This window comes from Labrus mixtus, chromosome 16, assembly GCF_963584025.1.
Source record: "Labrus mixtus chromosome 16, fLabMix1.1, whole genome shotgun sequence".
NCBI classification, from domain to species: Eukaryota; Metazoa; Chordata; class Actinopteri; order Labriformes; family Labridae; genus Labrus; species Labrus mixtus.
The window spans coordinates 11,334,045-11,581,780 of record NC_083627.1 but is presented as its reverse complement, the minus strand read 5'-3'; the positions used below and the strand labels follow the sequence as shown (position 1 = coordinate 11,581,780).

The 247,736-nt window shown below is 39.8% G+C and overlaps 1 protein-coding gene and 1 long non-coding RNA gene across 4 annotated transcripts; both read left to right on the top strand.

Moving 5' to 3' along the window:
• Window positions 1-22,003: 22,003 nt before the first annotated feature.
• khdrbs3 (KH domain containing, RNA binding, signal transduction associated 3) lies at window positions 22,004-149,977 on the top strand. 2 transcript variants are annotated; one of them, XR_009676217.1, is made up of 11 exons: window positions 22,004-22,482; window positions 77,817-77,947; window positions 88,502-88,618; window positions 100,190-100,336; window positions 101,191-101,330; window positions 108,309-108,489; window positions 123,026-123,108; window positions 136,085-136,137; window positions 140,377-140,516; window positions 142,684-142,738; window positions 145,199-149,977. XR_009676217.1 is itself a non-coding variant. In XM_061060465.1 (9 exons), exons 1-9 carry the CDS (start codon window positions 22,392-22,394, stop codon window positions 140,466-140,468), a joined length of 1,035 nt encoding a protein of 344 aa, XP_060916448.1. In that variant the 5' UTR covers window positions 22,005-22,391; the 3' UTR covers window positions 140,469-141,567. The 2 variants fall into 2 exon arrangements, 1 of the variants encoding a protein (XP_060916448.1); XM_061060465.1 differs by lacking the exons at window positions 142,684-142,738; window positions 145,199-149,977 and having other exon boundaries at window positions 22,005-22,482; window positions 140,377-141,567.
• Window positions 149,978-201,252: 51,275 nt separating this feature from the next.
• On the top strand, window positions 201,253-247,102 carry LOC132991665 (uncharacterized). 2 transcript variants are annotated; one of them, XR_009676219.1, is made up of 3 exons: window positions 201,253-201,419; window positions 211,454-211,547; window positions 246,992-247,102. It is a non-coding gene; the product is annotated as an uncharacterized LOC132991665 (long non-coding RNA). The 2 variants fall into 2 exon arrangements; XR_009676220.1 differs by lacking the exon at window positions 246,992-247,102 and adding an exon at window positions 222,808-222,866.
• The last annotated feature ends 634 nt before the right edge of the window (window positions 247,103-247,736 follow it).

The following is a 247,736-nucleotide window of genomic DNA, read 5'->3' as shown; positions in this document are numbered from 1 at the left end:
CGCCACCCGCGGTGTCTGACGGAGAGATACCGCAGGTCCTTCCTTTAACCAAGCCTGCTCCCAGTAGATCACAAAACACACACAACCGGACAATTCACTCTGACCTTGTGCAATAATAATGTTATATTAATGTTATATTAAGTTTACCAAACCACTTTGTGCAATAACATGTTACACTTTATGTGCACTGTGTGCATGTCTGTGTTACACTGAATATTCTGACTACATTTTTGTCAAAACTGCAGCTCTCAGCTGATCTATTTTTTTAAATCTATTTTCTAAAATCTTTATTGTATTGTACATTTTTAATTTTTCTTTTTTTATTTAAATTGTGTACTGTGTTCCTTTTGTTTGCAATCTTTGCTCTTTGCTGCTGTAACACTGTAAATTTCCCCATTGAGGGATAAATAAAGGATTATCTTATATTATCTTATCTTATCTTAATGGACCTACCAAGAGGCATTTTTTCTTTCTGCTGAGTGCAAGTTGAAAGTAGCTCAGCCGTATAAGTCATGTTACAGCTCACCAAAGCCTGTCAAATCCAAAAGTTCAAAGTGGGCTTAGACCGTGCATATGTAGCACCGTGACAGCTCTCAGGAAGGATCAAGTGGATTATACCGCAAGTTTTAGGTAAAGCGCACCTTTTATGAACTGAATGCCTGGGTGATATTTTTACCAGCAATATGAAAACGTGTGTGGTAAGTCTTTACCTGACAAAGTCTCTAAAAAGGACCTTAGCTAAGCGGCATGTGGACAGTAAATAGAGCAGTCAGTCATTCAGAGGTGGTTCCATTTTTAAACAAGAGCATGCATTCTTTGTGGCTTTCAAGCCTTTCATGCCTGTTCAGTGAAATGAAAGATTGTCATGATTTTGAGTAGAGAATTACAAGGTCTAGTGGGTTATTTTCAATTTCATCTCCCCTCCACACTCCTCTTCACTGAATGATGTTTGCCACTTCACAGTTCAGTTGTCTAGAGAGCAAAGAACCTAAATGAAATCACACTGTATGAAACACTACTGTTTTTATTCAACACTTGAATTTGGTTTTATGTTGAAAATCATGTAGAAACTTAATTAGTTTCAGTGGTTGTAATGCTGAATATGGTATTATTCACACTAATTAAATGAATACATCTGTTATCTAGCTTACTAAAAGCCTGAAATAACTCCCTCTCCATACTGCTCCTCCTCCATGGCCTTGGAGGATTTATGTTTTGTGTTAAGTAAGGCTGAAGCTACTCATGTTATCTCACTCCATCAATAGCAAATACATTAACAATATCTAGTCGCTGCAAGCACACTATTAATTTACCACGACCTGTCCCTACAGGGACAGAATGATTGTTGGAGGCAACGAGGTGTATCTGCTTACCCTTCCCTGGGACACAGTGTCGCTGCTGGGGGATCAATGCCCATTGAGCTTGGAGGAAGAGGGGCAGGCAGGCAGCCAAGCAGCCGGCTGGAGGAAGCCCTCAACCTCAGCTCGAGTGACGCTGTCACCTAAGAGGTCCCAGCAGGCCCTGCAGAGACAAAGAGGGATGTGCTTCCTGATGCTGGAGCCATGTCCTTTCACCCAGAAACATGGACCACCGTCCCTCAAAGGTTGAAGAGGACAGAAGTAATGGATAGTTCCAGCTCCGGTTCATGACAGTAAAATCTCTGACAGCCATTGACTGTCAGAAATAATGATATTTATGACTTGGAGAGGTGCAGTAGCTCTCAATTAAAGATATAGACCTACATATTTAGAATACTGTCATACAAAATATAAAAAACTCATTGTGTTTTTATTACAAATGATAACTTCAATCAATAAGCAATGAAAGGCCTCTTTGGTAAATGGTAACGAGCTTGTGTAGCATTTTTCTAGTCTTCTGACTACTCAAAGCGCTTTTACACCGCAAGTCACACCTACCCATTCACACACTGATGGCAGAGGCTGCTATATAAAGACCACCAGAAGAAACTAATCCCATTCAGACACATGCATAAGCCACCAACGAAGCAACGGGAGCAATTCAGGTTTAAGTGTCTTGCCCATGGACACATCAGACATGTTGCTGCAGGAGCAGGGGATCAAACCCCAACCTTCCAGTTGAGAGACGACCGACTCTACCAACTGAGCCACAGCTGCCCTGACCCATTTAGTCAGTTCAACACACTTTTGCTTTCAGGCTATACTTGTCCTGATAGGACTAGTAAAAAATGATGACTGTCATTAGGCAATGCTGGCAAAGTTGAGACATGACATTTCAGGTCAATTTACTGGAATGATGAATTGATACTGGTCAACAAAGGTGAAGTGTATATTTGGATTTTTGTCTACATGAGTACCCTTACTTCTTATAGTGTTTCAGCAACTCCTGGCAAGTCCTAATATTGACCCCTAAATTTAACTGTTGAACTTTCTGTCTCCGTCTATCAATAGCTTAATGCAAAGGAAACAGTGCTGAATGATGTTATTATTGAAAGAGATAAAACACGTGCAGAAAATAAAACCAGAAGAAACGTCACCTGACAGACAAGGGTTCATTTTTGATTGCTGCTGACGCTGCTGTGACTGTTCCATCAGTAGCCATCTGCCATGCAAATGACCCAGAAGCTGAGACTCTTGTCAATACTAGTTTCGCCACAACAATAGATCCCTTGTCTGCAGTGACACTTCACCTCCTGGGAACACCTGACTACTGAGGGGACTTTCCACTTCCTATCTTTAAAAAAAGGTACAATGCGAATAACTTTTACCAGCTACTATATTAACAGACTTGAATCTTCGTTTTTAAATATCACTTGTTCTTAAATTGAATTTGTAGTGTGATTTATCAACAAGATATATGCCTTTGAAAATAAATATATCCAACATTCATGGGATAACCATTTTATGAAAGTCTTGACTGAGAGTGTTTTCATTACATCTTAGTCCAATTTATGCAGTAAGCATGATCCCTGCTGGGTAGTAAAACATTACTCTAATATCATTTTTAAGTGTTTGGGTTAGGGATGGGTAGGGAGAGTGGTTTAAGAGAATATAATTTAAAATTTAGTCATTACTTTACAGTTATAGAATCCAGTAAGGTTAGAGATAAACTTGCTTTAAACTGCTCACGATGGCTGCCTGACGTCCCCTGAGTCAGTTTGGAGCTTCGGCTTTGCACCTCCGAAAAAATGAACGTGACATGCAAGATTTAGTGTATGCACATGAATGAAAGGGGCAGAGGCACGCGGGACATGAGAGGGGCGGCTGTGGCTCAGTTTGTAGAGTTGGTTGGCAACATTCTGAAATTCATTTTCCATAATTTTCCTTCCAAAGCTTGGGCACTCAAGCATAAGCGTTTAGGTTTTGAGTGTAATGCCGTTATCATTTTGGAAAAAGAAAGGAAACAAGTTTCTGATTAAACAAAACCACAAACATGACAGCTGTTGTCAGCAAAGAACAACTTCCTTGCTCCTCAATACATAAACCTCTCCTTTAACCTCTTGAATAAAATAAAAAAAAGTTCAGTCCAAGTATTTCAACCCCGCTGCTATAAATAACAGAGTCCATGTCAGAACTGATGGCCTGTGGAGAAAAGCTACTTCAGCAGCAGGTTCCCTGACCTCATGACTGTTGCCCTCGGTGAGAGCTAAAGGTCAATTATAGAGCAATTCCAAGAAACGACATGTAACACCAGGGTTTGTAGTAGTTCCTTGGTTTGAATGTCTCAATGTGGATTGTGTAAATACAGGGTGCAGTATCATTGCAATCCGAAGAATAAGTTACAGATTGAGAGACACAGGCCCCTCTGCAGTGGGCACGTAGTTATTCCAGTGGGTGGTCAGCCTGCAAGAATGCAGAAACAAACCTTCCCAGCAAATAGTTTTGACATTGAAACACCAGACAAGCAGAAAATTGAGTCTTTGATCTGTTTCATCATGAGGTGATCGCTCGGTCATATCAAAATCATGGCTCAAAGGAGGTGTTAGAGACGCAGCACATCATGAATCAAAGAAGGGATACTTCTTCACTGTACTGATATCAGTCAAACTCAATGTGATTTTACGGTAATAAATTCAGATTCTTTCATCTTTTCCCATTTATCTGTTTCACACTCAAAACTCGTCTCGCACGTTCTCTCTGAAGAGTCACAATTCCTTGCGTGTGACGTTCCCAGCTGCCATGCCCGCGAATGCTCTTTTGCAAAGGCCTCGCTTGATGTGCCTTTGTCTTCTCTGTTGCTCTGGAGGGGATTGAAATTCCCTGTGTGAAATGATATCTGAAGTGATTAAAGAGAGTCATTCAGTGGAGCTGACAGTCCTAATGGAGAGCAGAAACCGCCCGTCCAGCCTTAATAGTCCGACAGGCCTCCTGACAGCGGCTGGAGGAGCTCAGAAAAACACTGCTGCAGGACGAAGTGACAAGAGGGGATATATTCTCTGATTTAATTTACAATGATGCTGTTTGGTAAATTGGTTATGCTACATGAGACACGTTGGGAAAAAGACAGGGCTCTGAAAAACACGAGAAATACAAAGCTTTGCAGTCTTTTTCTGGAACCACAAGCTTTAGCTTCTGTGGTCCACCAACGTACTGCCGATGGTTGAACAAGCAATGTAATATGAATTTAACTTTATGAACTAATACAAAAACCTGAAGTGTTGTACAGTTTCCTGTCTTTTCTTTGTTTAACCATTATTCTTTGAACACGGCCATAGTCCATAAGCTGTTACATTTAATGTTTTCTTCCTTCTGTTTGCTTTAATGCAGATTTATTTGATTGGTCTTTGTCCTGTTTATCAGAAATAAAAGACCCTATTGTACCTACAAGAGTATTTTTAGGCATTTTCTAGTATAATGGCTCGCCTTTTTTCTATTTCTCTCTGTTTCCATCATGCTCTTTGTTAGTTCAATTTGAGAAATTTAATAACAAACAAAAAAAGGATCGTAGTTCACTTGTGACACACTTTTTTTTGTAAAGATGTATGTTCATCCTGACTGGGCTGTGTTTTATTTTGCTCTCCCTCATCTTGTCTGTGTCGCAGGTCTGCCACGCCCTCCTGCTCCAGGTTGCCACACCTCTGAGAGCTCTCCCATCACCTCCTGAAACTGATCTGCTTATCAGAAGAGCTGGAGATAAATACCTCCAAGACCTTTCTGCTGGCTCTCTCATTCTGCCCTGACTTCAAGTTGATGGTGCTGCTTTGTATGTCTTTAGTGTTATGTGGTGTGTTTGTGACAAGCTAACTTGAGTATTGTGAGCCTGTGTTGAGCTTTAGCCAGCGGTGAGCGTAGGGGTTCTCTGCCTTTTTGTTTGAAACTCCATTTTTGCCTGTTTTTGGGCAAGTCAAGGAGGTTAGTATTGTGTTGTTGTTGTTGTTGTTGTTTTCCTTCAGATAGATAGACATAATCGTAATAAGGTAATATCAGTTTATTTTTGGGCTTTGTATGCCCTTATTTTAGAGATACAGTGAATAGAGTCAGAAATCGGGGAGCGCGTGTGTGTGACAGGAGCCACAGGTCAGATAGGACTATAGCCTTCAGACATGGGGCACACGCACTAACCACTGGGCAACTGGCGCCCACGACAAACAACTATTCCTTTTTTCTTATTACTAATTTAGAAGATGAACTGAAAACTAAAATGACAAACCTACACACACACACACACACACCTTCTCTTCAGGTGTTCCTCGCTCTCTTTAGCATGTCCACGGTCTGTTGCTGCTGCTGTGTCAAATCCTCCATCTCACTCCTCGGTCTAATGAGCCACCTTTTTTCTCTTTGATCCATGTACCCTTATTCTGAGACTTTTCTTAAGTACAGTAGGTGGATCTCCTCCTTCTACTGATGTACCATCTGATGCCTCGGCTGGAGTTCTTCAGCGCTCGCCTCTTTGTTACTGTGTTCCTGCTGCACCAGAGTCCATCCCTGCTTCATGCTCCTTTGATCAGCCACGTAGCTTTGGGCCTATACCCAGTCAGAGAGTAATACAAACAATTTGTCACAGAAAAATGTAAATTTACTGCAGAGGGGACATGCATGTCTTTACCATAGCTTCTTGTGTGTGCTTGATTTGACCTGTTATTGAAATAGAATGGTTTCACACAATCAAGTTGCAGGTAGCCTCCTGAATGTAGCTGGTTGCTGCAGGCTGCTATTTGGGGCAGCTGAGGCTCAGTGGGTAGAGTCAGGTCTCTCAACCAAAAAGTCGGGGGTTCGATCCCCAGCTCCAGCAGCACCATGTGCGATGTGTACTTGGGTAAGACACTTGACCCCAAATTGCTCACGCTGCTTCGTCTGTGGCATATGAATATGTATGTATGTATAGGATAAGTTTATACTGATGGAGACTTCACATAGCAACCTCTGCCATCAAAGTGTGAATGGGTATGACCTGTGGTGGGAAAGCCAGGGCATACAGGATCATGAGTGATCCCCACCACCCAGGTAACGGACTGTTTACATGGCTACTCTCTGGCAGGCGCCTTCGACACGTCAAGGCGAACACAGAAAGACTCAGGAAGAGCTTCTTTCCTCAGGCTGTGCGGACTGTTAACTCCACTCTCCTCAGTTAAAAACAAAACAGAACTGTGACTACATGATGCACACACACCACACATTCCAATCTGCACATTGCACTGTGACACCCTGGACACTTTACACACTGACACTTTACACTGTTTACATTATTTTATATTTTGTACATTCAAATAATTATTTTTTTATTTTTTACATTATATTATATTTTACTGTATTTATGTGTATTAGTCATTTGAGTGTTATTGCATGGCCTTGCGGAACAGTCCTTACATTTCACTGCACATCTGTATGAGCATGTGACAAATAAAAATCTTGAATCTTGAAAGTACTTTAACTGAGAACTCAAGGTGTACCAGCACAAAGGTAATCATTATCTGTCACATTAGGAAAATGTGTCAGACAAGTGGAGTCCCTCAGTGAAACAGCCCAAGAGTTAAGAGACAATTCACAGTGGCATGAATAATTATACAGTCAACAGAAGCAAGTAGTAGGAAATGAAACAATAGAGCTGTGTCTTCACAGCTGGAACTGACAGGAAGGCTTCTGTCTTAAAGTGAGATGACACATCTTCACAATCAGTTTGGGAATTAAGAATTCATTTATCAACTCTGAAAACAAAGGTAGGCATGTAGTTTTCCTCATTTCCACAGCTTCACATTTTCTTGAAGGGCTTTCATGGAAAGTAATTGTGTGTTCTCTTTCAGCATTACAGTCCTACTGTGAACAGGCTTCATTATTTGTTTCAAAATTAGGTTCTTATTTTATGCACGGAGGCAACATTTCAACCAGATTTTGTTGCAATTGAAATGAAAATGGTTTTTTTTCTTCACTCTACATAACAGCACTCACCGGGGTGCTTTTTGTTGTTGTTGTTGTTGTTTTAATTTCTTTTACTGCAGATTTTTGAAAAGCAGTTGTTTTGGATTTTGCTTTTTTTTTTCATGAGCTGACGCTAGTTTTGAAGCAACAATGGCCATGATTTAAGCAAAAAATATTTGCATATTCGATCTCTGTTCAATGACGCTTATGTTATGCACACTGCCTGATGTAAATGCCTGTAAAACTCTACCTCATGTATATTAACCCATCTGTTGCATAATTACATATTGTTATTATCATGTTGATTTCAGCATCCTTTGCACTACTCCTCACTGCACTATTGTCTCATTTAGTCTTGTACATTTTAGTCTTTGTTTATTTTGTGTTTTATTGTTGATATTTAATGTTATAGTTTTGTACATGGAGTGCTAAGTTCGCAGAGGTCTAATTCCTTGTGTGTGTGTGTGTGTGTGTGTGTGTGTGTGTGTGTGTGTGTGTGTGTGTGTGTGTGTGTGTGTGTGTGTGTGTGTGTGTGTGTGTGTGTGTGAGCATATCTGTCCAATAAAGCTGATTCTGGTTCTGATGTTATGTCTGACACCCTCAACTGAAGATGAACCTAAACACAGACTTGGTCGCCGGTTCAAGTCCCGGTGCAGACCAAGTCTGGAGGTCAGTCAGGCAGCTGAGGAGGTGCCAGTTCACTTCCTGAGCACTGATGAGTTGCCATTGAGTAAGGCACCAAACCCCCCACCACCACCACCACCACCACCACCACCACAGCCAGCTCTGGAGCGCTGGCTGTGGGCGGCCCCCTCACTCTGACAATCATTCTATTAGGGCATGTCCATAAGATCCTGTTTGTGCATGTGTGCGATTATTTCAGCCTGTGTGTGTAGCGTGTCACAACAATAAAGTGTAACATTGAATTTCCCCCGGCAGGATTAATAAAGTAGATCTTCTTCTTCTCCTGTATTTGTTGACTCGTAATTATATCATCACGCCAACAAGAGAGTTCATTCAAATGTAGTAAGTAACGTGAATAATATTATCCTTCATTCATTCATTTCACAGATTTAGCAGAGTTGATAGTTTTATACTTCCCCTTTTTGCTCACAATCCCTGTGTGATTTTCAGGTACACACAACGTGATTCTCTGCTTCATTTACCGACAGAACAATGTTCCCAAATTGCCAGGCAACCTGTCTTTACCTCGGGGCTTCAGTGCTTGTTGACAGCATTCCCACTTTAAAAGATAATTATCATCCAGGATCTCCACCTTTGTACCTGCCACTCAGAGCTGCTCCCTGTGTAATAAGCTGCTCCCCTGCCTCTGCTGACAGGGATGTTTCCTGGTACCAGCAGACGGCTGCACATTCACACACTGACTTCTGGCTGGTCGGGAGGCAGACATAGCCAATTACCCGTTTTCCCCCCCCTAGCACGCTTGTCTTTTTTTTTTTCTTGCTGGTTAACAGGAGCTAATGGAGGTTTGCTGTGGCAGAGATAACAGAATCCTTTGTTCATGTGACCGAAGGGCTCCCACCATCATCCGAATCCTTTACTGTTTGGAGTAAATCCACTTTATCAATTAACGGATTGTCAAAGCAAAATTATGAACCACCTATTTTCAATATATTTGAATGACAATGTTTTCCTCTTTCTTACATGTGCTTTTGGAAAGGTCTTTCACACGAAGCACCTCTCTGCCATCCCTGATCTCCTTCTGTGTGAAACATGTTCATTCCTTCTGAAAAGACGTGGAACTAAGAAAAAAGAGAGACATCTGCACTGTGTGGTTTCCCCTCCTATTAACAGCGCTTGAGGACATTTCTTTTTTGATGTTTCTACAGATTGTTAACCTTCTTTTTTTTTCATAGTCTGAGTTTGTAAAACTGTTTATTCTGAAAACCTCCTGTACATAATTCTTGAGGACATATACTGCTATGGCTCAGTATGTTTGTCTTGTGCACACAAAGAGAAGACTCTACATGTATGGTGATTTAAAGGAAGAATGTACGACATTTTACGCGTAAATAAAGCAGAAATCGAGTATGTCCTCTGTAAATGTCTCTCTGAGTCATGACCAACTGTATTGTTGTCGGAGCTGTGTTTACATCACGTTGACATGGACAGGATGGCCTTGTGTATGAAGTTGTTTTAGTTAAGGACTAGAGAAAAGAAGAATAACATACTCCCTGCTTATTTGGATATCATGTAAGTGTCTTTAGATCTCGGTCATTCCCTCTCAATCTATGTGAAATATGAAGCTATGAGTGAACCAAAGTGTGCTAACATTAGCCTGCTAACACAACAATGCAGGACACAGGCAGTGCAGCTCGAGCAAAGGACAATTTTGTCCGCCGCTTGCGCTTCATGTTGTTTCAATTAATGTTGCGTTCTAACTCAAAACTCCTTTGTGTGAAAGCGAGTGGAGAGGGTGTGGAGGTGTGACGCAGGAGGAGAGCGGAGGCTGCAGAATAGCGGAGGTGTGGCCAAACAGCCGTTTGTTTTGGTTTAATGCTGGTGCTCAAGTGTGACATCTACTGGATCAAAAAGTCACACATTCGTCCTTTAAAATGTTTAATTTTCTTTTACAACAATTAAATGACTCTTGAGAATATGGTCATGTCATTCAGATACAACCACATGACTGGTTTGCGAAGCATCACTCCATATTCACTTCACTTTTAGTTGCTTGATTTAATTTTTCTTTCAGGATATGATCACAGTAAGGCCATTAACAATCTGAGGCCCCTTGATAAGTAAGAAACAGTGTTGCCGCTAAGAATAATCCCTTGATTAAAAAACAACAACAATGCGGTATAGCTAATGTACGGATTCACTTCGGATGGATGGAGGTTCTCATCAAACTTTCCTGCAGAAACTGTTCAGAGAAAAAAAGAACATTCATCTATTGCACACTGCCCGAACAACTCTGTCAAACAACCTAATAGTTAGCAACTGGTCAAAAAAGTAATGATAGCTTAATCAGCTCATCAGTCAGAATGTTCTTCCTCAAAGATTTGTACAGACATAAACAACCCCACCACTAATCACTGTTCATTTTGTTAATTTCAACCATCTTTAAGAACAGATGACTAACTCCACAGGACTCCAGAAAGAAATGGGAAGAATACTTTGGGATAAATGTTTGCATCTTTCAAGGGATAGAAACCCATTACATAATTCTGTGTAAGTTTTGTCTAATGTCCTGCCACATTCAAACAAATGTTCATGAAAAAAATTCAATAATGAAAAAAGTTTTTGAAACGTTAAACCGTCCTAAAAGAAGAATATTGATTGAAACTTATTTGGTGGCCCAAATGCGACTTCATACTAGAGAAGCAGTCTCTAAGAAATAGTGTGGTGTGAATGCTCGGCGGTAAAGGCTGATGCTAAAATGGATCACTGATTTAAGAACAGAATTGATATTGATTTTATATAAACGAGGTGGAATATGTTAAAGTTTGTTGTATGAAGGAGCAGTTGAGGATGTACAGTATAGTTCTGGCTGGCAAATTTAGAAAGGAATCAAGGGTAAAAAAAAAAAAGAAGAATTCTAATCTAGGATGGCAAGCTTAACTTAGTATTCAAAAGAAGCTGAAGTAGCTTAAAGATTGAAATTATGAGCAGATGAAAAACTGTCATAAATCAGGACACTAAATTGAAAACAACCTGATAATGTTTTATCATTTTCAAACATGATAAGATTCAAACGATTTCTCCCTCTAAAGGTAGGAACTTGAAAATGCACCATGGTAGAATGAAAATGTCCCAGTCATACACTGTATGGATGTAGCCACTTGGAAGTCACCGACTGGTTTGAAGACTGTCAGATTAAGGCGTGGCATTTTGGCAGTTGGCGTCTTGATATTTGGAGCTTTAACTCACCATGTCGGGACGTAAATGTGGATCTGAAGAGGAGCAAGGTTTTTGCAACATAGTGTAAAGATTTTCAAGGCTAATCATTTTGCTGGCCGTATTTGTCTAAGAAGTAATTTCACATTCAGTACATCATGGGCGGGAGAGCGCATGGTCCATGGTCCAGATTTATAAAAAAAAAAAAAAACTGGTCTTATAACCACACTACCACAAATACATGATGAGAACAACCTGATTTGGTAATTTGCCTTTAACCTGCGACCCCAGCCGACCTTTGTTTCCTTGCAACACATTGGATAACCTCTCGTAACTCAACATGCAGGATGAAAAGGCGTCCTGCATACAGCGTGCGTTTTGTCCTCCCGAACTGAATATATAACATTACAAATGAAACTCTTCAGATTTTCACCGTCTCTACAGGTCATTTTACAGTAAGTGACTCTTCAATACCCACTACATACTTACAGTGAGTGAACAGCTCAGTGTTAGATGGTTATTGACATTCATGGGGATCGAATCTGTGACCTTCCTGTCGCCTCTCTGTTACAGGATGAACTTATGAACCACGAGGCTGCCCTGCCACTTAAGGAAACCTTAGTGGTGAGTTCTACAATCCATACTTGACCCCCAGGTGAGGTTTGTTCTGCCTCTTACAATTTGCTTTTTCCATATTTTACATTTTCTAACGGGATTTTGGAGTAGGACGTGCGCTGAATCCTCTGCTTAACATTCTTTGTTTTTTTAATTTCTTCTTGAAAATTCAGTCTTTGCTCAGGATAAATAAGCAAAACTGGTGTTGTCTGTGCAGCATCTTACACCTATTTTCCTGTTTTTTTCAAATTTGAATGAGAGCGCAGGAATGGTATGACGTGAGAAGGAGGATTTGGAGGAGAAGTTGACTAGGCTGAGTCAGTAAATCCTCTTGTCAGGCTTTTCTTCTGGCTGCCTTTGGCATCATCTTTGATCTGCCATTACAGTGCCTAATGGCTCATTAAACTAGGTCTTCACTTCTTCAGCTTCCACTTTTTATATTTTACTTTCCTGCATCTTCTTCCACTTAACACACACACACACACACACACACACACACACACACACACACACACACACACACACACACACACACACACACACACACACACACACACACACACACACACACACACGCAGATAAACCAGAACTCTTTTTAATTAAGCATGTCACAGGCCTGTAATGCTCCATTAGCAGCTGACTTATCATTCAAATGAGATGATTGGGAGAGCACACATGTTGGATTTCTGGGCATATGGTAACTGTTCGGATAAATAAATCTAAATTAAAGTCTTTTTGTCTTGAACCATTTGTCTTTCATTATGGCCAGAGCACCCTGTACCAGATTTTTTTCTGTTTTGTTTCATCAAAATGAAAACACATAACTTCTTATTTGCCAGTGGAGAGCTTGGAGGCCTGGTTTCGGAATCCAATAGGAACAGTTGAAGTTTTTACAACCCTGCAGCAACCGACAGTGTTGAAAAAATAAAGCTGATGCGGAAGTGCAACATTTTTCAGTTTTGTGGCAGCTTGAGGTTGGCAGCAATGGAAGTCACTCCTATTAACAGAATTTAACATGTTTACAGCCTGGTTTAAAAAAAATGTATTGATCAGCTCATGTCTTGATTGGCACACACTGTACGGGGAGTGACATTTTTGATAACTCATCTGTCTTGATTTTATGAAAGATAAGCGTTATTCACAATAAGGCGTGTAGCTCTCTGAATGACAGGTGGGCGTGGTGTAACGGTTTGTCAAGAGGCTTAAAACCCGCCTCAGCTCCCGCTCTCAGACTGTCGTTAGGTTGACTGAAAATTGGGTTTGAGACATCATTTCCGGCCTGGCAACCGCCATCAATAAGACTCCAAAGCCCCCTGCAGGAACAGATGGGTGATGTCAGTCCATTAATATTTACAGTCTATGCCCACAGCATGCTTTAATTATTTACATCAACCTCGGGCTGGACATTACACTTAGGGATTGTTGGAGACCAAAATATGGCAGAAAGGAAGAATAAATAAATAAACCAACATTTGCCAAGTGCCCATAAATACAACTCTGCCTTAAACTAATGTTACCATGGATGTACAAGTCAATGCAGCTTATCGTGGGCTGCTTTGACTCCGTGGTAGAGTTGGTTATCTCTAATTTGAAAGGTTGATGGTTTGATCTCAGGTCCTGCTGGACATATAGAAGTGTTCGTGGGCAAGACGCTGAAACCCAAATTGCTCTAGGGGGGATTATCCAGCCGTATGAATGTGTATGCTTGAAATTGGTTCATACTGATTCACATTTTCCATAGTAGCCTCTGCCATCAGTGAGAAAATGCATGCAGCCCTATTGTCTCCCCCCCCCACTGCCGAGGAGCGCTTGAGCAAGGCACCAAACCCCCCAACCGCTCTGGCGTGCTCCTAGCAGTGTGTAGCAGTCCCACTCTGACGTCTCTCCACTAATGCATGTCCACAGGTCCTCTTTGATTTGGGCCTCTATGTGTGAGAATCATGTCTCTAAATAGCAGATATTCCCCCCGGGATTAATTAAGTATGTCAAATAAAATTAATAAAATAAAGAATGGAAAGGAAGGGGACCCTGTATCTGGAATATCAGTTGTATTTTTCTAGATTATAGTCATAATAATAATAATAGCCAAACCACTTAGGGCCTGAATATGAAATGTTTTAAAGGTTTATTTTGGGGGCTTGTATGTCTTTTATTTTAGAGAAAGGAAAGTTGATAGAGTCAGAAATTCAGGAGAGAGACTGGGGAATGAGCAAAAGGTCGGACTTGTACCCTGTCCGCCCGCTTAGAGGACCATAGCCTCCGAAAATGGGGTGTGCACACTAACCACTAGGCTGCCAGCGCCTGAATATTTTGACAAATATTGCACCTGTATAGCCTCGATTCCCCTAGATGCATGAAAATGACACCAACATCAGAGTTACAAGCATGGTGTTCATGATGAGAATTTATCGAACCAATATGAAAATTTGTGTATTAAAAAGCAGAAACTACCTGATCATGACAGGAGTGTAAAACCCATGCAAAGCAACATGTGAGGAAATATCGTTGCATATTCAGAAAGGCCTGGGGCTGCGTGCTGGTTGCTGATGCTATCACAGTATCAGTGTTCTGCTGCTTAATCGCTGTGGCTAATGACAGGAAATGAAATCACCCACTGAAGACCAACACGCTTCCCACAGAATAATTACTGCTGTTGACCTTGTGCCTCTGCGTGGTATGTGAGTGCTCTGTGATAACACTCAGCATACATTTAGTCACTGCATATCATGGACTACTTCAGGCTGCTCTATTAACCTCTTACTCATTACAGTCGAAACCAAAATATGCAAACCGGAGTCTCTGACTTCATGTTGTATTTGTAGAAACAAAATGATCTGTCTAATAAAACCTCTGTGACATCAGGCTCTGTTTATTACACAGACTTTCATTATCTGTTGTGTCATGTTCACATAGTTTAAAAGAGTAAAAACACAGCGTTTGTGTTGACAGGGTGACAATTTGCCACAGCACAGAGCCCTAATGGAACATGTCAGTGTACTATTATGTCTGAATTCCCTTACATTAGCTCATTTATTGCTTACATTTTCATATCGCTAACTCTCATTTCATTTGTACAAATAGTGTAGATGGTTTTCACTGTAATTTAACTCCCCTGTTTTGTTGTTTTTGCCTCTTTATGGAACAATATTCCACTGACGGAAACTAAAGCAGCCTTCATACACTAATATATACAAACTCACATGCTGTACTTATTCAACTATGATTTGAAAAAAGCATGTTTTTGTAACACTTTATATTAAGATCGCCATTACCATATAAGGGCAATACTAAACAAAGCATATTAAGATCATAATTAATGTTTGACAACTTCCTAACTGACTAGTTTAGCATGGTAATAAGGCCAAACTCTTATAATAAAGAACAATAAGCAGCTGGTATGTTAAGTAGCAACTAGTTAATGGTGGATATAGGGACCTTAATATACAGTTTAACTTGTTTTTTTTACTTGTGATGATGCTATAATAAATCTAGAAAAACAATTAGGGCAGCACTCCAAAATTGTATTTTAATTGCCACACGGACGTTTCGAGCAGGCGCTCTTCTTCAGCGTGTATAGGGCAATGTTCTCAAATAAATACAGGTGGGACTCATTTATACTTTTCCAAAACAGGTACAAGTCCATTCCAGCAGAGGGAGTCTCCACCATGCATCTTTCAACACCGATGTAGTAAATGAACTTCTTTAACTCGGGGTACATAGGCTATGTAATATAATACACACACAAAAAAACTAAATTCAAAATGACAAGTCTTACAGCAGGTAAAGGAACGTGTGCGGTCAGTTTTACGAGAAACAAATAAGTTAAATGTCCTCATTTAAACCATTCGGAATAAGGGTCCCTCTGCTGGGATGGACTAGTACCTTCTTCATTTAATGCAGATGTTTTCAAAGTCTGGAAAAGTGACAATGCCCTGCAAGGATTCAAAACAGCTGCTCTCCCAAACCAAAAAAATGTTTTAACACATCTCTGAATCACTCCTCTTAAGGATCTCAAACATCTTTCTCTCTTTCTGGAAGTATCTTCTTATGATCTAAATCATTTTAATTTTTAACAACTTCTTTCAATATCTTAAACATGATAATGTTTCATTTTTAACATCTTATCTAAAATATGATAATTTTTTATTTTTAACACAATCTTTTCTGATATAAAATTTTAGAGTTTAATTTTTTATTTTATTTCAAGATCTGAAATATATCTATCTTCACTTTTTGTAATGTTCTTTGAACTTTGTCTCTTTTTGCCACTCAGTCTATGTTCTCTCTTAATCATGTTTAAATTCTTGGTTATTGGTTTATTCCTTATTTTTCTTGCTTAGTTTTATTTTGCAATTTATATCCTTGTGTTTCTCTGTTTCCTGTGTATTTTTCTGTTGATTGCCCTGAGTTAAGTTTTGTGTTTCCTGTTTTATTTTGTAGTTCCTGTGCTTCTTCCTACCTCTATGTTTCCCTCCAGTTCTGATTGCCCTGATTGTCTTCACCTGTGTCAGTTTAGCCCTGTGTCTATTCAGTGTCAGTGTTCCTTCTCTTCTCTGTCAGTTCATACATCTACTTACCCGTGATCGCAGTGTTTACTTGTCACTCCCAGGTTTTTCTTTATGGATATTTTGCTTGATTGTGGTCAACTTTTGGGACTTAAAGAAGTAATCCTTGTTTTTGCCTTTTTTGTTTAATATAATATTTTAGTTACCTGCACTTGGGTTCTCTTCTCCTCGTTGTATTTGACACACATGCTAATTTCTACTGATAATCCTCCACAATCCATATCATAAAAAAAAATGAAAATGGATTAAAAAAATTCCAAACGGAAATCGAACATTGTAAGGCCAGTTTGTGATTTTTACACAAGTAAAATAATTTTGAAACACATAAGAATTAATCGGACACCAAACATAATCATCACGGACACTTTTATGTGCACTGCTCATTTACAATGCTCCTTCTTTTTCAGAGGGAACTATGGGTTTGTGTCTTTGATACACATATGAGATTGATGCGTGGATCCACTGTAGTAAGGAGTACTAAGACCAACCCCAAGAACATTATTGCTTTTTATCAAGGTCAGTGTAAAAGCCCACACTCTCACAGGTAAGTGGAGGCGAAGGGAATGGGCACTTTTATTTATTTTAAAGTTATGGGAACTCTCCACAGACAGCGAGAAGTCACACTTAGTTTTCCTACAGTATCTCTGTCTCCTCCCTCTCTGAAGTTACTGATCACCAATCTATTCTGTCCAAAACACAGCTGAAGTGAACTAACTGTATGTTTAAAAGTTTTTTCTCAATCAGCTCCTCCCCAGTAGTCCTCACACTTTGACAACCTATTTAAATCTATTTAAAATTTAATAGCGTTAATAAAAACAGCCTTACCAAAATAGTCCTGCAATTAAAGGTGTTTTAGTCTCTGAGCTCTTGAGGTGTTGGCTGGTAAAATTTGCTAGCTCTTTCGTCCTCTTCAGTTTTCTTTTTTGCAGCTTGATATACACATGGAATAGAATATATTAGAAGGGAATTATTGTCATTATAGTTGTACAACAAATTTAGAAAAGCTTCACCTTAAAGCGCACATACATACAGGCATCCACAGCTACAAACAACTTGCATTCAAGTAAGATGTGCAATGAATGTGTAGAAAGTATTTACAGCAGCTAATGTATACTGCGCAGTAAAACAAGTATCTTGGAAAGACTACAGAATAAAAATAAATGTTGCACAGTCTGAAATTGTTGAATATATTTACTCTGCAGTAGAAGAAAAATACATGATTTGTAAAAAAGGTATATGTATGTTCATTTAGAGGTGTATAAATAGTACAGGTGAAAAAATATAGGAAAATAAATATATTGCACAGGGGAATTAGAGTTCACTGTTGATTATTTCACAAGGAGAGGTAAGATAAAAGGAGGGGGGCATGGACTGTGAGTGTGTTCATACACAGATACAGACATGGAGATAGATATTTTCATCAAATGCTTTGAAACGATTAAATTGCAGATGTTGGAATGAATGAATCACTATTTCCTTCAATGAAAAAAAACAATAATCCAGACAAACCCCGTATCCTTTTGCTGAAAGAGTCTTGACAGCACTCTTTTCACCACAGACAGTTAAGTTTCGGCTCTAACTCCAGGTTTGTTAGAGGTGTTGATGCTGTGTGTATGTGTGTGTGTGTGTGTGTGTGTGTGTGATATGGTGTGTCTGACTCGACCTTGGGAGCACTGCTGGGTGCCATTGATTTGTTTACCTGTGTGCTCCTGACAGTTTCTCATTAGGTTTCTTTTGCACAACACTTCCAGAAGAGTAGGCCAGAGTCTGCACTTCACAGCCGACAATGCGTGATCAATGTACCTGATAGATCGGTGCAGGCAATATAATTCTGTTGAATGGCTGTTTAATGGATGTGAGCGCTCCATTTAGTAGCCACAATAAGGTGCCTTTTTGTGACTGGGGCGGCATTGTGGGGCTGTATGAAGAGGAAAGCAATATCTTGAAAGAAGGGCTATGTTAAAGTTACAGAGGAAGAAGAGAGAGAAACTGTGTTTCATCACACTGGTATTAGAAAGCATTTGCATAGTGTAGCAGGAAATACAATAAAACGTCATTAAGACTCTGCAATTTTTTTTTATTAAAATAACAAGAAGGCAGTTTGCAGAACCTTTTAAACACAGGATAAATACAGGAATAACATGCGACACAATAATGAAAAAACAATTTCCTGTGAATTTGTGGACCTCTTATAGTTCTGTTCTTATTTTCTTGTAAACAATTACAACTTTTCCCTCTGAATGCCTCCAATATTGGATGTAAACACAGCACCTTTAGATCTGCTGTATAATGATGCTCTTAACAGCAGAGCTGCACAGTATTGGGGCTGCTTATAAATTAAACAAACTGCACCATTTAGAGCAAAGCTTTATGGAAATTAGCTCCCCCCTAACTTTGTTGCTCTTTTCCAATATGATTCTACTTTGGGGAAAAGCTCCTATAAAAAAAACAAAAAAAACATATTTTTTCATATTAACTTCACACGTCTTCATAAATAATTTGACATGGTCACAAGGAGGCAGTGTTGTCACTCTCCTCACAATCCTTCTGCCTGCACTGGAATGTGTTGATGGAAGGAACCAGCTTATTTAAGGTGTTAAATAAGTGCTCCTCATATGCCACTGTAATCCTGTCCATTTCCACCGGGCCAAAAATAAAGTGGAAATTGGAGGCTTTCTGGCTCTGGATTCCCCAGTTCATGCTCCCTCTGTGACACAGAGTGACACAGCAATTAGCTTGCGGACAAATCAAGGTCTAATTACTTCTCAGGTGACGAGACCCCGATGACATCCGCTGGCTGTAAGGGGGATTTTATGAAGACTGAAAGCTGACAAGACAAGTGTCTGCATTTAAATCAGTGAGGATTTACATCCAAGTCACCGGGAAGGAGACTTGCAGCTCTGATTGGATCCCCACCTCTAGTTAAGAGAGGAAGAAACACTGACTCTGAATGTGTGCAGACATCAAAATAAGGGTGTATATACCATATATAGCACCCTGAGGCGCTGTCCAGGTCTAGGTGTAGTTAACATCATATTTATCGAGCTGGGACAGGCTGAGGGGTGAGAGAAGGGGGCAGCCATTCTCTAATGATCAAAATAACACTTTGTCAATGTAATAGCCCACTGTTCTTCATCCTTTACACCCGCTGACAGAACATTTCTCATTGCTTTGTTTACACCAGTGCTGCTGCCCTTGTGGTCAGCTGTGACATATATAAAAATGTTGCCCCATAAACCATCATTATTTTCATTGCAACTGATGTATTGCAATCACTTAGCGGTGGGAACAAGCGTCTTGAGGATGACATATAGGCACCCGCAACTTTGATTCAAACATCAATGGCAGTGCAAGGCTTTGTTTATGAAGACGGGGAGCAACAGATGGCAAGCATATCTATAAATAAGTCGCTCTTCTGAATAGGAGATTAGTGCATTTGAGCCGGTTTTTAATGGTCTCCGGGAGAGATTAAAAAGTAAGCTGATTCATAATGCGTTTCTCTATGCACCGAATCACTCATAAACAAGAGTCTGGAAAGATCTGTGTAAAACAATCTCACAACATGCTTAAGATGAGAAGTTGTATGTATCAGAAGAAAGCATGGCACATGTCACATTTCATAAATCTTACAATCATTACAAGGTCGAAATAATTAAAAAGCGTTGTAAAGTAAGTATCACACAGTCTGCATTTTGCCCTTGTATATAGATCACTGCAGACCTTACAACCCTGCATACCTCACCAAGCAAAATGTGCATATCATCTCCCATTTCTTATATATATATATATATAAATCATCATTAGAGCCTGGAGCTGTTATTCCAGAGCGCAAGCCACAAAAGCAAAATAACCAATAGAACATTCCAAAGTTCACCGAGGATATAACGTTAATAAATATACATAAACCCATCTTGGTGTTAGCCTCTGGGTCACATTTTCTCCAAGTTATTGAAATAGAATGGAGAAGAAGAAAAATCTCAATTATATAACCAGCGCTGATCAGCCTACAGATAGCCACCCACCTGAGGCTACCTTGGCATCCTCCACAAATATTGACAGAACTCTTATCTTTTTTTCCCACATTTTCTTACAAACATGCCTGTATACAAATCCTGTTCTTCCCAGCAGTGAATGCCCTAAATTCTTCACAATGGTCTTTTTTGCATTCATTGTATGTTTCCAGGAACTAACTGCAAGCCTCAGGAAGTCTGATAAAGTGTATTGTGACTGTATCGTTGGATATCAGCTGTCTGGATAAGCCCTACATCTGTTTTTTTTTTCTTCTTCTTGCAAGCATAGTGTCACTGTCTGTTCTGTGTTGCAGAACTGGAGACTCATCAAATTAGTCTGTAATAATGTCAGGGGCTTCATGTGGCCTTGTTTTCTTTCTTTATTTAATGAATTCAAAAACACGCCCGGGGGGGACGCATACTTGACCTATAAGAAGGTGAATGGATTTGCTGAGATCTATTGACAGGTTGTCCTAACAAGTAAAATCAACCTAAGGAGTCATGCAGCCCTAATCAATGGCTTAAATGAGTAAAGAGGACAATTATGTGGCCTTCTGAGATGCTCCTGTAACTGTAATGACCCATTTGAAATACAACAGGTTCAGCGCTGTATCTATAAGCATACATCATCTGAAGATATGAGACCTGTCAAGTACTATATTTTATATATATATAATATATATACAGCAATATGTCCAATGCCACATATCAGTCATGCCTCACTTTCATCAGGATTAGGACTGTATGTTTTCAAATATAGCTCTGTATCCTCTGAATACATCTATCAGCAATTATCATGGTTCATTTGTACGCCTTCACTTTCACATATAAATACATAAATATAGAGACAATCCTGGAACATAAATTATATAGGAAGAAGAAACATCTGTCTAATGACTCATTGTGTGAGTGCATGTCTTACTCATCAAGAAGTTTACAGATATAATATGATAAGTTATTATCAAAAGTTATTTCATTCTTAGAAGAGGAATGAAAACATTTTCATTCCTCTTCTAAGAAATAACTTTTGAATAAGAAGATTTAAAAATGGGTTAGAAGACTCAGTCAGTTATACATTATTGTAAAGGTACATGCTGAATTATAATCCTCAACAAGCCTAAACATGAAAAATACATGCAATACATTTATACGAAATCTGAGAAGACATCATTTGAGTCTGTTTTGAAAGGTAATCAATGGTATTGTATCATTGAGTTTTTGATCATAACTCTATGAGGACAATATGGAAGTCAGCTTGCTATGCTGGAAACTCAAGATTGATATTCCCTGTCAGAGCTGAAAGATAACAACCCTTAGCTGACTAATGTGTAATGTGCATGTTTAAAGACACAGCTCCATAGAGATTGTGTGTGTGTCATCAACACAACATGCTTTGTTAGTTTTAATGCTGGCAGACATTAGACTCGTGTACTTTCTTCAGCTCAGTGTTTGTGAAATGCCGCCCATGTTCATGATAACTTTATGATAATGATATCGTAATGGCGGGACTCAGCACCGCGGACAGCTCCCGCGCGTCGCTCCGCCCCCTCCCCCCTCTCTTCCCCCGCCCCCCTCTTTCTACCGGCTGCGTGTCGCGCGTGGCATCCAATAGCTGCAGCTGCTTCACTTTAGCTCTGCATACAACAGCGTGAGCCTCAAAGAGCCTGTCCACCCAGAAAGGAGAGGGACCCCTTACTCCGGTACAGTGATGCGAAGCGTGGCTCTGCTGGCTGAACAACACTTCCATGGGATAAAAGCTTCCGGTCACATTTAACCACTAATTGTGTGTTTAATGTTGCACGAGGACCAAGCAATGCTCTGGTAGCGCGAGCGCGAATGACACTATTGCCCGCGTTTTTTGCCTCCCAAAAGATATACGGAGCTTCCTTGGAGCCGTTTGGACATTGAGCAAGTTTTGTTTGTTATTTTCTCGAAATACACTTGAGTCTTTTTCTTGGACTCCCTCTCCCCCCCCCCTCCCCCCCCCCCCGAGCCGAGGACGGAGATGGAGAGCGAGAAGTACTTGCCGGAGCTTATGGCAGAGAAGGACACGCTGGATCCGTCTTTTCAGCACTCCCTGCGGCTACTGGATCAAGGTAAATATCCGTGGTTAAATACTGATGTAAACAGTTTAGCTGCGTGAAAACAGTGCGAGTCTAAAGCACTCTGTTCAGGTTTAACGCTTGGTGATGGGCTGCAGGCTACATGACTCCACCAGCCCGCCTACTTCAAGTTATAAATAAGAGGTTTGTGGGTCTACTTACAATTTCCTGTTTGGTCACACTAAAATAGCGAGGTCCTCTTAGCATCATTGCTCTTTTGTCAAGTTGTTATTGAGCTAAATGTGCCATGTGAAGCCTTCTTGATGAATTAAGGGGGGGGGTCAGGTTGGACAGAAGACTGCCCTTGCTACATTCAAAGCCCTGAGGTCAAGAAACTTTTGACATGCATTGACCAGGCATTTAAAAAAGGACGTTATTGACACTTTTAAATTAGTGTTTTGTTGCTGGTTTTCATCTTGCAGAAACCTGGAAAAATACTTACGAAGGTAAGAAATAACAAAACGAATATGTCAAAAAGTAGAGCCAGCTGTTTATGGGTGGAATCAGCAGTGAAATACCATTTGACATCCCACTTTGTAGGCTGCAGTCATCCCTGTCCCATGCAGACGTGTGTAAGCTGTGGAGGAATAATCACACTTTTATTTAAATGTACATGTGTGTCCTCCTTTGAAGAACTGGACGTGACTGAAATGGATTCATGAACGGATGGAGCAGCTCGCAGACTGCTTTAATTAATCCGTTGCACAGCCTTCTGCTTTGAAGCTGTCGGAATTTTTTGCAAACACTCCTTCAGACGCAGCCCCGTGGAGCTCCTCATGTGGGAAGTGCACTGTTATAGCATCCAAGTGCCTCCTTCAAGTACCACTCATGGGCTCTGTCTAGAGTCTAGAAGACTGTTGGCTCTGAAAGACAACACGCAAAGAGAAGCTGCACTGTAACCAATTCTATTGCAGCCCCTAGAAGCAAGCTGGTTTTATTCAGTCAGCCGTGTCCCCTCTGGTCACTGCTTTCCAAACTTGGAACACCAGGAGATCCTTAAAAGGGTTTCCAAAGATGTGAGGCATTAATTTAATTTTAATGTTGTTTACTTGCTTGGAGTTTACAAAAGTGACAGACTATACAGTAATAATGACTCTTATTGAACCTTTTATTTGAGTCCAGCGTTACTTAAAGGCTGCTGATAAATGTACTTTCAGTGATGATTAGTCTGTTGTGCAGGTGATTTAACTAGAACTTAAAATTTAGAAATGTCAGCTAACAATTTCAGGTCACCTTACCACTATTTTTTCTTATTTAACACATTTTATTTAACACATTTTAAAATATATTTTCTTGCCTTTAATGGATAGCACAGCTGAAGAGAGACAGGAGATGTTGGGAGGAGAGAGTCTAGGATGACATGCGGCAAAGGGCCGAGGTCAGATTCAAACCCATGGTCTCTGCGACAAGGACGATAGCCTCTGTACACGGGGTGTGCAACATAACCACTAGACATCCGGCACGCCTAAACACTTATTTTTTAAAGATTCATTTTCATGTTCAGCAGTTTCAGGATTTGAGTTTGCAATTAATTGTTATCATTTTCCCACTGTCTGTTACCAGTGTGTCAGTGTTTACAGTTCAGAAACATGATAGTGATAGAAATGTTCTGTGACCTGCCTTTGTAGCAGGGAGGACACATCTTAATTTAAGAATCTGCATATTTTCTTTGTCATTAAATCACAGTGGAGTAACATTAAGTAGGAACATACTGAAAATGTCTCTCACTAGTTTCGGCAAACATGGGGCCATTAATAAGCCTGATATTCCATTTATAAAAGCTGCTTATAGTTATTGTCAAGCTTGAACAAGGAAATGATTGGCATTTAAATGACGCGAGTATTATCGATCGTGAGATTAGGCTCTGATTTGTTTAATGTCGATCAACTTATCGACTAACTGGCTGGGAAATGAAAGAAATTAAGTTACACTTTGACTTTTAACACAATAATTCCTCAGTACTAGATTTATTCATGTGGATTTTATATATTTTTGGAAAAAAAGTAATTTGAATTTTAATCTGCTCATTTGAAAACCTCCTAGAATTGAAAAAGGGCAAAATGTAAAATTCCACCTTCACACAGTATATGATCACTTTTTTAATATTGTGATTTATAAAAAAACTGGCCGTGTTCTCATTGAATCACTGACTGCTGCTATTCATTCAGTGTATGCTGGAGTAATGGATGTAATGGCCTGACACTATCAGTTGCAGATGGAGTCTCATTTGAAAGAACAAAGCGAGGTTAATGCATCTTGCAGTGAGCTGATTCATGTACAGTAAAGGTAAATGTATTCCAGTCGGGGAGGGAGATAAGGCTGTGTTTTACTCAGCACTTTTGTTATCTGCTGCTTTTATTACTCAAATCTGGGTTAGTCTTCTTTTCTCGAAGAACACATATTCACCTAAAAAGAAGTGAATACTGAACACCAGTTAAAAGAAAACCATTTCTCCTCTGTTAAAATATTTTATCCATATAGCAGGTTCTTCTTAGTTATAGCCGGATTGGCCTTTTCAAAAATCCAATAGAAATGATGGAATATTTAGAGCATGAGGCTGCACAGCTGAAAAGAGTGTAAATGCTTCCCCTGTGTTTTTCATTTTAAATAGTTTAATGTAACATGAGCTCTCGAAGTAACACGTCCAAAAAAAGTTAGTTTGTGATATATTTGGTGAGGGCAAACACTGCAGTTGGACACCATCGCAAGCGGCAGAATTAATCCGTGACATTTTATGAAGTAAGCAGAACTCTGCGGTGCACAAAATTTGGCCGAAACAGTCTGCCACAACTCCAAAACTGTAAATACTGTTATCTCTCTCTTACACAACAGATGGAACAGGATGAGGCTTAATAGAGCACTTCTTCTGCCATCTTGCTGATGAGTTCTGGACCTGATTATGCAATTGGCAGGGGATGCAGAGAACACAGCTAGAGTAACTGGAGTTACTGCATGCAAGCGGTGACTATGAGATTATTCCAGGTCCGGAGAGACTCCCATTGAGGAGAAATTAGGGGAGCATTGTGTTGTGAGCTCGGGGACAGGGTGGGGGCTTTGATGAATTTGGGTCGTTCGCAGTGCTCAAGCCTCATACAGTCTGCAGGAAAGACACTTGGAGCTGGAGGAATATCTTAAGCCAAAATAAGAGCCAGGCAGGACCAGCAGCCTGCATGGAATAAAAAAATCCTCAGCAGAATACTAATGACAGGCTTCTAGGTGCAAAAACACCTCCGGAGGCATGAAGTGCATCTGTTATTTACATGAAATCAGCGCTGCTCGGCAGAACACGGGGGCACAAGGGCTGCAAGCAACACTTTTTGAAAAAAAGAAAAGGCCGTTACACAATTTTTTTGGAGTAGAGTAGTTCTTCTTGACCTTGAAAATCATAATCCTTGGCTGTCACTTTATTTTTTAAACCTCCAATGTGGCAAAACTCTGGACTATTGTTGTTGTCTTTTAAAACAGAAAAATAGCTTAGCTGTGTTAGTAGGTCATTACACCAAAGCGCTAGAAAAGAAGATGAGAAATGTGTGGAAAATGTTAGCTAACCTGCTAAATGAAACCTTTAGAAATAGGTATCTGCTGGTGGTGTATTTGATGCATGATTCAGTTCCAAATTAATCAAAGAAAATAAAGAAACTAAATCCATAAATAATGTAAACAAAGTCTTGATGTAAAAGAAAGCTAGAGGCGTCCATGGGGTGTATTGGGGTGGAGGGCATCATCAGAAAATCAACCTTAAAAAACAAAACAGGGGATCATCGTTCATCTTTAGATTATACATATTCAATGCAGTTAAAAATACTCTGCAAAATTAAATTATGTAAGAAAAGAAATACTAATGTAAGCACTGTACAAACAACTAAAAAGCATTTTTCTAATGTGTCTAAGTGTTTAGTAATATACAGTTCATGCTTCTAGGTTACATCAAAGTACTGCAAATATCATCGTTAATATTATCTTTATCGCTGTAATTATCCCAGCTGTGAAGATTTTGTACCATTATAAAGAAAAACCTTTTTTAATTTCCTACAAAGCTTGAGTAAACAGTAACACGTTAAAAAAATGTAAAAAAGTCACTGCCTGCCCCAGATGTATTCTGTTTGTTCAGGAGGAGGATGCGGAGCAGCGTGCAGCCCACTCTGAATGTTTCAGGACCTCTGGCCCAGTTTGAACGTCCTAACCTCGGTGCTGCACAGACGCTCCACATCCAGTGCTTTTTAATTGGATATTCCACAGCGGGAGCCCCGCACAGTGTTTGCATTACATTAGCTGCCTCAGCTAGCTTCCCCATAAAAGAAAAACAATAACAAAAAACACACACATTATCTGCACAAACTGAGCAGGTGTGAAAGGCATTCCTATCCTCCGATGCCCCATCGTTAATTCATACATTTCCATCTCATCAATAGCACAGTGGGGTATTTTTAGCCGTGCTTAAGTTTTGCTTCGAGTGAGCGCAGTTCCTGGGTTAGAATGCCCAGAAGTGAGCAAAAATAAGCTTTGGCAGAGGATCAAAGGCAGAGTTATCGTTTTGTTGGGGAAACAGTGCTTGATAGCGATAATGATCTGTGGATCCTCGGCTGGCCGACACGCTGAGCCACACAGTGAGGTAGAGGCGCAGCCGCGGCTCTGAACCTCGGTCTGAAGCAGAGAGCCGACTAGTGATTTGACCTGCTCATGTAGTGAACTTGCAAGTGAACTGTAAGAGGGCAGACAGGGGAGCTGGAGAAACCCGCTCTGCATTCAGACAAGCAGTGGAAGGCTGCTGAGCGGTGCTGTGGGGAAGAGGTGTTTGCAGAGCTCTGTCTCTGCTCTGCTACAGCTCCCACTGGAATCAATGTAGGCCAGGACTAATGCAGGCAGACCCCCAGCTATAAAACATAACAGCTCCTCGTTCACAGACGCGACAAGTCACTGGGCTGCATTGATTTCACTGCTAATGTGGGGATGCATGTTATAGCAGCAATAATGAGCTGTTGAGGCTGTGATCTAGCTCTTTTTATGGTTAAAATGTCAAACCTGAAATATTAACATGAGTCATCTGTTTTTCCCCTGTGTGTAAACACAGTTGTTTTACAAAAAAAAGTAGCATTTCACTGTTGGAAAAAGGCCATTTGCAGTCATTTCCAGCTTCTCCTGGATGAGCATAATTGGCTTCGTCTAACAACTGGAGAGTAGCAAAATAGAGAAGGTGGGTTTTAAATAAATAAGCAGCTTAATGTCTGACATGTACTGTTAACACAGTTTGTGAAAAAAATAAAATTCAACTCCTCAGGCAAATAAATTAAACCCAGACTGATGACCTGTTGCTAGGTCTTATGAGGCTGGTGTGGGCCTGTCTTGGATATTAATGTTTTTTTGACAATATGAAAATATTTTTCCCCAAGAACATACATAACATAACGTTTCTAAATAATGCACTGACTCCATTTCTAAATCTACATGTTAAGGAATATTAACATTGCCAAGTTTGTTGATTTGCTCTGATTCATTGATTTACAGAACCTGCACCACCACCTGCAGCACATGTAGCTAAACAGACAGTGGTTCTCACCAGAACTGGTTGACAATGGAAAAAAAAAATCAAAAGCATTGCACAAGCAAGGATAGGTCTATTTGTACTCTAGCTCAAACATTTACAATATTGACCACCACATCGGTATTTTCAGAATTTTAACTCCATTACACGCTCGCATCAGTACCTGCTTAAAATATCTTATGAATTTCAGACTGTAACAAATACAAACAAAAACCCAAATACAGAAACACTGTCTGTTGCTGTTTGGATGGAATCATATGGTGTTGTTTTCCGCTACATGCTGTCTATAGCTGAGCTTGGCCTGTGTACAAACACCTTTGCACACACCAGGGCACTGCTTAGTGGTGTTACGGATCACAAATCCCACGTTTGGTCGGATCACTGATTTTGATCTCGGATCGATTTTTTTTTTTTTTTTTTTTTTTTAGAACAACCATAATTTCCACTCCTCAGCTAGACATGACTCAGACTGTTTTACACGGACTACAAATCAAAATTATTCTCCATGAATCTCAGTGATGTATCTTCTATTTTCTTCACTATAGGCTTTACACATTGCTGTAATTCCAATAACAATAGTAGAAGCAGTTGGACCTGAACCCGAAACCCTGAACTCTCTTAAAACATTCTTTAAAAATCTGTGTACAGCTGACTGTTATATAAAAAAATGCATAATTTTAAAAACAGTTTCCTGTTTATAACCCCCCATGCATGCACCAGTGATTAACAAGACTTCTACAGAAGTCTTTTAGTATTTTCTAGTATGAGCTACGTTTAACATGGTTCATTTAGCAGATGTGTGTCTCTGTGAAACCTACAGCGAGTGGTTTGTGAGTCGTTTAGGAGCTATATCTTTAATTTTTGGACCGGACACAGCGTTCTGTATCTGAGTTTGTCTAAGTTTATAATAACAGACTACGGCAGGCTTTAACATTACTAATGGTAAGCTACTGAGTGTTGTCAGACGCAGCAGCCAGCTGTTACCTGCATGATGCAGACTGTGAGAGAGTGAACGGAGAAAAGACAAAGCAGCGTTTGAAATATTAACGCTTTATGACCCCTTGCTGTGTGAAAAGTCTGCGAAAATTATATTTTAAACTACTTGAATGTCTTTCTGTCTGTATAGGGGGGTCAACATGACACAACAGGCTGCCTTTCCCGCCCACTGAGACTCTGCACGGGGACTTAGCATTAGTATTTATTACAGGCTACACCACCTTTATATATTTTCCATCAATCTGTGGATCATGTGTGGCCCAAACCCTGGACCATGAATGGTTGGTTTCAACACCAACATTGCTTGGAACCTAAAGGCTAAACATACTTTTTTTTTATCTCTGTGAAGTTGGTAGTGTAAAACACAGACATTGGTCCTTATTTTGATGGCGTAATGTTTTCTGTTAAATGACCCGGGCACAAAGTGATTTGGGGAGTTTCCTACTACATAAACTAGCTACTGTATGTGGCACATAATCTGGGCGCTTAGAGAGGCACAGGTGGCAAAGAATTTGGTTGGTTGATAATAAACTGTGTGTGTGGAACAAGCTAAGAGACTGTGCGTTGGTACCTTGCCGATGTATGTCCATCTTTTTACTGTGTCTCTAAACAGCAAGAGCAAACTGCACCGCAGACCTTAGACTTTTTTAGACCAGGTTTTAGGTGGTCTAAGGCGCAGCCATTTTCAGCATCCTCAAAAAAATAAATGCTTCACCTTTGCATCTGACCACACCTCAAGACAGACACGCTCCTGGCGTAAGGTCATTTGCTATTCTTGCAACATTAGCGCTAGGTGTAAAAAATGACGGCTGCGTCAGGTGGAAATTGTAAGATACCTTCACTGTGCACTGAGGCGCTATGAAAGGGTGTACGAAAGGACCAGTGTGGTTGATTGGGCCTATCTTCACCTGGTGACTAGAAACATAATTTGAATGTTAACATGTTCTGGATGTGTAGACCGATGATATTTTCCTAAAACATTTGCTTGATCATTTTTCTTAGCCCTTCTGTGATTTTAATCATCTTGTTTGAGTTTTGCAAGTTCTCAAAAAAGAGTTTACATCAGCTCAACAATGTAACAAACATTTAACTCTTTGCTTTACTAGGTCAAACAATCAACACTTTTTGGGTACCTTGAAAAGGTGTTGATAGCATCAAGCACTGAAAATGCCAAAAAAAGCTGATTTAGAAGCTGTTTTTGTGAGGGGAAAAAACTTGGTATGTTTCATGACTGTAATATCAATCAGTAAGATAGAACAACAAGAAAATATGAAACACTAATACACAAAGAAGTTTGCACATTTTGTTCAACATATCTGGAGAAATTGTAGCAACAATCAAATCTTATTAAAAGCTTTCACTCCACTCCAGCTGTTGCTGCATTTGGTCTTTCTCTGTATCTCTAAAGGGATTCCATCATTGTCCATTCAATCACCATATTTCACTGGATACAGCCTCCACCTGGTGCAACGCTTGCCTGTGGCTCAGCTCGATCATTTTATGTTGGGGCTGTCAAATTTCCATGTTCAACATGCTGCTGGGGTAAAAAATGCTGCATTCATATTTCAAATGCCACATAGACATGCATTTTTTCTCCATCTGCATGCATACATAGCCGAGGGTCTGGCTCAAGCCGTCTGCTATGACGGCTATCCAAGAGGAGACTCTAAATTAAAGTGGCTGTGCAGCCAGGGCAGCTTAAATAATGCAACCTGCACTTGTTTAGGCAGGAGTGTGCGGAAAGCTGATGCTCCAAAAGTCTTGTAAGGTGATCATTTAGTTGCTAAGTTTTTGATGTGGCCGGATTTAGATGAAAATGGTGCTCAACCAATAAAACTTTATAAACTTTTATCATAATTTCATCTTAAGTATTACCTCAAATCTTTTTTACATATCAAAGACACATGTTACACATAACCTAAACCCTATCAGCCAAACATAAGGCTGTCACAACACCAGCATTTTAAACTTAGATAGATATGATACTAGTACAAATTAAATTATATTGATAACTCTTTTGTTACCATGGCAACAAAAATATGTGCAGCCTCCACAGTAAAGTCTGCTATGCATGTAATGCATCATAGAAGAAAACCTAACTATGGGTTTCACATGGGAATCAAACCTTTGTTTCGTGAATGTCAGACCTGTTTTTGTTTAGTCCATCTCCCTTTGATATCTAATCTAATCTTTTCTCCTCCTTAAATCACTGAACTTCAACAGCATATTGAAAGATGAGATAGAAAACTATGTACAGAAACGATACAACAGGGTTGTGTGAAGTGCCACATTTTGAATAATTGGGCCACTGTTTCCTTCTTTAATGAGTTGGATTGAGAATTGAATGCGGACTTTCTGTACTTTTTTCATTATTGGCTGGTAAGACTCTTTTAATTGAGTCTGCCTACCAAAAATAGTTTTGGACAAGTCCAGCAGGCAGTCCAGATCTTTAATTGCTGTACAGATATTGAAAAGAGCCCTGCCATCACCTGGACAATAAGGCCTTTGCTTTAGCTGTCCCTGCAGCACTTATAGAGACCCATTAATAATCATTTTATTGGACGATAATGCACCCTGCAGTGGTGTCCAAGACAGGACGTAGACATAGACAAGGATTACACTGGATTAGTTTGAAAAGCAAAAGAAACCCCTCAGACTGTATCAATCTGTTCGGTTAGCCCGAGGCTGAGAGACAAAGCGAGATGGGGATGGAAAAACGAGAGAGAGAGAGAGAGTAGGAGCGAGTTTGATGGTTTGGCTGGGCTGTAGAGAAAGCAAGAGTGTCTTTCCTCGGGGAAAGGTTATTTGTAAGGGGATTGTACTAAAGTCAGTTACAAAAGGGAAAATGCAATCTCAGAGTTGGGGACAAAAAATGGAGGTGGCGAATGTAATGTGAATTGAAATGAAAGGGGGGGGGGGAAGTGGTTATGTGACGGCCGTCAGGTGTATTCTATAAATTAAAAAGTTAAGTTTCAAAATAAAATAAAGAACTTCTGAGTCTCGGTAAACCACTGCATCACCCCATTCTTCAATACACCTATTACAGCATTTTCTGTTTACAGGTGAAAAATGAAGAAGTGTTGCATTTATGACTCAATAACTGTCATAACTGATGAAAGACAAGTGTGATTTTCCACTTCCTCTGATGATAGTAGTGGGGGAAATTCATTGCATATTCATTTTGACACGATGGAAGCCTTCCAAACACATCCTTTTAATATGAGAGAGCTTTATTTTTGTGTCACTTTAATAGAATAAGAACAAGATGTATTTACAGCCTTTTTATTATTCTTTTGCTGTCTGCACTGAGCAATGTTTGAGCTAATATTTGATTTTGAGGCTTGTTTTTTTTACTTGAACGGGGTCCTTCTCATGTCCCTACCTTGATCCCCCCCGGCGACAGCCCTGTCCCTCTTCTTTATTTATGTCTTTTTATGTGCTTGGCACCTCTATAGAGTGGATTGCACTGGATTAGCTTCTCCGCCTTCCCAACTGATCCGATCCATTTTGTGTAATCCAACTCAATTTAATTATGTTTATCGTTCCACCTCGCTGGTGCCGAGGAGCAGCAGCACACCTCGCCTGAGATAAGCCCGGGGACCTTGTGCCTTTTCGCTGGCAGAGTGTCTGCCTGAGCCTGTTGCTTTACAAACAGATGGTGTAAGTCACCTACACTCCCAGTAAATACGATGTTAGGTACAATATTATGATTCAGAGCTTTCGCCTTAAACATCTTTGTGACATGGAAAAAATATCCAAGGTTAAGATCGCAACCTCCTTTTTTGTTGTTGCTGTAATGGGAATTTGTAACGTTTAGCATCCGTCCCTCGCCCCCTCTGATCTTGGGAGAACTTATGTTGCCGCTCTATATTCAGCCTTCTTTATTACTTCAGTGGGTCTAATCCTTGGCATTAGATTTCAAAAGCTTACAATAGAAAGCCTCAAAATTGTATTTTCAAGCTCTCTCTAGTCAGTGGGCACAGTTTAAGAGCTCAAAGATAGCCTGACCATGTTGAGAATTTGACATGTAGCAATTTTTTGCGGCGAACAGTGTTATTTTTTCCCCTAGTTTAAATTTATTTATGCCTCAAGGGGACTGATGTCAAAATTCTATCTGAATTTCTAAAAGGGAGAGAAATGCCTCAAATCCAGCCTCAGACACTCGCAGTGTGTGTGTGTGTGTTTGTGTGTGTAGTTAACTGCACTGAGCAGCAGATGTTTCAGGCGAGTAGTGAGGATGGAAGGGAAAGAAGAGACCCTTCTCTGTTTACTGTTCTGAATGCTTCTCTTTCATCTGCATCCCCTCCACTGCAACTCTGGTACATCACCCTGAGACTTTATACTTTTTCTAATGCCAGTAAATTCAGATTCTGTGTTACAAATTGGAAAGTTAGACCAAGATAGACAGCACTTTAAAAAAAAGGTTCAAAACATTTTCATTCTTTTACATTTAAGTTTTCATTAAAGAGGTCATATTATGCCGTATAGGTTCGTATATTTAATCTATGTACCTACTAAAGTATGTTCACAATAGCTAAAGTAAAAAAAAAGTGTCTGTTTTCATGTACTGCCGCTCCATGCACCGGCTCTCTTCTGACTCTCTCTCTAAGGCTCTGAAGTGCCCACGTTCAGTCTCCCCATGTGTGCCAAGTCTGATCTGATTGGTCGGCCTGTCGGCTCTGCCGTAATTGGTCAGTCGCTCAGCGCGGTTCTCGGAAATGTCACGTCCCTTTTACCATATTGGGAATGCAGCCACTTTGCCTCCGAGGGGAGCAAAAACATTAGCACCTTAGCACTACTGTGCTACCGCAGGCTACGGCATATCGTGGGCGTGCTACAGGAGTTAATGGGCGTGCAACATGAGCTGCTGGGCTTGACACAATGAGCCAATGGGCTTAGATCAGTGATATCACACTGACAAGACGTCACACTGGCAAATTTTGCCAGTACACACAGCTAATGCTGCAGCTAACAGGAGGACGTAGGAGAAGCAGCGTTTCCGCGGACTTTGCACATAGATGTGCCTAAACATGCACAGGATACATGGACAACACACTAAAGAGCATATAAAACCAGAAAAAGCATAATATGACCCCTTTAACAGATTGTTTTTATGCAATCTGTTTTTTTAACAGATTATCAGCATATCGGTCATTCCCTACTGTCTTGCAATAGACCGGATATGTTTCCACTTTATGAAAGAATTGATTGGCTGAATTGAATCTAAATGGCGAATATGTTTATTACTCTCAGCACTGTCTGCAGACCATGTAGCAGAGCATCACAGCTCTGTAGATGGTTGTCTACACTATGACTGGTTGATCATTACATGTGATCTTTTTTAATTACTCAAAGGTTAGTGAAAGTACTGTAGTAATATTTGTACCTTTGCAAAATCTGTAGTATTCATGCAAGGTTATGACAGATGACAGGTTATGATGGATTTCCTCTCTTCAACTTCTATCATCCTCAAAGTCCCAAATCCGTGGACTCTAATCTTCCTTGACCAACAGTGTCACTGAGAAATGTGGGTCCCTTTAATGAACACAACAACTATCAAGTCAATTTCAACATTTCGGTCGAAATAAACATGCATTTCAAGTCAGTCTTAAATATAATATATAAATAGTTTTCTCACCATTTTAAAACTGAAAAGCAACCAAGGCTTTGGTAGCGGTTAGCATGAATCTTTAATGAGCAAGGGTGGTGGGATAACTTCAAATGTTAAAAGCGAAGTGCATTTTCTGGGTTTTTGGAGCAGGAAAAGAGATCTTACAATGTTCATAGAGGAGAGGAGAGATGGATGCTCATTTACCACCGCAGCCAGGAGACCTATCCTCGTGTCCTGCTGGGCTGCTTGCTTCTCTGTGTCTCCCGTCTCTATTTTAAGAGCCTCGTATTAAAGCCTAATTGTGTTCACTTTTTAGCGATATGTCCTTGTGATTCTTGTACCCTTTTCTCTATCACATGTTTTTAACCAAAATTATCAAGAATAGATCATTATGCAAAACACAAAATGTAGTTTGTATGTGTTGAAAAAGTCCGCTTCTCAACAGACTTTCATTACGATCTCATTGCCTCACGGTCATTAATACAGCACTGCCACCAGATGCAGCCTGTGTATTGTTTTTGTCAGATTATTATTGAGTCATTACTGCTGCTGTAAAACATTCATTAAGTCTTATAGGCAATCCATAAACAAGAGGTCAAGTAAGGATATATGACCCTCATAACAACAGTTACCCACTCTCACCTTGGTGATAAAATCCGACTGGTGCCGCTGTCTACTTGACACTCCAGCCGGTGGCTCGTATGTGCTGCTTCACTGTGCAATTCAGCAGCACTTCTTGTTAAAAAGTGAGACCCAGGATTTGCCCAATAAGAGGCTTGTTAAAGTTTGACCTGGAAGTTGATCTCTGTCTGTCTGCTTGTTAAATTTCTGTCTCTTTCAGCGACCATCATTAGACCGCAGAAAATGTTTGGTTCAACTATTTGGTCTTTTTTTTTTTTTTTTTTTTTTGTATATCCTGAACAAAACATATTCCTTGCAGCATACTGCTGAGGAGTGCATGCCCCCTTTAAAAGCTAAAGATTGGCTCATTATACTTTATTTAAAAGGGACAGATGTTCTGCAGGCAGAAATTAATTGGGCAGAGCCATAGAGCTGTAGTTTATTGGTATTTGTATGTTACTTAATATTTAAATTAAAAACTTAATAATACAAAAAATTTTTTAACAATCCTTGAGGAAATGTAACTATTTCAGACAATTATGCTTGATCCCAATGCAGTTTCCTTTCTTTCAGGTCTCAGGAAGTATGTCAGTATAAAATAAAACCAGATGAGGCTCTTAAACAAATGTGACTTATTCTAGGAACTCATTTGCATTTTTAGTCACATCCAAAATCCCCAAACTCACACTTACAAACAGGAATCAAATGAGTGTTAAAACATGTAACAATATTCCGAGTGGAAGCCACATTTTTTTTTTTTTTGCAGAAATACAAGAAATGAAACCATCAAACACCGCAGAAAGGTTGAATAATAAGCCAATATTCTTTACTTCCCTTAGTGTCAGTAACATTCAAAGCAAATAAACACACTACATTAGTCTCTTTGAATTGACTTCCTTACCTTTGTTGGGCTCTAGGCTCGAAGCTCATCGGTGCCTACTGATGACACAAAGCTTCAAATATTGCCTAAAAAAGGCTAAGTAATATACTCTCAAAAAGGTGGAGGACGTTATTTCAAAAACATTACCATGGTGCATTTGTCAGGGACTATTTTCAGCTGAGGATTGGTAGACATTTGCAGCACTTTTGGACATTTCACGCAGCAGTACATCAAACATTAGATTTACTTAAAATAATAGACAAACCATGATTCTGTATTCCAAAGTTTCAAGGACTTAGGAATGGGCGAAACATCAGTGAAGAAGTTAAACTCAAGTCACTGCAGCTACAGCTATTTGTTACACAGCTCATTCATTAGTGACAGAAATATAACCGCTCAATTCTCCTCTGTCATGCGTAATGCATCTCAGGCAGAGATGATTGTAATTACAGTGAGCACCCAGTCAACGCCTCCTAAGCTGGTGTGTCGATGGGAGGCAGCAAGAGGTGAATGGATAGAAATCAAGTTTATAGATCTGTGGTTCGCACGCACCCACCCCTCCACCAGGGGGGCCGGGGTTTTAATTGCTGTCTGACCAAGGTCTGTTCTGTGTGAAGATTGGCAGCGTTGATATGAGAAAAAAAAAAAGGGCAAGGCATGGTTTTCTTTCTTTGTGGTTGTTGTATTGACAGCTTCTCATCCTGGAGGAGCTGATAAGAACTCAGGATCCAGGGAGACACCCAGAGGAGTGGATTGCATTTCAGTTCCAGGAATCAGAGCTTTTTTCTATTTTTTTTTCTTTTTTTTCCGGAAAAGTCTTAAAGGTCCTGGGTCAAATTCAACGACTGAGAAGCACAGAAGAAGGCTGAAGTTTTGCAGTAATAACATACTAGAGCAGGTGGCATGCATGAGCAACACAGCTGTAACCTTGTAACATAGTCGGAATGAAACGGCTACATGTTCGAGGAGCATCTTATTCAAAATCAATGAGGGCAAGTGCATTGATTTACAAAACAAAACACAAACATAGGGGACATCGCTGCATGCTGCATAGGTTGTTTTTACAATGCTGCTTTGTTTACTGGAGCTTTTGCTCCGATGCATATCCCTGTTTTTAGTATCAATTTATACACATCTAAGTTTAACAAAAGGAGGATGGAAGCTCTGTTATTAAGACATTATGGTATGAAATCTTACAGACTTTATAGTCCTTTTGTCATCATGACTTGGCTGATTTCAATCATTTAGCATTTTTGCTGATGTGAAAATGTATGCTATGTCTTTGAGTGTGTCTGAAAGAGCTTCAAAAACATCTATTTAAGGTTGTCACAGTACCAGACTTTTCAACTTTATGCAATTCTAGTAAAAATCTAAAGAGATCAATTACTGTTTTGATATCACTGCGAGAAAATAGAACTTCTAGACAACTGATATTGGGAATTGTTTGGTTATTAATTCCCAAACATTGCAAGAAAACTCCTGCATAGTCTACATTTTAAAAATGTGTTGGCAATGTTTTTGTCCTGAAACGTTGCCAGTGTGTCATTGCTCAGAGTCCAGTCGAACCAACCTGCGTGGCAGCTTTGGTTTAAAAACTGGCTCAAGATAGATCTGTGGTATTGTAAATGCTTCAGTACTTTTCAATATTATAGAACATTACACTAATGTACAGTAGACAAATGTTGAAGGTCTCACTCAAACCCGTGATAACATTGAGGACTGTAGCATCCCTGCAAGGAGCGCATGCTCTAACCACTTGGCTAAACCTGTGTACGAATTTTCGTTTTAAAAAGTAAAGAATCTTTAAAAAAATAAAATAACTCAAAGTCGTCAGGAGCGAGAGTGAGAGAGAATTCAGTGGTGGTCCATCCAAATTCACAGGTCGTTTGATACTGCAACACTGATATTTCTCATGTCCTCTTGGCATCTCATAGAGATGTTAAAGTTACGCTGATGTCTCTAATAAATGACAGAGAGCTGAGGAGGTTAAACTGTGTAAATTGTTCAAATACATTGGCAATGTTTCAGTTAAAAAATGTTGCCAATGTATTTGTGCAGTTTAAACAGTGTAGAGGAGCTTGCTTGCAATATTTGGTAATCAAAACAGAGACATTACCAATATTGGTTGTTTAAGACATGTTTTTTTGTTGCTTTGATTCATGAAATCCAACTGTGCATTTATATTGTTTGATTTGTGCTTATATTGTACGAGAGTTAAACATTTTGCTATCGTGACAACCCTAAGAGTGACATCACAAAAAACACTTGAGGTATTTCTCCGTTTACCCCTTTACACAAAGGTGAAACACGCCTTTTGAAGCCTTAAAAATTGGCAGTGCTGAAGGACAAATTGCACAGTATGTGTCACGGATATCACTGTCAGAAGTATATTACCCCTGCTGAGCTCCTCAGGTCGCCCAGTGAGAGATAATTGTGACCCCTGCTGAGAGGAAAGAGCCAAACTTACAGGAGCCCTCTCCTGTTCATCACAAAGCTTCTTCCTCATAAGTTAAAGGGGTAATGCTCATTCCCATCATGTTTTTTCTTAAACCTCTCCATGTTGAGAAGTAGTTACAACTAGCAGGGAGGGCCCTGAATAGATTGACTATTCAATTCCCCCCTGTGTTTTAAGAAAAAAATGTTTTTACTTAAAGTATGCAGACATTAAGGCCTGGTATTCACATTGAAGAAAAACATGTCATGTCAGATATTTCGTAGGCAGCATATATCAGAAAATAAGACACAACAACTTTTAAACAAATACTGTGCTCATGCAATGGAAATGTATCTCTTAAAACACTAAATTCACTTGTGTTTATTTATTCATTAATTTATTAATTAATTCATGCATTCATGAAATACGAGTAAGACAATCAGAGGCTTTTGTTTGTGTATTTTCGAAATGTATTTATCTATGGTATTAGATTTTTATTTTTTAAAAGATTTATTTTGGGGCTTTTTGTGCTGTTTTAAATGTAGAGATAGGACAGTGGATAGTCGGAAATCAGGGAGAGGATGGGGAATGACATGAGGGAAAGGAGCCACAGGTGAGATTGAAACCTGGGCCGCCCGCTTGGAGGACCACTAACCACTGCGTCTCCAAATTTAAACACATTTTTTCCACCTTAGATCTTAATTAAGCATCTCTGAACACAGCCAAACAGAAAAAAAACAGTCTTCCTTTCACAGATTTTAAGTGTAAATTAGAATTTGGTAAACTATTAATCAATCAGTCAATAGTTGTATAGAGGTGTAAAAAATACCGACACACTGCAGTGCAATATGATGTTGTTCTTGTGATACTATCAGCATGGTGAACAAAGAACAAAGTTGTTAATAATTAGATTGCATTTAAATATTTTATGATTTTACTCCTTTGCTAATACTAACCTAAAAGTAGTGGAACGATGTTGGATGGGAAAGGAGCAATACTGTATGTGACTCTGACATGTAGCATCTAAAGCCGGCACTGCAGACTAAATTCAAAACATTGGAGAAAACTGTCTCCCCCACCCCCCCTCCTCTCAAGAGCTGATGCGAACGCGGGTTGCCATGTATTGGACACAGAAGCTTCAGTGTTTAGCCAGCCCTGCATCAGTCTTGAAAGCTTTCTGTGTTCTAACCTCTCTCATCAGCCAAATCTGGTTAATTAAGGGGCGTCCAAAAGGGCCATGTGGGGTGGGTGTGCCTTAAAACCTCCTACGGTCAAAAGACAAACAGACCATTCCGGACCGAAATAGAAACTTAGGAGGACATACTGGCTGCTGCGTTGTTGACACCGACGTCAGCACTTCAACATGGCATGTTCCCTCAATGTCTGATGATAAAGTAAGGTCATTTTATCCTTGAATCCAGTAAATTCATTCAGTAAATGTCTTTAAAGATCTTCAATAATTACATATGCATGCCTACTTATTGTTGCATAAAATATGTATATGTATAAATATATATGTATATATCACCACACTCACCCACACCATTCTTAGTCCTAGTCTTGTTTTACTATTTTACAGCTGCATCTTTTAGTATAGTTTATTTATTTTGACATTTCTTTATTACATTATTCATGACGAATATTATATAATATTTTCATACAGCTCATCTTTTGTGAGCACAACGAACTCCTTCACACTTCCATAGTCCTGCAGAACCCATTTTTCCTCCCATGTTCTGCTGTGCTGCACTCTCACTACCTCTCTCCTCTGCAGCAGTGCTATCCAGCTCCCATCTACCTACTGCGCTTTCCACATAACACAAATAACCCCCCCGGCGATTGGTAGTGTCTTCCTCATTATCATATTTATTTAAAGTATAGTATGACCCATTTCATTCCAACACTGGTTCCTCTCGTCATGATTGAGTAGTCCCGTATTTAAAGGGAGTCTCCAGAGATGCTGCTGTGCATAATGGGAACATTACTATTAAGTATAGTCACAGGCTTGTCCTTGTCATTAAAGCAAAAAGAGAAACACTCCTTGTGTTGCTAACTAAGTGTTGTTTTAGTTTACAATGACTTCATTGTTTCAGATACATAGGAGCTACAGCCAGTTAAAAAAGAGGAGCCCTCGATCTTTCAATGTGGAAATACTGGAAATCCAACTCATTGGATCAATGATCTGTCATGTAAGCAATACGAGCTGAAATACTGAATATGTTTGCCCTGTGGCTAGTGATATAGTGCACAGAGTCATGATGGTGAAAGGCGAGGGCTGGGGTGCTGTCCATTGTAACGTGACCACTCTAATGGACCACATCTGATAGATGTTCATGATTGCACCAATAATAGAAGTAGAAATCTGTCCAATTGCCAGGTACACACATCAGTGTAACCTTTAATAGCCAACTATGTCATTAAATGTCTCAAACGCATTCACAATGGCCACTGTCCTATGGCCGGTAATGGAAGATTAATAGCAGGCTACCGGTCCATCCCTGATCGGAGTTATCGAATGGTTTCCCTTGGATACCTTTCTCCGGACTTGGCCACGTCTGGGGGTGTATTGATCCGCCGCTTGCAAATTTATGGTTATGTTTCTCCAATTTGCACAAAGGCAAAAACATTGTTGTCTCTTATAGCCTCAGTCATTGACTTCCTGTAGATGTAGCCGCAGCAGTAGGGCTCAACTCTATCTGTCCCTGCAGGTCCTGGGGGATCAAACCCTCTCCTTTTGTGACAACGTGAATGTCACCGCTGTTATTTCATCCATCTAATTGACTGTGACCTTCTCAATTCTTTACATTTAAGCATCATTTATTGATAAATGATGCTCTTTGTGCTTTAAATACAGCACATGCTGATTTGATATGGCTGTCTACATGTAGGAGCAGATCCCTGGTTTGTTGTGTCAGACTGCCATGCTCTACTTGAGTTGGGGTGATAGGTTTTTTTTTAATAGGATTTAAGATACCAAAGCCATGTGATTTCCTTTGGAATACCTAGCCTAACCCACTCAGCCCTACAGCCACAAACTTTAGCCTCAAATTGATTTAACCTCAGCTCATGCTTTAGCTTCAGATTTAGCTCCTTCCCAACCTGGCAACCCCCCGCCGCCCCCCCCCCCCCCCCCCCCCCCCCCCCCCCACCACCACCCACACACACACACACACACACACACACACACACACCCACACACCACCCTCCATCCCTACATTGTCTCGTTTAGCTCCAATGCACGGGGTTTCATTACCTCTGCCTTAGTCAAATGGCTGGGAGCTCTGGACTGATATTTCAACTGAGACATAATTAATGAGACGTGCATGTCTGGTTCTCTCTCCTCCGAGCAGAGCACTGGAAGACGTCTGCGGGGACTAAGTATAGGAGGTAAGAGCAGGAAGGGAAGTGAAGTCTTACTGCAGCTTAGGAGGTGCAGCAGCAGGAGAAGCACAATAGCAAGCGATTCTTTTTAAAACTTTTTTTTTAAATAAAAGTAAAAACTACATCGACTTTGAATGGCCTCATTATAACATCAAGGACTGTTAGTTAAGAGCAGGACTTCCAACCACATATGTCTGAACTGTGGTTCATATAAGACTGCCTTGAGCACAATAGATTTATTAGCATAACCTCCACTGTTTGTAGTTCTGCCCTGTTCATGAATTCAGAATGCAAACGTCAAGTTCAAAAGTTCAGAAGTGAAATGTATAAGAAAACGCCCTGCAGGCACTGAGCAGTGTGAGGAAAAAATGAAAATATTTACAAATATTACAGTCAAGTCAGTTTTTATTTACATGATGCCAGATCACAACTTACAGTTTATTATCACTTAACACAAGGAGCCTTTATTTGGTCATGATGGTGAACAAACAGCCCGTGCAGACCTGACAGCGTCTCCATTCGGGTGGTCAAATATATACGTAACCCTCCATACATTATACACACATTCATCTTGAGTAGAATTTATGTTAGGGAATATCCCTTGTTAGAGTGCCATTCCACAAAAGCACCGTAACAAAGCCATGCCGTTGTTACATTTTTTTTTGTACATTCATATTGATTTCCCAATGGTGTAATATTGGTGGCCCAGTCTGGGAATTAAGAACATGTAGAGAAACAGCGGGAGATCCACATATACACACTTGTGCACACGCACACAGTGGTGTTCTCCCCGCTGGTTCCACTGATCCCCGTATTGCCTCTGTAACTGCCGCCAATGGCAGCACAGCACAGCATGGCAGTCCCTCCATTACACTCACCAATACAAGAAAATGTAAGTATGTCTATAAGAACGTCTGTAAAGAAATGTTCATATTTTTTGCTAGGCTTTTTACATTCTTGAGTTCGTTAGTTGTCTGTAATCAAAATTGTAGCTCTTCAATCCAATGACATTATAGTAAAAACACCATAAATGAAAAATTCAATCTTGTCATGTGTGAATATTTCCTGTTTTCTGGGTAGTATAATAAATTAATATATGTGGCTTTTTCTTTATATTTAGGGCAGCCGTTTTCAAAATACTGATGGACAGTTTCCTACTTAGTGTTTAAAAAGGTAAATATGTTAGGCAGATGGGAGATAAGGCTTTCCAAAGATAAAAACAAGACATCAATACAGACACACAGTTGAAGGGATGTCCAGACCAAATATATTAAAACATACATTAGAATTTGTTAGTTGTTAATTTCATAATGTGTGTGGTTCTTATGAATAATGCAAATAATTATTTTCCATCAATCAAAAATAATAAAACTGAGATAGGATCTAATTCATAATAAAGACTGGAGTGTAATTAAGGCTTTAAAGTTAATTTGTCACACTCACACATTTCATGCCTTCCCCATAAACACGTTTTGACCATCTTTGTTTTTGTTATTTTAATGTTCCACCCTGATGTAGACTCTGAGGTTTACGGCTGAAACTGTTCTGCCTGCTTTAATCAAGACTTAAAAAAACAAAACATTTGATGCCTGGAGAAACATTTTTTCATATGTGTTGTTTGTTTTCACATCCCTTGAATTTGAAACTCACTCAGCTCTCGGTTTCTGCATCCCTTTTTTTGGGGGGATGAAAGAAGCACAACTTTTCTCATTGCATGTTAAATGTTTTGCAACCACAGGTCTCAATGTGTAAAAGTTGAACCGAGTCCAAATTGCTCTCTGATAGCCAGAGCCAGAAATGGAAATGGAGAGACTTGGCATTGCATTCTGTGAATTTGAAGCCAGCTGTAGTGCTAAAAGGTGTAGAGGGAGAGCACCAACAGTCAAATACATGTTTTGAAAATGATATTCTCTTCACTACATGCTGTCTAGCAATACTGCGTGGAGTTAGAGCTGTTTTGCTCTTGTATTTGATTCAGTGAAAGCTCCAGGAAGCAGGGTAAAAAAAACCAACAATTTCAACAAAGCTTCTTTCGTACAATGAGTAAAGCCCCGTGGCAATGCTAAACAGGATATGCTATGTTTTTGCATAACAATGTGTAATGACGGCTTTGGCGCTGCATAACAACACTATTGTTTTTAGAAGCAGTTCTTTCTGGCCCTTGATCAACACCGTTTCACTTGCACCGCTTGACAAAGTGTCTTCATAAATAAATGCAGTGCAGAGATTTAAAAATAACTTATCTGTAGTTAGAGGTAACCGTCCACATTCTTGCATATGTTAAGTCTTCCTAAAGCAAGTTGTTGAATGAGTTATAGGATTCAAAAGTTGTGGCGGGAGAGAATGGTTCTTGGTAAGGCATCGATTACTTAGTGGATTGTGTTTTGGCAATAATCTGGTGACACTATATTATCACAATGAAGGGGCTGTGATTCAAAATATTGCAATGTATTAACATACGATAAACAAGGCAATAGATAGCGATTTTTAAATCAAATTATAGGTTAAGTTGAATGACAACTTTTCTCCTGCAATCAAAACAGTGTGAAGCTTGTCAATGTTTTCAATACTTTTTTGAAACCAGGTGTTTTGAAATGATACAATGATCTTAATGATGATGATGATTTTAATGATCAATCATTTCAAAAATATACCTAAACTGAAATGTAACTAAACACATGTTGATTATTTTGCCCCAAAGCTGAGACGAACATAAGAGAGTGAGAGAGAGCAGCAGTGGTTTGTTCAACTTCACCGGTTTGATGCAGAAGTTATGTTTATGTAAAATTATGAAGGAGAGCGGAGGAGATGACAGAAGGCAAGGGCTGTCTTCATTGCACAAACACTTTTTGGCAACGTTTTGAAACACTGCAATGTATTTGTGCAACTTTGAAAGTGAACAGGTGTCTGCTTGAAAGTTTTGATGCATAATAAGAAATGACACTATAACTTTTATAATTTGACATTAGGACTTGTATTTTGTTGTTGTGGTTAAAAACGGGTATTGATATCATTTGATTTCTACTATTATCATGTCAAAGTTGAAGAAATGTAGTGATATCTTTACAACAATGTGAGATACTTTTATATTCAGCACAGTGCCTGTGACATCCGACATCATAGCGCTGCTTTATGTGCCATCTGAGCAAAGGAGTAAACAGTTGATGATATTCAAAAATCACATCTTTCTATGAGAGCTTGTGTGTTTTAGATGTTATTAAAAATGATACAGAATCACAGAAGGTAATATGGAGGGACACATTGTTTTCATGAATACAGTTTTTTCTAAAGGTTTCGTGTTTCATTTATAGCCTTTTCATTTGAAAATGAACAAGCCTGGAAGATCTTCTCCACTGACAGCACTGCTAACAGCACATAGCACGTGTGTGACCTTTTATCTGCTGAGAATCCATCCCATTATCACCTGCCCACAGTTGGCATGTATGTGCTTCAAAGGCGTGTTTTGCACCCAGACTTTCACAGCGAACATTTAATGGAGAGTTTCCACTGCCAAGTCTCAGGAAAGCACACCTTCTATTATCAGCCATTGTCACAGCACAACAACAGTCCAGATGTTTTCGCACAGATTGAAATAACCCCTTAACCCTGTAAGGTGCAATTCAAATCTTGACGTGCTTTAAGCACCAACCGAGGACTTTTAACGACAGCAGTGGTCAGATGTGTCCTCTGTCTTTCAAATCTGAGCTGTCTTGCTAATGATGTGCAGTGGGTGGTGATACACTGAGGTGTCACACATGCCTCTACCATGGTGTGAGAACAGATTCTGTCTTTCGAATGACTTGAGACAAGTCTTCGATGTGTTACACTGTCATCTAGAAGAGTATGCATACCCTTCACCGTCGCTCCCCCCCATATTTTTCACAGCCTTATTTGCTCAGACTTCTCAGGTTGCGGGTCTGACATTGACAACGCTGTCAAAGATTACTGTCAGACAATAAACCCGGAGAGCTTACGTGCAGGGCTTAAACTGAAATGTCTTCTTACCTAGTTCTTATGATGCTCAATAATTGGGAAACAATCCCTGTTGTTTCGGCTTTCCCCCTCCTTCAACGTTCCCTCCTGTTGTTGTTTTTCCTTCTCTGGTTGCCTGAGTAAAGCGACGTGCCAGTGGGTGACAACATACGGCAAAATATGGTTAACATGTTTCATGTGACACTTCAATTTCCTCTGTGTCAATCAGGGCAGCTGCTGTATCTCTCTTATTGCTCTGCTAGACTGACAACTCATGATAGATCTAGTCCTCCGTTAGCGGCAGAAATAATGTCATTATCACGACAAGCATGCAAATGCATGCATATATGCAAGCAAGACCTACATATACCTGCTCATTCTGCAGAAACTTCCTTTTCAAATAAAACAAAACTGCTGCATTTGTAGCTAGACTTTACATTTCAGCAGTGATTGTATTTTCTCCTAAGCCAAATGACTAGTTTTCTGCACGGTACAAAAGAGCAGCCCTCTTGACTGGTTTAAAATGATCTGAAATTCCTTGAAAATGTTTTGTGTTTACAGTAAATCCTGCACAATCTGGGCAGGGAGGTGACGGCTCTCGGGCCCTCCTGTATGCCCGCTGTGGCCTCGGAGAGATTGTCATAAAAATGGTCCGTCCTGAGGAGACAGCCGGCGGCGTTGCTGAGTCGACAGCCCCACTGTGTCCTAGAGTAGTCCATTAGCTCTACCTGCCCCTTTTCTCCACAGGATCCCCACAGCACTAAATGAAGCCAGGCATATTTTCATCTTCCTGACAGCCTAGCTGCGGCTGCATCCATGGGAGATGGAGGTCTGTGTCAGCCGGCACATTCTGCCGCATTTCTGTTTGCAGGCGAAAGCCCAGGCACTGGTGCACAGACCACTGCATCATTGATACAGGACTTTCCTTATTTTGTTGCTATTTTAGAACACCAGATCTCATTACAGTGCGGACAGACTGTACTGCGCTGTCCAACTTAACCAGATAACCTCCAAGTTCACGTGAGCCATTCCGGCCTGTAGCTAGGCAGCATTTGAAACTCCATACATTAAATAAGAAACCACTTTCAGCGTGACTCCTCGGAACTGGATTTTTCCAGAACAAAGAAAAACTGGAAACACACTCACAAGTATTTACATTTATCAAAGCAAAACACAAACAATCCAACAAAATACACTGAATTATCTTTGATTTAGACCATAGTTTTGTTCCTCAAATTTGAAACATAACAGATTCCATTTAGTGTACTGGCAGTGCTTGTTTTAAATACAAACAAATGTAGTACAGCCCTTTCAGTGCTCCCCGTCCTGAGTGCTAAAACGCCCCCGGCGCCAGCTGTTTTTTGACGTTGCACTCACAGCGCTCTCAGTTGAGAGATGTTCAACTTTGTGTGGCAAGGGTTGGTGAATGGTAATATCTTATGTCAAATAATAACCGACAATGCCACCTGGGGGCTTGCACCACAGGAAATACACAACTTAAAACTCCAAATGTAAATAATTAAGACACGCAGATTTGAACACTGATGAGGCAGAGACGTGGTTTCAAAAGAATTTAGGGGATTTATTTGAATAAATCAAAGGAAATTTGCAAACTAAGGTGGACTGAAGCTGTGGGGAAGAAAAAAATGTTTAAACAATATAATAATGCAAATACTAACAAGAACAATTAAGATATATTTTTATTGATCACAGAATCTAAAATGGTCTAATATAGGTAAAATGTAAAGTTGAGGTTTAAAACACTACCAATCCAGAAATAAACCAAAACTGAGCTTAAGCCACTAGTGAAGAGGCAGACTACACTGAGGAAGGTGTGGGGGTGCTGGCACGTACTCACCTCCGTGAAGCACAGCAAATCTCACAGCAATCCAAACTTTAGTGTAGTCTATTTGTAACCCAGTGCTCTTAACTGGCATGCAAAGTGTGGGGACCTCACCCTGGGTACCTAGCCTCCCCAACTAAATGGCTCAGTGGCTGATAGAAAAACACAAATAATTAAATAACCAAAACAAAGTAAACAAGCAATTTCCAGTTGGTTGACGGCAAACTAAATAAACTAATAAACACACACGAAGAAATACAAAAACAGAACAACATGAACAAATCAATAAACTAAACTAACAAGGACAATTGATGAGTTAAAGGACCAAAAAGAAAAGTACTTAAACTAAAGGCAAAACACTACTAAAGGCAACAAAAAGGGCAAAACAGCCACCACCACGGGGAATTAGTCAGGACTGATCTGGGGAGCAGGGAACCATGAACCAACTATAACAGCAGCAGCAACACCACCAAACAAATGCCAGACAGGAGCAAAAGCACGAGCCATGTATCAGGCATCCAGGTACCTTAAATAAGCTCACCTGATGAGTAAGCAGGGGGAGGGGACAGGTGAGAGGCTGCATTCAAGAGCTCTATGTTTGGTGTTGTCTACCACATTTGGAAAAGCACTCGTCAATGTCACTTCTCCGTCACAGACAAAATCAGAATCAAAAAGGGGCGTGATTTCTGATATCTCCTTTATCAACAACAATGGCGGAGAACACAGTAGTCTAACTCGTTTTTTTCGAGGGTGCAATTTCAAGGTCTAGAGCTAATGCCCAGACATGCCTCCTTACATTGTTTTCTTGAATTAAAGCAAACACTAAAGACACAGAGCGTAACCTAGCAACAATGAGCACTGCTTAGAAGCGCTCTGTAAAGGAGGGTTGTGGGTGCTGCCGGTGCAAAAAGCGCTGTCTGTGGACACAGGCCCTTAAGGATAATGCAAAACACATTGGGGAACAGTTTTTAGAAGCAAGTTAACATAATGCACACTAAAAAGACAAATCTATGCAAATCTATTGTGTACGCATTTTTGGATAAAGTTACAATAAGTGACAAAAACAGTGCTGTATTAGTTTTATTCATTTTTTTTTTTGGTACAGAACCCAACAGGTATCACATCCCGAATACAATTTTTTTTTTAAGTGACGTTAAAATATGTGCAGAAATGATTATATGCACTTACAAATACAAATCAAGATAATGTTCGTAACACTATGATTACTTCCCAGACTGGCAGCCCTACAATACAATGAAAAAAAAAACAAGTCATTGTATTTTTATTTATATTCTGACAAAGTTCTTCCACTGCCATTTAAGTTTGCTGCACAAATAACTCCTGAAAAGCTTTGTTTTTTTCTAAGCCCTGCACATTCAGAGCTAACCGAACCATCTGCCTCCAGAGCAGCTCTGCGTCTGAAAAATGTTTGTAGAACAAAAACCCCAATCTGCAGAATGAATGCTTCCCCATAACACCGACTATACCTGGAGTATTTATGTGCACTTTGCTGCAGATGCTAGAAGAAAAAGCATTCAGATGTGTGGAGGAGTTGGTTCAGCAGCTCAATCTTTAACTGTGTTGACCTATGTGATGCTAACCACCCACTCTAGTTAGACATCGGTTTAAATGTGTTTGTTTGCCAGAATGACTAAGTGAGACATTGAATGGAACACAATGTGCACAGTCATGAGCCATACATTCATTCTTTTGTGGAGTGTGTAAGCCAACAGAGACCGTACACTCCAGTGATTTTGCTAATAATCTACAGTTACAGTGTCTTCCCCTGGAGAGCAGCAAGGACTGTACCCGTCTCTGAATCCGATTTGGCTGGTCAATACAGAGCTTCCACCATTTATTCTCTTTTTTCCCCCCCGAGTAAAGACTCTCTAAAACTCCTTCATGACTCACATGTTTTACCTCTTAGACACACATAAGTTAAGTTTTGAAGTGTTTTTTTTTCCCGTGGTTAGATTTCTTGACGTTTAAAGTCACATCATTGTAGTTTCACAACTAACATAGGCTTTAAGCTACATTGAGCAGCAGTGGATTTGAAGTTCACAAAGCCCCTCAATGTAGGGTTTTATTTTTTTTTAAACTTCATTTTTTTTTCAGTGTTTTCCCATATTTAATTTGAGAGGATTTTTGTTCCAGAGAGGGGAGAATTTGCCTCCTAGTCACCTTTAGGGGTGCAACGGATCACAAATCTCACAGTTTGGATTGGATCAGAGATTTTTGTCGAAAAGAAAATGTAAGATATTATTTTCTACTTGCTCAGACTGCATTTTACACAACAAATCAAAGTGCATCATGCATGTTATAATGTGTCACATCCTCCGTTTAACAAGTTTTCTCTGATCTGATCTACAAAAAATCTAATCTTGTATTAGCTGTGGAGCATGTTACATACACACATCATTCACTTATTGGATGTGAACCTGCAGCAGTGTTGTGTCTAGTTTCCACAATGATAATTCATTTACCATCGATCAGTGGATCACATGCAATCTGAACCGTGAGCCTTGATACAACTGTTAGACGCTGCACCACTATTCACCTTGTGAACAGTGATCACTGAAAGGTCACTCTGAGCTCATTTTGTAAAGCTTATAGCCCGCCATGCTTCTGCATTGCTCACGTGTACAAACATTTTAGACAACCTGCAGCTTGTTGACCGTTGATGCAAAGGTAAAGCTTTACGGGACGGCGCTTCGAAAATGTGATCATCATCTTACTCCTAATTTATTCTCTACTCAAAGTTTGTGCTCGCTAAGTTGTGAGCACAATCAGTTCAGCAACTGTGAGTGATATAAAAGGGCTACATCCACTTACTTCTCTTTCCACTCTACATTTAAGCTGTCAGTCAGTTGGGTTCAGACAAGCACTGCCGTTATAGCTTTCCCCTCCCGCTTACTTCCCCCACTGCCTCGTTCCATTCCTGCTCTCATTTCCTCCATCATGATATTGTTTGGAGTCATGGCAAAGTTAGTGCGTCTGTGAGGACGCAGGTGCTGAGAGCCAAGTGTCATCCCCTCTGGTGTGTGGTCGATAATGAGACTGGGAGAGCGGCATGAATAACTCCATGAACCCTTTTTCATTTCCTTAATCTCTGCCCACAGGCCAGTCCACTAACACTGAGTCATTATTTTCCATCAGTTTGCTAGCTACTTGATCACACATATCGCCTCCTTTGGGGTCGGATAAAGACGGGAACAAAAATCCACTGCACAAATGAAAAACGCTCCGTAATTCAATATCTTTAATAAAGATGGTGAACAAATCTCTTTGTTAAGACCCATGTAGGATGATTAATTGCAGACTTCCTTGCAACTTTAAGCCTTCTAGCAACTGGTGACCCCAGGCTAACAGACCAGAGAGTATGAGTCGCCCCAGGACAAGCGTTCCCTCTGCTTCAGGCTTTGACCAAACACAATGAGCCTAACAAAGACGCATATTGTCTCTATCACTGTCTCATTTTCTTCCCCTTGATCTTGTCACTAAGCTTGGCTCCCCATCGTGGTTCTCTGCAGTATCCTCTTTCAAAAATTCCCAGGTTTGATGTGCTTCCCGGGGATCTGGTAAGTGCTTGGCAGTGCACGCCGGGTGACTCAGCGAACACGGATTCATCAGTCCGACACTATCGCTCCTACAGCAAGGGCCTGAAGCGAGGCTAAGCACTCACAATTGATTCAGTCACTTAGAATGGGAGCAGAATATAGCAAGGCTCTGTTCATGTCTCCTCCTGCTTTTAAAAGCTCGGCCACGCACAAAAGGTTAATCAGATATGGTGACCTGCTGGAGCTGAGCTATCAAAGTAGCAAGGGTTATTTTTCAAAAGGGACTACAGATTAATCAATCAATAATGCCATCCGCTGGGTCACTTCGTCTTTATTCTTTGAAATTCATGTCAAAATGTCTTTGACAAGAAGAGAGAAAATGGATGAAAAGATGGAGTATAGAATTAGAACATAAAACAAAAGTAAATAATGCAATGATACTTAGCAAGTGCTTTTTAATACTTTATATACATAGAAATTATTCTACAGTTATTTTGATTAATGCGTTACGCATGCCATTCAGTATGTTTCCATGGGGAAATAAAGTCAGTTTATTATCTTGGTCAGTTAAAATTGACTTTTGAAAAAACATGTTAGTCCGACTGAAATGGTACAAAGACACAACGCGGTTGGGGTCAATCTACTTTTGCATGTACTGTATAAAGCACTGAGCATGCTCCACAGTTCCTGCGCTGAGCTTTGACCCTGAAGTTAGCCAGCATAAATGTGTTGAAGAAAGCCAGGAAGAGAACATCACAGGTTTCAACATGGCGAGCACCGCCACCTTCCTTCAGATATCACCATAGGCATGATGGATGGATGCATTACCTTTCTACCCAAAGTAAAGGAGAGAGCCTAAAATTAGTCCATGCTTAACAGTCAACAAACAACCTGTTTGTCCCTTGTTAACTTGTTATATGTCAACCGGACGAAAGTCCAATAGTAGCCAGCGGAAAGGGTACATATTGCCACCTACACCAACAGACTCGGAGCGCTTGTATAAGACAAGGACAATAGTGATCTAAATATGATTAACCTTATCTCTACTTAATGCTATTCAAATGTACAGTCCGTTTATCAAGCAAAATGCCAAACTTTACTCACCCATACCGAGAAAACTGTTTAGCAAATGAACCTTATGAAAGTGCAGTTTTAATTGAAAAGACTTGGGGAAAAAAAAACAAGTGACAGGTGAAACTGGTCGGCCCTTTTCTAGGGTGGCTGTGGCTCAGTTGATATAGTCGGCTGTCTCTCAACTGGAAGGTTGGGGGATTGATCCCCACCTCCTGCAGCAACATGTCCGATGTGTCCTTGGGCAAGACACATAACCCCAAATTGGTCCCGCTGCTTCGTCATAATGTGTATGAATGTGATTAGTTACTTCTGATGGACACTTTACATTTCAACCTCTGTCATCAGTGTGTGAATGTGTAGGTGTGACATGCGATGTAAAAGCACTTGAAGTGGTCAGAAGACTAGAAAGCACTATACGAGCTCAAGTCCATTTACCATGTAGGCTTTTAAAATTTGTGCAGAGTGTCCAAACCATCACAATTCACCTTGACACAGGTCTTCCACCACTATAGTTAAATAAGCGTGTTATATTTGTACCTAATCTTAAGTCAACTTCAACATTAATGTTTGTCAGAAGTTCTGAATCAGTGAGTTATTCACAGTTCTGGAAGAAGGCAAAATCAGAAAAAAAAACTTAGATCAGTTTGCATAGCATAGGGAAAAACATTTTTTTAATCATAGGTATCGGATATCCAATTATAGAGACATAATCACTCAACTCCTTAGCTGAAGCCCTACTGGATCACATAAACATATCACATATGTCACCATGTTACATATACCACACCAATAAAAAATAAATCAAAACCTGGAAAAGAGAGATCCATCCACCTGCCTCATTAGGTAAAGAAACTATGTTCAAACTTGACCTGAACATTGGTGTGTTGATATAACATCAGCATTGTTGTCATGGTTACTAACAGTCTATAGCCCATGAAAGGACTTGCAGTTTGCAGGGATGAATAACTGTAGATTATTGATGAGATGTCCTGATGTACAGTGTTAATGGACACATGCCAGCCATTTAGTGAATTTCTCATGAAAGGCAAGGTATTATAATTACCCAGCTGCTGGGAGTTATGCTAATTATTTACAACCGTAATTGTTTCATCTATAATTTTACAGCTCTTTTGCCTCTTCTAGGGAATCTAAGGAAATACAATTTGAAAAAACGTTTTTTTTTTCAGGCATAATGTTCCCATCTTTCGTTTCAGTTATTGCCTAAACAAATCTAACTATTATGTAAGTGTTTAGCTGTGAAAAGGGATTACAGCTCCTGTGATTTAATTATTTTTACTGTAATTTGTTGTAGGAAAGCATTAACCCAGGGGGCGTGACTCTAGGATTTCCTTTGTTTGAAAGCTTTATGAGGTTGTTGAGAAAATGTCAAGGGTCTTACTACGAAACCTGAGGACAGCCCCTCGACACAGGCACGATGGAAGGAAATGTGTAAGTGCATATGTGTGTATTTAGCCAGGGTGGGTTAATTTTCGCTGCTTTGCTCTTGTCCATTCCCATTTCTCATTATTTATTTAGTCAGAGTACGCTCTTAAGCAGTGTGACCTTTTAGCACGGAACTGATTGAAGCAGCTTGTGTAGCTACCAGCAGGCCCTTAAAGGTTCATTCGTAGTAGGAGAGTTAGTGATGCTCCCTGGTGTCGTAACCTGTAAAACCACATGCCAGGCCTTGGCTGAAGAGTCACTCCGCTCATATCTGCACAATGACAATGAGATAGGATTCATGAAGGAAAACAATATGGGCTTCTTTCTCGGCAATTAGCTTTGACTGAATTGATGAGCGGCTGGGTTGTCTTGTTTTTCAGCGTAGATCGTATTGGTATTGTTATCATATCTGCATGAAATTATATCAGATTTGTTAGGACAAGGGTCTTTTGCATGGGTCTCTCAAATCCATTGCTTGTGGTAGAGATTTAGCCTCTCAGATTAAGTGGCTCAGCTGCATGTTCACCTCCATCTTTGGAGACATTTCAATGACGATACAGGCTGAAGCATTGGTAAAAGGGGAGGGGTGGCGGTGTCCGTTTACCCAGGAGAGAGCCGGTGTAATCCATCAGCCTGGCTGCTGCCCGTTCAGCACAGCCGGCCCCAGCTGCCTACTGCTAACCAGCCCTCCACCTCCCGCTCTGATTCCCCCTCCCCCTCCCCCTCTATCAACATCTCTCTTTCTGTCATTCTTCACCTCTCTAGACTCACTATCTACTTCTGTACACTAAAAGCTTCCAAGAATTGTATAATTTATCAAACCTGATTTTCTCTAGCTGACTTGCACTAACAACAGCAAATGGAGACGCCATACTAATATTTAATGTTAAGTGATACATTAAATACCACACAAAGACGCATCATGGGTGCTCCTTCGGCTTTTACAGAAACCTTACATTTTTTCCTACTGTTAACGTCAACATCTCTAAATTTTCTTCCTTGTGTTGGGCAATCAGCGTTTAACCTGGGAAAAGGGCAAATTAAAAAAAAAAGTATTTTGAAAATGTATTTTACAATTTTAGAAAATGTTCTTCACTGGGAGCTACACCATTGGTTTCCAAAGTGGCGTTATGAAGCCCAACGATAGCAGTCCCTTAATGCCACCTAAACTGTACTTTTGATCAATCTACAAAATGCAAAGAGGTAGAGCTGAGGTTGGCAAGCCCTTAATTTAGCAGAGTGGAATTATCCGGCACAACTTCACCAACTACCAAGGTGCATGAGGAGTGAAAGGCTTGAATTGGTCAAAAAGCTCCAGCAACACTTATGAAGATCAACTTTATTAACAAATTAATCAAACAAATTAAACAAACACGTTTCGGCCTTCATCAGGGTCAAGCCCTTAATTTAGCAAATTTATGAACAACACTCATCCTTCAAATATTCAAATTAAAAAAATTATTTAGAAAAATCCACCCCATGTACAGTTTTTAACCACTAAATAAACAAGCTATAGTAAAGATTCAAGATTTTTATTTGTCACATGCTCATACAGATGTGCAGTGAAATGTGAAGACTGTTCCGCAAGGCCATGCAATAAACACTCAAATTACTAATACACATATATACAGTAATATAGAAATATAATGTCAAATTAAAAAAGAATTATTTGAATATACAAATATAGAATAATGTAAACAGTGTAAAGTGTCCGTGTGTAAAGTGTCCAGGGTGTCAAAGTGCAATGTGCAGATTGGAATGTGTGGTGTGTGTGTATCATGTAGTCACAGTTCTGTTTTGTTTTTAACTGAGGAGAGTGGAGGTAACAGTCCGGACAGCCTGAGGAAAGAAGCTCTTCCTGAGTCTTTCTGTGTTCGCCTTGATGTGTTGAAGGCGCCTGCCAGAGGGTAGCCACATAAACAGTCTGTTACCTGGCTGGTGGGGGTCACTCATGATCCTGTTTGCCCTGGCTGTGCTCCTCTTTGTGAAGATGTCCTGGAGGGTGGGGAGTGTTGTACCCATGGTACGCTCTGTTGACTTCAGCACCCTCTGCAGGGCTCTTCGGTCACGCACAGTGTTGTTCCCGTACCACTGGGTGGTGTTTCCAGTCAGCACACTCTCCACCGCTCCGGAATAAAAAGTCTTCAGGACCTTCACAGAGACTTTGAATTTCGTCAGCTGCCTCGCCCTCTTCACCTGACTGTCTATGTGGGTTGTCCATGTGAGATCCTCAAAGATGTGCACCCCCAGGTACTTGAAGCTGCACACCCTGTCCACCAGCGTCCCATCAATTCTTAGTTGGGTGTAATCCCTCTGCTGTCCTCTCCTGAAGTCCACAATCAGCTCCTTGGTTTTGCTGATGATCAGGAGCTGGTTGTTGACCTGGTGAGGTTGATCAGCTTGGAATGGAGGTTGGCGGGGACTATGGTGTTGAAAGCTGAACTAAAATCAATGAACAGCAGTCTCACATAGTCCCCCTTCCTTCTGTCCAGATGGGTGGGGGTGGTGTGCAGTACCTGGGAGACAGCATCATCTGTGGATCTGTTCAGTCTGTATGTGAACTGAAGTGGATCCAGAGACTCAGGGAGCAAGGAGCAGATTTGCATCTTGATGAGTCTCTCAAAGCACTTCATCACTTCGGAGGTGAGTGCTACTGGGCGATAGTCATTAAGGCAAGCTGGAGAGGCATTCTTCGGTACAGGGACAATAATGGCTTTTTTCAGACATGTGGGGACCACAGACTGACTCGGAGAGGTTGGAAATGGTGGTAAACACTGGCGCTAACAGGACACAGTGAGCGGGTGCAAGTGTGCCGCTCCGGCCTCGGAGATCCTGCTGGCTGCTTAAATTGGCATGCTAACATTAGCGGTGCTAGCGCTAGCCTCGAATCGCGCATAAAAGTAATTAAGTTCGTCAGCCAGAGCGGCGTCTGCACTCACCGAGACATGGGCTCTTTTCCTGTAGTCAGTAATTGTCTGCAGTCCTTGCCACAAGCTCCTTGAATCACGCTGCTGGAACTGTGATTCCACTTTGTCCCTGTACCTCCGCTTGGCCTCTTTCACTGCTCGTCTCAGTCTGTAAGATGCCGCTTTCTATTCCTCCGTCCTGCCGGTGAGAAGTGACGAGTTGTATGAAGCGGTCCTTTCGTTCACAGCGGTGTGGATAGATTTTTCCACCCATGGCTTCTGGTTCGGGAAAGTCCGTACAGACACCATGGGAATGGCGTCCTCTACAAGCGTTGCTATGAAGTCCGTCACAACTTCCGTTAACTCGTCTACGTCACTCGAGCTGGATTGGAATATGCCCCAGGCGACGTCATCCAGAGCGTCTCGCAGCGTAGCCTCTGATTGGTCGTTCCAGCGCCTAACCTGCCTCTTCACCACCTTTTCACATACAACACTCTGTTTGTACCTTGGCAAAAGGTAAATGGCGGAATGGTCTGATTTACCCAGTGGGGGCAGGGAAGTCGCCTTGTAGCCCTCTTTGAATGGCGTGTAGCAATGGTCCAGTGTATTGTTGCCCCTGGTGGAGCAAGTGACATGTTGGAAAAAGTTCGGCATAACTTTCTTAAGGTTCTCCTTGTTAAAATCCCCAGCCACGATGAGGGCAGCGTTCGGATGTTTGTTTTGGTGCCGGCACAGCACGTCATGCAGGTCCGATAAAGCTGTGTCCGTGTCCGCTTGTGGTGGAATGTAAACAGATGTAGCGATGGCCGAAGTGAATTCCTGGGGGAGGTGAAATGGACGGCACAGGATGGTTAGGTGCTCCAGATGTGGCGAGCAGGAGTGGGAGAGAGTTTTAATGTTATGTGGGTTACACCAGCTGTTGTTGGTCATAAAACAAACGCCTCCACCCTTTGACTTGCCAGATTCCTCTGTCCTGTCCTTGCAAAACACAGAGAACGAGTCCGATGGCATGATGGCTTGATCACAGGAGTGAGCCATGTTTCCGTCAGGCAGATTATGTTACAGTCCCTCATGTCCCGTTGGTATTTTACCCGACCCCCTTCTTGTTATCCAGGGACTGGACGTTGGCAAGAAGGATGCTTGGCAGGGGTGGGCCTGAGTTCTTGCCTGTTTCGGACACCACCTCGTCTTCCTCTGTGCTTTTTCCTCCTCCGGCCATTGTTCCCGTCCTGTGTTGTGTTACGCAGGAGTTCGACCGGCAACCACTGATTATCGTTGAAACCGCTGGAAACTGTGTTTGTGGCCAGTCTCTTTATGTCCAAAAGTGTATTGCGATCATAAGTTATCTTTGCTGAAAAAGCTAATGTAAAAAAGTTCACAAAAACAACATAAATAAAGAAAAAAACACACAGCCTCAGCGGAGCAAACCAGACGGCATCTGGACACGGCCGTGCCATCTTGTTATTTCTGCTGTAAAATCAGCATTTTAACGTGACCTAATGAGGATTCCTTGGCATTTGCTGCCGGCCTCAAACTGCAGTTTTTTGCACTTCCACAGTGGCTTGTGATGTTACCAATATGTCAAACTTTTCCTCTACTTTAAGTGACACTAACATTTCTGTGGTAAGAAAAAGCAAGTTTTAACTAGAACGAGCTGACTTGAAACATATTGGTTCATATGATCATTACCATAAAATGTACAAAATAACATTAGCTCATTTTGTCTGGATGCCACATGATTCATGATATACAAGATCTGGTCTGAGTCTGAGCTTTAATTCATGCTATACATTCATTCATAGATTTTTTCACTGTTGCAGTCATTATTAGCGACCAAAGAACCAAACGCTAAAACAAAACGGCTAACATCCTGCCAGAGGTAAAGTACGATTAATGATCATGCCTTGATAATACTTGAAGTCTCTCTGGTTGTTGATGGAAAGCCTAAGGATAACCTGGAGTTAATTTGTCCATATTTGCAAGTAAAACAGGCGAAAATCAAATGAATTAAGCTGCTGAACTTCAGTAATTAGCGCTAAAGTAATTCCACTCAGGAATAAATGATTCATGAGTTAATGTGTAAAGCTCTCTAATTTCCTTCTAAAGATTGAATACATGCTCTTGCACCTTGGATGTAATCTCTTTGGAGTTGCGGTCCCAGTGATAGTGTATGACTCCGGCTCTTTCAACCTCATTTAGCACCTGAGTTTTCCAAGTGAAAGGTTCACAGACAAGTAAAAGTGGACTAGGCTTTCAGTGTTTCCATGCCTGGAAACAAGAGAGCAGTGTGTATCAAGTTCTTGTCCATTCAAGGATATTACTTACTGTAACTTTAAACTCTGCCATGGGACACTGAGTAGACGCTGAAGTACTTTTAAATGTTGTCCAAACTGTGTCCAAAGCTATAAGGAGTAATGTTCTTCTCTTCATATAATATCCTAGTTAAAAAGGCTGTCTGAAATAGTCCAGTTGATATGTGCCAACGTGTATGTTATATTTTTTATTAATGCATGAATACTACATATGTACAGTTTGAAACCCTGAACCTTTTTAGAATCGCAGCATTAAAAAAGCCATGTGGCTGTTGCTGCATGCAGTTTAATTTCTACATTTACCAAATGTTGTATTACATATCATTAGGGATGTAACGATTCACTCAACTCACGATATGATACGATTCACGATACTGGGTTCACGATACGATTCTCACACGATTTATTTTACAAAATGAGACTGAAGTCAAATTATGACTGAAAAAAGATTCCTTTAATTTTTTCATGAAAACACCAATGCACCTTGTAATCTCTTCGGCACTGATCAGTGGGGTTTGGCCTTGGTGTGGATTAAATGCTGCATCATGTTGTTTGTTTTATTTGTGTAGTCTTCTTGCAATATTTGCACACAGTTTTTGTCTTGTCTGTTATCTTCTCACCTCTTTCATATTCTGTCTTGGGGAAGCCAAAATGCTTCCACACCTCCGATTAAAAGACTGTGGTGTGTCCTCAATTTCAAAGTCGTGCTCTGCAGCTGCCAACCGCCTCTGCTCTACAGCTGCTGACGCTCACCATACTATTGCGATTCTTTTTTCAGAGTGCCGATGTGAATCTTGACTCCTTTGAATCGATTTCTAACTGCCTCACAATTAATCTTTACATCCCTGCATATTATATCTCTTGGACTAGGGCGGCATGGTGGTACAGTGCTTAGCGCGGTTCCCTCACAGTAAGGAGGTTCCTGGTTCGAATCCCTGTCAGACAGGAGCCTCTCTGTGTGGAGTTTGCATGTTCTCCCCATGCATGCCTGGGTTCTCTCCGGGTACTCAGACTTCCTCCCACAGTCCAAAGACGTTAGGTTAATTGGTGACTCTACATTGCCTGTAGGTGTGAATGTGAGTGTGGCTGGTTGTCTGTCTCTATGTCATCCCTGTGATTAAAAAGTAGAACAACATTTAAAGTCCTAAAATGTGTTAAAGCTTATAATGACAAAACATCTGCTGCAAAATACAACATCGCGGATGGTGAAATTGCACCCATAAAAAATTGCCACATTTCTAAAAAATATACCAAATAGCGGCGGGTGCAGATCAGTGGTAGAGTCAGTCATCCCTCAACCGGAAGGTAAAGACCAGGAGTGCAATACCCAGCTCCTGCAGCCACATGTCCGACGTGTACTTAGGCAAGACAATTAACCCCAATTTGCTCCCGCTGCTTTGTCTGCGGTGTATGAATGGGATAGGTTACTTCTGATGAATACTTTACATAGCAGCCTCTGAATGGGTGTGAATGGATAGCTGTGACCTGCAGTGTAAAAGCGCTATGAGTAGTCAGAAGACTAGAAAAGCGGTATACTGGCCCAAGTCCATTTACCACAGCCAAAAAACTATTGAGAAGAAAGTGAACATTATTCTCATATATCACCAGAGTTGGGTTGTAAGAAAAAATATTCTTATGGCTAAAGGGTTAAAGGGTGATCATACATGCTATTAAATGTGCTGTGTCTATTAAAAAGACTTTTTTAAGCTTCAGAGAAAAGCTTCCGCTTTTTCATTGAGGTCAAATCTCCCTGCAGTCAAAAATTAAATATATATGTATATATATATATATATATAAACCCTCATATGTACAAGTCAAGTTATTATTAGGAAATATGAGACTCAGAGAAATGATCACCCCAGCTGTATTAATATTTGATCATTGTGAAATCATTTTAATCTCCTTTTGTAATTAAACTTTTGACAGTCATGTAATGGAGGTTTCGGCAAAAGAAATGTGGAAAATATCACATAACTATTTAATTAGTTCCAAAACTCATTAGAGTATTTCTGCATATACATTGCCATTAAATTGGATGATTCATATGAAAATGACACGTTGGGGCACTTTGAACACAGACAAATTGTGAAATATTCTCCCTTTTTCTTCTTAATACATCAAATTTGAATAACTAAGCTAAGCTGAAATAAATAGTCAGTTATCTTTTAGACTTTTTAGCTGAAAAGATGCTGATTTACCTGCTCAAACACCGTGTTCTTCTTGTGTTTTTCTACGTCTTATTGCAGCCTCAGTAGGGACAGGCTGTCACAGGGCAGAAGGAAAAGAAATTGAGCGTATTCAACAAACACAAAACAGAGTTGTTTGTTCTGCCTTCCCTGCGGATTTGAGTTCATGGCCCAAACATTTTCTTTCAGCGCGCTATAAACTGTAGACCTGAGATTTGTCCTGCTGTGTATCTAGGAGCTCAGATCATGGCATCTTCCCTACACCAGTTATGACATTTTACATTTAAAAAAATAATAATTTCATCCTGAGTGACTGAACTTTGAGTGCAACAGTAAGAAAAAGGAAAATTCAGTTCCTTGGATCACAAGCAACCAAAAATAAGAAGGTTTTTTCGGAGCCTCCCTGGCCTTGAAATATTCATGTGACCACTGAAGGATCATGTAAGTGCAAAGTGGAGGAGGAAGGGAAAGAAATAAAAGAAGAGCTAAAGAAGGATAGAGGAGATTTTTCCCCTCATAGGAGACATATCATCCGTGCAGCTGTGCTAAGCAACTCTGTCGAGGCAGTAGAGAGTCACTCTTCCCTCTTCAGAGCCTTCGGAGGCTCATTAGGACCTCCCTCATAACACTAAAACCCGTCATGGTCCGCTCCCTCAGCAGTAAGACTGGAATCTTTTTTGGCATCTGGATGCTTCAGAATGTCTGACCCCTGCTTAATCAAGACATTTTCTGTTAGATCGTATGTCTAGTTTTTCTTTGCTTAAGTTTCTCGCTGCCCAGCAGCTATTTCCTTCACCAGAATGGGTCAAAGTCGAACACAAGGACAGGATATTGTGTTCTTTTGTGTGGCGCAATCGTGAATTCTTAACAACCCATTACATAGAAGATGCTCTTTGTGTAATGGATCTCATGCATTAATGTAGCCAGGTACACTGAGCAGGCAAATTCAAGTTAACAATGGTCATAAATAGTGTAATTGGAACTTAAAGCTTTTATATAAGATTCGTTTATCAGCCATGTCTGATAAACGTTCATTTAAAAACTGAAGTAATTAAGTCATTTGTTAGTTTTTAGCACCGCAACAACAAACTGTATTAAATTTTTTTCTACTGCATAATTTCACTGCCTCTTTAATTAATAACAAAATGAGGCCTATAGAGTCACTTCAGACTCTCCTAACTTGGAGGCTTTGGTGCCTCAGAGTATAATTATATTTAAACATTTTGAAACTTATTAGCGAGATGTTTCACCACATTGGATGGTGAATGCAACTCCAAGATGTTTTGCGTAGGTTTTTTTTTTTTTTAATCGTGTGTATTCTTTGGTTTAAAGAAGATCAAGCTGTTTAAGGAAAATATATGAGGAAATAGTAGATTTGGTTTCCCTCTTCATTTCAAGGTGAAGCGCTGAATTGCTGTCCGTGACTCTGATTGGGTTTAATGGCAATACATTAGCTGTTTTAACACATGCACTATGTTTTAACAAATGTCAAGAAAATGTCAGGACAGAGACCCTTTGAAATCATCCTGAATAGTTTATTCACACATGTCCCTCACAGTGAGATGTTTTCAATGTTGGAGTGGAGAAGGGGCGGGTCTCTGGAGGCAAGACATGACAGAAAAATTATGCTGTGACAATCCAAGAGTGCTGACGAAGCGACACAGTCCGGCTCTATAATGACAGCATATTGCCTTTATATAAGTGCTACATGTACGTGGATCGGACCAATTCAAAGTATCAACAAAAAACGAAAAGGAACTTACTAGCAAGCAGAAAAACTTATGAAGTAGAATCACTGCATGTGCACACCGGTAGGGCACCAGTAGCCCTGATATAGCCCTGTGATGATATACTCATCACTCTTTCCCCTGTTGTTTGTGCTGAAGTTTTCAGAATATATCCCCCTGCCTTCACTGTAACTTCACAGCTGAAGATGAGATTAATATTGTGTCCATTTACATTCACACATGTTGCTCACCCTGAAAATAGCAGGAAGTTTTTCGGGAGTTTTGTGCATGTGCAAAAGCACCATAGTCTGTTGTTTCAGCCACCATCTTTGCATATGTTGTTTTCAATCGAAGAGGTCTTTAAAGCTCACTCACAGCAAGTTATACTTACTTTATGTAGAATCTTATGGATGTTATACATTTCCCTGATAAAATGCTCCTAACCCAATCAGCACAACTTATCTTTTTGAACCTTATGTCACAATAATGAATCAAAACGTCATGCTAATCACACACTCTATTAAATCATTGTTTTTGGCTTTTTGAGTGACTGCTGTGAATGCTATTTAGCATAAATCAAATGAGCCAACTGTTGTGGCATTATGCCCGGCCGGCTGGAGAAAATAAGTTTCTAACGCGATGTATAAAATCCAGTATGTGTGCATCAAGCAAAGCTTTGATACAGCAACTGCAGTCTGCAGTGAGTCTGAGGGATCGTGATTATAACACTTTAGGAGAAGGAGGGGATGAAGTTCATTTCAGGTGAAGGGAATCAGCTATGAGACTTACACGTCTCTTAGACGAGCTTATGCAGTTTAGCAGAATCAAAAACAGAATTACTTTATTGACCCCACAGGGAAGTTAAAGATTTATAAGGAAATACAATGAATGGCTTATAAAAGATTCAAATGGATTTGATAAATGGACAGATTCAGGCGTGCACATGAGCGTTGTGATCAGGTACTCAGCCGCTGCTCTTGTTAATCCCAGACACAAAACTGTCTGATAGTCCGTGGTAATAAAACAACAGAGGATGTATTTGTAAAGCTGATCCAGTATTTGCCAGCCCCTCACAGCGGATGCCAAACACTGTCTCTATCTCTGTGCAGAATTGAGTGTACCTCCGCTGGAGAACATCAAGTGCCGTAATTCATTTGCAATATTGATCCTCTTCCTTCTTCAATTGTTTGATGCTCGCTACCATGAAAAGATGACAAAGTGCAATCTAATTGATTTGGAACAGAGGTTGTCTGAGCTCGTTGTGATCAGAGGACAAGTGATGCTGAGAGGCGGCATGTTTGCTCGACGCCACGTTAGAAAAATAATATGCGTGATATATAATATCGTAACCACTCACACACACCCTTTAGTGCTTCCCTTTAATGCTCCATGACTTACTGTTGCAATGAATTTACCAGAATCTGAGACGCAGTGTGCACAGATCCAAAGCTTTTAAGAGGCACTTCCGCGCTTTCATGCATTTGTCTGCAGTTTTAATTGACATGTGATGAGTAATTGAAATAAAAAATGAAGGTGGTCTAGTCATTACCAGTTATGATGATTCAGTGTATTTTGATAATGTGGCCTGAGATGAGTCCCGGATAATGATGTACATTAAGCTGCACAGTTTTCATTTTCATCTCCTAATACCCCCCCCCCCATCGTTTTTGCAACCTAATGACAGTTTTATGGGAAACTTCATTAGGCAAAGGGATGTCAAACCGATAAACATCAGCTCATGTGTTAATTGCAGGGAAAAAGTGGCCTTGCTGTGGTCCTTTCATGTTGAGGTCCACAAAAACATTGTTGAGGTTGGGGTGTGACCAGATAGATGATTTATTGTTAATTTAAAAATGATTAATCTGTGCAGCGCCATGCTTTTCTTCCCTCTCTATTCATTCACTCACACACACACACACACACACACACACACACACACACACACAGACTGGGTCTATGGGTGTTTAGTTGTCCAGCAGATAGCCTGTCCAGCAGATAGCCTAATGAAGAGAAAGCATTACAGGCTGCACTGCTACTTTGGAATGCTAAACAAAGACTGTGATTCATCTAAGAGGTAATCTGAGCGAAGAACAGTGAATGGGTGTCTTCTAACATTAGACCAACATCTTTGGGATTATACAGGCTTTTAATAAGTATCACATCTCAGCCAGTCATGTGGTCAGTCTTCGGTATAATGGAGGTTCTTTATTGACCAAAGATTTACAAAGAGACTTGTTACAGGTTCCCATTACATGTGTTATATATTTGCTTAATCTTCATTATATTTGTGGCTGCATTCCTTCTTATCATATATCCCAGAAGACCCCCCCAACAGGAAAGCCCACAGACGTGCAGGCTCACTGAAAGTGTGTAATTTACTGTTGAGAAGTCCACATCAGTGCCCTTACACATTTGAAGATTTTCACTGCGGGACAGCACTGACCGCTCACACACTCACCGTGAACCACCTGGACTTCACACGCCTCAAAGCCCATGAGTCTGGAGTGTGGAGTTTGGGATTCAGCCTAAAGCGGTTTGTGAGTTTGATGTTTGCACGGTTCTTCCCATGTCAGGCCTTTTTTGCTGCTTAAAAATACATACGGGCTAGCAATGTGACAGCAGCCATTGTAAAAAAGCCTAGAGCTTATTTACAGCATTACAAAAAGGGCTATAGGTGCAGTGGGTCATGCTGCTAGAGGCTTGTGCATGTACTTATACAATATAATATAACACCTTTCTCCAACATGAGCACAATCATTCAGGAACTGCAGATGTGTTCATAATGATTGGGTTGTCATGTCCTTTTTAAGATACGGCAGCGAAATCGAACCCTAAACTTTTGTTTTTAAAGTAATCTTGGAAAAGTTGATCTACTTTTTTACTTGGCGTGCATCAGAAAAACTCATCTCGTATTGTTTTCTGGTTTTATTCAGTCTAATTTGGCCAAACAGAACCTCGACACTGACCAAGATATGATGGCCTGGGGGTCACAAAGAGCTCCTCTGTTGCCCCAACATAATACAAAAAATGACCAGCAAGTTTGATGCCCATTCTGCGTTTCGGAAGTGTCAGCTTCATCCTGCGGCTTTCAGGAATCCTCCGAGAGCTTTATGTTTTCTGATGCATTGTATGAAAACAGAATATTTCATGTTGAGAAATATGAATTATGTATGGTGGAATAATATTAACCCATATAGGATGTTTGAGGATCTAATCATTCCAAATTCAACATCTCTTCGGCTACAGATTAAAAAATGTTCAGGATAGATATGATTTGGCTCTTACATCCACTCCATATAGCAAGGTCAGCAAATTATACAGTGTGTTTTATTATTATTCGAATATTTATACACAACCTCACACTTCACTCGGGAGTTGATGTGATGGCAGAATCACTGAGACAGCTCAAATGCAAGTTTATTCCAGTAGTATTTGTTTTCTCAAGTAAATATGAACTTATGAGGATTATATTATTTCTAAATACGCTTCCTTCATAATATTGTAACTTCACTGGATGATTGAGATGGTTTCCAGCATTTGCATTATGCTGCTGATGCCTTTGTCATATTATAAGCAGGGAAAGGGTCTTAGCATTTAATCAGGGTGTGGAATAATATGTTGCTCAACCGAACATGCACCAATCCTATTGTTTCCTGCATCTGCCTTTGTACACTGCTCAGTGAAAATACTAATGCATTTAAGCATCTTATAGACCAGTATGACAAGAGAATGAGCTTCTTTTATCACTTTTTATTTGCAGACAGGTGATGGGAAGTTATTTTTTCAGAACACAAATATCTCGTCCTTATTGTTGTCTGGTGTACGGCCTAATTTTTACTTTCTCTCACTTCACTTTTTTAGCTTATTTTTTTTATTTGAAACCACAGGTGAGCTTAACTAAAACAACACCAACACCCCCCTGTTGATATCATCTCCCACAAAACCTCCATCTCTAACGCTTTGCTGTGTTTGCTGCAGCAGCCGGAGATTTCATGGATGCGGGTAAATATGTACAGCAAAATCCTCTGGCAGGTTGAGAACACTTTGATAATCTTCTTGTGAGCAAGTCTTTAAATGAACAGGTGCCAAGATAAATGTGCCTTGAGACTATCCCCAATGATAAGCAAACAACACAGGCCTAAAGTAGATGGAATGCTGCCACATAAGGTAGACGCCTTAAGCGATTCTGGCATCTTTGAGGAAAGTCGCACCCTTAAAGCCTTAAAAAAAAAAAAAAAAACAAGATTCTGCACTTTGAACAACCCCGCCACCCAAGGGGATCTTCAGGGAACTTTAATGTTCTTACCAAACCGTTTCAAATCCGACTCCCCCTAAGGGTGACAAGAGCATTCCTAAAGATCCCATGATTTCTGCAGTGAAAATTTTCTTTTGTATTTGTCTAATGCTTCAGCCATTACCACTTAGTTTGGCGGATTAAGATCATGTGAGTCCGACTTCCACAGAGATCCCCAGAATGGAGTCCCTGACTGGCTGGATATATTTATGATATTTCGCAGGCCGGATACTGAAATGAAAGCGGCACCACTCGAGGGGCTCTCTGTCTTAATCCGTGGACATTATCTCTACACTGTAAGCGGGTCTTGGCTCGTTACCTCGCAGTAGAGAGCCAGACTGGCAGGGTTGCAGGGAGAGAGGCAGAAAGGGAAAGGGAAGAAGGGAGGGCCTCGCCCGGCCGCCGAGAATGTAATCTCCAGATTAGGGGGCGAGACGAATTCCTGCTGCCAGCCTGACCTTGTCAAGGCAATGGAGGAGCCAGAGTGAAATTGAGATTTCAGGACAGGACTGAGTAGAGGCGCTTTTTTTTTTTTTTTTTTCTCTATTTTTCTTTTTTAGCGTTAACATTTCTCTTTCAAGGGTCACAGCCTTGACACTATGATTCATGCTAAATGTGTGTGGTCACACTGGTAGCGCACATGATATCTGTGTGGGGCGAACTGTTTCTGGCACTGACCATACTGCCTGAAACCCTCAGCAGTCAGTAAGTGTGCTGCCGTCTCAACAGGATGAAGCAACAACATAAAATATGTCAAAAGAAACACAGTTTGTCTGGATTTATTGAGACTGGCAACCAGCTAACGTTCTAAATTCCCTTGTAACATGTCATGATACTGGATTTCAGTATTTAGACAGGAATGAAGACTGTTTACTCCAGTTATACCAAAAATAATAAAATGGCTAGAATGCTTCCATTTTCATCCCAACAGAAAAGAGTTGACTCCCAAAAGAATCGCTTACAACGACCCCAATACGAGTTAAAGATGAGGAATTTCAAACGTGATTCGATTTTTGGGATTAATCGCGATTTACTATAGAAATCTAGCGATAAATTGTAATTAAAAAATTGTAAGCGTTTGACGGCCCTAGTTTAAACTATATCCTTGCTTTATGATTTCCACAGCAAAGTTCACAAAGTGCAATTTCTGTGCAGCTCTGTGGATTATGGACAAACAGTCCACGAGTTGTGCTGCCCACCTCGGCTGGTCACTTGTTGACTTTAATTAAGGAGTCTTCCAATCAAACCAGCAGTCCACAAGGATTATTTACTTGAACAATATACCACCGTTTTTCTTTAAATGCACGATTATGATCAGGTGAGGGAGAAAAAACGTTAAACAGTGGAGCTGCGGGGCGCTGTGGTTAGTGCACACGCCCCATGTATGGAGGCTATGGTCCTCCAAGCGGGCGGCCCAGGTTCGAATCCCACATGTGTCTGCTTTCCCGCATGACGTTCCCTTCTCTCAGTCCCTGATTTCCGACTCTATCCACTGTCCTATCTCTCCATTAAAGGTACAAACAGCCCAAAAATAAATATTAAAAAAACAAAAAACAGTGGTGCTGCGAGCCTGGTCTGCGTCGCTATGTTTCCCAATACAGCTTGCAATACTCATTGAATGGAAGCGAATTTTACAAACATATTATGTCGAGTGCAATGTGATGATGGTTGCATAGTACTCGCGTTAATGATGGCACGTGCGTCAGTAATTTTATATTGGTTGCACTGATATATATATAGGACACAGCCAAATTACAAGATGAAATAAAAAAGGTATTAAAAGTGCGTCTTGTGCTCTGGCTTTGTAAGCTTGAACATTTGAAACTTGGTGACCTCAATGTCCCTTCACCTGTTATATATAAATATTTCTGGTGGAATGAACCTAGAAAATTGGAGTAATGATATAACATCCCTGTTGGAGCACTTCATTCATTTGACCTTTATTGCAAAACAACAAAATAATGAGTCTGTCTGGCACAGACAGCAGCACGCCGCATCCGCTTCATGAAGGAAGTGGCGGCATGAAGCCGATGAACTAACATTGCACTATTTAGAACAGATTTATTCTTATTGTCTCAGATGTTTGCCAGAGCAGAAAGAAAAACTCACTGTCTTCCAATTTTCAAATCAATTATTTATGCCAGCAGAGCTTCTATGTTCTATACAGGTGCATCCTGTCTGTGTTATACTTCAATGAAGAAAACATTCATTAAACACAAATGAATATGGAAACATAATCATTTTCTGTATATCTGATGATCATTCATTTGTGAAGCTTTGCTTAGAGATAATAAATGTAACTCAACCCATACCTTTCAAAATTAAACATAATAATAGATACCACACTGTGATAAATTAAATGCTAAACATCTCTTATATTATTGGAGATGATTGTTAGATGGGTAAGAAAAACAACCTATAACAGGAGCTGGATAAATATTCTCAATTCCCCCCTGCTAACTTCATCATTCATTTTGTACTTGTATATACCCCTTGTTTTTTATTTTTATTTTTTATTTTTATTTATTCTGTTTAATGTGTATTTTGTATTTTCGAGCTTTCTTGTCTGTGCTGCTGTAACGCCCGAATTTCCCCTCTGGGGATCAATAAAGTACTATCCTATCCTATCCTATCCTATCCTATCCTAATACCAAAGACTGTATAAAACATGGACGTAGTCTCAGTAATGTCGCCCATTGGTTACTGAAGGGGACTTTTGAAGCCCATCAATGGTGGTCGTCATATTGAAAATGCTGTCTCAACTTAACTTTTGGTAAGTCTAATAACAGGCAATGTACCAGAGCTGAGGCCGGCCTAAAGCCTCCTGAGAAACAGCTACATGGACGATCAGCCATACCTGTAAGATGAATAACTCTGATCTTTCATAAGATCAAAACAGATTTATGAAAAATACACCACCCGAGCAGACATGGGCTATTCAGACCAAATTTAGTTTTTTGAACCAGACTGTATGCAGGTTCATTTCTACTGTAAAATATAGATTTTAGAATGAGTGTGAAAGTGGCCACCGGGTCTTTTGCAGCCAACCTCAAGTGGACACTTAAAGAACTGCAGGTTTTTGAACTTCCACATCGGCTTCTTTTTTTTCCCCCCCAACACCTGAAGTGGCTGCTTGATAAATTAATATAGATTGAGCCATTGGCAAAAGAAAATGTCATAAAATGCTTTTAATTTCCAAGAAATTCTAAAGAAAATTTCAGATCCACAATTAATCCCAATAATAAAGCAAGAGTGTTAGGTTCGGTTTCCTGCTTACATAGTCTCATTCGCAGCGTCACTGACACAGATAAAAACGACAACCTTGAAATGTATAATTTAAACTCTGTCGGATTCATGCAAAGATTCATACAGAAACTGGTGTCAGAATCTCCTTGAACATCCAAAGCCACTATAAGGTCTGGGATAATTAGTGTATGAATCATTGCACACACCAGGGAAAATGCACTCCTCATTATATCTGTTAGCTGTGAACTTGGTAAACAATATGTATGGAGCAAGAGGAGCACCACTAAGGGCACCCAGACTGCCTTATTAGAGAACAGCTGACCCAATGCTATTTTTCACATTTAAATTAAAGCCACACTGGCTCTAAGTACTGCGATATTATTTGTAATCAGTCATAGGATATGAAACATGCATAGCTGCCCTTATATTGCTATTTAAATGGAATGCAATATAATTATTTATTATAGTGTTATACAATAATAGATGAGTCTTCTCTGCCTTCCGCCTGGTTCACATCGGGTTATCTCTCAGTTTATATTTGGTGAAAAACCTTTTTTTTAATAGGCTGTATGAAGAGTTGCACTGCCCCCCCCCCCCCCCCCCCCCCCCACAATGCAATATCACCTTTTTGTACATTACATTTCTTAATTTCTTCAACTCTCTGCTATCTTTATACTGTATCTTTATATCTTTAATACTCAACATGGTTTTACTTCTACACATACTCTGTGCTTTTTGCTCTTATATATTAGTATTTCCTACGGCTATACTGTGTGTAAGAGCAATAGTAACGACCGAATTCCCCCCACGAATAATTGCTGTATTTCTGATTCTCGATGAAGTTGGGGAGGGGGGATAGACTCATCATTGACAGCTAAACCTGAACAGCTGTATTAGGTTGGTTTATACTGTTCCTTAACAGCGCTGTTTTCATGTAATCTGTTTGAGGGATGAGAGGTGCAGGTTAAACATGAGTATGTCTTAATTGCTTTGTGCTTGTTGTATCTAAAGCCCTCCATGTAGTCTTAATGACCCAATTACCTCTGTTATCAACTCAGCTCTCCAACCAGCAGCTGAAGTCATGCATAATCCCGCAAAAATCTACCCAGCTTATGAATTTTAAATGGGGAGGCCTAAATCACAGAGCTGCTGTTAAGTAAATCCATTTTTAATAGAAGAGCAGACAGCTGGGACACTTTTTTGCTTTTTCTCAAGTCCGATACATTGAAGAGACTGCAAAATGTATTTATAATGTGTGAAAAGGTTGCGTATAGTTGCCCTACTTGACGCAGGGGAATTCCTTCTAAAGCTTCCAAGAAAACCCAGGAAAGAGACTTTTAAGAAAGAGAGATGGTCTTATATTTTAAAATGAAAAAACCTTGTATTCAACAAGTTTATAAATTGAATGTGGTGTTGCCATTTGCAAAGAGAGTAAAATCATTTAAAGCTTATATGTCTCAGCTGTCTATATAATCATTGGCTCTGTGGTCTTTGTGCTCAGAATAAGCCACTTTCTCTACTCGTTGTTGAATATGATGAGAGAGCTGTAGCTGCAGCAACACGCCAGTTGTTCTTAATAAATAAGAGCAGCGGAATTCTTTTCATTCCTCCAGTTTGATTTGATCATGGACCAAAGAGGCGCTGCAAATGTGCCATGCATACAGAATAGAATTTGATCCTTTTGATTTATAGGCTTCAAAAGTGTTTTGATTTTGCAAAGAGCTAAGGGATAATTTGGTTTAGTTCAACATACAGTCGTATTTGTCATGGTGCTGCCCTTTAAGGTTGATGTGTGCCACACTTCAAGGCCAGGTGAGGTTTTTCTTTACTCTTAAAGAAAAGGGACCATAGGTGATGAATCACACAAAACAGCATGCACTGTTTAGCTGCCTCTTCACTTGTCTTGTTCTTGCATCTTCTTGTGTACACAAGAAAAAGGTTTGTGAGGAAAGAAAGACGGGAAGTCAAGTGAGAATTTTCAATCCCACAAAGTTTCTCGCCTTTGCACATCTGGTTAATAAAAAAATAACATAATTAATCCATCAAGTGAAATGTGTTTGAAAAAATTGGTTGTAAAAGTGTGTGTGGAGGAAGTAAGAGTAGCATGCATGTGTAGTGTGCTGCTGTTCAATGACATCATCCCAGAGTCTGAAAAAAGTGTTGCCTATGCCCAGCCATTTTCATGTAATTGACAAGGCGCCATGTTTCCTTTAAATCCAGTTCTTATAATAGAAACATGGATGGCGCACAGTTTTCCTTTCAAACAGGGTATGTAATCTGCATTTCAGATTTCCTCTCTTTTGATTTTGTTTGGGTTGAATACAACTTTTGGGAACCTAGTTACCTGACCACTCATTTATCCTATTATTCTAAATCTGCTATACTTAAGCCGCAGCTCCTGGGCCACATGCTGCTGTTTGGTGACAAGTTGTGGCTCGGATAAGTCCAACTTAACAAAATGAATTACCCCAAAAGAAGGTTAAAAGAGAAAAACATTCCTAGAATGAAAAATGTCATAGCAAGTCACATCCTAGTGTTTTCCTGTACATGGATGTTACAGCTATATTCATAGATGCCCAAGCATATATCCGCTGGTCATCCCTTTAGTAAATGCATCGTTTACTGTAAGGTGTGATCTCTCTTGTTAAAACTGAAGCTTCTCATGCCTTTGAAAACAGAGTGACTCATTTGGAAATGCGGTCAGTCTTATTTGAACGTCTTAATTTTGTCAATTGAGCAGAAACACACAAAAATAGCTACGTACTTAGGGAAGACGACGCGGGACAAGGCACTGTGAGAAGGTGCAGTGTGCACAGTGTATATATGTGTGTGAGTCTGCTGTGTAGAAAAGAGCATGACCAGAATGGACAGCAAGTGAGATGAGAATATTATAGTCATTTGTGAGACAGATTATAATACATTAGAGATAAAGCACAATTAATATGATAAATGGACTTGAGCTTGTATAGTGCTTTTCTAGTTTTCTGACTACTCAAAGCGCTTTTACACCTTGTCACACCTACACATTCACACACTGATGGCATAGGCTGCTATGTGACCATCAGAAGTAGCTAATCCATTCACACACATTCATACTCCGCCGACAAAGCAGCGGGTACTATTCTGGGATAAGTGTCTTACCCAAGGACATATCAGACATGAGGCTGCAGAAGATATATATATATATATATATACCTAATATTGATAACCTAATCTTTTCTAATAGGGTATGACTCGCATAAATCTCTGTGGCTCTTGCACATGTTTTGATGAGGTGCTTCCCAGCATGCATCAGTCAGTTTGTGTCTTGTGCTTCTCAACTCAGCGCTTTTTTGTGTTGCATCATGTTGGTTGTGCTGTTTGTCGTTCATCAGTCTTTTGCAGTATTTACATACTGTTTTTGTCTTGTCTATTCAATTTGTTTTTAGGAACCCCGCTTTGAAACAAGATGTAATCTCAACCTAAAATTCTTCTTTTGTGTCCTCCTCGTTTGCCTCTCTTCATCGGAAAAAAACACTAGGATAAAAGCAGACAGTGCCCTCTCCTGGTTAAATAAAATATTGCACCATTTTTTTGTGTCATCGATTTAAATTTGTATAAATTTTGAATTGTGTTGCAATGTTTGGTAACATCCTTAATCCTTAACATTAAGTTGTATTTAAGTATTTTGTAGCCAAAGATTCCAAAGGACAAATAGGAAATATTTTACAACTCCTGCGAGACTCAAATATGAAGCAAAAGAATGAAAAGTATTCAGATGCTTTCAAGAAAAAGGATAAAGCAACTTGTTAAAGCAGAGACATGCTGATCAGGGGACCAGAATGTACATACATACAACAATATATAGGTCAAGTGACTTCTTCAGAGCCCATAGAGTCAAACAAAACATGCCTCGAGGGATTTCTTTTTCTATTGAAGACTGCATCCACTCACTCCATTTGGGTCTCTGAGCAGCTGAGACACATTAGCGTTATTAACCCACAAAGTCTTTCATTCGTCTCATAGCACAAGCAAACATACGAGTGGAAAGGACGCTTCGTAGTCACATAAAAAAATCACAACAACAACATAACAAGGAATAAAATAGACTTCTAGTGATATAAGGGTACCAGGATTCTACAGCTCAGATTCAACAAAGGTTTTGGTTTTGCCTCTCAAATGGGCAAATTAGAATATCACGCTATTCACTAACCATTTGCAGCTGGAAGCGAGGGGTTTCATAGAGCTGGAAGGGGAAAATGAAAGAAAACAACAGGCATAGTGCGCTCGTGTCAGTGATGCATGTTTAAATCCGTTTTGAACACTCGGTAATGACTCGGAGGTGGAGGTGGTTTTCAGTTCATGCTGCTACATCGTCTCTCTCAAACACGGAAGCTAAAACAAGATCTTTTGAAAAAGAAAATCTATGAAAAAAAAACTGTGGTTGGGTAATTCACACTAGCTGATTGTGTGTTGCCATGTTCAGAGGATGAGCTCATTGAAGCTGCTGTGTTGTTGTTTATTAAACCTGCTGAATGATCGCTGTGCCCTGTTGGAGTTTATTTGGACTTGAAATGCAAAATGTTCTCTTTGGATAAGACCAAAGTATGTGCCGAACACTTTTTTTTTCTTTTTTTTTAAATAAAGAAATTAGAGGGATTTTGCAGTTGAAACACAATCTCCATCACGATCTCTGAACACATCAGAGCCTGCATGTTTTGAGGACAACGCCTGGTAGAAGGCAGGAAACTCCGTCTTGGCATGTTGCTAGGCGATGCATTAATATTAATGTTGTCTTTTTTTTTTTTTTTTCAGAACGTGTGCACTCTCTGCCCCCCTTTGGGATAAACTGAAGCTTAAAGATATCTCCATCTCACTGATACTCCTTTTATCCTTCGTTAAACCTCATATCAAGGGTTTTAATTACATTCTGCAAATGTGATGCTGCAGAGCTTTGTTGAGGATCACAATTGTCTTCTTACTTCCTGGTTTGCAGCACTTGCACCTGGCTTATTTCTGACTTGAGTCATTGATAAAATAGATATGTGTTTTTATCTCGTCTTGTCTTGTTTGAACATGTAAATGTTTTAGTTTATCATGGTCTCACATTAAAATTAAAGGTTGTTTTACTGGAGTTTAATCACAATTACATCTGATTCTCACCAAATCTTCAATAATTTCTATCAGAGCAGGAACTGTAAAGCCAAAGCATCCTGCCCGCTCTGTTTTCATCATATCTTTTCCATTAAAAAATCATTTTGAACACAAGAAATCAATCTATTATAGAGCTGGCCCTCTGCCTCACCCTTTCCCCTGCCGGGCTTTTAGCCTGGAGTCTTTGTCGCAGCCTCCCTTCACCTCTCAGCTGCCCTCTTTGAAAAACCATTTTGCTGGCACTGAAACACAGATGTTATCCATCTGATTAAACGTTCAAGGTTACATCTCCAAATACATCAAAGTCTACTTCTCCCAAAAGAGGAAGCGTGACAGCCAATATTTTGGTAGCCTGGAGGTGTAAGCTCTAGTGTCCCCATCATTTTTTTTTTTTTTTTTGGAAATTGGTGTTCCCTGCTTAAATTACAAAGTGTTATGGTGATGGAGACTCCAGCAGTAGGTGGGATAAATGGTCCTGAAGGGATCTATCATGGCTTGTCAATACATGAAGTCAGGGAAAGGGTTCGTTAACAAGGAGTTATAGGGTTAATAAAACCTGAAATACTGCCAGGAATGGGATTCTATCTAAACAAAGACAGGTTTTATGATAATTGTTTAACTGTTAGTAAGTTTGTCAAGATAATAAAACTCATGGTGCTTTGTTTTACGTCACTGTAAAGGTGGTATATTTTGTGTTCAGAAAAAAAGGCTCTTTATGGATGTCTGGGGTAAATTGACCGAGCATTTAGAATTTTTCAATACATTTTATAGACCAGCAGTTTAAATTTAATAGAGGCGCTGGCTGGTTTGCATGTCCCATGTACAGAGGCTGTAGTCTTTAAAGAGGGCGACCAAGGTTCAAATCCAACCCTAGGCTCCTTTCTCACGTCATTCCATACGCTCTCTCTCTCTCTCTCTCTCGCTCTCTGATTTCTGACTCTATCCACTGTCCTGTCCCTCTATTATTAAAAAAAATGATTTAACACATCGGAGAATCTGCTTATTGCCTCCATGATCTCATCTTATTTTAGATGACAAATGAATCACTGTTGTTACATAATTGTGCTCGATGCTTTTCAATACCACAAGTTTTTAGAATGATACAGTGTTTGTGATTTTAATGATCGTTGGTGTCAAAAAGTGCCAAAGCTTAAAAAAAACCCCCTCAGATTTAAAGTCATTTTTTAAACATAATGGGTATATTTTTTGTTCAGTTAAGACAGTATGCAGGAGTTTTCTTGCATTTTGAGGTAATCAAAACAAGAAAAAACACAGTCCTGGGTGCCTAGGTCTTGCATTTTTGAAGCTGTGGTATTGATTTTTTTTGGTTTTGTACAGTAACTGTACCAAAGTGGAATACAGAGATGCAAGAGACATGTTTTTACTAATGATTAAACTTCCAATTATTTGTCCCGTTTCTATTGACATACTTATATTACTTTACCAAATTCAAGCCAATGCCGATGTCATGTCTGTGCTTATATAGTTCAGAAATCAGTCAGGAAAACATTCAGCCTTGTTCTGTTCAGAAATAAAAAGGTCTATCAGCATCCCTTAAGGCCATGGATTAAAAGGACGTTTTTATATGTTGTAAACCTTTGCAAGAACAGAACTGTTAAATGAAAATGTCTCGGTTTACACTGAGTTATGTGCTGTAGCTATCTGCTGCTGAAGAGGAGCTGCAGGAAGTCTATGCAGACTCTCTCTAGTCACTGTGAGCTTATCATGTCAGGTATCATATAACATACTGATTTAAAAAAAAAAAACTGCAGATAGAAAATACGCTATGTGTGAACAATGCAGAACATTACTGGGTCAATGGAAAACCTTTTTCTTTGAAGAAATCGTTTCATCACATTACTCTTCATATTACTGCGTTGTACTGACTGACCAACAGTCTTTATGCTCAGCTAGACTAACAGCATCCTGCCTCCAGCTCTGCTCTCAAAGTCATAGAAGTGAGAGTTAATATTGATGTTCCTATCCCTCCCTTGAAAAGAAAGCAAATAAACATCACAAGTTCCTCCTGAAAATAATGAAATATTCCGTCATATGAAAATGAAGATCAGTTTTTATCCGCTCGATTCATTTTACAGGCTTGTTGTTTATTTGCTATTTCCTACTGTCAACACCAACTGATTCCTTTTCTTTCTCCCTCCCTCCTCTCTAGAGATCGAGAAAATTCAGAAAGATGAGGGGAAGGAAGAGGGGAAAGAAGAGGAGAAGTTCATCGACGTCGTCATTAACAAGAACATGAAACTGGGCCAGAAAGTTTTGATACCAGTCAAGCAGTTTCCTAAAGTAAGTGCTATCCTTAACACCACCAGAGACTTCTGTGAGAATGTGATGTGCACGGATAGAGAATTTTAGATGGTGTTATTTATAGATAATGAAGCCGCCTGCTTTTGATTTAAATTTCTTACAACAGTCACTTGACACATTTTGTTGATGCTTTATGTTATTAGATGTAGCATATTTTCGAGGACAGCATGCAGGCATGCAGCGTGTCGGCTGACAGAACTGGGGTAGAACTATATTAGGGATGTTACCTACTGAAGAATTGTTTGAGCTCTTAATGTTACAACTGTAATCCTCCCACTCCTCCCTCATACACACACCTCTCTATTACACTGACCTTGCTCAATGACGCTCTGAAGTCTCGCTATATTAATTTGTCAATGAATATTTATGAATATATGATTCAGAGGAATTATCTCGCAGTGGGTTTCATTTTCTTGAGTGTGCGGTGGATTTCTTATAATACACCTCTAGGTTTTTTTGTTTTTTTTCAAGTTCAAGAAGTCTACTTTTCATGGAAAATAATAGCTTTTGAGGGTGAGAGTACGACTGCAAAGCAGCACATAAGTCACATGTTCAGAGTCCTAGACAGTCGGCTTCACTGTGACCTCCACTTGAAGGGGTTTTGAATGATAACACTGTCGCCGCCTTTTGAGAGCACTTCGGCGTCGTCCGCCGCGAGGAGCCTAAGCCCAGCTGCAGCATTTATGGAGCCACCCACTCGCTGCATGACAGGGATTTCCCGCTGGGAGCGCGACAGGGAGGTTGGTGTAAAAGTGAGAGGGGCCGCTCTTAGATGGGGACATCACTCAAGTTTTCACCTCGGCCCTCCGGAGGGAATTGCAGCGGTAACCTGCGGTGTGTGGATGGGGAAGACAGCAGGGAGGAGACGCAGCAGTCAGGAGTCAAAACCATGAACAAACAAAGCTGACGAAACATGCTGTCTCTGCTCAATATTGTTAGAATTTGGATGTCATGCACTGTTAAATAATATTGAATAAGATCTGCAACTTTAGTTTATGCAACACTTCATGGCAACTTTGAAGACTCACCACACAATGTGTCAGACAAACCCTCTGTCAACACTTTTAAAATTAGATTAACTGTCTCTGAAAAATATTAACTTGTGAGCACATTCCTTGCATGAGGAGAAACTAAACACTTTATTTATAATGCAGAAAAATCACCAGACACCCTGTTAACATATTTAAAATTAGCAATTAGCACCAAACATTAACTATAGCTGAGGCTGAAGTTTAGCCTGTCAGGTGTTTTGTTAAAAAACACACAACACAACACAACAAGTAGTCAATGAACTAAAATCTTCGATCTAATTAAGTCCTTTGTATAGAGGTGCGAGAATAACTCGAGTTTCGACTTGACATATTACAAAGTTTTAGGCGCCGATGGCCTAGCGGATAGATCATGCCCTGTGTGGAGGCTGTTGTCGTCGAAGCTGGTGGCACGGGTTTGTCTGACCTGCAGCCCCTTTCTCGCATGTCCATCCCCACCCCCTTTCTCCTGATTTTTTTACTCTTTCCACTGTCCTATCAAAAAAAGCCACCCCCCCCCCCCCCAAAAAAAAAAGAATCTCAATAAATAAAAAAAAGAGTCAAATTCCATCGTAATGGTATTCTTTTAATGTTATACACAGTGTTCAAATCTAGCTAGTTAAAGTTTCCTCTTTTTCTTTTTTTATTACTATAATTAAATGAGTCAAATTTAGCTTTAAATAAAAACTCCCCTAATTTTTTTTTTTTTTACACCTCACCAGATTTAAACTTGTTACAAATTTGCCCCTGATGATGTAACCTGCTTTGAAGAATTTATTTTTCGGGCTGCCAATGTTTTGTGCACGTTTCTTTGACACATACTTCCACCAAAGTTACAAAACAGTAACTCTAATTATTTGATCAAATACATTTTTCTTTCACTTTTAAGTGTACTTCATACATGCTTCAGAAACTGCAACTCTTCAAAAAAAGTTTTAAAGTACACTAGAACTTCCTAAACTTTGAGAAAGAGAGTAATTACTCCCACCAGGAGTTAACTTACACTGATAAAAAGCTAGATGTACATATTTACTATTAATTAGTACTAAAAACTATATATTTATGTATGTGGTGTCATCTGGAGGCTGATAGGAGTCTCCCAGGTTCACAGCTTAACAGATTTGCTTTGACAGCTTTGATAAGTAGAGCCACTAATACGCTGTTTAGAGCTCCAACAAGCCACCGAAGGAAGACAAATTCAATTTGTTCCAAGTGACAGGCAGCAATGGCAAGAGTGATCGGTCTGACTTGAATGGGTTTTCTCCTGAGCTGCGAGCATCACCTCTTGGCTTCTGGCATTGAAGTGGTACAGACATTTTTCCAAATAGCCATTTAGGAGCGGCACACGTGGAGAGGTTAAATCCATCCTCCACAAACATAGCTTTTTATCAAAATGAAACGGGGTGGGGAAAAAAACAGACGCCACACTGCAAGTTCCAGACTGCTGATACCCTGTGATAAAAATGGAGCTGTTCCCCAGCTGTGATTCGTTAAACCCAACACCGATGAATTTTTAGACTTTCCAAGATATTTGCAGGAGTGATGATACTCTGGTGTTGGATAGTGTTGTTTTGTTGTGTAATGGACACATTGATGCTGCACACAGAGCTGTCTTTAAAAACAAGACCATGTTTAACTGAAACCTAGTCGGTATAGAAATATAATCTAAGAATATAGATCAAGATTTAAGCAGTGTGACACACAATGTCACTCCTACTCAGGGTCTAAAAATACCCCACCTTTTGAACAAGGATCCACTATCAGCACTCATCAGTACAATTCTCCGGATCTGTTGGCCCTCTATCGGAGAGCATTCTTTTGGCAAAAAGCACCGCAGGCCATTAGCGAGGCGTAAGGAGTCCCACTGGTTTATTTCCAGTTCAGACTGTGGCTTTTCTCTGCGCTGGGAGCGGTGATTTATCCTGCTGCTGTCGTTCCTGTCCTGCTGTCCTCAGCACAATCACTCGGCGCTGGTTCTTTGTAAGCATACCTCTCGCCAGGCTCCCAGTATTACATTCAGCGAATGATGAAAAAAAATCTCAGATGCAAGCCTCCCCCCCCTCCCTCCCTCCCTCCCCCTCCCTCTCTGAACCGCCTTCAAAGTAAGTGTGATTAATCATACTGCCTTTCTCTACTCACATTGGCTGTCTTTCTAATCATCCACATGCTTGTTATGTATCAGCTGAACACAGTGAATGAAAAGAAAATCTTTTATATGTTTTCAGTCAATTGCTCTTTCTCTCGTACTCAATTTGTATTTTATTTTTTTGTGGGACTGACACCATAACAGAGCAGCTAGAGACAACCTGTGATTAAACACATCAGCTTTTATTCCGGTGATTACAGAAGCAGCAGCACAATCCTCTCACACAGTCTAATGACATGAACCAGTACGGGAGCCCAGGCAGGTTTTTGTAAGTCACATAATCCCTCATGATAACTAAAGCATTAGCTAAAGCCCAAAGCATCCATCACAGTGGGAGTCAGATGGATTTTGATTTCTGATAAACAGAAGGGATTACATTTATGTGTTCACTAAGACTTAGAGGATTGTCCATACGAGGAGATGTGTGTGCCTCTGCAAATGTATCGACTCGGTTCTGATGTGTTGAAATGTCGAGATTAAGACTTCTGTCTGACATTTACTGGCATTAGTCAGACAAATATAAAGCAAATCTGCATGATCTCTGTTTAAATAGTCAGGAACTTAAAATAGTGCCAAACAAATACCATTACACCGTGTCAATATATTCTCTATAATACTGTCTGAAGTGACTCCAGAGAATGCGTGCTGGGTAAAAATGTATTCCCATAGCTGGATTAATCTGCTACAGAGCCTATCAATTATTAACCCTCTGTTTCTTTCCCTCGCTGTCCATTGTGTACAGTATTGTTATACTAAAATGAAACTACTGTGTGATGACTTTTTATTAAATTAGTTAAGACAATCTTTAAGGACATTGAGGTATTTGTATATTTCTATAATAATGAAGGTCTTAAATTGATCTAAATTAAATAAATTAAATTGAATACTTCATGCATAGATACATTTGTTTATAATGGATGAAGCCCTTAATAAAATCAGTGTGTTGTTGAAATGCTTTTAAAAATATCCTTATTATACAAAGAGAAAACTCCAGTGACAGAATTATAGCCAGATTGAAACTCTTACTTGGTAAACTACATAACATACAAGTAAACTGAATAAAACACAAACATGTGCACATATTACATGACCAATATGCAAGATGTCTACTGAATTAAATCATAAAACTATATCATTAGACATGGAAACATGCTATGTTGAAGTGCTGGCTTCTCTGACTACAATGTATGTCGTCATAAGTTTTTGAGAAGTTTGTGGTTTTAAAGCACCCCCACACGGCCATTTTACCCTTCCCCCCTCATGTTACCAGGCAAACAGCAAACCAACAGGTGTTGCAGTGATGGAGGCGGGCAAGTGACCTGGTTTAGATATAACTGATTCTACTCGACCTAAAAAGCCTCAACAAGAAACATGGTAACGAGGATAAATATTATGCAACTGGCAACTGGCTAAACACTGAAGCTTCCGTGTCCGTGACGTGTTGCTCCTCGATTTAGTTACATATTGCTCCTCTAAATATTAAAAGATGAAAAGTCAAATGGAAATTGTTACATGCAATGATTATTTACCATTATTTACATTAACAGATAAACACTGAGCTGAATTAAAAGCAGTACTAAAGGACTTCAGTTAGCTTTTAAACTTAGAAGGAAAGTTGTAAATTTCCTCTTCAATGACAACTTTAAAGAGCCAAAAAATAAAAATTAGAATAGCTCCTGTATTATAATTACACGTTTTTAGGCTTGTGATTAAACCCTTACAACACTTGGCTTTAAGGTCAGAGGGACATTTGGATTTGAGAGCTGTAATGGACTGGAAAAATACAGTAGTTTGCACCATTATTTCCAAATGTTATGGGAAAACAGCAATAGTCCATCAATGTAGGTTCCCAACAACAGAATTGAAGAGAAGGTTATAGAGAAGTGCCAAGGGGGGCTTTTACCGTGCTTTCAAATATTATTAGGGCAGTTGTATTATTGTCTTAAAATTAAACTAGATTTTACCAACACACAGTATAAAACACAAAGTATGATATCCCATTTGACCAATATGTATTTCTTTTGTGATTGAAAGTGTTTCTAGGGCGTATATTCAGACAGTTGAACTACAACAGAAAACAAGAGAGGGGGAGATATAACTAAGGTCCCTGGGCAGAATGACACTGGGGATTTGTGTAGGTAGTCCTCCACCTGCTCTCCATCTTAATGTCTAAACCCTGAGGGATCTCAAACTTCACATAGATTCTGCTTTCTTTATTTTGTACTTGCACAAATAGGTTGAAAAACTGGACCTCTGCCCATATACTGTATATATAAAAAAGAGACAGAAATTACATCCCTTACAAATATTAAAGAGTTCTGTTCCTTACTGCATTTTACACTTGTCTTGTTTGGAGTGACAACGTAATTAAACAAGACACACTTTTACCCCAAGGACATTCATTTAACACAATGTTTAAAAACTGACATTCAGTCCTTAAGAATAAAAATCAAGCTCATAAAGCAGTCTTTAATTAACCAAGTTATCAGAGGAGGACTTTGTTCTTGTGGATCAGTTGGTTTTCATGAAGTTATGACTCCATGATGTGCTGTATTTGAATTAAGACAAGCAACACGGCAGATCTCTGGATCTTTCCATTTCCACCCCAAAATCCAAGTCTATGATTGGCTTTTTGACTAATCAGAGGCGGGACTTAAGTACAAATCAATTATTCTGGCTGTTTTTCAAAATGCTATTGGTAGTACTTTCTGCTTCAACAGTGGCAGGAAGTTTTGAAGAAAAGTTACTATTTCAAGTCGGCAACTACAACAGTGATCTGAGTTTGAACATTAGATGAACCTCATCAGGTGTCGCCATGTTTATTTACATTACACCATGCAAATCTGGAATCTATACTTCGCTGTTTGAGGTGGTATGATTTATGTGGTGCTCCCTCTAAACTATAATAATCCTCCAGTAGCTTGTGTAGTACATAGGCAATATGAGAACATAAATTGATGGTTTAAAAACAACTATATTTGAGCCTTAACTGTGTCCCTGGTTTCAAGGAAAACTCAAACTAAATCCATGTTTGGCTCAATTTCTGTGCCACAGTCTGCTCAGATTTCCCATTCATGTAAATTTGCTCCTTCAGTCTCTCAGCCTGATGTCCATGTATGCACAGTTGCTACTCTATGATTTGAAAGAAACACTGTTGTGCTTAGTTATGATCAGAAAACCAGCTTCTCTCAAAGTGTTCTTTTTACCCTTTGGAATTTAGAACACTGTTGGTAGACTGAGGGCTGGGGATGCGTACAAGCAACCCGAACAAAAGCTTCAGTAAAAGAGGTCTGCTGCTGCATGTGTGAAATCACTGTTCAAGGCATGGCACAGCTCAGTGATCAAGGCTCTATCCAGGTGGAAATGATGGATGCATGGGGCATCAGTTAAACTCAGCACATTTAAAACATTTCCTGACACCCTCTGTTCGCCACGGTAGCCATGTCTCCTTTGATGATCCTTTTGTAAAAGTGAATACATTAGAGGCAGGATCGATCATGTTTGCATAGAAAAAAAAATCTAAATGAAACAATCCTGACACAGAAATGTTAATTACTCTGCACTTTTTTTTTTCACTTCATGTTTTGGAACATTTTTGGTGATGTATGAAATGGACTAGTGGAAGCACCAGAGTCCTAACACTGTTTTACATATTCATCAATCCAAGGTCATAACTTTGCAGGAAGCCACTCTATACTCCCTATTGTGAGTGTAGGAAAGGGTTCAGCACAGCAGGACAATGGATTTTAGTTGTTCTCACTCCCAATTAGTCAAACAGGACAGATCTGGCACACTTCAGAATATGTTGTGCAGATACTCCTTTTAGCATTGTTTCCGATCATTTCTAGTTTCTTCTGCTTGGTTTAGTTTGTGGTTTAGGTGACTGAACCAAGGGCATAATGTCAGCTTCTGGTGATTGCGGGGGGCGATGGATGGGTCAAATACTGACTTCTTGATTAATAGTTGTGTTGATTACATAAGTAACCTCCAATGTGTATGTAAGTCATGACAAATATGCTGGTTTACTTAGATGATTGATGCATGGTTCCTAACAAACCTTAAAAACATTATTCACTACTTAAAAGCCAATAATGCCATTTTTTCTAACGCTACCAAATAGCCCAGGTGACAGAAACTTAACTGAGTAGTGGTGCACCAGATTTGGTTGACCCTCGATCTGTGACCCATGATCTGTACGAATCACTCCCAGTGGTTTGGAACGCATTTTAGCAGATCGATGTAGTATTTTACCATTGTGGGGATGGTAACATTGTAACTGTGCGTCCACTTCTATCAGTTTACTCTCGCTGTGTCTGTATTTATCATGGACTATGGCTCCTTTGACAATGGTCAGTAGCTTAACCAGAGATGCACTGATGTCATTGGACGATTCCAATTTCCAAATTCTGACCTTACTTGATACTGATTTTGGCAGATTTTCTCTCTTTCAGAAAAAATCTTGTTTTTGTAAATGTACTTGAGCTTGTATAATGCTTTTTCTATTCTTGTGACTACTCAAAGCATTTTTTTTAGGTCACAACCATTCACACACTGGTGGCAGAGGCTGATATGTAAATTGACCATCAAAAGTAACTGATCCATTCATTCACGCGCTGCCGAAGCAGCGGGAGCAACTTGGCGTTAGGTGGCTTGCCCAAGGAATCTTTAGACACGTGGCTGCAGGAGATGGGGATCGAACCTCCAACCTTCCGGTATAGAGGCGACCGACTCTACCAGCTGAGCCAAAGCCGCCCCTTTTTGTAGATTACAGCAGACTTGTTATTCACAGAAGGATTTCTTTCTAAGGTTGATATACTTAGCTACAATAGTGTTGTAAAGATGATGCAGTTTTCTATAAAACAGACTATTGTAGTCAGATGTTTGGATGACTGGTCGAAAAATGTATAAATCAATTGAGAAAGTGATACATGATGATGTGTAGAGATAGACTGTGATTCATTGTTCCTTCAAATGCACAGTTACAGTCATGGCAAGCTAAAGACTGGAAAAGTTATCAGTATTTTAGTGGGGGAGCCGAAAAAATGTTTCCAGTGACATAAATCTGTGATTAGATACAAACCTCAAGATTTCAATTTCATTGTATCCCCTCGCAGTTATGTGCTTCAACATAATCAAACTGCAACCTTTGAGCCACAACTAATGTTGTAATATAAAGTCACAACATTTCAGAAAGCTGTATTTTGGAAGTTTTACTGGGCCTTATTGACTGGATGCTGTATTATTGCTAATGTGACCTTGGAGACCAATGCATGCAAAACTAATGCCACAAACACTGGGCCACAGTGACCATGATTCCATATTTGAAAGAGAGCTGTGGGAACCATGTTGTTTTTTTATGATTCAGTCCAGTATCAGGAAGTGTAGTAATTATAAAAGTTGAAGGAACACACAGTGAGAAGAACTGCTGGATTTCAACCTGGCCAGAATGAAAAAACCCAACAGTCAGTTTCTGCCTCGGAGCGAATCTCTAAACCTCCACTCTGAAATCCGTCACCCAGGAATTGGCAGAAGCCTCCTAATAAGCACTCTCTTTCTGAACAAAAGGCAGGAGTGATATAGGTGAGGTATAGAGCCAAACAGGCTGTTTCTTTTTTACCTCCTTCTAGCTAATTGATGACTTCGATGGTTGAGGGAGAGAGCTGAAAAGCTGTTCAAGTAAAACATGAAAACAGGGAGAACAGCATCATTCAGCCTTTTGTCTCCCTGACTGTCTGCAGCTGCTGCTGGGATGGTGTTAAACCTGTGTAAAGGTTGTATGACTAAGATGTGTCTGCACACGGCCTACCTCCTGGACACAGCAATGCATAACATTTGGGTTTCATGTATAAAAAGCGGTGACCTTGAGGTAATCTAAGCTGGGAAGCCTTTGATGGATGGCGACATGCCAGAGGTGATCAATTTCGATGTTAGCTCAAACCATCACATTATCATAATGCTGCACATTGAAAGTTTAGTTACATACGCCGGGTAACATGCAGGAAATATTCTTGACTGATATCATAATTGTTCTGATTTCTTAGAAGGATATCTGCAGAAGGTACGGGCAACATGAAGAGGAAAAACACACTGCATATTTCATGATGAATGTAATATGCAGTATTTCATTATTTTCCTAGACTAAGTTTAAAGGGGTTCTCCAATTATACATTTAAAAGTGTTTTGCAGGTCAAGGAAATGGAAGTAGTGCATTGAAATCATGCGTATAAAGTCTAATTATTAGAGATCAACTCACTTGACATCCCATTGTTGGCTGCTGCATTGTGGGAAATAAATCAAAGTTTAAAGATTGAGCATATCTTTGATTCTCCTTCATAGGCAACTAAAATGGTCAAAATCTATCTTGGAATTTTGATAATTAAGAACAGAAATGTCATGAAAAGCCCTGTTTCCACCAAGCGGTCCAGTTCAGTTCGTTTCGGTATATACAATACCCATTTATTTGCGTTTCCACTATCAAAAGTTGGGAATGGTACCAAAATAAAGGCTCGGTACCGTCCTTCTTTTTTGGTACCCTTCTGTTGGGGTGCCAAGGGTATCGAGCCGACCCTAAAAGGTCCCTTGTTGACTGTTTCCTTGGTGTTCTTGAATGTTTAACTTAATAGCAGGCTACACTGTGTTGGGCTGCTATGATGTCACACTATTACACAGCTGACGCGGCTATCTCCATCTGGATTACACTCCGCTTACCAAATAAGGGAACAGTTGGCTGTGAAAACGCAAACAAGTTTAGGGTTTACCGTAAAAACTGTACTGAACCAAACCGGACTGCTTGGTGGAAATGAGGCTATAGTGAGTTAGGTTTGGTTGTGGCACCTTATTTCTCTCTCTCTCTCTCTCTTTCCCATCACATTTCTACATGCATCTGTCTAATAAAAGCACCAACAAAAACATTAGAAAATGGTCTAGGCAATTTTCCAAAGGGCTTACCCTAACAACTAACTTCACAACAACTTAATGGATTATTCTAAAGATTTATTTTAATGATGTGGATTTATTTAATTACCCCACAAACATGCAGCTAAGCTCTTGATAAGCTCGACCAAAATGTAATTTGCATCAATAACAACAAAACAATTTTCTTGTGTGCAATCACAGCGTATCTTTGTTCATTATAAAGCTTTAACCCGTTGGAAAGTTGACACGGTGAACCTGGGATATAACATCTCAGAAATGCTTCCATACTGACTCTTATCCACACTTGACAGTCAAACCTGCTGATGAGTTTTCATTAGCTTCACACTCTGAATGCGCCTGCAGTGATTGACATAAGGCATGTCTTTGCTCTTTATCTCAAACGCACAGATTCTGATTGATCTGCGCTCTCGCTCTCTGTTGCAGTTTAACTTTGTCGGCAAACTCCTCGGGCCACGCGGGAACTCGTTAAAGAGACTACAGGAGGACACTCTCACAAAGATGTCAATTCTCGGAAAAGGATCCATGAGAGACAAAGAAAAGGTAACACTCCATTTTTAACACTTTCATTTCTGGCCCTGCTCTCGTTGCTCTTTCACTCTTTTACCTCCACATATCTTTTTTTTTTATCTTGGTATTCTGCAGTAAGTCTTTCACAGTTTGAAGTGAAGAGTGGCTGGACCTACTTTCAAGTGAAGGAAGGGGAACTTTAATAAGGAGGGCCAGTAAAATTCCAGCTGAAATACCCATTTTTAGATGAACTAACACATTGATACAAAGTCACAGTTAGCTTCTCAGTTAAAGGGATACTTCACGCATTTTCATCAAGCTTTGTATCATTAGAAACCTTGTAGTATTTTTGAATGGTCGTGCATCCCGCCCTTCATATTCCCCTGAGATGGGAAATCTTTGTATTTCTAAGTCTGAAAAGGAGCTTCCAGTGACGCAAAATGACGATTTTGCGTCACTGGAAGCTGTTGCTGTTAGCGGGGTGAAACTACAACGCTAGATCCTCATATTTTTGACCACTGAAGCTACAGACCAATCACAGATCAGTGGGTGGGAACTCACTCCCAGAATCGAAACTTAACGTTCGCCATATTGCTTGGAAGCTATGCTAACAGGCTCTATGGAGAAAGACGATAATGGCGAAAAAATATAAACGGCTGCTGCTGACAGGCCGGTCTTGTGTCTTGGGGGGGACTGGTAGTGTCGGTGCTCTCACTGTTTGCCTATGGACACAGACATAGTCTGTTTTCTGCCAGGAATTTCCAAGATCAATTCTGGAAGAAATCTCGGAATCATTTGAGGACTTGTGTTGAAGTAAATATGTCTGTAAATGTTTTTATTACTATATTTCTACTGCTATATTGTATATTTTGGAGAAAATGTAACGATCCTCCGGGATTAATAAAGTATTTCTGATTATGATTCATGATGATCATGATTATGATGAACTAGAGGACCTTAGTGGGAGTGGTCTGTGGTGCTGTGCATTCTGGGATTAGGTGTCTTTCATCCACATGAGCCAAAAAGACACTTTCTACCTTTTCTGGGCCAAGAAAGCACCGACTTCAAAATTTATTTCACATTTCTACTACATATATGACCCAATGTCAATACAGATTCATGTTTCAATGGGTGAAGTATCCCTTTAAGGTCTTACAAATATTTATTCAACCACATCATCCAACAATGAACACATTGAAAGCATGACGTTAAAAAATATCAGACATTAACACAATAGATGCTTTTTTTATTGTTTTTATTGGGTAGATGCCTCTTCTTATCAAACTGTTTTTTTCTTGCATCACACCATTTTGCATGTTTCAACCTTTCTTGCTCTTAATTTTTTACTCGCATATTATAACTCGCTCAATGCTCACCTTGAATGAAAGCTGTTCAACACCTAAACTGCTCCGTCTAGGTCAGAACTTCTGCAACTCATTTTCTTTTTGTCGGTCTTAACCACAACACATCAATAATGTACATGTAGTCCTATAGACATACAAAACTAAATCAGTTCACCTTTCATGTCTGCAAAACACACTCATGCTGCATTCTAAAAAACCTATATCCACCCAAAATGTTCTATTGCTAATTCACATTTAACACATTTGTATTTGATTATTTTCTTTCTCTAAGCAAGCATATTCATTTCTAGTACAAGTACATGGAGAACATATAGACAAGACTACTTATGTTTAGTACAACATGTTGCTCTCCCCTTAAATAGAAAAGGAAATGGATGGAATATAATAATTGTCTCAAATATTCTCAAATTGAACATTTTGTTAACACAAGGTCACAATATTCACCATTAACTAGTTGCTCATTAGCATGCTAATTAGCAACATACTGGCTGCTTATTAGTCATTACTGAGCACTCATTAGTACCTTATTCTACACGACCATAGTCTATAGCTAATAAACCATTCACTAAGAGTTTGCCCTCCTAATTACCCTCCTAATTATGGCTAACTGATAGGAAAGTTGTTGTATAAGAATTATGTCATGAAACATTATGTCAGTTGTAAAAAACTTGGTTTTATGTGTATATGTATGTGCATATATGTGTGTGCACTAATGTATATGCTATACATACTCTGTTTAACTTCTTTTTTCTTTTATAGCCCCCTCGTATAATGTGGTCTATTTACCCTGAATACTCATACTGTGTTTCTTTTTTTTTTTGTAACTGGTTGAACGGCCAAGCTGTGTTCTAGTTGTCTCTTTTTTTAGCGTGAGAGGCAGTAACTCTCCATGCCAGCTGGCGGGGGTAGTTTGTAATCTTCATTCCAAAATGGGGAAACTGGAAGAGGACGAGGAAGAACGCCATGACCGTTATGATATTGAAAACCTTTTCTTACAGCTGTCGGTCAACACTCGTAATATAGGTACTTCTAATCGAGAATAATGTCTGATACAAGTGTGAAAATGGCATTGGCTTTGTAGCCCTTGGTCTTTTATTAGTGGAAGATGCACAGAAGAGGTGCTTCTGTTTTTCTTCCCGTGCACTGGCTTTCCTGTTACGCTTAGCTGAACAGCCAATCAGAGAAATTCCCCCCACCAACTGCAACGGCCGACGCCGATTAAACATGTGGAATCCGCCACAAAAAGGCAGTGGAGGGCCGATTTGTAGCGACTGAACCGGACACACCACAAAAACTAGGGCGACGATCACTCACAGACGGTCCAACTAGGTCCGATCTCCTTGGTGTGTCAGGGCCTTAAAACTACATTATATTACTGAAAAACCCATCAAAAGAGTCTCTGTATGTCACAAAACTCAATTAAAAACTGTGTGAAAAAAAAAGAAAAACTTTCTTACATTATAAATTAAAATGGGTTACACTTTAAAATAATAATTTGTTGTGTGTAACCAAAATATGTGTATAATGTATAACCAAAGTTGCATTTATTTTCTGTGTAGCCTAACACCACTGATTTCTTTTGTATCCTGGATGCAGTGCATCCAATCAAGACACTAGATGTTTCTACTTATTTATTAACATAAAACATGTCAATAGAAAATGATACTTTCTCTTGAGTACATGTTGGAACTTTTCTCCATATGTTCAGTGTTTTTAAAGGAGCTGACTTGAAGCAGTTTTTAGTCTGAAATGTAGTTGATGCATTTTAGATGACCAAAATTTGAAAATGTGAATCTTTAAAGCTGTAATTTATTTATTCTTACAAATATGAACACATGGAGCGAGTGTCGTCTTTTTGATTTTTGTTTCTCTTAGCTTTTAATGTGTGTTGCATTTTAGATAGGCTGCAACCCCCCCCCCCCCCCCCCCCCCCCCCACCCCCCACCCCAGTAACTCCGACTTCATTTGACTGACAGCTCATGGGTAACATGGACCTCATACAGTTTTGAAAAACAGCTTCATGTTGAAAACAAATTTCAAAAGTTTATGGAAATGTGAATGATCTTTGGGCCTTAAAAGCATGTCTCACATCTCTCAAAGGCTGCTCTCACATCATAAACACAACACACAGTCATATATAGAGAGCAGACTGTACACACATACGTCTCTCTGAAACCCTCTGATTAAAAGAAAAGAAGATAAAAAGACGATGTGTCTGAAGGAACGTCTCAAACTCGAAATTTCAAACACAGTGCAGTTTGATGACCTCGATCATCAGTGGTGGGTACATAAAGAGAGGATATAAATGTCAGGTCTTTAGCAGCAGAATTGATAGCAGACTGGGCTGGTTAACAGAGAATAAATCGACTTCACTCGGCTGGTCTGCATCCCTCCTCTCGGTCTGTTTGTCAGGGCTGATTTGTTGGCAGCGTTGATCCGCCATATCATACGACACATTCCTTTTGATTGCTGTGATCAATAGTCTTTGAGGGTCGACTCCTCTTGAGAAGCTGGAGAAAAGATCTGTCATGGAGATGTGCTGACCTCGGCAGCCCTAACCTGTCTGCACAAACACAGTACGGGATTTATGACTGACAGCTTTCTGTCGAGGACATGCCGAGCAGCGCTGCTTCCTCTTTTTTAAAGGGGGGGGGGGGGATACACCCTTACTCCAAAAACTGTATTTTATCTTCTGCTGGATGCTGACTGTCTGCTTTCGGCTTCATGAGATGTGTAATCATCGTTTTCAGACCTTGAAATGCCTCTTGTAGGTCAGGAAGCTGCAGAAGAAAAAAAACTGGTCTACTTTCAAGGCTTTTTCAAGTGCACTAAAACAAAGTTGTCTGTTATGAAAAAGACACTGTGGCCTTTAAAGACGCGGCTCTATTTATATCAAAAATACTTAACACGCTGTACTGTATGTCTGGGTAGCCTATTATCGACAGGAAAGGAAAGGTAATGTACAATTTCCAACCAGCAGAACTCATTAGATGGAGATGTGATGGCAGGCTTGCCACTGAGAAAATACAGTACAATAGATGTGTTGGAGGCTGGAACTGTACAATGTTCAGTTCATTTCCTTTTTAAGCTTCTGCATACTGCGGAGTTGCTACAAAGAGCTGGGATAATTGCGCAGATATTGGCTGCTGCACCACCTTGATCTTGTGTTGACAAGAATGTGAGTGCAGAGTTGTTGAAAGGCTCCGAGCTGCCGGAGTCAGAGTCTCCCCGCCTGGTTATGGCACCTCGGCTGTCCTGCCGCTGTCAGAGCAGGATGATGTAAAGGCATCTGTGTTCCGCACCCCTTCTCGTTAGCCCAGTGATTAACTCATCCGTTTTCCTTCCCTGGGACTTGTACTCCCTCTTTAATTTTCCTGATAGACAAAACTATCACATCGTCTTCGATTCACTTTTGCTAAGTCCTGCGTCGGCTCTAATTGCCAGCTGCTTGTGAGAAACACCTTCTCTGTCTATAGGAGGAGTGGTCTGTGTATGAGAGAACAAAGAAATCACCAGCTGTGCATGCATCATGTAACTAGATCAGGAGTCTGTCTTTATTTGAAGATATAGGAAAAATCTTATTTGAATCACATTAACCAGAATATGCATTTCAGGCGAGTGCAGTATCTTTCAATTTCATTGCATAAACTCTGTCGGTGTGGTTGGATCTTAACCCCTGTGGAGGTTGTTATGCCTTTTTCTTCTGTGGAAACCATCAAATGCACATGACTCTATGGAATAACCCTGTTACTAGAAGTAGGATTCATGTTGGATAAAAAAAAAACTATGAACAGAACCAACCAGAGAAAAAACAAGTAAAAACAATATAATCATGAACATATTGATGCGCTATAATTAGAGCCCTGTTAATGACAATAGATGTACATTTTAGCATTTAACCATAGTCTGTTGATTTGAACTATAATTATTCTGCTATAATAACCATTATCAGTCCTCACCTTTTCATTGTCATTTTAGTTTCTAACGTTAATATTAGACTGATCAGTCTATTATTATTAAAGCTAATACCACATGTATGTTATTACTTGCGTTAGCCTTCAATCTGTGTTTTTGCTGTTGCTCTGTCTGTCTGTGTCCATCTCGGGCGGCTGTGGCTCAGTCGCCGTCTCTCAACTGAAAGGTTGAGGGTTCGATCCCCAGCCCCTGCAGCAATATGTCCGATTTGTCCTTGGGCAAGACACTTAACCCGAATTGCAGCTGCGTCGTATGAATGTGTATGAATGGGATTAGTTACTTCTGATGGTCTCACTACATGGCAACCATTGTCATCAGTGTGTGAATGGGTGTGAATGTGTAGGTGTGACCTGTGGTGTAAAAGTGCTTTGAGCAGTCAGAAGACTAGAAAAGTCCATTTACCATTTAACATCTCTTATTTCTGCATCTCCCTCTCCAAGCCCATCAAAGGAGCAGCAGATGGCTCCTCAACATGAGTCTGGTTCTGCTCGAGCTTTCTCCCTGTTTAAAGTTTTTTGATTTGCCACTGCTACTTTGCTAAATTTGAATTTGAATTTATCTAATAAAAGATAGTCCCTTGAGATGTATCATCTAATTTTCAAGGGGGGGGTCCTAACACAAAAAAATGTACACACACAAGCATACAAAACAGCATTACTTAACAGACATATATACAAATACATATAGCTCTCTCTCAACCTGTCCCACCACACTAAACTTAGGTTGAAGTTAATTAAGGTAAAGCAATGGTGAGTTCTATATGGACACTGAGAGTTATGTACAGTATTGAGGGGCTTCAGGTAAGTGTCTGAGGTGTTCTGGTAAACAATATCGGCATAATCGAGGATGGGTAATATCAACAGAATTTACTTGAAATGAAAAACAGTTAACTGAGTGGTGCAATTTGCCCAGACAGCCATAGATTGTAAATGTTGCTTCATGGTGGATTAATGTTGGATCTTTGTAAGTAATATAATAAACAGTATAGTCAAGACCTGCTCGTTTTCTAGTGTTGTGAGATAACGTGTTCGCTATACACAGCAAGATTGATTTATTGATAAAGATTGATTTTGGCGCCCCTTGAGGACAAAGTATTTCCTATGGAAAAATCCGATCCTGCTTTCTTTAATCAATCAAGTATCACTCATTGAGAATCTTAGCCCAGGAAATGTAAATAAAAGACTATTTCTTTTAGTGCTGTTAATGACATCATCTGACACCTACCATGCCACATTGGTTTGAATCGAAAACTCCAGGATAGAAACTTAAGAGGAGGACATACTGGCTGCTGCCTTGTTGACTGAGAAGCCAGCACTTCAACATAGCATGTTACCTTAAAGTCTGATGATATAGAAAGGTCATTTATTGATTCAATTCAGTAGATATCTTACATATTGCTCCATTAGGCTACTTTGAGGAACTTTTGTTTTGTGTTGGTGTGCGAACACTGTGGGCAAAGTGGTACTTCTTGTCTCTCAGTTTATGTGCATACATATGTTTTCTGATGAAAGATTTTTTTTACTCGGCTTAGGTAAAACTCTCATGATCATCGCAGGGTCACAAGCCAAAAAAAAAGGTTTGCTTATGGAAGTATCTTGTTCCTTATGGTCTCATTTTCATGCACATATAGACATTATCTTCAATCTGTTGCAGTTGAAAGCTTCTGACTTTATGTAAGTGGAACGATGACAACACAAAAGGCAAGGCATTGCTTTCTTTTTAAACACGTCTTGTTTACCCAAAATAAAATAACTAAAACACCTCTCAGTAAAAATCTTTGTTTATAATAATACAATTACAATAATAATTGTAAACATATCAAATGAGTCCGATGAGTTAAGATTATGAAAATACTTAAAGTTTTTCTACTTTTAAAGTTGGTTTTAAAGTTAATTTAAGAGCTGATAGTCAACTCAATTTGTGGAATGGAAGAAAACGAATCCAAGAATGTTGTGAAATTTGTAGATTTGACATTTTTCTTACAAGAAAATCAAACATTTGCTGCTTTCATCGCCTTCAATGTGAGGATTCTTTGCTTTTTTGTCATTTTTTAATTGAAAATTCTTGAAAGTTTGAACTATTGCCTCAATAAAAATTTAAATTTTAAAATTTAAATTTGGGCTCCAGGAAACTGTACTGCCAACTTGTGCAACTTATTGAAATTTTAAAAATCATACTAGTCTTCAAGAAAACAATCAAACGGCACAGCCATACATGTCCATTGTCCATGCTTTTATCTTCAGTCGACTTGAGTACTGTAACAGTGTCTTTACAGGTCTACCTAAAACATCAGTCAGACAACTGCAGTCCTCACCAAGACCTTTACGCTGGCTCCCAGTCTGTCAGAATAGATTTTAAATTTCTGCTGCTGGTTTATAAAGCGCTGAATGGTTTAGGGCCAAAATACATTGGTGACCTTCTGATTATCTATGAGTCATCCAGATCGCTCAGGTCGTCTGGAACAGGTCTGCTCTCTGTCTCCAGTCAGAACCAAACATGGAGAAGCAGCATTCAGCTTCTATGCTCCTTATATCTGGAACAAACTGCAGGTCTGCTGAAACTCTTTGAGTTATTTTAAATTGAGGTTGAAGACTCACCTGTTTTCAGCTGCCTTTCATCAAACAATTTCACAATTTATTTGCGAGATTTTAGACTATAGCTGTAACTTTTACTCATTTTTTCAAAACTCTTTTTATATTTTATTTTTCTTATATTATTTCAATTTATTCAATTTCAATGAATTATTATAAAAAATCTGTTTTCACAGATTCTTTATTGTTATACAATGAATTTAATTTTAAAGGTGCACTATGTAGTTTTGGTAGAGAAATTTGAAAGTGGGAGAAGTGTACAGATTCTGTGTGTTCTCAGAGGAAAATTTGGTCCCTGACAAACTGTTAGAAGATTAAAATGTTATGCGAGAAGTTATGGTGGGGGGTCCGCAACAGTGAAACTGTACCTCTCCTGGTAGCTTTTTAGTTCCAAACATTGTTCCAGGGACCCATTTTTTCAAGTAAATTTTGTGTATTCAGTTCAGAAAATATAGCATAGAATTGTTTCACTTCTCCAACTTTCAAATTTCACCACCAAAACTCCATAGTGCACCTTAAATTGTTTCTGTGATTATTTATTGCCTATTTTGGTGATTTTGTCTTTTTTTTTTAAATGTTTCTGTTTCCATTTGTCTAGTGCTTTTTGTTAAGGTATTTGAATTGCCTTCTTGCTGAAATGTGCTGTACAAATAAAATAGCCTTGCCTACAGTGGATTCTTTCATTGCAGTGTTGAAGAAGCAACCTGATCTTTGTGTTTGGAAACCACTTTGACTGTTAGTGTTGATGAACGAGGAGTTCAACAAAGCAGATATCTACTTTTTGATGTGTCACCTCTCAACCAGACAGAATTATATAATTGGCCAACCTGTTTTCAAATGTCTGCCCTTAATTTCATTTTAAAGTCAATGCTCTGAGCTCGACTTTATCCTTTACCTCTTGGCTCCGTCTGCACGAGCTCGGAGTGACGTGGCCTTCTGTTCCTAGGATGAACGTCTTTTCATAAGCAGATTTACGGAGCAAAAAAAGTGTAAACAGAAGGAAGATGCTGCCAGTAGATGAGATGAGAAACATACAGCTATAATTTCTCACCGTTGGCTGCTCAGCTGCTAAAGGACTCTGCTGGATCAACGATGCCTCCTTATCAGTGCTGGGAGAGAGAGACCCAATATGTATAAACTGCTATTATATCTTCTGTATCATATGCAAATCATGTGGTCACATGTGCAGATCGGTTTCATACCAAAAAAGATAGCCTCTAGCTCTGACACCGACCCCTTGAACATGTTAAATGGACTGCATCGATGGAAAGATGAAGGAAGAGAACCGATACTTTTAGAAGTAAAGATGACTCATGTGAGTCACGCTGACATACCACTGGACTCTCTGGTTTTTAGGCTGTTCGCACAGTGAAAGCACGAGATAATTATTGTTTTGCATATCTTTCTGTCATGCGAATATACTAAGGAACACATGAAAGGGATGAGGAGCGATCTGCAAGCAGCCATCTCTTCCCCGACACCCTGCACACACTCCCCGCTCGACACCAGCAGCTCCGTCAGCGCTGCTGCTGTGCGCAGCCCTCTGCTCGTAAAGCACAGATTTATGAGGGAAATTAACATATCATTAACATACCACAGGCTCTCTTAAAAGAAGGTTATTTATAATTAGGTGACATCAGAGACACTGGCTTGCATGGTGCTGGAGAGGGAGAGGGGAAAGAGGAAGTTGCCACCACTGGAGGCCCCAGAGAAGACTTTTTTTTTTCTTTTCTTTTTTTTCTGTTTTGTTGAAAAGAAGAAACTGGGACGCCAAACCTGTTGTTTCCTTTGTGCAATGTGTTGGGGGGACATTTGGGGTTTTCGCTGTCCTATTTCTCGCCATCAATAACTACATACTGGCCTGCTTCTGTTGGGCCTGAATGGCCTGTGAAGCCCCCCCTCACTGTTTACATGGTTTGCTTTCCGTCGCTTTCTAAGTGATGTGTGCATTTGCAGATGAGTGAGAGGAGCAATTACATGTGCCCTTCTTTCAGGGGTTGGAATGTAGACTCACCGAACAACATACACATGCTCTTTAACAATAAGACAGAGCATATAATACTTAAGCTAAAAGCTAAACCCAGTAACTTTGTACTTGTTGTCATGGCAACAGGTGGCTGCATCGATGTATGGACCTCAGGGAAGGAGGCCTGCTACTTTTTTTGTATTTTCTTTTAGCCACTGAAAGCAGCCAGTGAAGCGAGATACTACCGAGTTTATGTTGTTGGGAGACGCAATATGAAATGTCAATCTGGGACAGCAGTTGTTTTGAACAGACTTTATTGGCAGCACCAGCCTCAACATGTCTGACATGAAAAGCTGATTGACTTTTTTTCATTTTATCAACATCAGATGTTTTGGGTTCTCTAACCATACAGGAGCATGAATCATTTTATTTATATTGACAGTTTCTGAAAATAAAGACACAACATATCAGCGCTATAAAGTAAATGGACTTGAGCTTACATAGCGCTTTTCTAGTCTTCCAACTACTCAAAGCACTTTCACACCCATTCACACACTGATGATTGCTATGTAGTATCATCCATCAGAATTAACTAATCCCATTCATACACCAACACTGAAGCAGCGGGAGCAATTTGGGGTTAAGTGTCTTGCCCAAGGACACATCGGACCTTTGGCCAGCTGGGGATCGAACCCTCGACCTTCCGGTTGCGAGGTGACGACTCTACCAATTGAGCCACAGCCGCCCCGATAGTAAAAAGTATGATTATGTGTCACTTTTTTGGATTAGTACTGATGGTTTGTGTCCTGTCCTGTGCTTTTTGAAAGTCGGAAAAGCAACATGGACGCCTCCAGGAGTACCTTTGTTTCGTTAGCTAATATCAGAAGATAACACACTAGGTGATAGTTTCTGACTGAAAATAACATGACAAAACCTCCACAGAGAGAAAGACAACTAAGCTGCTAATAAACACAGTTACAGCTTTAACATCCCTGCTGATGCACGGAGCAGCCGATTTGAAGTCGGGCTAGTGAAGATTCTCTGAGTTTCCGAGTCGGTTTTCCGACTTTGGGGGGCGTTCCTGATGACGTATCAGACCGGCAACTCAGAATTTCCGACTTCAGAGATCAAATGGAATGCAGCAATATATAAAAACGTGTCCCCAGTTAAACTTTATTATCAACGTTATTTCTATATATACCTACCTTGTTGGAAATATCCAGTCCTGAAACCTGCCACAATATGTTCCTGATTCCCAGAGGTGCTGACTTCATTTTAATGGATCCACAGTGATCATGTGTGTGAGATAAAACGCAACAAGCAGAGCAGAAGTGGTGATAAATTTGTCTGAGAGCACACACTCAATCTGTTCATTGGTTACGAGGACGGGCAGCTGTGTGAGGATGAAAGCAATCGCTTGGATTTGACAGCCGCAGTCAGAAGGATTGTAAGGATTGACTGTTTGCAAACAAAAGTTTACAAGAACCCACATAAATATTATCTCTTCGCTTCTCTGTTACTCTGCCCGCACTGAAGCATCTCATGTCATTATGTAACAGTTATGGAAACATCTGTGCCGTAAATCCTCACCCAAATAGAAAAAAAAAACAAACAAGATAGATGTTCCTGACTGTGACAGCTAACCCCTGCTCATTCTCTAGACAGAAGATATATGATAGCAAACTTGTTTTTCTTTTTGTACCATCAGGAGGAAGAGCTACGGCAGAGTGGAGAAGCCAAATATCAACACCTGAACGAAGACCTGCACGTGCTCATCGAGGTGTTCGCACCGCCGGCTGAGGCCTACGCCAGGATGGGTCACGCTCTGGAGGAGATCAAGAAGTTCCTCATACCAGTAAGTTTTCTTCTTTCCGTACACACACACACACACACGCACACATTTTTCTCTCTGCCTTGCCTTTTCCTCCTCCTGAATCTCTGCTCAGCTGCTCTTTGGCCCCGGCAAACTCATTTCCAGCCTGTCCACAGTGAAACCAGTGAGTAACAGCAGAGACAACCTGCTCTTTCACACACTCTCTTTGTCTGTTACTCGCGCTATAAATTCTCTCAGGGCAGTCAGAGCGTGTGTGTGTGTGTGTGTGTGTGTGGAAAGCATCTGATTCAGTGTGTGTGATCCTCGGTGGGAAGTCGTGGGTATAACAAAATAAAAAAAGCGCAGGAGGGAATCTCTGCACGGGCCAAACCCTCGTTGGCAGCAGCATGGAGCTTATTTACTCTTCTTCCATTCATTATGTATGATATCTCCAGCGCTTAGAGATATGATGATTTACATCTTCGCATTAATTATGAGCCGACCCCTTCCCCCAACTACCCCCATGTCTGTTTTCCCACTGCTGCCATAAAACATATTTATTGATTAAACAGACACATGACAATAATATCAATCATTTTGAGATAAAAGACGTCTTTCCAAGCTAATTATGTGTTTTAATTTAGCGACAAAAAAACCAACTGTGTGAGAAGATAAAGGCAAAACGGGGTCTTGAGGATTTATCAGCGGGAGATCTGGAATGTTTTGCTGCCTCAGGAACAGCGGTCACGGCAGCACTGTAAAGTACATTAATTAGATATTCCCGGAGCTGTAGCCCTGGAGATAAAGGGAGAAATTTAATACAGTGTAATTGAAAGCGAGTCTATTGCTGTCTGCGTGTGTGCTCCCACGCTAACACGCTGCCTCTCTGTGTGCAGGATTACAATGATGAGATCAGACAGGCCCAGCTGCAGGAGCTCACGTACCTGAACGGCGGCTCCGAGGACGCCAAGGTGCCATCGGTGAGGGGTAAGGCAGCCGTCCGTGGAAGAGGGACACCTGTTCCAGGGCCTCCCAGGTAACCTTCTTACAAGTGTGTATGTGAAAGAGTGTGTATAGGATTTTGTGTTTGCACTTTAGTTCAGCTTGGGAATTGGTATTATTTACAGTTAAGGGGCTGCTTGGAAGGCTTTGTGGACGCGTACAGTATCCTTTTGCATTATGGTGTCATTTAGAATAACAGCGCATTAAAGACTGCCTCTGTCTGGTGCAATAATAGCAGAATAAGAGAAAGAGGTGGATGTCACTTTATATTTTCCACATTCTAAGCTTTATTTCTTGGTAGAGAGCTCTTTGTTCTGAGTTCAAATGCTGAAACAACTACAGCCTTGCTAAGTTTGTCTGAACAAATGTCACTGCAGTTCTCAGTGTGGTTAAGACGTGCATGTATTCACGAAGGCAGCAGCTCATTACTCAGTCAGGATCCTGAACTGATCCTGGGACAGCTGTCGTGACACATACTGTGAGTGAAAAGAGAGTGCATACAGAGGATGGGGTTTTCAAAAAACACATTTAAAACATTTACTTTGACAGAAGTTGTACTTTTTGTGAGAGAAAAAAACAAGGTTTTATTCCTCATTACGTTATGATAAAACATGCTCTTACCACCTCTAATATTAATGCAACAGGAGTGGAACGGACTTGAAATGAAAAACAGATTTATTAAATATAGTAGCAGCTCCATCAGGTATAAGTGGAGATGATGCTGATACAGTGGTTACTGTGCAGGCATACTGAGATAAACCATTTCTAAGCTTGATGTCTTGTGAAAAACAGAACAGTGCTGTTGCATCGTACTGTGATTTGTTTTGTTGTTTTGTTTCTATTGGTGACAAAACATGACAGAACAGTGACATTAAAGATAAACCAAAAAAAAAATCAACAAAAGCTGCACAGTGACACGTTTGACAGTTAAAAACAAAAAGGTTTGCAGTGATGAATGAATGCTGAAGATTAGTTTGGTAGTGCAGATACTTTGGAGAGAGAATAATATACAATTATAGTCACACAAAGGAGAGAGGAGAATGAGGAAGAACTGGATAAAAGAGTGGTAAAATAAAAAAGGCATAAATAGTTGATTCCATTTGTGTATCACATATGTCAATCAATCTTTATTTGTATAGCACTAATTCATAACAAATGTCATCTCAAGATCCTTACAAAAAGAGCAGGTGTAGGCCGTACTCTCTGTTTGAACTATTTACAAAGACCAAACAATAAGCCAACAGGAGTACAGCACTAAGCAACATTTAGCAAAGTTACAGTGGCAGCGATAAACTTCCAGACTCATATTGAACAGCCATCCGCCAAAACTGTGAGAGAGAGAGAGAGAGACTGAAAGAGAGATAGGAAAAAATAATGAATAAGAATATTAGAATATAAATAAAAAAACAGCTACAAAAAACAGTCAAAAAGTATCTCTATAATAGGGCTGGGAATCTTCGGCTGTCTCACGATTCGATTTTGATTCTCTGGGTTACGATTCAATTGAGAATCTATTTTCGATTCAAAACAAATCTGGATTTATGATTCAAAGTCTATTTTTTGAATAACTACTTCAGGATCTACTCCAGTCATCTGTGAGACTGGCTGAATTTCTTTCTGCTCCATTTGGCATTCAATTTAGAGTTAAAGAGCTAGCATTAGCACTTGGAGCGACTGATTAGCAAAAACAAAATTTTTTTTTTTAAGTTATGAATCTATTTAAAATCTCAGCTGATAAGAATCTGCATTTTTTTACACAAATCGTTTTGTTTTCCCCAAAACAGCTGATCTCTGTGCTGCAGTTGGAGGAGCACACTGATCAGCTAGAGTTAGCTTAATTGCGTGCACCATTAGGTTGTGGTAGTAGCTCGGTCTGTAAACACTTAGGTTGGGAACCAGAGGGTTGCTGATTCAAGTCCTGGTAGGCTATGGACCAAAGTATGGAGGTTGGTCTGGTAGCTGAAGAAGTGCCAAGTCACTTCCTGAGTACTGCTGAGGTGCTCATGGGCCAGACAGTAAACCCCCAACATCGCTCTGTAGCGGCCCCCCTCTCCATTAATGCATGTCCATGAGTCCTGTTGGTGCATGTGTTTGTTCCTTACACTGTATATAAAATGATTTCATTAGAGTGAAATGATATGTATCCAAACAAAGGCTTCACACTGTGTGATAGGTTAATGGTCCTGTGCTTGTATTAAATCCATGTATTTGTATTCCTGACCGTTGTAAGGATTTATTTGTTTTTAATAATTTTGTCGTGTTTCATTATAATGACACAAAATACAAAAAATGGGTGGTTTGCAGACATTTTTGTCACAAGACTTCATCTAGTGTCAGAGTGTTAAGTGTCGTTAATCAGACACAGAATCTTTATTAATATTATTATGTCATCAGCACGTGATTAATTCAGTGGCTCTGGATCAAACTGCTTTAAACAGATGATTATTCATTCGTGCAAGGATGCAGCCTCTTAGGCAAAGACTTATTTTGGTGAATCTAAGTGTTTGTTGTTTGTAACTTGTGCCATCAATTACCCAAACACTAGTCTTCTGTGTGCTGAAACAGCTCACACTGGGCATTTAGGGAGGAAATGTCCTCAACAGAAAGACAAAAGTGATAGTAAACTCTGCCTGGTAGTACCCAGTGATGCAACGTCTGGTGTCCATAAACATTAGCAAAGCAAAGCCACATTTGCATAACAGCCTTTATATGCAAATCATCCCTGGTAGATGCTCGCCTCCCTCACTATCCCTGCGAACCCACGCTAATTCCAGCTCCTCTGAGACCTCATAAGACTACAAATAAAAACACTCACGGCCATTAGAAGACTTTTACCCACGTACACACACACACACACACACACACACACACACACACACACACACACACACTGCGTCAATGCTGTGCTTAAAAATGAGGAAATCCAACACAAATGAAAAGAGTTGTGTTGTTTGGTCTTTGTGTTTGGAAGAGAAAAACAGTCTTCTTTCATCAGATTTGGAGATAAACAAGGTCACTGAGATTGTGTGTTTGCATTGCTCTGAGTCACAGTTTATTTAAATTACACTGTAATTAGAATTTACCATGCCTAATGTGAGTGTGATAAGACAGAGGTCCTGCAGGCTCCTGAACAGGAAGTCCGTGCAGATTCTGACACTTTCACACTTGCATAATGTGTTAATCATGCGGATGCTCTGGATGGTGACATTGCTCTCCTCATATATTTTATTTGCTTTTTATTACTGGAGTTTTTGCAGGAATATAAGTCCTGCTTTGAAGGAGGACCTTACTCTTAGTACTTGAGTGTTTTTTTTTTATGTGTTAGTGCTTGAAGGCGGTCTACTTTCAATCAAGTAAACATCCTCCACTGTCCCCGTTAGTCAGAAAACTACAGAGATTATTCCTTTTTATTTTTTATCTCCTCCTGCCCTAAATCTGTGATGTTCCACCAACATGCTGCGTGGCTGAAATGGGATGCATTGAAAAGAAAATGACCCAGAGAGCAACCTTTGTGGTTTTTCTGCTGCTGCTTCAGATCAGTTAACTGCTTTTAACAGAAAGCTCAGCCGCTGTAAGAAGCTCAGACAACATGTTACCAAACCACAAGGTCAGACTGCCTTTGATTTCCAACACAGCAGCTTGACTTTTTCTTCCATTTTGATAACAGTACTGGTTAGACTCTGGGCTCTGTGTTAATTCATCTGGATGACATCAGTGACATTTATGGATCTGTATCAGCAGCTTTTTGTTTGTTTTTGTTCAATCTCGGTCCGTGCGTTTGTCCTTTCAGCAAAAGAAAGAGACCTTCTTTTATTAAAATGTTCCTATTGAACAGATGTGTTGTCAAGATTTAAGGTATTGAAATGTGTCTATTTGCAATCGCAAATGTGAAACAAAAGTTACGTTCTTTTAGTAACTGACTCAGTTGCTCAGTCTTGGTTAAATACATTTTGTTTATAAGGGCCTAAGTCCACTACGCAACAAATAGCATTTTCAGCATTTTCAGCCTTCATTGCAAAAACACCCTCAGCTTCAGATGTTTTGTGTCACTGCCTTTCACATTTGAACTCTCCCAGGTGAAAGTAGTAACGTCGCCATGCCAGTCAATCAATCAATCAATTCATCAATCATTATTTGTATAGCGCCAATTCATAACAACTTTTATCTCGAGACACTTTAGAAAGAGTATTTGGGATAATATCCAGGAAGGATTTCTCCGTTATATTCCTCGTGTTCCTGTTGTCCACACTTCCTTGCCGCTGAGGTGGAGGTCGGAGCAGGCCGTGCATGAATGAGGACGACAGTGGCTGTGGGGACGACACAGTCCAATAGTGGTGGCTGGTCGTCAGGCGGTGGTTGGGACGACACACTCTAATGTTGGTGGCTGGGCTTCATAAAAAAGGGGCGGGAGTTCTGATATCAGCTTTGTCGACAACAACGGCTAAAGACCAACTAACCTGACAAGTCTTTTTGAGGGTATAGTTTCTGGATCTACAACTGCTGATACCAGGAGATGATTCCTTTACATTATTTTTTTGTTTTTTCTTCGGTTATATTTCTTTGAATTAAAGCAAATATCAAGCATACAGAGCGATTGAAAACAGACTTCATGGTCACTGCCGAGGAAAGTGGAAGTGCTGCTAGCCAACTTCTGTACCTTGAGAAGCGCTCTGAAACTGAGGTTAACAAAAATCGTTACTGAACATCCCATAGCAGTGTAACTATATTTCTCCATAAAAATAAGCTTACAGCAAGATAAAGCTGGGAAACAAGGCCAGTCTGAATGTCTGAAAACTGCTCCGTTTGCAGTGAGTTTACTTCAAAAATAATAATGTAACATAATTGCTAATATACAGAGTGCAAAATCTGGACTGATAATGAACCATCTTAAAGCCTCTCTATTTGTTGAATGATTGATTGGTTGTTTTGGCCAGTGTTCTCCATCTTTTCACTTAGTTCTTGTTAATCTTCATTCCATTCTCTTCCAGTCTTTCACTGCTGATTCTGCCCTTTATGTGCTTGTACATTATTCTCTACAGAAAAAATCTCATTCTGATCCTCTGATTTCTCACAGGCTAATGTTCTACACACATTACAGACTCATTTGTGGTATCAGGTATCATCATTGCACCAGGAAATACAACAACTCATCATCAATAGTAAATCATAAACACCCTAAAAATGAGGTATATTAGAATGTGAGGAAAACAAATAACAGCTGTAGAGTGCCAGTGGAGAATGTAATGTTGTGCAAAGCTTGCAAATCTTTTAAATCAGCGTATCTCCACAAGAAATTACAGTATGTATGTATGTATACCCTCATTGGTATTAGAGAGGTATGTGATATCAGCAGGAGGGATTCATAGTTAGAAATATTTGGTCTTCTCAGGGGAGGCCTGGTGTGCTAATGAAGATCATGTGGAGTCATTCATATTACATTGACTGTTTCATAACCAGGTTCAAGGAGTTTTCATGGTTCATCCAAACATGAGTAAATAAGAAAGTCATGCTTGCTCTAGTCTAGTACGTGCCTTTTAACGGTAAGGTCACAAAGAGCTCCACAAAATATTACCAAGCTAACAATAACAACAATGAAACTCGTTGAAGATGAACTATAAACACAGAAACACTACAACTGTTACATCACAAAAATGTCATCCAAATGACAGGTGGTCGAAAGCCAAACATGAGTCTTCAGTACGCTCATTAAAAGCATCAGTAACTGCAGAGCGTTCCAAAGTGTCAGAGCCACGTCATGGTCATCATCTGTTTTCAATCGGACACGAAGGGCCAATGAGAAGATCTCGGTCAGAAGACTTGAGGGATCTACTGGGGAGCAGGTCAGAGAATACACAGGTGTCTGATCATGCAGGGCTTTAGAAACAAATAAAGGATCTAATGATAAGTCCTGAATTTCATTGAAGCTTTTGGAGAGAAAAAGGGAATGGGTATAATGCGAGTTGACCTGCTGGGCCCAGTTAACGACCGTAAAGCAGCTTTTTGTAGACGGTCGAGGGAGGGAAGCCAGGAAAATGCAAGAGCATCTCTAGCGCAGATTTTGAGACAACAGATTTCAATTTAGCAGTGTTTATTTTTTAAGATTCATTTTGGGGGCCTTTTATGCCTTTATTTTAGAGATGGGAATGTGGACAGTGTCAGAAACTGGGGGTAAAGAGAGCGTGGAACGAAATGAAGGAAAGGAGCCACAGCTCTGACTTGAACCCGGGCCGCCCGCTCTTGAGGACTTTAGCCCCTGTACATGGGGGCACTATGTACACCAAGATATTTACTAAGTAAAGAAACAACACTTGGTAATTATTTAATATGTTGATCAAAAACGATTCTAAGATTTTATAGATTTGATTTCATCATTCCTTTTATTTAAGCTAAACTCAAAATTCAAACCTGATACCTATTCATACACAAGTGTATTTTTGTCTGATTTCTTCAGAGTCTGAATGCAAAGCTTAACTTAAAGACTGAACATTTAAAACACATAGGGAAACAGGCAACAGCGCCTTTTCCTTACAACACAGGAAAGCAGCTCAGCGACAAGACATGTTGTGGAATCGACGTGACTCACTTTCTCTCGACTAGAGAAACTTGCCCTCCACCCTCACTGTTCCGCTGTCTCCGCCTACACATGTAACCTGCAGCTGAATGTATCAAATTCATAGCTACGTTTGCAGCAAGTCACCCTTGCTGTGAAGGAAATCAGTTATAGGAGTGGAAGTGCATGAGACAAACTGACATACATAATAAATAATTGCATGTCACCGTAAAGACATGGAATGCAAGAGGTTGAATCCTTCTTGTGTTAACATTTGTTAGTGCTTTTACATCATATTAGCGTCTTGATTAAAAAGACGTTTTGTGTGATACATGATTCATGCCAACTCTGCACACATCAATTTTTACCTCCAATTATTAAGATTTCAAACCATTCTCCCCCCACAAGATACACATGAGCGCTTTCATCTAAACCTGGCCGAATGTTTGTGTCTTGTTCCAGGACTCGAGGAGGAGTCCCTCCCCTGCATGCAGCAGTTCCCCGAGGAGCAGCACCCAGAGGAGCCCCACCCAGCCGGGCTCCATCTTCCAGAGGGAGGGGGGTTCAGAGAGCCAGAGGCACACCTCCAACCGCCGGATACAGACCAGCTCCTCCCATAGTTCAGGACACATATGGAGAATACGTGAGTACAAACAAAATGCATCCAAAAAGGTGTCAAGTCAAAACAAGTCAGCAACAAGACCACATACATGCACAGATAGGAATTGTCTCCATAATAGGACTTTAACTCCCCATTTAGTTGCTGATACATTCAATGTTTTTTAAAAAACATTTTCTCTGTTTTATGTCATTATGAATTTATATTCAAGGTTTTGGACCAAACAAGGAAATTAACTTGTTCTGTTATAAATGAACTTTTGTAACACTGCTTTATTAGATTATTGTGATCTCTAGATGCATTTGAAAACAATCAGCAGCTTATCCAGAATAATGGATGAAAGAAATGGTTCAATGTTGAAGTCGCTCATTAGTTGCAGTCCTACTCTTATTATCCATCTTCCTTAGACTATTATGAAGGAGTTTCCCAGTTATCACTGGAGCAGTATATCAGTGAGTTGTTATTGCACCTCCACACTGATTTCATACAATGGTCAAAAATCAGAGCTGTGAGGGTCATTTGCATTATTGTATTGTAAAATAACCTACAGTTGGTTGTATTGGTTTAGCTGCCTTATTGACCACACACTAACTTTGTCATTATATGTGACTCCATGCTTGTGACAGTGAATAATATTGTATATGGTTCCATTGCCTTTGTGCCAAAAAAAAAAACAAATTCCCTCTGAGAGTCGTAAAAAAATCACACAAGTCTCATATTCTTAGAGTGGGAATGATATTTAGTTAAAAACAACTGAGTTCCCTACAACTGTGGAAGATGGATAAGAACCAAGTAACAATCAAGGGCTGTTGTGGAAACACAACAGCCCTTGATTTGCATTTGTATAAGGGTGACAATGTTAAAGAGAAGCACAAATATGTCAACTTAAATTTTCCACATTAGTTATAATTGACTGCTGACACACAAAGTAGGTTTTTGAGGGTTGTTGGTGTCTCTGTTTTGTCCCAATGAGGATGCACTGCACTGTATCAAACTGCTCTGGACAGCAACATTTCTGATTTACAGAAATGGGAACTCTGTTCTTGTTTAAATGTAGAACTTTGTGAGCGTCACAAATTGAGCTCCATGTACATTAATTGTATTATATAGGGAGCAACAATAGAATTAGATAATGTCTCTGAAAGGAGAATTAGAGATGTATAACTCAAAACCCAAACTTTTTCCATGAGAGGTCCATGAACTGTTTCCCCAGCACACATTTCCACTGCAGATACTGATCATGTCAAAATAAAAGAACAATCCACCAGGGCAGCATGGAACACTGCCAGGGAGTCACTGGCCTTTATGTCAATGTATCAACAAAAACAAGCAAGCATGCACACACATTAGATAATACTGAAAAAAGCACTGATTTTTGACACTTGGGGTGGGGTCCCCATTTCTTTTTAATTATCACCCCATACTAACACTCAAGTGTGGAAATATTGAGATCAGTTGTTTTGTGCAATGAAGAATTTTTGCAGTCTTTCGTTGTTTTTGTTGCTTTTTTTATTGCCCTGCACATATGGGATGTGCATCTTCCCATACGACAATTTAGCAATATGTGTGGCTATCTTTGCCTTAGACTTTGGTTAAATTAGCCTTTTAAAGCACACAGATTACAGCTGCTTTGGATATCAGTCTTTATGAGTGTACCTCGAACATGGATGCATCAATGAAGTACATTGCTATGTGAGGTGTAAGCATAGCATGCATTTGTTATTCACCATAATTCTTATTTGGTTCTGCATACCTGCACAGTCTTATGGGAGCTGGCTGTAATATCAACAGCTACCAGAGATGAATATATTAGGCTTAGAGTCAGAGCCTTTGTGCGTTTGCCAAGAGAGTCCCGCCGCACTGTCAAGGCAACTTCCCCAGAGACCCCGGCATCAACATTGCATATTTAGCAGATAGAAGGAGGAGAGGAGGTGGCCTGCGTTGGAAAATTGCCCCAGCAGCCCATACCTAACCACATCTGACAGGTTTATTCAGAGGTTGCAATTCAAATGTGTGGAGGTCGTGGAGAATGGCTCTGCGACCAGCTGTTTCCCATCATTGTCACAGTTGTAACTGCATCCCTAACACCTGCACCTGTGTATGTGGGTGCAGACAAAGGAGCCCCAACATCTGCCAGATGATAAATCTAACAACATCACAACAAATTAGAGGTAGAATGTGTTTGACTCTATATTATCTGAATAGATCACTTTCCCGGGACAAGCGTTCTCCATCGGGTGCTGACAAATAGGCCCTTGTATTCATCAATGAAATGACAAAGGGGTTTCATGTTCACATTGGTGGCCTCCATTTGTCCCTGCTTTATATCCAGTCATATGCGTGTTCCCCCCATGCTCATTTTTTCTGCTCGACATCGCCATGGGCCAAAACATTTGTTCAGCTGGAGGCGTTTTCTTCCCCTCTTGTTCTGACAAACAGCACCAGACCTAGGCTACCTCTCAGTGATCTTGTCACTAAGACACATGGGTGTACATTATCTTTGTCTGGATGGGTTTTTGGTTTGCACAATCCACTCATGGTTAAACTTTTATTCAAGCATTAAATGACTGAGAATCCAATTGTTTCCAAACTAAATCACAGAGATGCTATTATCCTCTGATCCCGCCTTGGCAGCCCCATCAGTCTTCAATGGTTGCAGCCAAATCTCATTTCATGTAAATCATCAAGTGTATTGTGATCTCCATTCTACCTGCTGCTAATCCCATTGGAGAAGAATTACACTGGATGTAATTCTCATTTCACAAATGAGGCTGCATGTCATCTTTGTGTGCAGTTACATCATTGCCAATATAAGAAAAAAACCCACAGAGGCCAATCAGAGTCCCTGAGCTCCACCTCTATAGCCTTAACCTAAAGCCTCTATGTACTTGCAACAACATGTGTTGTATTCACACAGAAGCTTTATTCCTTTAGGTGAGCGGACCATGAAATGTGAAATGCACATGGGCTGCTGGTGTTTATGTTAAATCCTCTGGACACGGTAATCTTTTCTGAGCCTTGTGGGTCCGCGCTGAGCATTTAAAATAAACTCTTCCCCTCAGGCTCTTCTCTGCTTGTCCAGTCCTGCTGAGAGCCAGGCATTGTTAATTGAATCATATTCTCTATGGCGCCGTCCTTGTAACCGTTTTTTATTTTTTATCTAAATAGTATAATATAGTGAGGAAAATATATTTCAGATACAATCATAAAGATACGATTGATGTCTACTCTCATGGGACAAAACTAGTTGTGTTTCATCCCTTATACATGTGAATCTTCTGAAAATCCCAGCAGAAGTTTAAGTATTTAAATAGTAATGTTTGCAATTCTGATAAGTAAGGTATTATTTTTAATGTGAGCATTTTAGCATGCTAACATTAGTGCTAAGTTAAAGTGCAACTTATTTCCTACTTGACACTTAGATTAAGGTCTAGCAAAGCGCCTGATGTCCAGATGTCAAATGACCAGTCCAGATGTCATTCCCACACCCTGACAGACAGTTTGCTCTCTGATGGTGCTTTCTCTAATCCACACAACATACACACAAACACACACACACACACATGTAACATAAAGGTACATCTATTGGCCTCAAGCATATTTAGCAGTTCCAACAACAATCATATCCACATATCTTTATACTGACTGCTCAATGTTTCTTGTGTAGAGAATATTGACGAGCTAGATTTCAGCAGCAAAAATAAGTAAAGCAAAGATTTATGGCCTTATTTGCATTGATGGTAGGCAGACAGATGGTCTTTTACATGTGTTCATGATTGTGTGTTTTAAATTTAATCTGGGATTGAAAGTGCCTCATGCATTAAAAGATACAGGGTCTCTTTAAGTGTGTAAATTATCTTTTGCTTTCTGCTGCGGAGGGATCCCTTCAGTGGATATAGTTGCACATCACAGTCATTCATATCGGGCATGTCTGTGCTCAGTGTCTATGAGTGCAAAACAGAAGGAGTGAAGTCAAATGAACCGGATTCTGACACGAACCTGCCGCTTTCACATGAACGTCTAAATTCCACATGACAAACACTGCACAACATCCAGGCTCATCTGGCTGATGTGTGGTATGGGAGATGAAGCTCTGATTGTTTTAATTGTTTTTTTATGCAAAACGCCACAGGACTAACCAACTATCAATTAAGAGACTTAACACAATAGTTGTGTACCTTGTACTTTACATTGCACCCAGATTATGTGCGCTTTAATTTTCTGCAAGGGCCTAAAATGCACCGGCACCATGCATGCACTATGAACTAAGGACTCTTCCTCATTTAAATGATACAAATACACTAGTCAGCCATGCTGTGTACAGCTTGTATTTTCTAGTTTCTTCCCACAGTCCAAAGACATGCTGTGTCTGATAACTCCTGAACACCCTCAGGTTTGAATGTGGGTGTTAATGATCATCCATGTGTTGGCCCAGTGAGAGACTGCTGACCTGTCCTGATAACACTCTGCCTCTTTTCAAAGGAGATCTTCAAAAGGTCCCAGACCCTTATTCAGAGGATAAGTGAAAACATATTGTTGCATTATAGTTAGTGATATTGGATTTCATATTAAAGCTAAGCTGTTTGCAAGAAGGAGTATGGCATGAGTTTCCTTGATACACAGCTGAGACAGCTGTCTCAAAAGGCAAGAAACCGAAGGAGGTAAAGAAATAACAGTAAGGAAAAGTAAGACATTTGTCAAGTGTAACACAGGGTAGTGATACTTCAACTTGATGCATGGGCCAACTTTTTTGGCATCCTCAATCTGATCGCTTGAGTTGTATTTCTACCCTTGCAGCAGAAAAGTTTCAGCAAATGCAAGCCCCCTTTTTTTTTTATATTTTTTTTTAGCTTACTGGAATATGCCGTCAGGAGGAGCTGAATAAATGACACCCAGCTTTGTGAAATTTTAAGACTAAGACAGACGACCGGGGGGTTACAAATGCTTGGTTATTTGTTTTTCTTAAGGCAATAACACGGGGTGTTATTTTGCTTTTATAGTTAAAAAGTTAAGAGCAATGTGTGGCACAGCTGTGCGGAGGCGCAACATTTATCTTTGAACAGATGGTATCCTAGTCAAGCCGCCTGAGAACAGGGCTTTACATCTTCTTTTGATTTGCTTAATTTTATCGCTTTGTTGTTTGTCTCTCTGACACCTTTTGGGTCTCAGCACAGACCGAGCAGCATGTGCAATTTCAACAAAGTTCATAATGTGAGGACAATTTGTCGTTAGACTCATTTGGATTTAGTACAGGGAACAAATCCAGTGGCTGAAAAGCTTGCTCTGGGTGTCAGTGGCATCCTATCTTTTACAGTAGTATTGTAGAGCACAGTGGAGCGGCTGTGATACCGCTGTCGTAACATGCAGTGCCAGGCCCTCTGTTAGTCCTCAGTGGCCTCTGAGGCCGGTCCTTATCTTTTAACAACACGCCTCTCAGCCATCCGCTGGCATACAAATGAAAGACTCACTTAGGGGCTGCTCTCGCTCGCTCCTCACTCTGTCTCTCCTCCCCCATCCAACCTCTCGCTGTCACAGTAATCCTGTTTAGTGATGGAAACACTGCTCTGATGCAGAATTGTGCTATTGTGCTGTTCAAGATATTTTGAGTAAATTGTATATCAATTTAAAAGACATCAGATATAACAACGACTTCAATCACACTATCGTCACTGCTTTCCATTTTAAACGTGTTTTCTTTGTGTCAGACTCTGAAGAAAAGAATCATTTTAAATGTGTCAACGTGATTTATAAACAGGGCATGTTTCTCCTCTCAGCTCGCTTGTAACTCAATTATGGAGTAGCTGCTCTAATAAATGGCAATAACATGCCATTGTTAAACTTTAATGCCGTCCTTAATACCAGGCAGTGCTGTCCAATGTGAGTGGACAGCACTGCTAGAATCACCATTCAGTCCAGTGGAGGACTCAGTCAAGAGTAATGACAACTGACTTGTGTTGAAAACTAATCAGGGCATCTAGTACCTGCTCTGCTAACACTGAGAAGGACCTGCATCACATACACTGCTCTGTGTCCAATGGTACCAAACTGTATATGACAAGGTTGTGTTTGTAGTGTGGTGGAGTAAAAAGTAGAGCCAGACCGATAAATCGCCCAACTTATTAATCGCCTGGCCGATAATACCGGTAACAGCTAATTTTTTATCTTGGATATGTGCCAACAAAAGTAAGTTTACAATTTCAGTTTATTATTTATTTTTATGTAGTTTTATTTATCATTGTTAATTACTAAGTCAAATGTAGAGTTGCAGTGCACTGTTGTTTTTCTGGCAAATAAAAGCTTTTGTTCAACTGTAAAAAAAAAAAAAAAACTAGTCCAAATATAAATCTTTTTCACAAGTGTTTGATAACAGCATTTAAGGGATCAACGCAAGAAATGTGTGTGTATATCTAAATCAATCAATCTCTAAAGATTGAAGATCTATATAAGAAAGATATCGGCCAATATATTGGTATCGACATTTTTCTCTCCCTAATATCGGTATCAGCCAGTGGTGTAGTGGTGCCTAAAGAAGTGGGTATACTCTTAATTTTTCCCCAAAATGTTTTTTTTAAGTGGCTCATCCAGCAGAGGATAAACAGCCTCTGTTATAAACAGTGACATGTAAGACTACTCCTACATATTTAGTTTGTGTGTACTAGCCAATTAGAGACGGAGTAAGGAGAGTCAGCCCTTCACTGTCAGGGGAAAAAAAATGCAGCATACATCTAAATACTGTCAATCAATCAATGGTGTAAATCAGAGGATTTAGACGTGGGTATACTCTAAGGAGACTGCAAAATAAGTTGGTATACCTGTGAATACCCTGCACTACACCACTGGTATCGGCTCCTAAAATCCCATATCGGTCAAACCCTAGAGTAAAGTCCGCTCTATAGAGTATTTGTCCGCAGTAGTTTTACACAAACCATTGGACAACGCCATGTAGGCTAACTCTTCTTCTATCCTGTCTGGAAATAAATTGCCTTGAATTGTGATGTCAGTTGGTCTGTGTCAACCACAGATGGATATTTTCAAAAAGGAATAGATACCTCTAAACTTCATTACCTTTTTATATATATATATTTTCTATGATACTATCTTTAAATCCAATTTTAAAAAATAGATGGAATAATGGTGTTCATGCTCCCCAGAGGATCTATTCAATTCAACATCCAGCCCCAATTTCATGCAAGAATACTCAAATGTTCAATTTAAACATCAAATTACCATTCTATCACTGAGCAAATTTACGCTCCTCAGAGGATAACCTTTTTTTAATTTAATCACCTTTTCTTGTTACTGAGACATGATCTTCTGTTGGTCCCAGGCCTGGTGGAAGATGTGCTAAAACTGATGTGTGTAAGTTTTGAATTTCCAGCTTCTGTTTTTTTGAATGCATCAGCACCTCTAAGAACCAACTGAGAGAGTTCTACACTTGGCCATTTGGACAGCCTCTGTGCAGGATGTACAAAATAACCCTGGTTGGCATTTCGATCCCTAGCTCCTCCTGCCCACATGTCAAAGTGTCCTCCAGCAGGACGTTGAAGCCCAATTGCTCCTGATGGTCAGCTCAGTGCCATGCATGGTAGTTTTCCATCACTGCTGTGTGGCTGATGAAATCAAACTTTCTATCTAATGATTTTCATCTGAGCAAATTGACTATTCGTAGCTGATTAATTTAAAAAACTAAAACATGTCTTTACATTAAGGATTGTTTAACTTTAAAAACATACAGACAAATAGAAGCAACATGTTTATGATGTCAAGGGAAACATTTTAAATTCTTGTGTTTTAGAGCACATCATGTTTTGTTCAAATATGAATACGATGCTCTGAAAAAAAAAATACACGTTATCATTTCCTACACAGGAATAAATAAAGTCTATCAGGCATTTTTTAAAACATTTTAAATATTAAAACGGATATTTCCTTGGGTCTGCATGGTGGTGCAGTGGTTAGTGCTGTTGCGTCACAGCAAGGACGTTCTTTGTTCAATTCCCTGTCGGACAGGGCCTCTCTCTGTGGAGTTTGGCATGTTCTCCCCGTGCATGCATGGGTTATCTCTTCCCACACTCCGAAGACATGCTCGTTAGGTTAATTGGTTGATTTTAATTTCCGTCGTAGGTGTGAATGTGAGTGTGGCTGGTTGTCTGTCTCTATATGTCAGCCCTGTGATTGACTTGTGAACGTTCCTGGGTGTACAGCCCCCCCCGCGACCCCAAACGGGAACAAGTGTTTTAAATTTGGTGAATTTAAATAATATAATTTTTTACAAGTTATTGATATTGGAAGCTTTTAGGATCGTGACAAAGGGTTTGGCACTGAACTTGTTTTTTAAGGGTATTAACCAAAAAGCATCAGAGCTACATATTGATTTAGCTTAAATTGGTCCCAATTCCTTGTTAGCAGAGAGCACACTCAGGGTAAAGTGAAGTTAGAGAGCAAGACCACATCACCCCTGCAGCATGTCACAATCACAGTGCTCGCTAGAGGTGTTGTGATATTTGTTTAGTAGAACCATAGCACCAAATAACACCTGTGACAATGCAGTTGCAATTATTATTTTTTTGAATAAAGTTTGTAGTAGGTAGGTTGCAATATAAGCGACATGGTTTATCTTTGAAATATATGATTCATTAAGCCAAGCACAAGAAGCCCTGTGTATAAAAGTAAGAGTGCAAAGAGAGGCTGCTTTGTCGTCTTTACTAGCTGCTTCCTGCAGGACTTCAGCTTAAGTATTTATTGGGTCTTCAAGGATTGATTATAAACTGCCAATATTCTATGTCTTCACTTGGAGACAAAAAATGTAGCATCTTTCTGGCGTGGGTTCAGCTGCATCAAACCTCCGATGCTTCCTCCAAGAAACACAGGACCAGGCTGTCATGCTCTGCCCTGGTGTCAGTCTGTGACAGGGAGGAGGCTGTGGTGATAGGTTTGGAAAGGAACAAGGCGGGGAGGGTTTTAGTTTGTGTAGAATGTTCTTAATACCATTGAATACCAATATATGCTGGTACTGGTATCAGTTTAAATATGAACAGTAGCCAACCCTCCATCAATTGACGAAACAAATCATTATCTTTAACTAGACATACATTTACAGTTCATTACTATGATTTGACTTGAACATACTTAGACAGAAAGGCAATCAGATATGTGTGTTTTGCACATGTAATGATATCTCTGCTATGAACAGCAGAGTTTACATTTATATTGAAGTACATTATGTGTGTCATGCTTATTTTGTAGTTACCATGCCAACATTCCCTGTTATAGTCACAGACATAACACCGATAATCTGTGCATGTGAGTATTGCAAATAGTATCTATTACATTTTTGTTAACATGCAAAGGTTTTTGGTGTGGACACATTTTGATTCTTTTACTCAGATTGCACATGTAATAGTGTTATAATGTGGATTATTACAGGGATTATGATTTATGCAGATGCAGGTCCCACTGTCCTGATGGAATTCAAATGCAACCTCATGGATCAGGCATTCATACGAGGTGGTGATATATGCAACATACTGTATATGTAGCACTGTATGTATTGTATTGCAGGAAGCTTACCAGTACAAAAATAAATTTAAAAAGGCTTTATGGGTAAACTGTTAAAGCCAATGTGTTAATACCAGTAGACAAAAACAGACTTAATGTTGGATGCTTTACATTTTTTGACTAAAGCTCTAGAGGTCTAAAGTGGATGTAACCAAATGATCTTGCTTTGTTTAATTGTATTAATATTTTTTGTATTAAAAGCAGAATGAGTATTATATATATATATGAGTCAATAATCTGTGTTCATAATCAGTGAAAACGACTGACTCAGTCAGTAAAAGGTTGTCAGAATTGTCAATACTGGTTCATACCACCAATTTTCATTATTTTAATGAACTATAGTATCAAAAAGAACTGAGGCTTTAAAATGAATAAAGATCTTTAGTTATAGTTTTAACCCAAAGCTGTTGCAAGCGAAATAAACAGAGCAGTGATGATCTACTCAAATCCACAGGTCATCAAATACTGATGTTGCTCAAGTCCTTTTTGCTTTTCATGAAGACAGAAAACATACATTTACACTCATACAGACAGACAGAGAGCAGAGTAGGTGACAGCAGAGGAGAACTATTATATGCACAAATACATTGGTATTATTTTGACACTGAAATACTCTAACGTTTTTGTTGGATTTGGACAGAGCACAGGAGTTTGCTTGCAATTTTTAATGATCAAAACCAAGATATTTTCCAATATTGCATGTCTAGAACTTCTGTTTATATTATTCTCATTGTATTTAGAGTGGGCGGCTGTGGCTCAGTAGGTAGAGTGGGTGGTGTCTCCACCGGTAGGTCGAGGGTTTGATCCCCAGCTCCTGCAGCAACATGTCCTATGGGTTCTTGGGCAAGACACTTAACCCCAAGTTGCTCCCGCTGCTTTGTCTGCAGCGTGTGAATGTGTATGAACATGATTAGTTCTTTCTGATGGTCACTTTATATAGAAAAGGGCTTTGAATAATCAGAAGACTAGAAAAGAACTATAGAAGCTCAAGTCCCTTTACCATTTAAACATCAATATTGTTTGATTTTTATTAGTATTGTATCAAAGTTTAAAATTATAGATCAACTCTAAGTCATGGTACAGGTTTTGACCGTCCATGCTTATATTCTGAAGGGAGTTCTGCCATGTGGTGACTGAGGCTGCCTTCACAATCACAGCTAACGCGATTTTTTACACTTCATGTCTTCTCCTTGCTTCATTTAATATTCATAACTGTGCTTGTTTATTCCAGGCTGCAATAGGTACGGTATAATAGAAACTGCTTCTAAATAGAACGAAATAAAAACATTCCCACAGTTTTTGTAAGAAAACAAGCATTTTCCGACAACAACAGAGACATTATTTCAATTTCAAATGGGAACACGTTTCTGGCAATGCACAAGCTTTTATTCCAAAATACATTTTGGTTAAAGCTGTTTCACTTACAAAGACTGTTGTTGTGGCTTTGAATAAAAACAGGGTTTGTTGTGTTGTTTTCTTACACAGCTAATTGTAACCTGATGCTTGTGTCTGTGTTTGTTCTGTTTTGGGCGGATACTGCTGATGTGGTAGAGCGAGACACTGTCGAGGAAGGTGTCTGCTACTATATTATTCTCTAATCTTGTTTGCTGTAATTTCCCTGAACTAGAACCTTCTCTAAAGTAAGAAAGTATACTTTCTATATGAGTCACAGCTATGATAACTTCCATTTCCAAACATTAAGGTTTTCAGACAGAAGATGAGCACACACATTTACCAGGCAATCGAATGAATAACAAACAAAACGCCACACAAGGCAAGAGAGTATATGCTAAAATGAAGGGAATATCTTAAAGATAAGAAAAGTACAGAAAAAGAGTGACAGCTACTTTACGCATCATTGAATAAATGTTTGCTTAAGTCTTTTTTAAATGATCACAGAGTTTGTTTCTCTTAAATATTTAGCAGAAAGCTTCAAAGTTTGGTCCAAAGTCAAGTAAAAAAAAAGTTTTCTTATTCGGTTGACAGCCTGGCTGCAGAGGATTTCATTATCTGTTGAGGACTACATTACCATAAGGAATTAGTAACGTTGGGCTGTCAAAAACCATTATAAGACTTGTAAACAAATAAAAGAACTTAAGAACCGATCATAAAATACAAAAAAGGAGCTAGTTTTGGTCAGCTCAAAGAGGGGTGATATGGCCTCTCTTTTTCTTGTTCTAGTAAAAAGCCTGGCAGAATAAACAAACAAAAGAGGCTTTGAAAAGCCCCTTCTTTGTACTGATTTGTGAATGAGTGAAAGCTGAGGGTATTTTTTTTAAATGGGAAGACTAGTTGTCGTTTTGTTTCTGGACCAATTACCAAAAGTCAACACTTCCATCAAGCAGATCAAAAGTATCAAAAAGGAGGGATACTTAAAAACAAGATTGTTGTTTATTTTACTTTCTTGTATTAATAACTGTGCAATTGTTAGGTGGGGTGTTGCCTCGACATCAGATCTACTCATCACTTCATTCCTTCCTTACCTGTAGTGGAACCTGGGGACATTGGCACAGTTGCTGCACTCACACAGAGCAGCATCAGCCCTGCTCAGATGACACAAAACACTTTAAAAACATCAGACATCTTTGTTTTCTTTGGTTTTCACTGCAGTTTGCCAAGTCCTCAGAACAGACGTCTTTTTCAGCCAGCAGCGTGTAAATACAGCCATGGTGTAGTTAAGCATTGCAAAGAAATACATTCCATCATATGAAGAAAAACAATTTTTATAGTAAGTTAACAATTGTTATATATCCCACAACAGAGAAATGTGCAATGTTACAGCAGCAAAGCGAAATGATAGATTAAAAAAAAAGAGCAGGCAGTTCACAGTTACATAATTGAGGAGCCCAATCAGAGCTGCAGTTGTTAGAAATGTAGTCTAAACATTCACAGTCATACAGTATATAAAGAAAAGACTGTCATGCACACAATGGCGGTTGTGGCTCAGTGTGTAGAGTCGGGCGTCTCTGAACTGGAATTACGGGTTCAATCCTCAGCTCCTGCAGCTACATGTGCCCCTAACCGCCAAGTTGCTCGTACTGCTTCATCAACGGCGTATGAATGGGATTAGGATGGGATGGGATGCGTGTGAATACTTAGGTGTGACATGCGGTGTAAAAGCGATTTGAGAAGTCCAAAAACTAGAAAAGAGCAGTACAAGCTCAAGACTATTTACCATTTACAGTACATAAGAGTTGAACATTTTATTGCACCATGGTCCGTATAGTATTACACATAAGTATCAGAGGATATTACGGTATAATATGATAGATATTGTATTATGATAACATTGCATAAGTGGTTTGCAGTAGTATTAATGGTTTACGTGTTTGTTTGTTTTCATTTAAGGACTATAAGCAGACGAACATGTAGACATTTTCTGTTTCAAATTGCTTTTGTAAGCTCTCCATAAACCATGTTGAGTGTTCATCTACCTACTTCTAACTTATAAATATAATCTTTTTTTTTCTGTTGGCACTGTTGTGATGATTATCTTTCACAGAAGCTATCGAGAAAAGCCAGGGAAATTATGTTGCTTTTAGTGTGTCCTTTGGCACAAGAGGTCATGATGAGAAATTGCAAATCAAAGTGTGTTTAATCAAATCCTTTCTGACAAAATTGTGCGGCTCTTTGAAAACTGTTGCTTGTATGTTTAAAGAAAAAAAAAAGGTGTACAGGGGGTTTAATATTTTTTTAAAGTAAAGTTGTTGACTAAACTTAGTCCTTGCATCAGCTTGGGGAATCGTTGACTTTGCAAAAAGCTCATGTATCTGCTGAATTACAAATGTCAGAAGGGACTCGAATTCCCTTCAAGCTACCTCGAGACAAATAGACGGGAACTGACAAAGACCTTCACAAAAAACCATCAGACCTCCCACATACATGCAAACAACAAACGAATCACAAACAACTCTTAAAGCCGCCCAGTGGGATGACCAAGGTGAGGTTTGATCATAAAAAAAGAATCTTAAAATGCACCTGGCATTTTACTCTGAAACAAGGAAGTACTCATATGTCCATCACCTCTGCTGAGGGTCATATGTAGTTCTTCTACACTTACTTCACTTCTAGAGGATTTACAATAACAGAGTCAATTCAACTGCTGTCATTTGGCAAATGTATGTTTCTAATCAAGAATTAGGTCCTTAATAATAATATGGTTTTGATGAGCATTCTCGTCTTCATATGCTAAATCTTACAGACATTCATTTCAAGCATGCAAATCAGGGGCAGATGGAATTAGCCAAGAAGTATGTGGGGGATGAGAGATGTGTCGCTAGGGGTCGACGCCTTTTGTGGAACATAAGTCCCATTTATCCCAAATTAGGACGGGTGCGGCACTGGTTCGCTTTGATGTTCCTCTTGGCGGGGGCCTGGGTGGAGTGCGGAGGAGTGTGTGTGTGTGTGTGGGGGGGGGGGGGGGGGGGGGACAGGGCAGATTGCTGGAGCACAAACAGATGTTCAAGACTCATCCTTTGAGGTGGTGATGAAACGTTGCCTCAGCGAGAGTCTTTACATCCCGCTGTCAGTCAGTTGACATAGAGACAAGGGCAGGGCTGCAGTTGCCACTCTAATGGCTGCTGTACCCGCAGCAGCAGATGAAGCAGTTTGACCTAAATCTGTGTAAAGTTGAAGGCTTCGATGTGTTGTTGAAAAGAACAACTCTGTAAGGGTTTGATGGATACAAATGATTTATTAGACACCACGCTTTTATGAAAGATGCTTCATCCAGCAACAGATATTTCTGTCAATTTCAGAAAGCTGAAAGAAAAGCTGGGTCATAATTGAATTTAGTTCAACTTTTACTTTTTGGCTTTGGAAAACCATGTAGCTATGGAAACCATTTTTCATGCATAAATCTTCTCAGCCCTTTACATTTCAACATGATGGTAACATTTCACAGGTTCTAATATCAACATCTTTTGAATGTTGAAATGTCTGCTGAATGTTTTTCTTTCCTGCACCTCATCTAACGCTTTTTATTTTGTCTTGTTTACCACAGGAATATGACGACGGCTACGGAACAGCTTACGATGACCAAGGATATGAATCTTATGACAACAACTACAGCAATCAAGGACAAAAGTATGTGTTGTTTATTCTCCAGATAACCCTTTACAAGTTCAGTAGTCTTTGGCAATATTCACATTTGACAACTTTGCAACATTAGCCTTTTTTTTGAGTGCAGTTCTACAACAACGCCGTTATGAAAACCCAAATACACTGAACTTCAAATGTGAGAGGTTGTGTCTTTAAATCGAATTCTCTAAAACAGCATTTAAAGGCAGCCAGTTTGCTGCTGTCTTGTCATTTAGGCTACATTAAACGGAAGAGAATATGAGGTCAAATTGAGATTTTGGATTCAGAGCAGCTGGATTATGGTGCGTGAGCTGTTAAGAGTCATCTGCACTCATTCTCTGCCCTGTTTGAAACTCCTAAGAACACTTCCTCTTAATGAAAGTATTTTCCGAACTGTGAAATGTTTTGACTGACCTTTAGGTTGCCCTCTAGGATTGACTTAAAAAGGTGCAACGCATCATAGAAGGTTACTTCCTGGAAACTGTTAGTCAGGATTACAAGATTTACAAGACTGTAAACATTGCAGGATCTCTTATTGAAGTCTTCTATTTTTGTTTTTTTATATCTCAAAACAGACCACTCGCGGTGATCACATTTCTTCCAAGGGGTCAGTTGCAGCTCATTACATTAAATGAACTATCTTACTTTTAATCAGCACTTCAAATCTCTCCAAAAAGTGCATTTAGCTTGTTATGTTGCTCATGTCAGTGCATTAAAAAAAAGAACAATCCTAGGGGTATGTTGCTCTATTTAACAGAAGGTCCTGCACAGCTAAATGCAGAATATTGATTTCCTCATGTCCAGGGAGCTATCACGCTCTTCAAGCAACACAAGGTCAAAGGCTTCCGCTTTGGTTTGCTGGTGTCCCACTGTATTCCATCAGCACACAATGTGCAACGTTTATGTATACCTGCCTGTCCTACTTCAAAGAAAGAGTGATTGTTCCCACATTTAGTGCGTCAAAAAATGGTATTGTATTGGCAGCAGCTGGAAAACTGAAGAAAAAAAAAAAAAACATCATTCTGTCCCTTGGCTTTTGTTAGCAGGGTGGTCGATGTTTTCTTTTGTTGAGGTGTCAGGATATATGTCACCCAAGCTTCATCCATCTTCTGTACTATCTCTTTTTTCGGTGGGCTGGATCACAACCACCCAGACCCCCAGCCCCACACACACACACACGCTCACTCTCTTCACCCTCTGTAGCACACCGAGCAGTGTCTGCTGGAGTGTTTGGTGGTTAGGTGTAGAGATGCATGCTGGGAGGGGGGGAAAGCAGGTCCGCCTCAGGAATCTGCAGCTATTTGTTTTAAAAGCAGCCTCGTGAATAATGGTGGTGGGGGGGGCTGTTGTGAAGGTGGACGCAGGGAAGGGAAGGGAAGGGGAGGGAAGACAAATGGAGTCCATCATGTAAAGGCTGGAGGCTGGGTTGACTCAAAGAGATTTTCATGTCTGTTATCAGGCGGGAGACAAAGCAACTAATAGGACCCAGACATCGAAGCCTACGCCTCCAGAGACAGCTGATTCACTTACTTCTTCTCTTATTTGTGTGTCCTGTGTCCTGAATTTGGATGAAAAGTTACTGTTACTGCAGGCTGACATTGTGCATGTGTATAGAAACCAGTATGCCTGTGATATTTTTTAATGTTGGACTGAATGAATTTTGACATTTTTTGCATAAATGTGAGATCTGTTTTCTTGCTTGTTCTTTTTCTTTGTTCGAATACCGAGAGGGAACAATGTACATACAGAATAAAAGGCCTTTTAATGATAACAAAAGGCAAAGGTCTGAGGTTTATATTACACCACAGCTCCCCAGTGATCCATGTATTACCTTTTCTTATTGCATCTATGAACTGCAGTAAATCCTGCAACCTAATACAGTCCTTCCAAAGCTCCTCCTCTGCAGTCACATTCCTATTTAGCTTTGTGATGGACAAAGGTGCATTGTTTTCAACACAAGATCGAGGAAAGTCATAGCAGGTCCCAGCTGTAGCAGGCCCTCAGGGAGAGAGTGTGGACGTGTGTGCGTGTGTGTGTGTGTGTGTGTGTGCATGCGGAAGAAGTCTACTAACAATGTTTCTAGAAGCCTAAGGAGCTCCCAGTCACCAATCTGAGCTCTGACTGCATGGCAGGATTTCAGTTGCCGGAGGATAACAAGCAGAACAATTTACAGTCTCTCTGTCAGGGTATTACCCCGATGGCTTATGCTAGAAACAGGCCTGCCATTTGAGAACACAAAAGGAAAGGAAGAGGATTGTTATAAAAAGGCCTCTGCTCTTAAAAAGACTGTAATGCTGCATCAGTGGATTTGCTGATACCTAATTTAAATTTGAAATATGTTTTCCATGAAACTGAAATACGTTAAGGTATAGATGGTTATCAGAGCGGGGGGTCGTCAGGTAATAATAAATGTATCCTCGTACACGTCTTGATGATGCGATAATGAGATTGTTCATATTAAATAAAATAGATAAAGCAGTACATCTTGCTAATGACCTGATTTTGTTCTGTATGTTATTTCACAGTTCTTTACAGATGGACTTGGAATGGACATCTTAGTTTGGTAGCTTGATGCTTACAAATAATTGAAATTGCCTTTAACCTGCTAACAGAATTAGCATCTCATTGTCGTAATTTAAATTTAAGAAAATCTGTATTTAACTTAACAAAGTGCAGATGCTAAGTTAGTTTCTTATCATTTCTACAGTCCGTAAGCTACAGTTGTGTCATTGGTCAAAGGTCCCAAAGTGACCTGTGGGCTGAATGAACTTAGTCCAACTGATCAGCAAAGTGGTGTGGTGTAAAATGAAGTAGAACACACAGGTGAGGCAGATTTGAGCTTTTTCTGCATTTGGAGGGAAAAGACACATTAATCAATAATGGACTTTTTTTTTATTTCTAAAGCTTTGAGTTTCTGCTGTCAGAATTCAAGTTGAAAATATTCAAAAGGAACAAAACAAGTGTTAGGACAAGTAGACTTGTAAGAGTTTGATTTTAATATCAGAACTGACCCTATTTGTGCTAGAATAACTCGGCGCCCATCAGAAAACAATAACAATTGGTTAATGGCTTTATTAATACAGCATATTAAATGTTCCCTCTCAAGTTAATCAATCATAATTATTTTAAACCGAAGCACTATTGTTTAGAATGAAGCCAATTCTCGAAAAGCATTTTCCTATTAAAAAAAAAAAATCAGATTCAGATGACTTTATTAATCCCAGAAAGGCGATTCAGTTTCACAGCCTACAGAGTCATTGAAAGAATCCAGGACAATATAAAGGAAACAAACACAGTCACAGCAGCATTCAGACAATTACAGTCACGTACCAGTTACAGCAATTCAAAAGACGGGTTGCCAAATGAGAAGCCAGAGCTAGCAAATCCAGAAATAAATAAATAGAAAGCTGGAAATGTACCTGATAAATAGATACATAAATGAATGGACCTTACGGTGTCTAAGTGTCTAGTGGCAGTATGGTATTACACATTGTTCAAATCTAGTAAGCTAATTCAAAATAATACATGATATATCTTAGAATGTATGCTCTGTGTTTAAACGCACAGTATGTAAATTACGCTGCCAGGAGGCTTTTAATCAAAACAATAACACAAGATGACGTCCTGTCTTATGTAGCGGCCATTGACGTAACATCCTGTGTGGTGTCTGTCACACGGATACAACAAAGAAAAATACAGCTTTGTCTGGCTTTGATTACTGTAGGAAATATCTGAAGTAATGCAAACACTCAACAACAAACCACATTAAGTGAAAGTGGAAATATTCAAATCAAGAAATGGTACATAACAGTGAATACATTTAAAAACATTTCCAACAAGTGCAACACACAGACACAGCAGTTTTTACTCTGACTTCCTTATACTGGTAAAAAAAAATAATAAAAAAATCTGTGCAAACTGCACATTTGAAATGTCAATAACAGCATAAGTTTACATTCAGCTTCTTTAAAAGCTTATTTGATTGCAGTGCCAAAGTCTGCATACTCTTTGTACTTTCTGTTTTGGGCCAAGTTCAGTGATAAAATCGCTCTGTTGGGTTTAAGTGGAACAAAATGTTGTACTTGTTACACTAACCACTGCCAAATAAGACAAGACACCCTGTATAATTACACTGTACACAGTCTGTCTCACAGAACAGCCAGAATTGAGTAACTTAGATATAATTCAATTTGAAAGGCAAATAAGGCGCTCGCAATCTTAAGACATGAGACTTAAGCTCAAAAAGCTGTTTTTGGATACCCTGAGGACATTTTGCAACATTTTACGTGTTTCAGAACAGAGCTGACGCCTTTGGGGGGGGACCTCATGGAACACAACCTAAGCATGACAGCCATGGCAGTGATGGTCCGCCAGTTCCCAGATCACAGCCCCCTCCTACCGTGTTTATACAACACTGAGAACTGAGCCATCATCTTTTTTTTTTGGAGAGGCAGCAGAGAGCCTCATCTCAGGAGAGGTATCTGAATCTGCAGTGCATTGGTACCAATCAAATGTTAAGGTCAAGGAGGTTGGAGAGGGCTGCATGTGTGGAGAGCCTCTTTAATTTTATTAGCGGAGAAGGTGACGTCTCTGTAGGGAAATGAGAGGGATGACAGCTGTGGCACAGCCCTGGCTGGACACTTGGGGAGGTCAGAGTGAGGTCGTCTTTAGCAGCTCGGGTGTGATCAAAGCGTTATTTCATACTTGACACCTCGGAGACTGTTGGCTGCTGACACCTCACACCTATCCTCGCATCCTGCTTTGGTTTGGTATATCGTAGGCTGGATCCCAGAGGCTTGAGGGCACAAGGCGAGCTTTGTGACAGTGTTTTAAAGGGCAGACACATCCCTGAGGAACAACTGTAAATCTTAGTACAAGGGACGGGTAAGAGGAAAAGAGGGGAGAGTGGCTGGATTTCTATGTTTAAAGATGTAACTGTTTGGACTGGATTGCTGGAAAGTGCCAAAAGATTAACCATGAACCTGAAGTCTTGGATTTATTCAGTGAAGTATGAGAAGGCTAGTTTGTAATTTCTACACTCTTAAGTACAAAAAAATAGTAATATGTCTACAGGGGTTGGTGTGTGAATATGTCATTGTGATGCTTCATAATAAATATCTCAATCAAACACAAAAGAGAAAGATATCAAACCATGTCAACTGTCCTGATAGTTTTTTCCACATTGAACGTCCCTTCTACTTTCAAACAGAGATCGCAAATCAACACAGAGGGAGGATTTGAGGTGGCTATCACTATAAAACAAGTTTCCTCGCAGCAGCTTGCTTAAAGCAAGGCAACAAAATAGACACAAGCATTCAGCTTACTGCCATAAAAATGTTGTTGCTGTTCTCATTGCAGTGAACAATCAGATACTGTATATCAGCAAAGTAGGGGTATGAATAAGAGTTCTTTAATCTCCAGGTGTTGCAAATGCTGAGATTATTTGATGTCATTAAGGTGGGAGAGCAGTTTAGCAGTCAGAATTTGAGAAGCCAGAGTTTATACTAGTTAGGCTTATAATAGGAAACTAAATAACTATAATGTCAGCATGCCTATGTGCTCACAATGACAATGCTACAGTAACATACTGGGGTTGACTTTTTCCATCCCTAAAGCCCTGCCATTTGATTGGCTAAAATGTTAGTGGTTTTCAAGGAGCCAGTCCTATTTTAAACACAATGACACATCTGATGAGTCTCCAATGTTATTTGATGATTGGTGAAGATGTGTATAGATGATGTCCTAGTGTTTTCCATTGCTTCCAGAACTGCTGGCATATGATTGACTGAATTGTTATTGTTTGATATTAATCATCATTTCTACCTAATTTGTACAAAATAACCAGTACAGTCTCTTTACGTCTCTTATGCAGAACGTGGATGTCAGTAGTCATCTGGCTTTCAGCAACAATCGTGTTCAAAAGGCAGTTTAGACAGTGGAATTATCCGCCTGTCTTTGTCAATGCTACTTCTTTGAGGTTTGCTTGTTTTGTCTGGGCCCTAAGGCAGACGACATCCATTTAGTACAATAGGAATATCAACACTGTGTCTTTGGAATCTTAGTACAGATTGGCTGTGTTAGCTGTCTGCCTCTGTAATGCCTGCGGTGCTTCACAGATGCTGGGTACCGAGATGCTGTTTTCATGGTACACAGCTTGTCAAGATGAGTGACAGGCGCTGGGGTTGGAATTAGACCAACTGAGGGGAAGGAGGGCGGGATTAACATCACTCTCTCTCTGTCTCTTGACAAAGAGCTGCATTTTCAAAATGTAATGTCCCTTCAATGAGACATAACAAAGCCCTTCACAGATGGAACAATTTAACATCCAAGCACTTTTTTTTTTTTTTTTAAATGGAGGATTTAAAAATATATATACTGTGGACTGACTTGACAGCAAGAGGCAGTATATCCCCTGAAGCAGGATTTCATGTCTGTTCTGAAATAAGGGCAGCAAAGAGACATAAATGGTCATTTCGAACTCAGAAAGAAGACTCATTTGTAAAGTTAAATCTCTGCCGTAGGCCATTTTGTCCGTCTTTGTGGCTCTCCAACGGGGGGGTCAGCATTGGAGATAGCTCTGCAATCAGCCATCACGCTGAGCAATCACCAGTGTGTCCATAAGGAGGGCTTCCATTTAAAATCACACGTTTTATTTCATACTCAATCGCAAAAGAGAGGAAGGTGGGGCAGCCTTTTTTTTTGCCATTTTTATTGCATTGTGTCCGTGGAGATCACCACTGAGTCTGCAAAATCAGAGCAGTCAGTGACGGACACTTTAATTTTCCATACATGTGCCGAGAATGAGAAACATTTTATACAAGAAGTGTCAAGGAAATCATTTGAACCAAGTCACAATGAGTTAAATGTGCAATACGCAAGACATAGGCGAGCAGAAGAAAAGCAGCTCCCTCCACACCAGACTCGCATCCTATTACCTCTGCAGCCCCTTGTAATGTCCTACTAGATTCCTTCTAATCTATCACAGAGGACTAGAAGAGTAATGGCGATGTAAGAAAACAAAGTCCACCAGGGACGTGTACTACATCATTCAGATTTAACACCGCCATCTGTTTCCTGTGCCCAGGAATGGCAACATCAGTGTTTAGGACAAAGCATTTACTGAGATGACAGATGCTCCGGAGAGGCAGGGTCTTTACCTGTGGAAAAGTAGGCCTGGAATCAGACTCCTGATAGCTAATAGGAGTAGTGTTTTGCCTCTCGTATTGAACGTCTGCACTTTAAACAGATGCGCTTTTTAAAAAAAATAATTCTTGGCCTGTGAAGATTGGGGAGACACAAACCAGCGGCCGCCTTCTGCTAATGAATGTCAAATCAAAAGCTGACCTATTTAGAAAGCCAGAGCTCCTTCACACCTATGACAGGGCAATAATCTCGAGTGAAATCTAAGCACCCCAGAGGCCTCATCTCCTGCTTGGGTTACAGCTGCCAGCTGTGGACTTCAGACAAGGCGAAGCTGTGATTTGGGATCAATGATGATGAGTGTAGAATGTATCAGGCAATGAAAAGGGTTTTCAGATTCAAGTTTCACATTTTTCCATCTATGTATTATTCACTTCTTGCCTCACTTCAACTTTACACGTTTTTTTTTTTTTTTTTTGAAAGAACATGAAATATGCAAATTGGGCCAGTGATCAGTGATGAGCCTTTATGATTCATCTGTGATGAAACATGTGAGTATGGAGATGAAGTGTATGGAGCTACTCCTATTTATGATTACGCAAAACAAAACATAGTCCAGTTTTCCTGCAGAATTGTTTTTAAAAGCCTACAACAATCCTTATAACGCATTTAAGGGAAATAAGTCAATTCTAATGATACTAACAAATATACTAAATAATGACATCTTGATGTCTGACTGTTGCATGCTTGTTTGCAGTGGTGTTGCATTGCCTGGAGAGGTGCCTATACCCTGATGTTTTTTTTTTATAGCAGCAAGGCCAGCAAAGGATAAACTCCCTGTGTCATATGCAATGACATGCAGAATACTCTTGTATGAGCCTTAAGTATTTGCACATTAACATTTAATACCACTGCTTGACGTCAGGGAGTGAGGTTCATTATGATATTAACATTATGAAGAAGTGCAGATTTTGCATGTGTATACCAAGCGGGTCTTGAAAAATGATGCCAATCACATACACACAACAAGCAAATAAGCCATTTTTACAGCATAAATTAACATGTTTACAGTCTGGTATAAAAAACCAAATATGTCTTATTAGTTATTGTCATCACTGGGAAAGGGGACGTATGGGGCGTGGATTATTTCAAAAGGCTCCGTTTTGATTTTGAGAACGATACGTGTTATCCATAGTTACAGTAGGTGCGTAGCGGTTGAATGAAAGTTAGAGTGAGACAGGATTTCCAGCATGGTGGCTTCTGCCGATCAGCCTCTGGAGCCCCCTGCCTTAACAGATGGCTGACGTCACTCAAGCTTCGTCCATTCATATCTATCTATAGTCTATAGTCTATAGTCTATGTTGTATACTGACCCACAGACTACAGGTGGAGAAAACTACAGAATAATGTATTTTGAGGGAACTATTCCGAACAAAGAGTACTCATTTAACTGTTTTGTTGGAACGAGAAACACAACACATTAGTTATTCAATTCAAGCTGTCAGTTATTTAGTTAAGAATTCAAATAAATTAAATGTATTCTCTGTTCCTTTGTTGCCACAAAAAAAATAAATCCTTGATGCATTTTTGAAATATCAGTTTCCTTCCTTCTGTCCTTCATCAATTTAATCTCATCAGAAGGCCACATGTTGTCGCATTATAAACCAACAAGGCAGGCAAGTAGACCACAGATCAGAATAATCAGAAATGATTTCCCAACCAACCAACCAAGGCAACAAGGAGAATTATCCAAATAAAGACGGAGTAGGATGGGCCATGCCTATTGCCATAGAAAAACAAAATGCAGCATTACACTGACTGAAGCAGAACAGAAGGGATTAAGAAATTGAAATGCAATTGAGACTAACGGACAAATACCTATACGCAGTATACCTGAGTGTTGCCTGCACTACACCTCTACTTATTGCTGGCCTTGCTAGCAGATGGGATGGCTTGTTTTTGAATGTTTTACATTTTACCTGTATTTAACTAGTCATTACATTACAGATTAAATTGTTTCCCATTCGGTGAAGGAAATGCATTTTAGAATTGTTCAACCCCTTAAAGCCTGCCTTCACATTTTGGCAATCATGTCTGAAAGCACTCTTTTGTTTTTACAGTTAAGACTCCACATTATTATAATTATTATCATCATTGATCACGATGATCCTCGCACTGAAAGTCTTTGCAGAATAGAAAATTAAAAAAGCATTTTCAATTTCAAAGATTAGATTCAGGTGAATACACTACAGAGTGCTGATTGATGCGAAACCTGCAGCAGTTGCTTTCAAAACTTCCGACACAATAAGAAGAACTTCACGGGAAATCTTTGACCTTCAGGATACATCTCAAGACTCACCGTTCTCTGTAATTGAGGAGGGAAAGCAACTAAGGAGAGAAGTTTTGTAGCAATATTGATAAAATGTCACCTCAGAAATTAGAGGCGCCTAACAGCTTTTGTTGCACTCTTCTCCTTTGTGCAATGAGCAGCATCTTCACAGGCAGCTTTCACCCAGGCAAACTGCTATTACTCGTCTGCTCTGCCTCAAGCAACAGAGAAACTTCATGAATTGAGTAAGAAAGGGTTTTTTTTCAGTTCTTTTGAGATAAACATAGTTAAAATAAATGAAGGAAAAAAATGCTGGCAGCCAGCTTGTAAGCAAGTCTCTGAAACACTGTTAGCTCTGCTGTGCAGCACCCTGCTTCACATTACCTGGATGTTTCAATTCCTGAATGTGACAAAAAAAAAAGCCAACATTTACCAAGTATTCAGTGCACTATATGTCTGCAGGCACCTGTGAATTGTGCCAAATAGATTTTCTCATATCATAATGATCGGTTTATTTAAGAGGCGACCTCTCTGGATTACACCCTGCGTTTTAGCATAATGTGAAACCTAATTATTTAGTATCCTGTCAGGTCTTGTCTTGGGGTACAGAACATGATGAGCCAAAACATGCATTCAGTTGTCTCTTGTCTCTCTCTGCTCCCTCCTTCTGTTTCTGTCAGCCAATGAGAGGTGTCGAGGATATTGCAGTGACTTTGACATCTGTGGCAGATGCACGGTGGCACCTCTGCCGCGAGGGCTGAGTGGAAACCTCCTGCTCGCAGCACCAGCAGCTGGTCTGGCTCCTCACAGGGAGACTGTATTAGCACAGGGGAAAAGCCTTGTTTGCTTCTGCTGGCTTGGCATTGTTTGCAGTTGAATTATGAACTGTGTAAAATTTATGCTAAGCCTGACTTAAGGCACCAGCCTCTGTAGGGAGCTGTCTCATGTCTCATTGAGCCGCCACAGTCCCCTTAAAACGATTCCTCCCACCGTCCTCAGTTAGTCCTGTTGTCTTGTTCATCCTCACTAAGAAATTGTCACAGAATACATTACAACAGCCAATCAGTGTGTCATTTTGCTGCTCTTGCATTTGCATTTGCATTTGTAGGGTAAGCTGCCAAAACAAGATCATTCTCCCACCAAGAAAGCATATTATACAGAATGTTTTCACTTTACATGAGTATTTAGCAGTGCAGAAACACTACAGGTAGCTGTTTTACAGACTTTTGGCCACACTTAATTACTGTAGAGATTGTAGAGATGATGACATTTTTGTTTCATTACTCTGATGTCTAACTCTGGATTTATTTTACACACCAGGGTGGGAAATTCATTTTTTCGCCTATGCCACTGGGACTGTTGGATTCAAAAATCTACCAGTCTTCATTGATACTTAAATGAGTAGAGCTACAATTAGCAGTTAATGTATTAAAATCTGGTCTAAATTCAGAATTCAACAAAGAAAATACTCAAACAACTTACGATGACCTGACATAACATGCTTTTTCTGCTACAACTAAAGCCAAAAGATGTAAAATTGTAAAACAGGCATAACAAGAACGACATCAAATTTGATGAGTTTTCACACAGTAACTACACTTTTACTAGACATTGCAGTGATTACATAAAATATATATCAGACATTTTGTTCACTTTTTCTTGACTAATCCAGTCCATATAAAAATACGGAGATGTGCTTGCAGGAAATGTTGCATTAATTGTGTAAATTCAAGGCCTGGGTTCTGGACTTAAGTAGAAGTTAAACAATAGAACTCATTTAGTATGTCAATATGGTATACTGTATGAGAAGAAAAAAAACAAAAAAAAAAAAGGGTTTAATGCAGTTTTTCAGTGCTGTAAAAGGTATCGTCAAACCTACATTTACGTACATTGTATTCACACGAAGTGATGGCAAAAATCTTAGACAGGAAGAGTATCAACACCTGTACTGATCCATATTACCTGTACTTACAAATAACAGACATGGGAAGAAAAAAGGTTTTTGTAATTTGACGAGTTTGTCGATGTTTTTGTCTGATATTGTTAGAATTAACTGGAGCCAATGATTAACACTAAGAAGGTCTAAAAAGTGGGCTGACATTACCTATTCTGTTTAGCAACTTATTCAGCATGCTGCAGCTGGAACAGCAAACTAGATTTCCATAGCCAATGCTGAAGTAGAGCAACGGCCTAATTGAGCTTCATAACCGGGCTTAATTGTATTATCCAGCATGATGTTAACAACTCCTTTTGCAGCATACTAGATGGATTTTTACAACTGTTGACTGTCATAAAATCAGAGATTGCAAAACGTTGAGAGGAATTTATGTTGCAAAGTCACAACAACTCTTAGCTTTCTGTTTTTTCTACAGATCTTGAAGCTATGACGGCCCTTCATGTAACGCTCCTCCATGACAGTAGCACTATTAACAAAGTGAAACACTGACATTTATCTTCTGTGTGTCAGTGAATTTGTGAAACATAAATAGAGAATATTACAAATTGATGTGAAGATGTATAATTACTTGAAAACGTTCATCATCATGCAGCTTCTTTTTTATGAAGTGGATATTGCTCAGTGAAAAGCAGACTTAATAGCAGACTGAATTTGTTGAAATTGATTTCCTGGAGTGCTGCAAACTGCGGTGTAATTTGATAGAGGAGCAGAGTGTCTCAACCTCTCTGGCTCCAGTTTGGCTCTTTCAAATCACACCACCAAAAACGCTACTCCATTACAGTTACTGGTGCAAAAATGTAATCTGTTACTTGGACTGTGGTGTGACATTACCGTCACCTCTTTGCCCTCAGCCGTCGGGGGGTGTTGATGCGGTGTGTTAGTTTTTAGATGGTGCCTTCAGCTCTCTAATCCTGCGAGCAGAGAGGTGCTGCTGTCGCTGACAGACTGACTGACAGGCAGGCGGAGAGGACCCAGCTGTGATGGCTGGTGTCGGCTCAGTGGCAGCCTTATGATGAATTGCCTCTCTTGAATGATAGCGCTGTTACTGAATGATACCGAGGCAGGATTGTTCTGTCAGCATCTCACCTGCGACCGCAAATAAAGAAATAAGGGAGAAATGAACCGCTATGCAACCCCCCTCCCCATCTTTTTATTTTTCATTAAAGATGCCTCCTCCCATAGATCTCCATATGCAGTGATTTGGAACTGGAAGTTTGTGCAGTAATATGCCCGAGGAAATTGCCTTGTAGAACCACAAATGCAACTGAACCTTTGAGCGATTGAAAGCTGCCTCTACTTTGTGTTTTACTTTGTGTTATTTTCAGCTGAGTCTATCTGCAGAACCACTTCCTGTGTGTTTGTCTTTATTGCCACTGCATAAATTATATCCAATTGAATCATTGTAAATATCCCTTTGATCTTTGACAATAACACAGGAAATAATAAACATTCCATTTGTTTGCTCATAACTTCAATTTCTTTCCTGCACTTTGTGCTGTGTTTCTCTTCCTTCACTTTTATTCCAATACTCATTTCACTGTTCTCTCTGTTCACAGCTCAGACGACTACTATGAGTACGGACAGGGTGAGGAATCATATGATTCTTATGGTGAGTTGCAGACCTCTCTTACATTTATTCTTTGTCAATTGTCAGAGCAACAGTTTGTAGTTCTGATGCCACACTGCTGGATTTTACTCAGTTGCCATCAGTTCCTTGTGCAGCGGTATGGCGTAATATCCAGTGTTTCCACGGCAACAATAAACATGTCGTGTCTGTTATGGCCACTCTGTCATTGGGGCAGCCACGACAATAAAAATGTATATCATAGGTTAAGTCAATTTTTAATTAATTTAGATATTTTAGTGTAAAAATTCAACATATTGTATGTTTAGAATAACAATTTTACTAATCAGAATCAGAAATACTTCATCCCGGGGGGAAATGTGGTCGTTACAGTTGCTCTCAAACACAAAATAATGGAAATATAGAAGTATAGAATAAAATAGAAAATATAAGTGGAATAAGCAGAAGTAATGACCAAAGTGCAGGGTATCAGAAGAAGAATATAGTATATACAAGCACAGTAAATTGTTCACTGGCCTTAGTGATTCATTTTGTTGTTTGACTGTTAAATATTTCTAATACCAAATAAGCTGATCCTGCATCTTAAGAAGCACTTTGACGTTTTCAAACAGTGACAGTTTAAAGGAGGTTAGGAAGTAAATACCCCTCAAGCAGCCTGCAGGCTCACAATGCTAACCAATATGTTACAGCCACAGTAACCAGCGATGAAGCAAATTATGGAGGGCGTGGTTTTAAAAAAAAAAAGCTGTGACTAAATGGTCTTTATAACTGAAGATTGTAGGAATTTGAAGCCTATTATAATGAAAATTGTGTACTTGAGTTATTACCTTCTTTAACATGTATGGCCCTATTTAAATGATCTTACCTAACGCTCTCTACTTTTAGTTAAGTGTCACACAACCTGGGTAAGTGAGCATGGAGCTAAAGAGGTTGGACTAAGTGGCTTGATTATGGCAAAGGTGTGTTTTGGGAGTAACATGATTCAAACCAAACAGAGTGTCAGCTCTTACACGACATAAGAGCCAGGTGTGCCTACAGGCAGGCGCAGATTTCAGTCTTTTTTCATGAATAGTCCATACTCTGACCGGCTCATGTATCTTCTCTCCATCCATTGGGCCCCGTAACACGCAGACCCACCCACATGTCACTGTATGACTAACTTCATTCATTATTAAAATCTCCAGACACGCCGACACAGTCAGACAGGATTAAAAGTTGACTAGCGTTCCATGTGTTTAATATCACAGAAGTTGGTTGCCTATTATTGTTGCTGCTGGTGCTTTTGCTAAATGCCTACCTATGCCCTCTATTGTGTGCATAACAGCCATGTGTGTAAAGAGTGTGTAATACAGAGAGAGCACACGCTGGACAGCATGGTGTCGGCCTCAGGTGAAGTTTTTAGTCCGTGCAGGGCATGAGTCTTTTTTATGCCCATGTTGATGCGCCTTTCTTAAATGCAGGAAAGTACTGAAACATGGATTTTGGCTTTAGACCATGTTTCAGTTAGATTATGAGGAGGTTATTTAGCAGTTTATTAGGTAGCTTATTATGTCCTCAAGGCAGGAACACGCCACCCCTGTGCCTCACCATGACGCCCAAGGTCGCTTCCCTAGATGCATGTGTATTTGCTATTTACACAAAGGGATGCAATGGTTGGGAAAGAGGCAACTGAATCAGGTGGAAAATACAAATGACACTTCACCTGTACCCTAAAAGCGTCAGATGTACAACAGGGCCTGCTGTGTTTGTCTTAGCAGAGTATAATTAAGTATGGATGCTCACATTAGACGAGTGCTCATCAGGACATCATGCTTGGCTTCATATATTTACGCTCTTCCCCAGTTAACGAAATCTCGATCATCTTTTTCCAAGTACTGTCTGGTTATGCCTTGCTCCTGCAATCAGCCAAACATAACTGTTTAATGTTTAATGCCACTTTGAATGAGTGGTGTCTGGTGCATAGACAGTTTATCTTGTCCGGAAGAAGATGTGAACAGCTCCACTTGCCAGAGTTCAGACAAAGTTGAAACCACTGACAATATTGTGTCAGCTTCTGACAGGTGAAAGAAAAAAAATGGGCCAAGGTCATACTTGCTGCAGAGTGCACTCCAATGATAGTCTAGGCAACATACAGTACAGCACAGACCACAATGGTCTGTGCTGTACCCTATTCAGGGTTATTACTTTGTTATTTCAAGTGGGCCAACCAATCAAACACAGATCAGGAATACATTAACATTCTAAATGATGTAACAAACTTCTTATGCATAACAACTATGGAAATTATAAGAATGGCAAAAAAATAAAATGGTAGAAAGGAGAGTTAGGATGAGTACTGTTAGGTATGAATCCAAATTACAGGAATTCCTGAAACCAGTGAGAGAAACCAGTCATCCAAATTACAGGAATTCCTGAAACCAGTGAGAGAAACCAGTAATCCAAATTACAGGAATTCCTGAAACCAGTGAGAGAAACCAGTAATCCAAATTACAGGAATTCCTGAAACCAGTGAAACCAATGAACAGCATTGTCTGCGACCCTAACTGCGACCTGAACATGGAATAAAAAATATTACCATTGAACCTTAGATACAGGGTCCCGTGTTTTAATAAGGCCAGGATTGACGCACTCTTTTGTTCACTAGTCAATCTTAAAATTAATTTGAAAAAGCTCAAAACCAGATTACAGCACGTTGAAGGCCTCTGACTATTTGTTTGATGCTTAAAAATAAAAATTTCACCAACTTTCCGGACCAACCACGTGAGAGAACTAAGAACCTTCGGCTCATTAGAGTGCTGCAGTCCTGCACATGAAATAAAAAGCACTGCTGCATGGGTCACACAGCCAAAAGTCGACAGTTCAAAGGAAAACAGATAAACAGCGTTGATGTGAATCCTTGTTCTCGAAACACAAGGTAACCTTGGTCTGTTTCTTCAAAGTGTCTGTCAGTGAAAGGGTGACAGGTTTAATTAAGGAGTATTGGCTATGTGCTGCCAACAGAGAGCCTGTACATAGAAAAAACAACATCCCTTTGTGAGCCTCAGCTCAAGGGAACTCTCAGCGCTGGCTGAAGATCAGACAAAGGGTGCCATCGATACTGGCACTTTCACATTGACAGTACCAGGGGGAACACAGGGGCTGATTTGGGCTAATGGTAATTGTGACCTTTTTGCTGGGAGACACTAAACGGGTTCTTTTCAAGTAGCTATTTGATCCTCTCATTCAATTATCTGTGATGCATCCTTCCAGGTGAAAGTCAAGTGTCTTAGTGCGAATCGCTGTTTGATTCTCGACATAAAAAAGGCGCTTTTGTTATAAGATGAGGGTTATTGATGCCACACATTCACAGTGCTCAATACAGGATTTGCTAAATAGACTCAAGCTGTTTTCACACATGCATTCCTGAAATGTCTAGAGCTGTTCAGGACAGCCTTCCCCTAAAATCAATCAGAGTTGCTTAATATCATATGTTGCCACCAGCTAGTGTGAACTGTTCCCTGTCTGAGAGGAGGGGGGTGATGTCTCAGTTGGCAAGACATGACGTATGCTGCTGTAATCCAAAATGGTGAACCAACCAAAAGGGTTAGGGTTAGGAGTCTGGTGAGTGAGAGAGAGAGAGTGGGGAATGACATGCAGGAGAGGAGCCACAGGTCGTTTTTGATCCCGGGCCGTCCGCTTGAAGGACTACAGCCTCCATACATAGGGCGCGGCCACTTACCACTAGGTTATCGGCGCTACTTTTATGACAATGTTTTTTCTTTTTGTAATGCTTTGTGTAATCACATGTATTCACGGTGGGAAAAAATTATTGGAAACGAAACATGGCAATCAGAAATGAGTATGAAGCCGCTTCAGCTAGCAGTTCATTTTCCTGAATATTTCCTGCTTTGTTCCCACATCAGTTCATCCCAACTTCCTGTTGAAATCTTTACAAGGGAGCTGGCTTGAAAAGTCTGGAAAAAATTGGAGTGAAACATTTCTTCGCACAAGCAGCTCACCCTGAAAATGCCTTTAAAGAAAAATCAGGAGTTTTTTGCATGTGCGAAACCAATACATTGGTTCGAGGTTCAAGGTTAATTTATTGTCATTCCAGAAACATGGGGGGTTGCAGGGGGCTGCAGCCAAGCAGCTGTCATTGGGCAAAAGGCAGGGTACACCTTGGACTGTAAGGTTGCTATAAATGAATGAATGAATGAATGTTTTTGGACACATTTGTAATCAATCCCTTTCTCCTGTTTCTTTCCTTTCTTTCTTCCAAACCAGGTGTGGAAGAGTGGGCGAACAATCGTGGCAAAGCACCATCAGCACGAACAACCAAGGGAGTGTACAGAGAACAGCCATACACCAGATATTGAACTGTTTATACAACCAACACCAGAGTCCTCATGGCTGTTTCAACTCAAGTAATGGATTTTTTATGGACATTCCCACCTTTTTAGAATTGAGAACTAAAAATAAGAAAACAGAAACGGTGAAAAATTAAGACTGGCTAATGAGTCAAAAGTTGTTTTCGAAAAATGTTACTCCCTTATTATATAAAAAAAGATAATCCCACTGGGTAAAAATATGTCAAGCAATTGAAGTAATATATCCCTTCCTCTATTACAAATCACCTGGATGTTGAGATGAAGACAGATTCCGTAGTACATTAAGTTTCTCTCTCAGCTATGTGATTGTGAAGAATGACATTGTATCAAGCTCTTTCACTCAGTAATGACTCAGTCGAAGCTGCTGTCGATGCAATGTTTCTACACAGCTGCCAGTAAGACTTAATTTATAACCCTCTATTCTTCAGACCTTGAACTGCGTGGTTGATCACTTAAAAATGTAGTAGCTTAGCTCTAGGAAAGTGCAGTACTGTAGATATTTCTTTTCTGAGGGGTAATGGGTGCAATTGTGTCCCTTTGTAAATGACAGATTTACAACTGAAAAAAAGAGATGAGTCAAACTGTTAACATATTGTTTTGCTGTTTCCTCCTTTTTGTAAGATAATAGTTTGTTAGTGTTAAAGGGCTTATAAAAGCATGGTGTGCAACTGTGGATATTGTCAGCTGTTTTATTCTGAAATTAAAAAAAAAAAAAAAAAAACATGTAGTTGTGATCATCATAATGGCCCCGAAAAACATCCACTTAAAAACATCTATAAATAACCGCTCAGACTTTATGTATACCCAACAAAACCAGAGCTGCGTAACAGTCGAGGAGCTTTTTTCCCATTTATTTTGTGATTCCTTTAAAGATATTTTTAAATCAGTCATTTTGATGTCATTATTTGGTTTCGATACAAGATTTTTTTTTGGCATAATAATCCATTTGAGGGTCCTACATCACACGCTGGTGAATTAGTCGTCATACCCATCTAGAGATGTGTTCAACCATATTGATTTTGAGCTTATGTAAGCCCTTTAATATTTTTCTTCTTTGTTGATGCTGAATAAACATTTTGAAAGAAAACACTTGTGCAAGAGAATAATTATGGACTTTTAAAAAAGCTTTATAATTTAAACTAACAAACCCAAACAACAAAGGCTGGACAGTTTCTCATATCTACCTACAAGACAGGAGCATTAACGCAATCGAAACCCAAACCCCTGCCCCCAAAAAAAGTAAAACATATGCAATATGTATGAATAAAATTCCAAATTTGTATCAGACAGTATTACATACAGCGTGAGGCTGTGTTTGACCTTTAATTGACCTTTGTAATCTGATAAGAATGCTTTCCTATTTGTATTTGAACACCATGTGATGAATTTGTTAGAAATCTCCCCGACTGAGATTTAAAAGGGTTTAGCGATAACAACATCGGCACTCTTGAAACGGGCTCCACTCTGTTTGTTCATATAATTCGATGTGAGGCGGTCGCTGATCACGTCAGGCATCATCAGTAAACACACATTAACTCTCTGAGTGTTTACTCCCAACAGAAACAGCGTGTAGCGCTGCATGAAAGCCTCCTTGACCTCTAGGAAAGTGTTCGCATCGGTATGGGTATTGGGGTGGGGGTGGATGGGGGGAGGGGGGGGGTGGGGGGGTGGTTTTGCTCTCTCTTCTTGTTTTGCTCTTTCTGCTCTCCTCCGGTCATGTGACCCTCTCCCAGTCGTTTAAAGAGCCTGCCTTTGCCCCGTCCATTAAAGAGACTCTAAATGACCCCCAGCTGACCTCCGCAGAGAGAGGATGGCAGTAGCTGTTTAAAAAGACCTCCATCCCACAAGGTAAACAACCTGACCCAGTTTAACCTCTCCCCTAACGTAGATTAACATAAAACCTCTCTAAACTTAAATGTAATATGTATTCCTGTCTCTGTTAAGTCCGTAATCTAGCCACGAAACTGGGAATAATTAGATATCTGTAACAAAAAGTGTAAACAAGTATGATAAATAGCAGTAATATTCTAACAAACTGTGTAGTGAAATAACTGTATCCTAAGACTTTGATAAAACCTATCCTCTGTTACAATAAGTCAACCATAAAATATGATATCTGTGCGATGTTTTCATGATATGACCTGTATACTATGTTCATGTTGTTAACTTGCATGGTCATGGTGGTGTTTATATTCCTTTCCAGGTGGATGACCCGGCTGTATAAGGCCATCCATACCAGTATCTCGATGGTGCTAAAGGTATGTTGTTCGATGAATAATGCATTCGATGTTAAGGATGATTTTGTTTGCATTTAATAATTCAACTCTAATGAAAGTGTGGGGTCAAAAAACAGTCAAATATATAGAAGAGCTGCCACTGGATGCAATGGACCTTTAGGGATTCTTTAAGAGCATCCGAGATGTTTGAAATCAGGCTGTTGACCATTTTTTCTGCAAAGCTCTTTTAAATGTTAAAAATGCAAGCTATATGTCATGTTTTGTGCTTTTAAAGCAATAAATATCTCAGATCAGGGTGAAATAAGGGTCAACAATTTGAGCATCAACAATGTGTCCAAGTGCCACTTCTGTAAATCCTCAAAAAATGTTCAAATACAAAACAGGCAGATCCTTAATAGCAGTTTATTTTTAGTTAGTATGATGATACACATTTGTCTCAATAATGCAATGAAGAGGATATAAAGGATTTTCATGTTCTGGGTCTGTGAGGTTAAAACACGAGAAGCTCTAAGGTTAAATCTAATGGCCCTTGCAGATTATTGAAAATCTTAGCAATGATGATGCAATAATAACTTTATTACTTTAAATACATTTTATTAAATTACACTTTTTGAAAACCATTTAACAAAGTGCTTTTCAGTTTAAACAAGGCGACACAAAAAAACCACAAATATATAATGCAAATAAACAGGTAAATGAGACCCAACAATAAAACATTGATTAAAAAAAACAAAAGAGTATAAATTAGTTTTAAAGGATTTTTTGGGGGGGGAATAGGTAGAAATAGGAAAGCGGATAGAGTCGGAAATCAGGGAGAGAGAGAGAGTGTGGAATTAAATGCGAGAAAGGAGCCACAGGTGGGATTCTAACCTGGGCCGCCCGCCAGGAGGACTACAGCCTCCGTACATGTGGCCCGTGCGTTAACCACTGCACTGCCTGCGCCCCTTTTCAAGGGAAATTTAAAGAGGATACAGAGATCTCCAGGTTTCACAGCTCGGTCAAAGACTCTGTCCCCCTTTTGTGACCAGTCGAGTTTAAGGAACCCTGCTGGAAGGCAGGGGTCAGTCTCATAGGGAGTTATAAAACCCAGTGGCGATTCTAGAATCTATTTGGGTCCTCCAACCAGCTTCAGCACGGCAATTAGAGTGAGTGCTGTCAGATGGGGCCCCATTAGGGAGGTTTCCTACTGTCATTGCAAAATCTGCACATTTTGGGCGCTGCTTTGGTACAAAGTTTGTCAGCCCTCTGTGCTGCCTACTGGTCTTGGGCCCCAAGCAGTGGCCTGTTGACAAGCAGCGTTTCTGATAAAACCACAGATATAGAGTAGAACCTGGTAATTAACTGTAAGGCTTTTAAAACAAGCCATACGATCTGAATAATCAATTTGAAAACTCACATGTAGCCAGCGAAGGGAAGCAAGGACAGGAGTAATGTTGTCACTGCTCTTGCTATGCGTTAAAAGCCCTGAAGCAGTGTTTTGAATTAATTGCAGTCTTTGGATGTTACGCTTGCTGATGCTGGAATAAAGTGCACTACAATAGTCGAGTATGGAAGAAACAAATGCTTGGTTAACCTTTAATAAGTCAGCAGGAGGAAGGAAGGACCTGATTTTGCTAAATGGTCTCAGTTCACTAAAGCAGGACTTCATATAAAGCTTATTTTTTTATACACTGTATGGAAAAAATGTAAAGGGTCAAATATTTTGAATGAAGAGATTTAATCGAGGTAACACTTTGGAAATGGTCTGAAACAAAAAAAGGCTAATTGCGTAATGTCATCGACTTTCAGGTATGACACTGTTTTTTCATTGATGAAAATATGTAACAAATGATCATGAATTATAAGCAGTTTTATAACTGTTAGGCTGAGTGGTAGGCTCAAAAACCGAGACTGTCTGCATCCCGAGGGTCAGGGTAAGTAAAATTAAATCCCCACCAGATGAAGGTTTGACCCTCGGTAAAAAATCTCAAATGATGGTGTCACCTGTTTTGGTGTTCGTTTAAAAACCCAAAGCAAGTACAAAATACAATATTCCACAGAGGACACAGTGTTATCATGACATATCAAATATTTATGTGACTTTGAGAAAAGTTGATGCTCTCTTGACGGATGTTTAATGTGGAAATATATTTTTGAAGCTTGAGAAATCCTTTAGAAATCGCCGCTTGTTTAGATTTTGACCCTCAGCTCTCCTAACATGCCCTTCCACACACCACCATAAAAGGGGATTCCTGTCCCCCTGGATTCTTTGCCTCACTTTGAACCTATACAATGATATGTATGATAGCACTTTGTGTCATCCTTGCAGCTCTACTTTGAAATTATGTCATGTGCTTATACAAAGTAGAGGAACGTAATGCCTGACTGACTATCACAACGTGATAAGAGGACAGACCCTAACTGTCCTTTGCTTTTAATTTCCTTTTGTTTTTCTTTTAGCTTACATTGTTCCTCTTTCTCTCTTCTCTCCTCTCCTAATAGACTTGACAAAACCCACACAGGAGCTTCCCTCCAAACATTCAAGCCCACACAATGTCAAACCAAATCCAGAAAAAGGCCATCCAACCTCACAAAGGAGCTGCTCGGTGGCCAAATCTCAGACTTTCAAATTTTCCACAGCCTGAACTGAGGTGAAACCTGCAGGGGACAAAATGGAATGACCTGTGGAGATACAAAAAAAAAAGAAACAAGAGAGGGGGGGAGGGAGAGGGTGGAAAGATAATGCATGTATCACACATCGCCATTCTCTGGAGTAAGGAGTTGGGAGAGGAAACGGGGCCTGTAAGGCAAATGGAGTTCCACATCCTCGGGGACAATCTGTCGGGGAATATTTTCTTCAGAGCTTCATTGGCTCTGTATACATTTTACATACACACAGGTGTGCTCTGAACTGACGGTGAACCTGCCCGCTGAATGTCTTGATTTAGGCTGTTGGTAAAAAGAACGAGTCTACCACTTATGTGAGACATTAAACGTCACCTGCTAGTGCGGATGAGTCAATAAATCATGCGATATGCTCGGAGGAGATGACGTCATACTACTTGAGACACTTCTAATCTTATATTATGTGCTCATTAACCTATATTCAATCCACTCCAATGAATAAATCACTCCCCAAGTGCCTTATTGTTGCATTGTTATGATGACAGGTTTTCATGTTTAGTCTCATTGCCAGCGTTACAATGTGGGACAGTGCACAAAGAGTAGCTGTTTTTTTTTTCTTCTTTTATGCTGTTTTGTTGGTTTTCTGGTACGCATTTCCCAAAGCTGGAAAACATCCCCCAGCCACACACACAAGAGTACAGTCCATCCCAGATGTATTGCTTAATCAGAATCGACTTCAGTGGATATTACAATTCCAAAATAGCTTTCCACCGGGAGAGAGAGCTTCATTCTGTCTTGTGCATAAGTCCAGATAGGCTGATCCGTATTCCTCACAGTTGTATGTGCTCAGTGGCAGACAATAGTTTTCCATTAGAGGAAGTGATTCTCTCTGGAGCCCGGGGCCAAGCCTCACACAATAACACAGCGACCTAAAGCTTGCATCTCAGGCTCCCAGAGTCAACTCTCATCACCTCCGGGGGCTGATTTCCCCCCTCTGCGGTGGCTTAAAAAGACAGGCTTATCTGAAGTGAGCTTGTCTAACTTAATAAAGTAAGAGTAGTGTATTTGATTAAGAATGCATACAAAGGAGGACTGCGAGATCTGTCACTGGGAGACAAGTCCATTTCAGGGTGCAGATCGATGGGTCACTAACGCTTGGTACAAAAACCACTGGATGTGTTCTTTTCAAAGGAGAATCTGGAACAGGAACAGAATTATGAGAAACAGATTACAGGTTGTGAAAGTCTCTTTTCTAAATCAGCTGCTTGCTTTGAATGATCAGGCCTTACATGAACACACGGGGGGGGGGGGGGGGGGGGTCAATAAGACTGGAATGTATAGCTGCTATTAGCACAAAAGATTGCGCATCATTTTCACCCACTATCTGCTCAGTCTCAAGGTGTAATTCGCTGATGTTATTCCTGCACAAACAGGCCCATGAAATCTCTAAAGTCTGAATGTGGAGAGAAGCCATCTGCATCTCCACATTTTAAAAATGGTCCACAGCTTTTACCTTCATGCCCATCACGTGCAAAGACAGGAAACTCCATACATTCAACTGTATATGGCTGAGTTTAACTTCAAGTGCTTTCACACTTGCACAAAACTCCCTGAAAACTCCTGAAGTTTTCTGAAACTCCCGAAGTTTTCAGGCTGAGCTGCACGTCTGAACAGCCCGATTTTCATTCTGATTATATCCAGAGTTTCTCCTGCCAGCCCCCTGGTATTTTTTATTTTTTTGTTGTTGAATGTTGAAGTGAGCTGATTTGAGAACACAGCAGGGTATAATAAGGGGAATTTAATTTGAGCGAGTGGGAGGGGGTGGTAACGTTAATTCCCTGCAATCAGTACACAACTTCAAGCTGTATGCATGCAACCATTGCGATCTCTGCGCCGACATTTAAAAAGCTGCATTGTGTTTTTTGTTGGCAAGTATTTTCTTCTCCACTTCTTTGTTGATATTGTGATTCTGTCGAACTACACATTTTGATAAGAAAGTAAATATTCTATTCATAAAGTCAAAAAGCTGACTGTTGCCTTGTCTGCCACTTCACTGTCATTCTTTTGAAGTCATGTCTTGCCTCGGTGAGATCCCCCGCCCCTCCTCCCGTCTGACCAGTATAGTCTCCAGCTTTGAAGTTGTAAGTGTGACCGACCAGATAAGGAGGATGTCAGGAGCAGCCTTCCTAAAACTCTTGACATTTTCATGATTGCTTAGGTGAAAACGGCTTTACAAATCCTTTTAAAAACTGGCTTTTTGATTCCGCTAAGTGAGCTCGTCCACTTGTTTTTTTCTTGCTCACATGTCACATCTAAAGCGGCTGCCTTTTTGTTCAGTAATTAACTAGAGGACTCTTAATCTTTGTGAGATTAAAACAACCTGATCAATGCTGGAGTGCCCCTCTGTCTCCTTCAGAAGTGGGCACTAATGTGAACAGAGGTCAGCATGCGTCTCCTGCTTAGTAAGATTTAGAGGAATCGATCATGACGGAGCTTTGAGTGAACATGGGAGAACAGAAGCAGTAATACAGAGAATGTACCACCATGATGCGAGTAGGTGCAACAAACAATGAGAGGAATGTTTTTAAAAGAAAAAAATGCTTTGTAGAGAGATGCAGGTGTGAGACAGGATCAGGGCAACAAAACAACTTTCTTTATCCGTGTGTAAGCAAAGTCAGTGTATGTCGTTGTCAACCGTGTGCTGTATAAACTGTGCTTTGTTCATACTGTACATCACATTTCTTTAGAGCTCATATGTGCTGTTGTGAGTTTAACTGAGTCGATAAGAAAAACCATGTCGAGGTGTCAGATATCCTGACGGCTAATAAAGATTTTCCCATGTTGATGGAGAAAAAAAAAAAAAAAAAAGGAAGATTAGTATTCTCTTGTCAGAATGTGTTGAATGTGCAGCGTCGACTACAATGTGAAGCTCTTCTTCCTTTGATTTACACACACTTCAAAGTCAGAGTATGTTCACCCACCGCAGTGTGTCATGTTGGGAACCAGATCATAAAAAAACAATTCCGCTGTATTAACTGTTCAAGACAGACATGTACAGTATAATGAAATCTGCTCTAAAAATAATTCTTTTATTAACTCCTGGGGGGGAAGGCTCATGATGAGTTTTGGCAGTTGGCATGTTTTTCCTACTTCAGAAACAAAACACTGCAGGGATATTATTTACCTTGATATGCCCTTGAAATAAGAGTTGCAGATCAAATAAGTTTGTGTTGCAAAGTCTGTCTCAATCTCCAACCTTTTAAATATTGTATGTTCCCCAGCACTGCTGCTGCTGCTGCCTTGGATACATCTCTCTCCTCATGTAAATGCTGCTGTTCGTTATTCTTTCAGCTTTTTCCCCTCTCGCTGTTTCCATCCTTCAGGCCTATCCACTTTGAAGTTGTTTCTCAGCTATGTGAAATTTAAGATTAAAGTCTGTCTGTTCATGCCCCCCCCCCCCCCCCTTCAATAACTACTCACATTGTAAACAAAGCAAGACAAGAAGAAGGGGTTGTTGCTTTAATAGGCCAAAGGCGGCAGTGTTATGATGGAGCCATAAATCATAATGTGCACTTACAGCATCACTGGCTCAATAACCTGTGACATAGGGCCACTTCAGATGGCAAGTTTTCTGTCAATTTTGTTTTACACTGCAGCATTTACAAAGCTTTTTTGTGTGTCCTTTTCTAAAATTCTTAGTCTGCTACTGATACTAGAAGCGTATGTCTGTTTGTGAATAGCTCAGTGTACATGTGTGGGGTGGTGGAGCGAGGGAAGAGAGAGAGGACAGAAGTGAATATGTGTTTTCAGTCTATGCAGTGTGCAAGTAACATTGCTGACGCCGGTGTACTGGAGCAGGGTCGGAGAAGAGAAACAAGTTAACGGTAGCTGTATGTGCAGTTTGAGCTATGACAGAAGAACTCTACAAAACTGAAGATGGCGCAAAAAGAAATCGTGTAATAGAACATGGTATTGGAGATGGGTACGGTGTTTGTTTTTTAAAAGACTGTTGAATAGAAAAGAAAATGTCAACAGACTCTACCAGAGAGGAGACTTAAAAAAAATATCCAGGTTGCTGAATTGATTTATTTGGACCCGTTCACCTCGCCTCACTTTCCCAACAGTGGAACGCTGAAGTTAAATGTGAGTTTTTACAGCTGGCAAAAAGGGAAAAAGGGAAGGGCACTATCATGCATTAGCCGTAGCAGTCCTGAAGCTCTGGAATATCTTAGCGTTTATTAGAAAGTGTTCCCCCTCTATAAGCATTTCTAAGACTGAAGACACACACAGTTTCTAATGCATTTCAGATTGCTACTATATCACCCCTTAATATTCTGAGGTCCTAATGGTCCAAAGTGTCTTTGTCTGAATTTTTTAGTCTTCTTCTGCTGTATTCCCCTTTATCGTCTTTGCTTTTATCATGCCGTGCTTATTTTGTTTACTCATTTTATCTCATAGGAGAGCACTATCATCCAACTGTTGTTTTTAAAAAGTGCTTCATAAATACAATTGATTTGATTTAGCTTAGCTTAATTTAAGAAGGCTACAGACTTAACCATGTCTATGGACACAGCACCAAGTTTAGATTCCAACAGATTATTTGTTTAGAGGAAGAAATGTATTGTTTATGAATCAATAAAATCATTTCAAGATCAATATTCTGTGTCAAATTATTGATATCTGATTGGCTGTAACAACCTGCAAGTTAGTTGCATATATGAATCGGGGGGGGGGGGGGGGGGAATGAAATCCACAATTAGACAATGGTAAAAGGCCTTCACAGTTTTTCTATTTGGCTGCTTACACAATGACCAATACTAGAGGTCCAAACATGGTAAGTATTTCTATAACGTCCACTGTTTGTATAAATAGGGTTTGTATGTGTGCGTACTAATGTGAATATGCATCTCACACATATTCCTTCCCTGTTTTATTTCCTTTCAGGTGAGAATAACAACACACTATATTTTCCCCAATGTACTCTCATGGTACCCAGAACCCACCTCTACTGATCACTTTTTTTTCATTCCAGCTGTGAAGGGGACGCTGCTCAGCTCTCTTAACAAAAGCACAAACACAGCTGGGGGACTAAACTATTGCTTTTGCTCTCAGTGAGTCTAGTGCATTGTAAATAATATAAGCAGACGGAGCACTCACATGACATAACACATAAGACCTATTCTGTATCACTGTCAGCTCAATATGAATAGACTCGTAGGGTAAGAGGACATTAGTGAGACACCGTCAGGAGGATATTTAAATGCCCATCAACTGTAGTGTTTACTTAACACCACCTTGACACCTTTTTCTACTCGTGGAACATTGACCTTCTAAATGACATTTGCCTTCTGTTAAGATGAGCGTGTCTGGCATTTAAGATGTCCTTATTCAGCCACTTCACCTCAACTGTGCCAGGGAACACAGTAAATAATGGAGGGAACAATCGATGTGCTGCCCTCGTATTCTGTGGGGAGGCTGATAAAACTTGGCGATGTTTAATTGTAGCGTATTTACTTGCATTGTATTAGCCATGATAAAATATTATATTACTATAGCACATTATACCCCGTCCATCCCTGGCCTCAGATGCATCAGAATCATGGCCAACAGTTGAAACTTTGATGGGAAAACCACTCCTTTTTTTAAAGGTTTATTTTTGGGCTTTTTATGCCTTTTATTTGGAGAAAGGACAGTGGATAGAGTCAGGGAGAGAGAGGGGAATGACACAAGGGAAAGGAGCCACAGGTCGGAATCGAACCCAGTGCCGCCCGCCTGGAGAACTACATCCCCTGCAAATGAGGCGCGCACACCAATGACCAGGCCAGCGGCGCCCCAGCAAGATGACTTCTATGATGTGCCAGAGTCACTTTTTAGATGACTAATATTGTAACAAGTATTGACTTATGTGCTTTGTAATTGAAATTGTGCTTTACTCTTGCAGTGTTTAGTGCTGTTGCCTCACAACGAGAAGGTTCCTGGTTTGAATCCCCGTCGGACATGAGTCTTTCACTGTGGAGTTTAAATGTACTCCATGTTCATTCGTGGGTTCCCTCCGGGTACTCTGGCTTCCTCCCACACTCCAAAGACATGCTCATTAGGTTAATTGGTTAATCTTCATCGCCAGTAGATGTAAATGTGAGCTTGGCTGCTTGGCCGCCTCTTTATGTCAGCCCTGTGATTGACTGGCGACCAGTCCAGGGTGTACCACGCCTCTCGCCCAATGACATCTGCGATTGGCTCCAGCCCCCCGCGACCCCGAATTGGAAAAGCGGTATAGATAATATATGGATGGATGCAAAGGTTGTGTCACCTTTTGTGACCAAGCAGTTAGGAACCGCTAGTTGGGCCCTTCTGGACGATCTCAGACAGCGATCAGGCTCATGGGGAGTTAGCGGATCATAGATACAGTATAAGGTAAAGCAAGGCATTTTAAGGCTTTCAAAACAAGTGACAAGTTCTACATAATAAATCCCAAAACTCACACGTAGCCAGTGAGGGGAAGCAAGGACAGGTGTAGTGTGGTCACTTCACTTGCGGTGCATTTAAAATCTGGCAGCAGCGTTTGGAAATAATTGCAGTTTTGATGTTGCTTTCTTTAATGATGGGATAAAGTGCATTACAACAGTGGAATCTGGATGTAATGAATAGAGTATACGGATGACTTTTTGCAAGTCACCAGGAGAAAAGAATGATTGATTGATTCTGGTTAGTTGTCTCAGTTGGACTGCATCATCATTGTCACCAAGGTATCAAAAGACAGCTTTGGAAACATTATTAGAGGGGACAGCCAGACTGGGGGTGAGATTGAAGCTAGTACTGGGGTCAGAAGGAGTAATAATAAGAACTTGAGATTTGGAGTCATTGAGCCGTAGAACATTTTTTGACATCCAACATTTGAATTTCTGCACAGGACTTGATCAGACCAGAGGTTCCAGGCTTACACAGGGCATACATTTGAGTGTCAGTGTGAGAATGAAAGCTTGTGCATAAGAAGGGACCAAAAACAGACTCCTGTTGTATCCCACAAGAAAGACATCAAAGGACATCATTGGATCAGTGTGTCAAGGCACAAGCAGTAGTATGTTGCCACTTAAAAAAAAGGCAGAACAGTATTTTTCTTTAGATAAAATTAGTGCAAATGTCCAGGGCCGAATCGGAAACAAGATAAACAAATGACTGTAGAATCAAATGACACTAAAAGGGCATGAGTGGAAAAAAACACACGAGCCATCCATTCAGGGGTGGAGCAGTGATTTAAAAAGTAGGTGTGCTTGACTGCCAGGACTTGAGCCTGCAAGCTCTTCTTCACATGCATAACTTTACCATTGTCCAAACTCTTTGCAGGCCTGTGTGTTGCTTGAATGGCTGTGATTGGCTGAATCACCATTTGACCGATCAGACTTGACCGATAACTTTTCATCAACGACTCGAACAGTAAAAAGTCTGGAGGATAAAATTACCATTCAGTGAAAGTGTGTATAGACACATGGGTGTAAAGCGCCTGCATCCATGATCAGAAACCTCTTGATTCTTTAAAAGAGTGAAATATGTGATTGGTTTATGACATTTATTGTGAGACACGGCTGTAACAGTTAATGGAGGTCACAGCAGACATTACTGTAAAGGGACTGGTTTGAAACATCATGTTGGCCTTGCTACAAAAGTATGTCTTGCTGTGGTTTATTATTACGAGCACAAAACACTCCTAAGGAATGTTATTAGCTTTAGCTGCATCAAGAAAATATTACGGAGCCAAAACATGTCAGTTGCACGCACAAGGTATGTGAACGGTACTCTGACATTCCACTGTTGCCTCGATACAGTTATTCATCCTACTTAGCCACATTAAGCAACATTAGCCCATCATTATGCATCACACAAGGAAGCATTTAAATAAAGAACTCAAGGTCACACAAAATTGAGGTAAAAGTTGTTACATGTCATGTTGTACAGGCCTCAGAAGGTGAAATCTTTTGAAGGCTGCTTTAAACTTAAAAACGTAATTTCCATCCAACTATAACTCCTCTTGCTAGTCTATTGTCTTTCTGATTTATCACTACTGTCACGTGCCGTATTGTTGTGTATGTGTTTTTGTGTTTTCTCTCCCTCTCACTCTTGTGTGCTCTTCAGGTGCTGCTTCTCAGCCTCAGTGCAGCCAACCACACCTGTGGCACTTTAGCAATCAGGGCCTTGAGCATAAAGAGCAGGAGAGAGGAGGCAGTCAGTTGCCAGTTTTCCATTAGGCTGTGTGTGTGTGTTCAGGTATCTTGACGTCGATGGGTCTTCAGTGTACTCCTTCTGTTGAAGAGCATGTGGCCGCCCGGAGAAAAAGCACAGCTCCCAGTGTCCTTTTGCCCTTAGATTTGTGATATGCTTTGTAAGGTTTAAAATGAATTTTTAACGAGGACCTACGATGGGGCTGACAGTGGCTGTGTTTGCCTGCAGCCAATTTATTTTATTTTGAGTTGTTTTTGGGTTGAACAAGTGTTTTGTTTATTTTAATTAATGCTTTGTGAAAGAGGGGCAGATATTATAAGATTAGTCTCCTTTCTGCTCCTTTTCATTCAAAATTTGAGATTTTATGTTTGTTTGTTTTTTTCTTAACATTATTGTTTGTTTGAATGAAACAAAACTTACAAAAAAAATAAAATAAATAAAAAATTGTGAATGAATCCTTTAAAACTTACCTATACTTAGTTCCTCCTTTTTCCCCCTGGGTTTCGTTTAGTGTTACTCCCCTCATCCACCTTTCCATCTGGGGGAAAGGACAAAAAGGGTCATTGTAACAATAGCTCAGATATACCTGCTGCAGATATTTTTTTCACTCGAGTGAGAACACAAGGCTAGAGTTTTTTCAACAACAAAAAGATGTGACTAATTTTCTGTTTGACCAAAAAAAAATATTTTTTTCTAAATCAGATAGGCTTTAAGACAGTCACCTGTCACTAGGTACACAACATTGTTACAATATAATAGTAATACTGAATTACAAGATGTTGTCTATTGATTTCAATGGTTACTGGTAAATGGACTTGAACTTGTATAGCACTTATAAGTCTTCTGACTACTCAAAGCACTTATACACTGTAGCTCACACCTACACAATCACACACTGATGGCAGAGGTTGCTATGTTAATTGTCCATCACAAGTAACTTATCCAATTATATACACTTTGGATTAATTGTCATGCCCAAGGAAACATTGGACATGTGATGGCAGGTGATCAAACCCCGACCTTCCGGTTGAGAGGCGACCGACCCTACCAACTGAGCCGCAGCTGTCCACAAATCAGTCCCTCCAGAGAAAAATCTAAAAAAGTTTTCCGGCCTCCAGGTTGTCTATGCTGTGCGGTCTGCTGCACTTGCTCATTATGTTTGCCCCATTGGCAACGCCCACAATATCCTGCTTTACATTTTTTTTTTTTTTTTCGAAGCTCTGCTAAATTTGAACAAATACAAGACCTCTGTAGATTAAAAAAGACTCACTTGAGCTGTTTAAATAACACAATCTATGTTATTTAAATGTGTTTGTGCAAATAGGTGTTCTGTTCTGATGTAAAGCGTCACTGTGTCCCTTGAAAGGCACTTTATAAACTCAAGCTGTTGTTGATGTTAAAGAAGTGTGTGTTGACTGGAAAAAGGAGGAAAGTGAGACAGTGATGAAGGGTCAGGATTTTTTGACATATTAAAGTCATATGGCTACTGCAACCATTTTTAAAGTGTGACATTAGTTATTAATCTTGTAATATCATTTATCAATATTAGACAGATAGACAGACAGACAGACAGACAGACAGACAAACAAAGCAACTTTATTGTCTGTCCTACAGTGACATAAATTCTCCTTAGAGAAGGCTCAAAATTGTACACACAACTCACATTTAAAACACTTTGCTTGTTAAAATCAACAACTGATAAATGAATGTGTGCTGCAGTGCTATAGTAACTACAAGGGGACAATGTATTTCAAGACTACCTATTTAGACTGGCCGCTTATTCAAACCTTATCAGTGAGGTAAAATATTAATTCAGTATTAACATTTAAGAGGCTTTCCATTAACATCAATGTTGAAAGTAAATTGGAAATAGATTTTACTCAATATTTGTTCAGTGCTGAGGATCTGTCAGTGTCTGTCTGTCTGTCTGTCTGCTCTCTGGTCAGACAGATAGTTTGAAACAGTCAGTAAGGACACTTCGGCACCATGCGCTCCTCTCTCATGGACTCTTGTGTAAGCCAGTGCATGTTCATGTAAGACTTGTTGTGTTTTCAGTTGTGTGTTTCTACAAAGTTGCCTGCGCAAGCTTTTATTACTTTATTAAAATTACATGTATTAATGACTCATAAATAAATATGAAGAGTCAGTAAATTTTTCATGACACATTATTAAAACCATTAGTTTTAATGAACCTATTATAGAAGCTGTCTCATAGACAGTGGTGCCAGTGGAACTCCAGACATGTTTTTTTTTTTCTTCAATTCTGTAGTCATTCTGATAGTTCGATTTTGTCCCAGGTTCTGGGGCAATCCCCTGGGCAGCCAGGTGAACACGACTCAGCTTAAGCGTTAGATCAGTGTTGGATGAGATGATGAAACTGTCAGTGCTCTTTTCTTTCTGTGTCCTCAGAATAAAGTTACAGAGATGGACCTCCCGACCTCTGGGATTGTCCCCCTATGTGCCTTTTTTTTAAAAAATCTCACCATAGGGCAGGAGAGGTTTTCAAACATTGTTTTCCTCTGGGTCTCTGGATTTTTCTAACATTATTATTTTTGGTTTGACTCTTTTTGTTACTTTAGGTCAACCTATGTTGATTGGCAACGGAATATAAATCATATTCTCTTCAAGGAAACATGTTTTTCTTCGGGTACTGATTGCATTATATTTAGAATATTTTCATTGAACCTTGACTGTATTGCTGAATGTTTTTATTACCTGTCAATTAAAATGAGAGTGCTGGGGATTCAAAATCATCACACGGTCGCGGCTTTCCTTTACCTCCACAGTCATTAAATTCATTCAGACAGAGAAATTTCATGTGACTGCTCATCCTGAGAGATCATCACATGTTATGGCGGGTCATATTTAGGGCACCCTCAATGAGGTAATTTGGTTTTAGCTTTAATGAAATGGCTCTATTTAATGCGAGGGTTGTGTGAGCGGTCAGGGCGGCTGTGTGTGTGTGTGTGTGTGTGGGAGTGGTGATATGATATAAATCAGCTCTAAGGAAGTTTCCATCCTTGCTTCCAGAAACAAGAGGCACTTTTTGATGTTAATTTGTCACATAGCTATGTGCACACACGTCCCCAGGGAAAATAATAGCGGGCCTCCCTCCCAATCACAGCCCTCCACTGTTCTACAGCCGGCCCCATTTAATAAATCACTTGGGGAAAAATATCACATCTCAGGGGTACCTTAGACAAGAAATCCTCCCCTGGAGTTCCAGCAGTGTCACGTTCGTACAAGAGCTGGTGAAATTAGCATTTTTTTGTCTTTATCCAAGCAGGGAACAAAACTGGGCTTCTTCAAATGACTCCCCCTAATGATACTCAAGGGTACGCTTTGCTTTTACTGTCTCACAAGAGTACAGCTCCATCCCTATACTTCACTTTTCTTTTCTTTCTCCCCCCTTTTAATACACATTATATCCATGCTCTGAGAGTAAAGACAATGTTATATTATCCCACAGGTTTGGGCTTATATTTACTCCTATTTCTTTGCTAGCATAAAACATGGGGCGACGTCACAACTTTTAAAACTAGCATCACAACATCAACGGGAGATTCTATGATCTAACACTTTGAAACCAGCTGGTGTTGTAATTTCAGAACACCACAGAAGATGAGACGGAGGGGATCACCTTACTTTCCCTCCTGCAAATATCTTCCTTTTGTCACAATACTTAACGTTTACTGTGGATATTTTAGTATCCTTCTCCTGCCAGTCACCATTTAGTCAAATCAACTGACAAAAAAAGCTTTTTGGTTATACTTTAAATTAAGGTCACAATATTCGCCATTAACTAGTTGCTTATTAGCAACATACTGGCTGCTTATGAGTCATTATGAAGTGCTTATTAGAACTGGCTGTGGCTCAGTTGGTAGATTTGGTCGTCTCTCGACCCGAAGGTTGGGGCTTCAATCCCCAGCTCCTGCATCCACATGTCCGATGTGCTCTTGGGCAAGACACTTAACCCCAATTTGCTCTCACTGCTTCATCATTGGTGTATGAGTGTGTATGAATGGGATTAGTTTCTTCTGAAGTAACACTTTACATAGCAACCTCTACCATCAGCCGACACAAGGTTTATTTAGGCATTTTAAGCATTTTCAAGCATTCAGGGTAAATCTATGGATTCAATGGGGGTGGGGGGGGGGGGGGGGGGGGGGGTTCTTAAATCAAGGCCATTGGCACCACAGTTCATATATAACTGAAGTTAGTTTTTTTAAGTACTCCTTAGATGTAGAAAATACCACACAAGATGATGAAATATTAAAACTATCATTAACTAGAAAGAAAAAGTTATGTGAAATTATGAATGTATTGAGTCAATCTAACTGATTGTATTTGATTGTTTCTATATTGTTGATCTATTTTTGTTTTGTGAAAGGAAGGAAAAACAACAGGTTAGCCATCTTATTGTGTTTCAACAGTATCTTGTGTTATGTAGAAAGGGGCAGGTATTATACGTTTTCTTCTTCCTGCTCCCGTTTGCTCATGGACAGTATTTCATTATTATGAGAGAATATTTCATGTTGTGTTTTATAGTGTATATTATGCACAGTTCTTAAGTAAAACAGTGACTATAGCTGTAACTGCACTTGATCACAACAAATAGAAACTGTAAAGGCCTGACCTTCACCATACCAACAGGCATCATGTGTTAGCTCGTGGTTTGCAGCCTCCATTCATCAATCTTTCCTCCCATGTTGTACCCAGCTGAGGAGGAGCCAATGTGTTCTGTGACCCGCTTCAGACATGAAACTTGGATTTTCTGAAAATGTAATTATTTGACTGCCAGAGAAACAATTGACTTCTCTCAAATGTAATTAAATATGACAAAAGGTGCAAGATTAAATAAGAACAATGAGCTGCAGTGATTGGCAGTGTTTGAACCCCTTGAGAGTGCCTTTAGAGAGGTTGGCATGCAGGCTGAATAGCTTCCGCCGCTCTGCTAGAAATTGATAGGGCCACCATGACCATACACTCAATCCTTCATAAAAGCGTCCTCTCATGCACATAATGTATGGATTAGGCTGATCACTTTAAATTTTTCTCATACCATATGTGGCATGCAGAAAATGAACTGAAAGGTTGAACAAATGATTTAAAGCACAAATTAGAGGACATTAAGTCATCTGTGTTGAGGTCTGTCAGCAGGTGAAACAACCAACAACATCACCAGGTGTTTGGCACAAACCTCCCCCACCCCCTTTACATGTCACAGTGTAGAGCAGTATGCTGGGTAATTAGAGCAGAAGCTCCAACAGAAAAAAAAAAGCGTCTGGTAAAGGGGAATCACGTAGCCATGATGAATCCTGGATAAACAATGCATCTTTATCAGTATGTCAGTTTCACTTTTAACCGTGGAGCTGATATACTTTGTGAGGTTGTTTGGCTGCTTTCAGCGCTGTCCTGCATCGAAAAGTGGTTAAAAAAAAAAATGCCAGTAAGCGGCATTGAGGTGCGTGTTTGTTTGTGGAGCAGTGGGGGTTTCAGGTTAGGAAGAAAGCCAGGAACCTCAGCTCCAGGCCAAACAATTACTGAGCCATTTGGTATTGATCAAAAACCTCTCATGGCCATATTTTCTGTTACAGTGCGGGGAAAAACCTCATATTTTGCCTGTTTAAAGCAAACCAAATATGGCTCTGAACCAACGGAGTCTCATAAAGCAGAGCTCAGACTTCATTTAAAGGATTTGGTGTGCATTAAACAAGCGCTTTTAAGAGGATGATGGAAAGGCAGCATGCATTAGAGTGACTATATTTGGTAGATGAGCAGCAAGGCTACAAGCTGTCCCTACCAGGCTACTCTCATGTTGGATAATTGACAGCACAGATTCTCACGCCCTCGCACTGCCACGCTGCTGGCCACTGTTCAACATGGGAAATGCTCGTTAACATAAGTTGGGAAGGTGCTGTCAGCCAAGTGTTCTGCTTAGAATTTATTTTTCATTATATATTGTGAGCATATCGCGGTACGTTCAATGTGGACAGGTCTCATGGATATATAAATGTATAGCCTCATTAGAAATGGCTTGCAGCATTTAAATGTTGTAGCAAGTCAGGATGGCGGCAAGGGTTACGTTGGGATTTGTAAAGTGTGAAAAAATGTTTTAAAGGTGAAGACAACCCTTGGCTCTGAATCCAAAAAGCCATAAAAGTCATTTAAGATACTGATGGAAGAGTGAAAAAAAAATCCAGCTTTGGACAGTTAATCTAGCTGAGCTCGATCTGGAGTGATGTCTGATGCTTCCTTCTCGTTTGTTTATTCATTTCCAAAGTAAAACCTCAACCTCTGAATTTAGTTGAGTGAAAACAAAACACATATTTCCCAAGTGAAAATATGAGTGTTATAAAGCTTTATATATTTTAACCAAGCCAGGCCTTTATTTCTATGAGAAAAAAAGAACACCTTAAGTGCTTTCACACATACATATTTTTTTTTTTTTTGGTTGGGCCGCGTGTGTGAACGCAAACAACTGAATTTTTCACCCAGACCTTTTTCTTCCAGCCCCCTAGTATTTCCCCCTCTCCCTTGACTGGCAGGGAAAACTACATGCTGTGAGAGACAAGTGTGAACAAGAAACTCAGGGAGATTTCAGAGTCAGAGCTCCTGAAATGTTCTCGACATTTTCAGGAGTGCACAGGTGAAAACAGTTCTTGTCAAAGTTCTGCTTGAGCTGCTTGTGTGAACGCAACTAAGAGCCATATTTTGAAAGTGTTGTGCACCAATCAGTTCAGTGTGTCTGCCCTTTATTTAGAGGCTCAAGCTGCTGTTGCCCGCTCATCATCTATTGCCCGACCATTGCGCTCCGTTGAAACATCATACATTAGGAATAAAAGTTGTCCTTTACTGATAACGGGCAGAAACCGTAGAGCCAAAGTGGAAAGGCTTTAAAGGTCAATTTAAGTTCACTCACAACAGTAAGCTGCACCTCATGGACACATTTTACTTTTTTTACTTTCAACGATACAAACATGTACATTTGTCTTTTATCTGAAAGTTAATTCAATGTTCACAAGTTAACAAATGTTTTCTCTCTGGCAACCACATGACCATGATTGATTGCTTTCATTTTTTTAGTAGAAATTAAACAAAAATAAGCCATAACTTTTTTTTTTTTTTTTAAAACACACAAAAACGTTTTTAGAGAAAGCAATTCAGACCTTATCATTAATCAATTCATCTGTTTTATTTGTATAGCACCAATTTATAAGGTATTTTATCTCAAGCCATACAAGATAAAAACCAGGTCTAGATTATACTCTTGTATTATATCATTTACAACAACCCAACATTAATCCACCATGAGCACAGCTCTAACCTTTAGCAAAGTAACGGTGGCAAGAAAAACGTCCTTTAAGAGGCAGAAACATCAAGCAGAACCAGACTCATGCTGAACAGCTGTCAAGACTGTGTTTGTCTTTGGAAGTGGGATGGAGGGAGATGCAGGAAGAAAGAGACAGATAGAGACCAACAAAGCAACAACAAAAAAACATATAAGTAAAACAGATTTATTGCAACAATGTCAGTAATAATGCTAAAGGTATTTGTGGTATTAGCAGTAACCTCAAAGTAAGTGGTTAATGGACTTGAGCTTGTATAGCACTTTTCTAGTCTTCAGACTGTGGCGCTCTTCACCACAGGTCACACCTACACATTCACACATTGACGGCAGAGGCTGCGGGAGCAATTTGCGGTAAAGTGTCTTGCCCAAGGACACATCAGACATGTTGCTGCAGGGGATCGAAACCCCAACCTTCCTGTTGAGAGACGACTACTCTACCAACTGAGGCACAGCCGCCCTAGAAGTAAGATTATAGAATAATCATTCCAATAAAAATGACTATTCTGATAATTACAGCAGCTGTCAAGCAGTTCTAAAATTCACATTTATGTTAGTAGATGTAAGGCTGATATTAATAGGTGTAGCAGCTGGAGTCCAGCAGATCCACAGCATCAGCTGTATTGTTTTCTTCTGTGTACATACAAATCATAGTAACCTCAACCTAAACTGGTCTTTCACTCATTGTCATTTCGTGGCATCATCTCACTGTAACCACGATACCAGGAGTCACTGAATTATGAATTATGTGTGTGTGTGCATGCGCAACTAAGAGAAAGACAAGTAGAACAAATGTGACCCTCCTTTTTTCTTACTGCAAGCCACGCCACAAGCCACAGTTGGTTGCTATGGCAGCGTGAAATGAAGAAAGTTTGACAAGGGTGCCATACATTTTTAAACCACTTATTGGCATTGCCTCAAAGGTAGCACCTCCCGCTGCCCTCCCCTTCAGCTGCTGTACAGCCACATCAGTGTCAGGCCCCGGCTCCCCGGAGGAGCGCTGCCGCAGCGGGCCGGCTGCGATTCGGGAGCCTAATTGGGGCCCGAGGACGCCTCCCTCTGCTGCTACAGCTGTGCTGCCGCTGGCTGACGGTAGGATCAAAACCCCGTGACTAGCCAGGGGATCAGAGGTCGCCTGGTGGCTGCTCAGCATGCAGGGCCAGAGGAGGACTCCACTGTGACGGCAGTCGGATCAGGCGAAGCTGTCCTGCAGTCTGGGTGAACTCTGACTGAAGCCCTCAGCTGCTCCTCCTGTCTCTGCTGCTCAAAGGAAAACGTGAAGATAAATGGTGCTGATGCCTGAATGATGTTTGAAAACCTGCACTTCAATATGACCACTGCAATTAATGTCCACTCGTTCTTTTATTTTATTTTACATTTTGATGACCATAGAAGACTGACATGTTTTGCTCTTTATTTCTTGTGTATTTATTTTTAATATACATGTTAATTATCACTGTTACTATCTATTTCTGACGGCTTAAAGACAAGATACGGTCATAAATGATCCGAAAATTAGTAAGTAGATCTTAAGAGGGTGAAGAATTAACCTTAAAGAATCAGAATCGGGTCGCTGGTGGCGCAGTGGTTAGTGCGTGCACCCCATGTATGGAGGCTGTGGTCCTCCCAGCGGGAGGCCCTGGTTCCAGTCGGACCTGTGGCTCATTTCCCGCATGTCATTCCCTACTTTCTCTCTCCCTGATTTTCCAGCTCTATCCACGAGAGGAGTTGTTAGCCACAGTCGTGTCTCTCCATTAAAGGCACAAAAAGCCCCAAAAATAAATCTTTAAAAAAAAAAGAAAAAAAGTATCAGAATCAGAATGTTTGCCAAGTACATTTACACATTTGAATTTGACTTGGTGTTTTGGTGCAGAACAGGAAATAGAGCAAAAATAGCAAGAAAATAAATACAAAATAAGAGGCAATTACAAATATATATATATATATATATATATATATATATATATATATATATACACGGTAGTAGAGTATAAATACTGTATATAAAAAAACTGAAAATGTACTAGAGGTGCAATGAAGGAGTGGTCCAGTCTACAGTAAAAAGCCTTACAGATAAATCTACTCACAGACTGTAAGTAGAAAAATATGAAGTCCAGTGATATATTCGCTCTGCATAGCTCAACTTTTTAATAAATGTAAACCATTTTCATTCAATGAATCAATCTTTGTTTGTATAGCGCCGACTCATAATGCATGTTTTCTTAAGACACTTGACAAAAACAGCACGTTTTGGCCCTCCTCAATAACCCTCTATTAGCACAGCACTTGACAACATCTAAGTTACAGTGGCAAGAAAAATCTTCCTTTTAAATAGACAGAAACCTCGAGCAGGTTCATGTTGAACTGCCATCTGCTGCAACTGTGAATGATTTTCATATCTTCACAGTCCACTGTATGAATCTCTTTGAGTGTAATCTTATATAAGTAAATATTCTTCCAGTGTGTTATCCATCATTCATTAACCCCCATCTATATGCATTACAGGAGAATCTATGATATATTTATAAGCCTTTTAATAACTGCCATATTCTGCATGTACCTGTCACAGATCGTGATATAAAAAAGTATAATTAACTAGACAGTAATGAGACCTCCTGCAGTATGTTATTAACATGCAGAGACATCATTTCTTCCCATGGTTCCTGCCGTATTGATTATTGGTTTTCCCAGTAAATGTATGTTCTGGATCGATACAGAGCAGTGATCACATTCTCCATAATCCTGCTCAGCTCTCAAAAAGACGAATGTGTTATTGTTAAGGACATTCAGACAGTTAGTGGGAAACATTTGTCTTTATAAACCACATGGATCCACCCAAACCAAACAATCGATAAAAACATAAAGCTGAAGAAGACGTTTCAGCCAGGCTAGAATTTATTTTGTGTCATTCACAACAGTCAGTGGTTTCCATGGCGTCAGCTAAGCCTTTCACTTACAGTGCATGATTATTATATTTGCTTCATGCAGAAGAAGGAGGTGGAGGGGGAGGAGGAGGGGTGGGGGGGTGATTTATTTTTGTTTATTTGAATAAGCAGTGTCAGTGCAGCGGCCTATGACAAACACTCAATTGAATCGCTATTGTGATGAACAAGTTACTCCTCAGTCACCTTTATAAAAAAAACAAAAAACAAGGCTGGGGAAACAAATACTGAGTGTTCTGGTGACTTCATTTCCATAGCAAAGGTATGAATGAACTCCGCGTCACCCCGGCGACAGCTGCTTTCATAATCAATCCTCCTCATGAGAGAGAATGTATCATCTTAAACACCGAAATTATCAAGCAAATGGTCTGCATTCACATGCTGTGATTACACCCACTCTATACACACCCCTTTGAAAGTATGTCTATAACGAATATCTCAATGTGACATTTATATAAGTCCTGGTGCACCAATGTCCTATTAAACAGAATATAAACTATGCCCTCAAAAGACACCCTGCTAACGCTGAATCCTCTGTCATTTACATTTTTCCCATTTATTTGCCAATTATGGGTTGCACTTTTCCTGACCTATGGGCAAAGTCTTTAAACTTTGAAAAAAAAAAAAAAAGAAATCCTATTTGCTCCTCGCTGCTTTTTTCTTCAGGAGGTGGGGGTGGAGGGTGGAGTTCACACAAAAAAACAGGAAACAAGGAGTTGTGCTGTGATATGTTAACAACATTATATATCCTTCAACAGCTGTGTAATAATCGTTATTTCCTCCTTTAAGAGAAGACAATAAACTGAGAATGTGTTTTTCATATCACAAATGAGAGTAGGTTGTAAATTTATGTGCACACTTTCCACAAAGCCTTTTTTTCCTCATTGTGTGATAAAAACAATTTCATGTTGATGGAAGGATCAACTTTTGGAATTGCTGATGCATTGCATCACTGGTGCATTTTCTGGGGATTCTGTGGTGTAGGTTTGCAAAAGCTCATTTGATCACAATTGTTTGTGTTTCTCCAATCTGTCAAGTTTGTTGTGATGAACTGAATAAATTTGTGAAAATGAAAATGACAAAACATGACTTCAAAGACCGGGATGTTTATCTGTTATCATCTGTTATCATCTGTTATCATCTGTTTACAATATTTAAAAATAAATATTAAAAAATTGCTCCCTGCTTTCCATGGATGGAATCATGTTTAAGATGATAACTGTTTTCTCTTTTAGCCTTTAAATTCTGATTTAAAAAAGGGGGGGATTGGAAGCAATCAGTCCTTTACAACCAAGCGACAATGTCCAGTGCTGAAACATAATGTCAATGTGGAAGTGCGAAAACTGGAGGCTGGCTGCAAAAACATAGAATCCCAAAGAGGTCACATTTAAAAATGGCCATTCTTACAGCACAAATCGACATGTTTACACCCAGATTGTATCAATAGCTCATTTTTTTATTGGACAGAATTCACGGGGGATGAATCTTTCCAACTCGTTTGTTGCAGTCAAGCTGTCCCACCGGTCACTGATCTCTGTTCTGTGTTAGCACATCAACAAAGTGGACAGTGGCAGAAGCCAATGTTATGCACTGGTATTGATAAAGTAGGCAATTCAAGTCTTCCTGTCAATAAGCATGTGTAAAAGTGTTTCACTGGAGTGAGATCTATAGTTCAAGTCAAACAGGGGCCCCGCTGTGAGTTTATTCCTTTGTTATCATTTCCTTTTTGGTTAGGCATGCCAGAACACTTAGACTTGGGCCGTGCTGTTAACAAACACCGCTGCTGCATGTCTCCAAATATTACTCCCTTTCACCGTGCGCCAGCGTTTTTTTTTCTTCTCTTTTCTCCTGTGACATTGGATGTTTGTTTTTTTTCCCTCTTTTTCTCTATATGGACCGACAGCATGCACTGCAATTGATACATGTTTTCTGCTGTTCTCCCTGACAGCCCTCCCTGTGTTGTTGAAGAGAGAGGGAGACGTGTGCAGTAAGAATAGTTTTACACCAAACAGGAAGAAAGGATCGGAACCATTCTGTTTGTACATGGATATTGATCCGAACAACAATCAGCATAGGACACCCTTTATGTTCGGAATTAAATGTATTTCCCAATGAGCCGGATCACATCAGAATCTCCTTATGACCATGTTTATATGAAGCTTTTATTGTGATCATTTGTGTCCATGTTAACATGGCTACTGTTGGTACAGCCTGAAGCACACGTTGTTTTTTTCTCCGATGCTCTTGCTTATCCTGGCTTTCTGTGCTGGATTGGCCAGAAAAGCCCCAGGGTCTGCTCCAGTACATTCACCCAGGAGACTGCTGTCTGTGTCCTCAGTGACACTTAATGACTACATTGTCTTCATATTGTAACTCAAATCATGGCCCACACCTTACAACCTATCAATGACAAACCGTCATAGCTGGGATCAAGTGCTTCTACGTTGGGTTCATCAAAAAGATCATCATTTGTGTTAAACAATAAGTCAACATGGACTCATACAGGTAACACAAACAGCAGACTGTACTCTTGAGTTAAACAAGGACATGGCTCTGGAAAAAAAAAAGTTCTCGAGCAGTGAGACCTGAAGGCAAACTTTGAGACAACAAGTGTCTACACAATCTATATTTTCAGTCGGTTACTGGTTTTCCCTTCATTTCAGCACAAATAATGTCTATACAAACACAGCAGAAAAGGTTTATATTTCAGCTGCCCATTATTCACCAATGGATTATCGGGTTCTTAGTGTTACTGTGTCCTTCTCTGACTTTAATAAAGCTTAACAAAGAGCATATTTACTGTGAATCACCAAGGTGAACTCTATTTTGGCTTTAATTCAACCCAATGCTTGACAAAGCCTTACTGCTGTAACTTGTCAATGACTGAATGGAAAACTGAGAGGTTCTATTTCACCAATACCATGTTTTCATGTTTTTACTACCCTCTGCACTTTGCATTGACTTAAATGGTTCTTAAAAATCCCAAAACAAAGTGCAGTGTCTTCAGTTATGGGAAGGTAAATCCAATGTAAAGGTTTTTGGAGAATAAAACGTACCTTGTAATAAGATGGCGACAAACTTACAGACGAAGTTGAGTTTGAAGTGATTTTGATATGAAACATGGACGTAGCATTAGGGATTCTGAAGAGACGTTTTGAAGCCAGACGAAGGTGGTCCACATATCTGGAAAGCCAACTCAACCTAACATTGCTGAATCAAGAAATAGAAAAAGAGGTAAAGCTGAGGCGGGCCTTAAGCCTCCTGGTAAACAGCTACAATGAGACCACCTGTCAGTCAACTTAGTTGTGCCCATATTTATTTGTTAAGGGTTTATTTTTGGGCTTTTCATACCTTCATTTAGAGATAAGACAGGGGATAAAGTCAGAAATCGGGGACAGAGAGATTGGGAAATGACATGCAGGAAAGTAGCCACAGGGCAGATTCCAAACTGGGCTGCATGCTTGGATGCACAAGCCTCCGTTCATTACATGGGGCGTGTGCGCTTACAGCTACACCACCAGTGATCCTCTCGGCTTTATAAAAACAAAATTGATAAGTTGTAAAAAAAAAATCACCCCCTGTACAGTTTGTAGAATAAAGATATAGGCAATACATAAGAAATTATTTGTTGATGGCTGTAAAAATAGTTATTTGGATATGGGACCTACTGGGGATTCCTCAGCTTTTGCAGCCAACATCAAGAGGAACTGTAGTTTTTTTTTTCCAGTTCCTGATTGACTCTGTTTTTTAATAAGTTAATTTTGAGCTAACGTGCTAAATTACCTCAATAAACTTAATAAGAACAGTGTAAGAGTTTACAACCAAAGATGGGTAAGTTGAACATATCTTTACTTTACCTGAAATTCTTGTTTAAAATATGGGCAAGATCATGATCATGATTGTGTGATGTGACATCAAAATCAATCAATCAATCAATCTTATGCACCTGTCATCTTTATTGGCCGGCTGTGGCTCAGTTGGTGGAGTTGGTCATCTCTCAACTGGAAGGTCGAGGGTTCAATCAACAGCTCCTACAGCCACATGTCCACTGTGTCCTTGGGCGACACTTAACACCAACTTCCTCCAGCTGCTTCATCCACGGCATATGAATGTGTATGAATGGGATTAGTTACTTCTGATGGTCACTGTCCGTAGTAACCTCTACCATCAGTGTGTGAATGTGTAGGTGTGGCCTGTGGTGTAAAAGTGCTTTGAGTAGTCAGAGGACTAGTCCATTTACCATTTACTACAATCCTACTTTCCTGAATCCTACGCTAACACTTTCTCAAACTTCCTTTAGTGCAGTCTGGCTCCTTACTGGTACTTAATGTTGGCCTTAAGTGGATTTAAAAATAAGAAGTAATAGAAGAGACCAATAAGATTGTGATACCTGGGCTTAAATTATTAAATGATGCCTCCAACAAAATGAAACATTACAATCAAAAGACAATACCAGAGTGAAGCAATGTTTTGACATAAAGTTTTTATTCTAATAGCTGTCAAACACAAGTTACCCTGTTGGTTATTCATAGCTTTTTCATACGACACTTTCTTCATTGTTGTCATATTTACTACGATCCCACAGTAAATGTTAGATTCCCTGAAAAACACCTACAGATGAATCCACTTAAACTCCTGCGAAGGGCTTAATGATGGAGCAAGCAGACATCTGAGAGGAGACATTATCATCCCAGAGGACGAAAATGCTATTATAAACTGATTAGGTGGAGGAGAGCTGGATGGAAATCACTCTTGAATCTTTTTTTAACCATTAATTAGTGGTTCTGTCAGTGTGGTTCATTCTGCAGGGATGACTAATGCTCAGAGCTCTCCCACTGCTCCTCATGACCAGTCGGTACATTGCTGTCACATTTGCATATGTAGCTCTGACAGCAAAGAAAAATCCCAACGCCTATTAATGTAGCTGAAGTTCTGTGTGCAGTCTCAGTTTTCTAGAACAGACTTTGCACTTCTGTCTTGAGCAAGATGACATTAAAACAACAGGATGGCTTGCTCCCATCAGTAATTGGTTGACTGTAAAACAACTTACAGTAAGTTGTACCTTCACACTAGTGAATACCAATATCCATTTACACACCTGAGCTACACTGAGACATGCCAAGTGTTGTACCAAACTCTATCCAGATAAAAGGTTCAAAACCCAGTCTGTTTTGTATCTTCTCTGATGAATGAACATTTCCCTCTGGGCTTTTTCTGTTAAATCATGACTCTGAGAAGATTTGTTAGCCGGTGCTCTGAGGCCGAGGTCCAATGAAAATATTGCTTAAGCTTACTGCACCACACTCTCACTACTCCTCAGATAACTGATGCAGATTTTCAAGGCATGGCATTATTTATTTTATGTCTGCAAAGTGTTTGAATCAATATATAACTAGCTCTTTAGCTTTCAATTTACTTTACCGTGCTTCTACCCTTCCCTTAAATCTGAGTTGGTTATTGGCATGATATCTGACATCACAGATACCAGCCAGCGATGTTCAACCATGACAGCATAGTAATTATACAAGTGTGATACATAAACTTGAAGCCCAAAGTGTACATACATCGAACAGACTTTTCGGGGCTCTAACTGTGAAAAGTCAAACAACACAGATTTTGCAGTTGAATGGTTGGAAATTGAAAAAGGACAAACTAGTATTGTGCCAGCTTGGAGAATTTGTTTGAATCTAGTAAATGGACCAATAGACTGCACTTACAAAGCTTCTGCCCATATAAACCGCAGCTGTGGTTCAGTGGTAGAGTTTGTCATCCAGAAGGTTGATGGTCCAACCCCCACCTAGCAAGACATACCAGAACCATAAGTTGCTCTAAAGTGAATTAGCCAGCGGAGTGTGAATCATGGTGTATGTCACTTTGGGCATTTGCTGAATGGAAATGTAAAACCAGGACATTTAGCTGTGTCTTATTTTGAGGGTAGCATTCTTAGAAGGGCACAGCTCTGCCAAGGACCTTCATAGCCTACGTAGACTGCTCAGAACGAACTAAAATAAGACCGCTAAGTCTGCAGAGGATTCCACATTTGCAACACCAGCTGTCCCTGCCCTTACCTTTTTGGTTCCCCATTTCTGTTCTCAATTATTATTGAACTGTTGGCTGCAAGTATTAGACAGAGTCCTCAGACACTACCCATTGACATGTTTGGACATAATAACCACCTTTCACTACATGCTGATGATATCCTTTTATATATTTCTAAACCACAAAGTTCCATACCTCCTTTATTGTCTCTCATCGATGATTTTGGCAGTTTCTCAGGATTCTCTATAAACTGGGACAAAAGCGAATTAATGCCTATCTCTTCAGTAACTGATAAAACCTACCTACAGTCTGTTCCCTTTAAAAAAGCCTTTGATAATTTGACTTACCTTTGTGTTACTGTAACGAATCCAAATGATCTTCTACGACTGAACTGGCAAGACAAGATTCAACAAGTAAAGCATAATATAGACTTCTGGAAAACACTCCAAATCTCTTTAGCTGGGGAGATTAATGCAATAAAGATGGTGATCCTGCCACGCTTTCTTCACCTTTTTCAGTCATTCCCGTGTTATATAGCTCAACCCTACTTTAAACAACTAGATTCAATACTTACCCTTCATCTGGAACTATAAAGCTGTAAGGATATCAAAAAGAAACCTTTCCAAATCAAAGAACTCTGGCGGTTTCACTTTACCCAACTTTAAAATGTACTACTGGGCTGCCCACCTATCTGTCCTTGCTTGGTGGAAAAAAGGTCCATCATCTTCCACAGACTCATGCCCTGCTTGGCTAGTAATAGAAAGATTACTTTGTAAAAAAAAGTTCCCTGTCCTCTCTCCTTAACAGCCCCGGTGCAGTTTGTGGTTGGTAACACCATCAAAATCTGGAAGCAAATAAAACTATACTTTAAAGCTCCAAAAATGTATGTAGATGCTCCTATTTGTCAGAACCTTTCATTCATACCAGGCTTTGATGATGCAGGTTTTCACACTTGGAGTCAAAAAGGCATCTGTAATATAAGAGATTTATATGTCAATAGGAGTTTTGCTACATTTGCTTAATTGAGAGCTGTGTACAATATACCAGCAACACATTTCTTCAGATACTTACAGATCAGGGACTATGTCAGGAAGCATTTACCGAATTTTGAAATCCTGAACAAACATGAGTCTATGTAAGAGATAAATAAATGTGATCCTGTTAAACACGGGGCTGTTTCCCAATTTTATCAAATCTTACATAGCATAGATGAGGTGAATACGTTAGGTCTTAAACAGACATGGGCTGAAGAGCTAAATGTGGAGATAAAAGATGAGATCTGGGACGAATGTTTAAAGAGTATACATGACTGTACATTTAATGTACGACACAATCTTATACAGTTTAAAACACTTCACAGACTTTATTACTCTAAGGAAAAATTGCACAGTTTTTTTCCATGATGTTTCTCCTCTCTGTAATAGATGCCAATCTTCAATAGGTAATTTAACGCACTCATTCTGGTCATGTAGTAAATTATCAATGTATTGGAAAAACATCTTTTGGAAAATGTTGGAAACCTGACCCACTGGTGGCCATCCTTGGAGCTCCAAGCTCCTTATCTTTTGCCGATAAGTATGAAAAGAAAGCTGATTTGTTTGGTATGGTGGCTGCAAAAAAACGAATACTAAGAGTGTGGAAGATGGACTCTGTGCCCACCTTTGATCTGTGGCTGGGAGAAATGGTGAACACTCAGCATCTTGAGAGACTGAGATTCCACAACGAAGACCGGGGAAGTGGGTTCAATAAGATTTGGGACCCTTTGCTGAAGTTTCTTCGTGGCAAAGATTCATATTCTGTGTCTTAACTGCACCATCCTGCTGCGTGTATGTCTATGTGTCTGCCTTTGTTTTTTCACAGTTTTTTGTTTTTTTCGTAATAGGAACTGCTTAAGATAAGGTCTTAATGTGATCATGGTTGCTATTGCAATAGACATCTTTTTCTGTTCTTTTAATTTATTTTCCTTTTGGGAGGGGGGTAGATTTTTATTTTTATTTTTGCTGTTTCTAGTTTAGTCTGTATTTTCTATGCTTATAAAAGCAATACATATATTAAAAAAAAAAAAAAAAGATAATAAGATAATGATATGGGCCCCTGTTGCTCTTAACCGGAATGGTAAGGGGTTTGATCTCCAGCTCTTGCAGTCACATGTCGAAATGTCCTTGGGCAAGACACCTCACCACCAATTGCACCCGCTACTACGTCTGCAGCTTGTGAATGCCATAAAAATGGGATTAATTAACACTGATGGGCAGTTTACATAACAGCCATGTGCTATCAGTGTGAATATGGTATGAATGAGTAAATGTGACCTGTAGTGTACAATCAGCTTTGAGTTGTTTAGAAGACTAGAGCGCTATACAGTTCCATTTACTATTACCTGTTGTATACTGCTGTACCTGCCTATCACCAAACCATTGACAAATAATGCCAACTCGTAAACAAACAAGAGTCAAAAAATGTTCAGGAGCCTCTGGATACAAAAAAGGTGAAAAAGATTTTGCTGATTAATATCGCTGTCCTCTGTATGGGTTACAACTAATTTATATATTCAATTTTTCAACACATTTGGTTTTTATGTAGATCATTTTTAAGCAAAACCGTTTGAGTTCTTCAACTGCTAAATCAAGTCTGTATTCCTCTATCTCAGTCAAATCTCATTCAAAACAAAATTTTTCCATTTCAGAAACCAACTTGTACCTGATCACTGTGACCCCTGAGCCCCTCTACGCCCACAGTGTGTTCTGTTTATATTGCCTGGGGGCCCAAACGTCCTCTGCAGTCCCACCTGTGAGGAGGAAGATGCAGCATCCCTCTCTCCATCCCCTAAATGGACAGTTTTAGTATAAACCAGAGAGCTGTTTTAAGGCAGGAAGCCTCCGTGTGCTGGCTCACACATTCATGACAAACCTGACAGATGAAACATGTAACCCAAATCCTTTAAGTACTTTTCTGAACATGCTACGAGCACCAAAACCCAATGACACCTTTGGTTTTAATATGTAAGGCCTACACTGTAATACATCTGCGATTCTATGGTGGTAAAAAGAGATTTATGACACACAACAAGCTATTAAGAAGCTGTATGTGGTGGGGTAATCAGGGCGGGAAATGGGCTGGAAATTCTCTTCTTCATGCCACATTGATTCATCCTTCAGTGAGAGAAACCTCCCCATTATGCACACCTCATCTAAAAGGGCCCTAGGATGATCATTGTTGGCCTGCAGTACGCTGATCCCAGGTCTGCTGTGAGGTCAACAGAGGTCTTCTCTGCAGCATCTGGACTCTCAGGAGGCTGCCGCAACTGCTTGATCCATGGACTGTTGGTAATATCGCTGTATGAGCACAGAGTGTGAGGTGCACTCACATGAATCATATCTCTGAGGGCTGAGTACTGCCTCACAATACAGGATTCTCACATCTTGGTGTACAGTATGCAATGCAAACATAGCTCTGACTAAGTATACAGAAGTCCATTTTAAAGTGTTTTTTGTCTATCTTGTTAAAAAAAACAAAAAAAAACGTTATCCAGTTTAAAGTAGGTAAGTTGTTCATCAATATCACTAACCTTTATGATTCATTTGTCCAGTGTTTGAGCCACAGGATTGGACAAGGGGCCAGAGAAAATTATTTGAACACAACACTGTATGGAATATTATATACTTTACCATCCCATATGACTATATGGTTTTTCATATACCAAAAATCTAATATTGTGCTGATGGAGCACAATTTGGTCCACTGATTGAGTCTGGACAGAAATTATTACCCCTAGTTTTATTATTTTTAAGTCTAACAGAGGCCAAATTTTCACCACTGGAGATCTTGGACATCTCTTTTGAATACTCTAGTGTAGTTACTAGACAGAAATTTCATCACTCCAACCGCAGGTTTGGAAATAAGGCTGACTAGAATAGAAAGTGGCCAATTTTTCCACCAAATGAATTCCTAATGGTTAATTAAAATATGTGCAAACAGCACAAAATATAACCCGGACTACACCTGAATTTAAAGTGGGCTATGAATATTTTCTACTCTAAGTTTACCCTGGGTTAGCCCTGTTTAAACCTTGTAGTATTAAATAGGCTATGCTATTTCATAACCACCTTGGCCAGATTATACCCCCCCCCCCAAACACACTCAGAAACCAGCCCTGTTAGAATTATCTTTTGCTAAACTGCTTGTTGCTAAACTCGTGGAGGCTACAATGAAGAATTCTGAAATAACCCTACCTCTCCCACAGGACCTGCATTCACTTGATCTTGACATGGTGGGGTGAAAACAACCCACACCTCATTCATATGCTATTATTTTAAACCATTCAAATTTGCTTCTCTGAAGTCTGATAAAATTCAATTATTTCTGTCTTCTTTAAGAGTCAAATATTATAACTTTTCAATCGCTATTTCCTAAGGTTACTCTTACTAAATCACAATTGTATTTTATCATTTACTTATTCCAAACCCAGTATATAATTTCCCAGAGTTACCGTATGTATTAAGAAAACCACAAGGAGAGTTATATCTGGTCTAACTCAAGATACATAAATTATGTTGGGAAAAAAATCTGGTCATTGAAATACAGACTTATTTGTGAAAAACACATGGGGGTATCATCAGGACTAGAGGTATAGTCTGGGTTAGCCAAATATGTACCCAGGTGTATATTTTAAGATAGCAAACTTTAACCACAGGTATGGTCTGAAGGGGGTTCAATGTGGGCTGCTACATCTGGCCCATAGAGACCCTGTTTTTTTGTACTTAGGTACAGCGAGCGCAAAAGCCACTTCACTTCTTGTTAATCACGGCTTCTATCGTTTACTAGCTACCCTGAAGTGTTAGTTTTTTTACCTCTTTCATTCCAGAAATTATTTCTAACACATAGTTTCTGTCCACTTTGAACCATTTTTACACATTTAATTGTTTGTTTCTTCTTCATCATTTTTAATCCTAGTTTATTTTGCCTTTTCTCATATGGAGCTCATTTGCTCAGTGGAAATAGCTGCAGGGTTAACAACTGTACACGACAACTTTAAGTGGAAATTAGAAGAAAAAGAGTCACATAAAAAGTAAACGCTGATATTAAGGCAGTCCAAAAAAAAAAAGGGAGAAGGGGTGCTGTAGCAGACCTTCTAAAACAACTGACTGTGAAAGTTGACTAAGCAGAGCACAGCTTAATAACTGTGTTGATTTAAAAACTAGTTTTCAAACTATTCTCACAGGAGGGGTTTATTTAAGTGTCTGAGATCAGTGTATGTGCAGTTCTGATGAAAACCTTCTAATGCATTGGTGTCACACTTGTTCATTGTGCTCGTGGTCTAACAGCTCTGACAGCCCTTATACAGATCTTGTACCTGCCCAGGGTGTACTCTGTACTCTGATTTCATGCATGCTGGGATATTCTCCAAGCACTGTTAAGTTTGAGAAAAGCTGTATGGGGTATTAGTTCTTTTACTGCAATACTGTGTATGATGGTACAGTTGCAGAAATGTGGTGGTGTGGACTTGTGGAATAACTGGGATAATAAAATCTGTTCACTGGTACAAATAAAAGAGAGCTAAACAAAGAAAGGTTCATGATGTCTATGAAAACATTAACACTGCATGTTAAATATTCATACAGCCACCACCATCGGACTGTGTCGTCCCCGCAACCACCGCCGTCCTCATTCATGCACGGCCTGCTCCGACCTCCACCTCTGCGGCAAGGAAGTGTGGACAACAGGACCGTGAGGAATACAAAGGATAAATCCTCCCTGCATATTATCCCATATGTTCTTTTGTAAAGCATCTTGAGATAACACTTTTTATAAATTGTCGCTAAAATGATTGATTGATACTAACATGCATTTAGTCATCAAAGGAGTATTTTATTGTGCAATCAGTAAAGTTAAACATAAATGCATCTCATGTGCATACAACAATGATGTTTTTGTCTAAAGAATTCAGTTCTTTATTTATACAAAGTCTTTATACAGCACTGAACATCATGCATTTTGTCACAGGATGAATATGTGACTCAAAAGCTCAATGTGAATTTAGCTCGTACCATATTTCATTGACTCAATCTGCAGTATATCCCCTCAAATACGGAGAAAAGCCGCGGTAAATACGCTTCTCTATTTCACTCTCAAATTTAAGCCCTGTGGTAAAGACCATTCTCTGTCCTCCCTTTGATTTGACATTTCATTTTATTATTTTTCGCCACTGGGCTGGCAGCATTGTGATGGCAGGACGACATGGCGGGTTAATACTGGCACAGAGTGGCCCTCGAGCGCATCAACGGCCAAAGCTCAAAGCAGTGCAGCCGCAGCGGTCAAGGTTATGATGCAATGAAAGCCATTTGCCTCATTTTCCTGTGCTTGAGGCCACCGTGGAACAATTTCAGGGCAGTGCTGTTTTGTCCCGGACCCTGAAGATGTCATTTAAATTCTCACTGTGAATCCAGATCAGTTGGGGGGCGGGGGAGGGGGGGGGGGGGGGGTGGGAAATGACATCAACTCTAATGCCACAACCTGGCGGGACTTAAGTGACATATTGAGTAGTTACTGATCCGGTAATATCGATTCTTAGTCAATTCAGAACAAAAGGCCTCACTGCTCATTCTGATTAAGACCCTGTGGCTTCATTTGATCTACTGTTGTTCGTTCATCTCCTCTAGAGCCGTTTACTGCTTTAAAGTTTCTAATTAACTAGATACAGAAGAGAGAAAAAAACACGCTTCAAAGTGAGTATCTTTAATTAATACTGGAGAATTAGGAGAGAGGGACCAGGAGCTTTATTGATCTTTTACCAGTTTTAATTAACTAAGTGAGTTATTTGGGCTGCTGTGTTACATTCCTTAAGGCGCCTTATTTATACTGCAATAACCTCAGATACAACTCTGCCTCATGAGGTGAAACTCATATTTGAGGAGTTTATTTTTTATCCATTCATGTTCTGTGTATTCATTTAAGTATTTATGATAAAGCTGATATCATGTGGGTGCATGTAACTGCAGTTTCATGTAAGATCAATAACATATACGTGGTCTTTGAATGCTACATCGACAGCATTAACCAACAATGATTAGCACAGAGAATTACCCTCAGTTGCTCGAACAATATGCTTTTTCTTTTTTTTTTTTTAAGATTTATTTTTGGGCTTTTCCTCTGTGCCTTCAATGGAGAGATAGGACAGTGGACAGAGTCGGAAATCAGGGAGAGAGAGTGGGGAATGACATGCGGGAAAGGAGCCACAGGTGGGACTCGAACGCGGGCCACCCGCCTGAAGGACCACAGCCTCCACACATGGGTCGTGCGCATCAAACCGCCAGCGCCCCAACAATATGCTTTTTTAAATTAAAACTTGAGAGAAAGCAGATAGGTGAAGCAAATGATGCAGACTTTTTCTTGCTTTTAACAGCTGCAAACCATTCTTAGTGAATTCCCCCCAGTGTGACAGTCAGTGGAGGTCATAATGAACATAACTTTAATAAAACTGCCTTAAGATGTAACATTGATGTTGGCCTTGCTTAAGAATCTCTATACTCCTGTTGCTTATTATCATGCTGACAAAACATAGCTGAGGAATGTTATTTACTTGAGCTCTTTCAAAGAATTCCAAACTAGCAGCCAGACGATGTTGGTTGAAGTCCAAATAATGTGTATGAAAAATATACTTTAACAAATCCCCCCCAACAAAAGCTGAGTGGCATCTTTCTTTACTCCCTTCAAAAACAAGGAAACAAAATTAGTCAAGGTGTTGACATCACCACTTTTGTTCACAGGACCTCCAAAAACAACAGGAAGGAGTTCCAACAGGCTGCATTAAATGTAGACCTTTATTTATCAATAAATCAGACTTTATTGATAAAGCTCCTTTCAGGCAAATTCAATTGCAGTTTAAAGTGCTTTGGAAATATTCGAATCCCTTCATTTTAAACAAATAGTAATCCATATGACAAATCATATAATTGTGTGGAATTGGATGAAAATAAATATTTTTTAAGCTATGGTTTTCTTTTTGCTAACAGCACTCCTGGAAAAAAGGAAACAATCTGCCTTTTGTACAGTGTCTATGAGTAAAGAAATTAGGTATCCAGACCAAAAGCCTCTTTGTACCAGACTGTGAATGTTTATTTCCCGCTGCAAAAGTCAGCATTTTTTACATGAGTGTAAGGAACTGAATTTTTGTGCTCATCTGCATTGGCTTCATTTTTCAACACGGGAGTTTGCTTTGACAGATTAGGATATTTTGCTTATACTAAAGAGATACAATTGTCTGTATATATTGTTTTTAGGAATGATTTCATTGATCTTGTTCAGTTGGTATGTGTATGTAAATTTGTTTTCTCCTGTATGAGAAATAAATAAAAAAACACCTTTCCAATATTATCCAACACTCAGTCAGCCACAAAGCCGGCCCACCTTTCAAAGAGACCTCCATTAGACGTGTTGAGGTGCAGTATATGATAACCTCACCACGCTCAAACCTGACCCTCTCTGCTCCCTAAGATTGCTTATTGATCGTGCTTTCCTTTGCGCATATTTGCTGCATGCACTTTTTCTCTTAGCCCAGTATCTTATGTGGAGACAGTCCAGCGTTTGTAAAAGGCGTATCTTGTTGCATGAAAAATGCTGAGCAAGATGAGCCATGTCATCTTCACCAGCTTGTGCCCCCATAAATAATGATCATTTCAGAAGGCCGTCAGCTTTACTTTGTGGAGCAATATTTTTGTAAGCATTTATTTTTTCCAATTCAATAGATCCTCATATTTCATTACCTGAAGCAGGGGGACATGTGGCTGTAATCCACAGCACACTCATCCCAATCGATGGACATGATAAAGAGACTCTAATCAATCAATACCACTTTTCCTCTGCATCAATCAGATCATTGGAGTGGTGTCTGATGGATTTATGTTTATTACTGATACAGTCCCTTTCATTTTTTTCATTTTACAAAGGGAGTGGACCTGAAGAAATGCAATCTTGTCTAAAAGCTCTAGAACTATATTTACTAAGCTTACAATGAGCAGTATGAGTTTTCTTAGCTGTAGTTTGCAGTGTGGTTGTATAACACAATACTGCTTTGAGGTGAAGATATTTTTCAGCATTTCTAACTTTAATTATACGACAGTATCTTTTATAATCATCCAACCAACTGCAGCTTTATACTGTTCTAACCTTTAATGGAGTGTAGCTCTATTGTGCTTTCTCCTCCTAATGACTGTGTCTGCACTAAAAGTGAGCAATGAAAATGTGTGCGAGTGGGAGGATTTCTTGCATTTCAATATGACTCCGCTGCACTGTAGTCACAAGGTTCATTCAAATACAGCAGGAAAAAGATGGTGATATGACTTTGGGATGGTTTATCGTCTGGCATAGTGAAGTTAAGATTTTTAGTTTTTATTGCAGAGGGAATCTGGTATGTAGCTGGATAAACATATTTCAGAAACAGGGATACATGCTGAGAAGCAGAGGCATGTCTTACTCCTTAACCTTGCTGTAGAGGTTTACAGAGGAGGGGAAAAAATATGCAGATACAATCAACAGTCATGAGGAGAAAAAGGTCTTTGGATATGCTTCACATGCTTCGATAATGAGTGAACACAGATACCAGCGCAGGGTACAGCACCACCTTCATGTGGGTGTTTTTTTTTGCTTTGTTTTAAGCGAGGATGCTCATATATCACTCAGCCTTCCCCTCTGACAGGCAGCCAGCTGTCTCCATGTCAGTATTCTGTCAGAACAGCACTTCCCTTCAATCAATCTTCTGATTACCCATACCAACATTTCAAGGATTAGATTGGATTTGGCGACTCCGACACAATTACGGTGCGTTGAAGATCCCTCCGGGGGGCCCTGCAACTGGCCAGGCATCACTGGCTTATTACAAAAACATAATTGGGCTGCAGTGACACTTCACGGTGGCCCCCCCTCTGTTTGCTGGCGCCTCGCTAGGAATGTCCGTGATGAGGCGAAGCCTTGCCTTGTGTCTTTTGCTGTTGTACAACAAAATCAATGATTCGTAAACAGCACTCGGTGACCCGAAACGCAGCAGTCGGCGCTGGGTGTCAGATAGGCACTCCTGCAACCACGTTCAATATGATTATACACAGCTAAATGAACACTGAAGGCATTGACTTCAATGAGAAAGTGCAACATGAAACACACACTCAGGAGCCTGGACAGTGTTCAGTAATTACTTGATCTTACAATTCACAGCCTTTGGTAAGACACAGGCGGTAAGCCACCCAGGCACCCAAAGGGTAAATGATAGCTCTACAGCACAGTGTGAGTTTCATACTGAGCAGCCGCTGTGCCATAGCTCTCCAACCATTGACTCTCAGAAGTCCTTTGCACATCCTAACTTACCCTTACTGACAGACCTATGCACATACACACACACTTGCTCTCTCTCTGTCTTTTTCCATCCCTCTCTCTCTCTCTCTCTCTCTCTCTCTCTAAGACCCTGGAGGAGCAGGGGTCTGGCAAATGCTGCTCTATGTTGAAAGGGATTAAAAAGATTTGTAAGTGCTCAAGCTGACTCCTTCATGTCAGGATTGCAGCGGTAGCTTGAGGGCTGCCGTCGGACCTTTTTTTTCAAAAACGGGGCAAGCAACTTTTTCTTTGCCTTACTTTTCTATCCTGCTGAGGCTAATGTGAGGAAGAGAAGGAGGCTTTCAAAACCCAGAAGGCCTCCTGGCCCTTGCTTTCTTCTGGCCCTATACAGCTGTATTTGCAGTCATTGGTGGATTACGTTCTCTGTGGGGTTATGAGGTTGTTAAGACACTTTTCTAGCCGTAAAGTGGCTCCGCACTGTGGAAATGGTCTGTTCAATTCTGACTGTATTATTCCTCCCTGAGGATCATTTCGCTCAGTTACACTCAGGGCATACACTTTTGCGGGCTGGGTAAAGTTTTATATCAATTTTTCAATCCTACGCAGCCTGAAATTGTTGTCAAACGCTGTGATTGAAAATTCCACCGTTCAGAGAAGAAATGCAGAATGTTATGAATGAAGGGAAAATATCAAATCTATCTCACAGTTACAAAATGCAAGATTTATCGAGACTGAAGCGCTCTGGTCTGCATCTAGCCTAAATCAAATTATTATATTTGCACCAAGAAAAAAAACGATTTGTTTCCTCTCTCTCTAATGGTGCTACCACTGGCTCTTTCCAGCCCCGTGATCACAACCTTCAATTTCATACATGGCTCTCTGCGACGACACAGGTTGTATGAAAAGCACGGGTCAGGCACATCCCATCCAGCGTTTCATTATTCATTGTTCTCATTTTCTGTGAGAGATTCATTTCTTTCAGGAAGTCATCTAGAAAGCATTGAATGCCTATTTCCTGCTGCCCGGTGCGAGGTGGGGGTGGTGGTGATGGGGGTGGGGGCTGTGAACAGCGGGGGCGGGGGTATGGAAATTGAGCAAATAGAGCTGACAAAAAAAAAGGCTGCCTCTACACAAATTGCCTGCATTTTCTGGTGATAGGAATCACAGCTTGTTTTGTTGACCATGGTTGCTCATTTATACATGCAGAGATATCTATGCCCCCTAACACCTGATTTACTTCAACCCCTCCCCCCCCCCTTTACATTCTCCCACAGAAAAAAACCCCCATCTATTTCTATATTTATGAAAAGAGCCCAAATGCGGTTGGTTAAAATATATCGGCTTGGTCAGCATACTTCTGTGATTGCCTCGAGATAGCTGAATGGTATGCAGCTAATTTACCTCTTGTGCATGCCTGTCTACAGTAACACTGATGCAATTTAGGGACATGTGGTCCAGTTGACAGGACAAGAATACACCAGCAGGCAGCAATGTGACAGTTTTGTATAACCAATGAATCACATGATTGTATAATCACAGTTTTGTATAGGGTGCATCTAAACGTCAGAACAGACATGTTGTGGTCAGCTTTGCACGGATGTAAATGAGCAGCAGCTGTGAAGACGTGGTTGTATAATCTGCTTGGCGGTCTAGGGAGCTACTTGTTAACACTAACAGGGCAGTATGGTACATCTATCTATATATAACATGTAACCTCCTTCTCTCCTTTGACGTCGCTCTATTGCGTCTGTTTTCATTAAGAAGAGTTCTTAGTTTGATTTAGTGTTAGTTATTGTGTAATGAGTCCTGACTGTTAAGTTTAGTAGTTTATTTCATTTGCTCAGATTACATTTTCTATGTTGTCATTTATACCCTCGTGTTTCTTCACTAACTCACTGCTGGTGAATTTCTACTGTGTTAATCCTGACTTAGTTTAGTGTTTTCAGTTTTATTTTGTAGTTCTCTTGTGTGTCTTGCCCTATATTTTTTGCTTCCTGCCTCTGTGTGTCTCACTCCTGTTTGATTGTCTGCCACGCCCTCATTAGTTTCACCTGTTCACCAGCCTCTTGTCTCCTTCACACACAGCTGTTTCACATTTTCTCTGTCAGCTCCCCTGCATATAACCAGCCATTTTTACCCTTTCACTATGCCAGTTCATCGTGTGAGTTTTTGCAGTAGGTCCATTCTGGTTCTTCTGTTTTCTGGTACCTGGATCTTTCCTGGATTGTGCTTGCCTGTCGCCAATCCAGGATCCTGTTAGATGTTCTGTTTGTCATTAAGTATTTTTTGTTTTCTGCATCAACCTGCCTGCCTTGAGTTATGTACCTGCATTTACTTCCAGTTTCCCTGTTCACCTACAGCTTGTGACAATTACAGGTCACTTCCACAAAATGTCTCTCTGCATTCGTTGCACAGTGTGGTCTGCAAGATAATAGCTTGCAGCTACAGTATTGCTTGAAGTATGTCTGTCTTTACCAAAAAAAGAGGCTGAATGACCCTGCATGTCCAAATCTGCTATATGATATATTTTTATGTTATATATATGTTTTTAACTGCCATGAACCTCTTATTGGGTGCTGTAAGTGCACATACTGCATGGCGCAGGAGGTAGACCAGTTAGTCCTCTAATTGCATGGTGATTACAAGTGTCATTGAAAGAAATGTTCCGTAGCAGCTCCAACATCATGGTGTGTGTTTGAGGTTGCATTTCTGTGTGAAATGACAGGCAAATTATAGTTCCTTGACCATTAAGGTAGAAAAGTACTCCATAAGTGCAGTCCATTTACAGTCTCTAGATGACTTCTTGAGCGTATGATATGAATGCAGACTAAAAAACATTTTCTTAAAGACTTGATCTACATACAGGCTTAAATTCCCCAAACAGCGTGTGTGACGGGGTCCTCTGGCAATCCACCCGAAACTTAAAAACAGGCGTAGTCACAGACTGTAAGTGAAGTGTTTTTATTTTTTGCCGGCCTCCCAAAGTGCAGTGATAGATATTTACAAACATGCAAAAATGCAAAAACAGAAAAAAAAGGATGTTTAGACTATTTACACTATTTCGAAAACAAAAGTCGTCCAAAAACAAAATCCAAACAAACAGCAAACAAACGGTACTTCCAAAAAAAATAAACTCTCGCTGTAACATGTTACCTTCCCTGTAACCATCCTCGACTGCCTGAAAGCAGCATGCAGCCATCTTTTAAAAGCAAGAAGCCCCTCCCACTGGGCGTTATGAATTGCATAACATTTTAAACAAAACACACTTTCTCATGAATGAGCAATTTATAACCGGTTAAATTCATATGGTCTACTCATCACTAAATTACCCATTTTCATCCATATTTTATTAACACCTCGCTAATGTATCTGTGGCGATACATTGAAAACAAACATTTAATTAACCAATCAATCACGTGATTACCAATGTGCGCCCCATCCGCCTATTTAGAATGCGGAACTGGGCCCACTCTGTTTGGCACCCAAACGGGACACAGCGGCGCGCATATGAAACGCACCAACGGTAATACTGCTATGACTCTATATATATATATATATGTATGAAAAACAAAAATAGAGCTCTCAAGTGTGCACCCTTAATCGCGCTATGAAACTGAGAGGGAAAGGAGGAAGGAGGATGATGGTGTGATTTACTGAATGACTATAGGCGCACTGGCAGAGGGAAAAGTTTGGCGGATGTGTGTGTGTCAGCGTGTGTCAGTGTGTGTCAGTGTGTGTGCGCTGACTGCAGTCAGTGACGGAGCCGCTCCGTCACAGCGTGTCACGACTGCATGGCAGCTTGTCCAGAAGTCAAGGCATAAGAAGTCCTAAAGTAAATCTTTAAAAATAATGACTGTTAATACCGTTCCCTGTTACTTAGTCACATATGAAAATTATATTTTATGTGGATAATTGAGGTTAGCTTAGCAAGAGAATAAACTAAATGGAAGATAGATAAATTGGGAAGACGGGCACATCGAGGCCTCTGTTAAAACCATTTCCAATTCTATTTGTTACACTGTATGGGCAAAGAAGATATATTTTGACAACACAATATTTTATTTTTAATAAGAGGCATGTTGCTCTGTGGTTAGATCCACAAACTTTAAGGCTGACACATTGACAACACATGTTAAATTTAAGAGGTTTCAAGACAACTCTTTCCCAGACAGATGTATGATTTATCACAACCCTGTCTTCTACAAATGATAACTCTTTCTCGTACATATCTGTGTGTACCGCTGTCTGGCCTGTTTCTTCTGTTTCTGTCCAGTTCTTTATATTTGTCCATCTCTCTATAGCTCACTTTCTCTCGGCCAATCCAAACGCGGCAGATGGCTGTTCACCTTTTGAGTCTGGTTCGGCTCGAGGTTTCTGGCCTGTTGAAGGAGGGAGTTGAAAATGAATTGCAGATTTTTCCTGAAAAGTATAGATTTTTTTCTTCACATATTGAATGGTAATGGGATATGTTCCAAATAGTCATTTCAATCAGGAGAGACAAGTGAATTAAGACAATTATTACAATTAGTAAAATGGAAATGTGTCTCTATGGGATGGATGATGTGTTTGGGGAATGACAATTCTGAGCGTCCACAGAATAAATCCCCCTCCGCCCATGGAGTTCAGACACTGGTGGTGGTGAAGCTGATGACGTGATGAGACCGGATGGGTGAAGAAGAGTTGATGGATGATGATTCTGCAAAGATGGGCGGTGATGGGGAGGTGGATGGGTGCACCAAACATCAGCATGAAGGAACTATGGCAAAGAAAGAAACATATTTAAAAGGGGTGCAGAATGATGATAGGTTGAAAATGAGGGAGGTACGCCATGCCATTGGTTAGATGAGTACAGCTGACGAGACAGCTGATTACCCAATGACAGACCCAGAAAATGACAGCGGGAACGTGAGTGAGCGTGCGAAAAGGAATGCATGAGAAAGACTCGATTGTGAGGGCAATTATAGAGCTTACGCTACAGCTTCATTTAAAATATATATAAAATATACCTCACCATCATTGACGCAAATAAAACCTGTGCTGAGTCAGTTTCAGCCATTTGTGATATAAATAGTTAAAATGGGAGGAAAAAAGTAAGATTATGATACTGTTAAAAAGATCATACTCTAGCTGTCATACTCCAGAACATTTTCCTGAGGGGTTGCAAAATTGATTTGTCACAATTAAGTGACTCTCCTCACTCGCTGTGATTTACAGAGGATGGCTAATCTTTGAAAGATAGATGGACTACTTTACTGCCATCACATGTATCAAAGTATAGTTGTAGCAAAGGTAATGTGGTGACTCGCAGGTAACAGATACCCCTTGAGAGGCAGCTTCTGGTCTGTGAATTAGCCAACAGCGTGGGTCTGATATCAATCAAAGTCACATTGAAAACAATCAGCTGATATGATACACCCCGAGCAGACCGCAGGAGAGATTGGAGGAAGAGGCCCCTGACATGCTGCTGGGATAAGACGTGGTGTGGGATCCATTATCGCATCTCCCCTTCAGAGGATGTCACCTGCCATTTTACACTACTCAGTGTATTGATCATTTTGCACCACATTTGGAGGAAATTCCACCCAAGGTGACACTAGGAAACACCAGAGAAGGGGCTGGGACTTAATCTTCTCCTTTGCAAATGAGCTCAGAGATGAGTTAATTTAATCCCTGGACTAAACAAATTAGACTTGGGATGTATCATGTTCTCTGCAAAGTCCTAATGGCCTCATCGTTTCTGAAGCTCCATGCGAGAACAGGAGAGTCCCTCAGCACTGCCTCGTAAAATGCATCCACAAAAGGTAGGCAAGTTGCTTTCTCAGCCATTAGTCACACAGTTAATGGATTCACTTTGAATAGACAGGCCCTGCTGGAAACCAGTATGAGAAGGTAAAAACATGTCTTGTTGCTTGCTTATCTAATGAAAACAAATATCTGTTAACTAAACAGTAAATCTCAATATCTTGAGAATGGAATCTACTTCTCGAACAGATTGTGTGCCGGGATTCCTCCAGTGTTGATGAAAAAACATTTTAGAGGCTAACTTTTCTCTCTTACATAAAGGCAGTTGGTTAGAACATACCCTTACCCAAGACGAGCTCGAATATCAGTGTGTTTTCCAAAGAGGCATCTTATTTGGCTCATCCATCCCAACACTGCTTGAAAGTACAACTGCCTGCTGAAATGGTGCATTAATGTGTTATTGAGCATTGTAATAGATAAATAAAGGTTGGGGATGTAGGTGCGTCAATGTGTGTGTCTCTTTTTCTGTATCTTCCTCTATCCCCTCCCAGCAAAGGTCCAGCAGACATGAGTCTGGTTCTGCTCGTTGTTTCTGCATCTTGAGGTCAATTGTCTCTTTGCCAAATGTTGCTTAGTGCTGTGCTCATGGTGGTTTATTGCTGGAACTTTGTAAATAATATAAGAACGAGTATGGTCTAGACATTTGTTTTGAGATAATATTTGTTAGGAATTTGTGCTATAAGGGCAAAGATCGATTGATTGAGCAAGCAAAGCAAACATTCGGCGACACAGGTTTAAATAAAGTCCGAGGCAGGACGCAAAATCACACTGGCGACAAAAATTGTGTGAATCAACTGTCTCCAATGACGTGATTTTGCCATCATCTTGCATGTTATATTTTTTTAACCAGAGCGAGGGAATCCTGTAACAGAGGTGAAAGCCAATCAGCAGAGATTTCCTAACTTATTAGGATGGCATCATAAATATAGAAAAGGATCCGACCTTCATACAACATACAAGTACATATTTAAAAAGTTGTTCTTACATCCTCGTGCAGATCGAGTATATACTTACTTATCAGTCTTAAAATTTGATTTGGGCAATCTTTCAACCGGTTTATCGCAATCAAATCACACAAAAATGATGATGTGTGTGTGGGGGTTGGGTGAGGTGGGATGGAGGTCATGCCACTGTAGTAGGCAAGAGTGTAACCTCTGTGTCACTTACTAGTTCCAGAAACACCAAATTGCGACCACAGAGGTCTGACAATTATAATTTTTTCACATTTTTAAAACTTACAGTTTTCAGCCTTATAGCTGAGAACTTAGGTGCCATATTTTTTGTTACTGGAGTAATTGGTAACATACAAAATATACATGTAATGCTAAATATTCAAAGCAGTTTCTCTCAGATTGCTTCATGTCTCTTCGCTTCATTTTTTTGTTTCCTGTTTTCAAAGTAAGAGCCAAGACAAAGTAAAATGCCTCTTACCTACCTTATTTTCCATGGCTGGCATGGGTTCACTTTTCTGGTTGCAAAAAGAATACTTCATATTTTCAAACAAAAAAAAATCCTACTGAATGTATGCTCTCAATTGATTTTTTTCAAGTCTTCTCCAATATATATATAGAAATAATATTAAAAATAAAACTTTATTCTGTAAGTGATGTTCCTGTCAACTATGAAGCTGATGAGAAAGGAGGGTGTCGTTGGGAACATGGCTACCTGGGCTTGACAATTTGCTACCCTGGTGACCTGACAGAGTGCTAGCAATGTGTTTCCATCCTGTCTATAATATGGCCACCGTCCCCTCTCACATGAAAAACAACAGGGGGATTGCTGAGATGATGAACTCAAATTGACAGCAACAAACCAATGGCCTATCACAATCCGTTGTTTTGTCCAAACCTTCCTGATGTAAGTGCTAAACCATTTCTACTTGTCAAAGGAATCAAATCCTTATTATTAATTATACCAATCACAGGGTGATAATGACATTTATCTCTCTTCTTGAGGGCATTCATTAAGCTCCTTGTGTTTGGTTATAAAAACCTCCATCTGAAAAGTGATGCTGTATTTAACCTACTCTAAGGTAGCCACACAAAAGGATAATGCAAAAAACTACTCAGTACGATCACAAATAAAATAAGGCAGTACTCAGAAGCACTCAGGGGCACTTGGGAGCACTCAGAGACAGCCACTAGTGATAACTAAAATCACTGATAACGGCTTTATGATGCTGGGACTCAAAAAAGGAACACCATGTTTCTGCTTTCTAGAGCAGCGTGGGAGTCTTTACAGTAAATATGGTGGGTGTGCTGAGGAAGACTTACATTACTGGGCTTAAAATGTATATGTATATCAAGATTAAAAACTTATTTTTTTCTTAAATTAAATGGATAACAAAAGCATTTGGTGGAAAATACTCTGAGTGCGCCCAATGAGACTACGTGTTCACAGCTTTTAAATAAATTATTTTTTACTGATGTGGCTGAGATTTACAAAGTATATATGGTGTATGGGATATAAAGAGGTTTTGAATCCTATACCTGAAGCACATTGCATGATTTGCTCAAGTTACTTTTCTAAAAAGCTATTAATAACTTTGTGAAAACAGGTTCAGTGCTTTGATGCACAGCTACTGGTAGATTAAAACCCTTTTTGGGCCTGACTTGGTAAATGGTAAAATGGACTTGAGCTTGTATAGTGCTGTTTTGGTCTTCTGACAACTCAAAGCGCTTTTACACCACCTGTCACACCTACCCATTCACACACTGATGGCAGAGGTTGTTATGTAAAGTGTTCATCAGAAGTAACATTAATACACATTCATACGCCACTGAGGAAGCAGCAAACTTGGGGTCAAACCATTTTGCTCACATTTTTGGGAAACATAGCCCCTTACAATTCAAATGAGCTACTTTCCAAAAAAAAATAGCAGCGCCAATAGCCATATGCAGCTGGAGTCGAAAAAATTAAATATGCATAGTTAGTGGTAACTGCATTGCAGTATTTATAGGTGATGTCATGTTCAGACTTTCCAGAGATGATATCAAATCAGCTTTTGTTTGACCTAAAAATAAAAAATAATAATCTGAATATCCATTATTATTATTAATACAGTGTGTAAACATTACTTTGACATGACTTTATTTATCATGGATTAGTGCAGGGCGGTCAGGGACTTGACCTGGCACATACATTCACAGTCCATCCACATGTGTAGAGTTGGTCTTGAGCCAGTACACACAATGGGGATGTCAGCGTTTTTTTCAGTAAAGAGTTGACCTTGTTTGCTCCATCAAGGGAGGATGCTTTGTTTTAATCGGTGAATCTGGCCTCTCATTATACTGAGAAAAGGTGTTCCCTTCCCTCCCAGCTCATCATATATAGGTTGATAGAAATGAGCTCTGTGAGCATGAGAGAACTGCTCTGCACAGAGTAAAAGTTCTGACCGCTTCTCTCCACAATCAGTCGCAAAACAAGAGAAAACTGCACAGAGGAGGATAACTTTATGGGCATGTGTACGCTTGAATGTCATTAATACTTTGTATTTTGTCTTGTTTTATATCGTCTCATTCTCCCCTGGTGTTGCTTGTTTCCCTTGTGTGTGTCTTTATCTTAGTTTAGTTTTTCCTGATACCTGTTTTAATTGTGTGATGTCTTACCCTTGTGTTTCTTTGTTCTAGTGTGTATTGGTAGATTCTTGAGTCACGTGTGTCTTTATTTATTTATTCTGATCTATTTTGCAGTTCTTGTCCCCAGTGGTTCTTGTCTTTTATTACCTTCTGCCTCTCTCTGTGTGATTCCCTCCAGTCCTGATTGCCCTCATTGTCTTCATCGGTGTCATTTGTCTCACCTGTGTTTGATAACCAGTGTGTATTTAAGTCTCACTGTTCCTACCTTTTTTTTTTCCCAGTGTTGGTCTTCTACTTATCTGTGCTTATGAGTTTATGACCCTCTGTGGATTTTTTAAAAATTGAAATTCATTTTTCAAGAAGCAAAGCTTGTTTTACCTTTTTGTTCAAATAAATACATTTTATTTAGATTCTGCACTTGGATCCTCTGCTTTGTTTTTCCTGAAAGTGACAGTAATCATCTCTCTCTCCCTCCCCAGTTTCTGACTCAAACTGTTCTGTCTCTACAATAAAGGCCTTCCCCCCATACACACACAAGAAAAACAAACATGGTGCACTGTACCTCGCTGTACTTTTACTGCAATGTAAAACACTTGTGTTAATCTTTAACACAGTTGTATTTAACTTTTTTTTTTCAGAATGTCAGAATGAGCTTCCTTACTCTGGAGTGATTTCTACCTTTAATTGACGAAAGCTGAAGTTCTCGGAAAATGGACTTTCACTACAGAATAAATTCCCATTTATAGATTTACTTCTCTAGTCTTCTCTCTACTCCTTTACCGTGCCGACAAAGGTGGTCTTCTACCTTTACTGAAACTTGAAACCCATTATTACAGTATGCAGGCACTCACCTGCACCTTTGACTAAGACAGATTTTCATAAATAGCTCAAAATGTCAGAGTCTGACAACTTTAAGCAGCTTTCCATATCATTTTTTTCTGAACTGAGCTGACACCTGTCGTTACGATTAAAGAAAAAAGTCAGCCTCTTATATTCTAAAAATATGCCCAATGAACTTACGCTGCTTTCCCCGGATCTATAATTATTGTGGGCACATCCAACTCGGGAAGAGGAAATCTGATGTTCCCCCTCTCCTCTCCTCCTTCTCACCAGCACCTTCCTTTGGTAACCCAATAATCCCAGAGAGAACAAAGAGAGCTGTGAAAGCATAAATATAACCGTAATATCAAAACTCTCAAATCTGTGCTCTTACTGTTCTGACAGCTGCCTGCACTAATTAGCCATCAAAGGTCTCCCTCTTCCACCAACAGCTAACATCAGTTCAGCAGCATTTCTGCTGTCAGAGCATGTTTGCTCTTCACTGTAAAGTCTCTTTACCATTGGCAAATTGTAGTTACAGACACAGAAAGCACCCATTCTACTATGATTGGCAATGTCTTTCATCACTGAAAAATGTAGAACTACTGAACACAGCTTTGTACTGTCAGGAAGAAAAATATTAACGATTCAATAGAACTCTTAACACATTGAGAGGTGTGTTGGTCATTCTCCTCAACAAAGATACTTTCTTTATCATGAAATGTTAATCTGGAAAAATGTGACTCACCGTCAAGTTCAAACAGAGCTAAAGCATATTACTTTTTTGGTTTGACTTTATCAAAGTGTCTCCTGCAGACAGGTAGACTTACCTTACATTTGTCACTAATGATATATGTAGCCGATTAAATCCCCGGGTAACCAAAGGGGACGCAGACAAATGACGCCGCAGCTCGCTCATTCCAAAGCTGGAATGATCTTCTTTGATGGGGAACAGGTGGTTTTTCCCCTAACTTGATTTGCTCATTAAGTCCCTCCGATGGTCAACCACTGGGCTTTGTGAACCTACTGCTTCACCCTGCACAACCTCTAATCGTAACAACTGTCACTTTGTGTTAATACAACCTGCAGACAGTCGGATCAATTATGTAAATAGAAAGTAAAGGATCAAATTCAGCATGAATTTTTTACAAGTGTATCACAGAGACAGAGAGGCTACTGTGTAACTGCCGTAGTCCGGTTTTGGAACTGTCAAAATGTAACCCAGAACTTCCTTGCAGCTTGTGGGTGCTCCCTCATCCTTCAGCACCCACGGGCTGCATTTTCAGAGCAGAGCAAGGAGCAGAACCACCGGACAGCTGGAGATGTAAGACCAAGGAGTTCCTGCGGTAATTACAGAATTACGCCCGACAGTGCAAGGTGATACGATTTATGAGGTATAAAAAAAAAGTAAACAACAAACACATGTGAAGTCATTGTTCCAAACCGTAGGAGTTGTAGAAGGGAGGACTTGCTTGGATTTGAGATTGCTGTACTTCTACCATAGGTAAGTAAGTATTGTGACTTTTTGTTGATGTAGTACAGTGAAATTTGATCTAGCGTCAAACTGAGTGATTTATTCTGAAATCTATCTGGATGTTTTATAGTTGTTTCGATGTGTGACTTGTAGAAAATTTAATGCGCCGTGCTCCGACAAAAATAAAAGCCTTTCGTATCTCCTGCAGAGGGCTCCGGACAGCTGGAGACAAATCGCAGCGGAGCCAATGGCAGCACACACATTGACTCAAGTGAAAATTATCAGCTCCGCTGTCGTGGCAGAGTGGCGGAGATGGACCGAAGACGCATATGGTGGAATATAGCAGTTAAAGACATTTAGAGATCCACCATGAATGTATCCTGTGTGATACAGTATGACTGCTTGGAGTCATGTGATACATTTAAAGTGGAAATGTTTTTATAACCATCAGTCTCTGTTGAATAAAAAGCTGACATGTAACTACAAAGTTAAAAATGTATTCCATATGAGATAATTGATTTTTTCTTAATAGATCAATGACAGCTTTAGCCATGTAGCCATCCAGACTGAAGCTCATTTCCTTTATTCTGGTGATGCTTGTTACAGCCATCTCAATGCAAGTAAGCATCTTTTACCTCTGCAGCCTTAAATTTGGAGTGATGTTGAGCTCTGTGGAACCAGTCTTTTAAGGCCCTGAAACACCAAGGAGATCGTCGGTGAACAATCGTTGCCTTAGTTTTTGCAGTGTGTCCGGCTCGGTCGCTACCCGTCTGCCTTTTTTTGGCCGATTTGACATGTTGAATCAGCGTCGGCGGTCGCTGAGAGGAATCTCTCTGATTGGCTGTTTGGAGGTTTCATTTCTCTCCAGCTCTCGACACAGGTTCGGTAAAGCCCCTTGAGCATGTCGCTGTAGTATCCATGCTTTCACCCATTAGTGCGGTTTCTCCTTAGTTGTCTCCTCCGCCTCTTCTTTTCTTTTTCCACTAAAAGACCAAGGGCTGACAACTCCAGCGCCATTTTCTACTTATCAGACATTATTCTCCATTAGTAGGCTACCTATAATACGACTGGTGAGCGACATCAGTGTGAAAATGGTCTTCTCATATCATAACAACAGACTACCGCCGCCTTTCCTATCAAGCATGCGCAGAACGACTGTGGTCGATGGCCGTCGGCTGTAGTCTTTGCGGTGTTCCTTTGGCCGTGGCGACGTGAGGCGATGCCGCAGGCGGCCTTCGTCTCCACTAGTTCTTTGCCGTCTGTTGTGTGTGTCAGGGCCTTTACATATGTTCTTATTTATTTTTTTATTTTTAAAGTTGGTCACAAAAAAAGAATCCCCACATGTGGAGGCTAAGACATGAAAACAAACTTTGCACTCAGAAGGGAAAAACATTCAGACAGGTCTTTTCCCCCTGTGGATGTTTTTTCTATTTTCCTCTATCAAATCCACTCAAGTTTGTTTGTTTGCTGTTGGTTGGCTGTGCAGCAGCTCTTTTTTCAAACAACCGTCAGTGCAATTAATTGATGGGTGAGTTGATGTCCCCCGTGGCTCTCTATTATTCCCATGTCCTCCCAGGCTCTTTGCTTTTTTATACCTGACACATTACAATGTGTTGACAAATCAACTTACCAGAGCTTAATGGTACACAACATGAGCATGTCACACGTAACAATAAGGTCAAGCACACTGAAAAAAAAGCAGTTCCAGGAAGAGTTCTTGGCTACGTAAATATGTAGAATATGTAACAGTGGTTAACAAACTGAATAAGTGGTGATTATTTTTTACTCATGCAGACATGAAAGACACCATACACTAGATCCCAGCACATACCTATTCAGATAATTAAAGATTATCTTTATTTTTCATTATGTAATGCTATTCTTCCAGCCTGGCGTATCAGAAAAGAAAAAGATATATACAGTAAGTATAGTTGAAAAACAACTAACCATGATAAACAACCCTACTTTAGAAATCAAATAACTTCCAATACAAATAAAATCAAACAGGAAATGGTAAATGGATTGCACTTAAAAGTGCTTCTGTCGTCTTCCGACCACTCAAAGCCCTTTTGACACATTCACATACTGATGGTAAAGGCTAAATTGCACACTGTCCATCAGTGCTTATCACATTAGACCAATTATCAAGGCAAACCAACAGGTGTTGCAGCGATGGAAGCAGGCAAGTGCATTGGTTCAGATGTAACTGATTCTACCCAACCTTAATAACAATATGCAACTTTTTGATCCAGTAGATGTCGCACTTAAGCACCAGCATGAAACCAAAACAAACTTGAGCTGCATTGTTGTGTTAGCATGCTAATGCTAGTGCTCTTTAGTTTGCTTGTAGCTTAACATGGCATGTAAATTTACACGAAATGACCATGATCTGAAACGCTTACGTGACATTAAAATAAGAAGTAAGTACTGTACAGTATGTTATTCTTCTTTTCTCTAGTCCCTCAATTAAACAGCTTTTATACTCGTCCTGTCCATGTAAACATGGTGTAGATACAGCTCAGACAGGATCACAGACAGGGGGACTCGGGCGTCACACTCATTGTAGACAGTCATGACTCTGAGAGATATTTTCAGAGGATATACTTGATTTCTGCTGTATTTATGTGTAAAATGTCCCACATTCCGCCTTTAAACTAGGATAAAGATTGGATATGCTTTTGAAAAATAAAGAGAGGTTTAATGCAGAAAGGTTTCAAGACAGATGCAGAGCTGGCTAAACACTCAAGCTTCTGGCGTGGCAACCAGCGTGCGCATTGGATCTAGGGAGTTGGGGGCGGTGGAAGACAGCTGTCTCCAATGTTTTGAATTTGGACTGCAGTACCAATTTGAAACACTGCGTGTCAGAGCCACTTATTGCTCCTTTAAGCTGAAAAGGAGAAATATCAATGCTCGTAGAAGCAAAGTATTGAAGTTTGCTGTGAGATGTGTTTCCTCTAAAATGTAGCCACTGGTAGTGAAAAGGTCTGCAGAGAATCTTGTCTTGCAGCCAACACTCAATATTGTGCAAGTATTTCCACTCCAGCATTTTTTTTATTTTTTTTTACTGCAGCTGTAACAAGATTACAGTGCAGGCTTAGTCACTAGCAGAGGGCGCAGACACACACATTCCACTTACAGGTACACTGACACATACAAGATAAATATGTTTCTGGAATACCGTTGGCCAGTAAATGGTGCCATGACTTACAAATAAACCTCTCTATCATGAGCCTTTTTATAAATGTAAACATGCTTCTTGAAAACGGAGGCGATTTTGTTACTTATTTGCTTAAAAAACATAGCTTCTATTTTCTACTAAGTCAAACAACACTGAAATGTGTCATCAGACAATTACAACCTCCTTGATGAACAACTTCTCATAATTGCATGAAAGTAGCACATGAAAATGGCAAAGTAAATTAACTTGTATGTCACTTTTCTTGTCTTTGTTCTCCTCAAAAGCTTTTTACACTGCACGTGGCATTGACCCTTTTACACACACATTCATACACTTATGACAGAGGCTGCTCTGCAGAGTGCCAATCTTCCCATTAGGATCTACCTCATCAAATTCACACACTCGAGTCGATCCCTCTGAGAATAATTCGGGGTTCAGTGACTCACCCAAGGACACCTTAACATGCATGCTGCAGGAGCAGGGAGATCTTCTTTTTTATTATTTCTTTTGGGGCAGCTGTGGCTCAAGTCAAGTGAAGTTTATTCATTAAACACATTTCATATGACAAGAATAGACTCAATGTGCTTGGGGGGGTGGGGGGTGGTCGAGCCGGTCTTCTCTCAACCGGAAGGTTTTGGGGTTCAATCCCCAGCTCCTCCGGCAAGACACTTAAACCCGACATGCTCCCGCTGGATCGACGGTGGTGTATGTATGGATGACAGCCTGTCCTAACAGCTTGCACGACCCAGCACTTCTATGTTCTTCTCTTTATCTTGCTTAGACCAGGGGTGCAAACTCATCAGGGATGAAAAAGATGACAGGGGGGGGGTCCGGGGGGCATTCCCCCACCCCCGGGAAGATATTTAAAAAAAAATAGCAGCTTTAAATTGTGAATTTACATAAGATTTTAGCATTCAGACTAAAGAAGCAAACAATGAGAAAAACACAATTGCTTGTCGATATCTATGTTCTGTTCTAACTTTTTGATAAAGCTTCAGTGAAACATGAAAAACACATGCTCCCAACCTTCAGTCCCTTTGTATAAATGGGATTAATTTGCAGAACAGGGTTTACTGTGTTCTACTAAGGGGTGATGTGAAGGGCAGTCATTATGCAAGTAGCTCTCAGAGCAAGAGTCTGAGAGAACATAATACAGTCATCAAGTATGGCAATATTTTCACATATCTTCTATCATAAAATATGTAACATTATCAATATATGAACCTGATGTTTTGCTCCTGCTGATTCTCATTAAGTTTATATTCCCTCTGGCCTACCTTATTACATGTGTTGACCAGCTGTCACTTTAATGTTGCCTGAGAAAATAATGAACCAGAAAGCTGTATGAAGTTACCTTCAAGCTAGCACACATTTCTCTCAACAACTTTACCTTTGGCTACCAAACGGTTAATATGATCAGACAGGATGTTTAACAGAAAGGCTGGCTTGCTAGCCAGACTTCGAATCTTTCCACAGTGTATTCACTGTAAAATAACGTTATGTAAATTAGTCATGTGCTGCACATTGTGACTCATTGAATCAGGTTTCATGCTTCTTGCGGTCGGCGCGGCGATATTGAGCAATCGTGGTCGGCGGGAGAATGGTCCACGGGCGCGGAGGCACCTCCGAGATTTTGTAACAACGCGGACGGGTTCGTGCCGACGTTGCAATGATTGGCTGCAGGGCCCGGAAGTACTTTCCTCAGGCTGTGTTGAGCAATCAGACCGCTCTGACCGCAATCAGAAATGACTTAACGTTCGCGGGACCGTGCTCGCAGGCCACAAGAAGCATGACAGCTCGCGTCGCAGATTTACCCCCCCACCCCCAAATATTTTTATTGCAGATCTAAATGAATCACACAAATGACCTAATTGGGATCCAAAAACGCCGAAAGGTGACAAGTTTGCACCCCTGTTAGACTGACGAGGAACGAGGAAGGAGGGGACTCAGCAAAAATAAATACGAAAGTACTAGATATCATACTGTTTGTAAGGGGAAACTGAAATTCGCAGAGCAAAGAACGCATGCAGTGTGGACAGCCAGCGTGCGATCATGCGCGATGCGACGTGATGTATAACGCTTGTGAAAAAAGGGAGACGGGGGGCGGATGGGTAGCGACGGAGCCGGACACACCTCAAAAACTAGGGCGACGATCGCTCACAGACAGTCCAATAGGACCGACGGCCCAAGATCTCCTTTGTGTGTCTTCTTTGGAGTGCCTTTATACGTATTGCCCTTAAAACATTGTTTCCATACTTTTGATTGACTGATTACTTTCTGCTTTGTGGTGTGAACGCTTTGGTGACAAATAACTTTTAATGTTCCCTTCACAAAACCGAGGTGAAATGTGAACATAAAATCAAGTTGTTGGGTTTTTTTTAAATATAATTTCCAAGGTTATTGGCATATCCTTCACAAATCTGCGACTAGAATCCAGGATAAATTTACAACCTGTATATTCCCTCACATCTGAAAAAGAATGTTAGTGTTAGTATCAAGAGTATTATAGTATTAAAGGCTTAAACAGAAATGTACCATCTGCCAGTCTAAAGTTAGAGATGTTTGTGTGTGTGTGATTCAAACTTGTAAACGAAAGGAGAGAGATCCAAAGTGCCTGAGCACGAACATGTTTTTTTTAACTTGATGGGATATTTCAGGTATTTCTAGGTGGCACTGTATGTGGTACTTATAAGTAGTGAGAGTAGTTAGGGACTGTTTAGGGAAGAAAAGGCTGTCTGACGTGAAGGGTTAGCATTTAGAAAAAATACAAAAGCTTGAAAGATTTTATATATACTGTCTATATATATACAGTATACCATATATCAAGGATTTTTAAAAGATGCTTAAGAATGTTTCACTCATTACCTCGTAGTTTGTATTTTCATTCATTCATTGTGGTCATTTTTGTGGATATATTATTTTGAATCTGCCTACCATTTAAGGGAATTCTTTTTTTAGGTCTGTATAGATGTTACAGTATGTGTAAGACGCCTCATAGCAGCAGATCTATATTTGGAGAGGAGCCAGGTGTGTGTTGTGAGCTTGAAAGGAAACAAGGTTTGCTGAGACTGGAATGTATATGTCTGACATATCCAAGTAAGAGTAAGGTAATCCTATGGAGTTAGATCAGTCTCAATATTCACAAATATATTTCAAAGCACACACAAATATATTTCATTCTATATGAATGTAAAACAAATCCACAAATAAAAAATTAAGATTCACAAATGTATTTCTGATTCACACACAAATATTCATAGTTTTATATATATGTAATAGAAATCCACAAATATATAATATACATATATATTTAAAAAACACATTTGTATCTTGTTACATTTATATACAAACTGTTCAGTCTGCATTCACAAACTGTTTGTCATTTGTGAACCTCACTGCATTTGTGTGTGGGGGACTTTTGAGACTCCCCTGCCGTGGTTAGATTCACAAATGCATTTTTTTCAGCAGGGAAATGTCTGTAGCCAATCAGATGTCGCCTTCCTATTCAGCCAATCACAGTAGCGTAGATTCAAGGGTATGATTTAATGTGATCACTTTAGCGTTACATCTGCGCAGACAGCGATTAGCCTAGCTAATCTGACAATCTGATTAAGTCATCTTTAATCTGACCAGCACAAATAGTCTCTGTGATTGTCGTACTATAGATGGAAAGTTGTTTATATAAATATTTGTGTGTGAATCAGAAATACATTTGCGAATCTTATTTTTTTATTTGTGGATTTGTTTTACATTCATATAGAATGAAATATATTTGTGTGTGCATTGAAATACATTTGTGAATCCTTCTGTGTGCATTTGTGAATATTGAGACTGATCTAACTCCATATAATCCTTCTATCCTTTTAGAAATATACCCAAAAAGAAAGGAATTTTTAGGCTGTACCTGCTAACAGAATATAAGCAAGGCTGTTAACATGAAACGTTTGTCAGCCATTCGTGCTCTGTTGCTGTTCTGTCTGACCTCAGCCGAATAAATCCTAAAATAATTCACAGTCTGTCTTATGATTCATCATTTAACAATTCCAGAAGAAACACCCCCACCTAACACTCGTCCACAGCAGTACATGGCTTAGCATCCGTGTCATACTCTGGCTAGCTTCTCCAAACAAGGGACCGCATGTTGACACTAAAGAGAGTCAGTGACTTCACCTGTTGGCTACTGAAGAGGTCTTATGAAGGCCAACAATGGGGGTCAGTATGTTTGAAATGCTGTCTAAAGCTAACTTCTGATTGATCTAGAGAGTAGTTTAAGAGGTAGAGCTGAGGGGGGCAATGTGCCCACCTGACAGCCATCTCAACCTCACCCCTAAGTATGCAAATTCATGAGTGACTCTTAAGCAGTCTTCACATATGCACTCCTGGGGCGGGGGCCTCCTTGTGGTTGGACGTGACTTTAAAAAAAATGATGTGGATGTAGTGGGGTCGGCTATACGATGCTATAATGAGAATATTTGCCTTCCTATCAATGCTACATGTAGTTTGATGGGATCACAAAATTAACAAAAGAGCAGAGAACACAACATAATGCAGCAGTTTGATTATGTGCAGAGAGATCGTAGTGATCGTGTCGTTGCTCTGACTCCAGTCAAAGGATAGAAACGTCACCACCCTCTCCCACTGGCTCGAGGTGAATTCTCCGGATAATATCCTGCTGCGTTCTCACACAGCTCACAAAAATCTAGGGAGCTGGCAGGAAAAACTCTGGTAACGTCTGAGTGAAAATGTTGGCTGTTTGTGTTTGCACAAACAACTCCTCCTGGAAAATATCAGGAGTTTTCTTGCAAGTGTGAAAGCCCTATGAGGATTTATAAAAAGCAAAAATCAAACCCCGGTCTCATGTTTTATTGGTGAAGAACTGTCGCCTTTACTATTGAAGAGTGAGATATTGTTACAAAATTCCTGTTTTGAACCAGGTTGTAAACACGTTCATTTCTGCTGTAAGAGTCAACAGTTAAACATGGTACCTAATGGGGATTCTTTGGCTTTTGCAGACAGGCTTTTTTCAACATGGGGGACGGCTTCTTGGTCAACACTTGCAGGAACATTACTTATGATTTGCAAGTTTTGTAGTGACATTTAACTTTTTAATACAGAGCCCTAAGCACACACAAATTCAGCTGCAGCATTCCCAAATGCGTGTAGAGATATAGTGGCCTGTTTAATGCTTGCTGGCAGCTTTAATTTGGAAAAAATGCTTTAAAAAGTATTTGTTGAGCATGGATCCTCGTTCATCATGTTTAGTTCTCTTTTGAATTTAATCTTGCATTCAGCAGTCTTTCAGCAGATCCGTTGAAGGTGCATCGATGTACTGCTTTGCTCAGAGTGTCAGAAAATAAAAGGCATCGCTTCCAGATGTAAGATGACACGGTGCTCATTTGCCTCAGAGGTGAGAAATTCTCAGGGCCGTGGTGCTGAATGACCTTGGCAGTTGCGTCCCAAGGGAGAAAGCAATTAATAGCTGACCTTTCCATCCTATCCTCCGCTTCTCTATCGTTTTACATTTCCAGGAATGTGTTTACTTTTTAATACAGTAGTCTAATCTGCAGGGACATTTTTAAGATGAATAGTTAAATAAGACTTTCAAAGTCATTCTCGTTGATAGGACAGATCCTTAGCCCTGTTTCCACAAGGGGTATGACAATTAGCTTCCATCTGTGTCAGTCAAATCAGCTGAATTCAGACTGGATTTGAGACAGAAATGAATAGAAACTGTCTTTACGTGCATTTTTAGCAGCTGTAAACATAGACAGTGGTCTCATTTGTTAATAGGTTGAATATAGAAGGGAGAAATAAGGTGGAAATTGGCGTACAAGTCTGAATAGCCAAAAGGGTAATAATAGTTCATCGTGTCCTCTTGCATTGTTAAATAAAAATGTGGATGCAGTGGAAGGAGCTTCCGCTTGAAATTTCACTTAAACTTGAATTGATAACAATTGTGACATGGCTACAATGGTTAGGGAGGAGACAGCCGTATTTTTATATTAAGGTGATTTAATAAAAATTAATTCCTTGCAAAGTTAAATCACTGTGTGATGTCTATGTCCCTGTATGTCTTGTTTCTGTGTGGGGTCATGTTAATTCTGCAATCAGCCTGGTCATGTGACCTGCCTCAGCCAGGTAGACACAGGTGTGTAGGGGGCGTGGCCTGGGGAGAACAAAGGGAGAGGGAGAAATGTTTGTGGGGGTTTTTTTTAGGGCAGAGGAGGGCTGCTGGAAGGCTAGTTTTCTTGGAGAAGAAACAGGCACCTTGGTGTCTTTTTTACGCAGTTTCCTCCTCCACATGAGAAGAGTACATGTTTAGGAGGACAATTCAGGATTCTGAGGGCCGGTCATGACGAGACCTCAATTGCAGGACCGGTGAGTGCCATTAATTTGATACATTTTTTTTTGCCTCTTTTTGTGTTTTTTCGCAATGCATTGCTTTCCATATTTTTGTTTGCTTGGATAACCTTTCTGACTTTTTGAGACCCTTCAATTGGAACGACAGTATATGGATAACAAGAACATTCCCAGGATTGGAAATGGGACATTCAAGGTGGACAATATGTTTTTTCAATTCTAGGTTTTTTTAGTTGTTATTGGGGATTAAATTGGGGGTAAAGCGTACATTTAATTTTCTCCTGTTGTCTTTTTAAATCATTCACATGCTAACAGGGCTTGCTCCCTTTTTCTCTACCAAATCCCTTCTTGTTTAAGTTCCTAACCAGGTTTTATCATTCATTTCAGTCGATTTGAATTAAATATTATAACTAATGCTTTAAAATTAAGCTGATTGTTATACAATCATAAATTGATGAAAGCAAAAATCCTAATTAAGTCAGTAAATGTTTGAGGCTAATGTTTGTAAAAAGTGAGAAATACCTCATTAACTATTAAAGGCGGTTATAGGTCTAGGTTACAGGTTTACTTGATTTAGACTTGCACTACCCTCAAAGACTAAAGACTTAACGAGGACTCGCCCTCAAAGACTTGAGACTTGACTAGGACTCGCCTTCAAAGACTTGTGCCCATTTTTATGTGTACCAATGTCACTGAAGTAGTGAGTAGGTAGTAATAGAAGACAGTGGGTAAAATGAACCGAGATTCACTTTCAAATGAATGTAGACCCAAAAGAACCTAAACTACCTTTGACTCATGCAGCCAGTTTTCTAAATCATGAAACATTGTGCTTCTCTATAATAGCAATACTCGTTTTCACTGTTCCCACCTGTACTTTGACATTACATAAAAAAAGTCTAGACCTTTTATGAATATTTCTCCATAATGGATTGGATGGAGTTTGTAACAGGGTAAAGAGGTAATACAATTCATGTTTTTTTTTTTACTGAGATATAACTCTCAGAAAAATAGGTGTGTCGTCAGTTGGGGGATATGTGAGAAAAATCTGAGGCTTTTCATATTGCATTACCTGTCCACATCCAAATGATGTATTTTGGATCAGTGTCCATCATGTATCTTCATAAAAAAAAAAAAAAAAAACTAAAAAAGTGAGTGAGTCACCTCTTTCTCCATTTTCCTGTTGCAACTCAAGTGCCTGGATGCCAATGGCATGAAAAAATGAATCAAAAAACAATATTTACTGGAACATTACATGCAGTTAAATTACATGACAAAGTAATACATGACATAAGTATTTGTGTTTGTGGCTTATTACTTCACTTTTTTTTTTATTACCTCATCTTCTGAAACACATCCAGGCAGGAATAACAGAATGTTCTACTTTTCAGGAAGAAGGTTCTGTCTGCAGTTTCAGGTCTCTGCCTGGACGTGAGGGCTTGCATCAACAGGAACCAAACTCGATGCCAATCCCTGCTGGCTTTATGTAGGAGTGTTCTCAATGAAGCCAAAGCAGAAAGTACACAAATCTAGTTCCTTGAATGTCCACTTAAAGGCTGGCTGCAAAAGCCAAGGAGCCCCCATTAGATCCTATAATAATATTCCTATGTATATAGCTGGAATAAATGTGTTTACAGCCTGGTAAATAAAAGGCTGGTCTCAATATCTATTTTTTTATGTTGGTAAAAACTGATTGGGGGGTTCATTTTTGTACAATTCCTTGTTTGGAATTTATGAAGGCCAAGCCTATTGATGAAAAGTTAGACAGAGTCAACATTCAGCTTTAACACACTACTTCAGAAACCAATGTGTGATGTCATTGAGACTCCATCCATGAGAGTCATTTTTAAAACCTGATTACCAGTTCACTTTTTGTCCAAGGTTTGGCTCTGGATTGGAGGCCCAGTTTCCGGAGTGGTGCTGTATCTACCACTCGGTAGATTCATCAAGGCTCTTAGTCTATGATGGCAAGGGGCCTTATGGTGTCCCTCCGACAACACAGGTCACAAGTGTATGCAAACAGCTCTATTATTGAAGTTGGTGATTATTGGTAGGTATACAGTAAGTGTTTTTCCTGCGCAGTGTGGATGTTGTCATCCTTAGAGAAAGTGTAAGAAGCTAACACATCCAAAACAATCTCTTGGTACTGCTGGGGAGAGGGATGTGTGGACTTGCTTTGCCTGCTACCATTGTGACCTTGTCCCATGTCAAGCACTCATCCTGTGAATATCTCACCATGTAGTTTGCTTTTACAGTCAATATTTTATTGATGACAGAGTGGAGTTGTGACTGGGTTAATGTTAAAACGGGTCACCCAGTGACACTGACTTCACCAGCAGGGCCATTGAGTAGCCTTTCAAGAAAAATACATCTATTATTTATTAAATTCATTACTCTTACTGCACAGCTCCTATATCTTGGGTTGATTGAACCTTTTCTGTTTTTTGCCTCACCTTTTTGCTCTGTTGGTATTTCCCTCCACTGAAATTCATATCCATTTAGCTAAAGACATTTTATTTTAGCCTTGTCCAAGAAGTAGTGTGCCCTTTTTAAAAAGAGAACTAGTGCACGGAGTGGATTGTGGCTCCGCTCATATATTCTTCTCCTCCTACCCTCTTTTCAAAGACCAAAGGAACATTTGCATAACATTTCTCTTGCTGGTATGGGGCTCTGATGAGTCAGAGGTCCTGCTCAATGAAGAACATGGCAAGTGAAGTGTGAAAGAAAGCAGCAGATGAGAACTTGTCCGCTTGTGGTAGCGAATAAGGCGGATGGACGGAGATTTTGTCACTGTTGGTGGTGTGACGGGTACATTGAATACAAACTGAGTAAATTCAAGGCATGAATTTATATCTTTGAAACTTTGTGTTGCTTTCCTTTTCTCCTTTACAACAAGGCATGCTATAAAGATAGAATATCTTTTTTTTTTTTTTTTTTTAAAGGATAGGACTAGTAGTTAGTTTGCACATACAATTTACAGATGCTACAGTCCTCAAAGCGAGCAGCGCTGGTTCAAATCCCACCTGTGGCTCCACTGCTGCATGTCATTCCCCCCCCCTCTCTCTCCTGATTTACCCCTCTATCCACTGTCCTATCTCTATAATAAATGCATAAAAGCCCCCAAAATAACCCTTTAAAAAAAAAGTGGGAAGGCCGATTGCTAAACGTGTGCAAGTAAGCTATAGAGGTGCATCAAACAACAGACGGGTGACCAGAATCAGCCGATATTCAGCTTGTCGGGTGGTGATCGGTGAGCAGCTAGTCCTCTCGAATAAATCCAATTCTGAGTCAATCTTAGATTTACACACACATGGCCACAGGTTTCATGCCATGTGCACAGTGATACAAACACTAACGCGACAGCCACACACAAGACAGTCAGCAGTGTGGACAAAAGGTGCCCATCAGCAGAGGCAAAATAACATCGACCTACTGGAGTATAAACAGAACAGCCCCTCTCTTAACATGGAGCTTACTGTTTCGTAGGACCCTTATCTTCTATGGGAGGCCTCGTGTTTGGGTTGTTTCTTTTTTTATTTCTTTTTGCGGAGAGATGGTCCATAATCAATCAATAGGTGCACAGTGTCCACTGGCTCAGCCCCCCGCTCCAGTTCACTGTAACAGACACACACTGTGCTGTAAAGATTCTTCTTTTGTCCCTCCTGAAGATGTATTAGTTATTTTTGGTGCTCTGCTGTTAGTCGTAAACTTAAGCTGTTGACTTGCAAGTGCAGATGTTCAGAAAGGTTTCCTAAGTCTTTTTTTTTTTATTCTGTCAATTATAGTTCTAGACATAATGTGTAACTCAGCTTTCTGGGTTCGTCGGACTTAAAACACTGGGAGCTTCTTCAGCTACAGCTTCAACTTTATTCAATACACACATGCACAGCGAGCCGGAGAACCACAACAACGCTTTACGGCAGCTATGGTAATCCTCAAGGGACATCTCGATCTCAAAAATTACAGTAACAAACACACAACAGTCTGTTACAATATGCAACATTTTAAACATGAATGAAGCTGATATCAAATATTTTCTTACTAAATATATCTGTGAGTAATACCTTTTTAAGTCAATTCAAACTCCCTCTGGGCTTGTTGTTCTCAGCTCTGTGTTCATACTGACGAGATGGTGCTTCCTTCAGCATTTTTAGGATTAACATGTTTCATTCACAATAATACCTCCCCATTCAACTGTTAGTCCTGCTCCCACATGGGGGTAGAGAAATTGGCCAGGGACACTGTAAGTAGAGGCATTGCAAGAGTACAATTCATGTAGAAGCCACTCCCCACACAAGATAAGATATGAATTACTTCAGAGAGATTAGAACAAAATCAATTTTGGACTGAATGTCTAAAGGGAGATCGTCAAAAATAGACTTGCAGCGTATTTGAAACGAAGCAGAACGTAGTGGCACTGCTGGCCCACTCTGGAGATGGACCACAGCGCTCGCTGTGGAAACACAATCATTGACTAGAGTGGTAGAGAACTACAGCCTAATGCATGGTGCTGGCGAACAAGGAGTATGTGGAAATTGGGGGTTACAGTCCTATCAATTTCTCTACTTCGTGCAGACTAATAGAAATAATAAGAAAACTTAGAAAATGAATACGATTTTTTTTATATTAAAATCAATTGATTTTAAATCCTTTTTACCTGCATTACAAAATCCATTATTTAACACCGCTTTTTATGTATTTAAAGAGTAATTTCTGATTTGTCTGAAAGCTACAATAAATAAGAAAAATGTTGCCAATTAATACAGAATTGAAGGTGAAATATTCCTGATTCAATCAGCTCAAACTATACGACATCATAGTGAAGAGAGTGAGAAGAATATAAAGAAGTCAAAATCATACGATGACTCAGGTACTATAATGAAATTAGACTGTAAAGGAAAATTATAATACCTGTCATCATTTCTTTGAATAGAGAGGAAAGGGATAAAGATTTTCCAACAATGTATAACTGCAAGGGCCGTTCAAATGGGCAATGCTCTCTAATCAGAGTCACCCGTATCAATCACGCTGCTGTGGCAGGCTAATTTTTTCATCATTAATTACCTTGAACATTTTGGACGCTGATCAGACGAGACCCGTCTTAAACCCACTGCCGAGCTGTCACTGACACTAATGGAATTTTAAATCTTCCCTCACAGAGGAGTTCTACTTAAGTGCAAGTCCCAATTACGGGGAGGGTAATTTAGCTAATCTCCTTGAAAAAGTGACGATAGGCTGCAATCAATATCAAAGTATGTGCCTTGCTTAGGAGTGAGCAATTTCCCATTCTGACACACCATGTGGCCACTTAGGATATCAGTGTAAACCACAAAGCACAGCGTACCTGTACCAGGGCTCATACGGAATCAAATATATTTTCTTGTTTGTGGTTGGTTTGCCTTCGCAATAAGTCAAGTTAATTAATATAGCACATTTCAGCAACAAGACAATCAAAGTGCTTAAATAAAACAATTGAGTTTAACTAAGCAATATGTAACTGTGACACGCTGCGTATATAATGGGTACTGCAGTCCAAATTCAAAACATCGAAGAGAGCCGTCTCCCCCCTCCCCCTCCTCGCTAGGGTGGATGCACACATGGGTTGCCATGGCGTGGACATGGAAGCTTCATTGTTTAACCAGCTCTGCATCTAACCTCTCCACATTTCTTAAAAGCATCGCCAATATTTATCTTAGTTTTACCACGTTTCTGGTTGTGGAGCTAATTAGAAGATTCAGAGGCCTTTAGGTCGGGTAAAATCAGTTGTGTCTGAACCATTGGTTAGTCGTGATAACTGGACTCATATTAACCAAGGGGCATCTAAGATGGTTGTGTGGGGGTCCCTTAAAACTGCCTGTCCAGTACTCAGTCAGTTTTATTGGATTTGGTAATGCTCAGAAATTTCACATGATGTTTTGCTTTCCAAAACATTTCTGTATCCTGAAAAATAAATGGCTGGATTTCAATGAAATGTAATATTAATATGAATCTTCCACTGGGAATTAATCCAATGGTTCCAGTGTCTAACCGTGGCCATGTTTAACCTCTCTCACACAACCATAAGATAAATCAATTTACTATTGCACAGAAAAGTTTATCGTCTACCTATAGCCTTGTGAAATGTGTTCCAAGGGGAAAAACAACCTTTAATCACTTCCGATTTGGGGAGAAAGGGAGTTTTGGAATACAATAGACAAAGTGATGTACATCCAACAGGAACATGGCACAGGATCTGAATGCGCCCTCTCTAGTCAATGATCATGTTTCCACAGCATGCACCTCCCGGTCAATCTCCTGTGTGTCTGAGAAGCGCCATCGGGTCTTTATTCTCAAGAGAGAGCCCAGCAATCATCAAGCCAAAAAGAGTGGATCGACCCGGACAGGAAGTCAGATGTAGTAAACATGTAGAGCAGCTGGTCAGTTTCAAAATTAAACACCATGTACAGACTCTTGATTGTATACCCCATCATTTTATCGACATTAAGTCAAAACAGGTAACCATTTAACAACACATCAACCTTGAAAAGGCAAAATAACCTGTTGCTTGCAAGTTCTTCTCTTCATTCCTGTGATCCCGTGGTGAACTTGTAAACCCCGGAGTCCATGGGAGCTCCAGAAAAAAAGACGGTCTGTTAGGGCACTGGCCGTCGTACAGAGCAAAACCAAGGCGGAGACGGACTGCTACACGCCTTGGTTTTGCTGTGGAATCTGTGGGTGAAAGAAAGTACAACAAACAAACAGCTTCAAGTCTTATCCCCTTTTGTGACTCCAGCTTTCCCACAATGAAAATGATAACCACAGTGATGCATCCTGTTCTTTGTGGCTTCTTGACCATTTAAAAAAAAAAAAAAATGCTACAGACATGTATATCGACATGTTCTCATGTACTCTCTACTTGGTATGTCTTATCTTATGGGGATACCAAAGTTAAATCCCACCTGTCTCATAACTTTGTTTGACATTGCACCTTGTCATGAACAGATAGCTTTTCAAGGGGGCTGTTAAATTACATTGTACATCATGACATCAATAATTTACAACTTTTGGGAGTGAAATGTTATAGGCTTCTCAGTTTAGGAGCTATTATATTCCTTATTTCTCATCCCGACAGGCTACTGTAGCGCTTCTCTATGAATAGCCGACATATCATCTCTCATCTCTATTTCTGCTCACCTCTTAAATATAGCATCAGGTTCTTTTGATATGAATGTACTGTTCAAATGACTATCTTCTCTCAGATTTTGACACTTTTAATCAATAACCTCAGACAATGCAAAGACTTATAAATGTTCTCGGCTCCTGTCTCCAGCTGAGCTTTAATGAGTCATTCATTTTGCTGCTGAATGCCATAAAATAATCTTCTTTAGAGAGTTTAAATGGAGCCTCTGGCAGATGAACCGTTAGAATCCTTGACAGTGACCTGTTGTTAGAGGCACAGTCACTGCCAAGGCTGGAAACAATGAGTCTGGTTTTTGTGTCTAGGAGGCAGCCAATAGAAGAAGAAAAAAATCTAAGATGTAATTTACCTCCAGAGGGATTTCATCAGCTCGCTGTGTTTATAAGCTAAGAGAACTTAGACACTGGCAGCAATCCAGTAAAGGTTTTATTCAAGTTAAGCTGTTTTATGTAAACTTATGACTTATTATAGAATTTCTATTGACAGAAATACACCAATGACACCATATATAAAACACAGTATCACTCTCCATTTCTGGCTGAAAAGCTGAGTCCCTTAAAGAGACCCTGGCAGTAAGAATATGTGGTATAACTCACTGCTGGTTGTTTGTCTGAACGCAGAGGCTGCTATCTAAAGTGTCCATCAGTATTAACCAATGCCATTGATACACACTTATATGTCACACTGAAGCAGCGGGAGCAACTTGGAGTTGTCTTGCGCAAGGACACATCGTACAGGTGGCTGCAGGGGCTGGGGATCAAACCCCTGACCTTCCGGATGATAGACAACCGACTCTACCTCTGAGCCACAGTTTCTTTGTTTGAATTAAAATATGTCTGCTGGTGCGTAGACGTTTAGAATCATGGTTCCATTTCCCAGCCTCAAGTTAATGTAAAAAGTTCTTCATGAATGATAATAACACTAGCTTCAAGAGTGGGAAATGTTGAATGTTGGGGAAAATACATTTCTTTTAAATCATGTTATTTGCCAAGATTTATTACATTAATTCTGTGCCTGTACATTTTCCCATGTCAATGTTTAAGCAGTTCAACAAGATAGTTAAGGATTTCCTGTAGGAACCTCAAAGTGGTCCGACCGACTTCTTTTTCATCAGAGGGATTGGTTCTGTCAAATATAGAACTATTGGCTGGTTAGAGATAGAGAAGTCACCTGCCTTCCATTACAGCCAAATAGATGCTCTTATTCTGATGGAGATATTGATCCATTACTTTAGCTCTCACAGGAAGTTTGTAATAAAATCCATAAAACGTTGGTTCAGTCTCCGTAGAAACAAGGGCACTGTTTGAGTTGGAAAATTCTATGAATAAAAAAGGGAAAAAAACAGTATGGAATGCAGGGAGCATTACGTTGTTAGCGTATAATCCATTACATTGTTAGTGAGGTATCTGAAATAAGATATATATACTGATCCTTTAAATTGCATAATGCACACATCTGGAAATAATTTGTATCTGAGGTGATATAGCAGTCCCCTCTAGTTGAATGTTTACCTTAAGGTGTTGTGTAAGAGAATTGCCAAATATGGATGTGTTACATGATGTTTTTGAAGTCCCATAACGACAAGCAGATGTTCCGATGTAGTGTCTGTCCATAAATAAGACTCTCATCCTATGTTCGGGGGAGATCACTTTTGGCTTTGGGTCTTCCGCCAGGCCGAACCATGGCGAGCCTGGAGATGCTGTATCTTGTTTGTCAATAAAATGATCATTGTGTAAGCAAGTCAGTGTCAATGGCGAATTTCTTCATCATCAACATATCAACAACAACAAGGGAATCCACATCATTAGTAAACACGGCTCTGACAACAACACAGCTGGCGTGACTCAGGCTTCTCAATCATTGTAGATAGTCATGACTCAGAGACATTTACAGAGGATATATCTGATGCTGTATTTATGAGTAAAATGTTGCACATTCTTCCTTTATTTCACATTTTGTGGGTTGGTAAACACTCAGTCTCAATATATGGTCAAAAACACTGTCAAAGTGGATTTCTCTAAATATGTCCCCCTTAAAATTAAAATTAATTTTCCTGGAACGTACTTTCACACTGATAGTTTTCAAACTCTTTTTTTTCTTTACTTTTTTGAGAAATTCAGTTTGAAATAGTTATTTAATGCAAAAAAACAGACATCATGATTGGTGGTTCTGCTGAAGCCTTTACAGGAGCAGAAGAGGAATAGCAAAAGAATAAAATAACACAAGAACCATTTAACTCTCCATAACAACGTATCTGCTTTAAACATACCCAAGAAGTCATTCTGTCGACTCAAATGACTGTGCTGTTTTATTGATAAGTAAAATGTGTGCGATGGTAGCCAATGCAAGGAGAGCAACATCAATTTTGTAGCTCCACTGGCCAGATCACTACTGCATATGTGTCTTGACTTCAAATGACATCACTAGTGCAATATGTCAGTGCCTGTCGTGGCGGGAATTTTGCTCTACTTTGTTTGGTGGAAGGAGGTGGAGACGGGTTGTTTGCCTTCATATACAGTCAGTAGCTTCACTAGCTGCAACTCTGGTTTGAAGCGTTAATAGTTCTCAACAGGTAGTTCACACAGGGATTTTATCAAAGGAAAAAAAACATTTCATTAAGTGCTTGTTCTGTTTGTTGGTTTGTGTTGTCCCTAATAGGTGGCATTGCATGGCTGTAAAGCTAATAAGGGGGTGGGCCTTCCTGCCTGGTCGTACGACCAATGGCTGGGAAACTGTCGTTTTGATTAGCAGAGGCAGGCAGGTGTGCACGAGAGGACAAATGTTTGGGACTGGGAGATGCTTCATGTGAGTTTGGACGACACACTGTTTTTCTTTGAAACAAAGTCTTTTGAGTTATTATCGCATGTTTGTGTTACAGTATAATAATGCACGGAGGAGAACGCCTTGGAACCGAGCAGAGTGAGCTGGTGCAGAGAGCGACGCAACGGCGTGCCGAAATGAGGCTGCAACAGGTAAGGTCTGTCTCCCTTACCTTAGTTGGCAGCCACAAGCAATCATGCCCTGGTCGGCAGACGCCTGGAAGCCCTAGACAACAATAATTCCAGGGTTGTGCCATGACATAAAGATGTTTACAATTTGTTAGTTTTATATGAAAACATCACAGAATGAATAATTATTTAGTTAGTTTCCTACCCCTCCTGTTTTTTATTGTGTTTGTTGTTTTTCTGTCCTTGGTTAGTAATTCAGCTCAGCCTTACTATATTATTATTATATAGGGCCAGACTACTTCATGTGTTCTTCCCCTGCAGGATGAAGCTCTATATCTGTAAGAGTGTCAGAGATTTTTTTTCTTGTTTATCACATGGATACATACCTGAGGGCCACATGAAATGCAAAGTCTATGTCATATCCTTGGATAAACTATAAGATTTATTCAATTACAATAATACAAATCAGTGCAGTAAATAAAATGCTGTACAGTTTTATACCTTTAAAGCTTTTAGCCATTCACACAAAGTGAAGTCTACATGAAGCAGGAAATACAATTTTAGGAATCTTAATATTCAAAGAATCACCTTTGGTAATACAATGAAAGCACAAGATACTAAGTCCCTAAAAATGAATCAGATAATTGCACTAGAATGAATAAGGCGCACCAAGGTGATCATGGATTAGAGGATATCAGAACAAGCCTTGGAGGATAAAATGACAGTAGAGTGAGCTGGATAAGGTACACATTCCCCGTTCATTCAGGGAGTGGAATGATGATTGAGCACAGCGTGAGGGTCTGCCCCCAAGAATCCCGCTGGGATAATCCAGACCTGATAACAGGAATGAATTTTATTCTAATCTCCTCCTTATCTGCTCTGGCTCCATTTGTGTGTGTCAGGACACGTTTTCTCCTTTATGCACATTAGGGTTCAATTCACAAAGTCAACATGAGTGTGTTTAATGTTGCTAATTAAAAACACACATGTTGTGCATGCATGTGAGCACACACCACACCAACACTACACCTTGCATTTATCTTCACAGTTTATCCTCCATGAAGCAGAATTTCACCCGATTCCCATTGATTTCAAGCTGTTGAAGAGACTTATTTATGTATTGAAGTATTGATCATGCTGTAGCAGATGGTAGAGAATGGCTGAATGCATTACTGGGCCTCTTTCAGTTACAGTTATACACCTTTGAATGTGTTCCCATTAGTTGCCGCCTTCATTACACAGGCCTCGCTAATTAGCTTTGAGACTGTGAACTTCACCACAAATGAATACCTCAATCTCACTGAAGTCTTTCCACATTCCTCTCATGCTCTGTGTTGCAACACATTATGTCATCAACCTCTTTGCTGTTATCAGAAAGTAGCACTGCATGAAAGTGGGATACTGAGTGCTGTTCTCCTGCTCAATATCGGCCATTTTTTTCTCTTTTTGTTTTCTCAACTCCTTTTACCAATACTAAGTTTTACAACTTACAAAATGATTGAATTGAAATTAAAAGTACGAGTGAATAGGATAACTTATAATTTAAGAGATGACATGAAGAATCTAGGCCAGGGGTCACTGCTTAGCCATTACAGCCAGGAGCTCACTGGTTTGCATCCCAGTTCAGCCATGAATGAAAAGGAATCACTGTTTTGACGAAAAACAAGTAAATAGGAAATGTGATTATACATTCAAGTTAATTTGACTAGGAACATTTATTTTAATGCAAACAAATGTATCTAAACTTATCAACCCAAATTCAGTCAACTTAAAATGTTAACTCCCAACTTTCACATACTCCGTGCCCTCCCTGGTGTGTCAGGCACTCCGCCCCGTTCGCTGCCACTCCAGTCAATGCTCCTTTTTGTCCACAGCGAGTGCCCCAATTTGTCTCCGGCGCATGCCAGCAGCGTCATTACGCTCTGCTCCGTTTCAAATGTGCTGTGAGTCTATTTGTCTATCTATCTTTTCTGCAGTGGGACTTTTGTAATTTTGTTGAATGTTTGTTTTCAAATAACAGAAGCACCATGACGTCAATACAACGTCTCTTCCAGCCGATCCCTGCTATGCAGACTCTGGTTGCAAATTGGCAACATCCACTCCATGATATTCTGGCGTCATTATCATCATCATTAAGGAAGCTGTCCGACACTGTCTAGTATACAGTTCATGGTTTACCCAGACATTGTAGTTTTACTATTGAAACCTTGACCTCAGAGCCCTGCACATTCCACATTGGTGCAACAGGGGATCATCATACAGCCAAGCTGCCATATTTGACAGGTTGGAAATTATGGCATGTAGGGAAAAAAACACCTTCAAAAGACGAGATCAAAATAAAAATGTTCCGTATGTGCTGGATATTTGAATCAATTGACACCTCCTTTGCAGCTCAAATGTATTTAAGTGTTTCATTTAGCAGGACCTGGGGCTATAAATTCAATGTTGCAGAAATGGTACTCAAATCTACAGGAGGTACATATCTTGCTGCGACAGGCAGATTGGAGAAAAAAAAAAAAAAAACTCTCCTCAGTATCAGCAGCGATCATTGTTCGCATATCTCACAGGTGGGTTCCAATGAGAATAGCAGTGGTAAAAACCTCCCTCAAAATGTGAAAAGCTATTATTACACGATTCCTGCTATCATAATCTCCATTACTCTATTAATGGAGACTTGGGCGGACTTCTGATTAAAATGTCAGCGCCAGGAAAGGCAAAAACCTTGCTGTGACCTCCCTGAATTTGAATTAATGAGATATTTAGACTGTGGTTTTCTTTCCACACTGCCCCATGGGCTCTGTGATTATCCTAATCCGTGGAGTACATCTGTGTCTATTAATTTTCATCTGACACTAAGTAGGCAGTCACATTTTCAGCAGACATCCTGGAAATACATAGAGGAGCTTTGAACCCACTCGCTGAGGGTCAACAGTCAGTTTGTTGAAGCTGAGGAACCCCTGAACCAACGGCCACTTTGAGATTATATCGCCACGCGCTCTAAGAAGGACTGTGACTTCTAGCTGACTTCATTAAGAACTTCTTGTCACTTTTTCACGATTGTATTGTTTAGCTTTCATATGACTGCTTTCATGTTCTTAGCTCACAGTACTTCACTAAATAAATGACATGAAAAGACGCTCTATACTGTCTATACTGTACTGTACACAGAAGAACTTTTTTCTCACACAGAAGCAATAGAAACATTAATGACGAGGTAAAACTGAGGCCATGATGTTAATCCACAAGGGCTTTATTAAAAACCTTTGTCTTTTCCTGGGCACCATCTGAAATCACAAATCATCTCGAACAGGCCCTCCAAGAGAAGTTCCTCATAAAATGCCTTCAGAAATGTTATTTCATGTCAGATTTGACACCATTGACTTCTACATTTGTCTTCCTGCAGCGCTTCCCTTGCAAAGCATCCAACACTGCAGCAAACTCAGGGAGTAATCAGTGTACAGTACCACTTATAAGCCCTGCAGCTTCTGAGTGATTCACCCTGCAAATAAACGCTGCCATCACCCCAGATCCTAAGGCGTTTGGTAGAGGGAGACCCCATTGTCCCCATTGTCCCCATTGTATAGAGGTACAGAAACTCTGAGGCATATTCTGTCAGGCTGTAAGATTAGTCTGTCTCACAGTGAGTATACATGGCGACATAACCAGGTCTTGACAAGCTTAGCAGCAGGTATTGAAAGTACAAAAGAACCAGTGAGCTCATGATGTGTTCAGAAAAAGAATGCAGCCATTCAATGTGCCTGTGAGGGAGAGAAATGTAGAGGCGGCAGGTTTTTAAGCAAAAAGGAATCAGGCTACCTAAAGGGTGCTAATGATTGCAGGTAAATCTGGGAGAAAAAAAATCATTGTTCCGCTGGAAATAGTTCGAACTCACCTGAGGCCTGACAAAATTTTATGGGCTGCAAGTATGGAGGGTAGTTTATTTTTATAGAACGCACGGTTCCCTGGGAGGATACAGTAGAGGAAGCATAAAGGGAAGAAACTTAGGTTCACAGTTTTGGCCGTATAGAAGGCAAAGAGGGAGACTTTGGGTTTGTCCAGCAGAAGTGGGATGTAGAGGGTTCATTACTGGGAAAGCTGGAGAGAGTGGGGACAGAGTTTGCAAAAGGTGGGAAAGGGGATGTCAAAAGAAGCCGTTAAAAAGACGATCCGGATGAAGAGAAAAAAATAGCAGTTGGGGGCCAAATCAAAGGTAGGAGAAAACCATTGATCTACTTTGTTCTACTCTCTTCCCTCCCCTCTTCCCATAAGGAGCATGGGGAGGAAGATCAACGGCCGGTCTGGCAGGGGGTGAGTGCTTGCCCTGGACAGGGCACCTTCCTTTGGCTTTACTTTCCCATACCCTTTTTAAAAGTCTCTCTTCTGACTTCTCTGTGTTATGTTCTAATATTTGCAACAGAAAATGTTGCATGGTTTTTTAATTTCCTCAGTTTTAACCTAATGATCCAACAGCACAAAGAAGTCATGTGTGTGTTATGCGTTAAGAGCTAGCATGGAGGTCTGTTGCGCTGGGACGCCCAGCCTAACAGTCCAGCCTGTCTGAGGTGTCGTGGGACTAACTAGATGAAACATCAGTGAAGGGGTGTTCCCCTTGACCTTCCTGAGGTGTCGTGGGACTAACTAAATGAAACACAGGTAAAGGGGGATTCACCTTGACAACCCCACTTGAGCTAGGGTTAACACTAACCAAGTGATGGCGTGGCTCTTGCTACCCATCTGTCTACTTAGTTGTGTTGTGCATTTCATACACTACAACACTTTGCGTTTTGAAGACTAACATCTAGCACTCTTTAACAGCATCACCACCTCATGCTACACACTGTATGTGTTTTTTTAAGAACAAAACCTTTTTTGTAGTTTTTTTGTACTGACTGTGTAACTTTACATTATTGTATTTTTTTATTTAACTGAATGTAAATATGTTTGATTTGATTTTAACTTCTATTTCTATTTTTAATAATTGTATTCCCGTCTCCTGTTTTCTGGAGCTGCTGTAATGGATCAATAAAGTTTATCTTTATCTTTATCTTTTATCTGACTACCTCTCACATGTAAAGATGATGTGTCATCAACTCAGAGTTTTTAGTCACAGACTATGGTTTTACAAAGATCTTGCAGGGTCACTAATTGCAAGATTACAACTAGTTTCCTTTTTCAAATCATTTTCCATCATGTATTTGAGAGAAATTTGCAACGATGCCTTTTGAGCAGAAATATATCTAGTGTATATCTATATCTTTCTATTTTTTGGGATTTTGTGAAACTTATAAGTTCTTAGTTGACCTTATACCTTCATGAATGCCTTTTCTTGTTGGTCACTTCATAAGACTTCTATTATTTTTGGCTTTCTTGTCCCTTTGTGCAATATTGACCTTGTTTGACTACATTTTGTTGTGTACACTCGCTCAGTCTGAAACTGTATATCTGTCACAGGTTTTTATGTTTTGTAATTTTATTATTATTATTTTATAATCAGAGGTGTAACGAGTACTAATATATTCTACTCAAGTAAAAGTATTGTTACTTTGATAAAATTTTACTTAAGTAAAATGTACTTTAAGTAAATGTTACTTAGTTACTTTTTTTAACAATGCATCTCTCGTGTGTCGTGAAAAAAGGACGAGAGGATATTAATCTCAAAGTTTTTTTAATTAAAAGAAAAGATTTATCTTTTCAGATAAACATTTTCTTTTCTACCCCATTGACAAAAACAAAATATACATAATGATGGACAAATAATCAATGATTATATATTCAAGTAATCAGCTGTTTTATGAAGAAGAAAATACTAAAAGGGTCTTTGTCTCAATCATAAACAGTGTAAAGAGTATTTTAGTGTTTTTAGTTTTATTATTCTGAGGCTGGTTAGTCTCAAAGACAGCTTCAAAGGCTGATTCAGCTGCAACTAAACCTGAGATGAAAGATAATCCATTTATTGTTTTAAAATGAGCCTTTATGAGCTTAAATATTAGATGTTTTAGTCTCTGTTTGTTTACCTCTTAGCTACTGAAGCTTCTAACTGAATCTGTTTGGTTTGAAGTATTTATTTTCACACATCTGAGATGTGTTAAATTGCAGCAGCTTATAACACCCAACTTCCTCATACGTCTGCTTCAAAATAAAAGCACATCACAGAGATGGCAATTAGGGACTTTTATTGTGAAAAACTTTCCGGAACTAAATGTGTTTAACGCTCAGAGCTTTCGCGGAGCTGCAATTACTTTCCATGAAAAAAACCTGGAAAAAATTGCTGTGTCCTTGGAATTCCAGAAAATAATGATTGAGTTCAAATTCCCAGTTAGAACTGGGGATATCACCGTGGATCTCAAGGGCTGAAATCCCAGTTGAGGACTGGGGATTTCCCCGGTGAGATTGCTATGGCTGGCTAACTAGCTAGCTAACTATAGTATACTCACCGGGGATTTCAAGAGCCAAAGCTATTTCTGTACACCTTTTTCATTCTTGGTTCTATCATGGTACAAAGAGGAGGACATGTCAAAGAGACATCCTTGCTCTCCCCACAACTCCAACTCACCAGTTTCTCATCCTTTTCCACAATCTAGGAGGCAGTGTGCAAGTCCCCTCAGCTCCTGGTTGTGATTACTAGTTTGCAGTTTTCTGTTTAGTGCTAGTGAGACAGCTCCTATTGGTTGTTAACAATGGTCACGTCGTGGAACAACACAATTTTCTTGAGACTAGTGTAAAGACCTGCAATAATATTAAACATGTCTTGATAAACCAAGATGAGAAAAAGTCTGCCTTAAAACAGCTTGTATTGAGTTTAAGGTAAGGTAACTTTATTTGTACCCGTAGGTAGATTTGGTTTGCAGCGTGAGTCGGCCTATTTTTTACACAGAAAACGACAGCAAAGGACATAACATGGTAAAGTGACAACAGTGCTGCTCAGTGCTAAAGAGAAAAGCCCGTCAGTAAATAAACACAGATAAAGTAACCCATCGTAAGAATTAGTTAAATAAAAACCAGATAAAAATAAGATTATACACTCGGTCAAGTAAAGTGAGATAAGAACATGATTTTACCACCGATCAATAAAACATGTTGAGTAAAAGCAGGGTAGAAATGTTTTATGACCAACTTACACCAAATGAACAAAATCATGGGAGCCCGCCCAAACAACAAAACATTCATTAATTTTTGGTCCTTGTCACATCTGTAATGTGAATATACGTATATGTAGATTATCAGTGAAGGTACACATGTCAGCAAAATGCATTATCTTTTCCTAAAACTAACAAATAGTTTGAACATTGAGACCTAGAAATTTGTGACCATTTGAAATGCTTCCTGGAAAGAACCGCAAACATCTCTTATTGCTGCTGTAAAACCATGCCTATCTTGGTGAAAAAAGTAATCTTTTAGTGCAACTCTGCCCCTCCAAAAACAAGTTGTGTACTGAAACCACAAACTTCAACAGTAAACATGTTGAGGAGAACTATAATCTTGTCCGTAATACCTTTAAATATGGATAACATATTGAAATATGCCAGGGGCGAGCATGGTGCATAGATTGGAAATTCAGAGAGATCCACACCCACCAGCAGGGAGTCATTTTCTAAAGATTTTACTGAAATCAAAATTGAGCCTAAATTATTGGCTTGGTATCTGTATGGTCCCAGAGGGGCAATTTGGTTTGCAACAGAAGTCCACACAGGCAATACACATAAAAAACATTGCACAAAGACATAAATACTAACAAACGCCAGGATATACAACTCTGAAAGATGTCATCATGATAGGCGAGCAGAGCGATATGAGACACAAAGTCCAACAGTCCAGTGAAAGTGAAATGGCAACAGTACATCTTATTTAGAAAACTAAAAGCTGATGGGACAAATGAGAAGTGTTTGATTTGGTCCTCCTAGTGTCAGTGTACCTCCTTCCTCCCTGTTGTCTAAAATCACCTTCAAGGTGTCCCTTCACCTTCTAACTGCCTCTAAAATGCGAAAAAGAGTATTCAAGTCAATGCCAACAATCTTTCGGCAAAGTGTAACTTTATATCCCAGCTTGTTTGTGTTCATGATGCTGAGGTTGGCAAACCAACAGCTCATCATTAACTTAAGTGATCCCCTGAGAGTCCCTCTAGCATCACTATGGTAACCATTGGTCTACAGTCCAGACAGAACCCCTTTTTCTTTGTCAATAGAACAAAACTGTGGTTAATGATCAAATACCTGCAAAACTACTGACTTTGGTTTAGACAGAAAAAAATTATACAATACCAACAAATGTATTTTATTGGTATTCATGATAAACAAGGTTGTCACAGATTTAAAAATAAAAACATAAGTTAAGATGAGGAAAATAATTTGATCCATGTTACAGATTAAGCAACGGTCTGGACAAAGATAAAATAAAGCTTTAGAGAACAGATATGCAAAAAAAAGTAAGCAGATGATACTTTTTTTTCTGTGAATCTCTAAATCTCTGCTCACGTAATGTATGTCACACTTTATATTGTATTTGTCAAAGCCATGAAACTTCTAAAACGTTAAAAAGCTCAGAAAAATGGGCAAATAAAAAGAGCATTATGGTCATTTAAGAGAGAGAAGGGCTACCACTGATCAAGTCTGAAGTGATCACAATTGTCACATCACTGTATGTTGTGTTCAAAAGATTCCAATATTTTGTAAAACAAGGTTAACAAAAACTAAAATGTAAAAAACATTTTCATTAACTGAAACTAAAACAAAAACGAGGCTTTACAATAAAAGGAATAAAAAAATGTTGACGAAAGGTCTTTAATTTTCGTCTTTCACACAAGCACTCACTGAGAGAAACGGATTTCATTGTTAGTCTCATGCACAATTTCAATGTTTGATGTCTTTGTTATTGCAGAAGTTAAAGCTGTATTCCTTTCTTTATGGGGTCCTTTGAAAGCACTTGCTTGAGCTCTCTCTCTGAATCTTTACAACACCAAAACAGCTTTTTATTTACCAGCAATGAAGGAATACTTTTAACTCAAGAAACATTATATTTGACTTATCATTGTGAAGTTAAACAGATGGTTTCTTAAGTAAGATTTTCTTTAGATTTATTATTCTCTACACTCTGTAATACTACATTTGTGTCATTGGTCAAAAGTCTGTGACCTCTGGGCTGAATGAATGTAGCCCAAGTGAACAGCAAATCAAGGTGGTGTGCCATGGCACCTGTCACTCATTTACAATACAGAAGTTAATGGAAGAGGAGGCTGAAGTGCCTGTTAAAAAAAAAAAAAAAAAGGCCCATTTAGAGACAGCCCATGTGATTCAATCGTGAAAAATGTAAAACAATCGGTTGAAAGTTATTTAAAGACTAATTTTCTCATCTTTATTTTAACAGAAAGGGAGTGCTAAGCCCTGCTAGCACATTTATAACAGCAGTCCCTGGGGGAAATAGATTTCAGTTCCAACTAATAGTGAGAAGAGTAATTTGGAGTGTTTTTGGCATGTGAGCTTGGGTTGTTCAAGGTGAAAGAGTGCCTTTTTTGTATCATCCATCCGCTTGTTAATCAATTTGAGTTCAGTTTGTTTAATTTGATTTTAAAAGATAAATAAATAAATACCAAGAGGTAGAAAATCCATAAATGAAAGGTGTCTTTCCCTTGGTTCAGTAAGAAAATATATATAGTACAGTGAAGTTATACAATCCTGGCTCTTTTGTCTATTGATTTCCCTGTGGATGCCAACACAGTTAATTTAATACAGATCATTTTCTGAAGTGAGAGCCAACGGAAGAAAGATTAAGACCAGGAAATAAATAAAGGAAGTTGGAAAGGAAAAAGTCTACATTGTACTGAAGTTTGGTGCCATCGGTTTTCCAGTAAAACAGTGTGCATTTGATGGCAGCTGCTGCTACTTTGATATAATACCGACTGCCTTTCAAACACATCGTTATTTCACCGGATGTGTCATTTCTGGTGTGGCAATGGAGCAGTCTAATGCATAACCATGAACCCAGCTTTTCCTTTTTGGTTTTGTTTGAGACCTTCAATGCTGCAAAGGTGGGAATACATCAAGGATGAATGTGTCATTTGTACAGAGATATAGACAGGGGTTACAAAAAGGCAAAAAAAATAAAAAAAAATGGAGTATGATATCACTGAGCAAAAAAGCAGGTCGATCCATTTATCCAACTGTCTAGCTCATAGAGGGACTGCGAAGAACTAGGGGGCAACAAATCCCTATCCAGTTTTGAATTAGTAACATAAAGTTTTAAATCTATATTTCATTAGTTTATTCACTGACTTCCTGGATCGTTCTGGTTATAAAAGCTGTATTTCAAACATAAGTACTAGTGTTCAAATTAAATGAATGGAAAAGGTAAACCTAAGATAAAGGCACATCCTGTACAAAGTTGCAATAATCAATATTGGTCCAATGCCAGTTGCAGGGAGTTATTACCCAAATCAGATCTGCAATGTATCTTTGACCATTTGTCTCATAGCCTTAATTTCCAAAGTTGTCATATTGCACAAACATGTTTGCAATGACTTTAAGCATAAGTTCAAGCAAGAAGACTGTTCCATATTCATCTGTTAAGTCATTGATTTTTTTCTTCCAGGGCCGCTGCTTGTGCTCCATCAGTGGACGGGCATCTGATGCATGCAGAAGGTTGAGTCCCATCTGGATAGCTTAGCACCCTCTGCAAACAAAGTTAATACTTATTTCATACGTCCCTCTGTGATTAAATGTAATTGCACACTTACAGTTTAAAGCTTTCGGACAGCGACCATTGTGAAGTCCTTACCCACAGTTTAAGTCTAGATGCAAGCTTCAAAGGGGTAAGCTAAATCAGTGTAACGGTTCTGAGTTCACATAGATAACCTTTGAACTTGGTCAGTTAAATGGTCAAGCGCTAAGTAATTGTATTCACACATGTCATTAAAGCAGGAATGGGGGGAATAGATACCCGTCCAGAGCGGATCATTTGATTAAGAGCTTCAGATTTAACTGCTGTAATTTTTTTGTGGACTGCAGAAGAAAAGGCCACAGAGGGTACAACAATCTGATCACTAAACAAAGCTGTGACAAATAGCTCTGACAATCCTGCAAGTGGTGCAAACATTGAGCCAGAGTGTCTAAGACTGAATGGAGACCTGCCAGGCTCTGCGTGACAAATCGTCTCAGACTGACAATCTGTCTGCCTATACCCACTAAGTTTCAGCTGTCAAATAATGTGGAGTCAGTGCTCGGAGATTATGGAATGAATTCAACGATTCTGCTTTTTGAATTCTTTTTTTTTTTCATTCTCGCTGTCATTCTAGGGCCCTTTTTTCCACTCAAGCAGGCAGGCCAAATCGCAGAAATGTCAGTAGTTTTGCAGGTATTTGATCATTAACCGCACTATTGGTGAATTGAAAAATAAAATGAAAGTGATCTCAGGGGATCACTTATTAAGTTTGTGATTAGCTGTTGGTTTGGTAACCTCAGCAACATGAACAAAAACAGGCTGGGAAATAAAGTTACATTTTGCAGAGAGATTTTTGGCATTGACTTGAATATTCTTGGGCATGTTTTTTTAAGTAAGAGCAACATCAATCTGACCCAATCCCCGTCCTCTGCAGACTATAGTCATATCAAATGATCCTCTCTTATGTGCCATATGGACATATAATTTTGTTTTTGGTCATTCCTTAAACAATTCAGACACGATTTTATTAAACAGTATATCACCCTACAAAAGTTACAACAATTGCATTACTCAAGGGAACTCTGTCAGTGGTTTAAAGTTGGAAACTCATCTATTGACATCTTTAACAGCTTTAGGATTTTAGCCATAAAGAAAAAACAAGCCTCCCACTCTGTACTGCAGGGCTTCAGCCAGAAAAGTCTCAGAGAACTGCACCCAACTATATGCAAATAGTCACCTTTCTGTGGAAGATTTGTTCAAAAGTTATCACTTGATAGTGTCACAGATGGACATAGTCACTTTATAATGCTGCATTTAAGCAGAAAATGCCAAGTACATTAAGTGCCTACAGTTATTGTAAAATAATGAATTTAAGACCCTGAAAATGTCCTGACATGTAAATCTAAATGCATCAGTGACAGAATATATCAGAGAAGTGGAGGTAGTGTTCCCATTATACAGAGGATGCACTGTATTACAAACATTAAGGTGCTCATCCATCATGCTTGTTAATTATATAAGGTATTTTTGGCCTATCCATGGAGCTACAATAGGAATATTGCCAAGAAGCAGAGGGAGACTCATAAAACAAATGAGTTATAAAACCTGTGTTGTATTATAAAAGTCAACAAGACATGTGTGCACTCTTTGACCCACTCTCACTCCCAATTAATCAAACTCATTATGTCCGTCAGGTTGATCAGTGGCTTAACTTTTTTTAAAATAAAGCTGTAAATACCACAGTAGCTTCATTTCTTTATGTGTTCCTCTAGCATAAGTTTTTGGTTGCTTTAAAGTCAGAAATGTAGTGTGCAGAGCTGAAAAGACCACTTGTTGTAGTGATCACCGGGGATGGTTGGTGTGAGACTGACCTTAAGAGTGATCAAGACCATATAGGGAGGCAAAGGCAGGTGATGGAGGAAATAAAAAAGCCAACAATGATAAAACCAGGAGACGTGCAGCAGCAAACCCACTGCAGGCTAACCAATAATGAAACAAAAGGCATGCATAATACTCCTAGGGTGTGTCCAGAGGGGTGGCATGGCCCTTGAAAACTGATTGGCCAGCCCAACATCCAAATCTATGATTGACTATTTGCTTGGGTTATAGAGGTGGGACTTCAGTACATCAACTATTCTGGCTGTTTTCAACAGGGAAATGGTACTACTTTCAGTTGAAAATAAATACTTTGCTCTTTCCATAATTTTTCCAAGGAAAAAATATGTGTTTCATCAGACTTAAAGCTGTTTGTTTGCACTTACTGACATTGTTTCCTCCTCTCCTAGATCCTTGCTTGTGTTGTGCTTATTCTCTGATGTCCGTCACTTTGCATAAAAGCATCTGATGAATTTTAGAATTGTAGAAAAACTAGTGCACACTGCATAACTTGCAATGGACTAAACTGCCAATAAATGCACTTTTGCATGCAAGACAGCATTCAAGAGTTTGCACGCACATTTCTAAGAACTTTAAATTGGGAATTTGCACATACATCAGAAGATTCATATGTTGCCATATTGTGTTACTTACATATCATTAGTGGGGATAGAAAGGGTTAAAAAAAATTAAATTGATTTGCGTACATGACTTGATTTCTCTCACACCCTGGGAGTAGATAAAGCGAAGTACAGGCAAGTGTTTGGCATATTCACATTCACAGTTTTTTCCCACACATTAATTATGCATAATACATTAAATTAACTTAGCAAAGAAGTGGCTGTTCCAAGATGTATTAAGTTACGTTACAAATGCCTGTAGGCAGTGGCACTTTCCCTCAAATCAAGGAAAACTCCCCCCCCCCCCCCCCCCCCAGTGACCAACAGTGGTATATAGCAAGGCTAGACATTTGGTCATTTTATTTGGCCAGGTTCCAACATATCTCAGATTTCTGTTGGAACTGCAATTCAGCAAAGTTTGAAGTCATTTTGTTGGTGGTGCTCACATTATTGAAAAATAGCATTTGAAAAAACTCAACTGCAACATTTCTTATGCCAAATAAAGTCCCATTTCCATCAGGTAAATGTACTCTTGATAGTTTCTTTGGACCTACTTTTAAATGAGGAAATACTTTTTATTGAAAAAGTTATTCCAGTGAAAAATGCTGACAGCAAACTTTCTCATACAGTAATACTACTAAAGCACCATTGTGTTGACATATATAGACTGCCTTTTGCAGGACCAGGGGCTTAAAATCCAGTGGCCATATCATGAGCATACTGTCAAGACTCTAGTGATGTAAACCCACTGACAGTCTTTCCTCCATAAGACCCAACTTCAGCCCCCCTGAGAGCTAAACAAGAAGAGTCTGAGGTGATGATGCCCCCATGTTGCCTGGAGGAAATCTGCAAACACATAGCAAAGCACTCAAAAACACTCAGCGGCAACTTTCAGAAAAGGAGAACCAACATGGACATGCAGCATTCCCAATAGGGTGGGACCATGCTTTGCTTTCCCCAATGAGCTCACTCCTGAGAATGAATTAAAACTGAAAGAAAAACATAATCAATATACTCTCAGTACTTGGCAGTGTTACAGGTAGGGCATATTTAAAAGGAAGCAACAACAGAAGGGTAGGAGAATGTCTTGTAGCTATCAATAAGAGATGAGACTGTGTGGGCATCAATAGTTTGTAACAGCTGGAAGCTCCTGACCTGACCTGTGCTATCTTGTTCTTAGAGATACATACATTTACAAATTAGGGGTGGCTGTGGTTCAGTTGGTAGAGTCAGTCGTCTTTAAACTGGAAGGTCGATCTCCGGCTCCTGCAGCAACATGTCCGATGTGTCCTTGGGCGAGACCCTTAAACCTGAATTGCTCCTGCTGCTTCGTCCATGGCGTACCAGTGTGTATGAATGGGATTAGTTACTTGTGATGGTCACTTTTCAAAGCAACCTCAGCCGTCAGTGGTAGGTGTGAACTACGGTGAAAAAAGTGCTTTCAGTAGTCAGAAGACTAGAAAAGCGCTATACAAGCTCAAGTGCATTTACCATTTGAAGGGTTCCTTGAAGGAAGTGCTCATACCTGCATGTATAAAAAACTGGGGCAAGGTTTTTAAATATCATTTTAGAATTATGTTGCCACAAATATACATTTCTGGATTGTCCAATTTTAGCAAAAGTAAGACTTTTTTTTTTTTTTTATACAATTAAAGATATTCTTTAAATTACCACTTTTTTTCTCATTAGGTGATGTTGTTTTCTTGACATTATTAAAAAATGATGGCATTCCCCTTAATGATTTGTGAAATTTAAATAAAGGTTGAATGAAAAAAGGTAGTGACTTTCACTATAATGATAATAAATGTATTTCTGCTCATTAAATTCTCGTTCCACAAGTAGTGGAAGTGGCCCTTAAACTTGTAAGGTGGAGCTGCTGTAAGTTCATGACTTCTTCTTTGAGTCGGATGTGTTGCAGCATATCCTTTGAGAATGATAGGAAATTTTGTTTTCTGAAGAACGGAGGGAAATGTCGAGTTCAAATGCAGACAAACTTTGAAGATCCAAACTCATCAAAATATATTCATAAATGTTAAGTGTGCAAGGGATTTTATTATACTGTGTTTTAAAATATGAGTGTGAAAAATGAGGTTGTAAGAAGACAGAATATGTTGCCTTATATTAAGAAATTAGTGTTTTTGTGTTTTTATTGTGTTTATCTTCATCTTATCCCACCATTGGTGGGATAAGATGAAGATTTGATTTTTTTTTGAGTATTCTCCATTACTGTAAGTTTTTTTTAATTAAAACAGACATGCATTTTATCAATTTTACCATCAGCATCATTTTATAAATAATCTGCACTTCATATTTAAAGATTTATAAGGTGGCTTCATCAAGATATTTTCTTACATTGTAAATGTGAAATAACTACGGCTTTCAAAATAAAATAAATTAATTTTGATTAATTATGCAAAGAAAAAAATAATGCGTTAGAATAATGTAAGCAGATTTATTGCACTCTGATGTCATATATCGTTGATTATACAACCGTCCACAGCAGCTTTGCAAACTTGATGAACACACATGCAAAAAATGTCATGGGCTTTTGATTTTATACATTTATCCATCCTAGGGATCGATTGATAAGACTGTCTGCCCTCGATCTCTCCTCCCGTGCTTGTCTATCTCTACTGTATATAACCACGCACACACACACACACACATACACAAACACATGCTGAAGTACAGTATATCTTAACTTTGGATACATGAACTAAAAGGGTAAGATTGCACATCAGTATTATACATCTATTGAATTGGAATCCTTACAGTTTAATAAAAAATCTACTCCTGTCACTGTTTCAAAAGCTTGTAAAAAGTTAAATTGCTGTTTGCTAGCTCATTGTTTTCAAAAATGTTGTAAGCAGCTGACTCCACACGCAGCCAGCATGATCTGATAAAAGTTAATTGTAAATAAACTCTCAATAAATTGAAGACAAGAGAAAAAATGTGGAAGCTCAATATAACCAACTAGAGACATCTAGGGTCGTGCAGTAAATCTCCTTTGATACAATCCTTAATATCGATATATGTAATTAATTAATAACAAAGCCTGTAATTAATTAGATTAGTTTGGAAGCACTCTAATTACCCCAACTTTGAATAAAACATACAGTAAAATCGATAGTTTGTATGACTTTATGTCTTTCTTTCTTAGAATTCTCTCTCCTATTAAAACCTCTGAGCCTGCAGACTCTCCCTCCAGTCCAGTAAGTAGAGCAATTACTGAGTTACTTAAATAAAAATTGAACAAACTGTCCTAAATTGCAGCGAGATGGGCAACTTAACTGAAGGTCACATTTGCATACAATTTCCCTCTATTGACTTGTAACCTGAACAACGGTGGCTCGGAGAGGTGAGCATTTTGCACTGACAGCGGCAGCATGCCCGATGCCGGAGGGTGGGACGGGGGGGTGGGAGAGGGGAGGAAGCCCTCGGCTGTGTAAAGACTCCCGCTAAAGTGTTTGTCACACATGCTGAAGCTCGTTTTTTTCCAAAACAACAAGCTTTCCCTCTTTGCCAGAGCCCCACAAGCACGCACGTCAACAATAACCCCCCCCCCCCCCCCCCCACACACACAAAAAAAAAAAAGCCTTCAATGCATAAATGTCAACTCAAAATTGACTCGTCGCTGAATCTGGAGTACGCAGCCATGGTTTCTCAGGTGGAGTTTAAAAAAGGCGAACACATTTCCTGCACGTCTCAGTGGATGAAAAATGGGGCATTGATGGCCAGCGCCCTCCATCTCTTCTTGACACAATTAGAACCTGAAGTGAAACTCCTCAGGCGCCTTGACTTTTGAATAGCAGCCATAATGATTCTAATTGTCTGAAACTATTATAGCCCAGGCTCTCTTTCACATTGAGAACATTTTGGGCTTTTTACCCCCCACGAGCAACATGTTACCGCCTCCCATTAAATGAATCATACATTTCACCCACAGTACTTATCAGTGGGTCATGCCCTATTATAAATACAGTTTTCTCTATTCATGCACACAGTGATTCCCACAAGGGTTGAAGAGTAGGTGATTAATTTGATTGGCTTTCCCCTCTGGCAGTACAGCGGCTAACTTGGCAAGAGTTTTTCCATTGTGCTGCACAGATGGGAGCTGCTATACGAGATCCTCATGCAATACATGCAGGTACCATTTCACCTCTGTGCGGCAACGTGACAAAGATATAGTCTCACATGTTCATCTACAGTAATTATCACTTTATTTTTAAGTATCTGCAATGCAAGGCAAGTTTATTTATATAGCACATTTCAACAACAACGCAATTCAAAGTGCTTCACACTAGACATCAAAAGCTTCATGACGGAGAAAAAAATAAAAATTCCAGTTTGAGGAAGACAATTCTGTGATTTTTTTTCTGTGAAGATGGTAGAATCACATTTCTTCTCATCGTTTCTCTGACCTTGGCTGCTGCAGTATATTTAAACTATTTCAAAAGTTCACTGCTCAAATGACTCACTTGTGTTATATTAAAGTGGATGTTCACGTTCACCTTTTGAAACTTGTATTGGACAACATAATGAACATTGTTCTATCTCTGAACGGAGTTTCTGAAATTGTGATGTGATGGCATTTACAATAAAGAAGGATGAGTTTTGTTCTTAGAAATCAGGGCTTTAACATGAACAGCACGAGGTCAGCAATGTTGTAAATCTTTCCTGGAGTCCACAGGGTTTGAACAAAATTGGTAAAACATGGAAGTTCCTCACAGAAGCTGTAAACATATACAGTACGTAGCAGGGGGGGTGAGCTGAACACTAAAAACAGACAAATTTTCCCCAACATACCTGTTTCTTGGAAAGGCCTCAGCTCTACAAATAAAGAAGAGGGATGTATTCAGCAGGAAATATGCACTAACGTTCGTGTATAAATAATCAACGTCCAGCAGCACACACAAAGATGAACAAATGGTCAATCAGGTCAGAGATATCCTGATAATATCTCAAGGTTTTTGCTGGGTTATCATTCATGCAGTGATTATGTACATGCACACACCCTTTTTTAGCTATCTATTTTTTTTTTTTTCATGTATTTCATGTTTCACACATATACAGCAGCAGGTCAACAGCTGTTTGTACATCTGTTGAAAACCATAGAATATGTTTGCACCTCTTAGACTCTTCTCAGGCTATCACAAGTCGTCACAGATCCTATACCATGTAAAAAGGACCACGTATGCATGAATCCATACTTGTGTGTTGTTAAAACCATTAATTAACAGCTTACATAGTGCTTTTAAATCAAAAATGGTTTGATCATTTTCTTCATTAGCCCATTTGTCCTCTTGACGTCCTGATGGCCAGTTTGCTTAACCCTCAGAAATAACTGAATTAAAAATGCAAGGGGCTGCCTCATGTAACATGACACCTTCAATGTTAACCCGGAGAGAGAGAGACACCTGCGTCTATGCATATCCCATTAATCTTGTTATAGCCCCAGCCTCTTTTTCACCGTTAAATATGCATTAAAAAGAATGGAGTCATTGAGTATATTTGGCATATAAAAGATATGGGCTCATCATTAAAAATCCATGTAAGCCCTTTAAAGCTGAAGAGAGGTGATTTCATGCTTGGCTGCATCATTTCGTAGGTGCTACACTCCACCACCACCACCACCACCGCCGCCGCCGCCGCCGCCGCCGCCACCTCCTCTGCCACCACAATGCAAAAACACACACACACACACACATGGCATCAGACAGTGACGTCCTTGGCTCTGCCTCCCCCGTGCGAGGCTCGGCGGGATGGATGCGTTGTCTGAACTAATGGAGCAGGGAGAACACAGGCTGGCTGTGAATAGAAGGAGGTGGAGGAGAGATCAGGGTGCTCTTGAAGCACCGCTTTGCATTCACACAACAGCAGGCTACTGTCAGTGTGGGTTTTTGGAGAGTAGAGTAATATTTAGTGGCTAGAGCATGCCGGATCTTCCCTGGGAGCTAGTAGCGGCGAGGCGCTCCCTCTGGACTGTTTTGGGCTGCAATTTAAAGGTCCTTTCCTTTTGTTTACATCCGATTTCACTCTCGTACATCAAGTCACCGCTGAAAATATGCTGCTAAGTCAGACTTGTGTGCTAATGATACAAATGTGCCAAAAAGTCCCTTAAAGAACATCTGCGGTTCCATAACCATAAAAACATTTTGCCTCTGATTAATGTGGTATTCTTAGGCTCATGGCTCTCCTTAGCAGACCACCAGACGTGATGTTCAATCAACTATGCATGACTTGACCTTAATGGATTTTTCACTGGGAGGCTTGGGTTGGTTATTAGGGAACCAGCTCATGTGGAACAACCTTGTCCCCTTGGGAGGGGAATTACACCAGTTCAGAGGAAACCCACATTACGGCACGAGGCGAGGAGAGGAAAGCACCATTTCCTCTTGGCTCGCATACATCTTTCAGTTTAAAATGTGCCAACTGTGTGATCTCAAAAGAAAATTTTCCATCTGCTGCTTGATTACATATTCCCTATGCTTTCTCTTAACAAGTTAGTGCAGTCGCCCTTTTGACTGCAGCTCTGTTCGTTTGTCTGTCTTTGCTGTTTAATTTCACTTTTTTAGATTTATTTGCATCCTTGTACTTTGATATCTGACTATAAAAACAGCTCTTTGTTCTAGATAACTACCCAAATGTGCTCACGATTGGCTCAAATTACCTGCTTTCCTGCAAAGAAATAATTTCTCTGAGAGAGCTTTAGACCTTGTGCTCTTTTCAAGTTGCTGTGGAAATCAGACGGTTGCATTGTGCGTCTGCTTAGAACGATGACCGTCATTTCGGCACCTACTGGAAGCCTTGATCACCGCGCTCTGTTTACCCTATTCCAATGCGCACACATCGGTAAAATAAACAAACAAAATGGCCCGGTGTTGAATTAATTTTCTCCTCCAGCTGTGTACTCTAATTGGGATAATAAGCTGAAAGGTTATCAACACTCCACGAGGCATTATTCAAGCACCTAGCTCATTTTCTCCTCCCCCTTCTTACTTCAGCAGCATTAGAGTGTGTGTGTGCTACAAAGCAGGAAATTAAATATGTACGTCTGTGTAGGAGTTTGTCGAATGAAATACAACTCATACTGTAGATGTTAAAAGACAATACTTATTGTTTTAAGGGTCAGCTGCACTGATTTAAATAATAAAACGCAATTTAAATCAATTCAATTATGATGGAGGAAAGGTTTTAGTTTTGCACAGATTGGTGGGCGGGCGGCCCAGGTTCGAATCCAGCCTGTGGCTCCTTTCCTGCATGTCATTCCCTACTCTCTCTCTCCCTGATTTTCAGCTCTATCCACTGTCCTATCTCTCAATTAAAGGAACAGAAAGTCATAAATAAATCATTAAAAAAAAAAAGTTTAAAATGTGCCAACTGTGTGATCTCAAAAGAAAATTTTCCATCTGCTGCTTGATTACATATTCCCTATGCTTTCTCTTAACAAAAAAAAAAAAGAATTGCTCCCTCTGCTTTGTCGCCGCCGTTTTCATTTGTATGAATGGGATTAGTTACTTCTGATGGTCTCACTATAGAAACCTCTGCCATCAGTGTGTGAATGTGTAGGTGTGACATGCGCTGTGTAAAAGCAGCTTTGAGTAGTCAGAAGACTAGAAAAGCACTATACAAGCTCAAGTCCATTCACCATTTAAAATGTGGTTAGATGCAATTGCTCATACTTCGCATTTAAACCATTTAGGCTATGCATACGTTTGCTGAAGGAGGAGCTGTTGAAAATGCTTATTCAATATTTGAAATATTAACGTTGTAGGTGCGAGCTGATTGGTGCGCTGACAGCAGAAGTTGGATTGTCAGAAACATCTAAAGCATGGGAGCAATTTAGTCTTCCAAGCACCTACTAATTTTTCTCTATTGCGACTGCACTGCAAAGCACGTAAAACATAATTTTCTCCTATATGAACACGTTTCAGTCTGTGTTGGAATCATAGCCGTGGCTTCCCATTAAAGTTCTATTTCATTTTCTGTTCGTTTGGTTGGGAAGAGACGCTGACAGCAGTCACAGTTCAGCGCCATCAGAGAGAGTAGATCGTTCAAATCATAAGAGAGAGGATGTGTCTTTGTTGCCAGATCTGAGGACAATGTGTCGGTAAATCACAATAACGCTTCATTTTCTGCTAATGTGTTTGTCTGAAAAAAGGCAATTTTTGTGCCGGAATGTTCCGTAGATAAGTGGCATGTAAACAGTTAGCCAGATATTTACATTTGTGTCTAGTGGTTGAAATACTCATTCATTAGTTAAAATATGTCTGTTAGAAACGGTCCAATTAGGAAACAAACATGTTATGTTAATATCAATTCATTTTGTTATGCTCCTTCAACACTTGAATACCCTCATGTTTTAATAATCGTGCTTGAATTATATTGTGACTACAACCATGTAAAAATGTAACTGTAGGCCTGGTGGTGAGGCTAAGGAATGTCTGCAGACTATTTTGAACCACATTTTTTTTTTTTTTTTCTTACACGTTTTATTGCTCTTTGTGAGCACAAGATAATTATAGTTATGATGTGCGCAAAAGTAAATTAATTTGCCTCCTCAAAGAGTTCAGTTCAAACAGCCATATCTTTTTACAGCCATTTTCTTTTAACCTAGGAATGTCATACAGTGATATTTAGGGTACTTACATTTCTATAACCCGTGTGTGGAGGCTATAGTCCTCCAAGCAGGCGGCCCAGGTTCATATCCGACCTGCTGCTCCTTTCCTGCATGTCGTTCCCAAATCTCTCTCCCACCCTCCCCGGTTTCTGACTCTATCTACTGTCCTATCTCTAAAAAAAGGCACAAAAAAGCCCCCCCAAAAAACCTTAATCGCTGTTTTGTAAAATAAGAGAAATGTGCCTAAATCATTAGGAAAAAAAGGGCAAAAAAACTAGAGCTTTTTCCTGAAATAGAAAACAAGGACAGGCATTTTCTCTAAGGTAAATTAATTCATGCTTTGCCTTGCATGGTGGTCACTGTGTGACATTTCAGACTCAGCTCCTCTGGCCCAGCTGTCAGATGTTAGACTTCCCAACTTTTCTAGTCCAACCTGCACTTTCACAGCCTCAGATGAACTCTGATTAGTTTTGACATTTCTCTCAAAGCAGCCACATTAGTTACCAGCATTGTGGTAACTGTCTTGTGAAGAGCTGTGGACAGCGCATCTGCCTGATGAAGAGACACTAATATGATAACAGACCACCCAAAATGAGGTACATCGCTTACCAAAAGACTCTGAGCTCGGTTGCATTACACAATACAGATCTGAGACATGACATCCCCCTTGCCGCTGTAATTATGCACCACAATGGTGCCAATGCATTTAAAGCAGCACCATTATTACAACTGACAGTAGATTCATCTCCTCATCATTTATTCAGTGCAAGGCAATTTTCCAAGGCTTCCCCAGCAGATGGTTGGCTATTTTACACAAAGATAAAGAGATTCAGTCCAGCTAAGCCCAAACTGATATCCCCAAGTCATAGGTTGGTTAGTTATTTTAAGGCCTTGAAATAAAGTATGGGGTCTTGGTCTCATATCTGTCTGACAAAAGTGACAAACAAAAATACATGTTTCGCAGATGCATTTTTTTCAAGGAGTTCGACAAAACATCCTAGCTGGCTTTTATGGAACCATTTATTCCACTTTAACATCGCCCACACTTTTAAGGGTCACTTAGGTTGCCTTAAAAGTGGCCATTAGTCGCGCTTTCAGAGACGGGGACCTCTTGTAGGAGGAGCACCACTTGATACAAAGAGCTTCCATCTCCTGAATTGTCCGTCTGAACACAGCGCTGCAACACTCAAAACATACATATCACGCAGGGTTAAATTAGAATGTGTCCAGATAACAAATCCCGACTTGTTTTATATTCATTAACACCGCAAGCATCAAGTGCATTCGCTGCCGATTTTCAACAGCCTTTTCAACAGCCTATCATTATTAAAAAGCACTTCCTCTCACAATAGGATGCTTGATGATTTGTATAAAAATCTGACAGTGAGTCGTGCTGTGCCGTTCTACACATCTTCTAATTGTACCGGCTTACTACTGTGATTTGTTTGTTTTTCCCCCACTCTCCCTTTTACTATTTGATTGGTTGTTTTTGAATCCATTTGTGTCAGACAACTTTGCCTAAAAGCCCATGATGAATGGGTTGGATTTGACCCGTCTGAACTTATGCTTCACAAAGTGTCAGTTGACTGACATCCAATGCTGTGAACTAAAATGCAGTTGGAATGTTATGGCTTTTCTTATTCACTTCTGTCCCAACAAAAACTGTAACATTTGGTGTATAAGACACTTTAAATACCCTTTTTTTCTTATTGAGAAACTACTGAGGTACTACCAATATACCAGAATAGTATACATGGTCATGACACATGCGTCGTCATGACCACATATACAACCGTCAACAACACACACTCACCTGACGTGTTTGAATAATCACAATCCTTCATTAGCTCTGTCCCAATTAAGGGGTTGCATTCTTCAGGGGGCGCATTTGAAGACTGACTAAGTCACAACAACACGTTGAAGGCTGTCCCATTTCAGAGGTTCCTTCAAATTTGGCTTTGCCTAGCAAATGAACGAGCCATACGTTGTGTTATTTGGGGCCCAACATATCCTGTGATTTATTGTGAGTTAACTCAAACAAGCTCATGAGCTATCAAGCAGCCAAGTGCGACACTTTTGAGTGAAAGTCATTAGTTTCAACTAAGTGTTAGAGCTACCGACACAAGTGTTATCTTTGAAATAATAGCCTAATTTAAAGGTCCCATATTATGCTTTTTCTGGTTTTATATGCTCTTTAGTGTGTTTTCCAAGTGTCCTGTGCATGTTTAGGCACATCTATGTGCAAAAATTCAAAGTCCGCAGAAGTGCGGCTTCTCCTACCTCCTCCTGTTAGCCGCATGTAACGCTCGGTTCTAGCCCCCCTCGACAAAAATTTACCAGTGCGGCGTCATTGTCAGTGTGATATCACTGATCTAAGTCCATTGGCTCGTTGTGGCAAGCCCTGCAGCTCATGTTGAAATTTCCGAGAAGCGTGCTGAGCAACTGACCAATAACGACAGAGCGGATCGGCAGACCAATCAGAGCAGACTTGGCCCACGTGGGGTCTAACAGTGGGGGCTCAGCAGAGCGTAGCTGACGGACTCAGAGGGTAGAGGGAGTAAGGAGGAGCAGTACATGAAAACAGACACTTTTTTCGAATTTTAGCTATTGTGAACATACAAAAGTAGGAACATAGATTAAATATACGAACCCCAAAAAGGGCATAATATGGGGCTCAGCGGAAAGTTTTGTTACCTAGTGCAAGATGTTAAGGTTGCTAGGCAACAGAGCAGCCCTTGGTAACGTATGGCCGTCCCTGTTGTCCAGCCCTTAGTAAGGGTAAGTGCTGGGACGTCTGCTGGCAGAAATGGGAAATCCTCTGAAGTCCTCATTAGGATACTCATTCATTAGGCAACGAGAGTACTCAAGTACTAATGCTGCGTTCCATTTGATCTCGGAAGTCGAAAATTCTGAGTTGCCCGTCTGATGCGTCATCAGGAACGCCCCCCGAAGTCAGAATTCCGACTTGGAAACACAGAGAATCTTCAGTAGCCCGACTTCAGATCCAATACGGCTGCTACGTGCATCAACAGGGATGTTAAAGCTGTAACTGTGTTTATTAGCAGCTTTTTTGTGTGTAATTAAATCAATCACACTGATTTTTTTTCGGTCAGAAACTATCACGTAGTGTGTTGTTATAACAACAACAAAACAATGGTACTCCTGGAGGCATCCATGTTGCTTTTCCGACTTGCAACTGGAACGCAGTTAACTCAGGTGTGACGTCATTCCCAGTTCCAAGGTTAATGGAACGCACCATAAGATTACTGTAGACCATCTCCAATCAATCCGCAGAAAGAAGTCTAGTTTGTAGTCTGTTAAGTGTGTAAAAACAACAGTAGGAGACAATATCAGCAGAGAAAAGAGGTTAAAAGCTGCAAAACTGCAAGACAGAAATCTACAAAACTGAAGATTTGCATGTGAAGTAAGCACAGTAAGTAACGTGGTGGGATTGGATGGTATTTTAAAAAGTGGTAAATGGAAAGAAAATCTCACTTTAAAGGCAGAAAACTTTGTCAGGTGCCTGTTCACCTTCTCTCACTTCAGCCTGAGTGGAAATGTTCAGTGTCATGTGAGTAATACCAGCTAGGTTAGCACATTTAAAGAAGTCTATAGAGTAAACAGTTTTTCTGGACCAGCCTCTTACTGTATATTCCAATGGAATTATTTTTAGGAGAAGTGAAAAATAGTTTTAAACCAAAAAAAAAACACAATTTCTAAATCAATATTTTGTGTCAAATAGGTGCTTTCTTAAGTATGCGGCAATGTAATAAGTAGAATAATGCATAGTGAGTGGGTGTAATAGCAGAATTGAACTTTAACAGGACGAGACAAGACCCATCACGTTGTTGTCCTGCTAACTCTGACCGGGTTCTATTCTGCTATAATAACCGGCTCACTAAACAACAAATCTCTTACTTATCTTATATTGCATCAATAAATTGTAATTCTACTGATGCAGAAAAATAGATCATGGTGAATACCATATAGCTATAAGACTTGTCATTTTCCCTCACATTGACGTTCATCCGGAATGGTCTGATAACATATCTGGCTTTTGAACTTCAGCTGAAACATGTCAGTCTGAAACTAAAGATGACCTCGCCAGTCAGGATGCTAAGCTGATGAAAACATGCAAGTGTTTATAGAGGTCATCACACAACCTACATAATGACCAAAAAAAACAACAGGGGAAAATACGATATCTAAGACAATCCTGTTCATAATTGCACACGATAAACAACTAGGAAGGACAAGTTTCATTGTATGCTGTGTTTTTCTTTCAGCGTTGCTTCATGATGAAGGACTCTGCTGAGAGCCACGGAGGTTTATATTGATGCAATCACTGTAAAAGATGTGATACCCTTTGCTTTGATTTATTAGCTACTCTTCAATGTAACTGTACCCACATTTGAAAGGTACATATTGGTCGCAGCCCGCTATCGATCCTTCTACAGTTTAAATGGATGGCTTTGTTTAGCGGTGAAAAAGTGAACAATTTTTACTCGCACTGGCAAGCTGTTTAATAGTCCCAAATCTATATTTCATTAAAATGATGACACATTGCACCCATAGCCCTCTCCTAACTCCTGTTCTATTGATCTCCAACTGTTTGGGCCTTGTAGAGAATAATAAATCGTCCCAGGCACTCGTTTGAAACTCTCACCTTCTATTATACATGTAATGAAGCACAGGAATTACACAGTGACATGAGGGAATTTGAGGTCACCCTGCCATGAATCTTTATCACTCAAGATGTGTTATGGAGCAATTTGGTCCTCATCATTGCCATGCGGAGCAGATGGACTGTAAATACCATCTAGAATGTTCTCACATGACATACTGTATGCTCTCTAACCAAAGAGGAGAAGCAAGAGAATCCATCTTACTTAGAGGCTCATGGTTCCCCAATTCTTTGTGGATAACAGCCAAGAGCGCCACAATCAATAGTATTTTTTCACACACACTTCTGCTCACACGTGCTTGAAGCAATCCAGGGGAAAAATCCCTGCTTTATAGGCTTGCAATGTGTCATCATTCATGAAAAGATGACCTTTACTGTCCCTTTACAGCATGCAGCGTTTAGCTGGGAATGAAACAGCGCTGGACTTTTCTCGCCTCTCTTCTCTTTCATTTTATTTTCACACAATTAAACTGAGTAAAGGGTCAGAGCAGCTCAAAATGGGATGAGAATGTGCCAGTAATGGGAACCTGTTGTGTTTATGATGAATACCGGCCAATCTGTCTGCCTCTGGAGGGTAAACACGTTCGACATTTGGTGTTGACCTTATCCCTTCTATTAGGCTGCTTGTTTTTCTGACAGAGATGGATAAGGTCGCTTTTTCTCATTTCATCATATAGAATGATGTTGGTTAACAAGGTGTCCTTGTTAGGTCAAAGCACATTCACATTTACATGTTTCACTGGGACTGTCATATCTGAGCTCATAATGAACAAAAGCTGCTCTGACTGCTGGTTTACTGAGGACGTTTCATTGGAAATGCCAGTGTGTAATAATTTTGAGTGGCATTATGCAACATTTTCAGTTCAAATAAATGTTCATCTTTACTTCGTATTGGCCATAAAAATAACAAGGAAACACTTTATAACAATTTCATGACAGCTTTTAAAGGAATAAACAATGACAAATTCTTAGAAGCACAGGTTAGCCTGTTAGCCTGAGCATCAGTAGCTATTGTGGCTGAATAAAAGGAGTGCTGCCGCCTAGCCAAAGCCAAATGGTAAATCAAAGAGACGTCTCACTATACCAAACACACTGCTTGACTGACAAGTGACCTTTGGGAGGCACAGTCCAGAAAATGTTGCAGCAAGATGCTAATCAGTATTAGCACCTGGAATGTGTGGCACACAGTGGCTGACTGTGTGAAGAAAAATTGTGTACAATAATATGGATCATCATGGGAGTTCTCTCTGCTACGCCCTCCCTCAACCCCACAGTGAAAACTCTGTGTTGTCTATAGTCAATACGAACAGGCAGAACCAACCTGAGAAAGACAATATGTTTACAGATGATGTATCTGAGTATAATTTACATGTCGTTTTTAATCAAAGCAGCACATACAACAACAGTACGGCAGCTTTCTGTAGCAGCTCCCGCTAGCTTACTCAGCAGTCTTTGATGTGACATCCGGTGTTTCCTTGGCAACGATCAATATCTGTCATGGCGGATCATCATGGCAGCTGCCGACAAGACACGAACCGTTACAACTATAGAATTACGGATTTCTGTGGCTTTGATAACTGTTGGAAATATTTGACATAAAGCAAGTACTCACCAATAAAATATATGTAACATGGGTTTGGTACATTTAAATGTAAACATTAGCAACCAAACTCTACATATTATACCCTTAAGCCTCCTTGCAAACAGCTATAATATGTCCCCCTGTAAGTCAACTAAGCTGTGTATGGTTATCTTTTAGCCTTGGTATAATCAAAACAGATGAGTTATTAAAAAAAAATCCCTTGTCCAGTAAACCAATAAAGACAGAATCTATCCAGACCAAGAACGTATTCTGAGCAGGCTGTAAACATGTGTATTTCTGCTTTAAAATGGGCAATTTAACATTTGGGTTAATGGGACTTCTCAGGTTTTGGCAGGCAGCCTCAATGAGCCAAGTCTTAAAACCGGAGTCCATCACAAGCTACGAACCCTGATTACAGGACCTCAGGGTTCTGCTGGGATTGTAAGTTTGGAAAAGTTCCTTGAGGTAGGCGTAAACTTTATAGCAAGCATGTGTTGAATACAGAATTGGTGTTATATGTAACCTTATGGAGGATTTGGTTAGTAGTTTTACTGCAGCATTTGAAAGTGGGAGATTCAGGGATGCTTTACGTTGACAGGTGACAAGTGATTTGCAGTAGTCCAAGCGGGAGGAAACTTTTTCATGAATGATCATCTCCAACTGAACTATGGATGCTATTGGCCAATGTTTCTCAGCTGAAAAACAAGAGCAAACCATGTTGGTCAAAGCACAAAGACTGGCCAAATGAAACACCTACTGTAGATTGCAAAGAAGGGGATTAACAGAAGAAGAAAGAAAGAGATAGTTTCAGAATGTCATCGGTGGTGGCTGTAAGTACTTCTGTTTTATTAGTGGTATGTTACAGCTGAGTTGATTGGACAGTAAAGACACATTTTGGGACACAAATGAAACGTTTAATTTGATGTCAACTGCAAAACAGTGGTAAGAACTACCTTTAAAAAGCTGTTTATTATGTGGAAGCAAGAAGCAGAAAGTTTGCAGGAAAGGAAGGAAAGAATATTCACATATTTATAAATGCCCCTACAGACCTTACCACTTCAGTGGTCAAATACATGCATGAATTTTAAACTATTGAACCTTCCTTTGATAACAGCCAGCATATCTCCAACTGCACTATATGGCCCCACATGCTCTAATGTTTAGCATCCAACCAGTGGCCAGTTCAGTTTTTCTGAAGTTTGTTCACTGAAGTTCTTTGGACCAGAGGAGTGGGTGGCTCATTACTCGGTTCTCATATGCAATGTGGGTGTAGACAAGGATTCTAAAGCGATGAAGTTATTTGAGGTTTAAAGTATGGGAGCTGAAGATGGCTTGTGCATGTTGATTGTAATGTTAAGCCAATTTGAATTACTGTTCATTACATCAATGGAAAGCTCAGTTTGTAGGGACTTGGTTTGGGAATCGGAGGGTCACCGGTTCAAGTCCAGGCACAGACCAAGTCCAGATAATGGTCTGGTAGCTGGAGAGGTGCCAGGGCACTGCCGAGGTGTCCTTTAGCAAGGCACGAATCCCAAAACTGCTCTGGAGCGCTCGCTGTGGGCAGCCCCCTCATTCTGAGACCTCTCCATTAATGCATGTACAGAGGACCTTGTTTGTGCATGTGTGTATTTCGGCCTATGTGTTTGTAGCATGTTCATTAAACAGAGTGTAAAAAACGAATTTCCCCTAGCGAGATTAATCAAGTATAAATTATTTATTATTATTAATATCATGATCAGGCCTTAGTGGTCTTCACAATCAGTACACATTCCACCCCGAGTCCTTAGAACCTCAATTCTGCTAAGGAACATCTTGACTCTTTAAGTTACTGTGTCGTCAATAATCATGGTTTCATGACAACAAGTTCATTTGTATAATCATGCTCTAAAATCTGTTTTTGGCCTCTTAGTTAACAGTCCTATTGCTGTGCGCCTGCAGATGCATTATTTTGTTAGCTGCATAAATACAACTAACAAACAGTATGTGACTGTTTGTTAGTTGTTCTAATTTACACATTTTATGCAAAATACACTTTACAGTGTTTTTCTAACACTAATATGTGTCCCTAGTCTGTCAACAAATCCCCCTAATAATGAGAAAAGTCCACCCTCTCCGTCTTTTGCCTACTCCATTTTTCAGAAAATGTGTGCTCAAACAGGCCGTTTGGAGATTTTCATAACCCCTCCCCCAGGTGGGTGACACTCCCACAGCTAGGTGTTTGTTCTGCCCTCTGAGTCTGCCTTTCCACCATAAACAATAGGGCATGATTCATGAAAGCCTGAGTCACCCAAGCCCTTCCAGAGGGGCGTGGTCAAACACAGTTCATTTGCATTTAAAGCTACAGACACAGAAACAGCCTCTTCTGAGCAGGGCTGAAATAGAGGGGTTCATAGGCATGACAAAATACAGGATCAGAGTGGATTTAGAACAAGAAACTTTACAGAAACGTTTTGGGGAGCTCTGAGACTTCTTTAAACTGGTTGAAAGGGAGTATGATATGTGACATTTAAAAGCCCAGTGTGTTATGTTGCAGATATCGCTAAGGCAGACTGGGCTATGTAAACTCTTTTATGTAAACGACGTGAGCCTGGTGTTACAATGTACAAGGTAAAATAGTGTTATTATGGGAATTATATGCTTTAGTATAGTAAAATGAATAATTATATTGGGGCGCTGGTGGTGCAGTGGTTAGTGCGCACGCCCCATGTATGGAGGCTGTAGTCTCAAGTGGGCGGCCTGGGTTCACATCCCACCTGTGGCTTCCTTCCCGCATGTCGTTCCCCACTCTCTCTCCCTGATTTCCGACTCTAGCTCCTTTTTTATTTTAAAGATTTATTTTTGGGGCTTTTTGCGCTTTCACAGTAGGGATAGTGGATAGAGTCCGAAATCAGGGAGATAGAGAGAGTGATGAATGATATGTGGGAAAAGAGCCAGCGTTCGGATTTGAACCAGGGCCGCCCGCTTGGAGGACCATAGCACCAAGTACAAGGGGCTTGCCCGCTAACCACTACCACTACATGCACCTATATTAGCTTTTTTTTTGTACCCACCAACTTTTGCAACTTGTATTTTTACTTATATTGTATTTTTTTTCCCTTTCTTAAGAGAAAACAGAAGATGCTTAGCTATGTTTATGGTGGAAGAAGTTTCTGAGGGTGAAGCACTACTGTTCATCAGCAGACAAAACCCAAAACACTGAACTCAAAGATGCTAACAGCTTCACAGAGCTGAGGGAAGATGCTGCAGTGGAGGCTTTTCTTTGGGTTCTACATCTCAAACATCAAATATGCATTCATATAATCCATGGTAAAGTAAAACTCCATCAACATGTGTTTTTTTGGAGGAACACTCTAGATTTTGTTGAAGTCAACTGCCTGTGAAGATTTTGATTATCTCGATTTGTAACTAAAATGTCCGTAATTTTTTTTGTAAAGGTGAAATGAAGGGCATTGCAGAAATATATGTTCACTCCAGAAAAAGTCTTGCTTCTTGTAAACCTGATGTTTAAAGACCTAAAACTACAAAATAAAGTGATTTATGAACAAATGGATCCCTGCTTTGAGAATCATTGCTGGCTGTGTTCAGATTGTAATAGCCAAGTTTCACATTCAGAATTCTCTTGTACTTTTTTGAGGGGCTTGTGGAGCTTACTGAATCATAAAACTCCTTCCCTTGTCAGTTCATCGACTCTGGGCCCTATGAGAGCACATTACAAGGCCTGTGCTTCCACCTGAACCCTGGCTTTGATTACAGAAAAGAGCAGGTGTGAATTAAGCGGGTGCAACAGGATAGCTTCCTGTGAATAAATGCATTTTGATTATGAGCAAACATTGCCCTCCTTTGGCCCTCATTATGCAAATTAGGAATTGTATTTTAGGGGAAGGGAAAGGGATGGAGGGCGAGGGTGATTTGTTTGCAGGAGGATTTCGTGCAGCCTGGCAGTCATATGCTGTTGATTAACGGACTAATGGACAGGCAGCAGAGTGGGGTGAAGTAATTTCATACCAATCACTATTCATTACTTAATGAGAGATGATGACTGGGGGCATTCTCGAGCTCCAACAGCAGCAAAAGGCAAAGTTGATGAATTGTAATAAAAAAATCATATCATTATTTACCTCTTTAAATTCACCAGGGTAAAGGAACTTAATTAAGAGGCCCACAGAAGAATGATGGAACCGTTTTTTTGCACAGAAAGACAATCATTTATCATGACCTAATAGGATTTTTGTTTACAGCTCGGGCCATCAGTACTCTTTACCTGTTGAACCAAAGCATAATCAAATCAGAAACGGCATGCGGTATATTTCATTTCTGTGATGCTGCTCAGCTTCACATTGACTTTGTAGACGAATGAACCAGAAAGAGTCATCTTATTTAAGAGGACTTAACTTCATTGAATTTTACAGGATTTTATTTTAATGACATGTTATTTTGGGGGGTTGTGCCATGGGTAATGAAGTGTCTGTATTTGTGAAGCGATGATGCATGGGAACATATATAGTTGAGCTTCAGAGATAGACAATTTTTGTCTTTGGTTAATGGTTGGATAAATGGAGCACGGCAAAATTTTAGGTCACAGATTGGAGTATAGGTATAATGAATACACTCTCTGTCATGCATTGGTTGTTGGTGTAATTAATAGGATAGAAGATGTTTACAATTGTAACTTACAGGCTGTATCTATCTTGTCTCCAGACTTTGTTCGTGCTACCCGATGCCCAGGACCCCTTTGTCAGGGACACCCTGTCAGTCCAAGTAAAAAGTTAATCAATGGTCCTTGATGAAAGGACATTTTCAGAATATGGACCATTAACATACCTAATGCACTCAAAAGATAACCAGATCCATATTCATTTTTGTGCCTTTAATGGAGAGATAGGACAGTGGACAGAGTTGGAAATCAGGGAGAGAGAGTGGGGAACGACATGCGGGAAGGGAGCCACAGGCTGGGTTCGAACCTCGGCCGCCCGCTTCGAAGACCATAGCCTCCATACATGGGGCGTGCGCACTAACCACTGCGCCCCCAGATCCATATTCTTAATACAGACTTCAGTAACACTTTGTGTCTGTGAGAGAGCTGTCTGTGATGTAGGAGCCGAGGTCACTAAATGGTGCACAGCGGTCTGAATCCTGACCAAGGTGCCATCCTGTCTGGTCCCAGGCTGATAATCATTTCTATTTTAAACAGTTTAGCCTTTGGATGCTTTATGGTAGTCTAGTTTCTTGCCTTTACGGTAGTGATTTCATCAGCCAGGAAGGTCGCAGACCAATGCAAGCCTCAGAAATTGTCACATGTGACGGTAATCAGCCAATCAAATCTTTGACTCAGACCAGGCATTATGAGGGAACATGATACAGAAACACCAAAGTTAGGGAAAAGTATACATCGTCTGCTCTGAAATTAGAACATATGTATAAAATATTTTCATCAAGAATGGACAGACTCTTCAGTGTCATTATCCCACAGGCAGTTTAAAATTAGAATGTCTCGTATTTTTTACACGCTAACAATAATTTTTAAGCGATAATGTCAAACATCACTACTAGACAGAGAACATGTTTTGAGCAATCATAACAACTCACATCTAACCTGAGGACACATGGAATAAATGAACTGAGATCAATATGATCGAGCCACCAGAATCCTGACGCATTCTTTTACTGACCAACAACATGACAACATACTGTTGACAAAGGAAGCTTCATGACCGACACTTCTCCGTTGTTTTTACTGTACGTTTTTTAATTTTACATTGTTTTTTCCCCCCGATCAGACACGGAGCAAAGAGGATGTGGGTACAAGACATGATGTACAGAAGGCAAAAATACACGGAATATCTTTAAAGGTTGAAAGATTTCCTACTCAGTGGGCTAATAGCGTGCGCACAAAAAAAGGTGGTCCACTCGGAAAAAAGGCGCTGGGTGCTGCTGGGCTTGAGCCTTTTTATTTTAATAAGCCTTTTTTCAAAAGCTGTCTATCTGTATTTTGTTTTTAAATACAAACATTTTACTTGAACCAAGAAAATCTGTATTTCGATATTTGATAAGATATAAACAACATTTAGCCTAATAAACAGTAAAGTGAAGTACCCTCCACTCTATATTTAATGTTGTGATCTCATTGTATTAAACTTTGTTTGTTTGATTTGACAATCAGCTGTTGACTATACAGGACTTGCATTGAAACAACTCCTTCAGATTATATGACGCTGACTCATATCCTCACTGAATTTAAATTGGATACCCCGGATGCGGAGCATCAAAGACAGCTTGAACAAGGAACTAGACGAGGTGGACGTCTGCCTGTATGATGTTTGATCTGTTAATCCTGCGCTGCTCGACACTCTTCGTCTTGTTTATACTCCCTGCTGTCTTAGTCCCACCGTTCTGCTCAGTCACTCCTCCACACCTGCTCACACTTCCTTCCGGACTACTTGAAGCCTCTCCTTGCCAGTCTGGTTCTTTGAGTATGCTAGGCCTGCTCTGCTTGTTACCACTATGCCTACCAGCTCCTTTGTTCTTAGGCATGACTCCACAGGTAGCACTTTTTCCACACAGGAAAAGTGTTACATTGAAATGCAAAGAAAGCCCCTGGCAGCCTCCATAACAGCACAAATGCTTGAGTGTTTAGTTCCATCTATGACAAGGCAACTAGTCAATCATATTGCGAGATTTTGCAGTGGCAAACCCCACCCACCCCGCTCTGCCCCTGGTTTCCACACTGTTCTTCAGTGTCCTTAAACATTTAATTGAACACACATAATAATGTTATAATTATTTATTATTATATATTATTATTATTAATTTAACAAACAGTCAATTGTGTCCCCAAGGTTGTCTTTAAGTACCTCTTCATTGATCAAATGATATAAATGATTTAATAAAGATGAACATTTTACAAATATTACAAAAGCAAGATGTATGTCCAAACTAGCCAAATGAGCATTTTTTGTTTTATGATATTATTATGTAGTGATGTAGAATACTGATGTCATATGTAAATGTAACCTATATAGTAGTATATGGTTGCATATGGGTCCATTGGGGCACTTTCTCAGGTTAATAAGACCTTCTGCTTAAACCTACATTTCTTAAAATGCATTATCTACAAACATATATATATATATAATATATATTTGTGCAGAGATCAATGTGTAACTTTTAAGAATTTGCTACAACATTTAAAGCAAAAGGTGACCTTTCCCTAATGTATAGAATTTCCCTTGCTTTACTTTTCCTGTAAACCTATCAAAGTGCCATAACTCACAGTGTCTGTTTGTTAAAGGTCTTCAAAATACTCTCTGCTGGTGTTTGCAGGGTTTTACAAAGATATGTACCAGTTTTTCAAAATTCTTCTTTAAAAAAATTTTTTTTTTAAGGATAAATGTGGTAGAATTCATACGATTTGAAGGAGCTTTGATTTATTTTCTGCAGGTTTCCACGAGAGCTACGAGTGTCTTCGGCAACTTAGACACCCAGATGAAGTGCCGATGTACATATGGTCCAATAATCTAATCCATATGGTTGAAGTTATTCCTCATGTAAACATCCAATTAAATATGCTCTCTCATTCTCCTCGCGGTGTTGATCTATCATTACTGAACAGGTGCTGTTTGAATAGTGAACTGTGTAAATTTTGGAGCTTGCAGAATCTCTCCTCTCCCTTGACAGTTGATGCGCGTGTTTGTGCATGTGTTGGTCGGAAAAGTACAAGAGGGAAGTAAGTCATATTTCCCGATCACTTCACCAAAGCTCAAAACTCCACAGTGGGAGCGACAGTACGCCCACACCAGATTGATTTTTGTCATCAGTTGATCTTATTGCAGCCTCAGTAAATCTGAATTATGCTGCTGCAGTATTAGCCTCACAAGGCTCCCAACTGTGCCTCGAACAGCTTTGCACTTCTCAAGTCTTTCATGTCTGTGGTAATGATGAGGATGATCATGCTTCAACCCCCCACAAATAAGTCAGTTTCTCAGTTTTTACAAACTTTTTTCCTGGCAGAGGAAATCGCTGCCCTTTGTGGCGATACTGCCAGAGAAATACATCTAAAAAGTGACACAACTGTCTTTGTGCTATACTGCAAGTCTGTGCAAACACAATGCCCCCGTGTTCAATATTGTACAAAAGTGTCAAAGTAAATAGGTTTAAAGTTATTTTTTTATTAGCTAGAAGATGT

Excerpts from the sequence above, each read along its gene's own strand:
- khdrbs3 (XM_061060465.1), top strand. The coding sequence starts at position 22,392 with ATGGAGAGCGAGAAGTACTTGCCGGAGCTTATGGCAGAGAAGGACACG. Across the intron at positions 100,337-101,190 it reads TCAAGAAGTTCCTCATACCA|GATTACAATGATGAGATCAG; the intron begins GTAAGTTTTCTT and ends CTCTGTGTGCAG. Across the intron at positions 101,331-108,308 it reads CCTGTTCCAGGGCCTCCCAG|GACTCGAGGAGGAGTCCCTC; the intron begins GTAACCTTCTTA and ends GTCTTGTTCCAG.